The following is a 288,358-nucleotide window of genomic DNA, read 5'->3' as shown; positions in this document are numbered from 1 at the left end:
CAAAATAGACATTGTTTTCAGTCCATTGTTTCTAATCAAGTTCAAGTCAAATGTCTCAGCATCAGTATTAAATTCTTTGAATTAAACAGAATCATTCTTCAAAGGATATTCCTGGTCTATGATTTATTAAATCCAAATCTGTGCCACTTCTTTCTTACCCTTGCAAGAATTCTTCCCCCAAGAGAATCAAGGGACCCTGATATCTTAAGACCACAGGGCCAAAGAGCCTAGTCTTCCACACACTTTATACTTGTTTCATCTCTGTTAGAAGGGCAAGAAGTTGAGGCAAGGTGCCATGTGGTCAGGGATGAAGCTCTAGCCATTGCCTCTAGAGCTGTGTCTTCCACGGATTGTGAATTGTGGTTAATGATATCATCTTATATTTATATCATACATGGCAGGAAGCAAGAACTCTCCAGTAATTCATGTTTTACATAAAGATGAAGCCCCGAAAAGTGAGAATGTACTGAAAGGACATTAGGAAATTCTCAAGAGAAAAACAGGCCAGAGGCTCACTGCCAGGCCCAGTTTCCCAGGACTGCTTTTGATGACCTTTTGACAGTCCATCCATGATATAAAGCCAGGGCTGCTGGATGGCAAAGAAAGGACACAGAGCTACCACCTGCTGACCTCAAATCATCACTGAAGCTGAATGCATGAGAGAAAAGTAACATCCAACTTGACTCAATCCAATCTTGAGTAGGAGAAAGAACATGAGTTTTGGAGCAAAATGAGCTTAGGTCCAAATCCTAGTTTTGCTACTTTTTACTGCCTTTAATTTTAGGTACATCTATTAATCTTTATATGTCTAAACTTCAAATCTATAAAATTAGGGTTAAATGACATGACATATATAGGCTGTCTAGGATAAATAGCAGGCACACATTCCATATGTGTGCACCTCATTCCATACCCAAACTTGCTCAAACTCCTCGCACAGAAATATCACAACCCTTGTCCATCTATAAACTTGAGTGCTTTCATACATATCCAAATACATCAACTTCAGATTTTCTTCCTATGTCCTGCAAATCACAAATCATCAGTGTATCTTTTTCACAAACACAAGCCCAGAAGACATGGTACATCTCTTTATACAGAAACACAAATACAATTCATTACAATACCAGGCCCATGTGGAGAATGGAGTCCGGATGACACATATTTTACTTGCAGGCCAGTGACAGAGCTCTTAAAACAAATAGTATTTTCTTGCCAAACACCAAAAGACAAAAAACAAACGTTTTAGGCTGACTTGAGTCCATTCTGTGAATTGCTCCTCTGGGTTCTTCCTCATTAACTAAGGTTCCAGTCAGGAGGCACTTCATGCAGGAAATCCCTGTGCTGCTCTCTCAGCTACAGAGAGATTCGGTGGCAATGGTAGGAGCAATCACCCATCCACCCCCCAGGGCTGCTAGTCATACATGTGTCTGGTATCCCTGCCCAGGTCTTTGGATATGAACCATTATAGGCTATTTGTATTTGTGGGTCTGCTTTATGTGTGGACTTAGATTGGATGCCAGTAGCCTCACTAGTGTCTCTCTGAAACACTCAAATCATATGTCACATAAACATATTACTGTTGCAGGTTAAGGAGGAGGCTGTATAGTTCCAGACATGGATCAACATATTTTCACAAGGTTTTGGCTGAGGTACAGAGGGTGGCAAAGACTGTCACATATCTGAACAGGCTGTGTTTATTATTGGTATGTGTTATATGGCCCCTTGTATGTACCCCAGAAGGAAGGAGGCCTTTCCTCACTTTCCCATGAAAAGAAGGCAGTGAATGGCAAAGACCAGGCATCTCACACCACAGGTGTCTGTGGCAGAGTCTACTCTGCTCTTGTCCCAGATGTGTCTTCCTGGTCCAAGTTGACACCACTGAAGATGCTGGTTCTCATTGTGGCCCCTTCCCTTCAGATCTGTGATTGGTCAGCTTGCTGAGTTCTACTGTGTAAAAACTATGTGCTATAAACCCAGTTAATAAAGGAGAGAGAGAGAGAGAGAGAGATGTTCTAAGGAAGAACTAAAGACTAGTGCCCCACAGACAACTTGGTGACCTTGCAGCTTTGCTGTTTTTGCTTTTTTCCTTAACCGTGAAAGTATATCAAGTGGGAGATGCTAGCCAGGATCAAAATGTAGAATCAATTTGCCTCAGCAAAGTTGTAAAGTTTCTCCCTTTCCTAATGAACACAGAGGTATCTGAGAGAGGAAAAATGGAAAGGCAGGGAGAGAAAGGGAAGGAGATGAGTTGAGTAAGGGTTCTTCAGTAGCTAAGTGCTATTCTTTCTTTCTTTCTTTCTTTCTTTCTTTATTTATTTATTTGAAACAGAGAGAGAGAGAGAGAGAGGCAGAAACATGGGCAGAGGGAGAAGCAGGCTCCCTACCCAATGCAGGACTCAATCCCAGGACCCCAGGATCATGACCTGAGCCAAAGGCAGGCACTCAACCATTGAGCCACCCAGGTGCCCTGCTAAGTGCTATTTAAAGTCAGTGAGGCTCACTGAAAGTCATGATGGAAGAAAAAGCCTTATGCTTAATTTAATTTCTAGTTTATTTTCATTCTAACATCCCGTTGTTACTTTCAAGAAAGACTTCTCATTTCTGTTATGCAAACCCATTTTCTGGGTACAAGTTAAACTTAGAAGCCCTGACCGAAACTTTGGGAACTGAGCTGCAGCGGGGGGGATCCCAGTATGAATTCCTTTATGAGATGTGGGAGGGCCACTTTTACAACCATCTATGTCATATTAATGCCTCTGTCCTATAGGAATCCCACGAGAAGAGAAACAGCTGAGAAAGGAATAAAACTGGTGGTTGTTGACTTAATGGGAAGCCAGGGAATTTGACTCTCCATCCATCTTCACCAGCTTTAGTGCAGTGCTCTAACAAAGGAGTGGGTAGGAGCAAACAGGAGAGCTCATTTTGCCTCCCAGACTAGATATCACTAAGTCTGCAAACAGCAAAAGTGGTATCAATCTTTTATATGTACATGGGACTTTACAGAGCTCAAAGAACATTATATATGTATATATACATGTATAGAGAGAGATTTATATATACATACATAAATATATATACATATATATATACTCGTGTGTGTATTATGTACACATTCAATCCCCATAAAAACAATACAAACTCTTAGAAGTTTGTACAGAAAAAAAGGTGGGGCTCAAAGAGGTGAAGGGATTTATCAAATGCCAGAGAGATAGTAAGGGGTAAAGCTGGGACAGGAACTCAGATCCTGTGACATCAAATCCAATGCACTTTGCATTGTACAGGGGAAACTGAGGCATTGAAAGAGGTTCAGTGGCTTATCCAAGGACATATGGTTGGGTGGAAACAGAACTCAAACTAAACAGATTTCTCTGAGGTGATAGATTTTAGGGAGGGAGAATGGGATTGATTGGTAAGATCTGGTGGATACTCCCCACTCCCTGACACACTCACCCTTTGGAAATGGAAAGAAACAGAGGCTTCAACAAGGAGAAAGAAGAGAAACTGCAACTGTTCACTCATGTCCTCCCCACAGCTTCTTCATCCAGCCTTCAGGAAAGTTCTTCCCAGGATTTTTAACATCTCACAGTTAAGAATGAACTACACAGTCAAAAGGTTCAAGATGGAATTGAGCTTACCTGTGATAGTCGCAGCCCGATCCTTCCTCAATAGCACCAGAGAGGGAGAGTGAGGACACCTCCACCACTGAGGCAGGGAGTGTCACAGGAGCCCCCTGGCTTATAAATTCCTGCTGGCAGTCAGAGCAGTTGTAATGGACACCCTCTGCAGCTACTAGAAATAAATTGAGTATAAGTGTGTGTGTTGGGGGCGTGGTGGCAGTGCCTGGAAGGCTTCCATTTAATTTATGAGCCTTCGTGGCCAGCCACAGTCATCACGAAGGTGCTATTTCTGGGAGCTGACCAATTTAATTTTGTAGTTTCCAGGTTTCTTTCATTTTGGGGAAAAGTAGTTGCAGCCTTATTTGGAGTTTCCAAATTTAAAGCTGAATCCAAGTTTTTACTCTCTTCTTCTATAAGTGGAATCCTAATCCTCTTGAAGGCCTAGGGAAAATGTGTACGCACGAGACTCATCATTTTACACATTTCCATTTCCTCTCTGGGAAATGGAACCCACGGTACCTACTGTAACTACCTGGCAGATGAGGGGAGGGGTGGCATCTACATGTCACTAAATCTCCCCCTTCAGGTGAAATCAGCTTACAGAAAAGAATCTCAGGCTCTTACTTCAGGAAGCTGGAAGACTCATGAAACAGAATTGCCTAGTGGTAAGAAGCCCTATGTGGAGAATTTATTTTTCTGATTTTTAGTTTCTTTGCCTGTGCAAATGAAGTGATGGTATCTTCCTCATAGGATTTTTGAGAGGATTAATTACAATTCTTTACATTAATTATAGACGTCCTTGAACATTTTAGGTGTCCGCTAAAGTTTAGCTATTGTCATTGTTATTAATATGACTGTTCCATGGCTGCTCTGAGGAAAAGGTAACAAGAGTTTACATTCATAAGAAAAAAATGCCTTGTGAAGTTCTGATACATAAAAAATAAAAGCAACTGCCCATCTAGAGGGTGTGTTAGGGGACCATCATAATTTGATTGTAATAAATTCAAATTTTCTATCCTTCAGCTCCCCTTGAAGCAAAGAATCTAATGTTTGCTTTCGGTCTGTGAAGAGATTGCTCTGTTGTGGATGCCATGGTTGCAGAAAAAGGACCTCACTCCCTGGAGGGAACTTATTGGTGATTTCTTTGAGTGGAAACAACTAGACAGGACGTCCTGCTCAATAGCTTAAGAATGGAAACTGTGGCTCTTGAAGATCTAGTGACTTGGTTTGAGAGTCATTGTGAAGATTTAACAGGCTCAGCAGCAGTGGCATCCCACTTGGACCCTGGTCCTGTGAAAATGTAGATGGAGCAAGGGAAGAGTGGGCCTAAGGTGACTTGCCCAGAGTCTCACAGCTAAGAGGGCAAGTGGTCAGGAAGTAATGGAATTGCTCCGGTATCAGAACCATCTGAGCAATACTGCTACTTGGACTTTTGAAACATGCTTTAAGCTTTTGTCTTTTTTTTTTTTTTTTTTTTGGTAGAAAAATATGAGGAAAGTAAAGTTCTAATGCCAGAAATTTGTTATTATCCTGTTGTGAATCTGGGATGCCCTCATGGTGCAGGAATTGCGAAGTAAAATAATTCTACAATTACTTGCCACCATCCTTTAGGGATGGGTTCAATGGGCTGTGTGACAATCCCATCAGAAAGCAGTTAAGGACTTGATGTCATTTTGAAGCTTGGTCTCTTCAGTTCCAAGAGTTTCCTGAGGAAAGATGGCTCTACTAAGAGTTTCAAACTATAAACAAAAGCTTGAATTAGTCCCAAAGTATGCAGTTAGACCACTGTGCCCTGCACGGTGGTACCCCAACAGTGGCAGCATGGTTGGCTAACAAACATTCTATTGTTCTTCACAGTTTTTGCTATAACATCACTTCCTCAAAAGGAGATTTTGTTTCTCAAAAAAACTACTTAGGAAAAACACATGATCTTGGTTGCCTATTTATGCATGGGAAGTAATTTAGACTCATTACAGTCTCCCTGCAAGTTCCACTCTTCCTCCCCATGGAGGCAAAAGAATAGATTTTTCAACACAAAGTAGCCATGGAAAACTTTTCAATGATTTCCTGTCTCATTTTCTGATGCATAAGAGCAAAAGAATGCATAAAATTGTATTGACTAAGATCAAGCAGGGGTGATAAAGCAAAACTTTATCACCATTTCAAAACTGACAAAATCAAAGCAGCTTGTAAATGGATTTAATTGAGCTCAGAAAAACCTCGACATTCCCCCCCCCCACTAAAGAAACTTGTATTGTTTCCTTTTTTATGTCAAAAAGGGCACATGTTTGACAAGTTTAAAAGAGATCATCTCATAATTTTTCCCTTTGGAGAACAGCAAAGGGAAGCATCAGGCACAGCTTGGTGGGTGTTGGGTAATTGCCACATCTCTCTCCATCCCAGTGCCATACTCATGGTCTGGGCCATGGCCTAGGGGTTCTCGAAACTGTGGCACATCAGCCAATGCAGATTGGACAAACATGCTCCCTATTTCCAGAGCCTGCAGCGGGAGGCTGTGCCAATTTTTGATGCATTTGTGTGGCAAAAACAGTATTATCTGCAGAGAATCATATTCCAGGGCATGGCCTCTCATGCTGCGGATCTGTGTGCGAGCTGTCCACCAACTGGGAAACTCTAGAGGGTCTCTCTGGACTAGCCTGTTAGCTCTGCATCTCCTAAGCTAAAGGAAATCCTCGATTAGATTTCTCTTTTCTCTCTGCCACGTGCTAAGCAGTTATAGCTCCTGCTGGCTTTTCTGGCAAGTCCCACCCATGAAAAGAACTTCATTTTAGCCCCCTGAAATTCCATCTCCTCAGGAACAAAGAAATTTCTCTTATATATATTAGTGCTGCTTCTAGAAATACAGATTGTTTCACTGGGAAAGGGAGTCTCACATCCCATCCCACAGACCCTTGGGTTCTCCTGGAATTTCAAGAGCATTTTATGAACTAATAGGTTCCTGTTTGTGTTGCAGTATTTCATTCAGCCCTTAAATCTGCCCCTTGCCTTCACAGCCATGTACTGCTTTACAGTCTAATTTCACACTCTCATACTTTCATTGCCCTTCTTCTCCAATCACTCAATTATTTATTTAACCCTGATATAATTCTCAGGAGTCAGGCGAGCATTGTCCTCATTTCGGAAGCAGGAAAATGGAGCGGAGTGTGCATGCGGGTGAGTGTATGTGTGTATGAGAAGAGAGAAGGATGCCTGTGTTCATTCACAGAATCAACTCAGAACATGGAATTAGAATACACAGCTTCCTCGACTGGTCATTTACTATGTCCCTCTGCTGATAAATAAATATATATATATATATGTGAATATATATGTATAATACATATATATATTATGTGTGTGCATATATATATACACACATATAGACATGCACACGCACATATTGCTGACCATATAAATGGTAAGCTATGAGAAATAGAAACTAAAAAAAAAAAATTATTCCATCTGGCTGCATACCTTGGAAACTCACCAGAGACATATATAGCTGTATGCAGATAAACCTTTTTCTCCCAAACCTTTTTTTTTTTTTCTCCCAAACCATTTTTATTCTTACTTGTCTTCAAGGACGTTTATGGGTGAAGAACAAATTGATAACAAGTCATTGTAGGATTCTATTGCTCCATCGTTAATTCTCCTGTGGCTTAAGCTTAGTAGTGTTTTCTTTTCCTCTGTTTTTTTTTTTTTTTTGAATTTACGGAGATAAAACAATATGGAGTGGTAACTATATTGCAAAACAATATGGAGTGGTAACTATATTTCAAAGACTCACTTGGATTAATAATTCAGTCAGACACCTTCTTCATCTCCCCTCTTATCCTCAAATCCAGATAGATCCTATTGTATGAAATAATTAGACTAATTATGCCTCTAACCTATAATCACTTAGACTTAAAAACTTGACTTGTTTTTAGTTTCTTGAAAATATCTTAGCTAAAAGTTACATATGATATATGAGTCAATACATATTTCAGTGTTACTTTTTCTTTGATCTTTGCTCCCCATGACTGGCAAACATTAGCAGCTAATAGTGTTGAGAGAGTTCAGTCATGCACAATTTATCATAGAAGCAGCAAGGCTTCTATGGAAGTGAAATGACACTGGATGACAAGAACCTTCTCAAACAATGCCAAGAAGCATTTCTTTTTTAAATGATACTTTAAAAATGATTAATTAGATTGGCAGATGAAAGATACTCTTAGAGGAACCTAGATATGTTCATTTCAATTCCATAAAAATGGTCACCTCTATCTTTTTTATCCTATATCTGTGTCATCTTTATCCATGCCACCTCTATTTCCATTAGGAAGAGAAGTATAGGAAGGGATGTGTCACAGAAGGGAGTATTAAAGATGAAGGAAGAGTTTGAGAATGGCTAGATCCGGGGCAAAGCTACAGTCTGTAGAGGACAAGTGGTTATCTCTGGCGGAAAAGCAGAGGTGGGATGAGAGAAAAGCACAGAAAAGTTACAAACTATTAGTAATGTTCTAGTCTGAGGATGCAGAGATCATGGCCAAATATTAATTTCCAAATTATGTCAGTTCCATCGCAACTGACAGAAATGGGAAGTCAGTAAAATTTCTACTACTTAAAAAAATATTATTATGTTTTAGCTGGGATTATGAAATGTAAGATTCTTGAGAACAAAGAATCTAGGGCAAGACTAAAATATCCTAGTTTCCCTCTGACTCTGCAACAGAAAATATTTTTCCAAATAGGTAGAATAGGCATTTTGTCTGCTTCACCAAGAAGGCCCTCTTATGTAGGTTCTCACTCCTTCCTTTCTGTTATTACTTCTACTAGCCCATTTCAATGACAAAAATTTTACACATTAAAAACTAGGGCATTTCCCCCCAGCTGTTACATATGAGAGTATTCCATCTCTTGTATGCAAGTGTCAAGAACAATATAGCTCTCAACAATGTCATCTGAATTCATCTAGCACAACATTTCTACTTTGATACCTAGCTGAAGACTCTTTAGATATGGAACTTTGAGATAGGTAAATTTTCAGGCAAGGGGGAAATGGAAAGTTAATAAATAAATCCAAAACTGAGGCATTGTCCTAGAAAACAATACTGAATTATGGAATCTAACTGTCAAGTTAATACGAGCTCTGGATTTGGGAAAAGCAAGATATCCTCAAATCATGGAAACTGGACCTGTGGTTTTGGTCCTTTTTCATTCTATAAAGTATACTAGTTGTCTTCATTTTGTGGGCCCATAGTTGAGGAGTGACAAAGCAAAAACATGTCTAAGCATGAAAAACACCAACACTGAACAACCACAAATAAGGTGGTCAGACAACACTAAAACTCTCTTTTAGGATAGCTGGGGATTCCTGAGCTCAGGAGAAAATGCGTGTAGGCATTTTCAGAGGAGCATGAAGATAACAGGAAAAATCTCTTCTAGAGCAAACTCTTCAAAGTTGCTTAATCATATTAGAGAACATCATGAAATTACCCAATCTCCCCTTCTGGTTGGGACAAGACTTGGGGATTAAATCTAGGTTGGGGTGTCCAAGGGCCAGGGATAAGGCATATGATGATCAGAACTAAACCTCAGCTTACAGATGGAACAAGAGAGGACTAGGTTACCATTATAAATAAAGAGCTTTAGTGAGATCATCTGTAACTGTCAAGATCCCAGAAGGAAAAAAAATCCAACTTAGATGACAGAAGAAATTTTAATAAAAGGAATATTCATAGACATTTAGGCACGACTCATATACTATTGGGGAGGGTCCAGTTCCAGTGATCTTCCAGAATACTGTTTCTTCCTTTAATATTTGGTCAGTAATGCCTTCTAGCTATGGTAGTCTTTGAGTGCCTCAACATTTGGTTTTTAGTGGAGCCTCTCCTTGGATGAACTCCATGAGCCAACAGTAAAGAAGCCTAGGTGTACAGACTTGGAGAATTAGCCTCCTGGGACCCAGAACAGGGGGACGAAGGATAGAGAATAGAGCTGAGGTGGAGAGGATGAGAGGTCAAATGGGGACTAACCAGTACATCATCTAAAATATCAAATCATCAGAGCTGAAGAATGTTATATCATCAGAGATGAGTGGAGATGACCCAAGACAATGGGTCAAGAACTGATCCATAGAGGAAAGGCAGGGCCTAGAGAGAGTCCCCAAGGAACCATGCACATCAGTGGGAAGGAAGCTATTGGGGAGGGTAGATTTCTGACCACTAACTAAATCAGATAATATCAATTATCATTGACATGGACACAGAGTCTTTACTCCAGCATTATAGACTTTCCTTCTCAAATTTCCTTCTCAAAATTCTCAAAGGAGACCTCATACACTCCAACCCTCTAACCCTTCTTTCAAACTCAGTTAAATATCTCAGGGAACGCTTGACCTCCCTGATGAGATCATCTTCACCCTAACATATGCTCTTTTAGAACCATGTATTTTATCTTCACAGCATTTTCACTTTTCATTTTAGCAATTTAATATTTAAATTGATATATTTAAATATTTAATATTTAAATATTTTAAATATTAAAATATTTAATATTAAATTGTATGATTCTTCAATTAAGGTTTGTTTTCCCGCTCATACAATAAATCTTATGAGAACAGAAATCTTGTTGGTTTTTGCTCACCATTGGATCTCTAGTGCTTAATATATGGCAGGAACTCAGGAGATATTTTTTGAGCAAATAACATTTTTTTTAAAAAAATCAGAAATAAATATCCCTAACTCATGCAGTTGGGTAGCTTAGTCAAGGGCTGGCTCCATAGGTGAACAAATAATATCTAAGCTGTGTCTTTTTATATGGTGCAAAAAGAAAATGTGACACTCCAGGTACACCATGTGACAGAGAAATTGCATTTGATATCTGTTAAAAATGGCAAGACAGATTTTATACAACCTACTGCACTAGGAGAAAGACTTCAGTACAGAAATCACCTAAAGTCCAAGTTAAGGAAGACTATTCAAGAATATTTCAGTAGTGGTCAGTATTAATTCAAAGAGGGAAAGATACTGAACTCAAATCTGTTAAAATGAAAGTTAGGAGAACTTGTAAGTACTGGGGTGAGCTAGTGGGAAGGCATGAGAGGATATGAGGGGAGGATGTTCTCAATGTGATTGACTGTCAGTGTTTATCAATTATCACTAATCAAAGTTAGGCTCCTACCTTTCCACCAGTTCTGGGAGATAGAGACATTGTGTGTCTTGATTACATTTTAGAGGGCTGGTTCCTAGACCCTGCAGAAAGATATTCCTGGGTTATAGAATATTTATATCTCAAAGGGGCAGAGAAAGAATTTATAATTACAAGTTGTTGAAAGTAAATGCTCAAAGAAAACAGTGGCCAGGGGCCTATAGTCAGGAACTTTTGCAGGTTTTAAGCAAAATAACCTATAAGCAAAAAGAATCTCAGAACAGATACATGTTCTTACTCAGCATGAGAAGTACCTGGTACAAGTGAGTGGGAAGAAAAGATTATATGACGAGAGCAAAAAGCCCCTCAAAGAAAGAAAATAATCTGTCTCTGTGGTTTCCAATTACATCCTCTTAGCTATTGCACTGAAAATAGAATCATGCTTGGTAATTATGGAAGAGATATCTTGAAAGCAGGAGGTATTTACACTAAATGCCAAGTCAGCAGGCAATGGCATAGGAAAATTATTCCACCCCCTTGTGCTGACTTCCACCCCAGAGTCAAACATGCTGACTGCACATGTCCCTGCTCCCCAGCTTGGGAATCCCAGGGACTATATAGGGGGTCAGCAGCAAGCCCACAATTCACTGCAGACTGAGAACACAGAGAGAAAACATCACATCAGGTAACAAAACAGGAAGAGCTTTAAAGAAACCAAGAACAACTAATAATATAGGTCATTAGCTGCTCAGACCCTTGTGAAATCCTTGCTGCAGTTAAAGTTCCCTCTAAAAAATAACCAGTGAAATAAATAGAGTAGCATACTTGGAGTGGCATGGAGAAGCAAAACTGGTGTGCATTGGGTTTAAAGATGCATTTGGGTCTATAGACTCCACTGCTTGTTCTAGCCACCTAGAACGTTCACTGAGATGGAGTGATGGGGGAACACAGGGCTAGCTGAGGACAAGGCTCGAGCCCAGGGCAGCACATTGACAAGTCCTTGAAACAGGCAAAGGGACATTCCCCTACAGACAAAACTGCCTCAATGTTCATACTTTGCTAAGGGCAGAAGGCAATCTTAGCCTGACCCCCAGGATCCTGTAAGTCTACTTTAACATATAAAGATTCCTTTAGAAATTTCCCTCTATCTCTAAAGCCCCAAGATACGTGTTGGCAATCATCCCCCAAGCACAGGGCCCACTGATATACATCTGAAGAGTCTCATGACTTAGGTTTAATTAGACTATAATAAGTGACCTTTTCCCCATAATAGCTAACCCACTCAAGGTCCTGGAAATCTTGCTTCCAAAATTCCTTAGAGAGTACACTATCCCCAAACCCCTTCCAGCTCCCAGGTATATAATCAGCCACCCCTCCAGGCCTGGGGCAGCAGCTCTTCCTGCCTACAGGTCCTGTCCCATGCTTTCATAAAACCACCATTTTGCATCAAAAACGTCTCAAGAATTGTTTCTTGGTCGTCGGCTCCAGACCTCACCTATATTCCAAAGCTTCATCAGGAGGACTCTAAGTGGAGACATCCCTCTCAGATGCACCATCAACCCTCCCGGGACAGGCCACCCTACCCCTCAGCTCTAGCCCTTCTGCGCTTGCAGCTGTTCACCAGATTCCTGCTTTCCACTTGGAGAGAGCAAGTCTGTTCATTAGTCTTGGTGCTCTGAGCTTCTGCTTATTTCGACTAATTAGCTCCCTGCCTCTGGTGAGAAAAGGGCATGAGGCCCAGGCTCACTCCTCTCTTCTTCCCTCTCCCTTTTTTTTTTTTTTGGAAAATGGACATCTAATTTCTTTTCTTTTCTCCCCTTTTATTTTTCGCAGAGCTGTAGAGATCGACATGGCTGGCGATTCAGCAATTTCGATGCCCTGGAAAATTTAATGAAGAGGAGAGGGAGACAATACTATTCATTAAGGTGACTTCAGCCTCTGTAAAATTGAGGGTCTGCAGTGCCAGGTTCATTTGATTGCTTAAATGACCGCCAGCCTCAAAGCAGAGCTGGTGCTCCGGAGAGTCTGGGTCTCCCTCACCTCTCAGCGGGCCTCTGCTTCCCACCTCCTTTTCCTGCAACAGACAGTGAGTTTTCCCCCTCTCGCTGCCTGCCCTCCATTCCGGTAGCCCTGGGTGAGGCCCATTAACTCCTTTGACTCCTGGCCCATTCAGCGAGTTAATGATTGAGCCGCAGGGAACCCTGGCTGCCTCCAGCCTCACCTCCACCGTCAGCAGGGCGGGCGTAGGGCATGCCTTAGCACCATAAATCCCGCAGTTCCATAATGGACAGTTCATCTTCATGCTTTAGAACTTCCAAAGATTTTTAAAGAGATTGCATCAGCATCTCCTAAAATCCCTTTTGTTTCACTGACAGCTTTAAAAGATCGTCTTCCCTGGCTGCAAAATTACGGATGTCATTTTTAATGATCGATGTTATTTGTCATCCCAGAGGATGGTCTCTGGTGAGAATTACAAAGATGCCTTTATGAGACAGGGCCAGGAGCCCAGAGTAAATCAGAGGATGGTTTTATGGCGACCCAAGTGACAGAGCTGAAGTAATCGCGTGGAAAGTGACACCAGACTCTAAATAACACTCCCTTCCACATCGCCTCTGACCTACAACTCATTTGTTCGCGTTGCCTCTGACCAGATATGTCTTCAGCCCAACCTGTGGGAGAAGACTCAGTAATCATTATCTGATGGACAGTGGCCTTCAGCCCCTGCGATATCACACCAGCTGTGTGACTTGTTCTACATCAATTAACCTCTCTGAGCCTCAGTTTCCACAAGTGCAAAAAGATCTTTATTTTAGTGCAAAGGTTCTGTGATGTGGTGGTATGTGATTCATGAGAAGAATCTGTATGGTTCACTAACTACATCCTTCATGACCAGAGCGAAGGCTGGCTGAGCACCTCAGATGCTACAAATCCTCAAAATCACAAACTATACAGGAATACTCTCTGGAAAATGTCCCCCCATGATCAGCTTAAGCAATACTCCCGCCTAGTTAAGGAAGTCTGACAAACGCTAATTATTCTCATTAAGTTAATTTGGTTTCCCAGACCTTCTCTGATACCCAGAAATCAAAGGCTAGCCCCCAAACTGGAGTGTTTTTGGAGGAAATCCAAAAATGCACTTCTAGGACCCAACTACACTTAGCTACCAAAATAAGAGTTTTCTATTTTCCTTGTATATGATGAGAATGTATAATCGGGTATGAGGAAATGGGTCAGACATCACATCCCTGTGCAGGCCTGCCTGTGACATTTGTGGAGCTTGGAACAAAAATACAAATGAAGGTCCACCTATTATGCTGTCCATGTTTATGCTCTCCAGAGCCCTACATGGGGCTCACAGCTGAGACCTCTCTACCCAGACCTAAAAGCTGCCCTGTGTCTGTGTGACCTGGATGATCCTTGGTGGATCAAAGGAAGAACACAAAGGAGTTCTTTCCCAAAGGGTTACTTCACTTGTACCTTGCACATTAGTCTGAGTCCTCCAAGAAACAAAGAGACATCAAGATAGGACTTTAGGGGCAAGAAAGTTATTAGTGGAAATTCTTGGGAGAAAAAGATGAGAAGAAATCAGGAGAGGCCAGAAGAACTTTTGAGCAGTGGTGCAGGTCTGACTCCAAGCAAAGAGGAAGGAGAGGAAAGAAGGTCGGTTGGAAGTGTCTCACACAACAGGGCAATTCTGAGCAAAGCCAGAGTGAGGCCACTGGGCCAACTTTAAGGTCATCTTCTGTCGAAGACAAGGACACCTACCTGACTATTCCTACCACACTCGGCCACTGGCTGGGAGCAGCATGGGGAGGTGTGGCATGAGTGTGAAGGCTCTGGTGGATTTCAGACAGTAACACGTGCAGCTAAAGTTCAAATCTATCCTCTGAAGTCACAGATCTGAGTGGCTGCCATAGTCTGTTTGATTCACATGGACCTTCTCTATGTATTCACTATAGACGAAGCTATTTCTTAGGATCGCCAAGCAAACCACTGGTAGTGTGCGGTACAAACTCTTTCAGCCTTCTAAAGTCAACACTACAACCGAGTGGCTAAGTGCCTGGGTTTCCAGAAGATGGCCTACCCCTATTTAGGTTACAGGTTTATCTATTCAAGGAATAAACACCTAAAGAAGGGATGCCATTGGCCACATTGATCAGAGTCCTCCTGTCCCACTCACCTCTCTGTACTACAGTGACGAGGTGGCTCTCCTTTGGTGAGGACACAGACTCTGACTCATGGTCAGAAACTCCACCCAACTGTGATGCGTTGTCAGTGCCCTTGTGAAAATAAGAGCCCAAATGTGGGTATTGAATGAAATTTCTATTACTAAAAAAATCAAATTGCCAGAAACCTAGTGGCTCAAAACAATGCCCACCTGTTATCTTGCCGTTAGTATAGGTCAGCACAGTATGGTTTGGTTCTCTGCATAGGTCTCCCAAGGCCAAAATCAAGGTGTCATATAAGCTGGGCTCTTAACTAGAGCCTTAGGGGAAGAAGTCACTTAGGCTCACCTGGATAATTGGTGAATTCAGTTCCTTATAGTTGTAAAGGTGAGGTCCCCATTCCCTTGCTAGATGTCAGTTGGGGGTTACTTTCAGTTCCTAAAGGGTACTTGCTTTCCTTAACACATGGACCCCACAACTTCAAAGTCAACAACTGTGCATCAAATCTCCTTCATGTTTCAAATCTTTGCTTCTCCTTCCATTGCTTACCAGAGAAAACTCTCCACTTTTAAAGGTCTCATGTAATGAGATTAGGCCCAAATAGATAATCTAGGAAAAATTTCCCTTTCTTAAGGTTCTGTTAATCAGTAATCTTAATTACATCTTCAAAGTCTCTTTTGATAAACAACATACTATATTCATGTGTGTGATATTTTATCCTATTTACAGTCACAGGATTAAGGCCAAAAATCTTGGAGAAGGTGCATTTTTAGAATTCTACCAACAGTAGATATCTGGAGCTAAACATCCTCTAAAATTATCTTCCTTAATAAAAACCTTACCGATATAACTCTTAAAAAAGAGATGGGAATATTGGACACTTTGAAGCCTATAGACATGCCTGTCAAGGTGATGGATAGGGGCTGCTCCAGTCAGCACATGCTCCCAAAGAGGACTAGACACCCCCACCAACTCTGTAACTCCACAAAACGGATCAAGAGGCATCAATAAACCCACTCCACAAGACACTCTGCTAAGCAGAGAAAAATGCAGGAGAAATGATATAGGATTACACTTTCAAGAGTGCAACTTTAGGGGAATTTAAAGAAGCCAGTCAATTTGATAAATAAGGAAAAATCGTGACAATTCAGGAATATGGAAAATAGTGCAATGCCAGCATATCCCCACAGCATTGACAGCACACAGACACAGAAGAAAACTACTAAAGATGGAACAGACCCAAATAGAACCTATATAAAAATAAAAGGTAATCCAGTGTCATAAAATAATGTTATAGATTTAAGAACTAAATAGTGGGGAAGTATAGCTAATAAAATAACAGATAAAATATAAGTGATGTTTATCTTCTATCAAGTTGACAAAAGGCTTTTTTAGATCAAAAGCAGAGAAGTCAGAAAGGAACATGATATGGGGATCCCTGGGTGGCTCAGCAGTTTAGCACTTGCCTTCGGCCGGGGGCATGATCCTGGGGACCTGGGATCGAGTCCAGCGTCGGGCTCCTTGCATGGAGCCTGCTTCTCCCTCTGCCTGTATCTCTGCCTCTCTCTCTCTCTCTCTCTCTGTGTCTCTCATGGATAAATGAATAAAATATTAAAAAAAAAAAGGAGCATGATATATTTACTATGTACATTTTAAAATTTCTATACAGCTAAAAACAACCACAAAGAAAATTAAAATGCAATGAGAATTATGGAGAAATAAAAATATGTATTTTATTGTATGATAAATAACAGTGGATTATAAGTTTAATATATAAAAGCTCATACTGATTACTAATTAAATTAATAAAACAATAGGAAAATGATCGGAGAACCCAGATTAGCAATATACAAAGTAAGAAATACAAATTACTGTTAATCATATGAAAAAAATATATTTCATCAGCAACCAAAGTAAATATGAAAAAATATAAACAGTAAAATGCCATTTACTACCTATCAAATTGATAATTAAGTATATATTCACACACACATATAGTTACCAGTGTTAATCAGGGTATAAGGAAGCAAATGCTTTATATGATGCTAAAGTGACTGTATATTGATTCAATCTTTCTATTAAACATGTTTGAAATAAAACCTTAAATGCGGGGACGCCTGGGTGGCTCAGCGGTTGAGCTATTCCTTCGAACCAGGGTGTGATCCTGGAGTCCCGGGATCAAGTCCCACATCAGGCTCCTGCATGGAGCCTGCTTCTCCCTCTGCCTGTATCTCTGCTTCTCTCTGTGTGTCTCTCATGAATAAATAAATTAAATCTTAAAAAATAACCTTAAATGTGTACACACTCTTTCTTCCAAAACCTTTACTTCCAGAAGTTTATCATAAGGAAATAACTAAGGATGTGCCTAAACATTTGCCTACAGAAGTCTTCATCGAAGCATTAGTCACACAGTGAAAAATTGGGGACAATCTCAGTGTCAGAAAAGAGGGAATTGGTTAATAAATTATGGTGCATTTTATGTAGCCATGAAAAATCATACTCTAGAAGAATATTAAATGGTGTGAAAATGTTGTGGTTCATTATGTATTATAGAAGGAAAATAAACAACATGCAAGGAAAAAAGTCTGTATGTATAATACCATTTTGTAAAGAAAGATACATTATATGTAGCTTAATACATAATGTCTCATATGGAAAACAGATTAAAAATGTAACACAGTGGGGATTGCCGGGTGGCTCAGCAGTTTAGCACCTGCCTTCAGCCCAGGGCATGATTCTGGAGTCTTGGGATCAAGTCCCATGCCAGGCTCCCTGCACAGAGCCTGCTTCTCCCTCTGCCTTTCTCTCTCTCTCTCTCTCTCTCTCTCTCTCTCATGAATAAATAAATAAATAAAATCTTTAAAAAAAAATGTAACACAGTGATAACAGTTGTCATTTTGGGGAGTTGAGATTATGGAAGTTCTTGTGCTTTTGTGCATTTTCCCAAGTTTTCTATAATAAACATGCTATCAAAATACAAAATTAATCTTAAAAATAGTTAAAAATAAATGCCCAGAATGTTATCAACTTGGGTATCTCAATACAATTGAGGATGAAGACAAATCATTGGAGACAGAAGATGTAAATTCTCAACAAGCCACTCGTGGGGGCAGTTCCCGGGCATTTGCCCTAAAGCAAAGGCATGCTCATGGTGTCCCAAAAGAAGTGATAGTGATCTGTAAGCGGGCAAAGCTGCCTGCTGGCCTGGCTGCCTCACAGCAATTCATCGTGGTCGTTTTGTGGACGTCCTACTTCAGTTAGCTTTTCCTCGTCCAACTTCTCTCTTTGGAAAATTGTGGTTCTTCTAAATCTTTTTCTCTGCCTTTGCGTCTCACCATAATCATGAAAAGACAATAGTTAAGGGCCCTGGGAAGTAAGCAATATCAAGAACTCGAGGCATTCATACTGAACTTTGAGATAACCTGAAAATAATGTGTCCAGGGTAAAGCTTGGTGTTGGGAACGTCTGATTCCATGTAATTGCCTTTAAGTTAAATTGCAACTCAACCTAAGCCACATTTTTTCCTTTCAAGAGAATTTATTTGGAAACAGGGTCTCCAAACTGCCTGTGGATAAGGTTTTGACAGGGCCTCTAGCTATCTTCTGAGAGTCAGGCACCAATTGGCACCATAGGCACCAATTTCATTAGGCACCAATTTCATTACTAATGTTAATAGTAGTAAACAATAATAATGAGAATTAGCTTTAACTGAAAATCTCTAAGTCCAGGGATTATGCTTAGCTCGTCATCGGTATGATATAATTTAATTCTCCTAAAACTCTGAAAATTCAATGCTATTATTGTCCAACTTCAAAAATGAAGAAATTAAATTCTGAAAAAGCTCAAATCCATTGCCAGTCTTCTTAAATGCAAATCCTCTAGAAAAGAAATTAAGCCTCTTTTACTTAAAGGTTTTCTACTACTTGGTTTATGCTTCCTTGTCTGTCTTTGGACCCTGCAAGCTCCACTCAAGCCTATGGAATTAAATGAAGTCACATCAGACATTTTCGCTCAGTGTATCTGGCTTGTCATCCCCTATGCACTCGACAGGGGTGCCTCTGTAGTCTCACCTGAGAACTTCTAGAAGACTCAAGTGTCCCAGCAGGGGTTCACTCTGAAGTCTGCTCACCCTGCAGCCTTTCTCTTCTTCCTTTTGTCTCTCTCTGGATGTCCGCTGCCCTCAGAGCTACTGGAGGACAGAGCTTTGCCCCTGCAGCTGCTCTACCCACAATTTCTATGTGTTCCCCGAGTTGAAAGACCTTCTATACTGCCTTCACTTCGAGCCTAAAGGAGCTGAATCATGGTGCGTTTTGCACAAATATCAGAGAAAATGTTCTCTTGTTAAGACTCAGATATAGACTTTAGGAGTTCCTGCACTGAGAGAAGCAGGTGCTCATGCCCCTCTCCACTTCCCCAGGTATGACACTCCTTCCAGTCACATCCCTTCCCACCCACCTGCCAAGCTGATCAGCTCCTGCAGATTAGCCCAAGCCCTGCTAGAGCTCCAGGTCATCAGACATGCCCAGACCGAACTTGGGCTCACACTAGGCTACAGCCCTTCTCATTAAAAGTTAAAATACCTATCTATTTAAAGCCAAAGTACACCATTGTGTAGATTAAAATATCTGGAGAAAAGGACTGCAACTCAAGTATCAAATTCTTGCTGGCAATAAAAAGGGACTATCCTATGAGATCTGGTTTATTTTACCAATGCCACCCAACTTCATTGTGGACAATTTCTGTTTAACTAGTCATCTCACTTTGCATTCCACTCACTTTCATTGACATTTATTTCATATTCAAAGGTGTTATTAAAAAGGTAAAAAGGACTCTGCAGGAAGGGCATTATATAAATGTTGTGAATTCATTGATTTGACTCTTCTAAGCAGTAGGTGGCATTGAAAATGGTACTATAATTGAATTTTAATCATTGAAATATTTCCACTTAATGCCTTTTCCCTTTTTACAACTGAAGAGCAAATGTAATGTTTGCGTTTAAGAGAAATCATGTGTCTTTAATTCAGAATTCACTTAATTGGTGAGTTAGGGATTTCAAAACACATCCAAGAGCATTTGGAATTTTAAGAAAAAGTAAAATTGAAACCATTCTGGAACCTATAGAATATTGATCTGGCTCAGAGTCAAAAGTAGATTCGCAGGTCAAATTGGGCCCACTGCCTATTTTTGTACAACCCTTGAGCGAAGAGTAATTTTTAATTTTAATTTTTAAATATTTATTATCTTACATAAAAATTACTTTATTTACAATTTTCATTTTTAAATATCTACTAGGCAAAAGCAAAGATTGTTGTGGGGCACCCAGGTGGCATAGTCGGTTAAGCATTGGACTCTTGGTTTTGGCTCAGGTTGTGCTCTTAGGGTCATGAGACTGAGCCCTGCATAGGGTTCCATGCTCAGCTCTAAGTCTGTTTAAGCGCCTCACTCCTTCTTCCTCTGCCCCTTCTGCTCATGCTTACTCTCTTTCTCTTTCTCTCTAAAATAAAGAAATAAATCCTTAAAAACAAAAACTAAAAAACAAAGATTGTGGCATGATGTGATAACATACAAATTGAAATTTGGGGGTTAGTAAAGTTTTACTGGAACACAGAAATGCTCACTTATTTGAATATTATCTATGATGGCGTATGCAATACAGTAGCAGAACTGAGTTATTGCGACAGAGACATATGGTCCACAAAGCATGAAATATTTACTATCTGGCTTTTTACAGAAAAGTTTGCCAATCCCTGATCTGTTTGATTGATTTTGGTATTTGTAAATAGGCATAAAGAAACAGAAAATAGGGACACCTGGGTGGCTCAGTGGTTTAGCACCTGCCTTCAGCCCAGGGCGTGATCCTGGAGTCCTGGGTTTGAGTCCCACATGGGGCTCCCTGCATGGAACCTGCTTCTGCCTCTGCCTGTGTCTCTGACTCTCTCTCTCTCTCTGTCTCTCATGAGTAAATACATAAAATCTTTAAAAAAAAAAAAAAAACAGAAAATAAAAACGTGGATAAAATACCTTTCAAAATACTTCAGCTTGAAAATGAAGTAAAAAAGAGTGTATATATATATATATATACACGTATATATATACGTGTATATATATATATTTAGTATAACATTTACACAGATAGCTATTAAATGGCTCAGTTGGTTGAGTGTCTGACTTTTGATTTCAGCTCATGTCATCATGTCAGGATCGTGTGATCGAGTCCCACATTGGGCTCTGTGCTCAGTGGGAAGTTTGCTTGAGATTTTCTCTTTTCCTCTCCCTCTATCCCTCCCCCTGTTTGCTTGCTGTCTCTCCTAAAAAAGATAAATAAATAATTTTTTAAAAAGTTCTAAATTTTTAGAAAACTTTTGCAGATAGATAGAAGTAAAGGAAAATATATAACAATATTAGAAAGAGTGTCAACTTTGGATCTTGACAAAAACTAAGAGTAAAACCTAGCTTTAGTACTCGCTGTGCAACTTTAAACATGTCACTTAGCCTCTCTGAGTCTGATTTCTCAACTGTGAAACAGAAATGAAAATACCTACCTCATTAAAGTCAGAATGAGGATTATTAATAATGTAAGTAAAGTGTCCTATGTCCATGACTGGAATCTACTAACCTTTCAGTGAATAATATATATAGTGCTGCAGTTTGGGTCAATCCTCTTCAGTAACACACACTCCTGAAAGAGGTCTTCAAAAAGAAGTCAGATTAAAAGGGTAAACTTCTGAGTTGGTTACTTACAAAAACTTCCAAAGACCTTTTACTACCACCATCCACCCTCATGTACAGGCATGTATTCCGCTTGGGGCGGTAACCTTGAAGAGTATAGGAAGAAAGCTTTCACGGATTTCAGAATCTAAAGAGAAAAGCAAAGTCAAGAAAGTATAACCATGCAAAGAAATGCCTCCCTAGGTGATAGGCTGGAAAAGCCACACAATGGCTAAAACTCTGCTCTGGAACTAAAAAGACCAAAGTTGAGGCTTTGTTACTTACTAGCTATGTGTCATTGAGGAGGTCACTTAGCTGCTTTACTCTCTCCCCTCATGTACAGACTGAGAGTTGTATCAGTATCTATCTCATTGAAACTTGAGGATTGAGAAAGATACTATGAAGTGCTTGAGATGGTGGCTGGCATATAAAAAGCATTTCATTCTTTCATTCATTCAACATACAGCTAGGGGCACACCTGTGTACCAAACACTATGGCCAATGTTAGGGAGAAAACAGCGAACAAGAGTTGTGGCATCTGCTCTCATGAATTTTGTAACTGATAGGGAATCAAGGCAGTATACAAGTAATTGAACAAGTCAGTCAGTCATAAGTCATAAGTAATTCTACAAGAAAATAAATAAATAAGTTCAGAATAAAAGAGGTGTCTGTGTTAGCTGAAACATTCAATTAAGGCTTCTCTAACAGGATGACACCCTTCTGAAGGATGAGGAGGACCCAGGGATATAAAGAGCAGGACCAAAAGAAAAGCTTTGTGCAGATTTTTCCTTGAAAGGATGCTAGGTAACTGGCTAGAGTATGGCTAGCAAGGGAGAAAATAACAGAAGATCAAATCAAAGGGACAAACAGGAGCTAGATGATATAGGATCTTTGTTTTTTATTAATCTTTTTTTTTTTTAAGATTTATTTGTTCATGAGAGACACAGAGAGAGAGAGAGAGAGAGGCAGAGGGAGAAGCAGGCTCCACGTGGGGGGGAGCCCAATGCGGGACTCGATCCCAGGACTCCAGGATCGTGCCCTGGGCCAAAGGCAGGCGCCAAACCGCTGAGCCACCCAGGGATCCCGATATAGGATCTTTGAAACCCTCATAAGGAGGTTGATTTTGTTTCTACTGCAAAGGAAAACATTTAAATGACTTTAAACAGAGGAGTAATATGATGGTGTTTATAATTTTAAAGGGCTTCTAAGTGAACGGAGGAGGGCAAGAAGGGAAGTAGGGAGCTGTTTTGGGAACCTGTGCAGGAGTCCAGGAAAAAGATGTCTACAGGAAAGAGATGTGTCACTGTCATCTAGAGAGTTCCAGAACAGGGAAGATAGTGGAGATCGTCTAGGCAGTTGGAATAGGCAGGACATGCTGATGGATTAGATACAAAAAAGAGGGAGTCTCAAGAATAACTCCAGGTTTGAGAGGAGGGGCTTCCCTGTCATTTCCCTAAATTTGGAAGACTATAGGGAGAAACAGCTTTGAGGGTGAAAGAAAAGAGTTCCATCAGGACATGTTCCTCAAGTTCATCATTTAGAAACGGGGTGGAGGGAGAGACGCCAATTAAAGGGGCTGAAAAGGAAAATCAAGCAAGTGTGAAACTAGGAAGTCAAAAAAGGAGAGGAGAGGACTTCAAGAAGAAGAAGGTGGCAAGTTGCATAAAACACCACCATCATCGTTATTCTTATTATGAAGGAAACATTGGTATGGGGCTTAACGTGTCCCCTCCTCTAAGCAGTCGTTTGACGACTATGATAGTTAGCTCCCTCAGTTGGGCTCTAGCCCATCACCATACTCATTGTATCCAAATAATATATCCCAGCTTGTATATACGTTATTTATTTACAGTGTGGATCTTCTACTTAGAATTTTGTTCTACAAAGGCAGGGACCCGGTCCTTTTCATCCTCACTGTATTCTCAGTGCCTAGAAAAGAGCTTGGCACATAGGAAATGTCCGGTTAATACATGCTGAATGGGTGAGTGAATGAATGGACGTTTAGTGGCTTCCTATCCCTATCTCCTTTTCTCTTTGTGCATCTCTGCTCTTCCCTGGATGGTCTCCTCAGAGTCGCCTGTCAGGCTCACTTAATACATTATGTTCAAGTTAAATTTTAAGACATTTATATAATATGTCTCTTCCTCCTGCCTTATAAGGATGGCAGGAGACATCCCACCTTCATTTTACAGAGAAGGCAGCAGAATAGTGAAAAGAAAACTGGATTTGGACTCAAAAATCTTGACCTCACATATAGCATTATACTCTAATTAACTGTGTAATTTCTAAGCAATTGCCTAAGTGGTTCTTACCTCGACTTCCTCATCTACAAAACGGAAATAGTAATCTTATACTAACCTCAAATGCTTATTATAAGGAAAATGAGATTGTATATAAACAGCACAGTTCAAGGCATATAATAGTATTAAAGAGCAGGTGTGTGTGTGTGTGTGTATGTAGTAGTGGTAGTAATAGCAGTAGCAATAGTACTAATAATATTTGAATACAGTGTGAAGCAATTTCACATTTGGGTAAAAGAGAAATTTGCAACTTGAAATTGGCATATTGGCCAAATCTTTCAACAGCAAACATTATTAAAAATGAAAACCCACATAAAATGAGGATCTCAAACCTGAATCAGTCACTTGCTTATTGTCTGAATTTTGCATATCACAGCGGGGCTGTAGTATTACAAGAGGCTTTGGATACTACTTCCTGAAAGTCTACTTGACCCCGTTCCATGAATTAGAGAGAAGCCACAGTATCTGGCATATTATCAGGAGACTGAGCCATGTTTGGAATAAACTTGGTGTTTATGCTGAACTATCATGAGGATCAAAATATGCTACCTCACAGATTAATTTAAAATGTTTTCTATTCTTTAAAAAAAGAATTTGCTGCAGCACTTAAAATCCTTAAAGCAAGCTCATGAAGAAATCCTCCAGTTCTTTTTTTTTTTTTTTAATTTTTATTTATGATAGTCACGGGGAGAGAGAGAGAGAGAGAGAGAGGCAGAGACACAGGCAGAGGGAGAAGCAGGCTCCATGCACTGGGAGCCTGATGTGGGATTCGATCCCGGGTCTCCAGGATCGCGCCCTGGGCCAAAGGCAGGCGCCAAACCACTGCGCCACCCAGGGATCCCAAATCCTCCAGTTCTTGAGGCCTAATTTAAACTAGACAGAGCAGGGCTCAGTTCATGAAACTTCTGGGTTCAAGAGACCTGGGCCCCATTCTGAAATTATGCCCATGAGTACTACCTAGTTGCAAGAATATTACCAAATGCACACTAAATGACATTTAATAATGTGACATGATCTTACATTCTTTTCAATTTTCAAAGAAGTGTTAGGGCATTTCTTTGCCTCCTGTCACTGTAAAAAAAAAAAAGGAGGACATCCTAACTCAACTTGTACACTTCCTTGGCTTGGTCACACCTAACAGCCTGTCCCTTGAACATTACATCAAGAAAGTACTATGGCTTTGCTTTGTCTTCTGAGGAGTTATGGTGGGGTTCCCTTTTTCTGCAAACCTGAGTTTGGCTTCTGCAACTATAGGATTCTAAGCTTCCTGAGGTCAGGAATCAGTTTACTCTTACTGCATAATAAACCACATCAAGACATAGAAGCTTAAAATGATAGCCTATGATTCTACAAGTCACCAGACAATTCTTCTGATCTCAGTAGGACTCCTTTAGGAAGTTGCACTCAGTAGCTTTATTCTGGAAGTTCAGTGGCTATGGGCTGGACCCCTTGTTTCTCTCCATGTGCTCTGTCATCCCTCAGCACAGAATACCCAGATAGGATTCCAAGAGGGCAAAAGAGTGGTGCACAGCCTCTTGAGCCCTAGTTTTGGTATTAACTAACATATAATTACTTTGCTGCATTCTGTTGGCCTAAATAAATCCCAAGACCAACTCAGATTCAAGGAGTAGAAAAATGATTCTCTGCTCTAGGAAGGGGTCAGCTGAATGGTGCCACCCATTTGAAAAGGTGTGGATAAACGGAGTAATGGAAAATGGGGTCAATTTAGCAATTAATCTACCACAAACCATGAATTCTTTGTGACTATAGCTCCTGTGCCAAGGCCACCCAGTGTTTAGCTCATAGGAAGCACTCGATAAACAATTACTAAAGGAGTCATGGAATGTTGTATTTGGGCCTAAGCCCTGAGCCTTCTCTTATTTCTCTGTGATCCCTGTTTTTTTCACAGATTTGAGCTGCATAGTCTTCTCTTCCCATTATTCTCTGGTCTTAGCTCAGCTCTGATATCAGCTAAAAAGCCCACCAACATAACTGAGATAATACTGAGTCAACATATCACTACTGAAGAACAAATCTAATGAAAATATTTCCATTATGAACAGTTCTGGAACACTTAAACTTCTTTACTTTGTATTTAAAAATGGGTGAGAATTGACTTCCACAAGTTGATGTTTTACAAGGATAGAAGGAAAAACTGTGGTGTAACACATACAAATCAAACATATGACTAGATTGTTTACATATATTATCTAGTTTAATCCTAATAATATTATAGATATTATTGTCCCCATTGTAAAGATTCAGAAGTGCAAAATAACATCCCAAAGGATACCTAGTGGGAGGTAACAGAATTGACTTTAGGTCATGTCCTTTCTATTATAGCACATGTCTTCTCAGATCTGATAAAAAGTAATTTCAAGTTCTAATTTTCAAGCAGACTAAAACAAGGAAGGCCATGAGACCTGAGATGAGGGTGTTAAATTATGAATCCTTACTCTTGAAGCGAGCCAATCTTAGCTTTCTATAGTGGACAGAGCCCCTGACAATTTTGCAGCAAAAGGCAGAGGAAGATAGCTTCACCTCTGCAGCCTCTGCAGCTGAGACAAGAGTAGAGCTGATGAAGGATGGTCCCTAAAGGCCCAGACTGACCAGCAATGAGTTAAGGACAAAATGGTAGCCTGAAGACATATTGGGCCCCAGTGAGAATCCAGTCATAGAGCCATTAGGAGATTAGACACACTTCCCTTTGGCCAGAGTGTAACTATTTTGTTCATGATATTGATGAAATTCTCTTTCCATTATGTTTAGCCCCAAACACCAGCAATTTAAAAGATCTCTCTCCCAGATCTCTTGTAAACTTCTTGTATGAACTAGAATATTCTTTCATCAAATTCTTCTTGAAATGGATAGAAATTGTGTGATAATATGGCATGAATGCTGAACCAGGAAGTCAGGAGACCTGGTTCTAATACCAAACCTTATATAACTTTAAACAAGATCCTCATAACTCCAGATACCATTCTCTCTATATGCTAAAACAAAACTCAAAAAACTCTCATTATTGGACTGCAACTACACCGTAGATGCCCACCATCTCTAAACATCTCTTCAGACGAATTAGCCAGTTAATTTTCATATATAGATTTCCATGCTTTAGATCCTAAGACCACAGCTCTTTGGACGAGGATCAACCCCTGACCCAAAGAATAGCCATCTATATGATGGTGGGTGACCTCTGACCAACAGGAAAATGCTATATTAGATGGTGTCCTTGGCCACATGCCCACTCTCCTAACTTGAAATCACTTCCACATCACAATGTATAAGCCAACTGTTTTGGTTTTGATATAAATGTCTCCAAAATATATGTAACAACTTAACAAAACACAAACAAACCAGTATGAAATGGGTGAAGGGCTCAACTAATCATGCCTCCAAAAGATATACAAATGACCAAGAAGCATGTGAAAAGATGCTCATCATTAGTCATTAGGGAAATACAAATAAAAACCATAATGAGATACCATTTCATCCCCACTAGGATGGCTATAATTAAGAAGATGGACAACAACAAGCAATTGACTTTAGGTCATTCATTACCATGAATCTGGGGAAACTGGAACCCCTATACATCATTGGCTAGAATGTATAAAGGTACAGCTGCTTTGGACAACAGTTTGCAGTTGCTTGAAAGGTTAAATCTAGAGTTACCATATGATCCACTAATCTAATTCCTAATTGATACCAAAGAGGACAAAAAACATATATCCACACAAAAACTTAAACACAAACACTCATAGCAGCATTATTCATGACAACCAAAAAGTGAAAATAACCCAAATGTCCACCAACTGATAAAACAAAAGGTAATTATCCATTCAATGGGCTATTATTCAACTTTTAAAAAAGAATGAATTACTGATATATTCTATAATCAATGGAGCTTGAAAACATTATGTTAAGTGAAAGAAGCCAGATACCAAAGGCCACACACTCTATGATTTTATTTATATGAAATTTTAAAATAGAGAAATCTATAGAGAGAGGAAGTAGATTAGTGGTTACCAAGGGATGGTGGAAATGGGGTCCCATAATGGGAACAGGGTTTCCTTTGGGGGACGAAAATGTACTTGATTAGAGAGTAATGATTTTTCAATATATTAAAAACAACTGAATTGTACATTTTAAGATAAAGGTAAATTTATAGCATGTGAGTATATTTCAATGTTTAAAAGTTTAAAGAAGACCCTTGTAATTATCAGTGTTAGTATTATCTTTCTGTATATTGGTGAGAAGTCTAAGATTATAAAGTTTAGGTGATGTACTCTAGGTCTCTAAATGTACAGTTAGGAAATACTCATATTTTATGCCTTCAGTGTGCATAAACCGGATATATCCATGTACATATGTAAATATTCTTATATTTATATGTAAAAATGCATGTGTGTTTTGCAGGAGTATAGCATTCCATTCATTTCTTTTCAATGGACAACCACGTATTGAGTTTAGTCTGTTCTAGGCACTGAGGATACAGAAAGAAAGAAAAAAAAAGTAGCACTTGCAATTATTTTCTTTTAGTGAATTAGTTTAGCATGTTAGCTGTCAATAAAAACAATGAAAGAGAATCTACCCTGGATTTTTAAGTAAGCTCCACCTTTCCACACAAGACCAATCAACACACCTCACTACCATCCTGGCACCTGTGTTTCTGACCTGAAGTCCCTCTAACACTTTCCTTCCGTAACTACAAACCCTCACTCAGTCCTGGTATCGGTACTATCTCCAACTCTCTGGAAAGGGTGTCTCTCTGTTCTTGAGCCCCCCATGTCTCCCAGGTGGCAGTGATGGCATTAGCCAGCTTTCTCCACTGCAGCACTACTAGCATCTAGGACCAGGTAATCCGGGAAACTGTCGTGTGCACTGTAGGATGCTTAGCTGCATCTCTGGCCTTGGCTCCCTGATGGCAGTAGCAACCCCATCCCTAGGTGTCACAAGCAAAACGTCTCCAGACATTTCATATGTCCTCTGGGGGGTGAATCTCCCTGGGTTAAGAATCACATCTCAGCCTGACATTTGCTCTAAGGCTCTTCCTGGCCTGGACCATTGAGAAGGCTGCCTCTTGTAATGGTGCTTCTTGCAATCGAGCTAAGCAAGAACGCACCCCCACTCCAGAACCAGGCTGCTGAGGTTGGGGGGGCACAAAATCCCTTTAAAACCTGCTCTCAGTTCTCATCTTCAAAAGTGTCTAATGAGCTCTATCTAGCTCTATTTAACCACAAGAATCTAGAGTCCGTATTTATCTGTAGACCCCTCTCTACTCCCAGAGAAATGCCCCTGCTGGCTTATTTTAGTTTCTGGATCCAGCGTCAGCACAGAGTTCCTGTGAAAAAGAAGTAGGACAGATCTGGGGGCTTCGAATCATTAGAGGTAAGACCTGCTCTCGTCCTGATTCTGCTCCCTTTCACCTTTTATGCCAGGACCAGTTACAAGGCAGCACTTAACTGAGGAAGCTGCCTCAGCTGAAAAAAATGAAAGTGGGTAGGAACAAGGCCTGATAGGCCCTGAATTTAGGTGTTCTGGGTCTAAATCGGGAATGCAACTGAGGAGCTTTCAATCCACCAGAGCAGAATAAATGTGCGGAACAGACCATAGAAAACTGCCTACAGAGGCAATAGTTCTGTGAACCGTACTGCTCAAGGACTTTGCTGTTAGGAGAGGCAGCCTATTCAAGGAAACGTTAAAGAAAAAAATTCTTTTGTTACTGCTATGTGGAGGGCCAATTCTTGTCAAACTGTCAAATGGATCACATTGGAGCTGTCTGTGTCAGAAGCTCTGTTCTCCTCAGGTGGTCTAAAAAGGGAATCAAATAGCTCTCAGTGTTGGAAAAGACCAAGGGGTAGGCCAGATTCAGGCACAGAGGAATCCTCAGGTCTCTCCCTCCCTCTCTCTCCTCCTTACTTACATGTTTGTTGCACACCCTCAACTTGTGGTAGACTGTGACAATTAGCATCTGGATTTCACTGTCACTCCAAGAAAAACTCTGATAGGCCCTTCCTGGGTTACTTCTGTACCTTGGACAGGTCCACTAGCACTATATGAACCACTTAGTCCACTAGCATTAAGCCAGTGCTACTGGGAGGGCAAAGCACCAACTTTATGGCTCCCCACTGCGGTCCTCCTCCCCCTGTCCCTGTTGGCATTTATGGTCCTCTTGCTGCCCAACACTGCCTTCAGGTCTCCTTGTATCCACAGGCACCCTATTTCCTCCACTCCATACCTTATCTCTAGCCTTCAAAGCCCACTCTCCCATAAGGATGGAATGCATAACCAAAAAAAAAAAAGGATGGAATGCATACATTTGGAGCCTGTGACAGAAATGTTTGGAGCCTCCTGTGGTGAAAGGCGAGGGTCAGAGTCCATCAGAGTACATTATGTATGCAGTTGTCTTACCTCAGTGAGTATGTGCTGATTCAGCCCATCCCAAGTGAGGGGTGTCATTTCATTTATTTGAATTTGTGTTAGAGCTTCAGAAACCTCTCTGGCAAAATAGAGCCACATTTCTTCAAAATCTTCTAGAGAAGCCTGACATTTGCCTTACCTATTTGGACAAACTCAAATTTAAAACTCCCTGAGAGTTACAGGGGTAGAAGCCGGAACCAAAAACAGCTTTCCCCAAAGCTAGGACTGTCAAAGTGACCCCTCCTTGCCCTCACTTGAGGGAACGTCCTCCAGAATTTAGTCAACTTCACCAAGTCTGTTCTGTGCTCAGAGTTGGACCAGGGGACCAGTGGCCAGTGAAAAACCATACTGAAACCCCTACTGCCCAAATCCACCTTCTCTCACACTCAGGAAAATGTCTTCCTTACATAGTTCTCACAGCTTTGATAGATTATTTTTTGTTGTGTGTGTGTTTTTTTTTAATAGCAATTAGACCAGGAAGAAAAATCCCCTTAAAATCAGATTACAAAATTCAGAACAATATGTCAGAGTCTACAGGCTAAAATACTCTTCAACCCGTCTTGTTTTCTTGCTACTACAGAATGACCTCAGCCTCTAGGGTACCAGCCAGAGACTAGTTAAGGATTGACACTGTAGTGATTACCAAAGGCCTCTTTCCTGTGTCTTTGGAGAGGTCTCTATCAGCTGTGTGGATCGCATCTAATGGTCATATGTACATGAGAGGCCAAAAGAATCATCTCCTCTCTGATTTCTGTATGACACTTGGCAAATACCAGAGGTTCTCAACCATTGCCGCACACAGAATCACCTGGGAAGCTTTCAGAATATACCTAGGCCCTGACTCCAACCTCAGAAGCACTGATTTAATTAGTCTAAGGTGGAGCGTAAACACTGTAAAGTATTAAAAACTTCCCAGGTGAACCTACTGTGTAGCCAGAGTTGCGAACTTTCGGCATAAACAAAGATCTAGTATCCATTGAGCTCTCGCTACATGTTGAGCGTTGCACTAACGTGTTCACAAGCATTATCTCATTCAAGTCACAGAAGAGCTCTACCAGGTAGTTTCCATCATTTTACCCATTTTATAAATAAGGCAATTGAACCTAAAGAGTTTTAGTCATTTAAATAACCAATAAATTTCAGAAAAGGGAATCAGTATCTGGTCTTTCTGTCCAAAAAGTCCACATGTTGAGCAATTATGCTATCCCGTGTCCTACTACACTCTACTACTTTCTGAACACACAGGATTATGGTTACCAAATCTAAACAGAAACAAGATATATGCTACCAAATGGGAAAAGGGGAAGAAAATGTCAAACAGGTGAGGGAGATTTGCTAAATCTAAAACAAAGATTTTGCTGCCCTACCAGCTAGGAGCTTACTTTCTTGACCTCAAGAGCACTATACAATTTCTTTTTTGGGGAAGAAAATGATGACAACGACATGGTAATAATGTGGGGATTTTAGTAACTTCACTTTCTTTTAGATACTCAAAAAATTTATCAAAAGAAGATACACTTGCACACAAACACAGCACAGGATTTTAAAGAACCTAAAATTATCTGCACCAATCTTCTAATTTTACATATGAGGAACCTAGGACTCAGAGAAGTGATTTGACTTGCTCAATTTCACATGGTAGAGAGAGATAGAGATAGAGATTTTTAAATTGATCTTTTTTTTAGTAATCTCTACACCTAACATGCGGCTCGAACTCAGACCCTGAGATCAAGAGTCATATGTTCCAACCACTGAGCCAGGCAGGTGCCCCTCATATATATTTGAAGAAATTATCACAAAGTCTCCTGACGCCTAGTTTGGGCCACTTTACCATGTCCAGTGAGAGACTTCTCAGGAAGATGCATCAGCACTAGAAAATACGTAACATGCTGTAATAGCACACGTCGAACCTCTGTCCATGACATTACCAAAAAAACCATGCCCATGTGCTTGTTTTGGTGGTCATAAGGCAGTTTGAGGGGAGATGGCCTTCTTGGGATGGTCTCAGAGCTGTGTCCTCCATTATCTGTACCTTAAGAAATGTCTCTTTTCCAAAATGCCTCCCCAAACTGTGGGAAATGGGGATGACACTGAAGCCATACGTGTTTGGATTTTGCTTTCCCAGTGATTTCCACACTGGTTCTAGACTAACAGGTCAGGATTACTCAGGATGTTTATTCAAAAAACATATGTGTGACCTATGAGCCAGAGCTACCAAATCATAATTTCTGGATGTGAAGCCCATTTTGAAAACGACTCAGGTGATTCTTCTGCACATGAACATTTAAAAATCACTGAGCTTAAGCAGCAGCCTTTCCTGCTACAAGTGGGTTCCCAGAAGAACCAGAATAAAATCAGTAACTTCACAACCAAAAAAAAAAGCTTTTATACACTCTCAGTTCTGATTCTTTACTCATGCTGACAGCTGTGACATGCCATTAGGAAATCCCCGAGGCTCTCTAGATATACCATAATCCAAGCTGGAAGGCCTAGACAAAGAGTTCTGGTTTCCCCGCCTTTTGATCTTGGGTGTCAGAGCCAACAGGGCATGCAGACTTCTGTACTCCAAGTCCTCAGAGTCCCTCAGCTCACTGATGCCTTATCTGCTGCCAAGAGGGAGACGACAGACACTGGGCCTCCACTCTCGCCCTGCTCTGCAGTGCTTCCCTCAACCTGTGGCTTCCCAGAGAGTGACACGCTGAGGCTTCTGTGGCTACTTGCCACATTTATACTTTTTATTGTGTCTCTGAGGGATTCAGCCTTCCAATTTATGCTAGCAATGAAGGCACAAGTGGATCCCTCCAAAGAACATGAAAAGCTCTTATCTCTTCATATAATGTTTCCCCCCAAAAAAGCAAAAAATTCACGAAGAACACCAGATGCCTGCTCTTTGAAATGGAGGCAACCCCTCCATATGAAAGACATCTATTCCTTTTTCTTTGAAGACTGATTTTTCAAGGCATAGATGTGCCGACTGTGACTTTACAATTGCATAGTAGCAGGCCTGCCTGACCAGAAATGTGAAACATCCTTAATTTGATGTCATGTATCTGTGGTGCAGGTGGAAGCTGGAGAACAAGAACTGAAGAGAACTACTCTAACCATCTCAACCAAAAGCCCCCATCTAACTATTTGAATTAAACTGAGCCATGAACCATTATATAATATCTAATTAAAATCTAATGAATCTTTTCAAACACAATCAAATCTATATAATAGGTCAATTTACGAATATGGAAGCAAACCAGAAAAGCCTTATTCTCCAATTTCCTGAAAAAATAAAATACTGAAGCTTAATCTGAGTCATATCCCTAGGCCAAATCCAATCCAACATGACCAAAATTGCTATGACATAATATCAAAATATACTACTGAAATGAAATTAATTTTGGACAGATACTACACTAGAACTCAATCATCAATGATAGCTTTCAGTTCTAGGAGGAGAAGTGGTAACAAAGGTGGGAAATCTAAATATGAGTGTGGCCCTGTGGAATGGGTTCCAAGGCATGCTTCTATGTTATGAAACTCTGCATCTGATTGCTACAGAGTCACATGACTCGAGTGGTGGGACAGGACCAACTGACGTATTTCCTCCCTCAGTCAGGAATTCCACCTGAGATGAAGCTCATATGTGGGTTTGTCTGTAGAGACATCTGTGAGTATCTGAGGAAGACAAATGTATAAGCTAAAAAAGAAGTTGATGGCCACAAGGAAGTCAACTTAGAGGATCCAATTATATGTAGCATGCTGATGGAAAATAATTTTCTTCCTTAAAGACAAGACTTGTCATATTGCACTAAGCCAACTATCTGCAATCAAATTTTCTCAGAATGGAGGGTACAGTGGAATTCTGTGTCTAGGGTGAGACACCTGCTGCTGGCACCAGCACAAGGGCTACTTATAGTGCTTGGCCTGAAGAGCTACCCATTAAATAGTTGGATATTGAAGCCAGGACTAACCAGCTAGAAAGTTTCATCTCTTTACAATTCTCTTTAACACAGGGATACCTGGCCTCCCAAATAATGCTGACATTTAAAGATCTTGTCCTTTTTTTTAAAGATTTTATTTATTTATTCATGAGAGACACACAGAGAGAGAGGCAGAGATATAGGCAGAGGGAGAAGCAGGCTCCACGCAGGGAGCCCTATGTGGGACTTGATCCCGGGACCCCGGGATCATGACCTGAGCCAAAGGCAGATGCTCAACTGCTGAGCCACCCAGGTGTTCCAGAAGACCTTGTCCTTAAAAGGCAGTGACTATTAACCACCAAAACGATTTGGTTCATTTTTGTTCTAGAGATATTTTAACACTTATTAATACTTAATAATATTTAATACTTAAGTGTGCCTCCCACAATATCAAAACTCAGTAGGTGTTGTTTAAATCTTAATGTTAGATAACGTACTTGGTTGAAAAAAAATGATGACAAAACGCTGTTTACCCTAAATGTGTTTATAAGCTATTATTAATAATATTTTACACACACAAACTGGTGAAATAAAGAATTCAATCTCAGGGTATCTGAGTTTGTTAAAGGCACACAAAGCATAAATATGTGTTTCTAAATATCTAGGGGTTAGAGGGCATCTTCTGCTTTATGTGAGAGGACTGGAAGGATTTGTAGGCACAGGGGACATTTTCTGTCTGGATCCAGCCTTGCACTGATATTTCCTCTCAGTATTACTGAGGATATGTAAAAGTCAGGGAAGAGATATTAGGGGTAATTCATCCAATAAGTCCATCAGTATATTTTTAAGTATTTGTTTTTTATTCTGAAGCATGTTCCTTTCCACATTTTTCACAATTGCCCTTTGAGATAGGTAAATGTCTTACGTCCATTTTATAACTAAGGCTTAGCTGTGTTGGGTGACTTGCCCAAGGCTAGTCAGTCAGAAAGTGATAGAGGTGGGACTTAAGTCCAGTGCTGCCTCTCTCCGAAGCAGTACTGAACATGATCAGATATTATGTCCTGCAGAAACTAGCTAACTACCAAGTCTTTTGTCTTGATGTGGTGTTAGGGGTGGCAGTAGGAGTGGAAAATTGCTCCAGTTTGAACCAAAAATTATAGAATTCAGATATTTTCCCAGCATGTCCACAAAACTGGAGGAATGAGCAAACTAGATATATATTTTTATGAGGTGACAGAAAGCTAATTTGCAATGATTATTGGCCTTTGGAGAATTTTGAAAAATGCCCCCTTAAATTCAAAGAATGTTTGTATGAATTCACAAGGCTCGGATATCCACTGCAGTCCATTCTGACCCAAAAGGGCCAACAGACTCAATTTAAGAATGTCATCTCTCATGATACTGTACATAGAAAACCCAGAAGACTCCACCCCAAATTGCTAGAACTCATACAGCAATTTGGCATGTGGCAGGATACAAAATCAATGCCCAGAAATCAGTGGCATTTCTATACATTAACGATGAGACTGAAGAAAGAGAAATTAAGGAGTCAATCCCATTTACAATTGCACCCAAAAGCATAAGATACCTAGGAATAAACCTAACCAAAGAGGTAAAGGATCTATACCCTAAAAACTACAGAACACTTCTGAAAGAAATTGAGGAAGACACAAAGAGATGGAAAAATATTCCATGCTCATGGATTGGCAGAATTAATATTGTGAAAATGTCAATGTTACCCAGGGCAATTTATGCGTTTAATGCAATCCCTATCAAAATACCATGGACTTTCTTCAGAGAGTTAGAACAAATTATTTTAAGATTTGTGTGGAATCAGAAAAGACCCCGAATAGCCAGGGGAATTTTAAAAGAGAAAACCATAGCCGGGGGCATCACAATGCCAGATTTCAGGTTGTACTACAAAGCTGTGGTCATCAAGACAGTGTGGTACTGGCACAAAAACAGACACATAGATCAATGGAACAGAATAGAGAATCCAGAAGTGGACCCTCAACTCTATAGTCAACCAATATTCGACAAAGCAGGAAAGACTATCCACTGGAAAAAAGACAGTCTCTTCAATAAATGGTGCTGGGAAAATTGGACATCCACATGCAGAAGAATGAAACTAGACCAGTCTCTTACACCAGACACAAAGATAAACTCAAAATGGATGAAAGATCTAAATGTGAGACAAGATTCCATCAAAATCCTAGAGGAGAACACAGGCAACACCCTTTTTGAACTTGGCCACAACAACTTCTTGCAAAATACATCCATCAAGGCAAGGGAAACAAGAGCAAAAATGGATTATTGGGACTTCATCAAGATAAGAAGCTTCTGCACAGCAAAAGAAACAGTCAACAAAACTAAAAGACAACCTACAGAATGGGAGAAGATATTTGCAAATGACATATCAGATAAAGGGCCAGTATCCAAGATCTATAAAGAATTTATCAAACTCAACAGCAAAGAAACAAACAATCCAATCATGAAATGGGCAAAATACATGAAGAGAAATCTCACAGAGGAAGACATGGACATGGCCAACAAGCACATGAGAAAATGCTCCACATCACTGGCCATCAGGGAAATACAAATCAAAACCACAATGAGATACCACCTCACACCAGTGAGAATGGGGAAAACTAACAAGACAGGAAACCACAAATGTTGGAGAGGATGTGGAGAAAGGGGAACCCTCTTGCACTGTTGGTGGGAATGTGAACTGGTGCAGCCACTCTGGAAAACTGTGTGGAGGTTCCTCAAAGAGTTAACAATAGATCTGCCCTACGACCCAGCAATTGCACTGCTGGGGATTTACCCCAAAGATGCAGATGCAGTGAAATGGCAGGACACCTGCACCCCGATGTTTCTAGCAGCGATGTCCACAATAGCCAAACTGTGGAAGGAGCGTCGGTGTCCATCGAAAGATGAATGGATAAAGAAGATGTGGTCTCTGTATACACTGGAATATTCCTCAGCCATTAGAAACGACAAATACCCACCATTTGCTTCGACGTGGATGGAACTGGAGTGAAATAAGCTGAGTGAAATAAGTCAATTGGAAAAGGACAAACATTATATGGTTTCATTCATTTGGGGAATATAAAACTTAGTGAAAGGGAATAAAGGGAAAGGAGAGAAAATGAGTGAAAATATCAGTGAGGGCAACAAAACATGAGAGACTCCTAACTCTGGGAAATTAACAAGGGGTAGTGGAAGGGGAAGTGGGTGGGGGGTTGGGGTGACTGGGTGATGGGCACTGAGGGGAGCACTGGGTGGGAAGAGCACTGGGTGTTATGCTATATGTTGGCAAATTGAACTCCAATAAAAAAAAATTTAAAAAAAAGAATTTCATCTCTAAAAGAAAAAGGCAAGCTTAACACATTAACTAAGTCTTTTTTTTTTTTTAAGATTCATTTATTTATTCATGAGAGACACAGAGAGAGAGAGCAGAGACACAGGCAGAGGGAGAAGAAGGCTCCCTGCAGGGAGCCTGATGCAGGACTTGATCCTGGGGCTCCAGGATCAGGACCTGGGCCAAAGGCAGGCGCTAAACCGCTGAGCCACCCAGAAATCCCCCATATTAACTAAATCTTAAGCATATCATGGTGTCTCCTGCTCACTTTTGTCTGCTGCCCCAGCTGCCATCCACTCCAATTCCATGGTGGTCACTGTTGGGGGTGCAAATTAACCCTAATAAGGAATTGGGACTTAATGCAGGCTGCCTTTGTGTAACAGAGAAAGCCACCTAGACACAGAGAGTGCCAAAGCCTACCTCATCTTGTCTTAAACCATGTAGGCTTTGGTACATTAAGTGAGAAGCTTGAGAAGTGGCAATGGGGTTTGTGGCCATGAAGTAATTGACATGATCTGCTACAGACATCCAAGAAAAATTTCAGAGTTGCTCCTAAAGGGGAAGAGAATGACAATAGTTGTTCACACCACACACACACGCACACGCGCACACACACACACACACACACACACCAGAAGTAACAATATTACTATTATTATCATCTACTGTTTAGACAACTTTGGAGGAGGAATTGAAAATGAAGAAGGCTTGACTTAGCAGTGAAAAAAGAAGTGGTTCATTCCAGGAAAGAAGATTGGAATGTGAAGAGATAGAGAGACCAGTGTGATCAAAGACCAAGCACTACTGTAAAACTGAAATGATTTCTATATCTTCTAATAACTTCCTTTTTTTCCTCTATTGTAGAGGCCCCACTAAATTTGATTGAAGCTACACAAAATGCATTTCTTAACAGATCGCTTCTCCAACACCATAAATGTATTGTGTAAGAACGTCCTATTCTTTATTATAATTCAAATAACTGTCAAAATAAAATGTTAGTTGCTTCTCTAGTCAGAATAGTCCCTTCAGGCTGTGAAAGAAATGATAATTAAAGACAATCCCCACTGGATGCCATTGATCTTTCACTCAGGATTGAAATCTTTCTGTAAGAAATCAGAACTGACATAATCTAACATGTGCATGTAAAGTGTCAGTATGAGTATTTAATTTCAAATGCTGATTACAAAAAAAAATTACATTGCAGTGTTTTTAAAGCATTAGTACTTATTAATTGTCCCCTTTTTGCTATAAATTGCTTAATTTTAAAATGAGTATAATGCATAGCTTCATATATATTACTTTTTAATTTATAGTCATATATACAATTACCTGCATGCTACCAACTTTTGTTTGTTGTTTCTGTGGTTTGGGGGTGGTTCTGACGTTTTTGGGGTTCATATGATAAACTAAAAATTGAACATCTTGCCATAGAAATAATTTTCTATGGAAGAATTTAGAATGTAAATCAACAGTTACGGTGGTAAAACACACTATGGCAGCAAGACGATGGATTTCTGTTGTCCTTTGTTGTTGTTGTTTATTAGTTTTATGGGATTTTGTTTCTGTTGTTGTTTATCAGTTTAGTTTCTTTGCTTTTGGACACTGGAAAGATTTTATCTAATTCCAGTCCCATTGACTTTTTCTGGACACACCTTGCTCCTTCATCTGCTCTGTTAAATAATTTGAACTGTTATTTCGCAGTTGAGAATTTTAAAAGCCTATTTGAAGACCACATTAATTAATTTATTCATAAAGAGAACACAACACCTATTGGGCACCTACCACATTCCAGGCACTGTTTTTGGGCACTCAGAGTACAAACCAAAAAAGGCTTTGAATTCATAAGTTTATATCTTATATACAACCTAGTAAACAAAAAGTAAATTGTATGTTAGTATGTAAAAAGGTAATTAGTGCTACGGCAAAAATAATAAAATGGAGCACAGCAAGGCAGAATATGAGTAGAGGAAGTTGCCATCATACACAGGGTGGGGAGGAAAGCCTTAAAGGAGTGGAAGAGGTTAGCAGTGGGGATAACAAGGAAAGGAGCGTTCTCAGAGAGAAGGCCAGTGCAAGTGACATAGGGTGGAGTTAATCTCCTGAGCTCAAGGAAGGGAAAGAAGGCCAGTGTTCTAGAACGGAGTGAGTGAGGAGAGAAGGTCAGAAGATAATATGGGGACTCACAAGCCCCACAAGTACTTTAGATTTTACTCTTAGGAGGAAAGCCATTGAACGTTTTTGAAGGAGTGACACGATCTAATGTAAGGTGTAATGGGTTCACTCTGGTTGCTCCGTGGTGATTGTAGACAGTCACGACAAGGCTCTAGGGAAGGTCAGATAGGAAGCTGCTGCCACTTGCGGGTGTGACAACGTGGTGGCACAGACCAGAAAAGCAGCTGTGGACACGATGAGAGGTGGTGGGATAATAGATACGTTTAAGGTAATGTTGTGGGATTTGCTGATAGATTGATGTGAGGAAAAAAGAAAGAAGTCGAAGATGGCTGGCCTTAAGGGTTTTGGGATAAGCAACCAGGATAGAGCCCTCATCACTTGTAAAAAACACATAGCCAAAGAGTAGACTTCAATGGAGCAAGAAGTCAAAAAGTGGAGATTGTACTTCTGATTTCTTGTAGAGCATGTAAGAAGCTCAGCAGTCATCACTTCATTACAACAAGTAAAAATCTGAACAAACTGAAAAATCGTCAGCTCCTCTTAGATCCCTTAGAGAAGCAAGGCCACAGGACAAACTGATGCTCTCAAAATTGGAGAGACAGACAGATGAATGCACAGAATCACAACTCACTCAAGAAAAAAAAAAAATCCATGCACAGAAACCACCATGAGAACCAGTGCCAGTGTTGGAAAACCTCATCTGTAATTGATGAACTGCTGGAGCCCCAGGCAGGCACATCTGAGAGTTTCAAACTTCAGGGGACCCAATCACAGGGGTATCTGCACCCCTTTGTGAGTTTTACCTCCAGAAACTTTTTTAATTTAAAATTTAAAAGCATTCTGTTCTTAGTGAGGCTTGCCCTTAGGAGAAACTATTTCACCAGAGCCTAAGCTGCTGGTTTTCATCACAGCCCAGTCTACTGAAGGAAGGTAAATACCCAGCTGCTTCCTCTAACCATTCTGTCCTAAGGGAAGAAAAACTTGAGGAGCTCACTATTAGACTGAGACTGACTCATGAAACCTTAGACTGCTTCCCCTCATCCTCACACCTCACCACTACATAACTAACGGCCTTTTATCTAGTATGTCATGTTCACCTTTGAAAAGTCTCCAAAAAATTTACAAGATGTATTAAGAGGAAAAAAATATGGCTTAGAAGAGAGGAAACAAGCATTAGAACGAGTCAGAAATGACAGGAATGTTGGAATTACTAGAGCAGGAATTAAAAAACAAACAATGATTAATATCCTGAGGAGTTTAACGCAAAAAGTAGACAACATACAAGAAAAGATGGATAATGTAAACAGAGATACGGAATTCTATGAAAGAATTAAAAAATAAATACTAGTTATTAAAAACACTGTAACAGACACGAAGAATACCTTGATGGGTTCATTAGTAAACTTGATACAGCTGAGGAAAGAATCTCTGAGCTTGAGGACAGGACAATAAAAATTTCTAAAACCGAAAAGCAAAGATGAAAATCCGGGTCAGACCGCATGGCAGGCCACCTGGATTAGCAGAAATGCTAGCTAAGATTGAGAGGAGTTTAAAATAGGTGACAGAGGAAAAAGATAATGAAAATCAACTGAGCCTTGGGACCCACTGCAGCAGAAAGGGTCGTAGTTCATCCTGTTAATTCTTGTAACTTTTCCCTAGAAATTCTGATGACCACCATCTGGAAGAATCTGAGACTTAAATGTTAGATGCAAATGATCGGAACAATGCGCAGGATGCAACACCAATGGAAATTGTTCATATTATACCCAGATCCCACTTAGATATCCTTTATTGTTTCTGTCTGCCCACCGCCCAGGCTTTACACAATTTTGCCTCCAGTGACGTGTACCTGTGACTCTTCTTTGACCTACTGTCCTCAGGCTCCCAGAGCCATTTGTGCAGAGAGCTGGAAGTATCTGGACTTCACATTCTCACTGCCACCATGCCCATGTCCTTGCTCCACATCCGGTGCTTCACAAGTGACAGATGGCATAGCAGGGTGAAAGCCAGCTTACTTGCCTTGGCTCAGGACTAACTCTGAGGGGTAATTTACCCTCCAGTGTTCCCTTGAAGCATCAGACAGCAGGTACCTCCAGAAATGATGCCCTTGCTTGGTTTCTCCTCCCTTCTTCTTCTACTTCCTTCATTTAATTTCTGGCTTCTCTGCAGAGCACTTCCCTTGTACAACAATTCTTAGCTCAGAGTCTGCTTCTGGGAAGCCCAACCTAAAACATTTTTGCTATAAGTTTTCATTCCACTTTGGACTTCCACTTCATATTACTCAACTCACGGGTAATTGCTTGTTCAAAATCTATCATTCTACTGGTGTATGAATGGCATAAGTGGAGGGGCTGGTTGTCCCTACTGCTGCATTCCTGTGTCCAACCTAGTTTGTGGCACATAGATGGAAATTCATGCTGGATTATGAATGAATGAACAAACCAAGAGGGTCAAGATTAATTAGTGAATTAATAACATGTTTATAAGGTTATTTTAAGGAAACGATGCTTTATTTATTTTTTTATTTAAAGCTTATATTTATTTATTCATGAGAGACACACAGAGAGAGAGGCAGAGTCATGGGCAGAAGGAGAAGCAGGTTCCCTCTGGGGAGCCCGATGCAGGATTCTATCCCAGGATTCTGGGATCACGACCTAAGCCAAAGGCAGACGCTGAACTACTGAGCCACCCAGGTGCCCCCAATGCTTTATTTTTTAAAAGCAGATTTAATTAATTAACCAAAGATAGATAAGCAAGCCTTATTACTGAAAAATAGAAGTCCTTAAGAATATGCATGTCAGTTTTCAACCTTCTGGGCATTCTTTCTCTGTACTGTCTACTCTGATTACTTTCCTTAAAAGGGAAGATAGAATCAAGATGGGAGCCAAGCAGGTACCCAATCACACTGGGTACCAAAATTATTCTGGTTATTCTTCCCCTGTAGGTTCCATCCTTACAGTTACAGTGAATTGAGTGATGTTCAGAATATCTGATTCTTTGAACCGCATCACCAAGACATACATGGTGAGCAGCCACTGCTACTGCTCATGTCTGCTAAGCGAGGCCTCAGCAAATGGTTTGGGTCGTTAGAGCAGTAAATACAGGAGAGAAAACTTGTCCATTAATCAACACACAGGGAGCTCTTCATTGGCCGGAAAAGGAAGTGACAATCTTTTGGTGTGTGCTCTCAGTCACTTAATGACACCATATTGCTGCAAGAAGATTCCCTGAATAATTTTAAAGCAAGGAGTACAGAAGAGAAGGATACGTGGGGAAGAAAATCAGAGTCAGTTCTCTATGCTAGTCTGCCTAGAATTTTAACTACCGAACTAAGCCAATCTGAATTATTTTAAATCTTTTTTCAAGTCCTCTTCTCCCTCTGTGAGATGAATACACTTACTGCAATACACATGCCAATTTTGAGTTGTAACATGGAAAAAGATGTGTTCACTAATCATGGGACCTTGGCTCCAACTGACACCATCTTCCTTTGGGAGCTAAAGAAACTTTCCTAAGATAAAAGAAATCAGGGTCCCTGCTACAAGTTGAAGAGATTCTTAGGGCAGAAAAAGTCAATGTACATTGTCTTTGAAGAGGTTTTCTTTACAAAAGCCTCATGCCAACATTTTAGAAATAGCTATACCAGCTGGGAAAAGAATGAGGACTATGCTTGACTTTACCTACTAAAAAGAAAGATAATTCAGGTAGTTTTTAACTCAATAATTAAATCTTTGTTTAAGTGTAAATGCAAATTAACTGTATTAAAATATATATAATTTATGTGTTCCAAACTTCAGATGAAAGGCTTATTCACAGAAGCAAATGCAAAAAGGAAATAAAATCCCTTAGTTTGTAGTAGTGCTGTTTTATTTTTGTTTTGCATTTATTGTGGTTAATTTACAAGTTCCTTCATGCTGTTCCTGTGGCTTGATAATCATTTGATAAAGGCAGCCTGATGGTGAGGTTTTTAATTCCTGAATTTATAATATGGTTCTGTCAAAACAAAATAAAAATCCAATGAGCTTAAAAAAGACGACACTAGAATGGTTAATACAGATTAATAAATCAGGAAAGGAAAACAGGATTGAGAAAAAAATAGGAACTCAAAGATGTTCACCAGAGTGGTTAATGCTATTATATGACTGAACTTCTAAACTTGGCTCTAGACTTCTTGACAACGAGACAAGAGGTAAGTTTAAACAGTCCAAATAAGAGAGGGAGAAAAAACCCAACTCATTCACTCTATGAGACAATAACATCTTCCTGCTATAAATTTTAGACTGAAAAAAATTTTTAGACTGAATTTTTCACTTGAGAGTGTATATAACAGATTCTATTTGATCAATGGACATTATTCTTGGTAACATTTTTACAGCAAACACATGGTCATTTCACAATAGCATATTTGGTTAATTATTTAATGCCACTGAGTGAAGGTGATTCTATGAACCAAACTTATATGTCAAATGTCAGTGCTCTAATTTGTTGTGGGGTTTGGGGTTTTTTATCTTGTTTTGTTTTTTGTTTTCTTAGGGGGAAGATTGTAGAGGGGGACGGGGAGAGAGAGAGAGAATCTTAAGCAGGTTCCACATCCAGCACAGAGCCTAATGCGGAGCTCAATCTCATGACCCTGAGATCATGACCTGAACTGAAATCAGGAGTCGAACGCTTAACCAACTGAGCTAATTTGTTTTAATAACAGCTTTAAATTACCAAAAATAGTGAATACTTAATTTTTCCTAAATGGAACTTTTCTCAGCCAGGTTTTTGTTTAGAGCTAGATGATAGAAAAATTAGATCATACTCTCTGACCAGTGGTTGAGAAGCAAATTTCTATACTGACTGTGCATTGAAGGAAGCTCCCCATTTTTTGGACACAAAATGAGCAGGTGGGTAACTGACCTTTTCTTATAACAACTGATGAACAATTTACCATTCTCCTTTGGATTAACTGATGATCCATCAATGCCCACAGGTGAGCGTTTGTTAGAAAGCCAATAAGTTTTGTTAGAAAAAGATCTTAGAGTGATCCAGTATTTAAATAAACCATAGATTTTGATACCCTTACTTTGCAAAACATGGTATAGGCTTATAGCACTTATTCTTTTTGAGAAATGTACAATGATGCTGGTGATCACAGCTTCCCTTTCTACATGACACTGTATGCTTTAGCTATAACAACAACAATAGCGGTAATGAAAGCATTATTTACCACAAACTTATTTGTGGAGCACTGTTTGCAGTCATTTACAAATAACTCCTGTAATCTTCACAAAAGATATGTAGATTATTAATACTGAAGTAGGAAGCTCAAGGTCACAGAGCTAATAAGAGTTGGAGCTCAGGAAGTATAATTTTCCAAGACTGTGCTCTTAACCACTATGTTTAAAAAGAACAGCTATAAGAATTAGAAGGGGAGAAAAAAAAAAAAAAAAAAAAAAAAAAAGATTAGAAGGGGAGAAACACACTTATCATGTAATACTTCTCAGATAATCATGAGATTGTCTATAAAGGAAATTCAATGGCATATAAGCAAATTAACCACTCTCCAGAGTTACTTGATAAAAGAGCAACAAAGGAAAATAAACAGGTTCTCATAGCTCTGTAATAACCAACTAGAAAAAAATGTAACAGAACATCTCACCCACAAAATCAACAAAAACTATAGAGCATCTAGGAATAAATGCAACAAAAAAAATGTGTACGACCTTCATGAATAAAACTGCAAAGCGTAATGAAAAGATATAAATAAATCTAAATAAATTCAAAGAGTAAGGGGTGGGAAAACAATGTTCTATTTTAGATGGGTCAATTCCAAGCAAACTCTGAAGAAGGATTATTTATGAATGTTGATAAATTAACCTCCAAAATTCATATGGAAGAGAAAGAGTCAAGATTGAAGAAAAAGAACATATCATAATAGAAAGAAGACACAGGAATTTAAAATAATACAGTAAGTATTGGAGGAGGTTGAGAAGATATGACCTCCAGTTGGTCCCAGAGCCTGACCCAGGCAATCAGAGGCTCCTCCACACACCCCCACACAGTTCCCACAGTTGGATCCACCTTCAAGTGCTGTGGCTTTGAGAGAGCAATATGCTATTGAGAGCATCTGGATGGTACACATGATGAAGCCCTATTACCACCTCTCTATATAAACTCCTGAGTCTGGCAGGCAGGTGTGAAGATCTACTTATTCTGCAGCCCCCCCAGACGAGCCTAGTAAGTTCTCTTATTAAAACTGCCTCCTGCCAGTCTGGAGTGGCCTGCCTCCTCCCATCTCTCTGTACCCACTGTGTGTGAAACCATTTTCAGATTTCACTTAGGGAATCTGAGGTTGCAAACTGGTGGGCTCAGCAAAAAAACAAAAAACAAACAACAACAACAACAACAAAACAGAGGAATGGGTCTTGGGAAAAGGGTGTCTGAGAGGGAAATCCTGAATTGGCCTTTGACCTCTGTGTGGGGAGGGGTGGCCCGGATTAGATGGTCATGGACCCCTACATGACTACGGGAATGCCCTGAAAATGCCAGCTGGTCTGATGTGCCAGTTTGAGGAACAGTGCAGAGAGCACCATGCAAGGAAGGGAGAGGCAATGGGCTTGGCTCTCCTGGGGGCGTGTGGGCTGGCCACCCATGCCTGGCTGGAGGTGAGAGCTTGAAGAGCCGAGGTTAGAGAAGCACTTGACCATGTAGGTTCCCCTGCAGACCTTGGGGCTGGCTGACAAGAGACCTTAGCCTGCTGTTCTGCAGAACTAGGAGGGTGTGTAAACTGCCCCAGATTAAGGTCCGAGGCCTTGTAACAGAGCCTGATTAGGATGCTAAGCAGTGGAACCTCTGAGAAGGTGAGGAGAGTGAAGAGCAGGATGTTATGTTGATAGGGAAATGACTGAGCCAGTACATGCTGTCCCACCGTTAATGCAAAGGCAAGCAGGAGCCTCAGCAACCCCCAACAACCCCAGCCAGCAGGCAACCCCGCAGTTCAGAAACCATTCGGGATAAGAGAATGAATGCCTGCTGGCTTATTGATTCAGCGCCAAATTCCAGCAACAGGCCAGGAGCCCACATGCCCAGGGAGTTCCCCTTTTTGAGCCAAACTTCCCTGCATGCTAGACTAATCCAATACTCAGGGAATGAGTACCCTCTCCTCACCCCAGCACCCCACAGACATTGCCTTCAGGCAGGATGTGTGGCCAATTTTCTCTGGCTCCTGCCCTGTCGGAGAAATCCCAATTCCCTCCCATGTCCCATAGCCCCACAAGGCAAGCCTGCATATAGTCCTTGGTCTTTTGCTGGGAACGTCTATGAGGGAGAGGGTGGGCCATGAACCCACAGAAAATTCAATGCCCAGACACCACCTTAAAGTTTTGGGTAAGATGTGCATTGTTACAGAATCTGTAATTTGTTGACCAAGAAGAGAGGCAGAGTTAAAATCACTTATTTGGGGTCTCAGAATTGCAATTTAAGGAATCCCGATTTTGGACAATAGTCCAAATAGTCCTCTGTGGCCCCCCAGCAACACTTTGGGTGGGGGGGATGTCAAGGGTTCCTGAAGACAAAAGGGAATGCTAAGCTATATGTTATTTACAAAGAATTCTGAATAGTATTAGTGGTAGAAAACTAAGCTTGATTGAATCTAATGGGTTGCTAAGACTATAAGCAAAGTGTCCTACTGTAGCAAGTTGCTTGACCTTAAGTCTGTGTTCTTGGAATATTTGTGGTTTGGCCCATTTTACAAGTTCATGGTTTTTCTGGTGAGGATGTATATAGATAAGGCTCATCTTCTTAGTGGCTTCCTGGTTCCATTTTAAAACCCCTTGACAGGGGATCCCTGGGTGGCGCAGCGGTTTGGCGCCTGCCTTTGGCCCAGGGCGCGATCCTGGAGACCCGGGATTGAATCCCACGTCAGGCTCCCGGTGCATGGAGCCTGCTTCTCCCTCTGCCTATGTCTCTGTCTCTCTCTCTCTGCTATCATAAATCAATAAAAAAATTTAAAAAAATAATAAAACCCCATGACACAAATGACCCCTATTTGTTTCACCTTTTACCTTTCCCCCCTTTTGATGAAGATCTTTCTCTGAAAACATCTGATCAACTATTTCTTTAGTCTCATGTCAATGGGATGGACCTGTCCCAGGAAATCCTATCCCACATCAGGAGGATTTTTAAATTTTTGATTGTTTGTTTTAAAGAGTCCCTGTCATTGGGGTCAGGCCACACTGAGCAACAAGGTGACAGCTGGGTAATGGTTCTCAGGCCGTGTCCGCATTCGGGCTTTGTTGAACTGCCTCGAGGTTTAGGTGAATTAGTTCACTGAGTGACCAAGATCAGATGTTTGTAGAGGTTTTAGATGGACCTTTCTTAGCAAGGTGATAACATAAGAGCAATTAGCAATAACCTAAAAATGTCCCGGACAGTAGGCATTAATCCAGAATGTTAAAAATGTTTATGAAGTACCTAAAGGCTCAGTAAACTTAGCAGTGTGATAGAGATCTAAGGAAATAAAACCTTGTATCAGTTGTTAGCAAGTTGGAAGCCTAGTACAATGCATATTTCATATTTTAACAAGATTTGAGTCCAGTGTAAATATGGAGTCCTTGTTGGCAATTTTTCTTACATTTTTTTTTCCACTTTACTCATGGTTTCCTGGAGAAAACCTCAATCCCTTGAGGCCAGAGTGGTTTCATTACCTGCTCCAGTTCCAGTTCTATTTAGTTCCTTGTTGGCTGCAGGTGGGAGGGGAGTGGGTGGTGTACAGCTTGTGAGAAAGCCAACTGCTAATTCCTTCAATTCAATTCTTTTGGTCCATAAACCCATCCTGATGAAAAGCATCTAACTTGGTCATCTCTGCAAACATAAGCTGTGCAGTTGGGTGAGTTATAGCAGTGATTACAATTTTTCATAAGCCTTCAATCAGCCTAATAATATGTATTAAGATTAATAGTAATAACCAGTTGGTGCCATCCTTCTTAACCATGATCCTATTCCTGATGATCACCACCTAGAGATGGAAGTAATCCCCAAGTCCTGGCATGCATCCTACCTGGCTAATAGGTTGATAATATCCTTTCTGGTTTTCAGTTCTTGTGTTATTTTGCCAGACTGATTAACATAAAAGCAGCTCTCTTCTAATAGAGCACATCTTTGCTGTGCCATCAAGATATCCAGTGCCCTTCTATTTTGTAAGACCATTTCTGCCAGGTATTAGTTTTAGTTTGTTGATAGTTAAATGCTTGAACAGAAGTACTGAATGTGGTGGTCAAGATTATGGATCGGGTGCATATTGCCTTTTCCAAGTCTGATACTCCAAAGAAAGAAGATCTTGGGCAAGGACATGAGCAAGGCCCTGTCTGTCTATAATTGGGTTATTGGTTGACATCCATCTAAAAGTATAATCTTCCCTGCTTTTCCAAAGCCTTTATAATTAGTAAGAGAAGGATCCAAGATTTGGTGTCTGGGAAGTTGGAAGGAAGAATCTTTCTAATGGTGGTATCAGGGGCAAAGATAACTTCAATATACCCTTTCCATAGAAAGATTGGAGTAAATGTTGGTGCCACAGAAACACTCAGAGAAATGCCAGCACCTTCTAGGAACAATGCATAAGTGGGTCCTTCTGCTCGACCTTTTTCAGTTTCAAAGGCAGAAATCTCCTAATCAGAAATGTAGTCCTCTTCAGAGTACACAATCAGGTTTACTAGAATCAGGTGAGTGATTGTAGGAGCACCTTCTATCTCTATGCACTTGAGGCAATAAATGAGTTTGATTGTTGGGTCTGATTTGGGCTAAGATATGGGACGCTTCCAGGAAAAAGATAGGTGGAATTAGGCTTCCACCATCTTTCAGATTTCTGATTAATTCTCCCTATTGTCCATTAAGGGGAGCACATCTGCTTTCCAATGTTCAGTTTCTTTATAAATTTCATTTCCCCACCATAAGGATACATTAAAAGTTGCATAGACTTCCATATGGAGTGGATTCATGATCATCTGAGTCCTATAAAAGCCAAACATTCAAGGGAAGATAACCAATGCCATTTTTATTTTTAAAACATAAGATCATTAATCAATGTCCAGATTTGAGAGGTACTCTCTATGAGCAGGGACAACCCAGTGGAAGGCAATTATGTCTAAGGCATGTTTTCCAGGTGCAAGTTGGTGAGTATTTTTCAAAGAATATAGGGGCCAAGGACAGGCCACCCCAAGGCACCTTTGACATGAAGATTCATTTGAGTTGAAGGCAATTGAGACTCTGTAGGCTCAGGAGAAACTTTTTGCCCCATCCTTAATTACCTAGAAGAATCTAAATTGAGGGTCTTTCCAGACTAATGATTGTTACCAGAGATAAATATTATGAGTGACCCACCTGTATGGCAGGGCAAACCTCTAATTACTGAACATCTGTTTTTCTTATTGCCTAGGACTTGTAATCCTTCCCTTCAAAGTCCAAGACTCTTCCACTCTTCTCCTTAGTTCAGGATGTCTGACATACAGCTGGCAGAAGGTAGGATTTCTTACCATGTCAGTCACACTGAATCTGTAGGGTCTGATGGAGTGTGTTGAGTCTCTTTTTTCTCTAAATTTAGATTAGCAGGAGGAAATATTTGTGAAACTATTTCCTCGGGCTTAGAAACTCTTTGGTTAAATATGATATTTTGGCTACTGATCATTCCTTCCCAGGGATGGTCTTTGTTTTTCTTTGTCTTCTCTGTCCTAATGTGCACAGGAGAAAGGCTGCTGCTAATACACCTCTGGGAAGCCAATTTGACATAATTGGTAAGCACTGGTTGAACACTGAAAACCTGTTAGAGTGCTTGCCACCTAACTCAAAGACTTCAGTGTTAGGATAAGTTGGTCATAGAATGGCTTAAATTGACACTAGATCATCTGCCAACCTCCAGAAAACTTTTGTGCATGAAAATACACTATAAAACAACCCTTGGTTCCCAACCCCACAGCACAATCTTCTGAGAGATGCAAGTTTTGGATAAAGCTGTTAATGTCCATATACCAAATAAGATTTTTCCTTTCATCTTGTTCATGTCCTAAGAGCTTGGCTTTGTGGCCACTGAGAATATTCTCTTTGGTCTCCAACACCTAGAGAGTGTACTTACTTGGTGACCACTTGAATAGAGTGGGGTTCTGAGTCTTTTGGTCGTGCCAGTTCTCAAGGGAGTGTCATGAGAAGTCCCAGCCCATTAGAATCTTTGTCATCTGAACTTTCATTGCCTTTTAGTGCTGGAAAATATCACTTGCCCAATGTCCCACATTAGCAGGTGTGTGACTGGAGGTGTCTGACATCTTTGTAGGAGACCAGAAACTGTTTTCACTATATCATCCTTACTGCCTGTACAAAGAAGACCTTTACTTTTACGTTGCCAGGTGAACTGGGGAGACCCTGGGCTATGAGTCCACAACCCAGCCCATCCCAAAGATGTTGCTGAAGGCTCTTGATCTTGTCAAGAGAAAAACTCAAGGACAGACACAACATAGTAGATAAGTGACACAAGCAGGAAAGTTTATTAAAAAGTATACTCTCAAAATGTGGAGTGGGCAAGCTTGAGGAAGAACATGAGTGGCATGCCCTGGGTTTCTTTTTTATTATCAATTGGTAATTAGGTGGCATATTTATTACTTGGGATGAGTATTTCTTAGAAGCAGGGTTGGTTTCATGCCTTTTTTTTTTTTTTCTTCATTTGGTCGGGGTTTTCTGGCCAACTTTATCAGCCATCTTGGGTCTATGTGGTTTGATCTGGCTTCTTGCAGCTTTGTTTTGGAGTGCTGCCTGGACAGGTCTGATTTTCCAGATAGCTGAATATGACTTCCTCTTTGTTGGCCTACAGGTATCCTGTTAGAACCTAACTGCCTCTAACACCTAGACTAATTTTGGAAGTAAACTTTGGGATTGTGGGGGCTACATCATCTATGCTTTCTGGACACTTGTGTTTTTGGTTAAACCTACGAGCTTTTAATGGCTTGAGTTACTATTGAAATTAATAAGTTCCTACTCATCAATGGCCAGATTATCTTTTAAATTGGTTTTCTTTGAAATATATATTTTTATAAAGAGCCCAAAATTGTTGCATTAGTATAATGGTTAGCTGTAGGAACTCCCTTAAAAAGAAAGAACAGAAATTAGACTTAAGATAAAAATGTCCATATTCAATGTAAAATCCCCTCCTTAAAATCTAGCCTCATCTGCCTCATCTTTCCTACAAGATTTGAAGAAATATCATTTGGCTGTATTCATAATCTTCACAGAAGAAACAGGTGACAAAAATTTCTCTTGGGCATTCCTACAAATGATCAGTAGAAGGCCAATATTCATGAGCTAATTGAAATGAAGTTGAATTGTATATCCAGAGAAATGCCTTTTGTTAAAATGTTTTAAACAAATTTTACAAAGGCACAAATCTTTGATTCTCATTTTAGTTAAAAATCTCCCTGATAATGGCAGGTGGGTAGCTCAGTCAGTTAAGCATCAGACTTTCAGCGAGGGTCGTGATCTCAGGGTCATGGGGTCCAGCCCTGCGTGGGACTGTACTTATCATGGAGTCTGCTTGAGATTCCCTCCCTCTGCCCCTCCCCCTGTTTATGCACTGGCTTGTTCTCTCCAAAATAAATAAAATTTAAAAAAAAACAAAACTCCCTGATACAAAGAAGCACAGATCTCATTAAAAAGATAGGCCTATCCCTTAATATTCAGGCTCTAATCCAGGTCTTTGGGGAATTAAAAACAATAGTCTTTGTCCTACAAATCTGTACAAAACCCTGGTGGCTCAGGGGTTTAGTGCCACCTTCAGCCCGAGGTGTGATCCTGGGGACCCGGGATCGAGTCCCATGTCAGGCTCCCTGCAGGGAGCCTGGTTCTCCCTCTGCCTGGGTCTCTGCCTCTCTGTCTCTCTTATGAATAAATCTAAAAAACAAACAAGCAAATTTGTACAAAACTAGAAATACAACTCTTTACTAATCTCAAAACTTCATCTATTCGTCTCAAAATGTTTGGGGTATGATAAAAGATCTGGATAATGGAACAAATATCATCCGAAGGTGGAAAAAGGATTGATTTTTAAATAAAAATTATTCTGAAACCCTAGGGGGAATTTTTTTGCTTTGTTTTTACATTCTTTCTCTGTCCCTTGAAATTATAAAACTTGCCTTTGAAATGTAAACATAGCCCACAAATACCTGAGACTGCAGGAAGAAAAAAAAGGCAGGAAAGGACCATGTTCAAATATAAACTGCAGAAAGGGCTCTTGCTGACCAGACTCTAGTACCTCTGGTAGGAGGCAGGTATATCCAATTATGCACCTTAAAGGAAACTTAAGATCTTCTCTCTGTGCCTTGTGATACAAATTTTCTAACCACCATCACCATGATCCCATTGCCATTTCTCTGGGACCTAAAAGTCATTCTTTGAAATGCAAAACTTAGGGAGAAGTTGTCCATGAGTTTAAAAAAAAAGATATTTGAAAATGGGTCCTGTGGTGTTCCCTCCACAAAAAAAAAAAAAAAAAAAAGCTCTAAGATTTTGTTTGCATTGTGCCTCTGTATTTGTATGTGTGTCCATGTATGTTGTAAATGTGATTTTTTTTTTCTACCTCCAGATGTGGTTGCTAAAACTAATTTGTAAAAGAATTCTATTAGTTGGTTTGAAGGCAAGGTTACTTGTAAAGATTGGACATTTTAAAATTCAGAAAGTTAAAAGCAAACCTAAATGTTTTTCAAGTTCATGTAATCTGGGAAACTCCTCAGTATTAAAGCTAATTGAAGGTTGTGGGCTCGTACATCTGTTTTTAGAGTTACCAGCATTAAATATAAAACTTTTATTCTGCATATGTTTACCGAAAGTCAAATAAGTTCATGCAACCTCTGATGCAAAAATGGTCAGGAAATAATAATAAATAAATAAATAAATAAATGGTCAGGAAAAAAATTAGAATAATGTTCAACTCTGTTTAATGTCCAATAGAATTGTGGATAGTCTAAATATAATTAAAAACAAGTAAGTAAATAAAAAAGTATGTAGGTAAACTTTTAAATAGCTTCCAAAATCTTTGATGATCTGAAACTAAAGTTTTGCTGAGTTAATTGATGAGTAAAGTTAAATTAATCAAATACTATATCTGTTCCAAATAAGATAAACTTATGTTCAGGACTTAAAGGTTTCATTATTTTATCTACTTTGGTCTTATTGATGAGGGGGGGGGGCAGAAGAAAAATTCCCTTACTACCTGCAGCCCATTGCAGTCCTTGAACTAGTGATATTTCTCTAGGGATTCAACTGGCTCAATGTTAATACCTTAAGGACAACAGGTAATATCAGTCTAGCCCTCAGGACCCTGTAAGTCTACTTTCACACATAAAATTCCCTTGGGAATTTTCTTTAAATCCCCCAGGATACATGTTAGTAATCATTCCCCAAGCATATGGCCCACTGATGTATATGTGAAGGGTCTCATGAATAAGGTTTATTAGACCGTAATAAATGACCTTTTAACAAGAGCTAGCCCCCTTAAGGTCCTAGAAACTTTGTTCCAAAATTCCTTAGAGACTAGCACTACCCCTAACTCCCTCCCAACTTGAAAGTATATAATGGGCCATTCCTTATTACCCCAGGACAGTTCTTTCTGCTCATGGAGGGGGGAATGGAGGAGGGTGTTCTGTCTGCCTGCTTTAATAAAGCCACCACTTTGTACCAAAGACATCTCTAATTATTTCTTGGCCGTCAGGTCTAAATCCCACCAATCCTCACCTATATATTCAAACACTACACCATTTTTATAGAAAAACTCAAGATAAATCTGTTAGTACAATATTCTAATATAGCATAAAACAGGTTTACTAAGAAAAAGCACATATTTCCAAAAGTTAGGAATATATTCATAAATTTGCCAATCTCAAGAATTCTGATGAAACCCTTCACAATTGTTTACTACCTAGTTTTTACTAGAAAAGTTTCTGAGCATTAAGAATTCTAATAAATATGATACTGAAAATAGTAACTATGCAAGGAAAAGATCAGGGTTTTTGGTCAGAAAGTATAAGGAATATATATTATATATAATTTTATATTATATATAATTTGGGTGGGGGTTCTCCTAAAGTGAGACTGGTCATTTAAAGAGGGAAAACAGAATAAAATCTGAATGGTAAAAAAAATGTTTATGGAGAAAGAATCTTTGGAAAGAAATCTTATGAGTGGTCAGTATTGGCTAAGATTAGGATTAATTTAAGTAAATGCAGTTTTTAAAAATTTATTTTAGGGAGTGCATGGTAACAGAGGGGGTTGGGGGGTAGGGGCAGAGATAATCTGAAGCAGACTCTGTACTGAGTGCAGGAACTGATGTGGGGCTCAATCTCATGACCCTGAGATCATGGACTAAACCAAAACAAAGAGTCAGACACTTAAGGGGTGCCTGGTGGTTCAGTTGGCTAAGTAAATGAGTTGCTTTACTTAAATTCAATTTACCAACCTATAACAGCCAGTGCTCATCTCATCATGTGCCCTCCTTAATGATCATCACCTAAGTACCCTATCCGCCCCCACTCCCCTTCTGCAGCCATTTGTTTCTCAGAGTTAGGAATCTCTCATAGTTTGTCTTCCTCTCTAATTCCCCCCCCCCTCAGTTTCTCCCCCTTCCCTTACGGTCCTTTCACTATTATATTCCACATGTGAATGAAACTATATGATAATTGTCTTTCTCCGATTGACTTATTTCACTCAGCATAAATACCCTCCAGTTCTGTCCACATCAGTGTAAAATGGTAGGTTTCCATCTTTTCTGATGGCTGAGTAATATTCTATTGTATATATAGGCCACATCTTCTTTATCCATTCATCTTTCCGAGGATATCATGGCTCCTTCCATAGTTTGGCTATTTTAGACATTACTGCTATGAATATCGGGGTACAAGTGTCTGTCATTTCACTACATCTGTATCCTAGGGGTAGTGCAATTGCTGGGTCATAGGGTAGCTCTATTTAACTTCTTGAGGAACCTCCACACTGTTTTCCAGATTGGCTGCACCAGCTTGCATGCCCACCAACAGAGCAAAAGGGTTCGCCTTTTTCTACATCCTTGTCAATATGTTTCCTGTCTTAATTTTAGTCCTATTCACTGGTATAAAGTGGTATCTCATTATGGTTTTGTAAATAAATTTTGATATCAAAAGTATACTGGTATAAAAATTGTTAAAAGGACATAGTTTTCTTGATCAATACGCTTTTAAGATATTCTAAACAAAAAAATTTTTACCTTTTATCTGCCAAAAGTATTCTGTTTTTCCAATACTTCCCGTTTATCAGGTCTTTGATTACTACAAAAAAAAAAAAAAAAAACCCACCAAACTGAATCTTAGTATTAAGAGCTAAATTTTGCTTATGTAAACTTCTATATTTACCTTCAATGTCTTTTATTGTCACTTTGGTTAAATGGATAATTACTATTTCATAATGATTTATAATCAATTTAATGTTCAGACCTTTTAATATTTTGACCTTGGGACTCCTGGTGACTCAGGTGGTTAAGTGGCTGCCTTTGGCTCAGGTCATGATCTCAGGGTCCTCGGATCAAGCCCCGCAGTGGGCTCCCTGCTCAGTGGAGAGTCTGTTTTTCCCTCTCCCTCTGCTCCTCCCCTCTACTCCTGCTTGCTTGCTCATGCTCTCTCTCTCTCTCTCTCTCTCTCACTAATAAATGAATAAATCCTTAATATTTTGACCTGTTTCCCAAATCAAATTCTAAAAGCTTCCTGACCACAATCTAAGGGGCCCTGGAATATTTAAAAAATTTCATGAGAAATTAAAATCCATTTTCCAAAAACCGTATAAAAGCTTTTAACAAATGTGCTCAGGGAGACTCATGGGGGAGGGGGGGTGGAAACTAAGTACAGGTTTCTGATAACCTTAAGATATGAATTAAAACTGAATTTCCTCAAGTCATGAAAAAACTGGAATCAAGCAAAACAAGAGTTAATAACAGGACTGAATAAACCAAGGAGGATAGTTTTATGATGTTTGAGACGTTATAGACCTAAGTCTGGGAAATTTTTTTTTTAAGAACTTCTTTTAAGCTGACTTACAGAAATTTGATTAAAATACACCTTTGTGAATAAACTGATCTTTCTTTCTGCCTTCCTAAAGCCTCCAGATTTCAGAAAGTCTTTGAATATTCTTATATAAATATATTGCCATAAAATGTAAGTTCAATAAGTATCTGTTCTCCTGACAGGGTGCAGTTGAAAACATTACCAAAGCTTTGATTGCAGTGTCCTATTTGAGAGAAACCTCAGATATGACCAGACAACTTTAAGGAACTAAAGTTGACTTTATAAAGCCAATAAATCCCCTTGAAAATATCAGTCTGATGCCTTACTTACAGGGTTCCTAGCAGCCTTATTAGTTCCAAACTGCCTTAGAAGGTCAGTTCCTAGCAGGTGCAAGAACTTCAGGGAATATGGGGAACCTTGAGAAGAGAGGAATTTATCCAAAACTATAGGTATTTGAGGTGAAGTTTGATGGCAAGTATTTGTCTTGGCTTCTGGCTGTGAGGCTATGATAAAGTTCAATCTAGAGATTCCTTATGAAAAGTTCAGCAAGCAGGTTTTAAAGAACCCATATTATTGATTGCAAGTCTTGCTGCACTTACATAAATAAGGCCAAGTGGTTTTCTTGAAACTAGACTTATTTTGCAAACAACTTATTTTTGGTAGAAATGAAGGTGATTATAGGGAGAAAATGGCACACCCCTTTTGTAGGTATTACATTATAGTACTGTTTCTTATAAACTAGACAAGATCCTGATTTCTTTTAGTGTCCTCCAATGCCTGGCTACAACTCTCAAGACATTTTTAAAAAATATTCATGAGAGACACAGAGAGGCAGAGACACAGGCAGAGGGAGAAGCAGGCTCCATGCAGGGAGCCTGATGCAGGACTCTATCCAGAGACTCCAGGATCATGCCCTGGGCCAAGCTGGCACTAAACCGCTAAGCTACCCAGGGATCCCCTCTCAAGACATTTTACATTTTTCTTCCACATTTATGACTTGGAATAATCGGAAAACTAAAAATGTCCTTTTTCCTGAAGCCCTGCAAAATGAGTATAAAAAAGATAATATAAACTTCAGAGAAATCACAATAGCTCAACTTAGGACCTCTTAGGGCCTGTTGTTCTGTGGGCCACTCAAAGATCACCAGAGACCTTGAACAATAAAGGAGAAAGATCAGATTGCCACTGCCTGCCATCTATTTGAAGGTGCTTCAAGCATGACCTCTACAAATATTTTTGACCACCCTGAGAACTCAAACTGGCTCATAATTTGATTCAATCATTACGCATGCTTTGTTTCCATAGAAATGCAGCTTAATTAATACCTGATTACTTGAATCCTAGGCCTACCTTTGAAAACATACCTGCATCACTCCTTCCTGAAATGAGATTAGCTAAACTGACCCATTAAGACTGAGACTGCTACTTCTTATTGAACAAATCTACTAGCTTAACTCAATATGGGAAACTCAGGGAAGTTTCAGAGGAGGGGACTGTAGGGGCTAAGGAGAGGCCAACCCAAGATGAGCCACGTCAACATGGACCTTATTTTGAGCTGAAGGTAATTGAGACTCAACTGGCTCAAGAAAAACTTTGTATCCCTCCCTTAACTCCGTAGAAGAAGCCACATTGGATATTCTTTCCCAGAATGATGGTTTATGCCAGAGATAAAGTTTATCTGAGTGACCCATCCATATGGGAAGACAAATCCCAAGTTAGTGAACATTGGCTCTTCTTACTGCCTGGAAATAGTATTCCTTCCCTTGGAAATCTCAAACGCTTACCTGCTTCTCCTCACTTTGCTTGTCTTTGGAATGTCCATGTCTGTATGGATTCCCCATATATATTAAACTAAACTTTATTTTCTTATGTTAATCTGTCTCCTGCCAATTTGATTCAGTCCATCAAGGAAGACCTTGAAGGGAACAAATTCTTCTGAAACAACAAAACAACAAAAGAGAATCTTACATTTTTGCCAGTTAAGTTTTCCATCCCTCTAGGGATAGAGACCAAGCTATTAAGTCAGGCATTTCATGATTTTCCCTGGCACAAATCCAACAGTTAGTTTTGCAAAATCAAAGTTTTTGCAGGGTAGGGACAAAAGACTGTAATAAGGCTTGACCATCAGTAATAAGGGTCACAAGAAAAAATAAAATGCTAACCCAGGACTAAAATTATTCCCAATAAGAGAAGCCATTGTAAGAAGAACTTAGAAAAAATGTACAACTAGTAGGAGTTGTAGATAGAATGGAGCAACTAAAAGAATTAGATTCAGTCCACATGGCAAATAACCAATATGAAAGTAGTGAGTTTTTCTAATACTATAGGATTTTATCAATTAAGGAGGCCTCATTTGTATAATATAGCAAAAAGCATTAGAATGCTTATTAGAACAAACAACCCAAATACTTCAACAGTCCTTCATGACCAATTTTCCTAAGAATCTTAGATGTGTTCTCCAAGTTAAAATGTCAAGCATAAACCCACTCTTGGTACTCTTCATTTTAGACAAGAGGTCTACAAGGAGTATGAGGATATATGTTAGAAATGATGTTCTATTTCTTCAGAGGAAAGCTGACAAGAGCTTCCCCCGTAAGATGATTAGGGAAAGTGTTATAAAGACAATAAGTTATTGGTTTAAAAAACAACAACATGGAAATACGCAGGCCTGATCCAATGTCTTGGGAAAATTGTCTACCCGGATGTCCTCTGCTTCAACTCTGGGTCAATTTGAGTTTTAGGTCTGCAATACATTCTGGTGCCTTGTGTGTGACTGGAACTTTCTTTAAAATGAGAAACATGAATCTAAGAATCAATGCCTTTGAGTTTAGTTGCATAAACATTAGTTAAACATACTTGGTAGGATCCTTTCCATGAGGGTTATAGGGCAACTTGGTGGTGCTATCTCTTCCAGTAGTCACAATCTCCAGATGTAGATAATGGTGAACGTTGCTTTCATCTTTCAGGAGCATGCTAGGAAAAGAATTTTCTACAAAGTATGCGTAAGAAGGGAAATACTCTTCCTTTACCCTTCAAGGTCTTCCAGTTAGATGACAAATTAAACTTATGTGAGAAAGATCAACAGGAGAAAAAAAGTTTTATGTACACACAGATGCCAAATGATGAAACTGAGACCTAAATAAATAACCAAGGAGGCAGTTTTTAGGCAAAGAGATGGTCTGTGGGGAATTGACAGGACCAAGAATTTAATATTGGGAGCTTCAATTGGTGAGAAATTCTAAGCAGAGTTTGGACTGTGATAGTAAAATTGTAAAAAAGGACCAAGGTTGCTTATAAGTTTTCTGAGCCCATTTCCTGCCTTTGGTAATAACTCTTTACCTACTAGTACGGGGAAGCTCTTTCATATGGGAGACTTATTTTCTCTTTTCCGGGGCTATAGAGAAGGGTCTAGTGTCCTTGAACAGGCTATCTCCTAAGTAACTTTTACTTCAAATAATAGACCAAAGTGGCACATTTTGGGTGGCTGACATTTGGGCCTACTTCTCTGGAAGTTTCTCACATTAAAAGTTGACTTCATAGGTGGTTCAGTCTCAATAAACCAGTCTTAGTTCTTACAATAGGTCAGTTCAGTTAAATTCATCAGGAAGTGGTCTTGCAAATGTGTCTTCAAATTTAAGCCTATAGTTCAAATAATCCAGTATTAAATAAGAGGTATTTTTATGGAAACAAAAGAAAAATTATTAATAATTTAAAAAGCAGTTTGGGGGTTCTTTTTTTTAAGTAATAAATTAATTTTTTATTGGTGTTCAATTTGCCAACATACAGAATAACACCCAGTGCTCATCACGTCAAGTGCCCCCCTCAGTGCCCGCCACCCAGTCACCCAAACCCCCCGCCCTCGTCCCCTTCCACCACCCCTAGTTCGTTTCCCAGAGTTAGGAGTCTTCCATGTTCTGTCTCCCTTTCTGATATTTCCTACCCATTTCTTCTCCCTTCCCTTCTATTCCCTTTCACTATTATTTATATTCAGTTTGGGGGTTCTTAGGATAGCCAATCAAGAGAACTTTTAGAGGTCTGGCTTGAAACGTCTTCAGATATATTGGATGATTTTTTCCCCCTCAAGTTCCCCCAAAAAACCTGAGTTAATTGAACCTGCTAGGAAGTGACTTTCTTTACACACCTGGTAAGGTTCCTGGGAACCCTGTGTAGGGACCAGGGGCAGGCTGCACCAAGATGGGCCACTTTAGCATGAACATTATTTTGAATTAAAAGCAACCCAAATCCAGCAGATGGTAGGAAAGCTCTCTACCTCCCGCTCAACTGCCTGTGTGTACCAGGGAGGAGAGCTACTAACTCTATCTATCTAAAGATAACTCTTTACCTAAGCAACTTCTCTGCATAACAAGCACCTTGTTTTCCCAACATCTCCTTTCACAGTCCTGCTAATGGTCTACTCCCCTTTGTATCCTCAGACCCTACCCTTCTCCTTAGCTCACATAAGTGTCATGTTGCATCACTGTCTTTGGAATTTCCACCTCTGTGTGGATTCCCCATAGTATACTATTAAATTTGATTTTCTCCTGTTAATCTGACTCCAATCAACTTCATTCTTAGTCCCTTAGAAGAACCTAGAAGGTTAAAGGAAGTACTTCCTCCCCAATACCTGTAAAGCAAGATATAATGTTTTTCTGAGGGACTTCATTGAACCCCTATAGTCAATCTGACTTCCTAAAAACTGTTTGACTGTATCTGAATCTGTACATACTTTCTCAAAATGACATTCCAGTCAAAGCCTTGGTAATATAACAAATGTTTTCAATTGTGTTATAAAACAGATTTTTATTGAACTTATGCAAATAAATATATTGTCATGAACATAAAAGAATATTCAGAGTTTTTGAATTCTGGAGGGGTCAAGTGGGGAGAAAAGGATATTTTATCAAATTGCTGTAAGTCAGAATTAGCTTAAGAGAACAACTTTTCTTTAATCTGGGAAAAAAGAACATTAAAAAATATCAAATATTTCAAACAAAAATATTATAAAAATTATAATCCTCTGTTCATTTAGTCTCATGTTACTAATTTTTTTCTGCTTGAATTTAGTTCTTCCACTAGTTCCAGAAATTCTTACCTACTTTAGTTTTACAATCTTAGGGTTATCACAAACTGGCACTTAGAGTCCTTTCCGTAAGTCTAACTGAAGATGAAAATGTTTGCAGAAAGCTTCTGTAAAGCATCTCAATAAAGAATAACTAGCTGTAAATGATAAAAGACTAAAAATGGCCATAGTGAAAGATCTGATAAGAATTCATCACGATGTAACTGATACAGAAATTTGGTTATTTCTGTGACATGACTTACAAAATAACACACCAGGACCTATCAGATTTCTAGATGTTTCATAAACAACTTTTAGAATCTTTATTTTAATATATAAATATAATGTAAGTGGGTTTGTTATCACTTTTGACCATACTTCCCATGTAATTTAACATAACAAGTATAATTTATCTTAATATCTCTTTTACTATAAGAAACAAAATCTTTGAAATATTCAACTTTCTGGAATATTTTACATTGCTATCAAAAAAGGCTTCATTTAGGAATTTGATTTTGGAAGATTTATTTTAAAAATGAAAACGTCTGAACATTTGATTAAATCAGATCACAGATAATCATGAAGACATATTTATTGAACCAAAGTGACAGTCAAGGAATTTAAAGGCAAAAACAGAAAGTTATATAGTTGTGAATAAAACTTAGCTCTTTTATTATTAAAAAGACTCAGGGTTGTTGTTTTTTTGTTTTTTTGTTTTGTTTTGTTTTTTTGAATCATCAAAATCTGATACAGACAAAGCCTGGAATCTTTGTCTTCCAGGCATATTATGTTAAAGGTAAAGAAAAAATTTGTTCATAAATGCTTATAAACTAAAAATAAGTTTTTCCTTTTAACAGAAAGAAACAAATTCTAATTTTGCACTAGAGTACTTTTTTATTCAGGTTTTATTTTAATTCCAATATAGTTCACATACAGTGTTGTATTAGTTCCGGGTACACACGCTAGTTATTAAACACTTCTGTACAAAAAAATAAAAATATAAATAAATAAATAAATAAATAAATAAATAAGTAACACTTCTGTACAACATCCAGTGCTTGTCACAATGAGCACACTCCTTAATTCCTATCATTTTGCTCATTTCCCCCACCCACCTCTCTGGTAGCCATCAGTTCTCTATAGTTAAGTGTTTGTTTCTTGGTTTAGTTTATTCCTAGGTATTTTAATACTTTTGGTGTAACTGTAAAAGGAATTTCTTTATTAATCTTTCTTTCGGTTGCTCCATTATTAGTGCATAGAAATGCAACAGATTTCTGTACATTAATTTTGTATCCTGTGACTTAAGAGTTTCAGTAGTTTTTGGTGGAGCCTTTAGGGTTTTCTATTTATAGTTTTATATCACCTGCAAATAGTGAAAGTTTTACTTCTTCATTACCAATTTGAATGCCCCCCCCCTTTTTTTTTATCTGATTGTTGTGCAGTATTTTGTTGAATAAAAGTTGTAAGAGTGGACATCTTTGTCTTATTCCTGACCTTAGGGGAAAAGCTCTCAGTATTTCACCATGGAGTATGATTTTAACTGTGGGTTTTTCACATATGGCCTTAATTAGGTTGATGTATGTTCCCTCTAAACCTACTTTGTTGAGGATTTTTATCATGAATATATTTTGTACTTTGTCAAATGCTTTTTCTGCCTTTATTGAAATGATCATATAGATCTCATCCTTTCTCTTAATCATGTGATATATATGTTGATTGCAAATATTGAACAACCTAGCATTCTGGGAATAAATCCCACTTGATCATGGTGAATGACTCTTTAATATATTGTTGGATTTAGTTGGCTAATAAGTTGAGATTTTTTCATCTATGTTCATCAGAGATATCAGCCTGTGGTTCTTTGTGTGTGTGTGTGTGTGTGTGTGATGTGTTTTATCTGGTTTTGGTATCAGGGTAATACTGGTCTTATATAATGAATTTGGAAGATTTATGTCCTTTTCTATTTTGGCGGGGGGGATAGTTTGAAAAGAACAGGTGTTAGTTCTTTCCATTTTTGGTAGAACTCACCTGTGAAACTGTCGGCTCCTGGAATTTAGTTTGTCGGGAGTTTTTTGATTACTCATTCAATCTCTTTGGTGGTAATCTGTTCAAATTTTGTCTTCCTCCTTCAATTGTGGTAGATTATGTTTCTAGAAATTTATCCATTTCTTCTTGGTTGTCCAATTTATAGGCATATAATTTTTCATAAACTTACTGTATTTCTGTTGTATTGGTTGTTATTTCTCCTTTCATTTCTGATTTTATTTGCATCCTGCCCCCCCCACCCTCTTTCTCTTAATGAATCTGGCTAGAGCTGAATTAATTTCATCAATCTTTTTCGATGAACCAGCTCCTGCTTTCATTGATCTGTCCTATTTTTTTAGTTTTCTATTTCATCATTTCCATTCTAATCTTGATTATTTCTTCCTACTACTTGTTTTGGGTTTTCTTTGTTCTTTTTGTAGCTCCTTTAGGTATAAAGTTAGGTTGTTTGAGATTTTTCTTAATGCTTGAACTAGGTCTGTATTGATACAAATTTCCCTCTTAGAACAGCATTTGCTGCCACCCAAGATTTTGGAGTATTGTGTTTTCATTTTTGTCTGTTTGTTTCCACCTATTTTGTATTTCCTGTTTGATTTCTTGGTTGACACATTCATTGTTTAGTAGCATGTTATTTAACTTCCATGTATTTGTGCTCTTTCTGTATTTTTTTCTTGTGGTTGATCTCTAGTTTCATAATGCTGAAGTCAGAAAAGATGCACAGAATGATGTCAATCTTTTTAAATTTGTTAAGACTTGTTTTGTGGCCGAATATGTATTCTGGAGAATGTTTCATGTCAACTTGAGAAGAATGTTTATTCTGCTGTTTTAGGATGGAATCTTAGGACTATATCTGTTAAATCCATCTGTTCCAATGTGTCTTTCAAAGCCTGTTTCCTTTTTAAAAACTTTTTATTTAAATTCTAGTTAGTTAACATACAGTGTATTATTAGTTTCAGGAATATAATTTAGTGATTCATAACTTACATACAACATCCAGTGCTTGTCATAACAAGTACCCTCCTTAATACCCACCACCCATCCAGCCCATCCCCTTCCTACTTCCCTCTATCAACCCTAGTGTGTTCTCTATTAAGAGTCTCATTGTTTGTTTCCCTCTTTTGCCACCCCTCCCATATGTTTATCTGTTTTGTTTCTTAAAAAATATTTTTCATTTATTTGACAGAGGGAGCCCAAGCAAGGGGAGCAAAAGGCAGAGGGAGGGGGTAAAGCAGTCTCCTCGTCAAGCAGGGAGCCTGATGTGGGGCTCAATCTCAGGACCCTGGGATTATGACCTGAGCTAAAAGCAGAGACTTAATTGACTGAGCAACCCAGGTGCCTCCATCTCTTTTGTTTCTTAAATTCCACATGAGTGAAATCATATGGTATTTGTCTTTCTCTGATGTATTTCACTGAGCAAAAAACACTTCTATTTACATCATTGCAAATACCAATATTTCATTCTTTTTGATTGTCAAGTAATATTCAATTGTATGTAATTCTTTATCCATCAGTTGATGAACATTTAGCAAAGCCACTGTTTCCTTGTGATTTTCTGTTTGGATGATCTGTTTATCAGTATATGTGGGGTGTTAAAGTCCTCCAGTATTATTGTATTACTATCAATTATTTCCTTTGTGTTTGTTATTTACTGTTTTAATTATTTCAGTGCTCCCATGTTGGGTACATAAAGATTTAATTTTTTTTAAAGATTTTATTTATTCATAAGGAACACACACACAGAGGCAGATAAATAGGCAGAGGGAGAGCAGGCTCAATGCAGGGAGCCTGATGTGGGATTCGATCCCAGGTCTCCAGGATCACACCCTGGGCTGAAGGCAGCACCAAACCGCTGAGCCACCCAGGCTGCCCTACATAAAGATTTAAAATTGTTACATCTTTTTGTTGGATTGTCCCCTCTATTAGTATATATTGTCCTAATTTGTCTATTATTACAGTCTTTATTTTAAAGTCTATTTTTTCTAGATATTGTTACTCTACTTTATTTATTTATTTATTTATTTATTTCTCTACTTTTTCAGACATTCATTTGCATGATAGGCATTTTTCCATCCCTTCAATTTCAGTCTGCTGTGTCTTTAGGTATTAAATGAGTCACTTATAGACACCTGATAGATGGGTCTTGTTTTTTTTTAAACCATTCTGTCACCTTTTGACTTTTGATAGGAGACTTTAGTCCATTTGCATTCAAAGTAATTATAGATAGGAATGTATTTATTGTAATTTTGTTACTTGTTTTACTCTTGTTTATAGTTTTTCTTCATTCCTTTATTCTCTTGCTCTCTTCACTCATGATTAGTTGGCTTTCTTTCATGACATTACCTCATTTCTCTTTTTTCATATTTTGGTTTTAGATTTGTGGTTCTGATTTGGTTTGTATATAACATTTTGTGTATACAGCAGTCTATTAAGTTGATGGTCACTTAAGTTTCAACCCATTCTTTCTCCTCTCACTATTTTAGATCTATAGTGTCCTACTCCTATCCTTTTATTTTGTGAGTCCCTTGACTGATTTTTACAAATCTACTAATTTTTACTTTTGTGCTTCCTCCTTTCCTTACTCTTGCTTTTATAGTCTTTACACTCTAAAAGTCTTCTTTAATATTTCTTGTAAGGCCGGTTTAGTGGTGATGACTTCCTTTAACTCTTGTTTGTCTGGGAAACTCTTTATCTCTACTTCTATTCCAAATAATAGCCTTGTTAAATAGAATATTCTTGGTTACATGTTTTTCTCCTTTTGGCACTTTGAATATACCATGCCATTCTCTTCTGGGCTGCAAAGTTTCTGCTAAAAAATCAACTGAAGCCTTATGGTGTTTCCCCTTGTATGTAACTTTTCTCTTGTTTTAAAAATTCTTTTTACTGCTACTTTTTGCCATCTTAATTTACTATGTGTCTTGATGTGGACCTCCTTGGGTTGATTTTGTTGGAGGTTCTCTGTGCTTCCTAGATCTGGATTTCTGTGTCTGTCTCCAGATTTGGGGAGTTTTCAGCTATCATTTCTTCAAATTTTCTGCTTCCTTCTCTTTATCTTCTTCTGAGATCCCTATAATGTGAATGTTGTTATACTTGATGGAATCACTGAGTTCCTTGAAACTTTTCTCATCTTGCATATTTTTTCCCTCTATCCTTGATTATTTCCTATTACTTTGTTCTCTAGGTCACTGATTCATTCCTTTGCTTTGTCTAGTCTACTATTTATTCCATCTAGTGTGTTTTTAATTTCATTTATTCATTTATTTCATTAATTCATTTATTTCATCTCTGATTAGTTTTTTTTTTTTTTTTTTTAATCTCATTGTTAGGAGTCTCATTGATGTCTTTACCCTTTTCTCAAGTCCAATCGAGTATCTTTATGGTCATTACCTTAAATTCACTATCAGGCATATTACTTATCTCCATTTCCCTTAGGTCTCTTGTTGTGGTTTTGTCCTGTTCTTTTATTTGGAACATATTCCTCTGTCTCCTCATTCTATCTAAATCTGTGTCTATTTCTGTGTGTTACAAAAGACAGCTACATCTCCTGCTCTTGAAAGTGATTGCCTTATGAAAAAGTGGTCCTATAGTGCCCTGCTATCCAGTGTCCCATGTTCACCCAAACCTGGTGCTTGAGGAGAGTCTCCTGTGTGAGAATTGTGCACCTGCTCTTGTGCCTGAGCCACTTTTTCCTTTAGTCCAGTCATCAGCATTGGTTCTCTTTTAACTTTAAGTGATCACTACACCCAACATGGGGCTGAAACTCATGACCCTGAGATCAAGAGTCACAAGATCTATTGACTGAGCCAGCCAGATGGCCTTGCAGTGAGCATCTTTGCCTGTTGTGATCAGTGTTTGGTCCTTGTGGTGTTAGTGGTCGAGTTTGGGGACATTTTGGGCTTGAATTGAGTTGGATTAAGCATTTTCTAGAGATGCAATAGCATGGAACTGCAGGGTACTTTCCCTGTGTTGTCTCCTGAGAAGCTTTTGTTGGTAAGTGGAGCTTGCATTCAGATCAGTTGTCTGCCTCCAGCCCAATGCTAGGGTCTCTGACTAGTTTGTGTGGTTATATTTCCCTGTCTTAGGGGCATGAGTCACTTTGGAATGGTGATGGCTGCTGTAAGGGCTACTTGTACACTGGCAGGCCTGTGGCACTGCCCTATATGGGCTCTGGTCTAAGGAGTATTGTTAAGGATAGACATGCTAACACTCAGCACAGGGTGGAGGTGGTGAGGTGAGGAGTATGCTGAGCCCTTCACAGCAGGGCTATGAAGTTAGGGAGTTAACCCCACAGGTGGCCATGTGTGTACATTGAGTGGTAAGGAAGGGAAATGGCTGCTGCCAGTTCCTTAGCTCCTGAAGTAGTTCCCCAAGGATTTCTGTCCAATAAATTTCCTTCTCATAGGCTGCTCATGGGGACTCTTTCCTCTCACCCACCTGCTATCCCAGAGCTGAGCCCTATATATATATATATATATATAAACCTATATATATATAGGTTTTAGGTACTGCTGCTTTTAAGAACTCATGAAATTCAGCTCCCCCAGTTTCAAAGCTGTGTTATGGGGATTTGTCTTTCCCATGCAGGCTCCCCAGTGTGGGGGTCTGTTTCTCTCCCTTCTCCATCTGGGCATGGTCCTTCCCTCTTTTTGGAGAACCCCACTTGTTTAATTTCTGATTGTTTCTCTGTCCTTTTCTTACTCTCTTTTATGTGGCCTCTTCCCTATACTTAGTTATAAGATTTGTTCTGCTAGTCTTTGGGTCATTTTGTGGATTATTTACACTGACGTGTTGTATAGTTGTATCTGTGGATAAGGTGAGGCTAGTAGGGTCCTCCTACTTGGCCATGTTGCCCAGAAGTTGCATGAGTGTACTTTAAATATTAGGGAATCATTCTTAAACAAACATACTTCAATCTTATAGCCAGTACTGACCATGTATAAAATTCCATTGCAAAAATTTCTTAAAAAGATTTCTGTAATCTATCTTTTTTTTTTGGTTCAGATTTTGTCCTATGTTTTCTTTAACTACCCTCCCTATAGGACAAAAAAAGTTTTTTTTTTCCTCAAGAAAAACGTATTTCCATTTATTATACTTTATTTTATCAAAGATACACATCTTTTCTTGCATACAGAATTGTTTCTGTATTTTTAGCAACTTTAACTTCATGTATTAGAATTTTTAATTCTTAGAAGCTTTAACTTCTAGGAAAACTAAATAGTAGTAAGGGTATATTCTGTTGTAACAGCATTTTTTGGATTGGCAAATTTATGAATACATTTCATAACTTCTAGAAACATGCTTCTTCATAGTACAATCTTTTTAATAAAACACAAAACATGTTTGCTAATGGACCCAAACTTATTTTTAGTTTCTCTGTAATAAGCCAGAAGTAGATAAATCTATATTAAGTACTTAAAGTTTATCTTATTTGGTAATGACCTAGATATTCAATGAATTCAACCTAATTCAGCCTAATTCATTGCTTAGCAAAATTTCAGGATTTTAGGTTACAAAAACAATTTGGGAAAGTTGTTTTAAAATTTCACCTAAGGGTGCCTGGGTATCTCAGTTGTTTAAGTGTCTGACTCTTGATTTCAGCTCAGGTCATGATCTCAGCGTTGTGAGATCAAGCCTGGAATGGGGCTCCACACTGGGAATGGAGCATGCTTAAGATTCTCTCTCCCTCTTCCTTGCCCTCCCCCACCCTCATCCCAAGTGTGTGTGTGTGTGTGTGTGTGTGTGTGTGTGTGTGTGTGTCTGTGTGCACGTGCACTGCACTCTCTCTCTCCAAAAGAAAAATTTACCTAAAAACTTATTTCTTATCACATCTGTCTGATTTACTTGTTCTTAATAATCATGCTTAGATTATCCATACAAACTGTGAGACATTCAAGTTAATTATCTTCCCATGCTAAACATATTGTAATAGACATAATAGTAGCTTTAAGTAAACCCAGGCAAAGTAAATGTTTTAAGTTTAAGGCTAATAACTTTGAAGACATGTCTGTTTTAATTAAACAAACAACCTTATATTAGCTTTAATATTAAATAATTTTTCAGAAAACATGAACTTGAAAATCATTTGGGTTAGTTTCTTTGAGAGTTTTAGAATGCTGATCCTTATTAGAGTTTCCCTTAATTTAACTAAATACAACTCTTGTATAAATTAATTTTAGGGGGACGCCTGGGTGGCTCAGTGGTTAAACGTCTGCCTTTGGCTCGGGGTATGATCCTGGAGTCCCAGGATCGAGTCCCGCATTGGGCTCCCTGCATGGAGCCTGCTTCTCCCTCTGCCTGTGTCTCTGCCTCTCTCTCTCTCTGTCTCTCATGAATAAATAAAATCTTTAAAAAAAATTAATTTTAGGAATGCCATCCAAAGGTAGTGAAAATAATCTTACATTTATTACATATGTATAGGCATTTAAACACACAGACATATACAAGTAAAATCTAATGCCTTTTGTTTTTTTACTAATATTTGTGGAAAGAACATTATAGATCTGATTTTCAAATACCTTTCATTTTCTAATAAAAAAAAAAAACCAACTCCTTAAAAGTCCATATTTCAAAGAATGGCTCTCAATGTCTTCTAGAGAAGACAGGGGCAGAAAATTTGCATTATAAAGGCATAGGGAATGTATCTGAGTTTTTTCCAAGGGGCCTTTTTGGGACATATTGGCTTCTAATCAGAGGTGCTAGATCCTGGGTAAGAACACTTAGCAGTTTGTATTTTTAGAAGATCTCTTCCTCTTTGTCCCTCTTTCCTTTTCAGTCTTGGGTGATTGTAGACTGCGTTTATATCTCAAAAATACGATAGAATGTATAGCTATAGGCAATAGAGAAAAAAATTGCAAGTTCTTTTTTAAAGAGATTTGAGATCATTGCTATTAAACATTCTTTCCCTTAAGTACAGGGTGATTTTGTTCCAATATCCCAATCTTTTGTAATATCTATCAGCGTTTTTGAGAAGAAAAGGTGAGGTTTTGAGATTAGTGAAGATAGGTAGCCTTAGATTTGCTTTCCTTTTCTAGTTTTGCAGAGATTTAAAAAGAATTTTTTTTGGTAAACTTTTTTTTTTTTCAAAGAACTAGACTACATGTTGAATATTAAGGAATCGACTCAGCATCTTTCGGTGTAAGCATAACTTTACAGTGTTATATTAGTTTCAGGGGTACAGTATGATTCAACAATTCCATGTATCACCAGGGGCTAATCACAAGAGCCGTCTTTAATCCTTATCACCTATTTCACCCAACCCTCTACCACCCACCCCCGACCTCTGGTAACCAGCAGTTTGTTCTCTATAATTAAGAGTGTTTCTTGGTTTGTGTCTTTGTTCTTTTTCTCCTGCTCATTTGCTTTATTTCTTGAATTCCATATGGGAGTGAAATCATATGGTATTTGTCTTTCTCTGACTAACTTACTTCACTTAGCAGAATACACCTTAGCTCTATCCACATTGTTGCAAATGGCAAGATTTCATTCCTTTTGGTGGCTGAATAATATTCCATTATATATCACTTCTTCCTTCTCTATCAATCAGTGCACAATTGGGCTGAATCCATTTCTTGACTATTATAAGTACTGATGCGGTAAACATAGGGGTGCATGTGTATCTTTGAATTAATATTTATTCTTTGGGTAAATATCTAGTAGTGTAATTGCTGGGTGGTCAGGTAGTCCTATTTTTAACTTCTTTGGGAACCTCCATACTGTTTTTCACAGTGGCTGCACCAGTTCATATTTTCACCAAGAGTGCATGAGGGTTCCTTTTTATTCACATCCTCCCTACCACATGTTGTATTTGAGTTTTTATTTTAGCCATTCTGGCAGGAGTGAGGTGATACCTCATTGTAGTTTTGATTTGTATTTCTCTGATGGTAAAAGATGATGAACATCTTTTCATGTCTGTTTGCCAACTGTATATCCTTTGGAGAAATGTCTATTTGTGCCTCCTTCTCATTTTTCAATTGGATTATTTGGTTTTGGGGGTGTTGAATTATAGAAGTTTTTTTTTATATATCTTGGAAACTAACCCTTTATTGAATATGTCATTGGCAAAGATCTTCTATTCCATAAGTTGCCTTTTAGTTTTGTTGGTTATTTCCTTCACTGTGCAGAAGCTTTTTATTTTGATGAAGTCCCAGTAGTTGATTTTTTTTCTTTTTCTTTTTCTTCTTTTCTTTTCTTTCTATCTATCTTTCTTTTTTTTTCTTTAATTCCTTTTGCCTTAGGAGACCTATCTAGAAAATTTGCTATGGCCAATGTCAGAAAGGTTACTGCCTGTATTCTTTTTTTAGGATTTTTATGGTTTCAGGTCTCACATTAAGGTCTTTATTTGACTTTATTTTTGTGGATGGTTATTTTATTTTGTGGATGAAGTCCAGTTTCTTTCTTTTGCATGTTGCTAACCCAGTTTACCTAACATCATTTGTTGTAAAGACTGTCCTTTCCCCATTGGATATTCTTTCATGCTTTGTCAAAAACGAATTGACCATACTGCAGTGGGTTTATTTCTGGGTTTTCTGTTTGGTTCTGTTGGTTTCTGTGTCTATTTTTGGGCAAGTACTGTGGTGAATGATTTTTAAAATATATTGTTGGATTTAATTTGCTGGTGTTTGGTTGAGGATTTTTCTACGTTCATTGGAGATATTAGCCTGTTCTCTTTTTTGTGTGTGATGTTTGGTTTTGGTATCAGGGTAATGCTGGTCTCTTATAATGAATTTGGAAGTTATATGCCCTTTTCTATCTTTTCAGAATAGTTTGGGAAGAACAAATATTAACTCTTCTTTCAATGTTTGGTAGAATTCACCTGTGAAGCTGTTTCTGGAATTTTGTTGGGGTTTTTTTGATTATTGATTCAAGTTGGTGGCGATTGGTCTATTCAAATTTTGTATATCTTCTTGCTTCAGTTTTGGTAGGATATATGTTTCCAGGAATTTATCCATTTCTTTTTGGTTGTCCAATTTGTTGGTATATAGTTTAATATTCTCTTAGTGCTTGAATTACTTTATTTCTCCTCTCTCACTTGATTTTTGAGTCCTTTCTCTTTTTCTTGAAAGTCTGGCTAGAGGTTTATCAATATTGATTTTTTTTTCAAAGAATCTACTCCTGGTTTCATTGATCTGCCCTATTATTTTTTTTTAGATTCTATTTCATTTATTTCTGCTCTAATTTCTATTACTTCCTTCCTTGTACTGGTTTTAGGTTTTCTTTGTTGTCTTTTTCTAGCTCCTATAGATGCAAGCTTAAGTTGTTTGAAATTTTTCTTGTTTCTTAAGATAGGCCTGTATTGCCTTAAACTTCTCTCTTAGGACCATTTTTGCTGCATCTCAAAGATTTTGGACCACTGTGTTTTCATTTTTATTTCCCTCTATGTAATTTTTTATTTCTTGTTTGATTTTTTTGGTAGGGCCATTCATTCTTTAGCATATTATTTAGCCTCAATGTTTTTTTTTTCTTTTTTCAGATTTCTTGTGGTTGATTTCTATTTTCATAGTGTTTTTGTCAGAAAAGATACATGCAGAGCACCTCGGTGGCTCAGTCAGTTAAGTGTCTGCCTTCAGCTCAGATCATGATCCCAGGGTCCTGGTATTGAGCCCCACAGCATCCTCCCTCATTGGGGACACTGCTCCTCCCTCTCCCTCTACTGCTCCCTCTGCTTGTGCTGTCTTGCACTTTCTCTCTCTCTCTCTCTCAAATAATATTTTTTTTAAAAGAAATGATGTATGCAATGACATTGATCTTTTTGAATTTGCTAAGACTTGTTTTGTGGCCTAATATGTGACCTATTCTAGAGAATGTTCCATGTGAACTTGAAGAATGTATATTCTGTTGTTTTAGGATGGAATGTCCTGAATATATCTGTTCAATCCATCTGGTCCAGTGTGTCATTCAGAGTCATTGTTTCCTTATTGATTTCTGTTTGGATGATCTGTCCAGTAATGTAATTAGGGAATTAAATTTCTGTACTATTATTGTTATTACTATCATTTATTTTAAAATATTTTGGTGCTCCCATATTGGATGCATTAATATTTTTGATTATTTTACCTTTTTGTTGGATTGTTCCCCTTTATTAGTATATATTATCCTTCTTTGTCTCTTGTTATAGTCTTTGTTTTATTTTTTATTTTTTATTTTTTTAGTCTTTGTTTTAAAGTCTATTTTGTATGACCTAAATGTTGCTACCCCAGCTCTCTTGTGACAGCCATTTGCATGATAAATGTTTCTCCATCCCCTTACTTTCAGTCTTTAGATGTGAAATGAGACTCTTGTAGTCAGCATATAGATGGGCCTTTTTTTTTTTAAGATTTTATTTATTTATTCATGAGAGACACAGAGTCAGAGACACAGGCAGAGGGAGAAGCAGGCTCCATGCAGGGAGCCCAACATGGGACTCGATCCCAGGTCTCCAGGATCACACCCTGGGCCAAAGGCCGCACTGAGCCACCCGGACTGCCCTCTCTCTCTCTCTTTCTCTCTCTCTCTTTTTTTAAATCCATTTCATCATCCAATGCCTTTTGATTGGCGTATTTAGTCCATTTATACTCAAAGTATTTATTCAGAGGTATGTTTTTATTGCCATTTTGTTCTTGTTTTGTGGTTTTCTATTGTAGTTCTCTGTAGATCCTTTCTTTTGTTCTCTTCTCTCATGGTTTGCTGGCTTGCTTTGGTGATATACTTGGATTCCTTTCTCTTTGTTTTGCATGTCAAGTACTGATTTGAGGTTTGTGGTTACCATTTGGTTAGTATATAATGTTGGGCCAGCGGGGGCAAGGGGGATGGGGAGGCACCAACAAAATGGTGGTAGACCCTCCACCTGTTGCCCCCACCTCAGAACTTTCCCATCACCAGCAGACAGCCGGCAGACATGTTATCAGGGGGAGCCTGGACCTATGCAGGAAACCTGATCCCATATAAGGGCATGGGCAGTTATTGCCCCAGGCCGATTTCACCAGTACTATGCCTAATACCTATCATCCTGTACAGACACACAATCCCCCCTTTAAAAAGCCCACTTGTACTCCCCTGCATGTGACTTCCCCGGCCCTCAATTTCCCTGCTCTCTTCCTCCCCTGCGGGCTGTGGAACCTCACCCGAGAGCATGTCCCATTAAAAACCTGTTTCGACCAACTTTGGCCTGGCCTCTCTATTTCATTTCACTACCTATCTGATTAAACCTGACACATAACATCTTCTGGATATAGCAGTTTATATTAAGTTGGCTGCTATATTAAGTTGATTGTTTATGTTTGAATCCATTATTTACTCTTCCCCCCACATTTTAGGTATATGGTGTCCTATTTTATATGCATTTATTTTGTGAGTTCCTTGGCTGAAATTTTACAAAAACATTCATTTTGACTGCTTTTGTGTTTTCTACTGTCATTTTTTGGTCTTTCTTTTCCGTCCAAAGACTGCCTTTTAATATCTCTTGCAGGGATGATTCAATTATCACAATTTCCTTTAAATTTTATATGTCTGGGAAATTCTTTATCTCTCCTATTCTGAATGATAGCCTTGTTGGATAGAAGGTTCTTGGCCACAGATTTGTCTCATTTAGCACTTTGAATTTATCATGCCACTTTCTTCTGGCTTGGAAATTTTCTCCTAAAAAACCCTTTGATAGCCTTATGGGGTTTCCCATGTATATAACTGTTTTCTTTTGTCTTGCTGCTTTAATTTTTTTTATGACTGTATTTTGCCATTTTAATTATAATATATCTTGGTATAGATCTGCTTTTGTTGATTTTTCTTGGGAGCTCTCTGTGCCTCCTGGATCTGGATACTGTTTCCTTCCCCAGATAGGGAAATTTTCATCTCTTCAAATAATTTTTCTACCCCTTTTTCTTTCTTTCCTTCTGGGATCCCTATGATGTGAATATTGTTATGTTTCATGGAATCACTGAGTACCCTATCTATTCTCATTTTGCATAATTCTTTTTTCTCTTTTGTTCAGCTTGATTGCTTTCCATTACTCTGTCTTCTAGGTTCTTAATTTGTTTCTCCTTTTCTTCTAGCAGCTGTTTATTCCATCAAGCATGCTTCTCATTTTGTTTATTGAGCTCTTTATCTTTGCTCTATTGTTCTTGATCTCTGTGTCTTCCACTCTTTCCTTGAGTCCAGTGAGTATCTGTATGATCATTACCTTGAGTTCTCTATCAGGCATGTTACTTACACTTAGATCTCTGGCCACAGCCTTGTCCTATTCTTTCATTTGGGACAAATTCCTCTGTCTTCTCATTTTGTCTAAGTCTCTGTGCCTGCTCTCTGTGTTAGAAAAGTCTACTTCTGTTCTTGAGGGTAATGGCCTTATGAAGAAGAGAACCTATATGCCCTACAATGTAGTGTCCCCACCCTCCTGCACTTCAGAAAGTACTTCCTATACATGCTGGTGTGTCCTGCTACTTTGTCTTGGTTGCTTTATTTTTCAGGTCAGTTGTCTGCAGTGACTCTCTTTGCCTGTCATAGAGAGTGTTTGGTACCATGGTGTTAGTTGATCAGTTTGGGGCCACCTTGGGCTTAAGTTTAGTTTAAACCATTGGTTTGCCATAGATGCAGTAGCACCAAGTTGCAGGCACTTTGCCTGTGTTGTGTCTGGAGAAGTTTTCATTGGTGGGCAGATGCTTCATTTAGACTCCTGAAGTGCAGGAGGGTGGGGCTTTGTGTAAACAATGTAGATCGTGAATGTTGGTAGTCAGGCTAGTTCCTGCAGATGTGTGTTTATGCTGATAGGCCAGGGAGTAAATGGCACCTGATAGCTCCTTTGTTCCTGGAGAGGTCCCTCAGTAACTCAGCCCCTCTGAGACAGGCTCTAAGGTTAGTAAATAACTGCCTCCCATATGCCAGAGGCATTTTCCAAACTGCTGCTTCTATGCTGTATCTCCGAAGGCTGTTTGTGATACTGTGTCTTTAAGGATGAGGATTTAGCTTCCTCCCAACTTCTGGGCTCCCCAGCAGTTAGCCCACTGAGTTTTGAAAACTGTAGGCTTAAGTCCCACTAGTTGTAAGAACTCAAGAAATTTGGCCTCTCTAGTTTTTAAAACCAAATGTTATGGGGATTTGTCTTCCCGTTGCAGGCTCCTTGGTGTGAGAGTCTGTTTTACTCCCTTCTTTGTGACTGTAGCTGCTTCCCTATTTCAGCTGGTCCTACATGTCTGTGTAGCTCCTATGTCTCTGCCCTTCTCCTTAGTTGTGGACTTTTTTCTGCCAGTCTTCAAGTCATTTTCTGTGTTATTCACACTGATTTGAGTGTTACCTAGTTGTATCCATGGAATGAGGTGAGCTTACTGTCTTCCTAGTCTACTATCTTGCCAGCCTTCTCTGGGCTCTGTTTTTGTATCCATTTAGTTACTCTGTCTTTTGATTGGAGCATTGAATCCATTAACTTTTTTTTTTTTAAGATTTTATTTATTTGAGAGAGTGAGAGAGCAGCAGGAGGGGCAGTGGCAGAGGGAGAAGCAGACTACTCCTGAGCAAGGAGGCTGACATGGTGAATCAATCCCAGGACCCCGAGATCATGACCTAAGCCAAAGGTAGATGCTTAACTGACTGAACCACCCAGGTACCCCAAGTCCATTAACATTTAAAGTAATTATTGATCAGTATGTACTATTGCCATTTTGTTACTTATTTTTTGGTTTTGTAGTTCTTCTGTCACTTTCTTCTTTTGCTCTCCTCCTCTGTGCTGTGATGGCTTTCTTTAGTTATGCTTGGATTCCTTTTTATTTATTTATTTATTTATTTATTTAGTGTTACTGATTTTTAATTTGTGGCTACCCTTAAGTTCATAAGTAACATATATACCACAGTTTATATTAGTTGATGATTAAGGCAAGCAAATTGTAAAAGCACTACATTTTTACTCCCCTCTCCATCTTTTATGTTTATGAAGTCCTATTTAACATAATTGTTGAAGATATAATTGACTTTACTACTTTTGTATTTTAGCCTCCTACTGGATTTATAGGGGATTGATCTACCTTTATTACATGTTTGCTTTTACACGTGAAATGTTTTTCTTTTATCAGTTTCTTATTTATGGTTCTGGCCTTTTCACTGAAAGAACTCCCTTTAACATTTACAAAACTGACTTGGTGGTGATGAACTTCTTTAATTTGGGGGGAAACTCTTCACATCTCTCCTCAGTTCTGAATAATCTTTCTGCATAGTGTATTCTTGGTTGTAGATTTTTTTTCCACTCAGCACTTTAAATAGATTATGCCACTCTCTTCTGGCCTGCAAAGTTTCTGCCTACAAGTTAGCTGATAGCCTTATAGGGGCTGGGTGGTGGTGGTGGTGTCCTTTATATGTAACTGTTGCTTTTCTCTGGCTGCTTTTAGGATTCTCTCTTTATCATTAATTTCTGCCATTTTATTTATTTATTATTTTTATTTTTAAAATTTATTTACCCTTTATTTTTAAGATTTTGTTTATTCATGAGAGACACAGAGAGGCAGAGACACAGGCAGAGGGAGAAGCAGGCTCCATGCAGGAGCCTGATGTGGGACTCCATCCGTGGACTCCAGGATCACGCCCTAGGCCAAAGGCAGGCACTAAACCACTGAGCCACCCAGGGATCCCCAATTTCTGCCATCTTAAATAGGTCTTGGTGTGGACTTGCTTGGGTTCACCTTGTTTGGGACTATCTATGAATCCTGGACCTGGATATCTGTTCCTTAGATTAAGGAAGTTTTCAGCTGCTATTTCCTCAATAATGTTTTCTTTCTCCTGGTTTCTCTTTTCTCATTCTGAGATCCCTATAATGCGAATGTCACTATGCTTGATGGTGTCACAGGGGTCCCTTATCCTGTTCTCTCTCTCTCTCTCTCTCTCTTTGGCCATTCAGCTTGGTTTCTTTTCATTACCCTTACAAATCTCTAATCTATTCTTCTGCATCCTCTAATCTGCTGTCAATTGCCTTTAGCATACTTTTTCATTTTAATTGTTGTATTCATCTCTGGTTCTTTTTAATATGTTCTATCACTTCTTGGAGTTTTCACTGAGTTTATGTGCTTTTTCCTCAAGTCTGGTGAGTATCTTTATGCCATTACTTTCAAATTTTATCAGACATATTGCTTATCTCTATTTCATTTAGCTCTTTTCTGTGATTTTCTGTTTTGTACTTTCATTTGCCTCTTCATTTTGCCTAACCCCCTCTATTTGTTTCCATGTATTAGGTAAATAGCTGTGTCTCCTGACCTTGAAAATAGTGGTGTGGTATAGAAGAGATCCTGTGCTGCCCTGTAGTGCAACACCCTTTGGTCACCAAGACCAGGTGCTCCAGACATCACCCTGGAGTAAGCTGTATGCTCCCTCTTATTGTGGCTAAGCATAATTGCTATGGGTATGCTGGTGGTTTGGCCTTCACTTGCTGTGGGCACTCTGGGCAAGGTTGGATTACTTCACTGTTGAGAGGCCTAGTTACAGTCTCTATAGGCTTCCTGGTGAGCAGAGCTGTAAATCAGCCTCACTGTCTACATTTAGCTGCTGGGACAGCTGTGGTACACAAAGGGCAGAGCTTCTCTCTATGCAGCATGCTAGGAGGCTTGGCTACAGGGATTGCAGGCATACTGGTGTGTGTGGGGTTATGTCTACTCCTCAGGGCAGAAGTCACTTTGGAATGGAAGGGCTGCTTGCCGGGTCTGCTAGGGCAGGAGCTGCTTTGGAGCTGTGTCTTTCCAGGTGGGGTTGTTGTGTGGGAGGGTCTGTAGGGAAACACAAAGCTGGGCATGGAAGTGCTAGCAAATTAGAGTGTTATCTAGACCCTTTCAGGAACCAATTCTATCTAATCTGGATAAGCAAATATCTGAAGGTCAAGAGAAATCGTGCCTACCAGGAAAAATCTGTAGATTCCTGCCCTCTAACACACATCCTAAGATTAGTCAAATCTCCTTCAGGTATTTTTCAGTCTGCTGCTGCTGTGCTGTCTCAGGCCAAGTTATTTAGTATGCTGGCCCTTTAAGTGTAGGGACTCAGTTTCCTATAATCTTTAAACTCTCCTGGATTTAAGCCTTGCCGATTTTCTTTTTCTTTCTCTTTCTTTCTTCCTTTCTTCCCTCCTCCCTTTCTTTCCTTCTTATGATTTTATTTATTCATGAGAGACACAGAAAATCGGAGACCTAGGCAGAGGGAAAAGCAGGCTTGCTGCAAGGAGCCTGATGCAGGACTCCAACCCAGGATCCAGGAATCACAACCTGAGCCAAAGGCAAACGCTCAACCACTGAGCCACCCAGGCACCCCAAGACTTGCTGATTTTCAAACCAGATATCACAGGGATTCATCTTCCCATGTCCCCAGGGCAGATACTGGGTCTGATCCCCAGGTGCCTCCATGCTTGTGATGGTTAGCTGTGTTCGGGGGTTGGTTTTTGACTGTGGCTCTGCCCCCTTTTGCTCCTTTTGATGTGGCCTTTTTCTTTTGACTAGTTGTGGAAGATCTGCTAGTTTTCAGGTCAAAGTTAGTTGTAATAGATGTAGTTATTGCTTCATTATGTTTATCCAACTAGGTGAGCTCAGGATCCTTCTACTCTGTCATTTTTCTTGGATTTCCTTATATATCTTACTTAGAATTTTGACTGATTTTGGTGACAGAAAACTAATCTTGACTGACTATAATTTGTTGCTAAGACTGTCACCAAGCAAAGTCTCCTACTGTGGCAAGTTGTAGATTTTGCAGATTTATGAGTCTCTGGAAAATCATGCTTTTGCCCATTTCAAAAATTCATGGATTCTCCAGTTAGGACTTGCATAAGGCTCATCTCCTTAAAGGTCCCCTGGTTCCATTTTAAAACCTCTCTTGCCCTAAATGACCTCATTTCATTTCATCTTTTCCATATTGGTAAGGTACAAGTTTATCCAACCCCAGCATAGAAAAAGTGCAAGCCTTTTTAGGATTTGAGTGCTTTGGAGAACTTCTATTTTCCACTTAGCACAGTGCCTTTTTAGCCTTATACTGTCTGGCAAAGAAAGAGCACGCATAGAACTGGGGATCACAGCAGCATGCCACCTTTTGAGAAGGCAAAAATACTTGAGAAGCTGATTAAAGTTCTGGGCATCTCCCAAGCAGGGTCATCTTGAGTTAGATGTATCTGTGACTCTAAAAGGTATGGGTTAGATGCTGCGGCAGAAGCAACAGAAGGAGAGTACCCTTGGAATTTTGGTCCCAGCTTTGGAAGGGGGCAGAAGCCTGATATATCACATAGAGCAACAGCTCCTAGCAGTGTGCAATCCTTCAGTAGAGCTGCTCAGGAAGGAACAGCCTAGCATGGTAAGAGCTTCCCTTTGAATCAATGTGTGGGTTGAGAATGTTTTATCCACTTACTTCTCCCATGGCTCAAACACCACTTTGACAAAGTGGCATGCCTATTTGCAGCAGAGGAACACTATGTTTGCCAGATTTCTAGCTTTAGAAATGCTGGTGTCAGTAGACCCTATAAATGCCCACATTCCTAGTCCTATGATGGCGCATTTGACCTGTAGAGAAAGGAGGAGGGGTAATTCCAACTCCTCTCTCCTAGGAGTCTACAGATGGGTCCAGTTGGGGCAACCTGCCCATATGGACTGCAGTTACTTTTCTGCCTAATACTGACACCAACTAGATGGAAACAGGAATGGACCACAGTAGCCAGTGAGCTGAACTCAGAACTATTTGGCTAATGATCATTCATAAGCACTGGCCGTTAACCTTTTGGATTGACAATTGGGCTATACCAAGTGATTAACCCTATGGCTTGGACAATGAGCTACTAAGGGGTGGATGATCATCATTAAGCCCTTGTGGAGTCAGGATATATAGTAAGACATTTTGGCTGGTCAGTAAAAACCTAGGGCAGTCTTCACTGCCTTCCATGCCCTGGTTCATAAGGTACCGACACTTCCTGGCAGTCAGGAAGCTGATGCCCTAGCTCAGGTATGAGCCCTTCAGTAGATAGAACAGACTGGGTATATAGAAAAAATGTCCACCATAGCAGCTGATGGGATGGCATATTGCCAAGGATGCCAAATAACCCTTGAAATACACTGAATTGGTTAATGGACTAACACCATATCCTGTGTTTTCTAAATGATACTCAAGGCAACTACCAAAAGAATCTGAGCCCATCTACTGGAGTTCCCAACTGGTGAGGGGCTGGTAGATGGATTATACCGAATCTCTTTTCTCTAAGTGATGGTTATAAGTAAGTCTTGGTTTGTGTGGACACTATATCTGGCCTAAACCAAGCTTTCCCCTGTTGCCATGTAAATCAGGCTGTATTAGAGAAGCTGTGTGCCCTGGGTGGATACCCTTATCAAATAAATGGTGATCAGGGTCACAGTTCAAAGGTCATGATATAGAAGACTGGGCAGTCTTTCCTTACTGTTGAGATTTTTGCCTCAGCACTGTTTTACCTTGTTCCTCAGATGGGAGGATGGGACGGTTCAGGAGAAGAGTGGCAAAATAGAAAATAAGCAAAAGGAATGAGGAAGGCCCTATTGATAATTTTTTACTCTATCACATAAAGAGAATACAGAACCTTTTTTCTTGTGTGACAGTAGTTAAAGGAATCACAGGTTTAGACACTGTTTATTTCAATAAAATTAAGCCATTGTGATATTCTCCAATTTGCTGTGTTAGGAGACCGTATATCCAAGCGATAGCATATAAAGTGTACAATTTTATTAAAATTTTGGGCAGTCTGTAACAGGATTCTAAATCAAACTAATTTAAAACAGCAGGGAAAAATTGAATCTATTTGAGAGTCCAAGATCAGAGTGGACTCCAGACAAAGTATAATCGGTGTTTCAGCCCCCTTTCTCCACCTTTTCCTGTATGTGTTCTCCTCAGGATGACTTTTTTAATGATAGTCAGCATGACTGTAGGCAACAGAAAACTCAGCACATCCAACATTAGACAGGAATGTTGTCTACCCATGAAACAAAATTTCTTCCAGGAGTTTAAATGAGCCTCGTTAGGTCTTACTGTGACAATTGGACCATAGGAATGCCATGTGTTGGTTGGCTTAAGACTGGCTTCTTGAGCCAATTATTAGTAAGTAGGACGAGATTACCATGGCCAGCTTTAAGTCTAGGCATTAATCAAGATTCAGCTCTAGAACTGAAAATTGCTTCTCTCCATTCACTTGAAAAGTGTGGAGGGAGGGGTATGTTTCTTTTTTTTTTTTTTTTTTTTTTGAGGGGTATGTTTCTAAAGCAAAGGAGGGCTCTCCTAGGAAAAGAAAAATGAATCCTGAGTAATCAATGTGTTCACTGTTTGAATAGAAGGGCTATACTGAGTCTGGGGAATGGTGATAGCTTAAAAAAGAATACCCATAGAGACTTATCTGGTCTGTCAGAAAACCATTCCTACCTAACCTAGATTATTACAAAAGGAAAACAGATTTTTTTTCTAATAAGGCCTATCTGAAATGCCATGGTAGTAAGCTCACAGAGCTTGGCCCAAACTCAACAATGAATCCATAGAATCAAAGGCCAATTTCAGACACTTTCTTCTTCTATAAATTGCACTCCTGATTAGCATATGAATCTGTTGCCATGGCCATTACGATGTTGCATATTGTATGCTATCGTTTCAGAACATGATCTAGAAAACTAAGGGTCCTAGGATAGGACAAGGAAACTCTGAGTAATAAGACCAGGTGGAATTAGAACTTGGGCATCAAAACTACGAAAAACACTATTGTAAAAATGAGAGTCTCTTGTGTGTTTAAAGGGACATTCTTAAATCTCAGTGAAATGAGACTATACTTCATGTTTGTTTTATCCTTACGTCCAAGTGGTTTTGAGATAGCCATCGACATTAAAACTTAAAATAAGGTGAGTAAAAAAGGAGAGGATGGAAGGAGACAGAAGGATGAAGGGAAATGGTAGAGGAAGTAAGAAAAAGCACTATGAGAATAATAGTAGCTGTTCCTCTTAATTATCAGACTTTTAAAAATCTTCTGCTAAATTCCGGCAGGATTTCTTGGCTTCAATCCTGCTAAGTTGCTCTCAGCAGTGTCCTTTCTGCTAAATGGCCAATGTATTGAGTTTTTCATGCTAACATTTTATTCTCAAGATATGAATTCTTTATAATGAATACGATATTTACAATTTTTTTTGAGAATATTGGACATACTTCTGAAATTCTCTTAATTTTAATTCTTTTCCTTGGTATATATTCATTAAGTTTGGGGCTTCCAATTCAGAGTCATGGCTTCCCTCCAATGTTGGGTGATATTTGGTTGCATATCCATCTTAGTATTGATATTTCCTCATTAACCTTGCTGTGTTTACCATACAACTTGCTTGAAGAAATTGGTCAGGATGCTGGGTTTGGGAGACCCCTGACCATAAATCTAAGGAGGATGGCGGGACAAACTTTTAGGCAGGCTGTTCCAATACCTAATGATCTGAGCACTGAGGGTCCTTCATCTTGTGGGTGTTTACCAAATGGGCGACTTTGCCTTGTGTCTGCAATTCAAGTATCCTTACTCTTTGCTCTGGCCTAGGAGAAATTCTTTGTTCTGTCTGACACAAGGAGGGAGAGATCATATGCGGGAATCAAAATGCCTAGCTCCTGTCAGTTACTCCAGAAGCGCACACGATCAGGCTCCAACTCTTGAATTTGTAGCATCCTTGCAGCCATTCTGTGTTGTCAACAGTACCCTCCATCAGGTACTTTGAAGAATGAATCCATTGTTCCAACCAGATACTGTTTGTCTTCCATTTTTCAAGAATTTATCTTAATTGCTGGTTCAGAGTACACTGTTATGTTCTAGTGGGATTGTAAATACCTCTTCAACCACTGTTAGAGTTTAAGACAAGAGGGAGCTATAGCAGACATTCTGCCATTTTTGAAGTGAAAGTCTTTGCTCTCAAATGTTTTTACAATGATATGAAAAATACAGAATTAAATAGTTGGGGGAATTTTGTTTTTCAAACATCTTGTTCCTGGGAGAATCAGACCATTATCCCCCTTTTCTCTCCATTTCCACAATTTCCACCTGTGATTGGCCAGGATAAGGCCTGCAGACCTGTAGTCTGGAGGATATACAGAAAACAGCTTGAAAGGGTGAGCTGTGCAGCTAGAATTGCTTTATGTGGTTAATAGACCTTCCATGTTTTGTCTATTTTTAGAGATTTTATTTGAGAGAGAGAGCATGAGCCAATCCCAGGACCCTAAGCTCATGACCTGAGCTAAAGGCAGGCACGTACTGACTGAGCCACCCAGGGGCCCCAGACTTTTCATGTTGATGTAATTCCCTCTCCCAACCTAAAGATCTAACATTGCCACACATGTAGGTCTAGGCTCCTGTGTCTTGGAAGACTTGGGGACCGTCAAGACCACGAGCTTGGGAACTACAGAGACTAAAGAATGTTCAAACAAGTCAACAAGAGAGATGCCCTCTCCTTTCAGCACGTCAGGATAGAGGCTCAGCAGAGGTAAGTTGTTTGAACTCAGCCCATTATGGAGTTGAATGCTGAACTTGCTGGCTGAAGTCTGCTGTGCTAAGCCCAAGAGCTTTTATTCAGTGCTGTACTTAGTAAAGCATGCTTCATGTAGGCTCCAGCCAACATGATCTTTTTTTTTTTTTTTTAAGATTTTATTTATTTATCCATGAGAGACTGAGAGAGAGAGAGAGAGAGAGAGAGAGAGAGGCAAAGGGAGAAGCAGGCTCCATGCAGGGAGCTCGACGTGGGACTCAACCCCTGGTCTCCAGGATCACACCCTGGGCTGAAGGCGGCGCTAAACCGCTGAGCCACCAGGGCTGCCCCAGCCAACGTGATCTATAACACACTCACATCCAACAATGTATTACTGGGTGTCACATAAGATCCAATTTTTCTATTGTGCCTTGAGCATGTGTTAGAAACTTAAAAGACATTCATTTGAAAAGCTTAGATCACGATTGTCAGTCTGTCAGCTTCAAGGCTGGTAAAAATATTCTGCCAAGATGTATAAATTAACCTTTGTTCCAGAAAAAAGGAGATCATAAACTGATCACATAAGAGAATGATGCCACACATTTTTGATAAATATATTAGCAAGATTTCAGGCCCTGCACTATTGCCTATCAGTTATATCCATTAAAGTTGGGGCTAATGTTCAGTGCAGGAAGCCTTATTCTAGTCTTACTAGTGGTTTCCCAGAAGTAGGTGTGTTCTCTGAGCATGTGTATAACGGGTGTTTTCCAATTTTTGTCTTGGTCATAAGCACAGAGGTCAAGTTTTCCACTCTGCAATATTTCCCCCTTAGTATATTTCTTCCTATTGACTGTTTTATTTTTTTTCTATTGACTGTTTTAATGATAATTGAATTAAATTTAAATCTATATGAATAAGTGAAAGATTTTATAACCCTAATTTCTAAATATTAAATACGATTCTAAAGTTTTAATTACATTATAATAGAGAATGGTGTGAATTGAGTAACCTGAATATTAAATCCCTCAAACGTTCCTTTGGTTTAAGATAATGAATCATCTGTTTTACCATGATTAATACCATCATACAGGAATACTGTGATACTTAGTGACCATCAGAAATCTATTGAATGTAGGAAAAACATTTTGAAGGAAAAAACACTGAGATTAAATAATTTATTACCATTGCTAAGATGAACACATATACTTGATACTCAATTTTATGCAGAACTTTAAAAAAATAGTTTTAATACAGTATCAAAATTTACACAAGTATTTTGTCAAAAGACCAGTGTTCCTTGTATTAGCTTCTGCAGTCTCTACTGCAGGCACAAAAACTTGTTTTAAATATCTTCAGAGTGTAGGAATACAACAATTTAAGGATGAATGCTTTTCTACAAGAGAAGGTGTAAATATAGCAAGCCATTTTCTTTTACAGTGTAATAATATAACAGTTCAAAAGAAAAGCTTAACTGGTAACCCAATTACAATAATTAGAGAGATAATTCTATAGCAAATTAATTCATAAATATTTTCTGAAAACAGGGCTGTTTTTTCATCACCATAACATTTTAAAAAGTAACGAAATTCCTTCACATTCCTTCACCAGTGACAATTAGTATACTGTAATGAGTCCATTAAAAACAACAGCAACAATGAATATCTGCTATTAATCCAATCTGAGTAATTTAGAAGAAATCTAAAAACTGGGAATTGTTGCATTCCTACTTTTATAATCTTAAACTACAATAAAAACTTAGCATTCTGTCACAGGCCTCTTGCACATTCATACAAGAAACTATCATTGCATTTGAAAAAAACCAAAATACCTATCATAGCATTTCCAGTACACACAGTCTAATATAATATATATATATATACCAAAAATAAGAAACTAAGCAAAGCTAGCACATCTCTTTTTCAAACCTCAAGCAATCTGAAGAGCTTTTAGCCTCAATAATGAAGGACATGCGTCAGTTTCATAAAACGTTAGCCGCTGTAGGCAAAGAAAGCTTTTTTTTTATCATAAATGCAGTGCAATATTTTAAAGTTTACATAAAGTTTATTAAATATAACAGCAGATCTAGAAACTAAATTGTAGAAATTGACATCACAGCTGGAAACACTTAGAAAAATTATGTTTGCTTGTTCTTTAATTGGAATTAATATTAACATCAATGGATACACTGAATGAATAGGGAAGTTGGTATGTCCCCAAGATGTGTCTTCATGAACATAGCAAGATGAAAAGGAAAGCTATATTTATCTTGATTACTTGAAATAAATGGTACTCTCTGCTATGCACTCTACAAGTCCTTCTACCCTGCTAGCTGGTAAAGAGAATTTACGTGATAGTTTTAGCACCTCAAAAGTCAAAACAAAATCCTAGAAACCTAATCTTATCTTACATCCAAATGCATTTTGCATCAGGAATTTGCTGACTAAAATAGAAGAAATAGGCTCCCAACTCAAACTTGGAAAGCTGGAAGATACCTCTTCCTCAAACCTCAGGGTAGGAAAGTCTCACCATTTTGTGCAATGAGTCAACTCTATCAAACCCACCGAGGCCCTACTGGTTCTTCTAATTGTGCAGGTTTCCTGATGACAATATTAGATCTGAGGAGTCCAAAAACATTTTAGTTCTAATGAAAATATTGGTACCAAAGTGGTGATTTTCAAAGCTATTTGAAATCTACTTGAGATGAGCTGTTGTGGGCACGGAAATGAGAGAGACATGAAATACAGCCTCAGTAATACTAAAGGTTTTAGAGGGAAAATATGTGCAATGTACAATCACTCCATGTTATTCAATGAGTCCAGGTTTGTGGAAACTCATTTTTTCTTCTTTTCTGTCTCTGGCAGTGGTGGTCTTTTGCTTGAAAGAGTGCCTTTCACATTGGTCCTTTGTACTGGTTTCCGGACAAATGTTGCCTAATTCCAGGACAGGAACCTGCAGCATCTCCAAGTTTCCTCCACACAACCTTAAAAAAGGTAGAAAATGAGTAAATAAATAGCATCTTAATGGCCTCTATGGTTTTTAAAGGGGGATCTATGAGAGGGGCAAAGAGGAATGTGAAGACGAGACAAAATATCTCCATGAATGAGTTCAAACACAATGAAATGTGATGGAAGTTCTAAATCACAAGGGCTGCTTAGTAGAGGGAACCTACTATGCTTTGTTAGCAATCAGGGTCAAAATTAAAGAATGATGTCCAACTTCCTCTGGTTACGTGAGTGGTCCTCAACTCTGGCTGTGAAGTGTGCATTTGTAGAACCTTACACAGTAACTCCCCCTGGTAGCGAGGATGCATCGTCATCTATATCTATTTTTTTTTAAAAGCTACCAGTGTAACTCTGTACAGCCAGAATTAAGAACACATGAGCAAAATCCTCATGGTTTCTATATCCTACATCTTAAACCAGAGATATCAAAATGTTTAATCCACTAAGGAAAATGGAGTTTTTGTTCTTGAGCTATTTAAGCACTGAGCTTAAACAGGGTCACTGGTAAATTTCCCTGGCTTTCTCTACCGGGGGCTGGGGGGATGAGTCCTAAATCTTAGCTACCCAACAGTACAATCTGATTATCAAAGCAGAGAGCATCCAAATGCAGGACAAATATTAAGAATACATTCAAGAATCATCAAATAAGTACACTATGTCAAAAACTGGGTCATTTTAGAGGGACAATAGCAAAAAGTGAGAATAAGACTAATTTGGGAGTGAAACCACTGAATTCACCAATGATATACCAATATGCTAAACTGGGGGTGGGGGGGATGCATTTTCCAATTAATAGTCATAACCCTCCTTAGGGTGATTGTTTTCAGATTGACTCATTCCCTAAAAATTTACATAGCTCTAACATAAACACGAAACCAGTTGGTTAATTATTGATAGACTCTTTGTTTTGTTTTGTTTTGTTTTGTTTTGTTTTTTCCGGCCCTCCTTTTAAATAGAGCAGATACTCTAGGGAAGCTCAATACTATTCATAGCAATACATAAGAATATAAGGTTCTGTCTACCTTCACTTCTAAGCTAATGAAACTATTAGCTCTCTTTTAGCAGACACCACTATGTGGTAGAAAGGACTGGTCCTTTTTGAAGAGGGTTGTACTGATGGTCTCTAGTAGGAAAGGAATGATCTAGCAATGAAGCTCAAGCTACCCACAGGGGAGTTAGAGAAAAATCTCATTTCTTAATAGACTGCGAAAAGGTGCAAACACTGCATCAGGGAGTCAAGGGGTGCTCTGGACTTGCCCTTTCTAGCTGACCAGAGTGCCTTGAATGTCTGATTCTATCCTCTGCTTCTAAGCCAAAGACCTCAAGGAACACAGACACAAAGCCCAAGATGGTTACAACTCCAAAGTGCAAACACTCTCCAAATATTCAAATATGGAATACCATGGGCCTTTGCCCCAGAAGGCAAAACTCTGAAATGAGCCAGTGCTACTAAGGTAGACACAGAGTAGCAACTCGTTAACTAGAAGAACAGGATAGGTGTGTGTCTGGGTTAACCAGTCAAGTATTTCAGCTGTACTCAGGGCATTTACAAGAGCCAAACAAACCTAAAAATACCATTACTACAAAAAGATAAGATACTGCTCTGTGAGAAACAGTAATTCTATTTTTGTGGCATAGTTTGGGAAGAGAATAAAAACACCTCTTACTAATCAACGTGATGCTAACAGGTCACGTTGACAACTGATCTCCAGGAGGAACACCGGAAACAGAGGCAAAACTTATTATCCTAAGTTCAGAGTCTTAGAACTGATCTCAGATTATGAGAAAACTTTCCATTCCTGCCACCTTATTTTATAAAAGCACATAGTTCCTCTACTAAGTTTAATAACCTTAGCTAGTTTCTAAGAAATTACTTATCTGTGAAAAATTCTCACAATCTGTTTTTCACTTAATTCTCCAGCATGCAGTATGTGATTTTGATGTTCATATAATTTATAATGTGACAAACATTTTAGGACCAACACCTTTTTCTCCTAGCACTCTTCTATTTGGAAACTATTTAAAAACTAATATCAGATTTAGGTTGGCTTATTTTTTTTTTTTTAAGCAAATGTTGGTAATTAAAGACAAAAGTAGACAAGGAGCCCTAAAGAACTTCTACAGGCAAAAAAAAATTTGTAGCATTTTTGTGAAACATAGGCAAACCTAAAGATCAACACAAACTAATCAAGACCCAGTCCATTATACGTTTCTTCTGTGACTAAGAAATAAATTTTCGAATGTGCAGAAGTCTTGTATCAAAAAAAAAAAAAAAAGAAAGAAAATAAGCAATCCTAAGCATGTGATTTTACAGAAATGCATGCATTGATGCATTGCTTTTCATTCTTGGGGAAAGAAAATGGAAGCTCCCAGATTTATCACACTTGGGACAGTGGCGATCTGGGTATAGTTCTGACTTCACTGTTCATTAGAGAACAATTCAAGAGGGCAACTTTATACATGAAATGCAAATGTGAGGATCATTCCCAGGGCTTCCTCTCCAAATTGTCCAGGGGGCTAGGGTGAAACCCCACCATCTGAATTACAAAGGATCCCCTTATACTACTCTTTGGAGAACCACTGTGGAATGATTGCTGTGGCCCCATCTAGTTCAATTCCTAATGTCTGAACCCGTATGTCTCATTCCCTAGCCAAGAGAGAAGCGACAGGCTTTTTTATAAAGGTATGTGGCTTAACTTTTTGAATTTATCTGAAGGAAATATTCAAATTTAAAACTGTAAGGACAGGCTGAAAAAGCTACAGAAGGTGTGAAGAGTGGTGCATGGGGAAATAATGACTTGGAGAACTAATGACCTTTTTGAAAACAGATGAAAACAGATGCAGGAAAGAAAGAGTTTCAAAAGAAAAACAGCTACAACATGAAGCCGGAGACTAAGACTGTGGCCCCAGCACATATAAAATGCCCCTGGGACTTAAAACATTTCCTGGATTCCAAGAACACCTCAAGGAAGTAGATACCTTTAAGGTATTAGGACCTTCATGTATTTCTAAGCAATTTTGATATCCTAATGGACAAAGAATGAGGATAAAAGTACGATATAGAGCCAATTAAAATCAGTGCTTAAATTTTTTTTTTGCTTTTAACAAACATATTCCTCTACAATAGTCTATGTAGCTTTTTAACTTTAGTTATAGTCTTGATTAAATGATATACCCATGCATATTACTCAAAATTTAGCCAGGGATTAATAATAAAACTAAATCACATTATTGATATGCTTCATGAAAATAGCATGTCAATTTTTTTTTACTGTGTTCTTTGATTTCTATGTGTCTATCTCTTCATTATTTCCTCCTAAACATTTCTGAGCTTTTATTAACCACTGAAAGGTAAAGATACTAGTTTGCATGACACGAAGTGCCCATATCGCCTGATTTAAGTCTGAAGATGGCTGTGTTTTGATCACAGGCTTTTAAACACTGATTTTCAGATACTGATTAAAAGTATGAAACAGAAACCCATTTCTCAAAACTAGCAATACAATATTTTAGACAATAAGTTATGTAAAAATGTTCATAGATCATTTTGGAATACAGAATTGGCTGATTATCGCTTACCTGAATATTTTGACTGTTAATAAAACTGCAAGAAAACATACTAAAGATAAAAACAAGGGGAATGGGTTTTCATATAAAACTATAAAGGCATTTGGCCAGAATTTTAAAAAGTAGATATTCAAAAAGTGGTAACTAAGCTACGATGGGGCTTTCAACACAGAATACACAATAAAGCACATTAAACTTACATTGCACATTTCTCTGACTATAGCTTTTTCTGTCTCACTAAGGTCATTTTCATACTCTTTACCCTGTTGACGATCTATAGTTTCCTGAACATCCAAGACCTGGATTTGTTGAAAAAGAAAAGCAAATTTCACATGGAAAAAAACTTGTTAGTTATGAATTAAACCATCAAGGAGCTCCACTTTGTAAAACCTTTGGTTTTCTCCGTGTCTGCATATCAGAGTGGATTAATATACGGCAAAATCTTTTAAAACAGTCAATTGTTCTAAAACTTACGACGGATGTTTCTACCTGATTTTCAAATGGCCATTCAAAGCAATCTACTGCATCACTAATAGTCAATTGAATTCATTCATGTCTAAAATAATTAGATGCATTCAGTTAATCGGGTCATTAAAATAACATCAACCATTTCAAGGAAATAGTTCTTGCTCCATTGTAAAGGTGAGCAAAATAATTAAGGATATGCCAAATAATCCAAACGATATGTAGACATGGCCTATAGAAAAGAGGACTAAAAAGAGATATCGACAGGTGAAACTGGTCAGAACCCAGGAATATGTACATAAGAACTTGAGTGAACATTACAGTTCTTGCCTGGACATGTTCCCAGGGCCTAGGAAAGGACTATAGAAATGGCTCTTTGATAGAATCAAAGAGAAAAATTGGCTCCTTACAGTGAAAATGTTTGAGCAACATTTTAAATATTTTTCATTAGAGCAAAGAAAGTTTGGGTGAGATTCCTTTAAGTAATTTTAGGGGCCTATCATTCCACTTCTCTACATTATCTATAAATGGATCCAAAATATTTCTTCAAATAGGTCTATAACGTTTTCATGCCATACTTTCTATAGGTCAAAAGGGGAGAAAACTTTGGTTTTGTTTTCTCTAGATTACCTTACAAGCCAAAGCATTAAACAGCAAAAAGACCCAAGAAAACAAAAAAGCCCAAAAAACCAATGCTTTTCCTCAAAGCTCCTCTAAGAATCCCCACCAAACTGTGACCTTGCTAACCTCCTTGATTCTGTTGTCATCATGGTCAATGCTGATGGCCACCCCTAAAAGCGTCACCTGAAAACTGGCACCAATGAACAGTTGAGCCAAAATAAATGACTTAAGCATGAAGTGGGGCCTTCATGTCAAGTTCGTAGATACTGAGTCTACACGGATATTTACTGGAGTTCAATCCTGAAATAATCTAATTCAGCAACTACTCCCTTGTTAATTCAAAATGTTGAGCAATTATTACTACCTAGGTACTACTACTTTTAAAGGAGGATATCACGGTAGTAAATGAAAGCCTTACCCTGATACTCTGATGAGCGTCTGTTCACATTCTTTAGACACTCAGAGGAACTTTTATTTCCTCAGTGAATATTCATAGAAAACTTAACTCCTGGAACAAGCTCCTTTGCCTACAAATTCAGTTTCTAATGCACCTCAGAGAAGTGTACTTCAAATCAGTTAATTTCTACTAAATGAAGTGAAGCTCCAATTAATAGTTAGAATGAATTTTAAAGCAAGATAAATGTGATGTTATTACAAGTGGGCTAATTTCTCACACCGATTTATAACACTTTCCTCCCAAATCACAACCACAGAGTTTTTTTTTAAAGCTTACAGATTTTTTTTTTTGAACTCTATCAGAAGATGAGAAACTGAGCCATTGTTCTAATTAATCCTTTCACAACAGAAAAATTTTATGATGTAAATCAGCTCTAGAATCCATGGGCTTTTAAAAACCAAACATGTTGAGTGGCTATGTTTCTTCTTTTACATTGTGGTATCCCTAAGAGGCATTTCCCACAGGCGATATTTCCCATAGGCACATACTTCTGTTTCATGACACTGTTAATTCATGGAAGTAAACATTTTGTATTCAAGAGCCTCCACTTATCCAATAAAGATGCTTTAGTTGCTCAGTATTACCCATCTTCCGAGTGAGGACACTTATGTCATAATCAGAACATGTTATCTTTCTCTTGAGATAAAACTTTACATGGAAATTAGAAAAGGAATTCAGAGAAAATTGAAGAGCTCCTCCTTGCTCTTCCTTTTAAGGCCATATGAACACAGGTGCAGTGAAAAAGTTTGGGAAAGATTGCAGTGCTATCCACTGTGCTGATCTGATTCAAACAAGATTTGCCATTTAATAAGGCAAAAAGTGGAAATAGTTTTCAATCTGAAAAGTAGAGCAATGTGTTGCTGGAGTAAGTGCAGATGCTAACCCTACAAGATCGAAGCCACACTCATTTTTTATTTCTAAGCTGCTTTTCAGATAGCTGGCGTCTGGTTCATACTCTAGTAACAGCATGTTTATAGCACGCTGCTCATGCTAACCAGCAACCGGATGCTGTTGCAGAGAGCGTGATGTCGGTCAGTTGATAAATCAGCACCCACCAGATGCAGGGTGGTGCCCCTCATTCTGGTGTGCCTTCGCACATGAATTCTCCTCGGTTGCTAACTTGGTGAATTATTCCAACCAAGACAGGAAGTGCCAGGTGCAATGCACCAGCCACCAGCATGGTTCTGCTACCTTCCCTCATCCGCAATCAGTATATATTTGGGAGGAGCAACTTGTTACATGGAAGCTACAGCAAAATATAATGAGCTAAATCTCCTGCTAAAACCAAACCAAATAAATACTTTGAATTTCTTATCTACGTATTTGCTTTATGCAGGCCAAAGAAAGTGTGGCCCACTCTTCAGGGCCACATCTTCAGGCCACATATTTAGGCTGCTGATAAATCATCCCGAAACCAAAACCATTTTAATAAAGCTCTGAAGCTCCTGTGGCAAGCGCAGAGCTGAGGCACACTACCTACTTTATGGCTCAGAAAGGTCTGATTAAGGCTATATGTTAAGAAGTACAGATAGTTTAAAGGACAGTGATTCATGCCTTGGAATTTATAAAACTTCAAGGAACCATACTAATTTTTAAAGTGATTTTTATTGCCTGCATCAGTTTCTTCTTTTAGATTATTAATTTTACTTATAATGCTTATTTATTGGAAAGCTCGCTATTAGTAAAGAAAATAAATAATAAATTTCCTCTTTGGAAGTCCTTTGATGATCTGAAGTATAAGCCAAAAAAACTAGCGTCCTGAATAAGATCCTCTATTTTCTAACACTATATGGAAGAGCATTAACCAGCATTTGAAGACTTAATACTTAAAGAGGGATAGAGTAGGTTTTTAGTTCAGTATTTTCTTTCAGTACACTGCACAATATATTTCAATTGCATAAAGAAATATCCTTATTTTGGCCAACTATTATAACTCCCTATTTTGAAGACATGCATGCTACAAACACTGCACATAAAATACCCAGAACAATATTTTACACATATGGATATACATGCACATCAGACTTCAACTTCGATGCAGATTGATATGAATCACATTACTCAAAACAAAATGATAAAACCAGAGATTCAACCATAAGTACTCAAACCCGTTATTAAACAAAAATTATACTTCAAAAATCAAAGTATCTATGGTTAAAACAAGACTGTGAGAACTACCAGACTATAGCGAACAAGCCACAACACAACTGAAGTTCTGTATAAATGGTTGTACACAGTTGGTTACCTTAAGAGAATGTACCACGGGTTCAGGCTGCTGAGAAGGTGTGGTATGTCCACTGAAGCTAGCTGGAGAGTTGGGTGGACTGTTACTCCCATCAGCCCCTGATGACAACCTAAAAGAACCCTTAGTAGAAAATCAACAACTTTGTTATTAAAACAAAAGTCGTTTATAACTGCATAGATGTCATTCAGTATTCAATTTCACTGCCAAGTGAGAATGAGCCACTTTGTTAATTTTTTTTTTCTAGCCTGTTCTAAGATGCTCTCAACCTGTTAATTGGAATACTCTTGCTGCTTGACCAGCAAGAACACTTAACCAAGTGCCCTCCCTGTGCATGCCCAGATGTCATTTCTGATTTGCCAAAAAGAACAATGCCCCCTAAGGAATGCCCATTAAGAACATTTCAAGACTGATTTTTGAAATTTAAAGATACTCAAGTGCAGGGAATTTATGAGTTGCTCAGCAGCTGAGTTAAACATGCTCACTCAGCAAGACAAACGCTATATTCCATATGTCTCGGAAAATACGGACACATCACATTCTTGCATTGGAGAGACAGTGTGTGTTATAAAAACTTTAAGGTAAAAACCTATAGCGGAGCATTTTCCAAAGAGATTTAACCAAACTGAACATTTTCTTTAAGGAAGAATTATCTTTTGGTTTTTTTAAAAAATAACTATGGTCGAAAATGACATTTGTACTTTAGTGAGCCTGACTTAATTGCTGAAAAACCAGCACTTGGGCACGATTAACTTGGCCTTGGAGACTCATAGTCACCCAAACAGGAACTGAAAAAAAAGCAAAGCTTCAGTTCTGTCCCCTCCTAACCCGTTTTTATGGAGATCATTACACTCGGAGGGCCTGAGATTTTAGTTTCTGTCCATCTACAAATCTACAGATATTTTTTCATGCCTAACAGGTTAATAATGGCTCCATTTAACTTGATCTTATGACTCTAATACTCCGAGAAGGAGCCATTGAAGGTACCTCCTATGTGGATTCATAAAGGGAAGAAACAACTGTGGTGAGGAACATATTTTTTCCAGCACCTACAGAAGAGCTTCTGTGTTGTGCTCTTTAGGGATGGGAGGGAGGCTCTGAGAGCAGCAACAGTTCTAAGTACAGGTTTATGTAGACCATACTGTTGGTTAGAGAAAATGACAACTCCCAGCGATTTTCACAAAGGCTATCATTATTGCAGTTTGGAGTATCTTCCCCCTTCCCTTGTCCCTGTCGTTTCTTCCTGTGTCCTTGAAGGCTACCCTTGCCCCCTCACAAGCCAACTGAAGCCATGTTTTTTTTTTCCCCCTCGTGCATAGAGTTATGCAATCAAATCAGCTCCTACCCACTCCCCACCCCCTTACTAGCCACCAGGAGGAGGAAGCTGTGGAATATGACATTTAGGGGACCTCTCCGGCTCTACCCTTTGCTACTAACGTTACGAGCAGGTGATGACACAGGAAGGCCAATTACAATAGCCCCAACGCCTTCTGGGGGAAAAATGTCTATGTTTTCCTGTATTTGTAATTCAGACCAAATCAGATATAATAGTACCTGATACAAATAACAGAAGGGAACCTAGTAGAAGTTTAAAGATGGTGAAGGGGCCTACCAGTCCCCTCAACTTCACCACCAAATTCTGGACATCCTCTTCCTCGGTAGAGATGAAATGTTTGCAAAATGAAGGAGTTCTAAAGGAAGCTGCTCCTCTCTAAATAGTTCTGCTCCTCTATCGTTCTCTTTCCCTACTGCTACCACCTTTATTAATGGTCTTGAAAAGGCCTCTAAGATGAGGCAGAGTTTACTTCCAACTTCTCATTTAGGACCCACTAATGCAGTATAGTTTGCCCCCTGACTTAATCTCATTAGGCAGGCCACAATCCTCCCCCTGGGGGCTATCCGTCCTTCAAGCTCTTCCTTTCCAACCTTCTGCTGCCCAGTCCTTCTGTTTAAAATGTTCCCTTTCCGGGCAGCCCCAGTGGCACAGCGGTTTAGGGCCGCCTGCAGCCCAGGGAGTGATCCTGGAGACCTGGGATCGAGTCCCACGTCAGGCTCCCTGCATGGAGCCTGCTTCTCTCTCTGCCTGTGTCTCTGCCTCTCTCTCTCTCTCTCTATCTCTATGAATAAATAAAGTAAATCTTTAAAAAAAAATAAAATAAAATGTTCCCTTTCCAGAACTGGCAAAATGGTGGGCACATCAATCCCAGCATGCTTTTGCTTGGGCATGAGGCCTCTTTGCATTCAGGGCATCTGGATTTAAAAGAATTTCTAAAATCAATGACAACTAGTTCCCCTAAACCAAACCCTTTGGGAAAGTTAGTATTGTTTAAAATTAAGGGGAGTCTTGTTCTTCCCTTAAACACTCTTTTATTTCTTTAATAATAACAATGGCTAAAACAGGAATTGCACAGTGTGGAAAACTTATTCAGCGATTAAAGTTCTACTTCAAATTTGCTTGGCAAGCTAAGGACTAGTCATCACCAGAAAGATCAAGGTTCACATTTTATGTGGTTTTTGTAAAGTCACAGAGGTAACCAAATGCCCAGTAGAGTTGTACACTAACAGGTGCTCAGTAGTTTTCTAGGTTATAACACAAACAACATCATTCCTATCACATCTCATTTAATTATTCTAAGATAAAAGGTTACATATCTTTGTGCTTAGCAGAATCAGACCAATATTTGGAGAATTATCTAGGCTCAATCACTACCTACCCTCAGTTGACTAGTAATACACTTTCACAGAACTCTTTTTAAAATATGCTGAGAGAAATACTAGTGAAATGAATGGTTTTAAACAGTCCTTTGGGATTTATGATAGTAAAACTAAGCCTGTTTGTTTAAATTGTAACTTGGCTGGCTCAGGAGACAGGGAATTTAAAAAGAAGAAAATCTTAATAAAATTGGAAATGTGACTTGCAGCTTCAGGGTTATTTTCAAACTACACATGATCGCATAGTGCATACACCACCTTTTGGGGCAGCGATCACTTCTGAAGGACAAGAAATCATTTTCTGGGCTGGTCTACAGACAGTTCATTTTCATGACTGTGGATCTTTTAAACTCCTTTTCATGAAAGGTGCAGGGTACCTTTGTTCTTCTCCAATGCGAGGGGTTACTCAACCTTCAACCCCCAAGTTCAGGAACAACAAAACAAAACAAAACAAAACATCGACGCTGACCATTTAGGAGATGAAAGACTCTACTCCCAGCTTCCCTCCCCAGGTTCAGACACACACACAGCAACTTTTTTTCACGTGTACAGACTTGCTCTCTCCCCCCAGCGTAACTTTTCCTCTAGCAACAGAAGCCATCTGTATGCACAAGCAAAGGCAGCAGCTGACTCATCTTCACTCACCGGGAGAGTGGGCAGGCATCGTCCTATTCCTCGGCACCCTTGCCACCACTGCAAGACCCGCCGGGCTCTGGGCCCCCAGCCTTTCTCCATATTTGAGCTGTTTCTAGTTGGAGGTTGCCTTCTATTCTGGGTGGCCTTATATTTGGAACAATATAGTACAATCACTCAGAAAAATACTGTTTCCCAAGTCTCAAGAAAGCAGATAGAACAAGAAACTTAATGAAATGAACCACAATGACCACAATGGCAAGCTGTAACATGCACCTCAAATTAGGAAAAAAATTAAAAACAAACTCAAGTCCTGTCTATGAAAGCTAATACTGATTTTTAAAGAAAGTTTATGACTAACTCTAAAGCTATCAAAAAGAGGTAGATGATAATGTCCAAATCCCCCCCCCCAAAAAACTGAAGCTACTTGGACAACTGTTTTGTTGGTTTCACTTGTGAGAAACAGAGAATTAGCCATAAGTCTTCTGAGTGTTTAAAACTGTGTAACTTCAGAACTTAGCAGGAATTATTTGAAATGCAATTGGGAGCACCATGCTCTTTTGTTAAGAAACCCAAGGTGGGTAGATATATTCAGCAATACTTCGCACACTGAAGAGTATGTAATGAGCTAAGAAGTCATCACTGCATTAAAATAACTTTTACATGGGACATATACATCATTATCAAAATTTCTATTTATTAGTTAAATAAAAATTTTCCCCTAAATTTTAATTTTTTCTAAAATTAGAAAATCTAAAATTAATTTCTAGAATTATGACTAAACAGCATAATTCTATTAAAATCATCAGAAGCAAAATAAACTTACTTGAACGTAATTTCCTCTCCCTGGCAACTTCCACTAAGACCCTTATCTAAGAGTGCTATGTCCTAAGGAATAAGATCTTTTTTTTTTTAATACAGAAAATTCATCAAATTGTCCCCAAATTCCAGCATCTGAATGTTTAATTATAGGAGGATGAAAAATGACAACATAATTTTCAGTTCCCACTGATCTCTTTTCCCAGAAGTGTGTGCTGTGAGTAGCACTGGTCTAATTTTCACTCTTCTCCAATATTTGGAGGCTGAACAATGAAGAAAATGTGCCACGGTCTTAAGTGAAAAGGGTAACGATGACCGGCAGTTGGTACTTGCATATATCTCTTCTGAATCTATGGAATCCGTAGGACCAGTTAAGAAGTCAGCCACACATATTCCTCACATATAACAGTGAAAATTATATATTTGGACTATGATGATCATTTCATTGTTAGCAATACAAATTTGAACATCACTTTCAATAATCATTTCATGTGTCAATGCCTCATTTCTTTCTATCATCAAAAGAATTCTATCCAAGAATTTATAATATGGTTTATGGCTTAAAATCCACCTGTCATCCCAATCTGCATAATTCTATTTTTGAGATGGTCATTAAAAAGTACCGCAGATTTTTTTTTGTTGTTGTTTACACGAATGAGTCCTACCTTCCAAATTTGGTTCTCCTCATGACTTATAAATCGATCAGATCTTATGTTTTTGGATTTGGTGATTGAGTAAGACATATAGGGATCCCTACTTCCATTCTTCTTCAATGTGTAGTGAGATTGAAATTCAATGCCTCTCCACTGTAACATGCTCATTATCATAGCCATGAGATCTAAGGTAACAACTATAATCATTTAGAAGCCTGCTGGAAGGAGCAGCCCTTTAACCACAATATTTCCCCAGTTTTATAAAGTAGATAGAACATGATATAATAGCTGTGCCTTTCAGCATCTTGTAAATGGTTCTCTTAAGACATTAAATATAGGTTGCATTTAATCTCTTAAGAGGGGACAATATACATGGGCCAGATTTTTGTGGACGAGTACTTGATAGTATAGCCAGTTTCAAGGGAAAGATACTCAGAATCAGGATTATTGGCCTTCTACTCATGTTGGCAACTTAAAAAACAAAACAAAACAAAGAAACCCCCAAATCCCCCCAAAACTCCAGGTCATGGAAAAATGTGTTCTGGACCAGCCATCATTTTGACCTGCAAGTAAACTGTTAGCTTTTCGCTAGCTCTACAATTGTCAATTATGCTATCTGCTGAAGGCTGTTTCATAAAACATAAAGCCTTCACTGACTTTATAGGTAGAGTGGTTTCTGGCAACTTCAGAGCTTGAGGTGAGGCAACCTAGATTCTGGCCATCAGTTGGGAGAACAACTCCAAACCTTAAAAAACTCACTTTTCCATTTTCTGAGTTCCATTTTGCTTAAGTTTTGTTTTCCGCAGTTTTCCAAAATTCCAAATTTATAAAGAATGCCTTAATGATCCTGCTACTCCCTAGAAATCTGTGTACTCAATGGCCACTTTATATACAGGTATATAGAATAACCCATAAATTATTTTAGGTATCAGGAGGACCCTGAGGCTAATAGCAAAGTAATGCTCTGTGTCACAACTGCATGGATGTACTTACGATGTGGTAAGTACTCATTATAGAAATCATGAAATCCAGTGCTTATAAGCAAACACCCTAGATCAAGAAACAAAAATATCCCTTACTATCACTGAAGAAGATAAAATGTATCGGTACTGTTATGCATTTTATTACATAATATCTGGAAGATATTTTTCCAAGAAAATTTGAGACTTGAGGTACTTTCTAGTATTGTCCTTAAAATAACCAACTTCTTCAGAATTAAGGGAACAAAAGAAGCCACTCACATATTTTAAAAGGTCACCTGAACAATAAGAAAATATATTACTTATGGTCTCATTGAGTAAACTATGATTCATAATAAGGGTTTTAAGAGCAACAAGATGAAGCTATTGTCATTAAGTTGTCTTCTTGCTATTTTATGGTTGTATTTTATTTATTGTCATTTTAATTAACATTCTGGAAGTTTCCATTCTTTTACCTTAAAGAAGTACATATTAAAAAAAAAAGTCTAACACAAAGAATAGAATGTTTTTATATTTTGTCATATATAGGCTTTTCACTTAGATATAAATCAGTTGAATGCATTTGTAACAAACTTTGGAGCCTAGCCCTCTATTCTAGGAAGCCAATTATGGAGAGCTAAAGATTGATCGGCTAAAGTGGTTTCCTGTTAGTTAAAGATGTTCAATTTTTAATAAGTTCTGAAGCTAGGTCAAACTATCACATGGTACATCATACCTCATCAGAATGCATACCTAGTTTAGGAAGGAGGATGATGAACTTTCTTTCCTTATTATGGGACAAAGGCAAATGCTTTGCTTAATTTCATCAGGAAAATAATATTTTGTTCGGTTTGACCAGTCTTTATTCTGACATACCTCAAAATTGTGCCAGCACACAAACAGAAGCTTCGAAGAAACTTTAGAGGTTACCTTGATAAGCCTTTTCCAAAAGATTCCTATGAATGAGCTTAGAAATGCTAAGAGACCCTCTGCCTTATTCTAATAGATGATATTTAGTTGACCAGATTCAAAGAAAAGTGCATTTTAAAAATTTAGGTAAGGAATCTATTCAATACTGATTTAAAACATTAAAGAATTTCCTGGATTTATAGATATTCATCTATTCGCTTAAATACTAAGCACCCACCAAAGGTGACATCCCATGCTATGCCAGGTAGGTCCCGAATCCAACCATTTTTTGTGTAAGAAGCAGCAAAGTAGAAGTTCAAGTCATTGACTCTAAGGTCATGCTGCCTGGACTCGGATTCTTGGTCAGACAGCTGGCAGGTGCGTGACCTCCCTGAGCCTCAGTTTCCCTATCTATAAAGTGTGGGTAATGATGCTACAATGGCACTTCACTCAATGAGGCTACTTATATGAAAAGAGCTCTTCAAATAGCACCGGGCCCACATTAAGCACTCTGCAAGTATGTGTTTGCTTTGCTTATCAACACATCTTATAATTTATTTGTCAACCTACTTCCACATATTATTATCAAGAGTAGTTCTCAACCTGAGGTGAGTTGACCCTCCACCGGGGACATCTGGCAAAAATGCAGACATTTTTTAGTTGTTAAAACGGGGCGATTTCTATGGGCACTTACAGGTAGAGGCCAAGGATGCTGTTGAATGCCTGACAATCCAAAGGACCGCCCCCACAACAAAGACTTATCCAGCCCTAAATGTCACTAATGCTCAAGTTGAGAAACTCTGATTTAGAGAAGAACTGTGCTGGAAAATTGCAAAGCAAAATTTCTGGTGACAGCTTCATAGATTTTGTAGACGAGGACAAGTCACCTACATGATTTGGAGCTAGTGATGATTTTAAAGGAGACTCTCTAAGCTTCAGCCCTCAAGTGGTCTAAGAATAAAGACATCTATATTTCTACTCCAAATAGGAAATCACTCTAACAAAAGGAAAAGATTTTAAAAAAACACCCCAACATCCTACTGTTAACAACGCTAACGGAAACAGAATACAAATGGGCAGCACAGGGCAGTGGTCCAAAGAACAAAGAGCTCTCTGAGAGGAGACAGCATGTTGCAGGCACCTTAAAAATCGAGACACCAATCCCACAGAGACTAAAATTGGCAGAAGGTGCTTTGTGGAAATTATGAAAGGAAATAAAGCTTCCGTAGCAATAGGGCAGGTAAAGATTCTGCACTCAATTTTAAGTAGTCACACTAGGAAAGAACACAACTGCCAGCAAATAGAAATGAGAGCCCCAACACGTGAAACAACATCCCTGTGCAGAAGAGCATTGTGTGACACGCAGAGGGAAATCAGAGAAAAATCCCAACCTGAATGGAGACCATTCTCTTCTTCACACCTGGTTAAGAGCTGTAGTCTGAATGCATGTCTCCTTAGTAGGTAGAAGACTCCCTGAGGGTGTGTCTGAGTCCCAAAAGTACTCAGCCATTGAGCTCCTACTCCCTGGTAGGACTCTCCTAAATGCTGTCACTTAAAAGGTGATTAAGATTAGCTAATATGAGCTCCTACCACATGGTAACACGTATTAAGACTCTAACTGTTGGCCTGGTGCTGTTCTTGATAATTTAAAAATTTATGCTCCATAATTTGTTTTGTTTTGGGGTCCTAGAGATCTCCTTCTGTTCAATGTACCCACTACTTAGTTCCTGGGCTGCAAAGAGATCCTGGGGAGGATCAGGTTGTCTGGAATGGTCCAGGGTTTTGTGTGTGTGAGTGTGTGTGTGTGGGGGGAATCAGAATAAAAGTGTGTTAATGTTAATATCTGATACAAATGAACAGATGAATATATCAGCTGAACATCAGCTCTGTGCTCATTTGACTTTCTCCATTCAAAGCCCATAACTGGGGCTGCAACAGTTCATAAAGTCTGAATCTGGAAAAATAACCCAAGGATTCTGAAACTTGAAATTTTACAAAATCTCCTAAAGAATTTGAGAATTACTGACAATTCATTATGGAATACCATAGGAGTCATGCTATAAGTGAAATATGATAGGGCTCCAGAATAATACAAAGAGAATATTTGACTTCCTGTCTGGCTTTCTTCTATTTGAGTCTGGGCTCCAGCAATACTTTTCTGGATCTCATGGTTTTTTTGATACCATACCAGTGTCATCCAGGATGTCACTCTCTTGCCCCTGGTTCCTATTGATTCCTATTCATATTTTCTCTCCCTCTCTGGTCCTGGGATAGGTATCTTAAAAACTTGCTTCAATCCTGGCTTTGCTGCTGAAAAGTGATGATCACGTGAACTTTTCTTTCATTAACAGATGAGAATAATTACTGTGACCACTCACCTTCAGGTGAGATAAGACTTGTCCGCAGCTCAATTTTAAGCCCTATCATATTTTGCAGCAATATTCTATATCTTTGAGCTCCTTGAGGTCACTGTACTTTTATTATCTTTGTCATAATGATGACTAGTACCCTATCTGCACATAGTAGTGGCTCCATAAACTTGGTATATTATTGGATGGTCAAAATTTACTTGTGAGATTGACTTTTCCTTTATCATCTCAAAAAGAGTTGTGTAAATCCTTTACTTGTATGTCTATACACTTGGTAATTACAAGACACCCAACTACTTGTCAAGTAATTAAAGTATACCTCTGGAGTGCTAGCATGGCCTGGATCAAGCAGTGAAACTCCATTTTGGCAAGTTAAACTCCAACAAGATTCCCATTATTTTTTCTTCTTTCTCATTCCCAGTTAAGACCACAAAAAGTAGAGCAAGATAAATTTATCCTGAAAATCTTGAACTACTTCTGTTTCTAAATAGTAGTAAAGATCAAATATGTTAAAATAGTGACTGAAAAGACCACTAGGGATGGATATTAGACTGAAAGTAGAAATAGACTTACTACTAGGGCATCCAAAGTATATGGTGGTTCTCATCAAAATTATTATGTAATGCCAAACACAAGCGGTAAAAATTAAATATCATCTAAAGAGATACTATTCTCAATTTCTTTAAATGTAGGCCAAACTAGCACTGGTTTGTTGGCAAACTGCATTTGAATAAAATATTTTAAAAAATAAAGTGCCAAAAAATGCCTAAAGAAGAGAAAAAAAATGTAGGGCAATCTTTAAGTATCCCAATATTCCCAGCCAGGGAAACCGGAAGGTAATATTTATTCACTCATTCTTCATTTTTTATGCCAAAAAATGGCTAAGATTGAGGTCTGTAGAGTCGTAGAAGAGGTGGCAAGGAGCTTTAATTCAAAGAACCAAAAATTTGGGATACCTGGGTGGCTTAGCAGTTAAGGCCCTTGGCCCAGGGCATGATCCTGGAGACCCGGGATCGAGTCCCACATCGGGCTCCCTGCATGGAGCCTGCTTCTCCTTCTGCCTCTCTCTCTGTGTCTCATGAATAAATAAAATTAAAAAATTTTAGATATTTGCCCTGTTTAGGGAAACAGAAGTGGTTCAGAAGGATGTGAGGGGCAGAGTAGGAAGAACGGAGGCTGACATGAAAGGCAGGAGTCACATCATGGAGAACCTTCTACACCACATAAGGATTTACATCATGCTAAGGCATGAGCTGTAATAAGACCCGATTTGTGTTCTATAGATCCTTCTAGTAATGATGTGGAGAATGATCTAGGTGGGACAGGACTAGCTGGGATGAAGCCCAATTAGGAGATTGACAGAGAAGTCCAAGTGAAATATGGTTACTTGCTGCCCACCAGACAACGGCAGAGGGAATGAAAAGAGGAACAATGATGGGCTAAAGGGCAGGACCCCCTGAGCCTTTGTGTTGATCTGCATCCAGGATGTCTCCCAGCTTTCTGGCCGGGCACTAGCTAAATAAATGGTCATGCTGTTGACCAGGCCAGGAAATGCCAGAGCAACTGATGCATCTAACTAACTCCTTCATCAGGTATGAAAATCAAGATGAAAAAGGTAATTAATTAAGAATATAAAGCCCCAAACATCTTTCCCACAGATACCCCCATAATGGTTTTCTTCTGACATGTAAAAGAGTCGGCAAAATACTTAAATTAAAAATGATTTGAACTTCATGCCATCATGAAAATAGCCCATCAAATAATATAATGTTCTTGGGAGAAAAACAAAGTCATTTTGAAATATCTGGGACTCCAGGTGAAACTTGCAGATATATAAATACAGTTTCAAAAATAAAACAAGATAAATGGAAGTAATTACAGAGGTTAACGTGAAGCCTTTTTACAAGAATTAGAGAGGGCAAACCCCAGAAGAATAGAATTTGTATCTTGAAAGGGCTAAGACAGCAAACACCCTGTATCTCTGTAGCCAGAGTGACAGCAGACAAAGAATAACAATGAAGGCCCAGTTAAAAAAAAAAAAAAATAGCTGTTAAACAATAGGTAGGAAATGTGAACAATTACATTTACGTACATTCTGCTTCTAGGTAATGAGTTTATGTGCTTAATTCTCGTCTTTTGTTAACCATAAAATCCCCAGTGAGAAACACTGAAATTTCTAGAAAAAAAAAAAAGGAACGATTCATTTAGTTTTCCAACCAGGTTGATGTTAATTAAATAGTGAAAAATGATGGCATTTTTGTTGAGAAAAACATATCTGAATACTTTCAGGCTTGTAAGAATGAGGGTGGAGGAGGCCAGGGTAAGAACTGAGGGTCAGGGCATGCAGCTGAATTGCCAGCGTTATACGCAGAAGCAGAAAAGGAATGCTAGTTAACACTGCATTTGGCTTGCTGAACAGAGCTGATTAATGCTTGTGTTAAAATACCTCGGCCCACCCCTGGAGCCCAGGGTGAAGACCTGGGCAGGGCTAGAGCCCCTGGGACTAAACAACCATTTAAGAGAGACACTTGTTGAGCTAAGAAATATTACTCTGTGAGGTGGTTTTGGCTGCCCTGGCTTTGGCAAAAAGGAAGAATCTTTTTCTTCAAGGAGTCGTTCAGTACACAGGCCTCCTGCACAAAATGGGAAGGTCAAGATCGCAGAGCGGTAGACAGAGAGGGAGAGTCTGCATCATCCCAGGGCGCCCACCTCTCTAGGATGCATGCTTGCATCACCAATAAGGCCAGCTGCTTGGGAGACTGAGGGTCCACCCATGCCATTTGTTGGAGGCTCCGTCTTGGAGGATTCACAGTGACTTTCTGCGTGAAGGCTCACAAAAGCAAGGGTGGCCAAGACGATTTCAGGCAGTGTAGCCTCTGCACACCTGGTGGTAATAAAATCTCTAGCCTGGAACAATGAAACTCTCCATTCGTGAGGACACCCTTGGGGCACAAAAGGAAGCATCTTGAAAGCAGGAGCTCTTTTCACAAACTGCTCTTACTGGGAAGAAAGAGACTGACAAATACAGGTTTATGTGTGCCCTGGCTCGTGACGTAAATAATTTATGATGAAAAGCAAGAGTTTGGGATTCAAACTATAACTGCTCGGTTTAAGTAAATAATATTCAGAAAGGTAAGTCGATGACCCATCAGGGGGTTAGAGGGTAAAACCACTTAGCAGAATTAGTACACAAGTAAGGTCTCCCCTCTTCTGGGAGATTAAAAAAGTTGAATGAGCCTCTCCTTCCAGTCTGGACTGCACTTTCGCCTTATAGTATACCAGGGCACAGCGCACAAACCTCTTTTTCCCTCGACACTCATTCAACAAGAAGTTCCAATCCAGTCCCATAGCCACATATTCTTGCAAATCTGTATCTCGGGCCCTGACCTTTCTCCCGACTTTCAGAGGTGTAGATCTAACTCTGCAGGCGACTCCTCCTCATAGCTGGCCACCTCCAATGTACCATGTCCAACACAACTTGACTGCCCTGTACCTCCTAACCTGTTCCCCCCCAGTGTTGTCCATCTCCATTAACAGCACCACCAATCACACGAAATTACTTAGATCAAAATCCAAGGAGTCATTCTTGATTCTTCCCAGGGCTGCCATACTGTACCACACCTGGGCCGTCACTCGCTGTACAGTCTGTGTAGACAGTTCCTCCTGGGGTTGTCAGTACTCACACCATGAAGCCATAGGCAGCCTCCCCCCGCCCCCTTTATATTCCAGACCTAACCTATCACCGAACACTCCCAACTCTGTTTAAAAATATACTAGGACTCCAACACTTCCTTATCATCTCCAACCTACTACTTAGTTCAAGCTACCACCACCCCCTTAGGCAGGCTACAAACCTAGCTCCCTATGTCTTCAACTCTTCGCCCCTTCCTCCAGACTCCACTGCCTCTACTTTTTTAGGTCTAGTCTCTATCCAACATTCACAGTGACCTTCTGATAATGTAACTAGATGTATCACACCCTTGCCCAATTCCTCCAATGGCTTTCCATGAACTCAGACCCAAACTCAAAACACGTGGCTTTGGTCAACAAAGCCCACAGGAGTCTGTTACATGCCTGTCCCTGACCTCACCTCTTGTTATTCTCTGTCTCACACACTCTGTTCCAGCCACATTAGCTTTCTTGCTCCTGTTTCCTCACACATGCCTAGCTCACTCCCACTGAAAGCCTTTGCCCTTTTGTTCCCACTTCCTGTGACGCTATCCCTTGCTCCTTCGGGTGCCTCTAGATGTCACTTCCTCAGAGAGGCTTCTTCTCTCTCACTCCAGTCACTCACCAATCCTGTACCCCGCTTTTGTTTCCTTCATAGCGATGATTACTTCCACACTTTACAAATTTATTGTCTTTTAAATAATAGTCCACCAAAATGTAAGCTCCTTGAGTTCAGGGCTGTATCCTCGTTGTCTAAGACAGTATCTACATAAAAGAGGTGCTCAAAAACTATTTAAGGGGCAAACTATTGAAAGAATGACCAATAAAAGCAATCAGCTTTCCATGACCTACAGAAATCCCATTCCATATTTGTTAGCAAGGGTTGTTTTGGTTATGCCAAGAAAAGCAGAGGAAGCCCACTAGTCATCTGTCTTAGATTACTGCAGGGATATGAATTCAAACAATTAATGGCAACATTTCTCATTCCAGATAGCAAGGGCACTGCTTTTTTGTCTAGATTCTATGACATTCCAGGGGTAAAAGCGTAAATAGCTGATATAGAAAGTAGTTTCCCCTCATCCTTCCATACTAACTCTGACCACAGCTAATGCCACAAACCAAGGCTGCCTGGTTAAAAATTTTTGTTTTTCCTTAAGTCTCTAGAGCCTAAATTCTGAGAACATTACCCAAGTAAAGGACCTGGCTGAACCTTAAAAACGCACAGCTAAAATTTCCTGGAAAGTTCTGAAAAGCGATGTTGTGAAGCTTTAGAAAAGGCGAATTTTAGAAAGGAATTTCTGAAAGTTAGAATTTTTATAACAGTATCACCCTGGAAAACAATCAGGTTAACCAATGATAATAAGTTTTCCTAAGCTAGCCAGAGTGGTCTTGAGAAAAAAGAAAAAAAAAAAAAAAGGTTTTATGCTAGCTCAAGAGAGAAATGACCTGGAGACTAATGAGCTCCGTAAGTTACTCACTGCCTGACCCTCAGCAAGTCACTTGTCCTCAATAGAGAGGCTAAAATGGAGAGCCCTATCAATTAGCTTCATGTGGCGGCTGTGAAGGATGACTAATAAACCTGATTGCAAGGCTCTCTGAAAACATTAAGTGCTATAGAGAAGCTTCATAATTGCCAGATTGCCATCAGTTGCCATGAAAGCACTGTGAATGCATCTGGCTCTTTTTAAGCTCTTTCCCCCCACCCTTGGCTCTTCTGATGTCAATCAGTCCTAGTGACAAAGACAAAAAGATGAGTGAGGATTCTTCTCACCTTTCTATAGGTGAAACATGATGAACTAGCCTTTGCACTCCTTTGTTCCTTCCAAAGTACCTTGCAGATCCCCGTGAAGAGAGACTGTATGAATGGCCGAGTGAAGGCCTTATCTTTTTTGTCCTTTTCAAGCATAACACAGATCATCATTAAAAACCATATATCTGACAAAGATCATGAGACAAGAGAATATTAATATGAAGGACCTGAAAATACAGAATTCACTTTATTCTTATTATTGATCTCTTGATTTCTCATTCTACCATGTGATGTCCTCACTTAAGGAAAAAGGGAGATTAATTGGTTTTTGACCTCCTTTCCAAGCCAGATATGGTTTTCCTCAATCGCTGATAGACGTGGATTTAGAATTTCACTTGCCTGAGAATGACTATACAGCAATTCATGTTCTTTCCAAGCTACCAGCCATGTGGTATCTATTTTAAAGACAAGCCTGCCCCATGTTATCTTTCCAGCAATCTCTCTAAGACATGCAAGGACACAAAAGCAATATAATCAATCACTCACTAAAGTGCAGCTTCAATCACCAGATATATGTGTTTCAGAAAAGTACAAACTTCCTATCCATTAGTACCACAATAATTGTCTTTCCTCTAGGGGAGGATTTGGCTTTTCCAGTCAAACACAAGCATCTTGATTTCCAACAATTTTCTTCCCAAAGCTCAGTGGTTTCTCAGAAAAAAGAGCTTTTGCCTCTTCTTCACTACTCCTCTGGTTCACTCACAGCGCTTTTCAAATCCCACGTATTGATAACTCAGAGCAGGTTTGGGGATGACAGGACAAAGGAACTTAAGCCAATGAAAACATAAATAACACTGGTTAAAGTATTTGTATATAATAAACTCTTTATGTACAAATGAAAATTTACAAAATGAGAGACAAATTTAAATAACATTAAGAGATAAGCCGAGTAACTGACAATTTCAGTGTAGAGTAGGGGTCAGCAAACTACTGTCAGAGTTAAATCCAGACCCTTTCACCTGTTTTATAAGTAGTTTTATTGGAACACAGCAAACTCGTTCATTTAGATATTCTGTTTTCAGCTGTTCTGGTGCCACAATGGCAGACATGAATAGTTGAAAAACACCATATGGCTCACAACTTTGAAAACATTTACTATCTGGCCCTTTATTATAAAAGTGCCAAGCCCTGGTTTAGAGGACAAGAAAATCATAGACTGGAATAATCTGGGAAATTTTGGAGATGGAGGCAAGTAGCTCACAAAGAAACTATAATTGAACCAGAAGTGATAAGTAGTAAGTAGACAAATCTTCTTTCCTGACTAATCAGTTATCTAGGGGCTAGAAATGTCCTGAAGACTAATAAAAAGAATGAGATCTCCCCATGCTGAGAGAATCATTATCAGAGCAATGAAATCTCTCAGTGAATAGTAAAACAGATGGACTAAAATCCAACTGGGTTTCTCAGCTAATTTCCAATTCAGACCCCAATGATAACTACACTAGAGGTCTGCTTTGGATGGTGATGGTGGTTGGTGGGGTTTTCATCATCATCTTGCTTCAAAAGAAACATACCTGCTGTGCAACAGGTTTCAGCAAGAATGCTAGAGTAGTAGTAACAGAAAAATCTAGGCATAAGCCTTGCCTCTGCCCATGAGTGAACATCCTCTCACCTGCAAAACAGAGATCATCATATGGGCTAGGGTCAGAATGGGAATCTGGCCTTAATCAAGGTGGCCCCGGTGTTGCTCCAATACGCAGGACCTCAGCTGCTACTCAGGATGTGGCTCTACTGCTTGTAACAGCAAAAAACTCTAATGTGGAATGGCTGACTCAACCATCCCCATCCTGTGTGTGCTGTCTGCACCCTGAAGCGGGCTCGACTACAAGGATTACAGATGATTGTAAATCAGCCATTTTGCTGTGGCCCAAGCTGTGTTTCTCAAGGGAGAAAGGTCCACTTCAGGCTGCAGCCCCATTGGTTAAGACCTTTTATTTTATTATTTTTTAAAGATTTTATTTATTTATTCATGAGAGACACAGAGAGAGAGAGAGAGAGACAGAGACACAGGCAGAGGGAGAAGCAGGCTCCATGCAGGGAGCACGACGTGGGACTTGATCCCGGGTCTCCAGGATCACGTCCTGGGCTGAAGGTGACGCTAAACCGCTGAACCACCCGGGCTGCCTGGTTAAGACCTTTTAAAAAGAAATCAGGCACTATCCCTTTCAGACCTCTAGTGTCTTTCCTTGGGCTCTAAAGACCTCAGATTCTGAACACTGAAGACCAACAGGATTGATGCCTTCAAACAGAATGAACTTAAAAGATATACCAAAAAAAAAAAAAAAAAGTAATTTAATGAGGTAATAAGGTATTAAAAATCAATGTGATAGCAACATTGGACATTTTCTAGGCATAAAGACCAAAGTGCTATTGATTCATAAGTCACTACAGCATCATTTACAGCCCCAAGAAACCACCCGGAATCGAGAGCTGTCTTATGACACTCTCATGACTGATTCTGAAGAACTGTCAATACCAAGATCATGAGCAGGGGCAGGGTACTCGTTTTAAGTGAAAAACGTTGGAGAGCCAACTGTCCTTCCCTGCCCTCATGTCCATCTTAATCTCATTCTCCAATGTCAACGGCTCAGTGTAACTGGTTTCCCTAACCAAGAGAATCCTCTCCAATTAAATGAATGCCCATGAGACCACATGAGCCACCCTCTTCACAAGGGAGCATTTAGAGGGTCCAGTCTTAAATCGACTTCTCCAAAGTCCTTTTCAACTGACAAAGGACCTGAGCTGCCATCACCAACTATCATATCATTTATGGTGCTGACAAAAGTGCATGAGTTTTGATGGTTAAGGACTCATGCGTTAAGATACAAGTGGGATAGGAATATGGAATGGCAAGTGAAAAGGGGCTGGTTCCAAACAAAGTAACAAATTTCAAAATGCAAAGCTGCTGAAGCACCTTTTGTCTAAAACTCCGTCAAAAAGATGTCAGCCAAATTCGAACTGTAGCTTCTGTTAACTTTTGGCTCTCAATACATGCTTGCCACCCAAAAGGATAAAGACCTATCATTCCCACACAATTTATTTGTGATTAAGTTTGCTGGAGTTGTCATTTATTTCTGACTGTGTATTTTATGTTCTTCTTGTATGAGATTTCAGTTTTCTAGCATATGAAAATGTTTCAGAAAAGAAATTACCTTTTTGACATTAAGATACACCTGCTTTGGGTGTCAAAAACAGCTGAAATATTTTGGCTATTAAAAAGCTTCCCTTTCTTAGAGCCAGCTTTTATGTAAGTCCAGGATGGCTCCCATCTGGTCCTGGGTTTACTAGTTATTTGTTATCTGTCAAACATTAGAATTTCTGCCTCACATGTTCTGCAAATGAGAGGCATTTTTAGGTCAAAAAAAAAAAAAAAAAGAAGACAGTACCAAATTTCTTTGTTACACTACATTTGAGACAGATTTGCATTTCTTTTTGATCCTTACGTTTCTACATGCAATCTTTCCTAATAAACTGCTGAGAGCCGGGGCTAGATGAATAAAACTAGCAAAATAATTAGTCCAAGCATCTTAAGCAAGGGGTTAGTGGTCTCCTTGTTGTGCCTTTTTTTTTTTTTTAAAGGTCAATTCAAAAGTTGCCTCTATTCCACTAACCTACATTATGAAAGTTAGAAAAATCTCAAAGAAGGTAACAAATTCTGAAAGAGGGCTTGGTTGGTTGGTTGCCTTCACTAGGGCACTCCAGAAATCACAAATATCTCAGTTGAGTTGATTTCAATGAGGTACTGATAAACCTGAGGACACAAAGTTCTCCCAAAGGAAAGAATTAGACTGTGAGAGAGAGAGTAAGAGAGGAAGGGAGGGAGGGACACTAGAATGAAAAATAATGGAGTACTTTGAAAAGGGAGGAACAATTTTTTAATAGATTGACCCTTCCCTAATAGTAACTCTTCTTCCCCACCTCCATTTCTGGGCTTACCGCCAGAACTTGTGGGGAGGAGTACTTTTCCCATTAGGCTTTGGATCTGGAACAAGGCAGAACCCAAGCAGGAGTAGGGGGATTTTCTCAGCCCAGAGAATGTTGGGAGCCCCATCACAGGAGTTGGAAATGGCCAGGACATCACTGTAGCAGCTGGTCAACAGCCAAAGTCAGGAGCAGACTTTGGAGGATGGTGAAAACTGATACACTTGAAGGCAAGCTCAGAGAGCAAGGAGTCCCTCTGTCTGACCCCAGTCTACACTGGTGTGGCCTGAGGAAACACAGTGTTCTGTTACTCCCATTAATGCCACATCTACAAATGTGAGTGGGTTGTTTCTCAAAACACTCCACTGCTTACTGATGTAGGAACTATTTTGTAGGATTTCTAGAACAAACCCCAAGTCATCTTCTAAGAATTATTTACCCAGCTGCCAAACGCCGTTCAGACTTAAAATTGAAGGGAAACCCATAATTTATTTCCTATGCTCTCTTCATACTGCTTCTCTACACATGCTTTAATTAGCTTCATATGATAACATGTTACCAGGTTATGCAGGCTCAATGGCACAGTCTAAAAGATAATCCATAAACGTTCCACATGAACTATAAAAGCAACACAGATTGTTGTCTCATGGTGCACCCCCGGCAATTCCTCTTTCATGCTCTGTGTCAACGAGAAAGTATGAAGAAAAGCCCAGTCCGCTGATTGCTGGCTGTTACTTCAGATGCTTTAGTGTACAGAACGAATCCAATACATCAGAGAGCCTTTGAAAAAATGTTTTTCCTCTGGACATTGTTCCTTCTGTGTATCCCTAGTCTAGCTGACTTCGATTCATATGCAAGACATCTTGTTATTCTCCTCAGTCTATCACAGTGTAAAAAAATAATGTATGTTATATCAAGTCTTTGTCATCTCTTTTTTACAGTAATTTCTTTTGGCTTATCTCAGAACTGGATTCCTGACAAGTATGTTACATTTTAAAATAGAGAATACAGATGGTTTCCATATAAGTTGCAGGTAAATAAAAGTCAATTTTTTTTGAAATTTCCTATATTGGTATAGTTTTTCATCACCATTTATAAAATTCTCTCTGAAATGTCAGATGTCCATGTATCCTATGCAATCTTTTAAAATATTTTTAAATGTGATTTAAAAAAATGTTAACATTAGTTTATGTGCCCAGGAAAGAATATCCTAAGTTCAGGTGATCTTTCGCTATCATCTGTGCCAACTTTTCAAAGGTATTTCCTTCTTGGGTAATAACAGCTAATACATAAATAATACCTAATGAGACGATTCATACTTTTGGGCTTTCTTTGAAATGTTGTGCTCACACTGGATTTAAAGGATAGCCCCACAATATTTACAATACCACAGAGGGCACGGCAGAGGAAGAGCGCTGTGCTGTCTGCTGAGGACTCCTTTTCCATCCATACCTCCTATGAGCTCCTCTTTACCACTGGTAGGACCAACTCAATCCATTGTATGTCTCTAGCTGTGCTTCAATAAAAACTTCTTCATTCTAGGACCTGGACACAACCTTTTTCAGGGCTTGAAAGGGACCCACAGTTATCAAATGAAGACACAGATGCCTTTGTTCCTGACCAGAGAGAAAACTATAAGCATGTATATGCTTGTCAATTTTATTTTTAAATATGTATACTCTTAGGGAAAACTAGTGCCTCTATGTTCATTATGTAGGGTTTACATAAAGAATAAAAATGAAGATTAGGGGAGATTAATGCACATTATCTCTCAAAATACACAAGCTAATACTACTCAGACTGGTATGTGAGCCCCTCTAATACGCATATTAATGTGTCACGAGCCTCAAAGATATATAGCCTTGACTATTACTTAAACAGCTCTCTGATGAAATTTTATTACTTTTAGAACCCAGCGAGGTAGAATAACTCACAATGACATAAATATACACCTATAAATAAAAGACCCTGTATGGTATAAAGTTGTAGTTTTAAGGAATTTAATATCAAAGTTAAAAGGACATGCCTATTTTTATACACATCATACACATACACAAACTTTCTCTCGATAGAGAGTCACGGATTTGTGGAGCTGAGCAGAACCTTCCCTATCATCTATGACAATCGTCTTTGTTACTCTAAGCATATCAAGGTCATAAAGGTTAAGATGCATCATCTTGGTCCAACAGCTAATTAGGCTAAATCCTAGCTCTTGCAATTCCCATTCTGTTTGTTCTAGCATATTTACAGGGACTCCTTTAATTACTTGGTAACTAAGTCACTGCTGACTATGTCTCAGCTTTCTAAAATTAACTCAGTTATGTTTTGCTTATTTTTCACACAATGCTAGCTTAAATATAATTTAGGAAAGTCTCAAATCACTTAGAAGTTTATTTACTTAAACTGTCTTATTGTGTCACAGAACCCCATTATTTGCCTCTATTACAGTGATTATCTAGATTATATTTAGGCAATACAGATAATGCCCGTATTACATTTCTATTTGTCTACTTTACATTTATAAGATATTAAGAGGCACCAACTTGAATTTTTAATGTGTTAAAAGCATGACTGATCACTTTGCTAAGGAAGAAACAAACCAAACCAACTAGAGGTAGAGACTTTTAAATGAGAGATGCCTGAATCCCATTGTAAGAAAGGTCTGAACTGGAGTGGAGGACAGGATGGATCGGATGCCTCTCATCGCAAAGAGTAGTGACCATCAGTGGAAAATGGAAAGCAAAGTGAGGCTGCTCAAATAGGAATCTTCCCATCTTTAGGAGCTTCCATTAGATCCAAGTTTTCACGGTAACTATTTTTTAGATATATTATATATCTATATATTTCCATATCTCAATAGTATTTACATTTAACTAATTTAATTCCCATATCCAACACCACACAAACTTTTCTATCACCTTCTAGGAGACTGTTTCCTTACACAATTAGGAAAGGGAAGACTGTTTCATCTTTTTTGATTTTTCACTTTATTTTGGATAAAAATAAAAAAGAGCAGAAAGCCATTTTTCCAAGGCAACATTAATTTCTCTTATAGTTCCATCTCAAGTTTCCCCCAAATAGTCCTCCATATTGCTTCTCATTCAAATATCTATGATCCTAGTTGATATTACTGCACAGCTAACATTTTTGCTGAATTAGTCCTATCATTTTTTGTGTGTGACACATTCTGCCAAGGACAGGTGACCAAAATGCAACTTTTATGGCTACTCCAAATCAAAAAAATTTTTTTTAATATGCCCTAGTGGTAGAACCATTATCATGCCAGTATTGATAGAAAAAGGCAGTACTGTTATATAAGATTTGGTACCACAGTCCCTAATGGGTGCTTTTAAAATTCAATAGGTCTCTTAATAAGTTTAGTAAGTGGCATAGCTGTATTTTCTGTTGCATTTCGATTTTATCTATTTCCTCTCATTAGATTGAAGACTTCTCATTACGTGTCTGAGATTCTCAAATAAGAAACCCTCAAGCATGAGAGGGGGTCACAGAAGAATGTCATAAACCCCCTCACTGTGAAAGGCTCCATGTTGATGCAGATGTTTTTTTTTTTTTCTGTGAATTTCATTCTCTTCAATATTTTTGCTAATACATTTTAGCTTTTCCCTTAATCCAGTCTCCATTTATTCAGGTTCTCCAACATGACTTTTCCCCTATAAATTTATTTTCCATATCTATTTGTCTCTTTTATTCCAGTACACCCACACCACTTGGGGAGCTCCCATCTGTCCTCTGAAAACTATTGAACTATACATAAAAGCTCTTTTTTTCTTTAATTATATAAATCATGGTGATTTGGAGAAAATGGCAATCCACAAGTATTATTCTTCTGGTGGAGTCCATTTCTTTTTCCCAAATATGACTCTGCAGCAACCAGCCCTTAATAGATTTAACTACTTTCTTCTATCAGTAGCATCCAAATTCTATTCCAGTTGTACCACATAGAGTTACTTGCTATACATGAAAAAAAAATTTTTTTTTGCACAAATTACTCCTCAGGAGTGCCAGAATGGTAATTTCCAAGCAAGTAATAATTGAAGAATAGCACCACTTGCTTTAAGTATCCGGTAAAGCATTACTCTGTGCCTGTTTTTTATACAATAGTGACTGATTTTTTTTCCCAGAGCAATTCCAAACCCTAGAAAAGCCAGATATTTATGGCCCTTATAAAACAAAAAATGACTTGAAAAACAAGAAAATATGAAAAAAAAGGGGGGGGGGGGCAACAAATAAGTATCTCCACGGCCAAAAAAAAAAAAAAAAAAAAAAAGGAATAACACATGAGGGAAATCTATGTGTCAGAAAGAATCCTCTCATTTCTGTCCAGGACACTGGTAATCTGCATAGGTACACAGGTAAGGGAGCTTTTCAGAGATGTGATGCTGGACCTGGGTTGTGTTGCCATGGAAGTGACAAGCTGTTTCTTTAGAGCCTGGGAACCCTCCTCAGCACTTCCGGTGATGGTGACAGGTTCTTTTCTTTTATTCAGAAACTGCTCTGGAAATGGCCATGCCTCCTTCCCAACATGCTGCATTGTGGGCCACACTGTAACCAAATTGCAGGAGAGGAAGATTTATTTCCATTGCTAAAATTAGACTCTTCTCTGTGTGTTAGCACAACAGAAATAGAAACACTTGCTTGAAAGGAGCCCTCACTGTGGAGATCCGAGTTGCCATGCTTTTCAAACCGAACCCAGCACAGGGGCAGCCATAGGACACTAGACAGATGAGGGCACCTTTACAGATTCTAAAAAAAAATCTCTAAAAAGTTAGTCTCAAGAGGTGGGCAGTTCGTTTTGGAGAGGGACTTTGGGTACAAAGGACACAGAGTGCTTTCCAGGCTGGAAATGCCAAAGCATTTGATGAAAGGAACAGATTTCCCAGTAGGACCTTTAGCAAATGTACTTAATTGACTTTGAATCAGAGCAAACTACTTATTTCTTGTCTCTTCCTGATGCACACCTAAATTCAACACAAAATAGGTGAGAAGAGTTTTAAAAATAATAGTTTGTACCTCATGGTGATGGCAGAATATTGACTGATTTCTTCAAATGATTTTTACTTATTTCTAATAAAATCATCAGATAGGTGTCCTATATCAACCACTTTAAGGTATTTTCTGGCTGAGCAGACTTCATTGGATATAGCACATAAAGAGAGTAGATAGGTCTGGATTAAAAGTCCTTGTGACATCAAGAAAAGGACCATGGGATGGTTGAGAGATCCAAGCAAGATTTTTAAATTTGGGCTAAAATAACAAATTTCATGGGTACCTTAAGAACCACGACTATAACTGTTTGTTCCCTTACCCACCTATATCTCCAATTCACTCTGGACAGAAAGGCCCTCTCTGACCACATGCTGTTAAGTATAAATCTCACATGAAGATATGTGTGTATGTTTCCACAAAACCAGGATTCTGAAGTATTTTGGAAATGTGTCAGGAGGAGAAGGCTCTGTAAAATGCAATTTTTTTTTTCATTTGTGATGGATACCATCCATGGCTTTAAGAAATAGAACTTTTATTTTATTTTATTTTATTTTATTTTATTTTATTTTATTTTATTTTATTTATTTTATTTTATTTTATTTTATTATTATTATTTTTTAGAACATTTATTTTAAATCAGGAGTAGAATGTCAGATAAATCTTGGATAGTCAAGCAAATCCAATGATAATTTTTTTTTAAGATTTTATTTATTTATTTATTCATGAGAGACACAGAGAGGCAGAGGGAGAAGTAAGCTCCCTGCAGGGAGTGTGATGTGGACTCAGTCCCAGGATCACAACCTGGGCCAAAGGCAGATGCTCAACCACTGTGCCACCCAAGTGCCTCCAATGTTAATTAAAATAAGTGTTTTTAAAAAAGAATTTGACAATAAGATAAAAAACAGATTTAGCAGTTTACTTACACTGTATTACATAAGTAGCATGAAACAATGGAAAAGGTGTTATGCAAATGCTAGAGCAACACTGAATAGGCCTATCATTTTTTGTGTGTGACACATTCTGCCAAGGACAGGTGACCAAAATGCAACTTTTATGGCTACTCCAAATCAAAAAAAAATTTTTTAATATGCCCTAGTGGTAGAACCATTATCATGCCAGTATCGATAGAAATAGGATGAACTGGGGATCCCTGGGTGGCGCAGCGGTTTGGCGCCTGCCTTTGGCCCAGGGCGCGATCCTGGAGACCCGGGATTGAATCCCACGTCGGGCTCCCGGAGCATGGAGCCTGCTTCTCCCTCTGCCTATGTCTCTGCCTCTCTCTCTCTCTCTCTGTGTGACTATCATAAATAAAAATAAATAAATAAATAAATAAATAAACTGCATGTTTGAATTTCCTACTTTGTCTCATTATAAAAAATAAAAAAAAAAAATAAGAAAAAAAAAAAAAAGAAATAGGATGAACTTAGCCTTAGTCCATCCTTCATTAGCTGTCTGACCAGAACTATACTCCTAACATTCTATGAATCTTGTAAGCCTTTACTTTAAAAAATGGGATTGTCCAATGTGATATGTGAATTCTACTCAGCTTTGAAAATCTGTGACTCTTTATCCACAGAAAGTTTGTGTTTATATATATGTCTATTCACAATAGGTATATTCCTTTTGAATTTAATATAAAATTCCTTGCAACTACTTTATACCATTTGGAGTCTTTTATCCATATTTATTTGCATCATTGTGGGTGAATCCACCTCAATAGATTTAAAAATTAATAGAAAAAGATTCACCCATGTTGTCACATATTGCAAGATTTCCTTCTTTTTCAAGGCTGAATCATATTCCATTATATGTATATGCCATTTTTTTAATCCATTCATCTCTTGATGGACATTTAGGTTGCTTCCACATCTTGACTGCTATGAACAGTACTGCAGTGAATATAGGATTGCTAATATTTTTTTTTGAGATCCTGATTTCAATTCAGGTAAATATCCAGAAGTAGGATTGCTGGATCATATGGTAATGATCACTTGGTAAAATGCCAAGTGAAATAAGACGGCCACAGAAGGACAAATACGACATGATTCCACTTATATGAGGTATCAAAAATACTCAAACTCATAGAGGCAAAGAATACAATGGTGGTTTTCAGAGGCTGAGGGGAAGGGGAAGGTGCTAATCACCATGTACAAAATTTCAGATATGCAAAAAGAATTAAGTTCTAGAAATCTAATGTATATCATACCTATAAATAACAATAGTTGTTATACACTTGAAAATCTGACAAAACGGTAGATCTCATATTTTCCTATCAAATAAATAAATATATAAATGGAGATTATACTTGAAATTTCCTTTTCAAGTAATATGTAGTACATAATACTGCATTTTCTGTTATTACTTTAGGATTCTTTTGAAATATTGTGTTCACAAACTGGATTTAAAGTACTGCTCAGTGATTCTTGTGAGATATTGCAGAAATCATGGCAGAGCAAGAGCTACATGCTCACATGGGCTCCATACTGATATTCTAATCACATCTCCTGTAGGCTCCTCTTCATCACTGGACAGAACTGACTCAATCTTCACTGCATTTTTCTAACCATTTTTGAATAAAAAACCCTTCATTCTGGGACTTGGTAACTTTGCATGTTTATAAAACTGGACCCATGCTTTATTTATACTTTAGGCCTACAAAAGGCTAAGAGGAACCTTGTCATTTATAAATTAAGAAATTAAAGCCTTTGCATCTAACCAGAAAGAAATCCATAAGCACTTATTACACTCATCTTCTTTACTTTTAAATACGTATTGATGGGGCAAAGTTGCAACTCAGTTCATTATACACAATTTAACATAAAGAATAAAAATTAGCATTAAGGAGATTTCCTCCTCCAGGAAAATACTTTACATAATTATTCTAAATGCTAAACTATCAGCAAAGACCTGGCCACAGCCACAGAAGACACCCAATATACTTGGAATTCCAATTGCCAACTATATTTTTTTATCCTGTTTATCCATCCAAAGTCAAGAGGATATATTTTTATAAACTTGGGAGTAAAACAGAATATCTCCTAATCGAGGCACAGTGAGCAAGTTCCTACAATGGGAAAATCAAGTCTTCAGATATTGAGACTAATTTATGCAGGGATGTCAGCTAGTCACATTGAATTGACCTTGCAAATCAGCTAACATCATGCAGTCAGAAATAGTTTCTGCAGGGAAAGCATGTAATTATTTGTAATAGTACCAATAACATCCAAGAATAAGTCACATATGCCTTTGTGTCATCTGGTCCAAATCTCAGTCTTCATGGCTATTCCCCTTACACGATTCTCACTGCTCTGAGATTCATTTATTGCTTTCCATCCTCAGATCTATTGTCTGTTCATTTCAGTTGTATTTATACAAGTACCTGCCATTGGTGATCCCATCATATTTATCTTAGCTATAAATGAAGGCAACATTCTCAGATAACAGAAATTTCACAGAAATATTGTTTTTGAACTGAGATCTATTGTATTCTTTGCATATATGTCCCATAGCATATTTCAAACAATAGATTTTTCTTTTCAGTAAATTGCCCTGGACATGTAAAAAGCTATTCAATTCTAAAGCATTGTTTTTCCATTTTAACATCTCTAAAATCAACAAGAATCTGACATGGTATAATTGACAACATCTTTTCTCATTCTTAGTGGCACATATGATAATGGTGCATCCCACATTAACAACATCTTAGGATTCAGTCAAACATGATCTTTCCCAGTCTTTTCTGAGGAGAAAGAAAACCTTCTTTGATAGAAAACAGCAATGCATTTAAAAAACATATGTTTTAAGACTTGAGCCTGAAAAGTTGTTTAATCTCTTCTACTTCTTGACTATGCAAGTGCTGTGTGTTTAAATATGCACACACTTGATATATCAAGTACAGCTGAAGCCTCTTCTGATTTCTCTTCAAGACCTCTAACACTTTTACAGATTTTTAAAAATCAATCTTGTAATCATTTTCATATTTGTTGTGCCTCTTTTTAAATAACATAGCGCACAAGCTAGCATTTCAATGTTTGACACGAACCTCAATTTCCACTCAGAGGTAAACTAAGAGACAGATCTCTTTGTCTTGCTCTTTTCATTTACATTCCCAGTTGCCCCAGAGCCTGTATCACCAGATAGAACACTCATGATAAACTAATTCTATTTTTAGGTTTCTTGGAACGGAAAGAAGTTAGGTGTTTTCAGTGAAGGGTCTCGGCACAGTCAGACTCTGAATCCCATATAAAAGGACAAATGACAAAGAAAAATTTTAAAAATGGAAGGTATAGAAGAGGAAAGAGAAAACTCTACCAGCAGTGTCTTGTCTTATGATGCAAATAATCCCTTCTGTCCACATCAGTATTAACATAGGCGTAGTTTGAGAAGGGAGAAAGTAGACTCATTTCATTTAATCTCATGATTTTTAGCCAGAAGGCTGGCCACTGGAAGAAAGAGAAAGGCATTCTCCGACAGACCCCAAATCATCATTAATGAGCAAAAGTAGTTTAAAAACAAAATGAGATTTAAAAGACCTAAAATATCTTTACAAAGTGTTACTATTTACATGTCTTCTCTTGAATTTGAACCAGTCTCTGTTTTCATTTAAACTACTGTTTGCTTGTTTTTTTAAGGGTTCATTTTCCCTTGGTCACTTAGGAAATAGAAATAATCACCAGAATGTGGAAAAAAACACTAGCGACTGAATGCTTAGAAAACTCCTTTCCTAAAATATTGAAATACTTTCCTGCCTCCATGTCTGTAAAGGAAACCAACCTAGAACCAGGGGATTTGCTCAACTCCTCAACAAAACATTCCCCGAGAACCACCACCTCAGCCAACATCATTCTCACCAAGATATTTCAGCCCAAAGGAATAAGTACAATAATATGGTGAGGGATTCAAAGAGTGCCACTTTGTATTCACCAGGGAAAAGAAATTAAGCCCCAAGGTAAAACTGTCAATTACTGTCATTGCTTTGTTGTACTAGAAGAGTTCATCAGTTATATCACAAAGAATTTTAGGAAGTACTAATTTGAATTAAAATATGAAATCTTCAAACTACCTACAGCTTTCCCTAGCTCATAAATTAGCGCTTTTATTTTAAAAAAAAAAATGAGTCCCTTCCCTATATTCACCAACTACATGCATGACATATGTGAGTAGTACTAGCAAAGTATTTTCTACTTTTCTTCATTTCCTCTTTCTCTTGTTTTCTTCCTTTCAAAATTACTTTGCATTCTTATTTCAGACATCTGCATCCTTTGGTATCACACTTAAGAATCCAGATAATATGATGGTCATTATGGAAAGCAATCACAGTCTACATTGATGAATGACTATTTACAAAATGATTTCTATCATTTAAAGGAGAAAATGTAATTGAGACTTTAAATTCCAGATAAAATGCCACAACTCAAATGACACTGACTAGCTATGAGCTTCTGGAAGTCACCCACCTGGGGCAGCATGCGATTTTCTTCCTCCAGCTGTCTTACTCTTGCCTCCAGCTGCCTAACATAGGACAAGGTTGATTCTAAAATTAAAAAGAAAGAACTTACATTATACACACAGGTCTTGTTTGGTGCACTGTCAGGATATTTCTGGTTTGATTTATTCAAATCAGGTAGTGACAACATAGACCGTTATTTAAAGAAAAAAAAAAAAGATTTCTCCCCAGAAAAACAGTAACAAAAGTCATTGAAACCACAAGCAGTTTGAACAATTGTACAATGCTAAGGACAATTAGAAGAATTTATAAGGGGTGAGGTTACAGGCTTTCGTATATCATGCAGCCCTCAGAATGTCAGGCGTTGTGAAGACACTTATTCCCCTTTCTACTTACTTTGTACTTTCAGGGAGCTGTCCCCATGTAAGACTTTTTACAATGTTAATTATCACCAAAATAAATTCCACAGGCATATTTAAAAAATAGAAAATTAAAATATATCCAAATAGCCAGCTCCCTTCATTTTCCCCCCAAATACTTCAAGCCTTAAATTCAACATTTATTCTTCTCATCAATCTCCAGATATTATGACTATAATCCAGAGAACCATTACAAAAGGGCTAAGTGGAGGGGAGGCTAAATATTGACTTTGATTTTGGGTGAGTGTGACACAGATCTGTTTTTCCCAAATCTTTAGGTAAGCCAGGGGCTGACTTTAAAACTCATTCTTGTTTCCATTTCTTCAGGAGCTCAGGTGTGTGCTGACCGGTGACAATCAGCATTACACCTAGAGTCTGTTCCATGTGAACTCTACAGTTTACAGCTTTACGTCAGGGAATGATTCACAGGTGAAGGAAAGAGGAGTTTCACTTTGAGGAACAATCTGACAGGAACTCTTCTTAAAGCAAAAATATTCAAGTGCATCATATAGCAACATAGCTGCCATTGATTCATTACCCAAGAACACACATATTTCAGGTAGAGTAAAATGTACATGACAATAAAATCCCTCCAGCAGGTTTCCATAGTTAATATTAGAGCAGCATAGCTACTATTAAACCTCAGTGCATGTTCTTCAGCCTTGGAAACATAAAAGAGCAAGGAGCAAGACCAAGATGGTAGTGCATTTAAATGGTAAATATTTGGAGACCCCAACAATTTAAAGTTAGAAAGAATATTGATGTAAATTAATGCCTTGATCTGAAATTCATCATGGAAACTATAATTTCTGTACGGAAATTGGTTATATGAACTCAATTCTGTTTTTGTGACCTTCAAAGCAGTAAGATAGCATTTTATTTTCTTAAAATACACAAGAAATTTTGGTCCTTAATTTGCAAAATGTAACAATTAAGCTCATTCCAGACAGGTTTACAGCATGTCTGTTTTCACAAACATTTGCAAAAAGTCCCTATCACTGATGGTAATATAACCGCCCACGAATCTCACACCAATAGGCGAGTCTTGGTTTTGGGCATCCCTCACATAAGACATAAACACAAGGTAAAGGAAACTGAAGACACTTCCTAAAAATATGCTCTCATTTTTTAGCTCAATGAAATGTTGAGTTCGCTTTATGACCAAAAAAAGAGGCATAAATGAATAACAAACATATTGATTTCATGAATCTGCTTTACTCCCGCAAATGAATAAGTGATTTGCAGATCATCAAAACATGAATGCAAATTGCCTGATTTACGCAGTTTTGCAAGCCCCACTCTCTACTTTAGAAAAACGATCATTTGATAAGGGCCATCCAAGTGAAAAGTTGCTCAGAAATGTTCTACTTAAGCCATGAACAAGTATAATTTTTTTCTCCCTTGTTCATAATTTATACCTTATCTTTATTGTCCCTAGACTGCACCATCCCCAAAGCCATGATACTTAAAGCAGCTCAAAGACTCTTTATACACAGTCATTAAGGTGACATTTGGAAATGCCACTAAATGGATTTTAATTCGGTAACTATCTTCTATCACTTTAATCTACTTCTCTTTTTAAAATTTTTTGCAGTTTACATATTGGATGGTTTCACTAAGCCTCCCCCTATGTTAAGAAAGTTCTAGCATGTCGGTTCAAAAAAAAAAAAAAAAAGAGGGTAAATTCCTGATTTTGGAAAACATTCCGTAAGTCCAATTTCTAATGTCAAGTTAAAAAATCAATGAAGTCCACATCTTTGTTTCCAAGCATTCACTGCATATAGGGGCAGGGGCAGGAGAAGATAGGTAGGTAGCCCTTTTAGACTGATAAAATAATTGTTAAAGATTAACTTTATAAGATAAAGGCAAAAGCTAGGGAGAGTTTTGAATTCATTCACTCAGCACCTATCGACTGTGTCATTGGTTTGTGTCAGGCTCTATTGTAGGGTTGGGATGAAGAGAAGGCCAGTGACTACAAGACTCTCATCTCACAGAACACAAATTCTGCTTTAGGATTACACCCCCACATTCTGTGTTCCAGAAGGCCCTGTTGCTCCTGGCTGCCTCTGCTGCAATTCCTACTTAACAGTGAACAGATACCATGATGAGAAAACTCCTCAGGGGATGGGGGCAGGATGGGGGGAACGGAAGAAGAGCTGATGCACATGCATAAATAAAAGAATTCCTGCTGTTAGTTCTTTTATTCATCAAGAACCTGATTATATAATTCCTTAATGGGAGTGGAGTAGGCAAACATTTTTCTGAAACATCACTGGTCCTCAAGTATAGACAAAAAGCCACTCAAGAAACTCTCCAATCCCTCCACTGTGAGGTCAAAGAACAAGAAGCGTTTTGTTAAGCTTTAGGATTGAGAGATTTCTTTGTGACTTTCTTTTACTGCTCCACAGGCGAGCCAAGCCTGACTACAAGTACATAGTTAAAATAATGGGAGAGAAAAGACGTAACCATTTTAAAATATGTAATAGGATAAAGTGTAAGAAACTCCACGCTTTGGAAATCCATCACAATGTACATCCCAGTCATGGCTGAACATTGAATAAAATACTGGAGTAATTTCTTGTGAGAAAGAAAAGGAGCCCCTCTTTTATGCTACAACCTACTGGCCACATTGGCACAACCCCTTCCCCAGCTGCTGCTTCCCTTGTCTTCCTCATTCAAGGAACTTCCAAAGTGCTGTCATCTATAAAATAAGCTGGTTTTCCATTACACGCAGGGAATGAGGACCACGGGTGTGCACTGACCAAAGAGAAGTGTCTGGCAAACACTGGCATTCCTTTCTTCTTAACCGAGGTACAGCCAAAGTAGAGTGTTTTTTAATAATTATTTTATTTTTTTATTTATGATAGTCACAGAGAGAGAGAGAGAGAGAGAGAGAGAGAGAGAGAGGCAGAGACACAGGCAGAGGGAGAAGCAGGCCCCATGCACCAGGAGCCCGATGTGGGATTGGATCCCGGGTCTCCAGGATTGCGCCCTGGGCCAAAGGCAGGCGCCAAACCGCTTCGCCACCCAGGGATCCCCTGAAGTAGAGTGTTGTACTAGTTTCAGGTGACAACATAGAGAGATTCCAGAACTCTCTACGGTATGCTGTGCTTATGGTGTTCTTTTTGATTATTAAATGATACCTGTACACATGCATGCATGCAGCCCTGAATGTGGATATCCTATAATTTGAAGGGATTGTCCCGTCTTCCACCAGTGACTGACAGCTAAAGCTTAGATTGCAGAAGTCATCTGGCTTTCAGAACTGAGAATGAGGCTCCAGACAAGCAGCCAAGCACTATGTGACTCTCTACCCAGATCCACAACGTATTCCAGGAGGACTCCATCTTTCAGAAGGAGATAGCCTGTCATGGGGAGGGAAGAAGGAAAAGGCAAGGTAATGTGAGATTCAGTGGGAAATCATGTGCCATGTGAGCACAGAAAGAGCAGTATTGGCTGCAGTTCTTAGTAAAGAGAAACTGAGCTTCTCAGATCAACAGAAGTTTGACAGGCCAGAGAGATGCAAGTGTAGTCACAGGATGGACAAGGACCAAATGCCAAGAATGATCCTGAGTGGAACAGGGAAGAGGAAAGGGAGACACAGGAAGGAGGAGAAAGGGACATACTGGGGAGAAGGAGGAAAGGCCAAGTCGCTTCCCATAATCCAGGATATGAAAAGCTAACATCAAAACCCAGTTATGCAGATGGTGGGTGATTTGCTTTTAACATTCCCAAGATGCATTTTCTCTTTCCAGTCTAGGATTGAGGACATCTACATACTAAAAAGGCAAAGTGAAGCAAACAATACCCATGTGGAGAAGCAGGCTCCATGCAGGGAGCCCGACCTGGGACTCGATCCCGGGTCTCCAGGATCACGTCCTGGACTGAAGGTGGTGCTAAACCGCTGAGCCACCTGGGTTGCCCTAAATGGCTCCAATTTTAGAACTGGAATGTACCTTAGAGGTTTCCTAGTTCAACCTATCCTTGATCCCTAACTCATTATGGAGATGAGAGGATAAGCCCATAATGTAATAAACTTGGCCGCTAACATGGGAGGTTAAATATATTCAGAAGGTTTTGTTTCATCGCTGGGGCATCACAGTGATTGCCATCTTGGGTCTTTGAAATATGAAATGATATCACCCTTCTCACATAGATAAATTCCAAATTCACCCTTCTTCTTGCTGATTTTAGATATTTAGGTGGATTTTTATTTAAAATAACTTGATATTTTCCTTGGACAATACCTGGGACTTGACTTCACTTCGTTTTACCTGAAATGCTTTCAATCATATAAAGTAGCTGGACTTTTTCTCTGCTAGTTTGAAAATACTCTGCTCAAAATGTTAAGCCCTCTTTCTTCCCCCTACTTTCTAAAGTAGCACTTCCCTCCTGAGGGGAACACCCATCCTTGAAATCACCCACGAATTACTCTAATTATTGTACATAAAAGGTTTACTGTTGGTAGCTACAACTATCTGAGATCTGTCAAACTTCTGAGTGGTTTTGATTAGATGAAGTACCATTGGGTCTTCAAAATTTCAGGGCAGAAAATAAAATCTAGTAGTGGTCCATTCGAAGACAAATTATATAGCATTTGGAAGGACATAAAGGAAGAAAATCACTTGGAAGACTTTTGCGACCATGGTTTTTATAGATGGTAGCTTTTTGGTGGCTCTCTCAGAGTTAGCCCCTTAGCCAGAGAGAGTCCAATGACCATGTGATTTAAATCTGGAGGCAATCCCTTTGATAAACCCCAACTTCTAAAGGCACTGCTTGGAATAATTCCAAATTAATCTCACCGTCCACAGGCTTTTGCACATTCTTAAAGAAATTACTTCAAAAAAAAAAAAAAAGAAATTACTTCAGACTACATTTTAAAAAAAATTATTACTGTTCTACTAGTGTTTCTCTTTCTTCCTCAGGCAAGCAAAGGTCAGCCTCCTACTTAGAATTCATATTAGCTCCAGAAATATAAGTGATTACATTTCTCACTAGAATTTGATGCCTTTCTTATTAAAAAAAAAAAATCTTGTTGGAATCAGCATTTTCAGATTTGTCTGGATATTTGCCTCCAACTGCCTTACCATGGGCAGAAATAGGATTTTCGTTTTTCAAAATGGGGAGTTTGCCCTAAATAAATAAAAAATGATGTCAGGTCTTGCTCCTGTCCATTATCTGTGGGGCTAATTTTACTCTTCTCAGACACTTCCCTCTGTGCCAACCCAAAAGAGATAGGAAATATTTTCCATCCTGTTTCTCCCATGTAGAACCCTGCTCACTGGTTATTCACTGGTCTGATGTTCCCCTAGGTCTCTCCAACACCTTCCCTTGGCCAAATACTCACTCCATCCTGCCTAGTACAACAGTCCTTATTCTTCTATGCATGGTAATGTAAAGTAGCTTTCTAATGATTAGAATATCCCAAGACTGGAATATACTGCTTTGTATGAGAGCAGCCTTTATATTATCGGAGGTGTTTGGAGAAAGCTCAATAAGATGCTGCAGAGATTTCTACCTGTTGTATGTTTTTGGGCTGTTTGAAGTTCAGTAATCCTAAATTTTTAAATATTTCCCATTCCATGAATCTCTTAGTTTTACTTCTTCTCAACTCACTTGCTAATAAATCATGTATTCACTGCCTTACCATTTCTCTTTATCGACTTTCTTATATGTGATTTTTTTCTGTTTTCACACTTTTTGCCCAAATATGCTACATGAAAATATTCCTTAAACTTCACACAGTGACTGGTGGCGTTCCCTGCAGGGGTTTAATATGGACTTGCTGATTTATTTTAATATGAAGACTTCTTCACCCAACAGAGAGTGTCCTGCTGTGTGCCAGACGCTGTCCTAGATATCGGGGATACAGGGACACACAAAAGTGGTAAGAGTCTGTGAGTTCATGGAGTTTGCATTCCGGGGGGTGTGGGGAGAAGACAGGCAGTGAAAACCAAATACGATGTGTTGTGCAATGAGGATAACACAGGGTACTGCCGTAGCAAGACTTGGGGAAGTACACCTACATTAGGGAGCATGGCCTGAGGCTAAGGTCCAGAAACAAGCCAACTATGTAAAGACCTGGGAGAAGAGAGTTCTAGGCATGAAACAAGGGGAGTGCACAGGCTCAGGCTGGGAAACCCCGCATTCTGGAATCCAGTTGTGAAGAGGGAAGTGACAGCCACAGAGAAGGATCTGTCTTGTCACCTTCTTCCACTGCCTAAGTTTTTAAAACGTTGTCCTGTTTTTGTCTTTTATCCTTAGGACTAGATTTAAACCTTTTGACCAACAGGCTTCCCTTGTGACAAAAACGTGCGCACTGTGTTTGGTTCTGCTCTCTTACACACCCCAGTCCTTTTTCATTCAAATTATGTTCCAATCCATAGTAGCCAGGGTTTTCTTCCTAAAATGCTAAGTCTCTTCAGTTCTTTCCCCACTCAAAACTCTGCAGTAACTCCCCATTTTGTTCCTCATAAAAGCCAAAGTCCTTTAAAAGTCCAGCAAAGATACAAATATAGTCATCTGAAGGGGCACCTGCCCCCCCGATGTTTACAGCAGCAATGTCCACAATAGCCCCACTAAGGAAGGAGCCCAGATGTCCATCAACAGATGAATAGATAAAGACAATGTGTATATACGCAATGGAATATGACTCAGCCATCCAAAAAATGAAATCTTGCCATTTCCAACGACATGGATGGAACTAGAGGATATTATGCTAAGCAAAATAAGAGAAAGACTATTATCATATGATCTCATTCATATGTGGAATTTAAGAAACAAAACGGAGGATCATAGGGGAAGAGAGGAAAAAACAAAACAAGATGAAACCAGAGAGAGAGACAAACCATTGGAGACTCTTAATCATAGGAAAAAACCTGAAGGTTGCTGGGGGGAGGGGAGTGAGGGGATGGGGTAACCGGGTGATAGACATTAAGGGGGGGGCACGTGATGTAATGAGCACTGGGTATTATATAAGACTGATGAATCACTGACCTCTACCTCTGACACTAATAAGACATTCTATGCTAATTAATTAAATTGAAACAAAATTAAAAAAAACAAAGTCCAGCAGGGCCCCACATGACCTGGCCACCAGATAGCTGTCTCACTTCATGCCACCATACCCTGTGCTCCAGCCACACAGCTTCCTTTCTGTCCTGAACACCTCAGGCATGCTCCTCCTTTATTGTGTCCCAGCTTTCTGGAAAGCCCTCCTCCAGATAGCTGCTCGGTTGACTTCCTCACTTTCCCCAAGTCTTTGTCCAGATCACAGCTTCTCAATGCAACTCACTGAGTCCACCTCCTTTAATCCCACCCCCCCACCCCCACCTCTACCCATTCCTGAGCTTCATGTCTGTCGTACTTACTTTTCTCAAGACACTTCATCACCTTCTATCATATATATAAACCTGTGCACAGAGAGAAGTCCCATCTCTCCCCCTCAGAATGTCAACTCCACAGGCAGGGACCCTTTGTGCTGAGTGATGCCCCCCAAGTGCCTAGAATAGTGTCTGGTACAATTAAAATGTACTGAATGTGTCAACCGAGTGATGCAGGCAGTGCCCTGAAAGGGGATTATTTTATAGCACAGGTCTATACTTTTCAATCACTCCAGGCAAGGCAGGATTTGTATTTAAATGGAGCTTCATATAAATTGTGCTGTGCCATTTGAGAAATCTACTACAGAGCACTAAACTCGGGATAGAAACTTCGCAGAGGTTCTCAAATTATGCCAGATCAGGTCACTGGTGGGTAACTTCAGTAAGAAAATCTGAAATGTGCTCTCACCAGGCAGTTAAAAAAAAAAAAAAATCTGTGTGTGTGTGTGTTGGGGAGGAAGAGAGAACAGGAAAGAGTGGGAAAGAAGGAAAGAAAAGGAGAGAGAGAGAGAGAGAGAGAGAGCAGCAGAGAAAAAGAAGTTATAGGGGTATACAAAAATGGACCATTTCTATCATTAATATCTTCTAGGATAAATGTCCTTCAGCTGGAAATCCTCTTCAGTTAGTAAGGCTGCTTTTTGGTTAGCATGGCCAGTGAGGGGAGTTTTGAGGGTGCAGGAGCACGCACAGTTGTGGGGTACCCTGAGGGGCTCGGAGCTGTCAGAGAGCAGCTGGACGAGGGCGGTGGGCAGCGGTCCATATCAAAACAGGTTATGTTTCTTCGAGAAAGGGAAAACCTGTCATTTCGCAGTTAAAGGAAACAGGGCAATGTGCCGTCCTGTTTATTTCAATTAGAATGAAGGCTGAACACACTGCGTCTCTTTCCAAGAGTGCGGGGGACAGAAGTCATGAGTGCTCTTCTCCTGGTGCCCCCCACAAGTGCTCTAGTTTTTGAAACAGTCCAGATTTTGTTTCATTTATTTTCTATAAAAGACTAAAGAGTTAGATGGATATTGAAACCTGACAATTTGCATGTAAGGCAATTTAGAAGTCAGGAAAAAAAAAAAAAAGGTGATCCTAACTTTTGTGCCAGAAAATAGTCACCCTAAATTTGTCCTGGTCTCTCCTCTTCCCAAATGAAAGTGCTTTTAAAATGGGAGAAAATGGCACTCGTTGTGTATCTGCGGTCACCCAGCTGGCCTATTCCTTGGTAACGGACACGTGATGGCTTCAGCTTCCATTTCTCTCTTTCTATAAGCTGGAGGCTCGGTGTGGCAAGGTCCTGCCTTCCAGTTCTTTTCTGAGCTGCCTTTTGACCAGCACAGAGCTGTGTGCTATAAGGGGTTCAATAACTTACCATGGAAGGAAAGAATGAATTAATATCCCATCACCCTGGTCCCCAAGCACTCTGGCTGCTACTCAAAGTTTGTGTTCCTCGGATAGTCTGAAGCAGTTAACTCCAAATACAGCCAGATTCCCAGAATTTCTAGAAAACACACAACAACATGCAATCTAAATTGAAGTCTGGTTCAGAGGAATTTTTTTGTGCCCTAAAATTGCCTTCACTTTTACTACTCCCTTTGAAAACATCAGCCCCACAAAGGAGGTACGAGGTAAATAGCAATAAACTGGCAAAAGGACGGGGGGTGGGAGGGGAGTATATGGAAAATATTTCAATCTCCAAAGAGCTGTTTAGCATGAGTACCATTTTCACAGCTATTCAGGGTTCAAATGCGTCTTACTTTCCACTGTTACATTGCTGCTGTCCTTGTCATTTCCCAGAGAAAATATCTGCATTTCCCAAGGCCAGAGAATAAAAACTGATGTCATTTTAATAAACATAACAATTTTCTTCAATGTGGGTGGCCCCCCTGTAAGTGTATCTTGTCAGTATTGTCAATGAATGCATAAGGAAGTACATCTGTAAAAAAAACAAATTTTCAAGGGACAGTAAAACCCATCAAAATGTTACCCTCTTCAGGTAATTATGTTGACTTTTTATGTATTTTTAGATTTTTAAAATTTAGATATTTTTTAAAGCCAACCTACAGTTGTTTCTACTGTCATACTTGTCAGTGAAATAAAATTAAATTTTTATCAGAATTTACAGCAAAGCATCATTAATTTGGATTCCATTATTGGGGAATTCATAAAAACTGTGCTCAATTGAGCCTATATATGCTCTCTGCCCCGGCTATGACCGTTGGCAAAACAAAGACAGTATAACAGGTAGGAATTAGTTCCCTCACATGAGAAAAGCTGTTTCCACAATGTCTTAGCATTATCTGTGCACATACAAAGTCCTGCAGATAAATAATGGATCAAGTTAGATAATGGACAGTTAATGAAGATAAAGTTGGAAAGATCACATACTTTGGAACAGTTTTTTTGTATGTTAGCTATTTTGGCATATTTATCAAAAAGCACTCTGTAATCTCAGGCGGTTAACGTATATTTGAGTACCAGCTCTGCGCTAAACACTCTTTCCTGTGCTATAGACTTTCACCGAAAACAAAACCAAAAGGGCTCCTCTGCTTAAGGAACATTCTATATGGAAGGCTGACATGCGTACACAGACATGAATAGCTACAGTGCTCTCCCAGATACCCTCCACCACTTAGCTTACACCTGGACCACCTGAGAACATCTGAGGCATCCAAGTTGAAATCTGAAATGGAAAGTTTCCAAAGTGGAAATGAGCCAGAGGCACCCTCCAAGAACAAAAAGAAGGCCTGAGTGGCCAAGGTGAGGTCAAGAGAAGAGAGAAAAGATCACACTGGAGCAGGAAGGAGACCAGGTGCACAACGTATCAGTGGGCCAATGCGAGGAGCTTGGATTTTTGTACTGTTTGCAGTGAGGAGCCATGATGGAAGGAGGCTTTGCCACTATAATGTGACATAATTGATTTACTTTCAAATGATCTTCCTGGCTGCTCTGTGGAGAAGAGAAGAACACAAGTGGAGTGATGGCTGAGGGGGCCTCTAGTGTGCGAGGAGAGGACGGTGGGTTGCAAATGAGCCATAGCAGTGGTGCAGAGAGCACTGGCCTCATTCATTGGATCTCCTAGAGGAGGCAGCCACACAGCACATGCATAGATAGAGTAGAGGTGAGGAATTATGGGGGAAGAAAAGGAATCAAAGATATGGCTACGGTTCTGCCATGAATAGGATTGGTGGTGGCAATCATGAGTTGGCTTTGGAGAAGGAGCACGATTGGAGTCTGAAATCAAGAAACCTACTTTGTTCACATTAGGCTTAACATTTCTACTAGGTCTGTCAGGTAAGACATGGAGGGGATACACAAATCTGGAGCTCAGACAAGAGACTTGGGGTTTTGGTTTAACCGTGAAAGGGAAGAGCAGAGAGCTGTTATAGAAAGGAAGCCTAAGGAGCAGAGCCAGGACTGAGTACAGAAGGCTGCGGGAGGAAGCAGAGTCCCAGGGCAGACACCCCTCCAAAATCTCCCCTCTCCCCAGCCCTGAGCCTCAGAAAGCTGACTACTACCCAGCCTCCCTGGTAGACAGAGTCTGGATCTGTATGACTTCCACGTGGGAATCCTCTAATGAGACCTCTTTATCCATTTTCATTCTCACTTCTGTTTCATTCCTAAGTCCAATCCTCCTACTTTCTTGTAGATCTGCTGCTCCATTTAGCACATCTCCCTCATTCTCTACCATCGGAGACCCCTTGCCCTCCCACACTAATTTTCGAAGGAGGTAGGTAAAGCATAATGGCTAGCAGTACTAGTTCTGTGGACTTTAATTTTCCCTCATCAAACATGAATATTACAGCAGATGATCTCTTTAAGACCCACAATTCCAGGGTAACAATTATTAGGCATTTTACAATAATCCTTACCAGTGGTTTAACCACTAAAGGCAGCTAAGATAGGATTTCCAACAGGTGTATATTTCTGTTGTTTCATTTATTTGTTAAACAAAAATTTATGGAGCATCTATCACGTATGAGACCTTGGGGAAGCAGAGAATATTTAAGACCATGTAATGCTCTGAGAAATGAGAGAAAGCACACCCACGTGATATAGTATCCTTCTCTGAGGCTTGTTTACATTTTCAAATACTATCCTTTAAGAATACCTCCTTACAGATTTCAGTCCTACTTTGTACACTTAAAAACTCTTTCCAGTAAAGAAAATCATCAGGTTAAGAAAAAACCATCTTACTATAAAGGAATATTAGCTGATGCCACTGATGAGAACAAAGTACTGAATATTAGCTAAAGCAAGGACTCAAAAAACTATAAAAGTACTACTTAATCTAAATAAAATGATGGTATTCTAACTAAACCTAAAATAACAGTTTTTTTTCTGTCATTAGTAAAACTGATACAGGAAATATCTCTCAAAAGTCCTATTAAATACAGCCAATACAGGGCATCCTGTTTTTCATGTCCTTTGTTTTTAGAGGCACTTTGCAATACTAAAGTAGGGAAGAGGAGGGAAAATTCCTACTGACCTCAAAGTTCAGTTGGGCTCTTCTTGATTCACAAGTATTCAATCATTTTGTCTTCACTAAACAGTTGCTAGGCAACAACAGACCAAGCAATTTGGTCCAGCAAGTAAATCAGATGACACAAATAATGGCTAATAACTTTAACTTGATTTATCATGCATCAAACACTTTGCTAAAAAGGCATATGCATTTTTCACATGCATTAATGCATTCAATCCTCACTGCAAAACTATAAAGGAGGTGTTATTATCCCCATCTTGGAGATTAAAGGCTTAAAGATGTTGAGTAACTCCTCAAAGTCACACAGCTAGTGAGTGCAACTCTGGACTTCAACCTGAGATCTGCCCCAATGAAGTCCACCATCTGTGGCACTGTGAATACTCCTCTTTGCTGGAGGACATAGGTCCTGTAGATAGAATGAAGGCTGAATAAAGCAATTATCAAAGAATTTGACCAGCACCAGCAGAGTCTGATTTAAATTCTCTTATCATCATAATTGAGCACTACATCATCACTCAATTGATGCACTTATTGACAGAAAGAAAACTGTATTTTTCCCCTAAGATGTAAATCAGTGCATCACCTCTTTGATTTATATGGTGACGCCTTCAAGTAAACAAGAGTCAGCCAAAGTGGAGACAGTAAGTTTCATAGTCAACAAAAACACCAAACCATCCCAAGCTAAGTGCCTGGATCTGCCAGGTAATCGGTGCACTTAATAAATGTAGATGCTATTCAAAATGCAATCTTTGGAAATGCTCACACACTTCTTACAACCCAAATCTTAGAAATCTTCAGTCTTGCAAGAAAATGATGGCAAAGGCAAAGGGCAGTTTCTCTTGCCTTGTAAATGCCTAATTTTTGTTTTCAAAGTAGCTTCTTTCCTGAATCTCCCCTGGATCCTCTTATAAAGGGGTGGTGGTGGTGTCTACTTGGTCCCAAATGGGTTGAGTGGGCACTTTAATTAATAATAATAATGTTTTTATACACATGGGAGAATTTCATTCTAATAAGCTATCTCAGGGCATGCTGGGTGGAGGAAGCCTGGTCAAAGAGGTATTCCTGCTTATGTATACCTTTAATTAATAATTAACATTATTCTATCCTGGCTCCTCTAGGAATACACAGTTATGGGGGCACCATCACCGTATAAAGAGAATTATAAGTCTATTTTCTCCCTGAGAATAAGCTAAGTTATGCAAGAACTTAAAACGATGCAGTAAAGCAGAGGGTCTGCTAAAAAAATTGCTTATAAATACATCCCTCTCCACTCTGTGTATGGCTCAGCTTTCTGCCATTAGCACCAACAACCCAAATGGGCTTCTGTTTGAGGCCACTGGGTTAGCAGATTTACCGAAAAAGAGCTGCTTTAAATCATCACATTAGACCCAAGAATGGGACAAGATGAATTGTTTTTAATTTCCATTCTGTCCTTAAGAAGTACCCAGGAACATTAAGGTAGAATAAAACAATATCCCACGGCCCATGTATATTCAAATCCATAAAAAATGATAGATACCTCTTATACTTACAAATATATTTACCTTTTCATAATGAGCATTTTAACAAACTGATCTATAGGTAGATTAATCTTCTCCACCTAAATAACAACTCACTTGAAATTTATTTATTTTCCTATTGCCTTTTATGCAGGGATGACAGAGAAGTCAATCTATCATCAAGAGACAGCAACTTCTCTTATTCCATCACTCCTATCAAGCCAAGAATTTAGCTCTAATATACATGGAGAAAAATAAATTACTTGGAAGGAGTGTGCATAATAAATCTGAAGACAGTGCACCTCAATTCTATGTAAATAAGATCTGCCCTATATTTTTAGAGGCCTACAAAAATACTTGTATTGTGATCAACACTGTCATGGAATATTTGATACTTACGTAGGGAGGGGGAAAAAAAGCTTCCAAGCTTATCCAAGTCTTCGACCTCAGGTCAGAGAAGATTCTATCCTAGGAAGGGAGTAGCCAATGGAAATGTCTCAAACCCACTAGGGTCAGGAACTGCATGTTACCATCTTCTGCTCACTCGGATCGAAATAGCAAGCAGCTGCACAGTAGCTCCAAAGTTAACATTAACACAAAGCCTCCTTGGACCCCAACCCAGCCTCCTTCCCAGGGGCTGGATTGGGCCTCCATTTCTTACCCCGTCAGAAGCTACCTTCTGTCTTGCTCTTCAGTCTCCCGGAACTGAGGCCTATGCTCCCTGCCCAGCCACTCTGGGTGTGGGGGTCCAGTGAATTTCCTAGCCAATTTCCAGGATATTTCACAGGGTCTATCTACTCTTTGGTGTTTGGGTCTTCTGCAGGACTTCAGCATCACAGCAGTATGAGCTGTGCCCACTGTTTTATTTATTCTATTGTGTCATCAGCACCTGGAAAGTACATGCCATCTTTCTTTCAAGACAACATTTACTGATAATGTGCACTTTTAACTGGCCTTTTATTTTTTTTAATATTTTATTTATTCATGAGAGATGCAGGGGGGAGGGTGGGCGCAGAGACACAGGCAGAGGGAGAAGCAGGCTCCCCGCTGGGAGCCTGACGTGGGACTCGATCCCAGGTCTCCAGGATCATGCCCTGGGCCGAAGGCAAACGCTCAACCATTGAGCCACCCAGGTGTCCCTTAACTGGCCTTTTAAAAGTTACTCTTAAATAAAAGGTTTCTAGCTTAAAAAAATTCTCTTACTACTATAATGCTACTACATTATACATTTTTATGCATTGTTTTCACAGTAAAATGGAACATGTCAGATCCAAAATCTTAGGATATTTCTCCCTGGACAAAGGAGGACTATCTATGGCCAGGAGATTTTGCCTAACTCATCCCAACCTTCTGTACTTCAGTAAACGTATGTGACGTGTACAGGCGCAGTCTGCTCTGACAAACTAGATTCCAGGCTCAGGAACTGGCCCTGGACTCAAGCCACAAACCCAAAGTCAGGCCTGGGAGTGGAGGGAGCCCTGTGACGTTAAGGAAAGCAAAGACCAGGTAGGAAGGCAGGTGCTAGACCTTCAGAGGAGGCATGTTAGGAACAAAGCTCAGGCTTGGAGATTACTGGGGTTGCCCTGTGCCTGGCGTCCAGGACCAGGCATCTTTCCTGTTCATTTGCTTCTACTCACTTTAACTCCAAGTCTTCCAGACAGTTCTAGCTCCTATCTGGCCCTGCTCTGTTTGTGTAATATTCTCTTTATGCAATTGTAAGAATGACTCCCCCGAGGACACTCATCTGGGGTCTGGTATAGACAAGTAGTGAAGGGCTGAAATGTTGGTGCCAGACTGCCTGAGTTTTAATCCTGGCTCTCCCTGCCTTCTCTGTGGCCATGATGGAGTTGTTAAACTCTTGTGTCTCCATTTTCCCACTTGTAAAATGGATTAATAACACCTCCTAGGTGGAAGATTAAGTCAGTCATCTAAGTGTATGGCACCTAGTACGGTAAACCCCGGCTGTTAGTATTACAGGCCTCCCTTCTAGGGCCCAAGGTGGGTTTTGATATCACTGCCACCGCTGGCACCACACTGGCTCTCTGCAGTGGAACAGATTGCTTGCTCTGCTCTGCCCTCCTCAGGGCCACAATGGTGGCAAGGACTATGCTCAACAGTTGTGTCATCCTCCCTGCCACATGCATGATCTTGGGCCTAGCTTTCTCATCTTAGACCTTCGTGGGCTGCTCGGTCTCAGTCATCCACACACTAACACTGGCAAGTAAGGCAGCTTTCACTGAGTGCTCCCTGATTACTGCATGGAGCACTGGGCATCAGCAGAGGAAATCTGCAAAATGGGAGTGAAAACCGATGAATACAAATGAGTAAGATTAAAAGGAAAGTAAATGCCCATGCTTTGAAGCAGTATTGATTACATGATTAAATGTGCCCCAAATTTGTCCCATGAGTGTTAGGAAACTGGCGAGTTACACTCCGATTGTTAATTAACACTTTGCCTAGGTCACAACAAAGGTCACCATAAAGAGTAGATTCATCTATTCAATGAATATTTGAATGTTCCAGAAACTGGGAGATAGGACAGAGCAAACAATAGATAACAACAGATAAGAAGAAAATAAATAATTAATGTCAAATGTGTCATGAGAAATGAAAGAACCATTGAATGGTCAGGGAAGGCCTCTCTGAGGAAATGGGCATTTAAAAACTTGATAAATACTGAATGAATGAGAGCCAGCCATGGTTTACAGGGTGGACCTTCGAGTTAGAGGGGTAGCACATGCAAAGGTCCTGTGGTAGAAATGAGCGAATTTTTTTGTTTTTTGGTTATCAATTGAGAGTACAATTAGAAGACTTAAGCAGCAAATCTGTACTGCCTCAAACCAGCTTGGCCATGAAAGTCATGTGACCTCTCCCAGTTCTAAAATTCCATAAATGGGCACCTAGGTGGCTCAATTGGTTAAGTGTCTGTTTTCAGCTCAGGTCATGATCTCAGGGTCCTGGATCCAGTCCGAGCAGGGCTCCCTGCTTAGCAGAGAGTTTGTTTCTCCCTCTCCCTCTATCTCTCCCCCCCTTTTGTGCGGATGCATTCTCACTCACTCTTGCTTCTTTGAGATGAATAAAATCTTAAAAAAAGAAAAAAAAGTGACATATCTATAAGTACACATAAGGCAGATTACACTGGCTCTAGCACTTTGGTCTGATTATACAAACATGCCAGATGAAGGCATTTTAGTAGATGACCTACATAACACAGCAGTAATCAGTCTTCACTAGAGAATGAAGAAGATGGAGTGGATTCTAGAAACTTTGTGATCTAGTCAAAGAAAGAGGAAGTAGCATGATAATCCCCCATCTTCACATCAAAAGGACCAAAGGACTCAGGATGGACATGATGTGGACAAAGTAGAACCAGAGGTTACATAGCACCAGGCAAGGAGATCCACGAACCACTTGGAATTTTAAACATTTTGATCCCTTTTTGCAAACTGAGACAGAGATCTTAAAAAGTTTAAGTTCCAAAGACTGTTTGAGAGCCTCAGTCAGACTACTCTGCTGGGGGCTTTGAAACAAACACCATTTTCAAGTCCCTTCTGAAAAACTCATTTCCTATTATGAACACAACTCCAATATTTCAGGTAAAATTTCCTCTTAATGAGGAAAGAGAAGAGTCTGGGGACAGATGAACTGGGTTGCTTGACTAAGTATTTAATTTCCCACTTAGCTTTCCAAGTCGAGATAGACAGCCTTAATTCAAACATTAATATTCATGAAAAAATGGCATAATGTTGCATTTGGAGAGAGGATTTGGGGGAAATGCTACATCCAGCAACGCCAGCTTAGGCTTTCTGAACTGAACTGCCACATGCTGGTGTAGGTGTGCTCCTTAATACAGAAGGAAACCTCCAATTAACATGGAATTTATTTTGTGAAAATATCTTTACAGATAAATTGCTCAAATAGATGGCTCGGAAACCATAGCAACTATATATTTTAATTAAAGTTTGCTGCTTCAAAGGAAAATCTTACATAATTGGTACCTACACATCTTTGCTGAATTGGCTTAGCTATGGGAAATACAGGCTTTTAATAACAGGAAAAGAAAAATCTTCCACTTTACCATCTTGCACTTACTATGTACATCTCTTATACTCCATTAGATAGCTTGCATTAATTTTCCGATATGCATGAAGCTAAGATTTGCTCTATGAATAGAAAGTCCGCTTGAACACAAAATAGAAAAAAAATTATAATTCTGACTTATCAGCCAGAGGTAAGACACAAAAAAGAAAAAGACATTTTAAAAACCTTTTGGCAACTATTATTAATACTCCTAATTTATTGGATGGCAATGATGTCTGTTTACTATAGAAAAGTGCCATTTTGCCATTTTGTGAATAATGCCTGAAACAGAAGTGGGACCCTTTAACCACACATTTACTTAAACACTTGTGTGCATCAACCACACAAGTCTTTACAGAAAACAAACAAAACAAAACAAAACCAAACAACCAATACCTAATAGAATATATTTAACAGAACATCCCTTTACTATGTACTTTTGGGATACTTTCTGTTTTACCCCCACAATAATATCATCACAATTCAACAGATAGGGTAGATGGGACCTAGCAAAGGTTAGTGACTCTCTGCAAGTCAAGTATGAAGATTGTGTCTACTCCTACAAGCCAGTCCACACCTTTAAAAGAATCGACCAGTTAGCTTCATCGATAGCTCTCGATTTTTGTAAATAATAACAAAGCCAAAAACCACACTCAAGTGAATCACTGCACTGATCTTTCTATATATTCAACAGAACCAAAGGTCTTCTGTGTGGTTCCTTGGACCCAGTTAAAAGCAGAACTACAATTCCAAGGCTTTGCCTAACTAAATATAGAAGAGAAAAAAATGCAAGATGGGATAGGACCATTTGGTCTCTGACATCCAAGAACAGCTTATAAAAGAACCACAAAAGTGTCCATATAACCATATAAGTATCCTGGCAAAGATGAATGGTTAAAAGCTATCCAAACCATGGGTACCTGGCTCGCTCAGTCAATTAAGCGTCCAGCTCTTGGATTCATTCAGTTCAGGTCCTGATCTCATGGCTCATTGGGATTGAGCCCCATGTTGGGCTCTGTGCTCAGCAGGAGACTGCTTGGATATTCCCTCCCCCTGCCCCTTCCCATCACCACCCCCTCCAAATAAATAAATCTTAAAAAAAAAAAAGGCTAACCAAACCAAATTTGGCATGGAGACAGCTCTTAGGATGATTCCAAATGAAAACTTGACATTTATTTTACTTGTAATTTATAATCTCATTGGCAGTCAACTAATCCAAATCTCTAAATTCTTTTAACAAATACATCTCAGAAACGTATTAATTATTATGATTCTTAATTGTTAACATCACATTCTTGTCACCACTTGATTGTGGTCCCAGGTCTCCCAACACGGAGTCCACCACTGAGCAGGCTTATCTGCCCATTCCACTGAGCTGGGGAAATTCCAACTTAACCCTCAACAGGGAAGCTGGACTTATGACTCTGTCTGTAGCTACTCTACATACGTTCATCTTCCTAGGTCCTACCTATCGACCTGCCACCTCAAAGAAGGAGTTCTCAGTATCGTCCCCCTTACAAAATGCACTTCCCAGCACATAGCAGGGTTTCAAAAATATTTTGAGTAGGTTTGATTTGCTTATGCCTTTGCCCATCTAAACACTGTCCATTTTCTTTGCAAAATCTACAAATCCCACCTCATATTGAATGAGGTGGCTCTCAAAACCCACCATCTCCGCAGTACTGCCCTTCCCTACGTTAGCTTGTAATGGCCACGTCCATCTCTGAATTCCTACCACACTTTCCCTTGACTCAGGGAAGTTCTAGGTCAATCAATACTGGGTTCCATTCTCATGTCTCCATACTGTGGTCTTACCACCCCAGTTGCATACGTTCCTTGAGGGCAGGAGCTTGGTTGACACCCCAAAGTCTCTGGTACGATGTTAGACATGTGGTAGAAATCGCATAAACACTTGCCATCTGAGTAAATATTGTCTTAAAGTCATTACCATAAGTAGATTCAATCACTAAAAAAGTCACGTTTACTTCACCATTTATTTTATGAAATTTTCCCAATCCCAAAAGACTGCTGGAAAGAAAAAAAAAAAGTCAAGCTGTTCTTATTTATGCAAAATGCAGTCTGATAAAACAATTAGTATTTTTTTCCTACTCTTGATACAAAATGTTTAAACAGATTGTATTTGAGGAATTACCTCAGCCAACCCCATGGGATGTGGGGTGATGGGCAGAAATCCAGAAGCTTATTTGTAAATCAGATATTTAGAAAGAGGAAAACACTTTCCCACTGAAAGACATGCCCTATGAAGGGGTAAGTTTTCCAGAAGTCTTTAAGAGATGAAGTAAAAGGGACTGGAAGAGAAGCACGTGTGGAGAGGTGACTTCATACCAACCCTCTGAGAAGGGAAGGAGGAACAATTGCAGGCACTTTCCACACCCCTTCCTCTGTGCTGGGATCTGGGAAACAGGGACCAGTGTTCCTCTGCGGAGGGACAGGAAATCCCTAACAGCAATGGAGTCCCTAGCATAACTTTAAAGAGGAAAGAAAGAATGAGAAACCAAGTTAAAGTTGAATGGAAGGAGCCATTGGTAGCTACCCAACCGGACAGGCCATTTGTGTGTGTATCAGTGGCCTCATAAATGGGGGTAGACAGACTTGAGGGTACGCTCAACTGGCAGGCATCTGAGAAACCGGAGCCCAGTCTTTCTCAGATTGTGAGCTTCCAAACTCCAGATCCCCTCTCACTGGGTTAACGGCTGCTTGGGGGGAGGAAAAGACATTCCATGGTCAGTCATGCTTTTTACAAAAGGTAACACTCCGCAGGTCGCAGGTCATAGGTTAGAAAATGCACATCAACCCATCCTCTGCATCTTACAGATGAGGAAACTGAGACCTAGAGCAGCAGAATAATTTCTTGAGATGGCAAGGTTATACGTGGAAGAGCAGGGGCCAGAACTCAGGATTTTCCTACTCCAGGTCAGTGGTCTTTCTTCTGTGGCAACGCACACCTTCTAACTCCAGCTCTGATCACAGGTTCAAGCGTGTTGGCAAGCTGTGCCTCAGCCCCTCCTCCTCTCCTCCGGATCCCGAGGCTCTGCGCTCCATGGCGAAATGCCCATGTTCATTGAGGACTGCCCTTGACTACTGTCCCTAATTTATTCTACTTAATACCTGGTCCAATCTCAGCTGCCAGCACACCCGGATCTCTGCAGATTACCTGCTGCCAGAAGCCTCATCACAATGTGGTTGATCACCAGCCAAAACACACCTGCTGCCCTTAGTGGCCCTCTTCAATAACGATCACTGCTTGCAGCAATACCATCTCCTGATCCCACAGGCTCCCTTCACAGGCCCAGCCCTAACTACCTGCCTAGAATGCCCCCTGCCCCCCTCATTCCCCCCCAGGAAGCGGGGAGCTCTGCTGGGTCCACCCAAAGTCCCTGCCCTCCCTGTGAATGTCTGGTACTCACATTCCATCCCTGCTCCTCCACCACCCACCCACCGCCCACCCACCGAGCTATTTGTTGCCACAGGCAACATCCTGTACAATGCCTGTAGGACAACCCTCTGAGGCAGCAAGTATCCATGGCAACCAGATGGGGCCAGCAAATAGAATTAAAGTCCACAGATAATTCCCCAAAGTTAGCTTAGCCAATAGATGATTTATCAGAGCAGTGAATGTTTGGCAAAACTGAGTAGAGTGGGTTCCAAATCCTCTTCGTTGCACCACGGTCTGCTGGGCAATGACATGCCTCGAAGTGAGAGCTGGGAAGGGAGAGGCAGCAGCGCTAGCCTTGCCTGGCCTCAAGAACAAAACACTGCCTCGGAAAGGAAGCAAAGGAGGCCCTATGCAAGTCAGAATGCCAGTCCTCCTTATTCCCACTTCAGATCCACTAAAGTTATTGGTGGCCTATGATGTGCCAGGTAATAGAAGGAATATAAAGAAATAGAACACCCATGAGATTTGCACAGGCTAGTTAGCCAAATAAAACTGCTATGTATAAAATGATAAATATGCTTTAAATGGCTATTAAAATAAAAATAGAAGGCAAAGTTATCACACAAGGGAACATGATTAATTGCCAACTGGCTCATACAAACAATAATAGCCATGAATGTTCAGAGCAATAATGAAAATTCCTCATCTGTGAGCATAATAAAAGACTTTTAAAATGCAAAGGGCAATAAGATCATCTGACTCATCCATCCGTCCTTAAAATGGGCATGTTAAGACCTAATGCATGTGGGGCTTCAATAAGATGGTAGACAGGAAGCATTTTATTTTATTGTTTTTTAAAGATTTTATTTATTTATTCATCAGAGACACAGGGAGAGAGGCAGAGACACAGGCAGAGGGGAAGCAGGGTCGCTGCAGGGAGCCTGATGTGGGACTTGATCCCAGGACCCCAGGATCATGCCCTGAGCCGAACACAGATGCTCAACCACTCAGCCACCCAGGTGCCCCAATAAGAAGCATTTTAGAAGCAGAAAGAGCTCTACACACTTAGCCAACATGCTTCTGTATTTCAGGATCAAACCACAGGCTAACAAGTCTATCCTTTCTATACAATATTTCAGAAACAATATGTCAATTCAGTTTTGTGACTTGTGAATATCATCAGATTTTCAAAATTTGAGATGAATATAATTAGTACATAGAAGGCACTCAATATCAAATAAATATTAAAATTAAAGTGCTAAGCAGATAGCGTTTCCTTCTGTGAAGTTAAAATCCTTACAATCACTTTGCAAAATGGACGCTCATAGAGCAAATCATCTTTCCCACTGAGACTATATCATAACTGGGTATTTGTTTCTGACCAAGGATTCAGACTTACAGCTATCACAAATATGACCTACAATCTTATAAAAGCAAAGGTAAAATAATCCTAAGTATAATCATGGAAGGTACTAAAGTTATTCTTCAAACTCTAGGATAGGGGCATCATGCATAGTACACATTGATTAGACAAAGGGCCCTAATGCCTCATAAATTGTACCCATATCACAAAAGACAACCCTATTACACTATAAATTCAAGCCCAAGCTACTGTGGTAACTATAATCAACATTAAACAATTATCAATGCTTTTTTTTCCCCTTTTGTCTTTTTACCATGTCTTCAGGTGTTCAAACATAATCCAAGAAATTATGACTTAGGATCCCATTTTCTCCTGAACCATGTCTCATGACAGACAGAGATTTTCTAAATCGTGTCATCAATGGAGAGCTGTCATTCAAGAAAAAGGTGCTCGGCAGATATTTAGTACTGATAATGACAGTGATGGTGGTCCAAAATTAGTCAGTAGGTCACCATTACTGCAACACTGTTCTTCATTGCCCCTGACTGCTCGCTGCTGTTAAAGTCAGAAAACTAGATGCTCCACAACGCACCTAAATCATACCACCAGGAAGTGCCCCTGACACCCCATCACCTACTGCAGTTTCCAGTTTAGTTCAACTTCTGAGTGAAGCAGTGCTTCTCGGATATCAACGTGCATTCAAATCACGTAGGGATCTCCTTACACTATAGATTTGGGTGCAGGGGTTCCGGGCTGGGCTGGCACCCTTGTGGCTACCCTCTGAGATGTGCTACTAGGGATGCTGGGCTCCCTGCTCCGCCCGGCGCTGGCTCTGAGAACCTCAGCGAGTTACACAGCCTTCAGATCTGGCTTGCATCTCCAAAAGGGAAATTCTACTGCTACACCTTTGGAATTACTGTAAAGATAAATCGAATTCACATAAAAGCTTCTGACACATAGAGTCTCATTAAATGTTAGTTACCCTCCCTTTACTGCAAAGTCATTAAAAACAATCCCAACCACAATGATTAAGAGATCATTAGCTTGAGCTTTTAGAGGCCGTCTGGAAGCAACTCTCACCAAAATTGCTAAAAGCCACCAAACACCAATATCTCATGTTTTAGCACTGATGAAAAGTGTCAAATGGAGAAAGGCATTGAGACCCGAGGAATGGTATGAATTATGCAGCGTGGCTGAGGGCAGCAGAAAAATAGGAAGCAGGCGAAGAGGAAGGTGGTCCCCAGTGACGGACTCTAGAGTTCAGGACATCCGAGTTTGTATTCCCTTTATCTCTCTTTCCCTCAACCTCATCACCAGACATTACCAGAGGTTCCGAAGAATTTTAGAAACTGAAACAACTTACAAATCAAAATTATTCTTTCCTTCCTATATTGTAAGTCAAAATGCCAGCCTGTAATAGTAACGTATCCATGAAAATGGATAAGGACACCACCACTGAGCTTACAGGAGATTTGGGTGGACAAGGTCTGATTTCACATTTTCTTTCTGAAAGTTACCAGCATTGCAAGGATCAAGAGTTTCTTGAAGATCTAATTCAGGAGAGGGACCGAAGGCTCAAGCTGTGGGAAGAGTAGGGATTCAGCAATCTCATTTTCTGTCTCTTCAGACCCACAAACCTTAAGTGGGAAATCAAACTAAGTTTCTCTTCCTGAAAAGTATGTGCAGTTGTCTACACAACCTTGCTTCCACTTTGCTTCCTGGAAGAACTCCTGGCTGCTTCTTTTTCTCAACGTTCCAGAGTGCTGTAGACCTTACACATTTAGATGTTAGGGGCACAGCTATAAAACTGGAAATCCCATTTTTTCTTTTTCCACCACTGGGGGAATTCTTAAATGGGCATCCTCAGATATAGCCACATAAAAACTTAAAAAAATTAATAATCAGAGTAGTGCTAAGCCTAGGGAATGTGAAATCAATTAAGAGTTTGCTCAGATGATACAATAAAATAAAGTTGCAGTAGATCAATTTTTTGTTGTGTGCTTGGTTGGTCTGCTCACATTGATTTAGTTTTTAATATAGAGACATCATTGTAGTCCAACTTTGCAAAGGCCTTGTTATAGGTTACAATACAGGAAATCCATTTTGCCTAAAAAGAATTATTTTGACGTTTTTGTTGCATCCTTAGATGAACTCTGATTTCTTGTTGCTTCTGGTAGTGGTGGTTGACAAGAATAACAGAAAGCTAGATTCCAGTTAGAACCTCCTCGGGGTCCTAACTTTGTCCTTGGTCCATCAGAAGTGGCTTCTGGTATTTGGGGGCAGCCCTCTTTCCCAGAATCCCACCACCTTTGTCAAAATGAGCAAACCATGCTCGACAACCAGCTGCATCAGTGAAGATGGCCATGACACTTCACCCAAGGCACGCTCCTATCTCCCCCAAGATGATAAGTATGAGTTAAACAGTGGCTAGACCCAGAGACAGCAAATGACTCTAACCCTGTCACAGTTGGATGGGACCAGGAGTATGTAATTTCTTCAAGCCTCTGTTTTTTCCTATGTCATATGGGGCAAAACAAGGCAAAAGTTGATGGTGTGAATAGTGTGACTCCTCCGGGGCTTTGTACAACTGTTTTGAGGGCCAAAAACTGAAGTAGAAAGAAAAATAGTATTTTTCTCTATTAGGCAAAGTACACATTATGGTATAACAACTTAAGAAGCTCCCATAAAGTCTAGGCATGGGACTGACATCCAGCCAACTGTGGTGCAGTGAAGCCAGACTCAAATCCCATCAGCATCCTTTTGGGTCCTTAGCTAGCATGAGAGTCAAAGTCAATGCCAACCTTTGACGCTGGGATACTTGATGGCTTCTTAATTAGTTTAAATCCTTCTTGAAGCTGTTGTTTAAATGTGACCATCGAAAGATGAACCATTAACAAACAGGCTCATTTCCCCAGTTCACCAAATCGTCTCAAAGTTTATTTTCAAATCACCTCTGTTGTTAACCAGACATTCACAAAATCTCACCACCTCTCAAATCAGCATCGCTATTACTTTCTGAGCAATATTTTACATTGTGGCATTAAGCAAGGTATCATGACACCATAAAATATTTTAGAAACCAAGGTTGTAATGCCAACTAGGGTCTGTGAACCATTTGTGATACTTAAGCTGGCAGCGTCACGTACTGTACTGCAAGCTGAAACTCATAAAACATATTTACAAAACTGCTATGATCTGTGAAGCCGCCTATCAGACTTCAGAGCTGAGTCTGATGTTAAGAAAAATTTAATTTTAACCATATAAGGACTCACATCATAAACCACTTATTTTCTTCTGAACAATGCTTGAGCAAGACATAGAATCTAAAATCTTACACTGCAGTTATTTTCTTATAAAAAGGCTTTGTCACATAAGTTCATATATTATGTTTTCCCTCTTTTTTCCATAGAAAGAATGCCTAGGTCCCCATCTGACCAAAATAAATCTTATTAACTCTAAGCACAAATTATGATATTAATAATAGTTTCCTGATTTCTGTAGGAAGTAGTCTTAAGGATCAGTTGATGGTTTGGAACTTTAGAAGTTAGGGAACCCACCTTTCCTTTCCACCTTCCCAAGGAAGTTCTGGTTTCTACAGAAGACTCCCCTCAGTCGTCTCAAAGGTACATCCTTCTCTCCCTCCCTGAAATAGCCTCTAAGTTACAAGGGTAAGATTCTGTCTTAAGTCTGTGCGATTCCAAAGCCAAAGAAGCTGGCTTTGGAGTGCAGAATGGATGCGTAAGGTTAAATGAGACAGTACGTGATGTAGATCTGCCAAAGGACTGGGCTTAGTAGACTTCCAATAACTACACACAAGTTCTCTTTCCTCTTGCTCACAAATAAATGGCCTTTTGGGCTGAAGGCCCCACTATGCTTTCAGTAAATGTTGGTATCAACAGGGAGAGAATCTTACACAAAACATGGTAGGTAGCTATTAAGTTCACTTTTCCAGTTGAGGGAAACTAAAGCTCAGAGACATTTAAGTCTTCCCACCCCACATCAATGTCCACATAGCTAGAAGGCAGCGGAGCCAAGATTTAAACCTAGGTCTTTTTGAGTCCAGAAGAAAGGTCAGTCTTGCTAAACCCCATCTTAAATAAATCTTCATAGTGCCAGCCAACAGTGCCCTAACTAAAATCCACTTCCCTAAAATGACATTGGCTCAATCCAGAACCTTTGGATAAACCTATTGATAAGAGCTCCCCCAACATTCCCCCTCATTTTAGTTCGAAAGTAGGGATGGGAGCTAGGGGGAGTTCTTTTTACAGAGGTATAGACAGTTTAAAGAGTGGGCTTCAGAACAGAAACATTTTGATGAGCATAAATCTCTCTCTGGTCGAAGTAGCCAAGATGTCCTTCAGTAAGTGAATGAATAAACTGTGGTACATCTGGACAATGAAACAGTACTCAGTGCTAAAAAGAAATGAGCTACCAAGTCTTCAAAAGAATGGAGGAATCTTAAATGCATATTGCTAAGTGAAAGAAGCCCATCTGAAAAGTCTACATACTGTATGATTCCAACTACAGGACTTTCTGGAAAAGGCAAAACAATAAAGGCAGTAATAAGATCAGTGGTTGCCAGGGGTGGGGTGGGAAAATGAAGAGACAGAGCACAGAATTTTTAGAGCAGTGAAAATAACCTCTATGATATCATAAAGATAGATATCTGTCATTATACTTTCGTCCAAATTGACAAAATGTGCTACACCAAGAATGAACCCTTAAGTAAGCTATGGACTTTGGTGATTATGATGTGTCAGTGTGGGTTCATCATTTGTAACCAATGTGCTACTCTGGTGAGGGATGGTTATAATGAGGGAGGCTATGTATGTGTTGGGATAGGGAGTAAATGAGAAAACTCTGAACCTTCCTCTCAATTTTGTTGTAAATCTAAAGCTTCTCCCAAAAATAAAGACTTGAAAAAATAGTCTTGCTGAGAAAAAAAAAAAAAAGGCTGAAAATGTTGAACTACACTGGCTTCTCATGACTAGTTCAGGGACAAGTCAGGAGATGCTCAAGATGGTCTGGACTGGGGTTAAACTGCCAGGTCATCAAAGATCTTCCTTAAATATTTAGTCATGGTACAAAAATAAAACAGGATGATCTCAGAGTGAATGAACTTCAGGATAGGAGTGAGTGAATCATAGAAAATATACTTCCTAAAGACACTAGTTTGCTATTGACAATGATGTCATCATGGTTGTGCTCAGAGAGGCCTTTCTTTCCTGCATTGTTACTGACAACCAAGCTTATCTTGACTGTCAGTAGCCACTGCTCAAAGCACCCAAGAAGTCAGTTGAGATATATAAAATTTATTTATAAAGTACACATATTAAGATTTTATTTACTTATTTATTTAGAGAGAGCATGCATAAGCAGGGGGAGAAGGTGAGAGAGAACCTCAGGCCGACTCGGAGCTAAGTGAGGAACCCTATGTGGGGCTCAATCTCATGACCCTGAGATCACAACCCGAGATGAAATCAAGAATCTGATGCTGAACCGACCCAGGTGCTCCAAGAAGTCAGTTCTGTATATGAATCATATCCACTTGCCTGTACATAAGAGATGTATTTGGTAACTATCTGTGTAAATCAAAGTTTCTACATGTCAAATCATTTTATACTAGGTTTGTATTTGTCATAGGTATTATATCTTCATCAATGCCAAGAGCAGCAGGAACAGTGTGGCACTGGAAGAAGCAGAAGTAAATATCAACCATTCCAGGTTATTCATTCCATCACCTTTCCTTTTCTGAAGGCCAATGCTGGAATATCCTTGCGTTGGCTATACAACCCAAGCTATCACTGGGTCCACCATCTTGTCTCGTCAAGGCAAAGAGTGTCACATGCGAACAAAGCACAGGCTTTGATGCCATGGGTATATTGGTTCTTGCCTTCTGAGGGTGCTGACTACAAGGAATACTACTTTGGGCAGTTTTTAATTACCTCAGTTTTCTCACCTGCAAGATGAAGAGAGCTATACTTTGTAGAATTGCTGTCAGAATAAGACGTGAATGACTGGCGCAAAATAAATAATGACATGTTAATTGTTATTACTTTTAGATGCAGACATCGGTTAACAGCAAACTCAAAGTTTCCATTCATGTCACTCTATATAAGAAAAAGGGCCATTTATTCAATAAATATTAGTTCACTAAATTTCTATGCTATCTCTTATCACTTTTAGATATGAGGGTTACTACTAGGAATGAAAACTACATGGAGCTTAACTCCCAGAGAAAACTGATCTGATTGCATTGGACTGAACCCAGATGGGTATTTTTTTAAAATATAATTTGGAATTAATATATTTGGAATTAATATGTTTCATCATGGTAAACCTGATTATCATTTTTCTTGCCTTGCAAACTTAAAAGGAGGCAATCTCTTTAACTGGTAAAACTATAACATGTAAGAAAATTAAGAAAAAGGAATTAAACATTTATCATACAGTATTTATTTACAAAGATGTCAATTTCTTCTATTTGAAGCACAGGAAGTAAATTATAAAGATAACCCCTGATATTTCTTTGGTTTGGGCTACAGTTTAAGAATTAAAAAAAAAGGGATCCCTGGGTGGCGCAGCGGTTTGGCGCGTGCCTTTGGCCCAGGGCGCGATCCTGGAGACCCGGGATCGAATCCCACATTGGGCTCCCGGTGCATGGAGCCTGCTTCTCCCTCCGCCTGTGTCTCTGCCTCTCTCTCTCTCTCTGTGACTATCATAAATAAATAAAAAATTAAAAAAAAAAAAAAAAGAATTAAAAAAAAAATCCTTAACCTTACCTCAGCTTAAAAATCTAAACTATTAAGAGTTACATAAATTTTGAATCTAGCAAAACCACTCATTCTAAATTTTCAGCCCATCGATCTGAACTAGGCAAATGTCTTTGTAACATAAGAACAGCTAGGAAAGGAAAACTACATTCCCTTTCAGACAATAATCTCATGGAATCTAGCAGTATCCCAGGACAGTGTCTTGTCCAGGACAGGAGTTACAACTTGCTCACTACCATCACTCAGCAGGGCTGGGCCCGGCACATGGTAGATATTCAATAAATATCTCCGCCTAACCAAGTAGCAAACATGCTTACTTGAAATTTTAGTCTACTTGGCAGATCTCTAGTTAGAAACAGTATGGGTCATGCTATATGGATTGAATGTTCATGTTTGCTCAAATCCCTACAGTGAAGCTCTAACCCTCAAAGCAATGGCATTTGGAGGTAAGGTCTTTGAGCAATACTTGGGTCATGAGTATTGAGCCCTCACGATGGAATTAGTGCCCTTATTAAAAAAATATGGGGTCATTCCTCTCTCCCCCCATTATGGAAGGAGATCCCAGTCAGGAAAAGGGCCCTCCCCAGAACATGATCATGTGGGCACCCTCATCTTAAGATTTCCAGTGAGAAATAAACCGTGAGAAATAAAGTTACACTAAGAAGCCACCCAGTCTATGATATTTTTGTAAGAGCAGTGCAAGCTGACTAAAGCCATGACATGGGTTCACTATATAAAATAAATACAAGGTAAAGAAAGCATTGCTAATTCATACTTTTTATTAATTTAAACCTATACCACCATAATTTCTCTGATTAAACTGGATATAGGATTATGTAAGTGGTTAAACTTTCAATATTTCTATAAAACCTTTTCAACCCAACTGAACAACTGTTGTTGTTTAGGAAGATGCCCTTTCTTGATGTTCTGGAACCCTCACAGAACTTATCATGCAAAGGAGAGACTGCAACCTTCCCATTCATGTTCATTGTTGTAGGCATAACATTTTGTACCTGGTAAGCATTTAATCAAAATTTTGTGAAGAAAGTGAGGAAAGGAAGAGAGCAAGAAACAGGAGGGAATCTCTTTTTGGAACAACTTTATAGTTCAGTTGAAAAGAAATGTATCAATCATCAGATTGTCATTTTGGGTACCTAATGTCATTATCTGGGAAACAGGAGTACTTAATTATTAAATCAGCAATGCTGATTACAGAATCAGAAGTACTCTATGCTGAATTAAATTCAACAATTAATCAAAGCCAATGTGCCTGCCTGTAAATATCAATATTGAATTTTAAGCATACAAGCCCGCCAATCAATTAAAACCAAGACCATGACTTTAGTCAGTGAATGCTGAGATGTGATTTGCTGAATTCTGCAAGTAATAAAACCGAAATCATTGTTGAAGCCTGATAAAAGGTAAACTGAGGCAAAATTAAAATTTCTGAAAAGATTATCTGAGCAACCATCAACCAGAATCACGCAGTGTCAAATGGAAAGTGGTTAAGAGTGCTCCAGCAACAAGAACTAGGGGCGAGGTTTTTACAGCGAAGATGTGGGGAAAAAAAGCAAAGCAGTTATCTGATTATTTATAACTTAAGCAGTTGCTTTAGTTGGCCAAGTCCAGTTAGTGGTCTGTAAATGCTGTCCTGAAGTTTCACTTTCTCATATTCATATTCAAGTGTATCCACTCTGATTTTGGTGTTGGTTCACTTACATAGCTGAGAGACATTGGGGAGACTTGAGTAATGGTCTCCATCTTTAAAATTTTTAACAAGTGTGATCTTGCTGCCTTTGAGGCAGATACTGAAATTACAGAATCTTTTGGAGTCATTATCTACTGGCTGTGCCCTTGCCTTTTGAATAAATCTGGAAGTAGAAGTTGTGTACTACAAAGATTATACTCTCAACTGCCAACACAGGACAATGTATTTTAGAGTTTAAAAGTGCAGGAACCAAGAAACAAGTGTTAGCAAGGATGTGGAGCCAAAGGAACCCTAGTCCACTGTTGGTGGCAATGTAAGCTGGTGCAGCCACTGTAAAAAAAACAGTATGTAGGATCTTCAAAAGGTTAAAAATAGAAGTATCCAATGATCCAGTAACTCCACCACTGGCTCTTTACCCAAAGTAAATGAAAACACTAATTCAAAAGTATAGATCCTATATTCACTGCAGCATCATTTACAGTAGTTAAATTATAGCATTAACCCAAGCGTCCATCAATAACAAATGGATAAAGAAGATGTGGCATATATAATGGAATATTATTCAGCCCCAAAAAATTTAGATCCAGTCATTTGCAACAACGTAGATGGATCTAGAGAGTATAATGCTAAGTGAAATACGTCGGTCAGAGAAAGATAACTACTATATGATTTCATCCATATGTGGAATTTAACAAATAAATGAAATGAATACAGAAAAGCAGATATAAGCCAAAAAAGACTTAACTCTAGAGAACAAACAGATGGCTACCAGCGGGGAGGGTGGGAGCACGGGTGAAATAGCTGATGGTGGTAAGAGTACACTTATCATGATGAGCACTGAGCTATGTATAGAATTGCTGAATCACTATATTGTACTCCTGAAACTAATAACGCTGTATGTTAATTATACTGGAACTACACACAGGAACTGGAGACTCCCCAAGTTCAAATCCCAACTCTACTACTTACCAGTTGTGTGACCTAGGGCAGGTCACTTGACATCTCTGTGTTTCAATAAAATAGGGATAATACCTACTTCACATGCTTGCTGGAAAATCAAGTAAGTTAATATCTGTGAAACACTGAAAGTAGTATCTGCTAAACTGTGACTGTTCAATAAATGTTAGTCATTACTAAAAAACTTACGTATTCACCTCCATCCCTTAAAGTGACAATGGGTCAATAGCATTATGTACTAAATATACTCAGGACAACCATTATTGCTTTTTTCATTTTCTTAATACTCCTGAAGATAATCTTCCATAGATTGTTAAACATTGCAAAAAATTTAAACATTTTTAAAGGAAACCTAACTAAACTCAGACATTTTCTTTAGGGCAGCCGGGTGGCTCAGCGGTTTAGCACCGCCTTCAGCCCAGGGCCTGATCCTGGAGACCCGGGATCGAGTCCAGTGTCGGGCTCCCTGCATGGAGCCTGCTTCTCCCTCTGCCTGTGTCTCTGCCTCTCTCTCTCTCTCTCTCTGTCTCTGTCTCTCGTGAATAAATAAATAAAATCTTTAAAAAATATATTTAAAAAAAATAAATAAATAAAGTATTTCAGATATGTTTTTATCTCCTAGACTCTCCCATGGATAAAACTTAGAGTGAGCATCAGGTGCATATTTTTTTTTTTTTTTACATTAGCTATTTCAACACTTCTGAGTTTCATTTTCATCACAACATTATCGTGGGCAGCTCAGCAGTTCTTCCCATAATTTGGATTTCCTATTCTGCTACCAGCACAAATGCAAATAAAATCACGAGTGTTATTTCACCTCATAATTAAGTCTATGCGGCCTGGTGAACTTTCGTATAAATGCATCAGTCCTAGAGGAAATTAGCAATGCCACTGCACAAAAGTCAAGCTTGCTTGCATATCCTATTCCTCAGATTTAAAATTCATCTCAGAGCCCATCTTCAGTGCCATTGTTTAGTGTGAGCATGAGAGTGTTTCAAAAATATGATGTATTTGAAATGTCAGTTCTGTGAATTCTTCTTAGGTCTAGAAAGCCCAAATAATAGGTGCTATCTTCAATTAAAACTATAGAATCAAAGGTGACTCTTACTGTCAGTGCACTGGTCATGAAATGTGATGGGATTCCCGATAACATGCCCTATCTCCTAATGAGAATGCATTTACAACAGCCCAGTTCATAACACCGTAAGGAACCATCACAATTGCTACCTAGTTGAAATAACTTATGTATCAGATTTCATTTGATGAAAATCACCAGGACAGAGATCTGACATCGACTCTTTCCTCTCTTTGTCACTTGATATCTCTGTGTTTATCTCTCTCACAGCTCCTCCTGGCTTTACTTGATAATGTGAATTTCCTCAACTTACTCAATTCTTAATAGCATCAGCCATCAATTAATTAATTTCATTAAAATTTAGCACTAATAAATATTAATACAAAATTAAATGTCAATAGTTAACTTGCCAATTATTAATTATTAATGTTAATTCCCAAAAATGTCCTTATAGATTGTGAGCTTCTAAGCAACCTTCATTAGGAGATGCTCATATCAACCAACATATTGCTTGTCCATTAGTGATGCCTAAACACAACATATGTTACACTTAGCAAATAATTGCTCCTTGCATTCAACAAAGACAGTCCAAAACTTTTATGGATATAATTTTCTTCCTTCAATCAAAAGAAGTTCATGGTATTTTCTCATCTGCACTATAAATGCTTTTTTGCAAATGATGCACCAATCATTCGGAGGGGGAAAAATAGCTCTATTTCTAGGAAGATAAACTCATTTTCCCAAATTTTTTGCCCAAAAGCAATTATCATCCTAGAATGCTTTTACTGCTTGGTGTCCTTCAAAATCCCTACTTACTCTTCCAGGTTCAGGGTTCGAATTAAGTTCTTTCCTACTTGTAGCGGTCGTTGCTGACCTTCCTTCTTGTCTTCATGCAACAAATACTGATCAAGTGTACTCCGTGCCAGGTCTTGAGCCAAGAATTGAGGGTGCAAACAGAGAAGCCAAGAATTGAGAGTGCAACAGAGAGGAAAAGAATTGATGCCCTCTGGGTTCCCAAGTCCAGCATTGTGTCTTTTGAACTATTTTTAGCTTAACCACAAAATCATGCACATGCTTTCATTTAAACATTACATAATGATTATTTACTCCGAGCCAGGGTGTGGGGGATAATAGGGTATAGAGAAGATGAAACCTTGGGCCTGAAGCAGTTTACTCCAAGTCTGGTACAGGGAACAGGCAAAAACAAGTAAAAAATTATAATGCAATGAGATGCAATCCCTTCCAGATTGAGACGACTGGAGATGACTTCACAGTGGTAACACACAGACAAAGGGCAAAGGCACAGAAACACAAGGGAGCAAAAGCAGGGCCAGGGAAGTGGACAGAGGCCGGAAGATGAAGAATTCCTACCCATCTTTACCAGCTCATTAGGCCCGGGCAACGGAGAGCCACTGAAAAGTAATAAATGGAAGAAGAGTAGACCAGATTGCAGGCTGAGGGTACAATGAGTTAAGAAAATAGTAAAATGGAGGACATATAATTCTCTAAGTAGCTAATGGGAAGGAAGAGAAAAATATTTTCTGAACATTAGTGACATGCATTCCCATCTGCTTTACCTTCCTTGGTGGTGGGCCATGTTTCAGACCTCTTCTGTATCACAATGCTCACTGACTGCAGGCTATAGCACAGAAAGAACTTTCATACAACTTATCCAATTGATTGTTTAAGAAAACGAACCAGCAAAATGTTTAACTGGTTTGAACTAAATCTAGAGGAAAAAAACCCCAAATGAACTAAGAGACGATGAAATAAAGAGGAAAATCAATTCTACTAATAAGATATTGAACAGTAATATCACTTCCAAATGGTTGAAATTTTATTTTAAATGGGAAATAAATTATTCCCTGGAAAGTTTCAAGCTCTTTCCTTATTTTTAGCCCTACAACATATACATTAAAAATGTTATGGTAAACTTTCTGGAATCTGTGATTTAGAATCCTATATATGCCCCAAATGCCTTGTATGTGGAAATTACTAATAAAAAAATACATAAAACATTTCTGTAACACTGCAACTATTGGAAGTATATTCAATCAGAAGTCTCTAAACCCACTAAAGATCATCTACTTTGCAATCATCAGCCTGTCCTAAGGGTTACATACTACAGTCAGCCTCTCGGAAGACAGACAGTACACTTTGGAATCATACAAGAGGAAGAAAGGCCCACTGAGTGCTCACATTAGCAACATTTTATCCCAACTTAGACAGCCCTAAACAAACTTTTTTTTTGTTTTTCTTCACCTTCCTCCCCCCGAGTGCAATCTTAAGTCTTACTTATGAATCCTGGGCTTCTGTTTATCTCTCAAATGGCGGTAGAAAATAGTTCTTACTTCATGAGGTTAGCATAAAGTTGACATAAGTCAATATATATAAGGTGACTGGAAAAAGTTTAAGTATTCAATATTTCCTATAATAATAATAATAATAATTAATAATGATAATTATTATTATTATTATGAACCTAGTCCTATGACAAAAGTCCTAAGAATGTTCTAACTCTGAATTTTGTGAGAAATCTCTGACTGGAAACCCAATCACCATTGTTTCCAGCAGTCTATAGGCTTTCCACTTGTGTCAAGGACAGAATATTCCTTGAGTTCCAGGAAAGAAATCAGCAGGTCTATCCAAAGGAGGCATGGAACATAAAGAGGAGAGGCAGTGGCCTGGGAATCCTGAAGCCTGGCCTGACTCCTCCTCTTCTTAGCTCAGCTTGACATGGAACACGTGGCCTAACCTCTCCCCTCCACTCAGGTTCTCAGCTTAAATGCTCTAACAAAGCCTGTCGATTTCATTTATCTCACAGGGTTCACTTGAGCATCAAATGAGAGGAAAAGAATGGAAATGCAATTTACTAAAATTCTGTTCTCAGTTCCCTAACTGGGCTGGCTGGCTGTAGAGGATGGGAGAAGAGGAAGGCTTAGGAGAGCTGACCTCACGGGCACTAATAAACAAGATGCACGTGCACAGTGTGAATCTCACACAGGTATCTGTAAAAACGTGCTCTATGGTGAATTTGTGATATTAGTCTAAGATTAGGTTCACACCAGAGAACGGTAGAAACAAAGATGTGTTTGTATTGGAAAGATGGTATCTAGACATCCTAATCTCTGTCCAGATCTCTTTGTACTAAGCAGATAGTACAAAAACAAATGTATTTCTCTCAGATTGTTTTCCTTCTGTATTCAAGGGGTTAGTTTTTCTGGCCCAAAATACTGGAGGCCATGCCCATGTCATTTTCTGACAGGTGGGAAAGAGGAAGGAAATCTCTCCAGGCCAAACGAGCACATGTTACTCTCAGTGGTTTCACAACCCAGTCTCCTTCCTGCCCACCACCTCGACAACAGTCATTTTCTCTAAAAGCCCCTCATTATATGTTGCTTCATCTTACTTACCCAAGTATCTTCTTCTACTGCCCTAGGTCAAACAAAGCCTTCACTCTTGAAGAAGCAGATCTATTTACTTTCTTTTAAATTCTACCTTTTGTTTAAACCAGTCTTTATGCATAAAATGTCCATCTTCTGCTTCAGCACCTAGAAAAATTCAAATTCCACACTGTCTCTACAGTTTCTCAATACTCCAAGAACCATCTCTGAGGACCTTTCCCTTCTCACTTCCTTTTCACTTGGTGTTAATCACATATTGTCAATGATGTGGCCTTCTCTCCCCTGTGTATCAGAATCATGGGTGGCAGGCACGTGCTTGTTTAAAATGGAGGTTCCCCAACTCTGGCCTCAAGAAATTCTGACTGGGAAGATGTAGCCAAAGAAACTATTTTAACCAGCACCCTAGGTGATTCTGTCTCAGGTGGCAGTCATGGTCATATTCAGAGGCAGGTGCTGCCACAAATTCATCCTATGACAGAACTTTGCACACTCACATGTGTGCACACACACACACTCAAAACACACTCAAGCCCTCCCAAGTCGCATTTAATGCTCAGTAATTTGATTTGCCTCATAAATATTTATATAGAACAAATATTATTTTGAGAGGGAAAGTATTTTAGGGTAGAGCTTCTTATTATTTCAGCATCCAAAGTCTAGAGGTTCAATTCTTTTACAAAATTTCTGGCACAAACACTTATTAGCAGCTTGGACAGATTAAAAAAAAAAAGAAGGGGTTTAATATTGCTCTTTTGATTCATTACTGCTTATTAAATAAAACCAGGGTTTCAAAATCCACATTACTTAGCTAGTATTCCAGGCTGAACTCTATAGTTGGCATCTGTAGGAAAAAATTATCATGATTAAATGTGACTCAAAGCACACACTTGTAAAACAAGATTCACTGACCTTCCTGGGCAAACATCACAAATGCAATCATATTTGCAAAAAAACACCATTCCCGCATGAGAGATGACAAGAGTGGACCAGCCCATCCACACTGACTGCAATGGCCAATACTGTCATCTGTTTTTACCTCATTGGGTTATGTTGTACATACTTTGGACTGTTTTTCCTCAAATGCTCTGAGAAAAAAAAAAATTCAAGTATAAACTCATGGAGTTACAAACAGAAAAGTAGTCCATCTTCGACAGTCAGCAGTATGAAGTAACCTGTGTTTTCTATAGATTTTTTTTCCACCCAACCAGAACCACTTGATCAAACACTAGTCAGCTCTTCCCCCAACCTGGTTCAGCCTTGTCCCCAGGTGACTACAGCTGCCTGTAAGTCAGGGAGGGGAAGAGGGGATTGCTGGGAATATCTAAATCAACTCACCAACAATTAAGCATTAAATTACACCTGCTGATAGGCTACCTCTGAGTCTATTTCCAGCACCAGGAAATGCTGTTCAAGTTCATTCACCTTTTCAACAAATATTTATTTAGGACCTACTTTATCTAATGTATGGTATTTACCTTCAAGGGTCTTCCGATCAAAATCAGAAAGTCGAGCTCCACCCATCCCTTCCCCGTAGAAGAACCATGTAGCGTCCTATCTTATTCCACTAAATCTGGTGCTGAACCTTGAGAACTTGGTCAGCAAGCCAGCTCCTCTAGGTCTGGGGCCTATGGAGTCCTCTCTCTGAATCCCAGTCACTTTGGAGGGGCCTGAAGCTTGCATTTATGTGGACTGTTCCTGAACGCAGGCCACCACTAGGATACACCGTCACGTCACTCAGACGCCTCTCACCTGCTACCACTCTCTCCTCTCTTTCCTAGAACAGAGCTTATGGAACATGCCAAAGGCCAAGTTTCTTGACCAGCTGCTCACCTCCTCCAGTTTTTCCTGGTTAACTCTTCTAGTCCCCATTATGTCCTTTGAGTCACTGCCCCTGGGAACTCTAAGAAATGTGTCCTCGTACTTGAAATCAATCACTGCAAATCTTCAGTTAGTAAAAACTCACAAGCCAGCCCCACGTCCAACACAGACTCACACAGATAGAAAGCAACTGGGGCTGGGGTGGGGGGAGCCTCAGCTGATTTCATGAAGCCAGTGGCAGGGATCACAGCCAAGGTGACCTCAAGGATCGAATTCAGTTTGTCTTTTTGCTTATGGGGAGGTTTTCCTCACCCTCCCCAGTTTCCTGATTCAGGAAAAGTAGTCACTGGCTATTGTCGTCTGTCATCTACTGGGCAGCTGGAGCCTCTTCTTCCCAGTCAGACGGACTGTGACTGACCACCCTCCCTCCCCAGCATTTTCCTTCTCGCATGCATGCTGCTCATCCAACCATCAGCCAAATTGCCCGGAAATTTGTTTCCAGTGGCAAAGCTCGGAAACAAAAGACGTCTGCGCTCCAGAACGGAGTACAGCCTCGGGATCCCAAGCAGAGATTATGAATTTTAATTCTCTACTGCAGCACAGGCGCGCCCAGGCAAGAACATTAGACCAGGCTAATCAAGGAAGAAATCAGCAGGGGGCATGTGCGCGGCTCACTGACAGCACTCTAAACTTAGCACAGCCAAGGCTAATAGCCTCCTTATATCCTCTCCTCCCATTAAAGATGCCCTGAAAACAAGCTACCCAAGAATATTGCTGCAGTTATCACAGTTAGCAAATTGGCAGGTGATAGTCTCTAAGTGCACTAGGCCGCGAGTCGAGGATTTCCTGTGCACCCTTTACTCTCTCAGACCGAGTGCAGTTCTAAGAGAAGAAGGAGCGGAGGTACAACCATAAATAATGCATGAGAACTACAGGTGTGCAAAGCTTTATTCAGACCCTAATGCATGCCCAAGCCTGGTATTTGCTACAATGGGGCCGGGTTTGCTCCTCTGTGTGTCCAAAAGGGGGATGAGAATGAACATTGAAGAGTCCGTACCAGCGATCCAGTCCTTAGCCTCACTCTCCAGCCGACCTGTCCACTCTGTGCTGCCGTCCCTCCCGGGTCTCTCCTCTCCAGACCTTGGAGATTTGGCCAGGTAATAAAATCACAGCACTTCCAAGGCCACGAAAGTAACTAGAACTGATGTGTGCGGTTCAATACTCTACCAGTAAGATCCTAAATTCCCAACCCTGCAAAGCTTTATTAGCGATTGAGTTAGCTGCCTCTCCTATTTTCCAACTGTTCTCAAAATTTTTAGAGTAGTGATGTCACCGCAAACCAGTGACCTCTGGACTCTAGTTATCCTAGAAAGAGTTGAACAAAATCTGAAACTGGAAAAGGAATAGTAGGCTTAAAGGATTCCCTAAACTCATCACGTCCCCTGAGAATGCATGAAACCATGTATCTTAAAAACAATTTTCCCTTAAGAATTTCTGAATTAAGGAAAATTTAGCTAAGCTCTGACACAGAATTCAGATCCAATACTTAGTAAGAGTATTAATATTTTCCTTTAATTAAATGTGGAACAAGATCACTTTCTCCATAATGTAGCCTATCATGTGGTTGAAACAAGAGCTCTCATGCATTTAGGATCCTTTCAGATCTGAACTTCCATGATGCTCCCCAGGAGGTACGAGTGTCTTCTAGAATGTATCCTCACACCAGAGCCCTCACTTCCACAGTGACCTCTGTATGAGACTCAGCACTGGGTATCTGTTCAGTCTTGCGAATTCTCTCTCCTGCTGCCATTTCTCAACTGGTACTACTCAGTCAGCTCCAGATTACCTGAAAATATCTCGTTAGCACAAGAGGTCATTTGGCTAGTGCATCTACAAACAAGGAATTGTCATTTCTCAACATGACATCAACCTCGGGAAGGTTCCATGGTTATGCAAGATGGTTCCGGTGCCTGGGGCATGACCCTGTAAATCTCTTCTGCAGACTGCATGTGATGGCACAGCTGGAGAATCACAGCTCAAACCTTTCCTGGAGATGAATATGTAGTTGATGGCCAATCATGGAGTCTCCAACATGGAACAGGTTGGAAAATAGGACCATTTCACAGTCTCTGCCCCCCACTTCCTTTGTTTTACACAGCCCTAAACACTTCCAGTAGTTGGTGCCAAGCTCCACTCACCGTCTGCTCAGCGCCAATTTGGCCAAATGGCTGAGGTTTAAGGAAGCTCTGAACCTAGTTCCAAATACCACCATCCAAAGCCATCAAATTTTCTCAAGAGGCAAGCTCTGACACTTACCTGGATTAGGTGATCAAATACCTCTCCCAACAGTCTCTGCTATTAGATTGGGCTGAGAATAAGCCATACTCTTGTCCTTAGGGACCTCACTGTCTGAAACAGGAAACCTACCAATGACAAGCCACTTTCCATGCCCACCACTATGATTCCACTCAAAACATATCACCATTCAGTCAATGAACTCTTGTTTATTAAGCAGCTACATCACAAATTGCTCCAACTGTTGGCCTTGAAACTTGAACAACTGTATATACATGCTTTGGAGACAAAAATATACCTACATCATACAAAGGTCACACAGTGGAAAATGCAGGCTGGTACAAAGACTGGTGTCCAAAAACCTAAGAGAAGAATGAGGTTTTCTAAGCAGCCAGAAGAGAGGCACTGCCTCTCTGTTGTCCTAAGTTTCCCCAACTCATCCACACTCCACTTAACATATAGGTAAGAATCCATTTCAGTGAAGCAACCTCGCCTGGCTTGCTCATTTCCTTTGATCATTTTAGTGCCACTGTGGGAAGCATTTGTAATGTGCTTACAGACTCAGGCCTCCACCTCTCAACGAATAAGTATTTCCTCAGTAAATCCCACTGAGAGTGCACTCTAGAAAAAAGCAGTGCTTGCAAAACATCTCATGTTCATTTTTCAGAATTCAGAATGAAGTGACTAACCCCTGATATACAATAAAAATGATTAAATGCAAACACTACTGAGACTCTGTAATAAATATTTTATGTATTAATATGTTTTCGAAAGTCTTATTTCATTTTTACTGCTTTTCTGTATGGCATTATTCTATTTTAGTACATTCAATGAAGTGATCTTCCGTGAAAAAAAAAAAAAGGCATTTCTGGCCCATTTTAAATAAGCAAATGGATAATTATTATGCTATTAATTTGTTATGTAAATTGTTTAAATTGCTAACTCTTTCCTCTTTCCATTATTAGGGACAGTTCACTCCTTCCCAAGGAAAATGGTTTCCTCCCTCATGCCCAAGATACACCAACCAGGTGCTATATGTCCTAGGGTTATCTTACAAAAGCAGCCATAAACTCAACGAAAAGCACATAGTTCAGTATAACAGCTGCTCATTGCTCACACAACATCAAAACTCACCAAAATTCTCTTCCCTGTTCTAGAAGTTACCCCCTTTCTTTAGGAACAAACAGTAGATGGGGACTATGCCTTCATATAGCAAAGCCTGGGGGCCTGGTGATCTTGAGTTGTCTTCTCCTTTGACAGGCGAAGGTATGTTTCAATAGTCTCTCTTTCTCATTTACATTTGCTGTTTATGGAAAAGGGAAAGAAGAAAACTATTGCATTCTAGGGAGTTCTCAGCTGGTATGCTACAAAGTTATTTCATAACATCCTGGCACAGTTCAGCAGAAAGAAATCTTTTTCTAAACTATTAATGACTCCTTGGGATAAACCTTTTACACAGGTGCTGTTACGGTAGCCAAAGTGGCACACATGGCCATCAGACACGTATTTAGAAGCTTCTATCAAGTGGGAAATATTGAGGAGGAGAATAAAAAGAGGCACTGAAAGCTACACACATGAGATCCTGCCAGGGTGCTAAAGTTCCTGATGCTATTTTCATGGAGAGGAAAGGAAAATTGCTGCTTGCAGGTTTCATATTTTAGAAACTGACTTATTTTTCATTTTTCAAGCTGCCTGCCTCCTCTCTCTCCTTACCTATAAGTAAGAAAGATGTCAACACTTTACAGACTTAATTAGAAAGTAGTAGAATACACTGTCAGCTAGATTTGCAGAATTCTGACACAGAAATCCTCAGGCACACAGCACCTGGGCAGTGACACTGGCAGCTTCGCACCTCACCCTTTACCAGGCCTTTGCCTGAGGCCAAAAGCTAGTAGGTGTGGGACCAGGAGAGATGACCCCAGGCACTTCCTTCTTATCCTATCCCCGCAAAGAATTTCCTGCCATTAGATAATGATGCTAAAGCTCATGGGAACAACTTAACTACATAAACATCACCTTCTTAATTTAGCAATGACCTGGAACAAGATTGAGTGGCAACAGAATCCCACACTCCCAAAAAGAGGGGTCACTTCTCTTTATTGGAACCACGCACAACCGATTGCCAGCCCAGTGAGGGCCCTTCGGGTAGATTCCAGCAGCATCCTTTAGGAAGAAGTCAACCCCCTTGCCTTTACCCACATGTAGGCTGAGTTTCCGCATCACAAAGAGTGAAAAGCTTCAGCGTGCTAGTAAGCAGTTCTGCTTAGTTACTGCCCCTGTATAAGGTCTGGCCCTAGGTAAAGAAACTAACTCATCCTGGAAATCACAGTTTAACAAAACACAAAGGAAACCTTGATTACCTTGATTGAAGTCTTACCACACAAAAGAAAAAAGACAGCTCAGGATTAAGATCAGAAGCAATGCTCTCATGATCTTAAAAATAAGTGTAAGGGAAAAATTAATTCAATAAGTATGCTAGTCAATTGGTTTCTTTCTTTGAAGCTGTGACCTTTTTTTTTTTTTTGAGGCAGTGGCATTTAGAGAGGTGTCTGTTTCATTCAACAGCAACCAAAAAAAAAAAAAAAAAAAAAGAAAGAAAGAAAAGAAAAAAGAAAACAACCAATCAATTTTAAAAAAACGTGGGGAGGACAAGCATACTCAGCAACTAATATGTGGCACACTCCTTCAGCAAGTCTGGACTTTGTAAATATACCATTTTTAATCCCATACTCACATCAGGTAACGCACATGATTCAGCGACTCAGGTTTCTGCTATTATGTGTTCAGTCCTCATGACTGCCCAAGTTGCTGTAATTATTACTGCCCTACCTCCGCAGCCACCCATTGTGGGTATTTCAGGTACCCAGCAATTGGACGTACTGCCTTAAGAACCACCATGTACTTCCTCACAGCTGAACTTCCTGAAACAAGTCTTATATTGGACTTAGGATCTTAACTTAGGATCTTTTCCAGAAGTTCTCTCCCAGCAAGGTGGACACATTAACATCTTTTCATATAGAAATCCTCACGTATGGAAGGTGCTTAAGTTATGGTTTTATCTGCATTGTCAGTCTCCAAGTGATCATACAAGTGACTTGGGGGTGGCGGCTGGGCAGGCGGTGGGGGGAGATGTAAACCTTCAATTCTGAATAGTTATCTCATTGGGATGAGCAATTAATTCCATGAGGTCACTCCCAGATTAAGGGTGTTAGGGACAGGATGCCACTGGCTGCAATGCAATCTACAGAATTGAAACAAAACAACAACAAAAAAACCCACATGACCTGGAAAACTGATTTTAAAGTTCCATCCCTGATATACCCTTGGCTTTTCTCTTCCTAGAATCCTCCAGACTAGAATATTCTAACTGGTACACCTGGTGGGCAGCAAATGGGTCACTAATACACCACAGATATTGCTCCCCTTCCTCACTGAGCAGCCATCCAGTGCCCAAGGGAGCTGAGCTCAGACTCTGATCTTCTCTAGCTAGGGGTGACCTGAGCAACTCACTCCACCGTGAGGTTCACAATGCTCATTTTCTGTGTGCCATGACACAAAAAGGCTGCAGTGCTGTTCTGCTCTCTTCTCCTCCAAATGGGCTATCAATTGGGTTCATAAGATTATCCATTCTATTTAAAGCATCTGGGGAAAGTGACACCTTTATAGGCTTGCAGACTACCTCATTTTCAGCCTCTTTTTATAGACATTTTCATCAATGTTAGCCATAATGGGATGGGATGATAACTAGCCAGGAACCAAGCTAGAATGGGATGTCCTGTCCTGTATGTCAATGCCTTCATGGCCTCTTTGGAAGATGGATGTATAAATGGCATATCTAAGGGAACTGCCTGCCAACTGTGCAACTGGTAGCACAGAATGCATCACATGGAGTACTTTGGTTTACTTCTGTCCAGGTCTCAGGCGAGTCCACGTGGCCTGCAATAATACAAGCAGGCCAGATCAATCTCCTATTCCCTCATTCTACTGCAAACCCAGCATCTTATTCATACTACCTTTTCTTCCCAGGGAACTACGACAGGGTTGGGGAAAGTAGAGGGATCTATAACTCCTTCTAAAGGCCAAAATGGAAAGGTTGTGACCAGGGGGATATAAGAAATAAATGTTTATCCTTTCTCAAAGTTTAGAATTATCCTGCAACTCAAAATGTGCCTTTACTGCAAAAGTCCCTGTTATTACGGAGGCACAGGTATTACTGCAACATTGCCTCAGATCTGCCCAATCCTCTTCACCCCCAGAAGCATCACCATGGGCTGAGCTAGCTTTTGCTTTCTGCACCTGGCCCTGCACCCACCTCCAACTGGCCCTTGGGCTTCTACTCCTTCCCCTACAACTCTCTGTTCAGGAATCAGCATGAGCTTCCAACATGCATATCAGGGTTATGTCACCCCTCTCCTTAAAACTTTGCAAAGGTTTCCCATTTTTCTTTGAATAGAAGTGAAACAGGTAACTCAGTCTGCATGGTCTGACACTTTCCATCTCCATTTCCAACCCTGCAATGCAAGCATTTGTCTGCAAAATTCCAACCTTCTGGGGCTCTGAAGGCTCTTCAAACATTCTTTCCCACTTCAGGGCTGCTGTACTTGCTGGTCCTCTGATCTTCTCCCAAATTTCCAAGGGAATATAATCTTTTTATCCTTGAGGTTTCAGCCTAAGCATTATCTACTCACATCTCTGCCCACACTAGCCAGAACAGCCCTGTTCTCTCATAGCCGCAGTCTCTTTGGAGCACTCACCATCTGCTGTTTGCATTATCTACAGAAGGGTTCAGTCCTTTACAGCTTTATCTCACTAACTATTGCCCTGTTGTTCACTCCTCTGTCCCTAATGCCCAGCACAGTGCCTACAGTGAAGGACTCTCTCAGAGCTTATTGAATGACTGATCCAGGAATAAATGAGAACCCACAATATGGTTGGATCTATCAATGCATATTTTGTTATCGTTGAGCCTCTACTCCAAGATTAAGACATCAAGCTTTTTAAAAATTCTTTCCTCATAAAATTGGACTCTCTTCAATATGTGTCTAAATAAGAAAGCAATACATTTACATTTTCAAGACCAGAATTTCCCAATTTATCATCAGTTGTGCTAATAATGACTACCATACAACCTACAACATCAGTTCTGACAATTATCCCCTCAAAAAGAGAGCCGTGATCAAATGAATCTAGGAAACATTCCACATCATTTCTTTTTTTGCCTTGGAAATTCACAATGCACATTAGCATATTAAAGCTCCAAAAGAATTAGAGTAGAGAAGCCTGATTAACTGTGTGTAACCCAAGATTTTCCATACTTATTTGACAACAGAACCCCTTTTTACCACTACCAATTAACAACCCCAAGAACTAGTATTTCCAAGAATACACTGGAATACATTTTAGAAACAATTTTCAGGTAAATATATAGAATAAAACGTCAAATGCAGTGTTTTTAAGAGTCACTCGCTAGGTTCAAGGTAAAGATACTGGTGATAAAAATCTGAAACACTAACAATGATAGTTAAAAGTCATGATCTCTACACCAGAGGTTAATTAGATGATGATATCATATCATAATTACATAACAATTATCATCTACACTATTTACTTCTGTTTATCTTCTGGACAGTTAAATGGTCACCGTTGGTGATGTTCCTATGAAGTCAACCCAAAGCTGAGTAAGTCTGGAAGCGTTCAACAGCAAAATTTCACCACGAATGCAAACATAATTGATTTGATCTCATTTGCCATAGCTGAGAGGCACAGAGTCATGCATATTTAATCATAAATGCAGGAAAGAGCAAAAAAGCTTTTCTTTCCCCCCACCACAAAAGATGATTTTCTTAGGGCCCCTCCCACCAAAACCAGGAAGAAAACAGAGATGTCAGGTTAGCAATGGCAAAAAGTTCCACCTCTAGCATTAGCATAGATTATATAGTTAAGAATCAAAATAGCTAGAATGACAGAAAGATAATGGATTAAATCTAAGACTGATATTTGAGTGATTATAGACAGAGAGATTATGAACTTACTACAATTGAAATGTCAGCACTGATAGGAGAACAAGACAGGGTTACTGTGGAAGGATGTGGCCCACAGTAATGCAGGGCAGAGAAGCACACAGGAGAGTGACTCAGAACTGGATAAAAGCAGAGAAAGAGGGTCTGGGTCAGAACCAGTTCAATCACTACCCCAACTCCTCTAGGATAAGGTTTGACTGAGAACCTAGTACCAGAATTCATTGTTCAACTTGATCTGTAGTTGAAATATAAAATATTAAAACAGAAAGCACCTGACAAAGAGATTATAGTTTATTGCCAGCATGTTCTTCTAGGACTAGAAAGAATGTCATGGTAGGCTTTAACTTCACTCCCTCAAAAATTAGAATATTAAATTAAACTTTGCTAACTGAAAATTCATGACCATCCCAACAACAGAGCTGAAGTTTACCTCATGCTCTTTATTGAGCATGTAAACAGATGAACTGTGGGAAGACGATGGCAGAGGTGCCAGCTGAAGGGGTTCGTTCATCAGGATCTAGTGTGTGCTTACTCCCAGCCCCAGCTCCCAACTCCCAGCCCCCCCCCCCCCCAGTCACCTTTGCCCTGTTTTGGACTTTATACTCCAAGCATCTCATACTACATTGCTTCCCACACATGCCATGTTCTCTCCAGCTGCTCCCTATGCTCAGAATGCCTCTCTACCATCCAATCACCCCCTCCTGCCCAGCTAGATCCTACTTATCTTTCAAGGCTGGGCTCAGGTGCCCTCCACAAGCTCTGCTCCTTCTCCGTCTGGGTTAAGTGCATCTTCCAGTCCTTACACAACCACATCAGAATATTTACACTATACTGTATGGCCTATTTACTTGGCAATTAATTTGTCAGATTTATATCCCCAGTGTCTGCCACAGTGGATAGTCAACAGTGATTGATAAATATAGGTAGAATGAAATACAAAAAAAAATCCATTTGTAAAAAGAAAAAGAGTGACAATCTGAAAACTAAATTCAGCCAACAATCAGAAATCATGGGTTCTGGAGCCTATTGGCTTATGAGTAAATATACTTCATTTGATGTGCTAATTGCAGTCTGGACAGCTCTGCCTATACCTAGGAACCCTGGTGTATATCCCAGGCCCCAATTTCTTCCCAGGGCAACTCTTACACCACCTCTGCTTGCACTATTGAAATCCACTTCCATGTTAGTGAAACTCTTAGCAACTGAAGGGTCACCATATATGGGCACGTGGCTCTGTGCACACAGACCCTTAGAAATAATTATCACTTTCCCACCGCAAAGGGCAGATGTAATGGCCCCCCACAAGTCATTTGAACAGTTAGTACAGACACTGAACTACAAATTTGCAAGGTTCACAGACTAGAAAAATGGTGTTAATTGTGCCGCTCTGGTTTCAGGATATACAATGCAGGAAGAATCACATTTGTTTTAAAAATATATATATTGATTTTGCTTCAATGATGGTAGGGGGGAAGCAGAAATAGGGCCTCAGGAGATGAAATGTATTTCTCTGCTGATGTGTTCTAAAATACGCCACTAAGCTTGGTTCTGGAAATGTCATTTTCATGCCAAATTAAAAGTAAACATAATTATGTGTAATACATCAAAAGTACCTAATTAAGCACTCTGAAGCCAAAATATGCAGACAGACATAACCAGTTCTAACTTATTTCACATAATTTCATTATTTATTTATTGAAAGGTGTCACTCAAAAACATTAAGCTCGTTTGTGTTTATAAGAAGAGTTTAAAAACTGACAGTGATTTTCATTATAATTCCTTCCTGGTTTTCTTCTTTGGGAAATATACAAGCATCTGATTATTTTGATACTAAAAAGGGGGAAAAAAGAACACAGGCAATTTTAAGTATGGAGAGGCGGTGAGTGAAGATAAAGCCTGATGAGTCATGATGAGCTTGCTGCAAATAAAAACACCAGTATTGTGACCAGATATAAAACTATCCATCAGACTAATATAAAGACCTCAGTCTCCCTCAGTCCACTCCAACCCTCCACAATGAGAAATTACCATGGCATTAGTGCCCTCTCTTAGGTATGGGGAGTGAGCTGTCAATTACTTCCAAAGGCATTGCATCCAGAAGTGAGGCTGACACCAGGCTCTGTTAAGGAGTTTCTGAGAAGGGCTAGAAGGAGATAGGGCTTAAAGCTTCCCCAGAGAACCCCTGCCATGATTCTTGGCAGTTCTGTGGGGAAAAGAGAAAACCAGAAGATGACAGGAAAGGAAGTTAAGAGGCCTAACGTTCTGCTCCAAATTGGGAAGAAAACTTCACACTCCCAAACGTATTTCGCATTTATATGCACAGAGCATTGTGTGTTAGGTGCTAACATGTCCCGTTTATTAAAACCAAGCTGATAGTGAAAAAAGGAAAAAATGTGAAAAGGGCAAAGGCTAGAAAATAAAGGAGAAATGTCAAGAAAGAGCCAAGAAAGAAGAGTCACATAAATACTGGGTCTGAAAGTTGAACTTATCATAGATACCGCAGAAGAAGAATGTAGGATGACCAAGCATCAGTCACGGAGCTCTAGCATGCCTTCCACAGAGAATGTTACTTCCAGTTATGATAGAATAAATTGGAATTGGACTTGCTATCATGGCATAAACTAAAATCTTGGATGGAATACTGGCAACTATTTCCAGACTAAGACAACAGGAAATGAAAAATAGTAATCTCTGAGAGATGGGAAGCCAACAAGGTGAGCCCACATCTGTCCTGGCTTTTTACCTAGGAGCACTTTCTGGAACTGGCACAGGAAGGCAAAACTCAGGCAGAGCACTGTGTTCCTGACTTTAGAGACTGGAGCTTGCAGCCACTGAGGCAACTGGAATTTGTGGGGCTGGGAACTGGGGAGGAGGGCACTCTCTAGGGGTTACCCAGAAGTCTGGTGGTCTCTCATGGTCCTTGACTCACTGCTGGGATGTACAAATGTGGAGTGAGGCTCTGTCAGGCATGGCAGAGAGTAGCTGATACAAGGCTAAGACATAAGTAAAGCTACCAGATGCTGCCCTGTGCTGAACAGTGGAACCCTGCTGTGGCCAGAGTGGAGGAACCTCACCTAATGCCTTAGCATTCAGCTAAGACCAGACTAGGGCGATACCTGTGGAGAAAATAAACAAAAAGGCACTCCCTACAGTAAGGAGTCATGCCTGTTCTAAGAACAAAATCTAAACTAGTGCAGTCTCCATAGAGAATAAAACTGAGTCTGATAGGATCTAGAGAATCCACCAGTAATTTAAGTATTGGCCAAAAAAAGAAGCCAATATCTTTCAAAGAAGATAATGTACTTAATATTCCCTACAAGAATTATCCCAGTTGTCCAGTATATAATAAGAAATTATAAGTCATACAAAGCAGTAGAAAAATGTGACTCATAATAAAGAAAAACATGCATTCAATATAAAGACAGCAAATGATGACCCACATGTAGGCTTGAGTAGATAGGATTCTAAATTAGTTATTTTAAATATGGTCAAGGACTTAGAGGAGAATATGGACATATGAGTGAACAGATGGAAAAATCTCACCAGACATAGAAAAAAATAAAACCAATTCTACTACAGCAAAGCAATACATTTAAATTTTAAAATCCACCAGATAGTCTTAATAGCATATTGGAGACTAAAGAATAGAGGATCAGTGAACTTAAAACAGACCAATAGAAATTATCCAATTTGAAGAACACAGATAAAAGTATTAGCAAAATAAAATAGAGGCTCAATGGAGAAACTCTCAATAACACCAATGGTCTAACACGTGTACTGCAGGAAGAGAAAAGAAAGAACGGGGCAGAAAACTATTTAAGGAAATAGTAGCTGCAAAGTTTCCAATTTGATGAAAAGCATCTACATACAGATCCAAGAAGCTCAGGAACCACAAGCAGATAAATACAAAGAAAATCACAACTAACCACAGGCTGCCAAACTGCTGAAAACCAAAGCTAGAAGGAAATTGTAAAAAGCAGTCAGAGAAAAACAAAGACATTACCTACAAAGGAACATAATTCAAATTGCAACTGACTGCATCAGAAAAAATGAAGACCAAACAACAATAAAGTAGTCATATTTACACTGTTTAGGGGGAGGGAAGGGAGGTGGGGGAGGGCAGAAAAACTCTGTAACCCTTGTAAACCCTAATTCTATACCCAGTGAATATATCCTTCGAAAGTGGAAGTGAAAGAAAGACATCTGCAGAAAAGATAAAACCTAAGACCTGCACTCCAAAAAGATATTTCTGCTGGCTGAAGGAAAACAATACCAGTTCAAAACTCACAATACAAGAGAAGGAGAGCACTGAAAATAGTAAACATGTAGGTAAATACAAAATACAACCTTCCTTTCTTAATTTTATTAAAAGAAAACTTTGTAAAGATAATATCCTTATACTACATGGCTTATGATGCATATACAAGTAACATATATGACACAGTACACAAGGACAAAAGGATAAATGAAACTATATCATCAAAGGATTTTTTACATTGTACATGAAGGGTATAATATAAATTCTGAGAAGACTGATAAATTCAATATGTACAGTGTAATTCTCAGAGCAGTGATTTAAAAATACAAAGAATTAAACTAAAAATTTTGATTAACAGTAAATTAAGTATTAAGTAAAAATGAAGTAATGAAAGGAGAAAAAAGAAAGAAGGGACAAATAAACAAATGCTTTTCCTCAACTAAATTATATAAAAGCACATTAAATTGAAATTGACAAAATACTCTAATTAAAAAGCAGAAACTGCCAGATTGGAAAAAAAACAACAACATCCAATTATATGCTACCAAAAAAGAACAAATATAAAAACACTTGAGGTCAAGGTAAAAGAACAGAAAACCATATACTATGTAAATAACACGCATTTAAAAAGGTTGTGTGAATATATTAACAATAACAAAAGATCTCAAGGAGTAATACTGTAGATAAAAGATAATTCATAAGGATAAAAGGTAGATTTTTCAGAAAGATAAAACAGTTATAAATATGTGCATAACAATAGCACTTCAAAATAAGGGAATAAAAACTTGATAGAACTAAAGGAGAGACAAACCCAGAATCATGTTCAATATTCCAATACATCTCTGTCAGTAATTGACAAAAACAGTAAACAAAAAATTAGTAAGGATTTAGGCATTTCAAACACTATCAACTGATGGTTATTTAAAAATCATTACATCCGGGACACCTGGGTGGCTCAGTGGTTGGGTGTCTGCTTTTTGGTTCAGGGTGTGATCTCAGAGTCCCGCAATGGAGTTCAACATCAGGCTTCCTGCGTGGAGCCTGCTTCTCCCTCTGCTTATGTCTCTGCTTCTCTTGTCTCTCTCTCTCTGCATGTCTCTCATGAATAAATAAATAAAATCTTACCAAAAACCCCACAAAAACCCATTACATACAAATCCTGGGTGGCTCAGTTGGTTAACTGCACTGAGTGTGGAGCCTGCATAAGATTCTCTCTTTCCCTCTGCCTCTGCCCCTCCTTGCTGTGTGCAAACACAAGCTCTTTCTCTCTCTCAAAAAAAAAAAAAAAAAAAAAAAAAAAAAAAAAATTTAAACCATTATATCCAGAAATATCAGAGTTCACATTCTTTTTCTGTGCAAATATATTCTCTAGAAAGAGCCATTAAAGGCAAAATAAATTTCAAATTGTCGAAACATTACAGTTTGACAAATGAAATAAATTAGAAATCAATGTGAATATCTAGAAATTCCTCAATATTTGGGACGCCTGGGTGGCTCAGCAGTTGAGTGTCTGCCTTTGGCTCAGGGTGTGATCCCGGTCCTAGGATGAAGTCCCACCTCGGGCTCCCTGAGAGGGGCCTGCTTCTCCCTCTGCCTTTGTCTCTGCCTCTCTCTCTGGGTCTCTCATGAATAAACAAAATCTTAAAAAGAAATAAATAGTTATTTGAAATAGACTCATTCTTTTAAATTACCAATATTGATTCAAGAAGAACTAGCATACCTCTGATGCCAAAACCAAAGAATCATTTTTTTTAAAACTTGCAAATCAAAATTCTTCATAAAAATAGCCTAATTTTTTAATAGAATATCCAAACCCAGCAAGATGTAGAAAAAGAGAGTCATGAACAAGTAGGGTTCATTCCAGATACACGTTTGGTTTAATAGTCAAAAATCAATGTAATTCCCTTTAGAGAATAAGAAAAAACATATCACAATAGACATAAAAGTATTTGACAAAATGAATACCTATATATGATGAAAACTCAGCAAACTGGGCAGAGGGCAGAACACAATAAAAAGGCCATCTGCAAAAAAGGGACAGAGTTATGGAATAACTATGATCCACATGCAAGAAAATTAATCTAGACACAGACCTTAAATCTTTCAGAAAAATTCAAAATGGATCACAGACCAAAATATAAAATGAAATACTTAAAATTCTTAGACCATATCATGGGAGAAAACTTGGGTATGGTGCTATTTAGATACAAAATTAGAGACATGATCCATGAAAAAAACAACTGATAATCTGGACTTCATGAAAATTAAAATCTTCTGCTCTGGTAAAGACTGTGTCAAGAAAACAAGACGACAATGGGACCCCTGGGTGGTTCAGCAGTTGGGCACCTGCCTTCGGCTCAGGTCATGATCCCAGGATCTGGGATTGAGTCCCTCATTGGACTCCCTGTGAGGAGCCTACTTCTCCCTCTGCCTATATCTCTGCCTCTCTTCCTCTTCCCCCACCCCCCGCCCATGAATAAATAAATCTTTAAAAAAATAAAAAAGACAAGCCACAGATTGGGAGAAAATAATTCCAAAAGACATATCCTTTTTCTTTTTTAAGATTTTATTATTTATTCATTCATAAGAGATACAGAAAAACAGAGACATAGGCAGAAGAGGAAGCAGCTTTCCTGCAGGGAGCCCGATGAGGGACTCCATCCCAGGACTCTGGGATCATGCCCTGAGCCGAAAACAGACGCTCAACTGCTGAGCCACCAAGTTGTTACAACAAAAGACATATCTGACGAGGAACTGTTCTTCAAAATATACAAAGAACCCTGAAAATTCAACAATAAGAAAACAAATAACTAGATTTTTAAAAAAGGGCCAAAGATCTTAACAGATACCTCACCAAAGATGATATACAGACAGCAAATAAGCACATGAAAAAATGTCCCACATCCTACTTACATCATGAGGGAAATCCAAATTAAAACAATGAGACACCACTACATTCCTACTAGAATGGCCAAAATTCAGGGCACTGACAACACAAGTCCTAAAGAGGCTGTGGAGCAGCAGGAACTCTATTTCATTGCCTATGGTAATGCAAAATGGTATAGCCACTTTTGAAGACAATGTGGCAGTTTTCTACATAACTAATAGTCTTACAATACCATCCAGCCAAAATAGTCTTTGGTGTTTACCCAGAGATTCTGAAAATGTATGTCCACACAAAAATTTGCCCATGGATGTTTACAGCATCTTTATTCATAACTGCTATAACTTAGTAATCCATTACATCCTTCAGTGGGTGAAGTGACAAACTGCTACACCCACAAAATGGAATATTATTCGACACTAAAAAGAAATGAATATCTAGCCATGAAAAGGCATGGAGAAAATACAAATCCATATTACTAAGTGAAATAGGGCAATCTGAAAAGACTACATACTGTATAATCTCAACTTACATGACCTTAAGAAAAAGGAAACACTATGGAGAAGTAAAATGATCAGTGGGTGCCAGGGGTTTGGGAGTGGGGGAAGGAATACAGACTATATGGAGCACAGAGGATATATGGGACAATGAAACTAATATTAATATTGGTATCTGGTAGCTCTATTTTGGTTATATAGAGGAAAAAAAGTCCTTCCTTCTCCCAGATCTCAGGGATACACACTAATATTTACATACCATATAAACACTAGTATTTATACCAGGGATCTTCTTTAAAACATCCTAGATGTATACTTCTATTCAACTTTTGCAATCAAAATGTAAAAATTAAGAAGATAGCTAACTATGTCAAGATTTGAGGTTACAGCCCCATAGGATTTGATGACCATTAGTTTTCCATCTTTTAGAACTCTAAAAGTCATCTCCTGTTATGTAGCAAAGGTTATTTAGTTACATACTTAACCGGCTCACAAAAAGAAAAAAAAAGAGTGCTACTGATAAATAACAAGCATCACAAAACAGGTAAAATCAGTTAAATGAAGAAAGAAATTTTAAAAACTCAACCATGCTAAAAAAGAAAAAAGTGACAAGTAATAGGGGAATATTGAATGATTTCCCCAAGATGAGAAAGGACTCTCATCATTTATATTCAATGTCTGAGTTCCTAGCATGTACATTAAGGCAATAAAAATAAATTGAAAGAGATAAAAATGTCTTCATTTGTACATTACTTCTTACACAAAAAATCCTAAATATTTTATTAAAATACTACTAGAATAAGAGAATTTAATATTGTCAAAGGATACAAGGTTAATATATAAAGATCAGCTGTATTTCTCTATGTTTGCAGAAAAATAGAAAATATATTAATGCCATTAACAATACTATAAAAAAAGTCTTCAGAAATACATTTGAGATTTGGAAGGCTGCTATTCTAAAAAATACAAAAAAAACTGCCAAGAAAAGTCAAAGAAGTCTAAACAAATGGAGGTTAAAAAGAATGGCTCACTATTAAGATATATAGATTCAACATAACAAAAATCAAAATCCCATCAGGCTTTTTTTCTCTAAATATAAACTGATAAATTGATTCTGAAATATATCTGACTTCAAATGAGCAAAATAATCTTAACCAAAAGAACAAAATTTAGAGAACTCATGCTACCTGATGCCAGGACTTATTATAAAGCTACAGTTATCAAGATATTGTTGTAGTAATATAAGGATAGACAAATGAACAGAGTCCAGAAAAAATACATTGTCAATTAATCTTTGACAGAAGTGTCATTTAATTCAAAGGAGAAACAATACTCTTTAATAGATTGTTCCAGAACCTGGCACAATTTCATATAAGAAAAAAAAAAGGGGGATCCCTGGGTGGCGCATCGGTTTGGCGCCTGCCTTTGGCCCAGGGCGCAATCCTGGAGACCCGGGATTGAATCCCACGTCGGGCTCCCGGTGCATGGAGCCCGCTTCTCCCTCTGCCTGTGTCTCTGCCTCTCTCTCTCTCTCTCTCTCTGTGTGTGACTATCATAAATAAATAAAAAAAAAGGGGGGGGGACTTAAACTTCCCTTACATGATGAAAGAAATAAAGAACTTGAAATGGATCATAGATCTAAAGGTAAAATCCAAAATGATAGTTCTATTTAAAAATATAGGGGGGATCCCTGGGTGGCGCAGTGGTTTACCACCTGCCTTTGACCCAGGGCACGATCCTGGAGACCCGGGATCAAGTCCCACGTCGGGCTCCCGGTGCATGGAGCCTGCTTCTCCCTCTGCCTCTCTATCTCTCCCTCTCTCTCTGTGTGTGACTATCATAAATAAATAAAAAAATTTTTTTTAATTATAAAAATATAGGGGATTTGCAATCGTGAAGTAGGCAAAGGTTTCTTAGAAAGGATAAAGCAGGGTTGTAGAAGGGAAGGTGCGTGGGGGGATAGGGTAACTAGGTGACAGGCATTAAGGAGGGCACATGGCAAGATGAGTACTGGGTGTTATACTATATGCTGGCAAATTGAATTTAAATAACCCTTTTTAAAAAATAAAGAAAGGATAAAGCAAATACAAACCCCAAAGTTTTTAAAGTAATATACTGAATTTGATTAAAATTAAGATTTCTTGTTCATCTATTAAGAAAATTATTACATTTTTCAGAAAATGACAAGTCAAGCTAAGGTTGAGAAAATATTTGCTAGATGTTATATAGTCATGATATATATGACAAATAACTAAAGACTATATAAAGAACTCCAACTCAATAAAAAAAAATGAACAGTCCCATAAAAAGGGCAAAATACTTGAACAGTTCACTAAAAAGATATACAAATGACCAATACTCACACCATAAAGTATCCAAATCATTATTCATCAGAGGAATAAAAATGAAAACCACAAGATACCGTAATATATGCCCACCAAAATGGCTACAACTAAAAAGCCTGAAACTACCAAATGTTTATGAGGATGTGGAACAACCGGAGCTCTCAACTTTCAAAAATTACCTGATTTTTTTTAATAAAGCTCAACATACACCTATCCTATGACTTCCAATTCCACTCCTAAGTATTTACCCAAAATAAATGATAACATATGTCCACAAAAAATGTTGCACGTGGATTTATAATAGACCAAAAGCAGAAACACAAAATCCAATGAATATAATCATATATAAACAAATTGTGTTATATTTAATATAACTGAACAGAACATATATCATAAAAAATGGAGTGAACTGACAGTACACACAACAACATGGTTTCATCTCATAATCATGTTTAATGAAAGACTACAAACACAAGAATAGATACTATATAATTCTATTTATGTGAAGCTCAAAAAAGGCAAATCTAATCTGTGGTGCTATACATAAGAAAAGTGGTTGTCCAAGTGATTTAGAGATTGAATGTAAGGGGGTACAAGGTTACTTTTGGAGTGATAGAAATGCCCTACATCTTCACTGAACTGTTAGTTCTATGGAAATACCATTTTTCAAAATTCATCAAACTACACACTCATGATACATGGATTTATCTCTTGAAATTTTTACCTAAAAAAGAGATCAGAATGTAGGACATCTTACAAATACTAATATTTAATGCTAAAGGAGAATGTGAAATTTCATTAGTTTGTGAATGTACCTAGTTAATAATACAGCTTGATTAGGATACTACCTCCTCACCAAAAGTGTGTGTGTGTGTGTGTGTGTGTGTGTGTGTGTGTGTGAATGAGAGAGAGAGAGAGAAAATGCACCAGGAATGGCTTTTCCGTTCAATGTATTTGCTAACATTACTGCCTCTCCTACACTTTATTCTTCATTGATACTGTCTGACACTTAAGAAGGAAATAGGGATTTTCTCAGTAGCTGGATCCCAATTCCTATCACTCTTGGCAAATGGCTTAGATCTTTAAGCATCTCACTCTCTTTGACCAAGAAATGGCACACCCAAAGCCATGAAGCATTTTCAAACACTAAGCTATACTGCACTTGAGATGTCTTTAAATAAGATCTAAATTGCTCAGTCTATAGAAGAGAAAACTGAAGTATAGAAAGGATAATGACTCTAACTGAACCATATAAACCTCAAGGTTAAGAATGACATATCCTTGCACACCTGGTTCAAGGCAGAGCTGACTCCAAATGCCAGGCCAGTGGAATTGCATGAACCATCAAATTCTGCAGAAATAATGGAAAGTGCACAGAATGAAAAGGTTCTAAGAAAGAAGGACAGACATCACGGATAAAATGAATGCATGCCTTGCATTTCGGAGGGATTGAGCACAGTTCCCAAAGTAGTTAAAAGCTTTTGGATTTTTTTTTCCTTTCAGGCTTTAAATTTAAGCATTGGAGACAACAATATCAGTAAAACTGCAACAGGAATTTCTAGTACTCACCCTTCCTCCCAAGTAATATCAATTTGAACTATTTGCACAATAAAATACCTTCATAGGAGCCAAGGATTCCAGGTGATAGATAATAGCACTGGTGAAATACAGAAATAAGAAAAGCACAATGAAGAGGGTAGAAATGATAGATTCAACCTACCCACATCACCCCTTCTCCCAAACTCAGGCAGATCAACACAGAAATACCCTCCCTAAGGAAAAAGGAGACTGAAGTCAGTGCTCAGCATCACTATGGATCCCAGAGCCAGCCACTTCAGCAACAGGCCAGCTCCTGCAGCCACAGGTGATATCATATGAGCTCCCACAAGCCCAGGACCCAAGCTCATCCCTATAACTGTGGGCTCCTGCAGCCCCATGTGGCTGACCAAACTCAGGAATCCAATAAAGAGCTTCAACTGAAAACTCGACCAATAAGAAGAATTAATGAACAAGAAAACAAGACATTTGAAGTCATCCACTGACAGGAACAAAAAAGTGAAAAGAATATAGAAAGCCTATGTAAATTATGGGATACCATTAGAAGAAATAGTCTATGTGTTACTGAAGTTCTAAAAGGAGAAGACAGAAAAAGAGGAACAGAAAATTTATTTAAGAAATAACGGCTATGAACTTGCCAAATCTGGGGAGAAATTCACACTGCCAGGTTCTTGAAGCATATAGGTCATCCCCAAATATGAACCTAAAATGATCTTCTCCAAGACACATTATAGTAAAACTGTCTAGAATCAAAGACAAAAGGAATTTTAAAAACAATAAGAGAAAAAGAATTTCTCACATATAATAATTTCTCAGTAGAAACCTTGCAAGCCAAGAGAGAAGGGGATGATATATTCATAGTACTGGAAAACATACACACATACACCTTGCCAACCAAGAACACTTTACCCAGCAAAGCAATTTTTCAGTGATAAGAGATAACAACTTTCCCTAACAAATAAAAGCTATGGCAGAGTTCATCACCCTGACTTACAAAATGCTCAAAGTTCTTGAAGCTGAAATAAAAGCATGATAATTAATAACATGAAGACACACAAACATATGAAACACAATGTTAAATGTAAATATATAGTCAAATTCAGAAGGCTCTAATACAGTAATATGATAGTGTGTTAATTACCAACTCTAGTATAAAGGTTTAAAGTACAAAAGGATTAAAAAGAACTAGAACTACAATTATTAGAGAATACACAATGTAAAAAAAAAACAAGTAAATTATGACATTAAAAAAGTAAAATATGGGAAGGGGAGTAAAAGAGTAGTATTTTTGTATGTGATTAAACTTAAGTTGTTACCAACTTAAAACAGAGTGCTGTATTTACATTTAATGTTAGCCTCACAGTAACTGCAAAGCAAAAACCTAAAGTATACACATAAAAGATAAAGAGATGGAAAACAAAGCTTATCACCACTATGGAAAATCATCAATTCACAAAGAATGTCACCAAAAGAGGAAGAAAGGAACAAAAGAACCAAATAGTTAGAAGACAATTAATTAGAAGGCATTATTAGCACTTATCCATCAATTACTCTAAATGTAAACTGATTAAATTATCCAATCAAAAGCATAAAGTAGCTCAATGGTTTAAGAGAAGAAGCCTCAACTATATGCTGCCTTTAAGAGAGTCACATCAGCTCTAAGAATATACATAGGCTCAAAGTAATGGGATGGATAAAGATATTCCATGCAAATAGAAAACAAAAGAGAGCAGCGGTAGCTATAATTTTAGCAGACAAAAAATAGACTCTAAGTCAAAAACTATAAGAGACAAGGTCATTGCATGATGATAAAGGGGTCAACTCATCAAGATATAACATTGCAAATGTACATGCATCCAACACTGAAGCAAATATTACACATGAAGGAAAAATAGATAGCATTGCAATACTAATATGGGACTTCATTATCCATTTTTAACAATGGATGGATCATACATATAGAAAATCAATAAGGAATCACTGGTCTTGAACTATACCTTAGATCAACTGGACCTAAAAGACAAATGCATAACATTCCACCCACAAGAAGAATGCAAATTCTTCTCAAGTAAACAGAACACTCTTCAGAATAAGTCCTATTTTAGGTTAATAAAACAAGCTTTAACAAACATAAGATTAAAATCACACCAAGGATCTTTCCTAACCACATGGTATGAATTAATAACAGAAGGAAAAATGGAAAATTCAGAAATGTGTGGATGTTAACACACTCCTGAATGCACAATGAGTTAAAAAAGAAATCAAAAGAAAAATTTAAAAATATCATGAAAGAAATGAAAAGGAAACACAATATATTAAAACTTACAGGATGCAGAAGTTTTAAGTGATGAACATGTACATTAAGGAAAAAGAAAGATCACAACCTAACTTTATAGCTCAAGGAGCTAGAAAATGAAGAACAAGCAAAGTCCAAAATACGCTAAAAAAAGAAAATAAAGATAAGGCAGAAATTAAAAGAACAGAGCAGAAAATCAATAAAAAAGACCAATTAAAATTAAGAGCTGTTTTTTGGAAAAGATAAAAATTGAAAATCTTTCAGCTACACTAAGGAAAACAAGAGAGAAAAGCCTCAAATAAAATGAAAAATGAAAGAAGAGACATTACAACTGACACAACAGAAATACAAATTATCATGAGAATATTATGAACAATTATATGCCAAAAAGTTGGATAACCTAACAGAAATGATCCATTTCTAGGACATACAACTACCAAGACTGAAATAAAGAAACAAAATTTGAACAGGTCAATTATGAGAAAGGAGACTGAAACTGTTATCAAAAACCTACCAAAGAAAAGTCTTGAACCAGAAGATTTTACTGGTGAATTCTATCAAAAATTTGAAGAATTAACAGCAATCTTTCCCAAAGTGCTCCAAAAAGAGGTGAGAACTCATTCAAACGCATTGTACTAGGCCAGCATTACTCTGAGTCAAAAGCCGGAAAAGAACACTAACAAAACTACTAACAAAACTAACCTAAAAAAAAAAAACACTAACAAAACTACAAACCAATATCCTTGATGAATATGAATGCAAAACTGCTCAACAAAATACTAGCAAATCCAATTCAACAACACATTTGAGAGGGTTATACAGGCTGATCAAGTAGTATTTACTCCAGGGATTCACAATGGCTCCACATACACACACACAAAAAATGTGATACAGCACATTAATAGAATAAAAGATTAAATTCATATGATCTTATTAGATGAAGAAAAGTTTGACAAAATTCAATAATTTTTCATGATAAAAACTCTCGAACTGGGTATAGAAGGAATGCACTTCAACATAGTAGAGGCTATAAGTGATAAACCTACAGCTAACATCATACTCAGCAAAGGTCAAAAGCTTTGCCACCAAGATCAGAAAAAAAGATCAGAATACCCATTCTCTCCTTTTCAGCATGGTACTGGACGTCCTAGCCAGAGCAACTAGGCAAGAAAAAAATAAAAGGCCACTAAATTGGAAAGAAAAAGTAAAATTCTCTATTTGCAAAGGATATGATTTTTTTTAAAGATTTTATTTATTTATTCATGGGAGACACAGAAACAGAGCCAGAGACACAGGCAAAGGAAGAAGCAGGCTCCATGCAGGGAACCTGACGTGGGACTCGATCCCGGGTCTCCAGGATCACATCCCGGGCCAAAGGCAGGCGCTAAACCAGTGAGCCACCCAGGGATCTCCTAGGATATGATCTTATATACAAAAAACCTTGAAGATTCCACCAAGAAAACTGTAACATGTATTAAATGGATTCAGTAAAGTATAGGATATGCAATCAGCATACAAAAACCAGTTGTTTCTATATACTGAGAAACTCTCTAAAGAAGAAATAAAGAAAATGATCCCATTTGCAAGCATCAGAACAATATTTAGAATAAATTTAACCAAGGAGGTAAGAGATCTATATACTGAAAACTGGAAGACACTGATGACAGAAATGAAAGAAGACAGAAATAAATGGAAAGAGTCCATGCTCATGGACTAGAAGAATATTGTTAAAATATCCACACTACCCAAAGCAATCTATGAATGCAATGCAATTCTATCAAAATTCCAGTGGCATTTTTCACAGATATAGATCAATCCTAAAATTTTATGGAAATACAAAATATCCCCAAGTGACTCTGATAAAATAGAATGAAACTGGAGGCACAATAATTTCCGATTTTAAACTTTATTACAATGCAATAGTAATCAAAACAGTATGGTATTAGTTATAAAAGCAGACACTTAAGCCAATAGAAGAGAATAAACACCCAGAAATAGACCCATGTATGTACAGTCAACTAATATTTGACAAGGAACCCAAGAATACTCAGTGGGGAAAAGATGGTCTCTTCAATAAATGGTGCTGAGAAAATTGGATATTTGCATGTAAAAGAATGAAAATTGACCCCTCTCTTCTACCACTCACAAAAATTAGCTCTGGATTAAAGACTTAAATGTAAAATCAAAAACTGAAAAACTATTGGAAGAAACCACAGGGTAAAAAGCTACTTGACATTGTTCTTAGCAAAGTTTTTTTGGCTAGGACACCCAAAGTGCAAGCAATGAAGGCAAAACAAACAAGTGGAAGTGCATCAAACTAAAAAGTGTCTGCTCAGCAAAACAATCAGCAAAATGCAAAGGCAACCTACGGAATGGGAGAAAATACTTGCAAACCTAGTACTAAGGGGTTAAGCTCCGAAATATATAAGGAACACATAGAGCTCAACTAAAAAGAAAAATCCGATTTTAAAAAATGGGCAAAGAACCAAGAAAGAATATGTCTCTCCCATGTCAAGCCCCTGAGACTGACTGTTGGGCACTGCTTATAAGGACAGGAGACTTAAGTGAGACCCAAGCCAGGTATCAGCTTAAAGAATTTGGCAGGACTAGATTGGAGTGGACTTTCTTAGATATGTGTAAGTGACTCCATAATTACTCAAGTTATCATTAAAAGAGCAATTCAACATAGCCTGGTTGAAAGCTGTGATTACAGAAAAACGAAACCATTTCATCTATGCACCCAGTCCTGTTCAACCCAGAAATCTGGTTTATGTTATGAAGAAATCATTTTCTTGGTTTTCTGCATGAAAACAGGGAAGAGAGGAGAGTAAATATGCAGACCATCAAAGGATCTAGAAATTGGCATGGTGGAAAGACACTAAAGACACACAGGTTCTAATGACACTTCTGTACAATCACCTACTAAGCCCCCCATCAGAGCTGGTGTCCTGAGCACCCGACTGGTATATCCAACGGTCTGCCTGACATCTCATTCCAGTGTTTTTTAAGCTCCCCGCACTCAGCATGTTCAAGTTTGAAATCGTAGTCATCTACCCTCACCTGACATTCTCCTCCTATGTTCTCGATTGATCCAAGCACGTAGTTCCTTTGCCCTTCCAATCTTCATTAGCTCTCACCAGGCCTGCTGCTTTCCCTACACACCCCCCTCCTCCCAGCTGCTCCTCTCAGTCATCCTCCATGCTCCTGTCACACTGATATTTCCAAAAGGTAAAGAGGATTACATCATATCCTCATCTATAAATCTTTCAAAAACTTCTAGGTACCTTCTTTGACATGCAAGGTTCTTGAAGATAGAGGTCATGCCTGCCTCCCCAGCTGTTATCTCCCACATGTCCTCACAGGCTTCCCTAGTCCCACCAAGTTGTTTGGAATCCCCTGAGCATTCCTGAGTGACTTCCTCTGCATGTTGCTCTGTCTCTCCCATGTCCCCTCATAATATCTAGTCTGAGTTACTCGAACTTGTCTTCCCAAACTCTGAGCAAAAGTCATCACATCTCAGAAACCCTAAGCTAAAGGGTTAAAGGCTAAAGCTAAAGGCCATTCTCACCACATTTCGATGTTTCCTAAGAAGCAGCTACTGAACAGCAGACTAGACTGACAGTCCAGAGTCTCATCTTACTGAGGCTAGTACACCCTACGCTGGGCAGAATGCCTTGTACACAGAAGGTGCTCGATAAATGCCAGCTGAAAGAATAAAGACATGAATGAACCAATGAAGATATGGATTCTGTTGAGAAAGTCTTCTAGAAGATTCTGAAATGTAATATATGAGGCAATTATCATAGCAAGGTCAGCTTTGAATCCTGCCTATAACTTACACAAGTTGCATGAATTTTTTATGCTCTTCTGTCTCCATTGTCATATAGAGAGATTGGTTAACCAACCTCTAAACAATTCTTTTCAACTTGAAAATTCTACAGTGCCAGGATTCTGAGAATCAATAAGGAATTTGAAGCAGGAGAGATTTTAGTTAAACATAATAAAAGAACCTCTTAAGGAAGAAAATGAGGACTTTCTGTTCCCAGTTTTCAAGAGAAAACCAAACAACCATCAGCTCTAAAAGGTTTAATCATGTCCTGAAAATGGGGAAACATGTAAGATGATTTTAAATTTTATGTCCTTCCTCATTTTGTAATTTGAGGATCCAGACATCAAAGACACAGGTAGAAGTTCCTCATCAGGGAAGACCAAGGAAAATTTTATCCTGCCAACTTGGCACCAGGATCCAGCTTCCTCACGTGGGCTGCTATTATGAAAAGAATCAAAACGGTCACTGAAGGCAGAAGGGCATGCCAAAACGAGAGGACTCTGTGCCCTTAACAACCTAGCAACTCAGAGTATCTGAGAATTTGTCTGCTCTTGGAAAGTCTGGAGATTATATTCTCTGCTCCTTGGGTTGTATAATAATTCTGAGATCTTAGGGTTCTTTGCACTGACGAGAAGCTAAAAAAGTTAGCTGCTGAAGCAGGCCGATGCTTGCTTAAGTGCTCGCTGGTCTGCATTTGCAGTCCAGATGTACATCAGCCTTCAAGCTAAAATATGCTAAGACTTCAAAACTGCCCAGGACACTAACCAGTCATCCTCGGGAGGCAGTGTACCAAGAGCCAGCAAGCGAAATGGAAAGCACCAAATAAAAAAAGAATTCCTAGGCGTGTAACCTTGCAACGCTATCCTGGCATATTCCTGGGAATAATTCTACATTTACACCCAAAGCTTAAGTAAAAAAAAAAAAATTAATGAGTTTCTAAATTTACCTAATAGGGATATAAGAAGGGGAGGTGCCCTATATCTATTTCACATAGTGTGAAATTGTCTCCAAGCTATCAATCTCGCTGAACTGATGAGGTGTGAAATATTTTTCCTGAGCCAAATTTAAAGAGAACCCTTATGGAGGACGAGGAAACATCATGAGGCTAGCCCACAAGATCTTAATTTTTCTGCCTCAGAGTCTTTTCTCCTAAAATTGCAAAATTAGACCTGCAAACGGTGCTGAAAACAATGGACCAATTTACTAAGAAGGTTCACGATGAACTTTTGCCTCCTGTTTCCCAGGAAGGAGGACCAATTTATATTTTGTTTGGTATCAAGCGAATTGTGTCTCCCCAAAATCTGATGTTGAAACCTTAACCACTAACGTGATGGTATCTGAAGATGAGGCCTTTGGGAGATAATAAGGTTTAGATGAGGTCATAAGGGTTGGGCACTCACAGTGGGATTAGTGCCCTAATAAAAAGAGACACCAGAGAGGTGGCTTAGTCTTTCTCTCCCTGCCTGCCTGCACATCCCCAAGGAGAGGTCACATGAAGACAGTGAGAGGGCAGCCCAGTGGCTCAGCGGTTTAGCGCCACCTTCAGCCCAGGATGTGATCCTGGGGACCGGGGTAGAGTCCCACGCCGGGCTCCCTGCATGGAGCCTGCTTCTCCCTCTGCCTGTGTCTGCCTCTTTTCTCTCTCTTTCTCTGGGTCTCTCATGAATAAGTAAATGAAATATTAAAAAAAAAGACACAGTGAGAAAGTAGCCCTCTGCAGTCCAAGGACAGAGATCTCACCAAACATCTAACCCTGCTGGCACCTTGATCTCGGACTTCCAGTCTTCTGGATGTTGAGAAATAAATTCCAGCTGTTTAAGCCACATCATCTACGGTATTTTGCCCAACCTGACTAAGACACAGATTATGCTTAACAGGTTAATGTCTTGTATCAATGTGGCTGAACTACTTTGATGGTGTTTGAGCAAACACTAGCCTGGATGTTTCTGTGAAGGTATTTATGGAGGTGGCTGATCTTTACAAAGCCAACTTTACGTAAAGTAGATTATCCTCCACAGTGTGGATCCAATCAGTTGAAGGTCCTTAGAACAAAGCCGGTGGCTTCCCAAGCTGCAATTGTGCCTCAAGATTATGCAACCTAAACTTTGCCCGAGTTTACAGCCTGCTACCCTGCCCACGTTTCAAACTTGAACTCACAACATTACCGAAACTTCCAGCCTCCTTGATCAGCCCTATAAACTGCAGACTTGCCACCTCTCCCTAAATGTTCCTTAAATACCTATATTTCTTTTTCTGTGTTTGTGCATAGATAGAACACACACACACACACACACACACACACACACACGCTCTTTGATTCTATTTCTTTGTAGAGCCCTGCCTAATATATGTTAAGCAAAATGACAGAATAAAAATATAGAATAAATAAGCAATGATGGAGTAGAGTGGGGATAAGGAACAAGGAGGAAAAAACACACAGAGATATTTCCCGAGTTATCCTCAAGGGTTGGGGTAATTTACAGAGCTTACTGAAATACAGGAGAGTTATTTTAGACTTATCGACTGATTTGATTGATAAGTCTAAGCAAAAACATTTAAATGAAAACTTAGTATTACCTCCTCTGATCATGTTTCATTAACTTTATGTTTTACTTATACAGATAATAATGGCCGGTTTTTCTATAGTTTTCAATTCATTCACTTCTATTTGCCATCAGACCCGCCATATGCCTGACAAGAGATCTCCCCCCTCTAATAACAAACATCAGACACTGTCAACTCTTTTTTTTTTTTTTCCTGGAGTCCTTCACAATTACCTCCCAGTCACCCTCCTTCTAGAACCAGCTCTGCAACACAGCTGCTATCTTGGGACTTCCCTTCTCCTTTCCCCAGCATTGTTCTTTCTGGAAGAGGAAGCTAGGTCTTCCTCTTCCTTGACTTATCCATTCATTTTGCTGAAGAACATCCTCTAGTAACTTTCCAAGAAAGAGGAGATGTGTTCAAAAAACATAGGTCTTTAGCTTTTTTTTTATTAAAAAAAATGCTTCTTTGTTGATTTCCTGCCCTCTTTTTTATGGTGCCTTTCTAGAATATTGGATTTGACCTTCTCAAATGGATCTCCTCTTTCCCACACTTTTCTTTTTATTTACTTTCTAGAGAGTTATCTTCTAAATCTTCCTTTAGATCTATTTTGGCTAAGTATATATTTATAAGACCTCTTGTCTGTTCCTTAATTGTTCCTTTTTCATAGCATTCTTTTAATTCATAAATGCAGTACCCTCAAAATCTCTTTAGGAATATCAAATATGGTTATTTTGACATTTTCTTATCTCAATTTTCTTTATTTCCTTTTTTTTTTCAATTTGTTCCTAGCAGTGTTTTCTCCCACAATGAAAGCTTTCCTCTAATGCTCTGTAATCTTTGTCTGCATATTCATATTTACAAGTTGAGGCACTAAAAATCTCTGTGGATGGTTGAAATGTATGGGCCGGGTACTTTGCCTTGGAGCCTTCGATGAAGGGCAATCAGCCAAACAGAAGTTGTTTGTTTAAGAAGCTCTCAGATATAAAGATCTGGAAATTTTTTCATCCAGGAGTCATTCTATTTCTCAAGACACTCGTTTTCTACTCTCCTGCCTCAAGAGTACGTACCTTGCAGATTTACTGAGTCTCCTCATTGTTGGTCCTGTGACTCAGCTTTGCCCTCTGCTCTGTATGTTATATCCCTCTGTGTGGAGCTTCCCAGTTAAGTTCCAAGCAAAAGGGATGGGAGGCTGGTGAGGAGAGGTGGAGAGATAGCCAAGGATCCCAAACACCCCTGTTCCTTAAGAACTTTCTGAATAAATATATTTTGGCAGCTTTGAACCTATCTCATTGCCACCTTCTGTGGTACTCGCTACTTCTACAGCCATTAGAGGCTGTATTAGTTGAATCTACTCGCTTTTGGACAGTATACCCCTCCACCAGATGGTAGGTGGTAGTTTCCTTTGTTTTGATAAGTTGGTCACCACTCCTCTTGCTGTGTTTTACCTTGCTAATCCTTATTAAAGTCTATTACCCACTGAGGCCCATTTTCTTTAGCCTTGGGGATCAATACCACTTAATGAGCTTACTATTGTTTGGTAGTATTTTTGGAAGAGAGAGAGAAAAGGAAAAAGCAAAGTGGTCAATTTGTCATATTAAATTATGTCCAAAGCCCCAAACTATCTTAGTCTTATAACCCAGCGAGCTAACCTGTTTGGAAATGAATGCCACCAACTGGTCCCTACCCCCATGCCTCATAGCTTTCTGCTAAGGTTCTTGCTGTAGGCAGAAACTAGAAGAAGCCTGGAGGGAAGCTTACAAATCCAAATGGTACAAACCTGAATCTACCCTTCACCTCATCAATGCTGTCATTTGCCAGACAGCAAGGAACACGCCAGGTAGGGCCTGCCACCGACAGAAAAGCCAAGATCTGATAGATTTCTGCCCCTTTATGCTGTACCTGAAGCAGCCCAGCCCTTCACGGAAGATGAGGCTCCTCTCCTTCCCAGACACACAGGAAATGCCTGCCCATATCTCTGTTCCTAATCTCCCATTAGCACGGAGAGCTCTAGCAACAGAGACCTCCTAATCAGTACAAACTCTGGGGATAGAATGATGGATTGGGAACAGCCTAAAAGGGAGAGGGAAGAAACCAAAGGACTTGATATCCCTGGATTGCTTCTTTATAAGGCAATCTTCAGCATCTGCCCTGAAACTCACCCACATACCTCTGATACCTGCTGTGTAATGTTTGTGGCTCAGAAGCAAAAGACTGCACAAAATATGGCAGGGAGCAGCTCTGGCTCATATACAAAGCCTCCCACACTCCAGTTAGTGCTCTTGCCTTTTTGGCATCTCAGCCCTACCAGCCTAGCCAGTGATGCCTGTCTGCTCCTCTCCATTATAGCCTAGCCATCTGGATCAAATCCTGTGCTTTGCCTAACCACACACAGCATCAACCAACTCTCCCACTGTGCTCTGTCCAATAGTAATTCATTACTCCAACTATTCTCATCTCTACCAAGGACCAGTTCTTGATCAAAATCTACACTCCTCAGAACTGACCTACATACGACCCAAATCTGACTCAAGCCTCGTTAACTCCAGCTTAGAAAATCCTATAGGAGAGGTGATGGAGTAAACTAGTAATAGATTACACACTGGAGCCAGACAGACTTGGGTTCAGTGCCAGCTCTGCCGCTCATTAGCTGTGGGATCCTGGGCAAGTCACTGCCTCTCCTTGAGCCTACTTCCTCATCGGGAAAACGGCCAGAATACTAAATTCTAACTTAAAAAGTTGTGATGATTCAAGGAATTAATTTAGCACTATCAATTAATAGAGTACAGGAAACAGAACAAGCATGTGATAAATACTAAACCCATCCCATCAAAGCTGACCTGAAAAAGTAGCAAATTCAGTGGTTTTCCCGTGGTGGGCTGCACGGACTACCTGGGAAGCATTACACGGATTTGCTTGCCTTGAATTCCTAAGTTAATCACCTTTATCTTTAGTGCTGATTTCTGGGTGCTTCTAAATCCCTTGACCTTCAAATACACAAACAAAGCCAATCTTTCAGACCTACTACAATATAAAATAACATTAAAATAGCAAAAGCATAAAAACAGGAGGTTAGGTAATTGGAACTTGTAAAAAAACACTACAAAAATAACTCCTAGGTTTAGTTCTTGATTTAAGTGGAAAATTAACTCTGTTCCAGAGTACACAATAATTGACATAATATTGCAGGCATCCACAATGTATCTATTACTTTTCATCCTAGGTGTTTAAATGGGATGTAGGATACTATTCCATTCATTTTTTTTTTAAGATTTTATTTATTTATTCATGGCAGAGAGAGAGAGAGAGAGAGAGAGAGAGAGGCAGAGGGAGAAGCAGGCTCCATTCAGGGAACCCAACGTGGGACTGGATCCCGGGTCTCCAGGATCACACCCCAGGCTGAAGGTGGCGCTAAACCGCTGAGCCACTGGGGCTGCCCAGGATACTATTCCATTCAAAGCTTTTCTTGTTCTTTGGTATTTTATGAGCACATTTTCTTTGGAAATCTGAATAGTAGCAACATTCTACCCTATTACCCAGGACTTTTTAAAATATCAGCCTTCAAAGATACCTTATGAATTAATAGCAGCGTGAACTAACTTTTTTAGGTATTGTTGCTATTAAATTACAACATTATATGACTAATACATAAGAAAATGATGCTAATTCTCCCACAATTCCTAAAGTTGTCAACTTCCAATCACTAGCATAAATCATTAAACCTTTCTGGAGCCTACCTATATTAATTAGTATAACAGAAAGGTGCAAATCAGGCAATCCGGATCGACATAAGTACATGTATACATTCACTGGCCAAGATCTTCATAATTCCTGCAGTGGAATGAAAACAGCTGGGGCATACATGACAGGCTATTTCTGCACAAAATGAAACTGCCACTCTCTTAGCTTGACAATGCCATTACTATGAGAAAGCATTTAGCAGACAAGACTCCTAATAGCATTCCAACTGACAGATATGCATACCCCATGTTGAGTATAAAATAAAAATCACCAGCAAAGCTAATGTGCAAGGAAAATTTAATAGTGCTGTTTATGGTAATGGATCATCGGAGATAATCCAAGGGAATGAATGGGTGTTAACTCCCATCTTGTGCCCGGAATCAGCCTACCACTTGCATATCCTCACTTAAAAATAAATAAATAACAGCTTTCTATCCTGGTTGCTTTTTAGCAAGGAGGAGGATAGTACTAATGGGGAGGTGGGGGGAGAGCCTCAATTAAGCACAAGGGGACTTTCAATCACACGTTAAATGATGAGAACCGAATGTGACCCTGGGGATAGGAGTTGGTGAGAGGAAGTGCCACACACTCTTTCTCTGGAGAGCACTCTTGGTGATGGATTTGATGAATCATCAATATGTATTAGCTAAGGCAGATTTACTGTGACTGTAAGAAAGCGTGAGCTTTAGGACTCTCACTTGCATGGGCCTCTTCCAACAACTTGGGAGGAGCTCTAGCAATGTGTTCGTTCAGAGTTACATCTCTGTAAAATCTGCACAGATGAGATGTATTACAACTACCATTAAGATTGTTTCCCTCTATTCCTCTCTCCTCCAAGTTTTCCTCCTCCATATACCCTGTCAGACATATGCACGTACACCCTGCCAGGGGGTGTGGTAACATCTATGGACATTTGGAACACTGCTAAGGAACAGTTGAGTTGGGAGTAGATTGAGCTTTAGTAGGATACACTTACGTGTTTCTTTTTTTTTTTCATTAAGACTTTATTTAAGAAAGAGTGAGAAGGGGATCCCTGGGTGGTGCAGCGGTTTAGCGCCTGCCTTTGGCCCAGGGCGCGGTCCTGGAGACCCGGGATCGAATCCCACGTCGGGCTCCTGCATGGAGCCTGCTTCTCCCTCTGCCTATGTGTCTCTGCCTCTCTCTCTCTCTCTCTCTCTCTCTCTCTCTGTGCAATCATAAATAAATAAAAATTTAAAAAAAGAAAAGAAAAAAGAAAGAGTGAGAGGGAGTGCATGAGCAGGGAGCCTGATGCAGGACTCGATCCCAGGACTCCAGGATCATGACCGGAGCTGAAGGTAGATGCTAAACTGACTGAGCCATCCAGGTGCCCCCACTTAGGGGTTTCTACACGAGGTAAGTTATTGCTACCTGTCCTGGTGGAGAAATGGCTTCTAGGAATGCTCCTGTCCTAATTCCCCCTGTGTCATGACCCAAAGATACAGGGATGGCAAAATAAACTGCCCAGGACCAAAAAGGAAATAGAATGGAGGAGGAGAAAACAAGGCTTGAAATAAACGTTCAGAGCCAGAAATCAGTCTACAGAAAAGTCTTCCAAATCTTACAGAAAGATATTTACAATGAAAGAAACTTGATTGAGTTTCCCAATTTGACAGCAATGCTGAAAAATGTATATGACATTATTAATAAACCATAAAATTTTCCTAAACTAGCAATAAAAAGCAAAGTCCAATCAATCTTAAGAGGGGGAAAACAATTATCTTTCTAATTTCTCCATGGAAAATATTACAAAAATCAGAGCGCCTGGGTGGCTCAGTTAGTTAAGCAACCAACACTTGATTTTAGCTCAGGTCATGATCTCAGGGTCATGAGATCAAGCCCTTCAATGGGCTCCACACTAGGCATGGAGCCTGTTTTGAGATTCTCTCTCCATTTTCCTCTACCCTCCCCTCACTAGTGTTCTTTCTTAAAAATAAATAAATAAAAGGAAAATATTATAAAAATCACTCTTATATGAAGTGATCAAAGACCATGCAGCCAAAAGTATTTTTTCCAACAACAGACAATGGAGACATTTAATTGAAATATTACATACTTTTCCTGGATATTGTATGATAATGGTATTTTTCACTTTTTAAAAATATATACTTTGCTGTGATCTCTTTTCCTATTCTAAATATTTCACTGTACCTAATCTTTTGTTTTCCTTTAAGATGTCCTCAAAATTTTACATTTTAGGCCCACAAAACCTAGGTTTGCCTCTGCATATTAGATCCTTTTCTTCAACACTCCATAGGGTAAATGAATAGCATTCCTGATACATATGTGGAAGCCCCAGCAACTCGGAAACTTAACCTGGTATTAACCTGAAGAGCTCATGTAAGTCTTCTGATAATATACAACAACCTAAAATGTTTTAAAAGCAAAATTTAGACTTTCTCTATTTTGTATGCCAAGTTTCAAGGGCATCATTTAGCCATCACACAGAAGACAGAGAAAGTCTAAGAGGTCTACCTTTGAAATTAATTTTAAGAAAAATAATTGGCATAGGCTTCCTAAAGCTAGGCAACTTCACACCAGACATCACTAGTTATTTCACCACTGCCCATTTAGCCTTTTCCTCTAAATTGTGTTCAAGGAGAAATGCCCGATGTTCCTAAATTCTATAAGTTAGATATCTGCTATTAGGTTTATAAGTGTAATTGAGGGGAGGGGTGTTCAAAATAGTCCTGAATTATACGAAATCTAGCTCTCTAGTGTTCCTAGTGAAATATGGGTCTATGTGGTTGCCTTCTGAGGTTAACATAGCCAGTTTAATTCTTTATGAGGGTTGAGAGCACTCAATAAACCTGCTCAAAAGCCAACCCCCACCTCCCACCCAGCTCACCCTGGTTTCCAGCAGGCAGAGCCACATCCCATCTGGTCTCAGTCAGAATGAACTCAAGGGCCTAGGCACTGTGATGAACACAACAATGACCTTTTTGAAGAAGAATCCAAAAAGTATATGGATAAAAACAGGTTAAAATTACTTAGGTATGGACCATATATGTAAAAAGGCACTTGAAACATTACCATTCCCCACGGGTTTCATCAATCTTTTCACAGATTTGAGTTTTTGTGTCTAAAAAAAAAAAAAAGGCATCAGAAATAGCAATACTGGTTGTTAACGAGCTCTGCCCAGGGAGCTGGCTTGAATCCTGTTCTGTAGCCTTGGCCAGGGATGGTGAGAACTGGCAAGAAAGTGGGGTCTAGGGGGTGGAGAAGTTGATCTCTATTTTTAGGGCCAGTGAAAATTGTTCCATTTTAGAACAGCTTCTACTTCTCAGTTGGAAATACCACAAACCAAGCCCATGAACATATTTCATGGTCCATAATTATATACTACACTTGCTCTACATGGCATGTTAAAAAAAAACGATAAGGTTGTCTTCATGTGTGCAAGCACATGAAGATTCACAAATAAAACAGTCTTCAAAGAACTTGCTCTCAGTAGGGAATAGGTCTTACAGCCACTTACTTTTTCTGCATAGCCAAACATGCTCCACTGCCTGCCGGACGCCTGACGTTAATGGCCTGCCATCTTGTTCTTCGTATACGGGCATTAGAGAAGCCTTCACTAACTGCTAATATATTTTAAACATCCTCATTTGTACAAAGTGCTAGTAATTCTTAATGAAGAAGATACCGCTAAGGGTCAGGGCCGTAAGTGGGTGACTGACAGCAGGGACAGAGAAGCTTGTGTAACAACAGGAGTCAGGAAGTTGCTCACCCATGTAAGACTGAAAATCCAACCCATGAATGCTAGTTGGTAAATTTCAAGGCTTTCTTCAATTCTTTTCAAAGGAATCAGGGTTAATCTTGGCTGGTAGCTGTGTTGTGAAAACGGTTCTCCACAGAAGAGATTACCCTAGCAAGTGTGTCAAACTGAGGGAACTTTGACAGGAGCAGCAAAGAGGCAGCACAAGGAAGTACAGCTCTTCTTTCTAGTGCTTGTCCTTCCTTTGTCAAGGCCTCCTTTCTCCCTTTCCTGCTCCCTACTCCTTGGGATTGCCACTGGCATCCATGAGCAATGGTTACCTGCGCTTTCCCCCACTCCACCCCCAGCCCCCAGTGGCACTCTGGTTAAGTCTTACAGTAATACGTGCTATAGGGGGGAAAAAATAAAGAGGGCAGAAGTAACTCTAGGAGGAGAACGTTATTATTGTGTTATTTTATACTGGCAGATTCAGGAAGGCCACCTTAAAGAGGTGACATTTTACCAGAGATCTGAATTTATAAAGGCCTAATCAAGCAAAGTACCACCGGAAGCTGGAAGACAGAGGGAGCAGTACATGCAAAAGCCCTGAGGCAAAGCTTGCATCCAGGGTGTGACTGAAGAGCAAGAATGCAAGGAATGGGGGGAGGGGGGACAGCCCTGGTGGCTCAGCAGTTTAGCACCACCTTCAGCCCAGGGCCTGATCCTGGAGACCCGGGATGGAGTCCCACATCGGGCTCCCTACATGGAGCCTGCTTCTCCCTCTGCCTGTGTCTCTGCCTCTCTCTCTCTGTGTCTCTCATGAATAAATAAATGAAATCTTAAAAAAAAAAAAAAAATGCAAGGATGGCCTGGAGAGGAGGGAAGGGAAGCCTGCCAGGAGGGAAGGTCAGAGAGCAATGGGCACCAGATCACAGAAGGCCTGCCTCTTCAGTCCCATCAGAACTTCTGCTTTCAGCCTGTAAGAGGGAAGCAGTCAGGATGGCTGTGAAGAGAAGACCGCTCTGGGTGCTGTGTGAAGGGCAGCAGGAGCAAGGGTACCAGCAGGGACCCCAGTTAGGAAGCTGATGTAATGATCCCAGGGACAAACAGTGGCACCTGAGACTGGAGTGCTGGTGGAGGGAGGGGGAGAGCAGAGGGTGGATACTGGGTAGCTTCTGAAAGCAGAGCCAATAGGGCTTGCGGGCATTAGGATATGAAAATTCAGAGGTCAATAAGATGTGAGTCACCGGTGACCCAGGTTCCTGCTCTGGGAAATGAAAAACATAATATTACTACCTATGACTGGCTGATCAAGAGGGGAGAAAAGCAGATTTTATGGGGATGAGGATATTATAAGTTTGGTTTGGGACGTGTTAAATTAGAAAACCTCCTGGATAGTAAGGAAGCAGATATCAAAGTCTGAAGTTCTGGAGGAAGGTGAAGGTTATAGATAAAAGTCAAGAGCAGAGACCCGATATAGGGCTGTATACACATGTGAGACCAGATGCAACCACCCAGGGAACGAGGGGAATCAGAGAGGGGAAGAGCATCCAGGATTCAAATGCTAAGCAGTCCAGGGTTTTAATTTGTAAGTTGGAGGAGATAAAAATAAACTGGGGAAAAAGGGCTGAGAAGGAGTCCCTCAAATTATTCTGTTTACCCCATTGTAAAGGGAGAATGAATCAGTTCACAGTCTTCAAGAGCCAAACTCTACTGCAGGAAGGAGGCTACTGAAGTGTCTACACCGTCCCACTCATTGCTTTCCGACATGAATTGCTCCCATCCGCAGAGGCATAACCCATCACTGTCAAGAACACACGTTCGCATACACCTTCACACCAGGTTGCACCTCCACAGGACAAGCCCCAGATACCGCTAAAGTGCAAACTTAGGAGAACATACTTGGGGTTATCCGGCTAGGGCAACCTCAGAGCATCATCATCCCCACAAACCTGAAGAGGCAGGCAGAGTGTGGGGAGGGATCAGGGAACTCACTGTCCACTTCAAGATCCTGTCCTGATTCAATCACACAGGCTGCTTTGCCAAATGGAACAAAACTCAAAAAGAAGTTTATACTACCTATCCCCAAACATTCTTCCAAGTTTAAAAGAAGAATTTGTATCTTAATCAAGTCTTAGTAGTTACAGAGCCTAATACTACCTAGAAGCTCTCTGTAGGTGTGTGTGGAATGCAAGACAGAGAGGTCCAGGACATCAACTCTCCTCCCGCATCAGGACTTTAGCGATCCAAGGGCACCGGGCTACCTGGAAGAAGTCTGTGCCCGCTGGATTGTACTGCATTTCTGTACAAGATGTCACAGTGCCCAGGAAAGGTCAAGTTTTACGCGCTCTGATTAAGTACTTTCACTTGCTTTGTGCTGCTTGCAGTATTCCTAGTGCTATTCTGAACTAAGTATTCATTTGGTCCCTGCTGGTCTCTTTGTTAATCAACGCTTTAAGTGGTCTTGAAAAAACAAATGTTCTGAGGCGCCTCTTATTTTCCAAGCAAGGTAATTGAAGCTGTAGTTATACTTTGCCTAAGTAATGGAATGATCCAGTGGGGCAAGAAGTGGGCAAACCAAATGCCCTGTTTAGAGGCACATGGCTGAGCATTTAAATCTCCTATTTGTGAGCTACTGTGCTGGCATCAATCAGATGGACATTCTCTGTGCTATGGAGCTTGCCTGTGAGGACTCCATGGGAAAGCACAAAACTGAGAAGAGACAGTGATGTCCTGCCTCAACCTTACTTTGAACATAAGGTCTGACCTGCTGTGGTCTCTCACAAATACAACTGCTGCTACTTACCAGATACCACAGAGAATTTAATGAACCCTTAGCGATGTGTGGATTGTTTATTGATGGCCACCACTGGGGATGAGCATCTCCCAGTGAGGTGAAGACAACTCTTGATTACCTGGGGGCAACTGAGTTACACCAGCTTATCCAGCAGTACCTAATGGCCCAACCCTGGCTTCTCATGTAGGAAAAAAATATATATATATATACATATAAAACACGGACAGTTGAGTAAAAGCCAATTTTATAGTAGACTGAAAGAGACATTTCTAGCAATTAGTTATAGGAAAGGATGAGACAAATCTTTATGAGCAAGTCTCATTGTTCTGTTTGAAATAAACCCCCCAATTATCTGATGCACTCCTTGTCATACCAAACTCTTTTTAAAAATCCAAAATCAGTATTAGGTTAATTCTGAATAACCTACCCTTCAGTTATCCAAACCTTAATCAAGACAAAAAGAATCAGTTTACCATACAGAAGGGGTCACTGCAAAGCTACAGGAAATTAGCACACACCTCCACTGACCCTCTCAAATTTCCTCTACAATCCTATTCCTCTTCCAGGCATGTGAAATTTCGTCATCACAGTGAAACTAGGCTCATGCACAGCTGTCTCCTCTTAGCTTCAAAGTACTCCAAAACTCTCCAGCACATCATGTGGCAGATGTTCACTAAATACCTACTGAACGAGAGTATGGGTAGTTGATTTCATTAGGTCTTTCCTCATTGCCAGAGGAGCTAGGACAGTGGATGCTGGAAAGGGGGTAGGTGTGAAGGGCCAGCACATGGCCTGGGTTGGGCCTCAGGGTCACGGAGCGCGACTGAATGGGAGTAGAGGGGCAAATGAAATATTCTACAAAAATTCATTTCACCCACAACACAATTTGCATTAAGTTACTAGCATTGTTTCTACTTTTCAAATGGCAATTTTACAGCAAGTTTATTCTCATGTCACCAGATGGTAAGTCAGTCCTCGCGAACAGGGGCTGTGCCATGCATATGCCATATATCATACCTTGCATATGTTTGATGCTCACTCATTAAATGTTGGGTAAATTGAAGTAAAATGAAGCATAGATTTTTGTGAATACAACTCAAACGATCCTACTGGGGTACGATGCGTGCAGAATTTCAGATGGCTTAAATGAGATAAATCTTAGCATATGAATTTGGTTAACGGATGTATGAATGTTCAAAATGGCAGCAGGACTGTGCCAGAATCACTTTGGATGCAGTAGGATGTACACACAACATTCATAAAGGAAGGAAAGAGGATGAGAACACCGAGCTTAAAAACTACCTATCGTGCTGCTCTATTTCTCTCTGCAAAGCTGAGGGTTTCAGTTCTAGCCTAAGAATAGCACCATATGTTTGTATAGCCCTATGGTTTTCAAAGTGCTATCACAGGTTTCTCCACAATCTCCCTGATGAAGGAGGTTTCACTTAGGAGATAAGAAAGCTATATTCCACAAATTTCCCCAACATCACCCAGAAGAAGACTGATCTGGGATGGAAATCCAGAGTCCCGATGCCTATTCAAGGCTGTGGCAACTTCATCACTAAATCAGATTCTTCTCTTTCTTTCTTTCTTTCTTTCTTTCTTTCTTTCTTTCTTTCTTCTTTCTTTTTTTTAAAGATTTATTTATTTATTTTAGAGAGAGAGAGTGGGCGAGAGGGGCAATGAGGGAGGGAGAGAGAAAAGCTCAAGCAACTCCCTGCTGGGCACAGAGCCTGACACAGGGCTCAATTTCACAACCCTGAGATCATGACCTGAGCCTAAACCAAGAGTCAGATGCTTAACCGACTGACCCACCTAGGGTGCCCCCAGATGTTCTTAAGAAATGAAAAGAAAACTAGATTTGTACAAGATAGTTCTGTAACATCAAGATGCATTTAAAAAATTGTTAGTTTTTGTGAAGGCCAGATCTATGAGAAACAGAAGTCTAATAAAGATTAGAAACCCTGAAACAGGATACAAAGACTATTCAGGCTAAATGAGATATTCAGCCAACAAACTGAATCATTGGAAATGTTTGTAAAAATGACGCTCATTTATGCGTCCAAAGCACCTCATCCTGATACTAAAGTAATAACCCAGATAGACATGGTACCTATACTTCCCAAGCCGATGGAGTTTATACCAACTCCAGGCAACCTCACCCTCAAAAGATGCTTCCTGGCAACGGCAGGCAGTAAAGAGATGACTCGAGTCATGAACACAATGCACGTACTAAAGCAGCCCTTTCCTGCTCATGAGGCTAACCTGCAGAGCCACAGCATGTGGCTGCTCCTGCCAGCAGATAAGCTACCATGACCTTAGAGCAGCTCAAGAAAAACTGGACAAATTTATCATGTTCATGGAAGCCCAGGTTTGAATAAATTAGTTCCACTAAAGTTATTTCAAGCATGACTTCTCACATTATGGGCAGTGGCAAACATCATCTTGAGAAGAACAGTGACCAAATGGAAGATTTTTAGGATTCCTTGTCAGAATCCACCATTATTTATTTATTAATTTTTAAGCCACTGCCCCACTCCTAATCCCTAAGAAAGTGAAACTCAAAATTAAGCTAAATGGTATTTTGTGGGGAGCATGCATTACTGGTCACCTCTTTTTGCACACTGTCTTATTTTTCCTTGTTTTTTTTTTTTTTTTTTTTTTTTTTTTTTTTTTTTGGTTCCTTACTATCTTTCTAGACTTTAAGATGCATGCTGACTTTCACATTGGTATTTTACTGCTTCCCATCAGCCATCCTGGTTCTCTGACCCTCTGGTTCCTTTCACATCCAACTTCTCTTATCTTAAATGCTAGCATTTAAGCAGGTTTGACTAAGGGAGTACTGAGGTCTCAGCAACCCATTCTTAAGGAAGTGGGTCCAGTTGGATTTGGTGAAGACGATCCAGCTATTAGACTGGCCCCCAAGATGATAATGGGTAGTTCAGCATTCAATGTCCAAAGAGACAAGGAGAAATCAGATCCTGGGCCATCATCAGTACCTGAAGAGGCCCAATTTGGCAAGAAGGCCAAAGCAGCTTCTTGGTATTTAGACCATGAAGGGCAGGACTTCAGTCAATAGTGAGGCTTCTAGTCTCTGCAGAGTAGACTCTAGGGAGATCCAGAACCAGACATGCAGGGGGGTGGTCCAGGCAACCCCAAGCTCAGGGAGGAGCAGTAAACAGAAACTGAAGGAGATCAACTGTAAGGATGTGCAAAGGCCATGATTGAGCACATCTTTATCAGACACTGGGGTACAGAAACAGAACTAAGTCCACCTCCAACCACCAGCAGACTAACAGCTTCTAGTGGGCACAATCACTGTTCTACCCAGGGGGTCAGGGATAGGACAGGCCTGAAATGGGAGAGGAGGAGCCTGGAAGGCACAGCTGGAAAACTGGTGCTAGGGGCACTAGGGCCACCAGCTCTCTGGCCACAGCTCTTTCTTGGGACTCCTCCATTCTCTACCATCAAGATATTAATTCCAACAGGTCACCCTCTAGGAGTACAGAGGAATGAAGCCATCAGTGCCCATGATCCAGTCTAGAGACAATGAACCCCATCCAAAAACACTATTGATAATGTACCCCTACCACCCAGGTTCCCCAGTCACCATATGTCAATGTTCCTGGCTCTGTTCATCCTCAGCACTACTGGACCTCAACTGGCTAAGCCCAGCACTGCAGGAAAAAGCCATAAACTAGGTCACTACGAATACAGGATTATCCAAACTCACCCGGCCTTTGAGGTTGCACAAACCTTCTATTTTTATTCATCTCACTTTGACACTGAACCATCTGACCTTTATTTTTTTTAAGATTTTATTTATTTATCCGAGAGAGAGGGAGGGGGGGGCACAGAGACACCGGCAGAGGGAGAAGCAGGCTCCACACAGGGAGCCTGATGTGGGACTCGATCCCCAGGTCTCCAGGATTCCACCCTGGGACGAAGGTGGTGCTAAACAGCTGAGCCACCCAGGCTGCCCCACCATCTGACCTTTAGCACTTATTTTAAACTCTCTCAAAAGCCTTAGCTCTACATCTTACCCACCTATTCACTCTTAAAGAGAACATTCACATTTTATTGAAAAGATCAAGGAAATCTAACTTAAAGTACTCCAAATTTCCTTCCATTCTGCTTCAAAATGTCTCTATCTTTACCTTCACCCTCAATTCTCAGAAAGAACTATCCCCTGTTCTTGCCTAGCCAAACCCAGAACTCGTCTCTTCCCCTCTGGACTTTGCAAAGTCATAACTTTATCAGTTAGGTCTTTTCTGTCATAATTCAATCTCATTTTTTTTCTCCTGACTTCATTCCTGCCTTAATTATATTTAGGTGTCTCCTGTTCTAGGTCCTATTTTTCCCTTTCAACTACCATGTTGTTCCACCAAAGTTCTGGAATATATACCAGAGTCTATACCAGGATGTCAAGCAGTCTGCCCAGGGCCACCTCTGTCCATAATTACATCTGGAAAAGAACTCAAACTGAGGCCAGGCCATGGCCAATGGTGGAGCAGGACAGAAGGCAGCAGCAGTGAGAGTGCTAAGCACACTGCCTTCATCTTCCTGCCCTCACTCACCTCAAATATTCTTTTCTTTATTTATTTATGATAGTCACACAGAGAGAGAGAGAGAGGCAGAGACACAGGCAGAGGGAGAAGCAGGCTCCATGCACCGGGAGCCCGACGTGGGATTTGATCCCGGGTCTCCAGGACCGCGCCCTGGGCCAAAGGCAGGCGCCAAACCTCTGCGCCACCCAGGGATCCCACACCCCTGCATTTCTGACTGGCTTTCAGTGAGATCATAATGGATAAATCCAGACATTCTCATTCTTCATTTTCCTCAGTATCCCCCTTATGCAAACTCTTCCATTGGCTTCTAGATCACTCTGCAGGCTTCAATTTTCTCCCCGCTGGCTGCTCTTCCTTGATCTCCTTCCACAGTCATCCTTCCTCCCTCACCTCTGAACCACAGGTATGCTGGTAGACCCTGCTTTCCAATTCCTTATACATGCTCACAATCCATCCTCTGAAATGGACTCACCCTTCAGTGTAATCTCCATGGCTTCCAGGGCAACATCTCAAGGGAGAGCATTTGATAAATTCTACCATTCTATGATTTAAGGATTAAAACCCAAACTTTTTACCTTAGCTGATCCCAAATAAAAGACAGCCCTTCCTCCTGATTTACCTATTTCTGTTGATGGAAAAGATTTCAATATATTACCATCAACTTCACTCCCTTTTTCTTCCCCTCCATCAGTAGGTAATATGCACAAGTTTGACATCCATAATATCATTTGCATCTTCTCCTTCGTGTCAGGCTCAGAGTACAGCTCCCCTTGTTTCTATCTTTACAATTTCTCATTTAGATCATCAGAATAGGGGATCCCTGGGTGGCTCAGCGGTTTCACGCCTGCCTTTGGCCCAGGGTGGATCCTGGGGTCCTAGGATCGAGTCCCGCGTCGAGCTCCCAGCATGGAGCCTGCTTCTCCCTCTGCCTGTGTCTCTGCCTCTCTCTCTCTCTTTTTCTTTCTATGTCTATCATAAATAAATAAAAATAAATCTTAAAAAAAAAAAGATAGTCAGAATAGCTCCCTACCTCAACTCCCTGCCTCCAGCATCTCTCTTAACCTATCTTATATATACCTAAATACAAACCTAATTCGACTTCTTAAACATAACTTTGCTCCTCCACTCAAAAAAGTACCAATTCCTCATGTAGGCATCTAAGAGCTGCCAACTTAGGCCCAAACCTACCTTCTTCCCACATATTTTTCATGTGACTCCTCTCCTTCTGTACCTTGCTTCTGTCAGACTATAGGACCACATACACCTTGCCTTTTCACACCTTTTGTTTTCCTCCCACTGCTTTCTGCCCTCACTTCCACCTCCCCGTCTTCTTAATTATCCCATCATAATTCAGGTTCAGCTTGAGGACTCACTTTAAATATTACCTCCTTCATAAAAACTTCCCTGATCCCCTAATTCAAGACACTATCTTCCTCCAGTTGAAAAAGAAAACTGAAGCTGGTGGCATCACAATTCTGGACTTCAAGCTCTATTACAAAGTTGTAATCACCAAGGCAGTATGGTACTGCCACAAAAACAGACACATAGAACAATGGAAAAGAATAGAGAACCCAGAAATGGACCCTCAACTCTATGGTCAACTAATCTTCAACAAAGTAGGAAAGACTATCCAATGGAAAAAAGACAGTCTCTTCAACAAATGGTATTGGGAAAATTGGATGGCCACATGCAAAAGAATGAAACCGGACCATTTCCTTACAGCATACACAAAAATAGACTGAAAATGGATGAAGGACCTGAATATGAGACAGAAATCCATCAAAATCCTAGAGGAGAACACAGGCAACAACCTTTGTGACCTCGGCTAGCAACTTCCTGCTAGACACATCTCCAAAGGCAAGGGAAACAAAGGCAAGAATGAACTATTGGGACTTCATCAAGATAGCTTTTGTACAGCAAAGGAAACAGTCAATGGGAGAAGATATTTGCAAATGTTTTATCAAATAAAGGGCTAGTGCCCAATATTTATAAAGAACTTATCAAACTAAAGTCCCAAAAAACAAATAATCTAGTCAAGAAATGGGCAGAAGACATGAACAGATATTTCACCACAGATGGCATATAAACAGCCAACAGACACATGAAAAAAAGATCTACATCCATTGGTATCAGGGAAATACAAATCAAACCACAAGGAGATATCACCTCACACTGGTCAGAATGGCTAAAATTAACACATCAGGAAATGTCAAATGTTGGTAAGGATGCAAAGAAAAGAGAACCCTCCTGCATTGCTAGGAGGAATGCAAACTGGTGCAGCCACTCTGGGAAACAGTATGGAGGTTCCTCGAAAAGTTGAAAATAGAGCTACCCTACGGCCCAGCAATTTCACTACTAGGTATTTACCCTAAAGATACAGATGCAGTGATCCAAAAGGGCACCTTCACCCCAATGCTTATAGCAGGAATGTCCACAATGGCCACAATATGGAAAGAACCCAGATGTCCATCAACAGATGAATGGATAATGAAGATGTGATACAGAACAGAATACTACTCAGCCATCAAAAAAAAAAGAAAGAAAGAAAAAGAAAAAAGAAATCTTGCCATTTGTAATGATGTGGATGGAACTAGAGGGTATTATGCTAAGTAAAATAAGTCAATCCGAGAAAGACAATTATCATATGATATCACTCATATCTTAAATGTGGGATATAACAAAACAGAGGATCATAGAGGAAGGGAGGGGAAAAATAAAACAAAATCAGAGAGGGAGACAAACCAAAAGAAATTCTTACCCATAGGAAACAAACTGAGAGTTGCTAGAGGGGAGGCAGGTGAGAAGATGGGGACTCTGGGTGATGAACATTAAGGAGGGCACATAATGTAACGAGCACTAGGTGTTATATACAGCAGATGAATCACTGAAGTCTACCTCTGAAACTAATAATATGCTATATGTTAATTGAGTATAAATAAAATTTAATTTAAAAAAAGACATTACCTTCTTTTTTTAAACTCCTATAGCTCCTTTGGTCTCATTTACGACATCCATTAAATTCTGGTTGCATTACAATTATTTATGCCTTGCCACCATCTCCCCAATACACATACACATATGATAATATACTATAAGCTCCCTTAAGTCAAAGATGAGGTCTTAAGTTTATGCTTCCAGAGGTTTATACCTCAATACCTCGCACGTGAAAGGTACTTGTTAAACATGCTGTGAATAAAAGCCAACAGAGGTCTATCACCTGGTAACTTTCAAGGTCATAGATCATTTGAGCTATTCTACATTTATTATGGCATAGGAGGGGTGATCCTGTGCAGACTTCAGATGAATGTCTCCCCTGTGACTAAGCTTTCTCCTTTTCCCTCTCAAATATTTTTGACAAGTTGAATCTGGCTAAGATTACTACCACCTTTTTTTTTTTTTTTTTAACTTTCAAGCACAAAGTGAAAAATAAATGGCATTCATTTAGCAAGAGTTTACAACTGTTGTCTGATTTTTAAAAAAATCTTTCGAGGTGAGTCTGCAGGGCTGTTTACTCTTTTCACAAGTCACAGGGAGCTTACTAAATGCATGTAGCAGTCATTCACACAGCTTAGGCATTGGGCCAGGAGGTCTATATTTATCTGGCTGGACAAGAGGGTCAAATCCAGCCCAACAATACCTCAGTCACCTGTGTGGCTCTTAAATTGGGATAAAAATGGCCTGCCCTCCTTTGAATTTTTAGAGTGAAAGTGAAGACCTAATCCTCCAAAAAAAATATCTGACTTAATACTGCAAATGAAATTCTAAGAGGTGTAATTCATTCCCTCCCTATGCATGAGTTATTTTAGTCAACCACCTTATAATTGAATTTTCTTTAGGCAATTCACAGCTAGGCTGACTGACAGGTTTTAAAGTGATAACACTGATCAATAGGCCACCAAGGACACAGTGTGCCCACTTAATAGTAATAAGAATCAGGTCCCTGACATCTGAAAGATACCTATTAATTCTCATACACAGTCCTACAAGATACCCTGACTCCGCTTAAGAAGATCTGTAGTCCATTCCACCCAGCAGGTTGGTTCTATGTTCCCATAAAAACAGCATAATTATTCAAAATGCAACATTGACTATTGTTTTAAGTTTCCCAACGGCAGCCCTTTCATTGGGTCCTCCATAGTTCTGGCCTGTAATTAAGATGTATTTGAATTCTGATGATCATGAGCTAACTTGAATATTGAGTCCTGCTGTGCAACTGATTATACATTTCAGGATTTGAACAGGAAACCTCTAAGTGTTCTATATAGGCTATGTACATATTTTCTTCTCTCCTGACATGCCCTTCATCACCCCAAAGATAGCTATATTTGAAGTCTCCTGTCATCTACTGCTCTTATCTGTAAGAAAGAAATAACCCTCCACCCACCCCATTAGCAAGGCTAACTGAGGACTCTATCTGCTCATCTCCCCTAAATCCTCATCTTCCTGTGTTTCCATTTTCTCTTTTCCATATAATCATGACTCTAGGCCAATCGTCATGTCCAGGATTCACTCCCTCCCACTAAAAGCCCCTAACCCATGACTTTCATCATCTCCCATAATTCTATCTTATATTTCTCCTTTCTAGATCATCAATAACCTCCCTCAATTCCCCAACCCAATGACCTGGTCTCATTCTCAATCTTTAACATCTACAGTATTTGACAGTAGCTGGCCACTGCTCCCTTCTGAAACACCCCTTACCTGAGCTAATGTAACTCCACGTGCTATCCTTTGATTGCTCCTCTTATCTCTGGATGAGTCTGTGTTTTCCTGGCTCAGCTGCACGGAATGGTTCCCCAAGGTATAGTTCTTACTATCTTCTGTTTTAGTTTCACCTGTCACTCTTTTTTTGTACTGCTCTCAATATGCCATATCTCCAACCCTCACTTCTAGAGCGCTAGTACCAAACTTCCAGCTGCTTATTAGACATTTTATCCCAAAAATACCCCAGACTAAACATGACCTAAACCAGACTTATTGTCCCTCTCTCTAAAAGTCTCCATCATTTCCTTAACTTTGTGAACTGTACTCTAATTCTACATTCACCCCGGTGCTAAAGACTACCTCCTTCTTCTTGACTCCTTCCCCTTTTGCCAGCCACATTTTATAAGCCATGCTATTGATCTGAGATGTCATAGGGTCACTGGGTCACCAGTGCAGGGTCACTGACCTGTTCTCCTTGGATATAGCCATAATCACACTTCAGTGAATGTTATTATCACCTCACAGAGAAAATCATACCTTCTAGTACCCTTTAGCTGGTGTGCCAGTGTGATTGGTCTGGCCAATGGGCCATGAGCAGAAGTATTCTACTTCTGAAAGGGCAGAGAGGAAACTAAAGTGAAAATTCCATGTGTCTTCTCTACTCATCCCACAATGACTTTCAATGCTTTAGAAGAAGTCTCCATTTGGTGGGGTCCCTGATTAACCTGGTCTGCTTCCTTTCTTTTTTCTTTTTTTCCAACTACCCTACTATCAATGCTTTTCTCACCATCCTCTCTTGTCCAAATGATATTACTTTTGCAACTGAACCATCACTTCTCCAGGGAGGCCTTTGCTGCTGCCTCTCACTAGACCCAGTCCCTATCTATATGTCCCATAACACCATATATTTCTCCCTTACAGTATGCATTGTTGTCATTTGTTTATTGTTTCTTTAACGTACATTTCCACTACTAGCCCAGAAGCTCCCTGAGAGCAGAGATGTGATGCTTGTTTTAGTTCACCATTGAAACCCAAAGTCCAGCGCAGAAGAAATAAATTAATATGCACTTGCAAACTGAGTCAATCTTACTGATCTTTTTTATCTACAGTGTCTAATACAGCACTTGGCATAATATTTGGTTTTTAACAGGAGATCGTTAATCAATTTGGCACCACTGTACACAATAGACATTGGCATAAATGTCTTATCACCTCTATTCGATTGTTTCAGGGCAGGATCCATATTTAATCCTTATCACCATTGCTACCATCACTACCTCAAGTAGAGAGAGATGACATCACTAAAAGCTGCAGAGTCACCAATGGGATTTAGGGGCTTCTCTAAGAACTTGCTAAGGGTGCTTTATGAGCTGTGAACAGGTATAGGTACTAACCCTTCCATAGTCATCAAATTCAACAGTTATCATCATTCCTTCAAATACTTGAACAACCACTCCAATGAACTCCTGCCTGATAAAAGGAAAAATACATATAAAGCTACACATGTGTAAGTGTTTGTGTATATATTTGTGTGTGTGCATCTCCTCCTCAAGAGTAGAGTTGAGGGCAATGAGTTAGGAGACACATAAGTAAATGTGGCACGTTCTTTTAATACTGAACGTACCAAACTGAGTTAGAGCCAACACTTGCATAGATGGGCACCAAACTAATTACATCTGCCCCTTGTTTTGCCTACCTCATTCCAGACTGATATTCTGTGAAGCCATTTGGGTTGAGCTGACAGATGATCTCAGCAGCTAGCATCACCATTCTTTCATGTTTCCAAACCAGAAAACATGGAAGTCATCCTTGACCCTTCTTCTTCTGGTCTTCATGGCTGATATTATCAATAAGTTCTATCCATCTTTGCTACAAAACAGCTCTCAAATCCACCCTTTGTCTACATTACTACCACCACCCTGGACCAAGCCACCTCCTCCCCAGCTTAGAATATTGCAGTCACCTCCCAACTGGTCTCCCCATATTCACTCTCTTCAATCCATTCTTTACCCCGCATAAAACACAGGTGGTTCCCAACTCCATTGCTTTTATTATGTGTCAAAACCCTGTACAACGGTCCATGAGATCCACCATAGTCCAGGCTTACCTTCCTCTCTAGCCCTCTCCTATTCCAAAAAGAACTTTTTTCCCCATCCCATCCTTGTCTTTTAGTTTCTCAAAAGCTTCCTGCTCCCTCCTGTCATAGGATGCCTTACCAGGAAACCCTTCCTTCAATCTTTGCCTGAACTCCTATCCTACTTAACCTCAGCAATCATCTCAGGCCACATCTCTTTAAGGAATGTTCTCCTGACTTTGTATTTGACCCATGCTCCAAACTAGCCTGCATTGTGAGAAGCTGAATTACAGAGGCTGCAATCCTTACATAGGGAGTAGGAACTTAAAGGGAACACAACAGGGGCTTCTGGGGGCTGGTAAAGTTCTGTTTCTCGATCTGGTGCTAGCTACACAGAGCCAATGAGTCTGTGAAGATTCATCAAGCTGCATGCTTTTATGTGCTCTCTCTTCTCTGTATATTATATTTCAGTGGAAAGCTTTTAAAAATGCCGAGAGCACCTTGATCCTCATATATTTGTCCTTTTACATATTACGTCTTTGCCCAGCTACAATTTTACATCATTAGCTTTACATTCAACACTCCACCATTAGACCCTAAGGTCCATGGAGGCAGCCTGGGTTTGCTCACCACAACCTCACAATGGAAAGTGAGTACCTACAAATGCACTCAAGAATTACTAGATGATTTGGCCAGTGAAAATCTGTTGGGATGACTCTCATAGAAGAATAAAATGGGTCAAAGTGAAGGACACAGGCTCTCTGACTGAAGAAACATCGGTTGCTCTCTCTCCTGTTGTGGACATTCTGTTCGCTCAGGGTCCCTCCCACATGCCAGTGTGCAGGTGCTGTGACAAAGCACCAGCTCTTTATCTTAGAAAGACCAAGACCTGTGCCATTTAGGCAGAATGAAAGAATCAAAAGGCAACGAAAGAGGGAGGGCAGTAGAGGAGTCACAATAATAAGGCCTGGAAAAGCATGGCAAGGCAGAACAGGCCAAGAGGAAGAAAGGCGCTGGCACCAAGACAGCCATGAAGGAAGGCGTAGGCCGGCCGCCGGCAGCACAGTCCAGAGGTGGTGAGCCAAGAGGAAGGTGCAACTTGATAAAACATTAAGAATCAGATTTACTATAAGAACAGAGAAAGGAAAAGAAACAGCAGAACCCAATGAAAATAGGCAATTGAGAAAGAAACAGCGTGCCAAGACAAACTGGCAGCCAAGACAGCTGAGCCACCACACCAGATGCAAAGCCACATGACACCTGCCCACACCTTCCCAAACAACAGTCCTCACTTTCCACTCCAACTGGCCCAAATTTTTCAGAGAATACAGCCACGGCTCAGTAAGCACTGAATGTAGGCCAGGTAATGGGCAGACCCGGGCCATAAAGCATTTGCTATCTAACAGGAGGAGGCAAACTGCCCAGCAAAGGGCTCCTGCACTCATGCTCTTCCTTCCTCCAATGTCTATAATGTACTGAGGCATGACTCCCAGGTTCCCGGGGACACCTTTGGGACAGGAAGTGATGAGACACCTGGCACAGGTAATATCAGATGAATAAGAATCTGGGACCAAAAACATCCCATAAGGAAATACACACACACACACACACAAAGGAGAAGGGAACTAGGGTGGAAAAAAAAAATAAAAGGGAATTAGAGTGACAAACAGAACAAGAGAGACTGGAGGTCAGGGCAACATATTAAGAATCTGGCAGAGGAGAAAGGGAAAAAAGATAACATTTATAGTAAGAGACTTCAGCAGCTAAAATCCTTCAAATGACCTTTTAATATTCTTCTATTCACTCTGATTCCATGGACTCAATGAACGGAGATCTGATTGCTTATTAATAACCAAGTTCAATTTTTCAGGATGTGTAGGATTTTTTTTTTAAGAAGTGTATTTCAGCAACTTGAAACACAGTATAACCCCTTCCTCTAAAGCATCTACTTCTCAAAATCCTTAACTTACTGCTTCCTAGAAGACTTCAAATTCTCAGTCCTCAGCCTCCATGTCCTGGCCATGGGCCTTCTACTTTCCCTGAAGCTCTCTCTCCCTCCCACCCAGTGTCTTCCCTGGTTAGGCTGGCTGCCATGTCAACCACGATGCCAGAAGTCCAAGGAGAGTTTTCCTTCCCTATTTTCCCTGGCCAAGTCTGTATCATCTTATTTTGGGGACACATTGTAACATCCTTCTCAACAATGTTCCCCAAAGAAAATTTGCTTCATTTTCCAACTTCAAACTAGGAATATTTTCCAAAGGTTGCATATGCACAGCCCTGGGTACATGGAAGTAATTGTAAAAATCTACTATAGTCTTTATGCCAATTACACAATTGAGTCCAGGGGATATTTCTATTGCTAATGCTTAGAAAAGCATTCCAACTTAAAATCTTGCTATATTTTAAGTAGGCATCTCCCAAACCAGCAAGTACTAAGCCTTTAACGAACAAATACTTGCTTCCAGAGGCTTCCTGCTGTCCCACAAGCCCTTCCCATCTACCTCACTCTCACCAAATTGTTGAGAAGCAAGCCTTGAACACAGAGATCTCATCTACGTGGCCTGGCCTGCCCTTCATGGCTGCTGGCACGCTGAATGCATTTACTGCTTCAGGAATCTCAAAAGCAGAGGCAGAGCACAGAATGAGGCAATGAAGCCATTTAAGTATAGCTATGGCTGGGCCTGGCAATGTTACAGCAAATTAAATTTTAATGAGACACAGAAAATGCTGAACCTTCAGAAAGTTTATCAAAGGAAGGGGCATCTGAAGGACACAAATGCCCCAGGGCCCAAGTGTAGACACAAAAAGATAACTACATGCCAGGGCCGCTCAAGGTCAAAAATTTGCAACCTACACAGACATCCAGATGTGAGGAGCCCAGCCCTCTGCAAATATGCTGGCTTTGACTCAGAAGGCAAAGCAAATTGATACAGGCTTCTTCCAGAAGGCTTAGAGAAAACAGATACGTAAGAAGGTCAAGTGAAAGATGCTGCATATACAAAGGTAACCAACCTAAATACAGCTGCTGACCAATGACCCTCTCCTTGCCAGCTGTGCTGTGGCAGTGGATACATCCCTCTACCTAAGGGAAAGCTCACATCTGCTGGCCCCTCTCCCCTGGTAAGAGCCCTTCCTCCCCTTGTCCCTGTACATCTGGTCCATGTAGATGGGAGCAATGGACTCTCCTGGCCGCTGGCTTTCCAGCACTGGCTCAGTTTACTGAGCAACTCTTGCAGGATATTAGACAGAGGGAAGAGAGTGAGATCCTGGTACTTATTCCCTCAGTGCGCTCCCCTCCAGTACCACCTTGGGCTGGTGCATTCACACCTTGACCCCAGTGCCTAGAAACTCAACAGTTTTTATGAGGCCCTGACTGGTATGGGCACTCACATGATGTGATGTGCAGGACAACTGCAATAGCTAAGAATATGGGTTCTGGCATCTGACTCCCTGATACGAATTCTGATTTTGCCAGTCATTAGCTTTGTGACTTTGGACGAGTCGCCTTCAGGCTTCCTCACCATGGGATCCTAATGGACTCCAGCTCAGAGTGCTATCATGACAAATAGTCATATATGTGACATTTACTACACTCCTGGTCATGTAAAAGTGCTCGATAAATGTGGGTCATTATTGTTATCACAATTATTATCTATAAGAATCACTCTCTAGTTCCTCCCTGAATTGCTACTATTGCCTGAAATCCACGCTTTTGTGATGAGCCTCTACATCACTAGAAGCCACTGTTAAAATAGAAAGGCTTTGGGGGTATTTGGGAAGTCTCTATACCTTCTGCTCAGTTTTTCTGTGAATCTAAAGCTGCTTGAAAAAATATGTCCTATTAAAAAAAAATAAAATAAAAGCACATCAGGGAGATAGGACACATTCAGCAGCTAGGACCATCTACCACTCCAAGCAAGAAGCTACCCAGAAGTGACAGGCATGTGGGCCTGGATAGGCAGGCTTCAGCGGATTACCACAGTGGGAACCCTGGGGTGCCAGGGCCTTTGAGTGGGAATGGAAGCCTTGAGAGACAAGCTGGCCACAAGGCAGAGAAGACAACACTGGGAGGGAGGAGGAAAGGCACCCATGGCCTGTGTTATCTGCTTCCCCATTTTCCCAAGGGAAGCCACACTTGGCCAAGGAGCATGCAAGTCTCCTTCAGAGTGTACCACCCACATCTTAGCACCTGATCAGGAGGCTAGGGCTGTCTCCAAACCAAAGGTCACCAAGGCTGGAGACCTGAGCAAGGGACCCCCATGCAGGGCCAGTCATGCCTAGAATTGGCCCTTTGCCTTAAATCCATCATCCTTCCTGCCAACTGGCAAAACATTCTCCCTCCAGAGCCAATGTTTTGGTAGCATATTTAGAGAGTAAAAGCATTTATCACAGTGATATAACCTGACTTCCAGAAATTAAGACATCTAGGAACAGGCATCTGAGTAATATCACTTATATCCCCTGTCACTTTCTGAAATGATCCAGTGAGTGGGAAAGACAAAGTTGTTCTAACTTTCTCCCAAGCAGGTAGAGCATGAATACACCTGACATGTCTCCCTGCTCCCCAGCAAATGAGGGGAGCATTTCTGAAGCACCTAGCTTTCCTCTCTCAGTGGCTTCTACCTCCCTAAACAGCTTCTGGTACCAGCAAAACACTGGCCCCAATTCCAATATCCCCAGATTTTCCACTTGTTTTTTTTTGGAATCAGAGCATTCCTTCCTTTCTCCTGTAATCCAAAGGAGAGAATTTAAAAGGGCTGTATTCTAACAAGACTGTATTAGAAAAGAAAATTTAACTTCCATCTTCAATGTCCTTCATATCCTCTCTGATGTCTTTTTATTTGTTTATATTTTTTAATGGTCTGGTCTTTTCCATCTCAGTGTTTCATCAAAGCGTAAAAGGAGATACTTATCAGTCACCATCAAAACAAGACACAGTTTGGAAATATCCAAACAAAACACTTCACATTTAAATAAGGTGGCTTCAAGGAGCCCATTTCTCCCTGTGGAGTCCTACTACATTAAAAGTCTGAACACCTTTAAGAAGAAAAAGCCGGACAACACTCCAAATACTTCAAGATTGGAGATGAACACCCTTTTAGTTGTACCAGGTGTGTGTTCCATGCGACGCAGAACTGCACAAGGAAAAAATGTATCTTTCACATTTCTTTGCTTTTCCCTCCAAGAAACAAAAAAAATCCCGTAGCTGTTATATTCTATGTCTATACTTCCCAGGTAAGTATTAAAATCAAATTTCAGGGCAGCCCCAGTGGCACAGCGGTTTAGCGCCGCCTGCAGCCTGGGGTGTGATCCTGGAGACCAGGGATCGAGTCCCACATCGGGCTCCCTGCATGGAGCCGGCTTCTCGCTCTGCCTGTGTCTCTGCCTCTCTCTCTCTCTGAATAAATAAATAAATAAATAAATAAATAAATAAATAAATAAATCTTTAAAAATAAATAAGTAAAATAAAATTTCAATTTCTCAGGACCCACGCTCACTGGATACTAGTGGGTTACCGTTACTTCTCCTAAGCAACATGTTTTCATAGCAACCAATGTCAGAGACAGAGAGAGCCTCAGTGCTAATCCAAAAGATCATGACACCGATGGGAAAAGCTCTGGAAACCCACTGTGTTCTGGTCACCTTCAGATTACCCCCTATTATCAGGCAGCCACACATCCAGGCCAATCTTGGCTGCTGGGAAGAACTTATCCTATGGCATACCCACATTTTAAGAGGACATCATTTAGCACATAGCATATCTGAAACTTTGTAATAAAAACATTAGAGGGTAGAGCCTTGCTGAATTTTCATAGGAAAACGTTGAAAAAAATCATAGAAATCACAACTTTTTCAAGTCTCTTACACATTCTTCAGCTGCAAGGATGACTAGAATCAATCGATCTTTCTCAAAACAAATATATTTTCAAACTATGAAGTCAGAAGTCAAAGAGCCTGAAATCATCAACCTTCAGGGCAGAAACAAATCCAGCAAGTCAATGTTTTTTATTTCATTTTCTAACTTCAATCTCTAAAAGTCTATCTGTGCATTGAAAGCTACAGTGTTGAAATCTAAGTGGACCCTCCTATCATATGCTGAGTCTCCGCTTCTTCTTATATGTTTTCTTTCCTTCATTATTTTAGACTGAGTCTAGCATCTTTCCAAGAAATTATTAAAAAACAAAACAAAAACCTTCTATCCTTCTTTTCCCAAATGTCCCCATTTAATATTTAAATGGTGGGTACAGATTTATTTATTTTTTTAATAAATTTATTTTTTTTGGTGTTCAATTTACCAACATACAAAATAACACCCAGTGCTCATCCGTCAAGTGCCCCCCTCAGTGCCCGTCACCCATTCACCCCCACCCCCCGCCCTCCTCCCCTTCCACCACCCCTAGTTCGTTTCCCCGAGTTAGGAGTCTTAATGTTCTGTCTCCCTTCCTGATATTTCCCACACATTTCTTCTCCCTTCCTTCTATTCCCTTTAACTATTGTTTATATTCCCCAAATGAATGAGACCATATAATGTTTGTCCTTCTCCGATTGACTTACTTCACTCAGCATAATACCCTCCAGTTCCATCCACGTTGAAGCAAATGGTGGGTATTTGTCGTTTCTAATGGCTGAGGAATATTCCATTGTATACATAGACCACATCTTTATCCATTCATCTTTCGATGGACACCGAGGCTCCTCCACAGTTTGGCTATTGTGGACATTGCTGCTAGAAACATCGGGGTGCAGGTGTCCCGGCGTTTCATTGCATCTGAATCTTTGGGGTAAATTCCCAACAGTGCAATTGCTGGGTCCTAGGGCAGGTCTATTTTTAACTCTTTGAGGAACCTCCACACAGTTTTCCAGAGTAGCTGCACCAGTTCACATTCCCACCAACAGTGTAAGAGGGTTCCCTTTCCTCCGCATCCTCTCCAACATTTGTGGTTTCCTGTCTTGTTAATTTTCCCCATTCTCACTGGGGTGAGGTGGTGTCTCATTGTGGTTTTGATTTGTATTTCCCTGATGGCAAGTGATGCGGAGCATTTTCTCATGTGCGTGTTGGCCAGGTAACACACATCCTGAGGAAATGCACGTTTCTTGGCAATAGCTACCTTCAGGATAGCATGGTTTTCCAGTAACTTCTCTGGAAAGTCTAAAACCAAATGAAGTAATCATCCTCTGGAGGCTAACCAGTAAGGATGCTATGATTTGCCTTCAAATGCCAATTCAGATCACATACCTCCATCATCACTCCTCATAGCTCAAGTTCCACTGAATTTTGTTAAACATTATAGAAGGAATTTCCATATAAAACCTTTTCTTCTCAAGACAGTAGACTGAACATCCAGTTGATTTTAAATATAAAAAAAATTATACACCACAACCAAGGAAGATTTATCTCAGGAATGCAACATTGGTTCAAAATGTGAAACTCAATATAATATACCATATTAATAGGATAAAGGACAAAAACACATCTGATAGAATCCAATACCCTTTTATAAGAAAAACACAACAATTCAGGACAAAAAACAAATTTACTCAATTCCATAGAAGCCATCCATGACAAACCCACAGCCAACATGATACTTAGCACTTATGACTAAAATTTTCTCTCTAAAGTTGGAAACAAAATCAGGATGTTCCCTCTTACTACTTCCATTCAACTTTGTACTGGAGGTTTTAGCTAGAAAACTGGGCAAGAAAATGAAATAGAAAGCATCCATATTGGAAATGTAGTAAAAACTATCTCTCTGGGTAGATGGCATTATCTTGTATTTAAAAAATCCTAAAGAATCCCCAAATAAAATATTAGAGCTAATTAGTGAGTTAGCAAATTTGCAGGACACAAAAACCAGGTATATTTTTTCACATTAGCAATGAACAAAACAAACAATTAAACTTACAATTCCACTTACAAGAATAAAAAAAAATACTTGGGAATAAATTTAACAAAAGTCATGCAAAATATATACCCCGAAAACCATAAAACTTTCTTGAAAGAAACTAAAGAAGATCTAAATAAATGCAAAGATATCCCATGTTCACCAATCATGACTTAATATTGTTAAGATGGCAAAACTCCCCAAACTAATAAAAAATCAACACAATCCCTATCAAAATCCTAGCTGGTTTCAGGGAGCCTGGGTGCCTCAGTTAAGAGTCTGACTTCAGCTCAGGTCATGATCTCAGGGTCCTGGGATGGAGCCTGATGGGGTAAGCAGGGAACTGGCTTGTCCCTCTGCCCCTCCCCCTGCTTGTGCTCTCTGTCTCTCTCTCTCTCTCAAATAAATAAAATCTGAAAAAAAAAAAAATCCTAGCTGGTTTCTTTGAAGAAACTGACAAGCTCATATGAAAATACATTCAGAAATTCAAAGGATCTAGACCAATCAAAATAATCCTGAAAAAACAAAGGTGGAAGACTCACTTCTCCAATTTCAAGGTTTAGTACAAAGCTGCAGTAATCAAGACAGTACAGCACTGCCATAGAAGCATATAGATCAGTAGAATAAAACAGAATCTAGAAATAAACTCTCACATTTATATATGACTGATTTTCAACACGGATGCCAAAACAATTCAGTGGAGAAAGAATCATCTTTCAACAAACGGTGCCAGGACAATTGTATGTCCACATGAAAAAGAACGAAGATGGAACTCTATCTCATACCATATATAAAATTTAGGGATCCCTGGGTGGCGCAGTGGTTTGGCGCCTGCCTTTGGCCCAGGGCGCGATCCTGGAGACCCGGGATCAAATCCCACGTCGGGCTCCCGGTGCATGGAGCCTGCTTCTCTCCCTCTGCCTATGTCTCTGCCTCTCTCTCTCTCTGTGACTATAATAAATAAATAAAAATTAAAAAAAAAATTTAACTCAAAATGGATTAAAAAACAAAATGTAAGAGGCAGAACCCACAAATCTCTTAGAAGAAAACATGGGCATAAATCTTCATGATTGTGGATTAAACAGTGGTTTCTCAATTATGACACCAAAAGCACAAGCAGTCTAAGAACAGGTAAATTTAACTACATGGAAATTAAGTCTATTGTACTTCAAAGGACACAATCAAGAAAATAAAAAAACTAGAGGGATGCCTGGGTGGCTCAGCGGTTTAGTGCCTGCCTTCGGCCCAGGGCGTGATCCTGGAGTCCCGGGATCGAGTTCCGCATTGGGCTCCAAAACATGGAGCATGTTTCTCCCTCTGCCTGTGTCTCTGCCTCTCTGTCTTTCATAAACAAATAAATAAATAAATCTTAAAAAAAAAAGAAAAGAAAAAAACCCACAGAATGAGAAAGAGTATTTGCAAATCATATCTAATAAGCAACATGTAATCAGATTATACATAAAGAACTCTTAAACAAAAAGAAACTCAACAAAAAATGGGCAAAAGATTTAAATAGACATTTACCCAAACAATATATGCACATTGCCAATAAGACACAAGATGTTTATTAGTCATTAGGGCAATACAAATCAGAACTACAAGAAATACCATTTACACCTACTAGGATGGCAATGATCCAAAGGACAGACAATAACAAATGTTGACAAGGATGTGGAGAAATTGGAACCCTTACATGTTGCCAGTGGGAATGTAAAATGGTACAGCTACTTTGGAAAACAGTCTGGCAGACCTTCAAAAAGTTAATCACAGAGTCACCATATGGTACAGCAATTCCACTCCCCAAAGAATTGAAAACATATGTCCACACAAACACTTGTACACAAATATTCAGAGCAGTGTGATTTCTAATAGCCAAAAAAATGGAAACTCAAATGCCCATCAACTGATGAATAGATAAGAGATGGTACATCCATACAGTGGACTATTACACAGCCTTAAAAAGAACTAAAGCACTGACATGTGCCACAGTATGAACAAACCTTACACATTATACTAAGTGAAAGGGGCGGGCACAAAAGATCACATATTGCATGATTCCATTTGTATAAAATGCCCAGTACAGGCAAATTCACAGAGACAAAAGTATTTAAGTGGGTGCTAGGGATTGAAAGAGAGGAAAATGAGGAACAACTGCTAATAGTTACGAGGTTTCTTTCTGGAGTAATGGAAAGGATTCTATCTGGGATTATACAGTATTGATGATTGCACAATGCCGTGAATTTACTCCACACTCTTTTAAAAGGTGAATTTTATGGTGTGTGAATTACATCTCAATTTTTGGAAGCTTTTGCAGATTTCTATGTAGATTTTAAGATTAAAATCTTGATTTAAAAAATAATCAAGCAATTCTATTAAAAAATTGCCATGGAACAGACCTAAGCATATAAAGCGACAAGTGGATAAAAAGATCAAGTTATGATGGTCCTTAAAAGTACGATTCCAAGAGCCATCCAAGGACATTCTCCCACAAACGATCACATCATATTGCCAGCAGCTGTCACTAAAGGCTCAGAACAATACGCTCACTGAATGAGACCAGAGCATGCCCTTTCCAAAACCCAAAACCTGGAAAAAATCTTTCACTTGGTCTGAAGAATTAACAATGAACACCCTACTCAAAGCAAAAGCCATCCCAAAAATATTTTTTTAATGATTCTTCATCATAAAAATGAACACTGCCAATTTATTTCTCAAATAAGCTATATGCTGCAGGGTATTTCAGACTTGTTTCACAAGGCTCCAGGCCCTAACCTACTAAGCGATTCTATCTGAAAAGCACGTGGCTAGTTCCCAGCAACTGGTAGCTTCCTGCAAAGTCATTTTAAAGAGGAAAGAGGAATGAGGAATGTGCCAGATAAAACCTACAGAGAGTAGTCTGTCAACCAATACAAGGCATTAGACAGGCTTCATAAGCATATTGCTTTACCGTTTCTCTTATGGGCTTCATCATCCAGAGGTTTCCTCTCTCCTGCCCACTTCTGAACAAAGAAAACAGTATGACATGTACCTTGAGTCTCAGGACATTTAATTCTCTCTTTTTCTGACCCAAACAGGCTGTCTGTGCATACTCCACAGTCATACAGTGACCTTGACAACCAGTTCAATAAAAAAGAGTGAAATGTCTACTCAGGGAACCTCAAAAGCATACTGTCCTCTCTTCAACATTTTAAATTTCAGCACACTTTAGAGAGGAAAACTAACTCTCTTTTCAAGTTTCCCTGAATTTTTTTTTTTTAGCTGCCAAGTAAATTCTTAAGCATAAGGATCCATTTTGCTCTTAGATAAGTATTGAGCATAGGAGTATGATGTTGCATCTCATGAGGAGAGCACAAAATGAAAAGATACAGGTAATTAAGTAAATTTTAGCAAACACTCATCTCAGAGCCATACAGCTACGGTTACAAGTATACATGATGACCTACCGAATGAGTCAATCCTCCATGAAAAGGGTTGGTTTTATGTAGACTGTGCCCATGGCTCAAAATAATACAAGTTTATTATTCTTGCACAGTACCTACCTAACAAGTGGTCTTGTATTAAGAAAATGATCAATTCTTTGAAAGGAAAATGAATGAGCACATGAACAAACTGCCCAATTCCTCACTCTAATTAAGCAAGTGGACCCATAAAAACAGAGCTTCCAAATAATTTTCAAAGATTTTCTCTATCTTCTAATATATTTGCACAATGTTCAACCAAATGAAAACATGGGCTCCACAGACTGTGCCGTGAAGGAGTCGTAGACAATGAGTCATATTTTTAATAAAAGTATATATTATGTTGTATTTGTTTAATGACAAAGTTGAATGCTGAGTGCTGCGTTTATTTTCACCTGCTACCTCACGGCAGCATGGCACAGTATAAAGAGCAGAGAAAACTGGACAGTCAGGCAGACCTGGGTTCAAAGCCCAGCTCCACAACAAATTGGCTATGGGTGAACTTGATGTTACAGCCAACTTTATTCATTTTCATTATCATTCAATGGTTAGAGGGAGTGCAGCATCACAGACGAGAGTTACAGTAAAACAGGGATGAGATTTGAGTTTGAATCTTAGTTCCACTGCATCCTGGTGAAGATTTGGACTGAACTTCTTAACCTCCCAAATGCAACTTTATCTTTGAATTAGGGATGAAACATTCATAAACTGCTCAATAAAGAGCTTGATAAACATTAGGCATTATTGTCACTATTGATCAAGATTCTTACACGATTTTTTTCTCTACTGAATTCCTTTAAGGTACAAACCTGTTGAATCTCCATGGAGAAAAAGCGACATCATGGCAGAAAGACCAGCAGACACCTTCTTTCTGCCTCCTGCAGCCGACCCTTGTGGTCAAATGAGCTAGGTCTGCCCAGTATTTGAATTATAACTGTAACAATAAGCTTGAAGAACTAAGTGTAAATTATATGTGCTCTCTAAATCATTGCAGGATTCTGAAGAGAACATCTACCTGGCTTTAATGGGCGCACCAGCCATATATAAGTGAATGGCTCTCTACACTGGGGAAGGTGTATGGTTAGCCTTCTTAGCAAGCTACAGATTATGGGCCTATCCCCAGTGGGAATCCTAACATAAAAGAAATGTCGAAATAAGAACCACCTAGAAATGCCCCTCTGCACTAAAGCAGCACTTTGCACGGATTAGCAACCAACTAAATAAAATACTGTAAATAAGTTCATAGGAAAGCTGGACATGACAGAAAGAATAGGACAGAATCAGTATTCTTCAGGAGATGGGCCCTACTTTGCTCCTCGCCTCAAAGACAATCTAGCACATCTCACAGGTGACTGCATCATTCACACATTCAGGCATGAAACTAGGGATGAGAACCATGAGGACAGAGAAGCTGGACAAATTTACACAAATATGAGGCCAAAATGCCAAAGCAGCCGTTTATAGAGACAAAAGAATTCATCTGGGAGATCTGGGTTCTTTTCATTCCTCCACAAAACTGCATGTTTATTTTATCTCGTGTGCCCTTCTAAATCATCCCCCCTTCTCCTGATACCCGTGCAGGACATTTTTAGGTCCTGAAACAGAATATGTAAAATGTGGGTGGAGAATTAAGAAAAAATGAAAGTGAATTTAGCATAAAATGTCAAGAAATGTGACATTATAGGGCACCTGGGTGGCTCAGTAGGTTAAGCATCTGCTTTCAGCTCCAGTCATGATCCCAGCATCCTGGGATTGAGCCCCACGTGGGGCTACCTGTTCTGCTGGGAGTCTGCTTGTCCCTCTCCCTCTGCCTCATCCCACCCCCCTGCTCATGAGCTCTCTCTCATTCTCAAATAAATCTTTTTTTTTTTTTTTAAGCACGAGGTCACATCTCCTCAACCCTCCATAAGTTGCTTTTCCTCTTCCATCTCGACAGCACACAATCTTCTCACTTCTCTTTCATTATCTGTGCCTGACTTCCAACTCAAGGGAGAGGTCAAGACCAGAAATGGACTGCAGAAGTCAGATCCAGAACACACCTTGTCACCTCTCCTGGTCTCCCAGTTGCCTCAAGTCTCCCCCCGCCCCATTCCATCAGGCATGTGACCGTGCCACTTTCCTGCTCAAACACAGAGAACAGCTCCCTACCATCCTCCTACTACCAAAGAGTGTCTGCTAGGTACCAGGGATGGACTGCACAGGACGTTTCCTGAATTATTATTCAGGAATCGTTTCCTGAATTATTCCCAGTGCTTATGTGACCCTAGAAGCAAGTTATCATTCCATTATTGTTATTATTATTATTATTATTATTATCTGCAATATTATTCAAACTCCATACTTGTATTTTCAGCAGTATTCCTTGAACCCCAAACAAACAGAACTTCTCCCTGCCTCAGAGTTCTTCCCTTTTGGTTCTTGCTTGTGACTTTCCCTCCAACAGGAATACTCTCCTACTTACCCTTCCTTTTCAAAGGGGATCTCAAACACACCTTCTCCTCAAGGACTTCTCATACTACGTAATCAAAACTAGCAGTCTCTCCTAACTATTACAGATCTTTTTAGTACCACCTTTATGAAACTTCCATTTGATTTTATACATCTCTCTCCTCTGCTAGACTGACCATTTTTCAAGAGACTTAATATCATGACATCAATGCCTGTGTTCAACATTAGGCACACAACACACATTTGTTTAAGAAACATAGAGAAATATTACCTTTGAGGAGAAAATCTCATCTCTTTTTGGTATCTTACGCATTTTGCTTCTCTTATTATTTCTGTCTTTTCCCTAATTTACTTTTTTCATGCCTGTGTAAAACCCAGTATCAAAAAAGCCTCCAATGTATCATATTATTTTTCAAAGTATATCTAATGATGGTTATTTCATCAAGGCTCTGGCTGGTTCTACAGTAAGTGGACTTTGACAAGAAATTACAGGAGGATTCTATACAGAAAAATTCTATGCCTATTCTATTAACTATTCCAAGTAATGAGGTTATTCACATTTTTATTTAGATAAGTTGGCAGATTAGGAGTCGTATTTAGCTTTATATTTTTTTCCCAATCACACTGCACACTATGGAAGATGGTATTTCATATAATTCCACTAAAGATATTTTTAGCTTGTGCATGGAAGTTTAAGTCTCCAGGAAGTTTAATGGAAATTAATGACCCTAAAATCTTACATCTGTTTTGACTTGTTTCTGATTTTAGTAAATGGTTTTTCACAACCTGAGATCAACTCATTTATGCCCAGGCTTATAGGTATATGGGAACCTTTACTAAGCTATTTCTATCAGCAGAGATGATAAAAACTGGTCAACCTTTCATAATGTGGTAATTATTATTCACCAAATAATTAAACCATAGTGTCTTCCCTAAGTCAGCAAACAGGCAGGACAAGAAAAGAATGTGTAAATACTCAGGTGAAGAGAGAGGAATACATAATTAAGGGGTTACAAAGATTAGATCAATTCTGAATATCTTTAAGAAAGGTCTAAGCTGGCTCCAGAGGACATGCATTTTTCAGAGGGAAATGAAACCTGGAGAAGAGAAAAAGTGGATGATAAATAATGGCTGATGGAAATGAAGCAGATAACTTTGAGAAAAACACTGAGGAGTCTCAAAAGAACCCAGATTGGAATAAGCATGAAACCCAAGAGAAAATGAAAATCCATGATAGTTTTTTTTTTTTTTAAGACTTTATTTGAGAGAGAGAGAGAGAGAGAGAGAGAGAGAGAGAGAGAGAAAGATAGGACATGGGCCTGCCTGTGAGCAGGGCGCGGGGCAGAAGGAGAGGGAGAGAAGCAGACTCCCTGCTGAACACGGAGCCCAACACATCCCAGGGCCCTAAGCTTATGACCTGAGACAAAATCAAGAGTCTGATGCTCCAACCACCTCCATGGAGGTTTTTTTTTTTTTAATCAGAAGAATAATTTAGATTCATTTTGAATTGGTAAGAGCAGTAGCTAGAAAAGAAAGGCTGAGCAAGCTCAGAGGGGGGCCAGTCCAATTCAATAGCTATTTACTAGGTCCCAGTAAGGGCCAGACAGCCATTATAAGAACTGCTGAGCCCACAAAGATGAAAAATAAAGAAAGACTTTGCCCTTCAAAAGCTCAATGAAATGACAGAAACAAAGCTAGCACCAACCAACCACAATAGATGGCAGATTGAGAGGACTGTCAAGAAAGGAGCATCCAGGGGTCAGGAAGCAAAGAAGAAAGCTCCCTAATGAAAGAAGGAACTTTTAAGAGCACATGTTAAGCAGGCATGCCATTCTCATTCATGGAGAAACAAGAGCTAAATGAACACCCAAAAGAGCCTTGTATGAAAAAGCAGGAAGCAGTCCTTCTCATTTTTATGTGGGCAGGCTGGGAAGAAAAAATTTGGAAATAAAAAAGGACCAGAAAAAGCAATACCTGAGCTACAGTGTTAAGTATAAGGACAAAGGTCTTTCAAGTGCTGATGAATATGAGGAGCCAATGAAAGACATTCCAGTTAGCATTTCCGTAGACAGAGCATTTTTCAGGTGCTGTGCCACTGTACCTTTAGAGCAAATTTTATCCTCCAAGATCTTAGCACAGAAGTGTGAAAACAATACTTGAAAAATAACTAGCCCTCAGTCCATTTCCAATTTGATTATGCATAAGCTGACTTTCCCCCTTTGCTTTTGACCTAAAATGTAAAGAGAATCTTTTCCTTGCAGACTGCAAAATAGGACTTAACAAAACGGAATCAACTGAGGCAAGCATTGGTTAACAAAGCAAAACAAAAGTCATGGTGAGCAACACATCCCAAGGCCTTCCCTCAAGGAGCTTATAAGTAGCTGCAATTTAGAGGTAGTCATGAAGGTCATTCTTAAGATTCACAAATACAGCACTTGAAAACTCCAATAACATTCCTCAGCAAACTATGGCCCCTGGGCTGAATCCAGTCTACTGCCCGGTTTGGTATGGCCCAGAAGCCAAGAATGAGTTTTACATTTTTAAACAGTGGAAAAGGAAGTTCTTTAAACATACTTTGTGACACGTGAAACTATCTACAATTCAAATTTTAGTGTCCATAAATAAAGTTTTATTGGAACACAGCCACATCCATTTGTTTACATACTGCTTATGGTTTCTTTGGCACTAAACTGCAGAGCTGAGTAGTTATGACAGAGACCTATTGGCCCAGAAACCCAGCCTAAATATTTACTATCCAGTTTTTTACAGAAAAAGTTGGCTGACTCTTGCTTCAGAGCGTGCCAGGATTCCTCAACACAAATGTTTAACATGTATCCTCTCTGCTATTTTTCAGAAAGAGGAGACAAGAAAGCTGTGTACTTTTGTCATTACAGAGGAGGCTCCGTAGTCAGAAAGACAGGCCTCCAGGCCTGGCCCCTCAGTCCTCAGCTGTCATCTGCCAAGTGACTTAACTCATTACAGCCTCAGCTTCCTTTCCCATCCAGGAGAGTACCATTAATCCACACCCACCCATCAGCAGCCTAGGTTTACCAGAAGCTGGACAGGCTGGTGAGTTCTTGGCCTTGGCTTCTTAAGTCACATGCAAGCCTTTCTTCTTCCATGGGCACATCTCTGAGATGTTTATATTTGCACCACACAAAAGGCATTGGTCATACGATAGCACAAAAGACAAATTCCAAACCACAAATCTACTGTATTCCTGAGAGCAGCCATTCTTAATGCCTTTCAAATCAGGGATCACTTCAAGTATAATCATGTATTAATTCATTCAGCAAATAATTTAGCTCTCAGGAAGTACCAAGCACATTGTAGACAACGGGGACAGAGCACTAAACCACCATATTCTGTGGGGGAAACAACTAACACAAATGTGTACCCTTATAAATATTCATATATATCTCCATTTCATGTATATAAAGCCTATTTCTTAAATCTATATATGGTAGGGGGCAGTCAGTGGACTGGATGTAGAGGGTAAGGAAATGCAAGACATTAAATGCAAGCAGTAGATTTTTGGCTTGAGCAAGTGGTGCCATTTCCATGGAAGCAGCAGCTACGGAGAAAAAATCCAGAATCTTAGACACTTAGACATCCTAGTGATAATGCTAAACAGGTATTTATATATCAGAGTCTGAATCCTACAAAGAAGTTATGGGTATAGGTACAGATCTGGGAGTCCTCTGTATTTAGCATTTAAATCCATGGGACCAGATGAAATGACCTAAGTATGTAAGAAAGGGAGATACCCAGAAGAGCATTCTCCAATACTGAAAGGTCAAGAAGGGGAAGACCAAGAGCTCAAGTGTAAGGAAAAGCACAGCCAGAGAAGGCAGGCAAGAGATCATGCTTTGCAATTCACTTAAGCACCAAGGCAACTTTCAGCAGCTAAAGAATATGACAAAAGCACAATCTGAAGCAGGAACAGTTTGTTCTTACTCTTTTACTTCCCCCAATATTCCTCTCCCAGCAGCTACCGTGCCGTCTCAGAAGGCTAGTACTGGAGAGCAAGAAGCAAGTGCTGAGTGAGTGACAGCTGAGGTCCTCCACTCTTGGAGCTCACATTTTGAGTAGATGAAAAAACAACAAACAAGAAAAAATAAACAAGCACGCATGAAATTTTCAAATGGGATTACTGCTCTGAAAAAAAATAAATAAACCAGAGTCAGAAGCAGAGAGGACTGTCTAAATCGGGTGCTCTGGGGAGGACTCGGAGACCTGAATGACAAGAGGCAGCAGCCACAGGAAGAGCAGAAGAAGAGGATTCCATTTTTGCTTTTAACATCTCGTCTCCAACATCAAGCTTAAAACCACTGGAAAATAATCTCGGCTTTGCAGTTTAGCAGCAGTATTTCTAATAGCAGGAAAATAAATATGAACTCCTGGGAGTGCCTATAAAAAGGAGTGAGTCATTACTTATTTTATGAGGTTTTCAATGACTAATTAAGAGAGTAGGGAGCATGGAAAAATAACAACTGTTTGTACTTTTACTGCCAGTGTCCAGGAATTACATCATCTGCCCTAGGTATCTGTCCCTAGAGTAAATAAGTCTATGTTCCTAAATGATCAGTCATGAGTTACTAATATCATAAGCAGAGAGGGGTTTATTTAGCTCAATTAGTCTAAGTAATTGTGCAAATCTCATCCAGCCTCAAGAAAATATTTGAAATACAGAAAATGAAACTAACCATGAGCTACAGGCAGTAGAATGCTGGGTAAGCTGGGCTTAATATTGCCTAATACCTTGCTAAATTTCACTGGCTGATTCTGAAAATGACACCATCCAGTATTTTAAAAAAATTGACCCAGCAATACTTACTCAAGCCTAATTTTATGGACAACATCGATACAGGTATCAATGATACACATAAAATTTGATACAGATATCAAACTCACCAAAATTCTGACAATAAAGAAACAATTTTTCCTAGTAAGATATCAGAGTCCAAATTCAGGTACAGCTTGCTAGTGCTAGTCAGCTCAAGGTCAAAGTCCTATTGATTGCCTGGTGAAAACCTATTTGTTGATGCTGATTCATCTTTGCCTCAGATACAACACAAAGACCACATAGGCCCTGTAAGCCAAATTTGTCCCATATACTTTTTTGAAAAACTGATCACCTTGTCACATTTCATTTAGAAGAAAAATCTAGACTTAAAGATTTAGCTGTTTAAAACTATGCTTCAAAAAAATAAAAAAATAAAAAATAAATAAAACTATGCTTCAACTTGATTCTTCTATCTTTAAAAACAAAACAAAACACAAGTTTATGGTCACCTTGAGCAAAAATCAGAGGTCGATGATAGCAAATGTGCTGCTCTTTTTCCTCTTCGTTTTTCCCTCCTCTTCTCTACACGCAGGGCTTGCCACCAATACCAAGTTTTTTCAAAACTTTGCAAAACTAAGGTCTAGGATGACTGGAAATCACTGACCCATAGAGTTCGCCATGATTACTAGCTACAGTGTTAATAATCTTACCTAAAAAAAATAAATAAAAAATAAATGCTTCCAGGTCTTCTATTAAAAACGACAGAAAACATGACACGTGTCCAAAAAACTCAGCCAATCAAAACAGAGAAATAAAACAGTTGCAAAATAGCACAGATATTCACAGACATGAGTCTGTCTTGATCAAGTAGGATTAAGATCCTTATAAGCAAATATACACACACACACACACACACACACACAAACACACACACACAATGATATGAAATGGACAAATGAAACTTTGGATATATCCAAAAACCCATAGAATTTCCAAACAGAGGGGGTTGGGGATAGGTCCTAATTCTACTGGTGAAAGTATCCAGGTCACAGCAATCCAGGTCTATGATGGGAAAATCCTATCCTGGGCTTGATTTTGCATAACAAAGAGATTTCTAACCAGGAAGAAGTTTAGAGTCTTCAGAAGCTTTGCAATCATCACAGGTATCTGGTCCCTTTATTTCAGCAATCTCAAAGCCTTAACGTGAAAGCTCATTATTTAAGCATATTACTGTCCAATATAAAGATTAGAAAATATATAAAAACTTCCACCAACTTAATCTTGCATCTTAATATGGCCGAGTGGAAGAAAAGTTATAGGAGGAGGAAAAAGAATATTAGTGTGTAGGCTTTTATGTTTTTGCCTTTTAATGCCTAATATTAATAACAAAAGCAGATGTATTACTTTACACTTACTGCATGCCAAATGGTGTGCTGTCTTATTTAATTCTGAGAACAGTCTTATAACAATATGTACTACTATTATCCTCAGTTTATGGAGAAGGAAACTAGGGCAAAGAGATGTTAAGAATTTTGTTCATATCACAGAGCTTGTGAGTAGCAGAGTCCAAAAGAAATATTAGACTGGCTGGCTTCACAAAGGAAGTTCTTAGTTACAATTATTTCTCAATGCTCAATGGGGGAACTTGAGTCCTCAGCTCTGCTCTGTACCATGTCCCTGAAAAAAAGCATCTCAATCCTTCAGAAATTCAGACATTCCAGGATTCTGAAATAAGAAAGCATTGGTGGGAACAGCACAGAGTCTTTCTCAATTCTTAAAATCAAGGTGAGCATATTTCAAAAGAGGCAAGCAGACCAGCAACAAACATCAATAAGGTCACAGGATAGGGATAGAGAGTGGTTCTGAAAAAGGCCTCCAGGGCCCTTGAACTCACACAGGAGACAGAGGCTAGACTCTGTCTATAAGGAGTAGGCTGGGCAAATCTTCAAACCAGGAGCCTGAGTCTCAGCCAGAGTTATGTACACAGCTCAAATGACAAAAACCAATTCCTGCTTAAAACATTTCTTAGAAGGCAAATGCAAAAAAAAGATACTGACACCATGGTCCATCTTCTGCCTCCAGGCCTCTTTTCCACAAATAATGAAATCATTTTAATAAAAAAATGAATAGTAAAGCCCTGGATTATTTTTAAAATCTGAAAACATTATATCTTCCCTTCTGTTGCCAAGCAACACACTTTTGCTATGATACAATTTGAGACCTTGATTAACATTCTCAGTTGTATAGAAAGGATACAGAAACACGATATCTTGATTACAAAATGAAGTTTTAAAAAAAATAAATAAAATGAAAAGAAAAGAGAAAGAAATAAGACTTACATCAAATCGTTTGATTTTTAGATTGGAAACAATAAGCCATGGATTCTTCAATTCCAGAAAACTCAGTGTGCAGAACTAATAATAAAGAGAGGATCTATGCAGCTACTCAAATTGCTGCAGCCATGTTAAAACATAGCAAAGTCACTCTTCCCACATCAACTGTCATCATGCATTTTCAGTTATTGAATGGTTCTTTTGTGTGTGCTTTTGCACCTTTTAGTGCTAGAATTCACCTGCCGAAAATTCTCAGGATGCATCCTCGCAAGTGTTCATATAACAAAGTTATAAGTTTGGGTACAAAACTCCAAGTCTGTAGCTGCAGCCCATGTTAACAGCCTTCCACTGAAGCTACGAAGTCAAGCATCAAAACTGTGGGCAGAAATTTAAGACAGATTTCAAAGGTGTAGCTACCATGGTGGGTGAATTCATTAATCCTATAAAGCCAGCAGGGAGAGTGGGAGGACTGAGGACAGGTAAGATTTGGGAGATAGAATTAAGATAACACAGTTCAACAAAACAGAAGGAAGCAGTGAAATTCACAACAGCAAAACTAACACCAAATGTAATGATAAGCACTGAGGTTAAAAAAGATCAAATTGGGAAATTATGATTTCATAAGTAAAAGATCTTGGACGTTTAGATGAAGAGAGTTTTAATATAAAGTATAATATAATTGTGGGACGCCTGGGTGGCTCAGTGGTTGGGCACCTGCCATCAGCCCAGGGTGTGATCCTGGAGACCCAGGTTCAAGTCCCACTTCGGACTCCCTGCATGGAGCCTGCTGCTCTCTCTGCCTGCCTGCCTGTCTCTCTCTCTCTCTCTCTCTCTCTCTGTCCCTCATGAATAAATAAATAAAATCTTTAAAAAAAATCTTTAAAAAAAAGTATAATACAGTTGCTTAAAAAGCATTTTAAAAATGAGTGAATGCTAAGTTCTGGGCATGGCGCTAAGTGCTTTCAATGCTACGAGTTGTGTGTGACAGCATCCATTCGCACATCCACTCAATACATATTTAATGAGCACACACTGTCATCTACAAGCACCATCCTAAGAACTGGGTAACTGATGGTAAGCAAAGAAAACAAATATAGTTCCTGCCCTCATGAATTCCATAGGCTAGAGGCACTCCCTTATTTTATGGATGAGGGAATTAAGGATGTTCAAGTAACTTCCCCACAGAGCTAGTAAGCAGCAGGCCTGGAATTTAAATTCCAGTGTCTTTGACTCCAAAGCCTAGAGTCTTAACCACAGTTCATTACGTATGTCCTCACTGCACCTTGCAATGACATCACACCTGAAAAATCATATACAGTTCTCTGTGATGCATTTTAAGAGAGGCCTTGAGTTCCTCTTGATACATTCCATTTTGTCAATCAGGATAATGAAATTAAACTATGTTGACTAAATCAAGGAGAAAAGCTCAATTAAGTATCAATTTATCTTTAACAACTCTCTTTAACACTTGCTGAAAAAACCAAAACAACAGAATAGCCAAGAAATGGCAGGAGTGGGCTGAAGCCAACCCAAGAATTGAGAATCTAAGTTTAGCTGACGAATATAAATGAATATTCAAAACTGAATTCTCTACCAGCAAACCTAAAAGGCTTCCAATTCTGACGATGTGTAATCCTATCACAAGACCACTGAGCATAGTTGCACATTTTAGTCTATGTGAACTGTACTCCCTGGAGTTGTTCAATGCACAATTTGTGAGGCCATAATGGCCCAAACCTGCTTATCCTTCATAAACCAAGAGAACATGACTGACCCTCTTCTAGTTAGACACACTGCGTTGCATTTTCACTGATGCCCAAGGCTTTGTGAGCTCAACTCATCTTTCACCAACACCTCATGACAACCAATGTTACATAATTAAAAGACTGCCTAACACAGTGGTCAAATTATTTTGATCTCACGGGTCCACTGCTCTGAGTAAATAACCTAAGCAAGACTCTTGTCTGGTTATGACAAAAACCCAAAACCAAAAACTCACTACTTTTGAAAATTTTTAATTTATTTATTTGAGAAAGAAAGAGAGCGTGCTCAAGCATGTGCACACAAGCAGAAGGAGGACTTGGCAGGGAGGAGGGGAAAGAATCTCAAGCAGACTCCCTACTGGGCATGGAGACAGTTGGACGTGGGGCTCGAACTCATGACTCTGAGATCATCATGACCTGAGACATAACCAAGAGTTGGCCACTGAACTGACCGAGCCACCCAGGCACCCCAAAATCTATTAATAAAAACAGTAATAACTTCTTTTAAGGAGTTCTCACTACTATTCTAACAAAGACATTTTCTTATAACTAGCTATAAAAGATAAATTTTATTTTTTCATCCTCTCCTTAACTACAGTTAAGGTTCTGAAAATGGAAAATTACTTGAGATTTCCCACGCGTACTGTGTTATTTATCTCTCAGCCTTTTTGTCATTCTTGAAGATCAGCTGCTGAGATCAGAGGGTACAGTTGCTGGGAAGGAGACTTAACTATGGTGATGAAAATGTGAAACAGTTACAGAGGGTCATGAAAAAGGATGTTAACTGAGTCCAATAAAATAAATTTTTTTTTAAATAAATTTTTTTTAAAAAAATGTTTTATTTGCAAGTTACATGATCTAGTGTACAGAAAATTCTAAGGAATCCATTAAAAACTATCAGAACTAATACATGAATTCAGTAAAAATGCAGAACATAAGATTAATATACAGAAGTCAATTGTATTTCTATATACTAGCAATGAACAATCCAAAAATGAAATTAACAATTCCATTTATAAGGGAATCAAAAAGAATAAAACACATGAAAAAATTTAACCACAGAAATATAAGACTTGTACACTGAAAACTGCAAGACATTATTGAAAGAGATTTAAGAAGATCTAAATAAATGGAAAGACATCCCATAATAATGAACCAGAAGCCTTGATATTGTTATGCTGGCAATATGCCCCAAAATTGATCTATGAATTCGGTATAAACCCCATCATAATTTCAGCTCCCCTTTTTGAAGAAATTGGTAAGTGGATACTAAAACACACAGAAATTTAAAGGACCCAGAATAGCCTAAATATTCTTTGGGGGTGGGGGGAAAACATAGTTGGAGCAGTCACATTTCCCTAATTTGAAAACTTACTACACAGCAAAGGTAATTAAAACAGTGTGGCAATGACTTAAGGACAGACCTATAAAGCAATGAAAGAGAATCAAGAGTCAGAAATAAAACCACACTTTAATAGTCAGTGATTTCTGATATGAATGCCAAACCCATTCAGTAGGAAATAGTCCTTTCAACGAATGGTGCTGGGAAAACTGGATATTTGCATTCAAAGAATAAATTTGGATCCCATACCTCAAACCATATATAAATAAAAACACAAAATGGATCACAGATTTAAATGCAGGAGCTAAAACTCAAACTCTTAAAAAAAAATAGGCGTAAATCTTCATGAGCTTGGGTTCAGCAGTGGTTTCTTAGGACACTAAAAACACAAGCAATAAATGAAAAGAAAGATAAATTGGACTTAACTGAAATGACCTTTTGTGCTTCAAAGGGCACTATCAAATTGAAGACAAGCTACGAAATGGGGAAAAATAATTGTAAGCGGGATAAATGTTTGTACAACAAAGGACCGAGTGTAGAACATATAAAAACATCTATAATTCAATAATTAAGACAAACCAGTTTGAAAATGGGGAAAATAGGGCAGCCCGGGTAGCTCAGCGTTTAGCGCCACCTTCGGTCCAGGGCATGATCCTGGAGATCCGGGATCAAGTACCGCATTGGGCTCCCTGCATGGAGCCTGCTTCTCCCTCTGTCTGTGTCTCAGCCTCAATTTTGTTTTTATTTCTTTGATGATTTATGATCTTGAGCACCTTTTCATGTTTAATGATCATTTGTATATTTACTTTGGAGAAATGTCTATTCAAGTATTTCCCCCATTTTTTTTAAGATTTTTATTTATTCATTCATGAGAGACACCGACCTAGAGAGAGGCTGAGGCACAGGCAGAAGGAGGAGGCTCCATGCAGGGAGCCCAATGCAGGCCTCGATCCTGGGTCTCCAGGATCACGCCCTGGGCTGAAGGCAGTTGCTAAACCACTGAGCCACCCAGGGATCCCTGAAACTTTTTACATACATGTTCACAGGAGCATTATTTCTAAGAGTTCAGATACGGAAACCCAAATTTCATCAACTGAGGAACAGATTTTTTTTTATGTGGTATATGCATCCAATGACATATTATTCAGCAATAAAAAGGAATGAGATACTGATGCATGCTAGAAAATGGATGAATCCTGAAAACATTATCTTAAAGGAATCAGTCACAAGTGACCATACATTATATGATTCCATTGATAGGAAATCCACAATAAGCAAATCTATAAATACAGAAAGTAGATTAGTGGTTCTTCAAGGTTGTGGAGAAAATGGGGATCAACTACTAATGGAATTAAAAATTAAAGAGGAATTCTTTTGTGGGGTGATGAAAAGGTTCTAAAATTGTTTGCAGTCAGGATGTACAAGTATGAATATACTAAAAACCACTGATATGTATACTTTAAGTGGGCAAATTTTATATGTGAATTATATCTTAAGGACATGAAAGAGAGTGAGAGGAAAAGTACTGGGGGGAATGGAGGGAAAGGTGGAAGAAGGGAAGAAAGACAAGGTACCATCAGACAGCTAAGTGAATTCTAGAGGGTTTACTTAGGGAAATGGGAAGACCCATGTCATGATGTCTTTCTTAAATCTCTGATGCAGCCATTCCAAGTATTTGTATGAGCAGCCTTTGGGGCAACAACAGTGTTGGTCACAATAACACCATGGTAGTGAGCACTTTCAGCTCATTAGATACAGAAGTAAATTCCCCTTTAGACTTCTGATTTAGGTTATTGGCTAAGAATATCAGATTGAAATTGTATGTTAGGATGGTCAGGTATTTTTTTCTTTCTTCGACATAGGAGACAATCTTTTAAAATGGTGATTCTTGTATCAGAGATGGAAGCAAGGATTCCAATTTATATTTTCAGAGGATGAGATGGAGACTTAACTATTGAGAGGCATTCCTTTTTCAGGGCTCTGTAGAGCAATGCTTGACAACTATGGCCCATGGGCCAAATTCAACCAGTTGTCTCTATTTGAAAATAGAGTTTTAATGTTTCTTATTTATTTATTCATGAGAGGCACACAGAGAGAGGCAGAGACGTTAGCAGAGGGAGAAGCAGGCTCCCTGAAAGAGCCCAATGTGGGACTCGATCCCAGGACCCCGGGATCATGACCTGAGTCAAAGACTGATGCTCAACCACTGAGCCACCCAGGGGCCCTGAAAATAGAGTATTATTCATTTATATATTGTCATATAATGTCATTCATTTATATATTGTCTCTGTTTGTTTTTGTGCATAGTTCAATAGTTGTGACACAGATCCACGGCCCGCAAAGTCTAAACTATTTACTGTCTGGCCCTCTATGGAAAAATTTGCTAATGGCTGCTCTAGAGCAATGGGACTAATTCACCTTTTTAACAAATGATTTGCATATCCAAATCAACACTCTCCTCTTCAAAGCACCCACTTAATTAGATGGTTTATGTTTATTTCAGTGATGCTACAACTGCTCAAGCCTTTTTTGAACTCTCCTTTGGGGCTGTCTTTAGTACTTGAAATGCATGCTTTTTAATATTCTAGTAGTGGAACATCTTGACACCTAGAAGTAGTAGGTAGCTATTTGGAACCAAGATGGCAAATCAAAATGGGTTAAACTATCATTGGTTTCAAAACAGGTATAACTCTGAAACAAGTGAACTGGCATTCCCATAGCATGTAAATTGCCTTCAAATGGGTTCCAAAACTTTTCGAGTAGAGACAAAATCTTTGGAATAATTGTTAAACCTCCTACTGTCATTATTTTGAAAAAGCAAACTCATTTGGATGTATAAATTCTGGTATATTGGTTAAACTGGTCTCTTTACTTCCCAGTCACATCTCATACTGGGGACTTAGGACACATTTATTATCAATGGGTGGGAAAATGTGTCTGATATGCCCCTGAATATTATGTGCCAGGGAAACAGATTTACAAAGACATTAACTCTCCACGGTTCAATTATCCTTGATGGGCTCCCTAATAGCTGGAGGGCCTGCGCATCTTCTTCCCTGACTGGGTCCAGAAATTCATTCTTCTATAAAAAAAGAAATGTTCCAGTTCAGTGGTTCTAACAGGGAATTCTCTTCTGTGCATGACAACAGATTAACAAAAGGGGGGGGTCCCCGTACTTCAGATGCTTTCTAAGTCTTTCATCTAAGATACACCATAACAAGGGACAAGGGTTATTTCATTAATTTCAAAAGCTAGCGATCACTTTTAAAATGATAAATATAGGCCAGGTTCTTTTCTCAGAACTTATACTGTTATGCTCACAAAAGCCAATGCAAAATGCATTACCCAGATTTTCTGGTTTTGCTGTCTTTAAAGTATAGTGAAAAATCAACACTTAAACTTTCAAAGAGAAATCTGTAACCTAACAAAATCTTTAATTTTTATAATTCTGTTTCCAAATATTTTACCATTTTCTTGCCCATCCACACTTTGACAATTTTCTTAGACAACTTGCCTTTATTGAATCTTTCCATAGCATTTTATTTCTCTCTCATAGAAAAATAACTTGTTTACAGTTCTAGTTCATTAACCTACGCAATATTTCATTAAATTTCAAGATTTCAGTGACAAGTGCAATGGACATACACAGGTTTGGGAACACACACAGCTAACTCCCAGTAAGCCAACAACTCAACTAGTTGGGAGAAATACACAAGCTTACCAAGGAGTATCCATCTAGCTGCAAGTGCCAAAGGCATCAATATGTTTTACAGCAAAAATGGAAAGCATAGGTCTGTTAAGTAGGTTGAGTGGAAGCCGGCTAAGTACACAACTACTACCTAGTAAGTACATATGTGGTGCACAACTTCGTGATAGGACATAAATGCCTTGGCAGCCGCAAGTGTAAAATCACCCTGCACACAGGCTGATTCTATTCTTGAGTGGCCAGCCAGGAGTCCAAACCCAACTAAGATTCCTCTATGAAATGATCTGTGGCTCATCTCTTATTCATAAGCTAGTGCTGATTATTAGTGTACCAGGAAATGGAGTCAGAAAAGCAAAGAACCACAGAAAACATCAGGAGAGTGAGGACCTTAAATATAGACATTTTCACAGAAGGCAAATTTGTCTTGGAAAAAGAGGATATGCGTCTCCAGCAAATCGTACTGTTAGGAGGGAGCAGAGGGTCAGTAAGGTATCCTTCAGACTGTGAAGGTGCTGTGATATGGAAAAAGGAAGAGGGCCACTCCGTACTGTTCATGTGGGGTTTTATTAAAGGTCACTTACTGAGGGGAGCAAGGAGGGCATCAGACAGACAAAAAATCCAGTGCTACGCAGCTGTTCTGCAACCCATACGTGAACTTTCATGCACAGTGAAGGGCAGTGTGGTGAGGTCAAAGGGTAGTTGTCTAACATGGCACCTTTTGTGCACCACTTTAGAGAAAGCCAGAACAAGCCTTCCAGTCAGGGCTTCCATTAACCTCCAGGGGCCTGGAACAGGGAACCTTGAGGGAGGTCATTGAGTGGGTAAGAACACGATGGAGGGCCGAAGATGGAGGCAGTGCTGTCAGTACTTCTATACCCAGAAGCTTTAAATCTTTAGAGTCAACTTCAGTGAAGTCTTCCTTCTTCCCCACATGATTCAATCCAGAGGCCCAAAGGTCAGGAGGGGGTAAAAGAGTGGCAATGGCTTTGGTGGGAATGGAGAAGCCATATGAGAACAAAGAGACCCTACATCCATGGCCTCCTGCATATTTCTTTCCTTCTCGATTCCTGGAAAAAGTTATTACAAGCTATTTTTAGTAGCCAGGAGACAGAAGAAGTTATCAGTGGAGATCAACTTTTATTGCTATTTTGTTAGACAAAGCCAGTCTTACTTAGCTTTTAGACAATCCATTTGCGGTCTGTCCTATCATTAAGCACACTGACATTTCTGAAAAGTGATCTTCCAGAATGCCATTCAGCTACTAAGAAGAAATGATGAAGTAGAGCTGCCTTCTCAGAAAGGTCTGACCTGCTAAACTGTCTGCAAGGAAAGGAATATTAAATGATGGAGTTTCTGGAAAACAAAGCACCACACCATGTGGTTTTGTTGTCCTAGCTTATTCTTTGAAATCACATTCATCTCTCTTCAGAACGATTATGAAAAGGTAAGCTGTTTGCAGAAGCTTGGCGATAGCTTTCGGACTTGCTACAAATAATCACATCTTATTCTCTGTTATGACTGTGCTTTGCTTTTTTAGATTATACAAGCTTGGCTTCATTAAAGGGAAAAAAATGTCTACAATGTTTATTCACACATGGAGGTTACTTGATTTACCAGCCTTTAAGTAAAGGACGCAATATGGGTGATAGAGCTTAAGATTAAATAGAAAAATGGAATTAAAAGGGATTACAGAAGGAAATATTTGTATCTACATTGGCAAATATATTCACATGCAAGAAAGCATCTTCCAAGTACACAACATCTCAGAAGTCCCTGAATACGTCATGACTTCACAACACTATGCTTTCATGCGTATTGTCTGCTATACTCTTATCACCTCCTCCTTCTCTATCTAGCAAATCCCAGAATCTTTAACCCTTTGGAATTAACTTCAATGAAGCTCTGTTTCTTCCCCACACAACCAATGGCTCTGTACTCCTTGCTCCCATGGGTCACAGTACTTCTACTACATTCGTCACGCTGTACTGATGCTGTTTCTATCGCCCCTGCTGTATCTCAGTCCCAGGAAGGAAGGGACAAAGTCTTGGCTCAAGTTTTGTCTACCCCAGGATTGCGCATTAAGCCTGCTATATAAGGGATATTGGGAAAATATTTACTCAGTGGACGAAAAAGAAAATGGAAAAGAAAGAAGGTTGCTCATAAAAGGGCAAAAGTAAAGTTAAACATGCTGTTCGAGTGGCACAGAAGTGTATCATGCAGATACTTTGGTCAACAGTGTTACACACAAAGACCTCGGAGCACAGAGGAGGGGTTAACAGTCTGGTGGGAGGCGAAGTGAATCTTGAGAAGCAAGCAGGGAGGAGGGCATTCCAGACAAAGGCAAGCAGCAAAACACACAACACATATCAGACAGTCAGAAGAGCAAGGAGAAGGTGGAGCTTGTCTTCGACTTCACAAGCACTTTGTCAGTGCAGCAGGATGAAGCAGGGGTGGTCCCAAAATAAGACTGGACACTTAAAATGGGTGCATTTTACTGAACATAAATGAGACCCCAATAGAGGTGATTTTAAAATACAAGATCAGATCATCTTTTTTACTGAGCCAAGAGTATCCACTAACGTTATTTCTCCCTATTTCCGGCCGGTCTTTCCCCCATAATGATTTCAGAGAGACCCCTGAGAGCTGAGTCTGTCATTCATTTTTGTGTTACTCATCTTTACCTTGCACAACGTCTAACAAGGCATAGCACACTGTAGGACTCTATACCACTGCTTTTAGCAGTCGACCTCATGGCCCAGGAAAAAAATGTATCTGCGTGTGAACACACACACACACACACACACACGCACACACACACACACAAACACACACACATACACAAAGTCAGTGTGAAGGCAAACAACAGTCTAAACAAAACCCCAAAACCAGCCTCTTTAGTAAATTGAGGCTCATAATCAGCCTTGTTAATACAATAAGAAATAAAGGCAGGGCTTGGTGAATTCAGAGTCTCACAGTTTGGGAGACAACATCTCACAGACCCAGTATGTAAATGATAACTAGCACGTATACCCTTGTGGAGAAGAGGGTTCTCTCGCTTCGGTGACATTTAGGTCTACCTTCCCTTCTCCTCTTGCTTCTGGTCCTCCCGAAATCTCTGAAGAAGTGACATGAATGATTCAAGAAGTCAAATATAATTTCGAACAACTTTCACATTAAAAACCTCTGGGTAAGGGCGCCTGGGTGACTTAGTTGGTTGAGCCCTGGACTGTTGGTTCTGGCTCAGGCTATGATCTCAGGGTCATGAGATCAAGCCCCATTCAGTCTCCATGCTAAATGCAGAGTCTGCTGGAGATTCTCTGTCTCTACACCCCCAACTCTCTCAAATAAACAAATAAAATCTTAGGGGGTAAAAAACCTCTGGGTACGAGACAAGTTGCCAAGCTTCTTCAACGAGTTATAGGAAACTTCCTGTGTCACAGGAAACAAAATGGGGACCATGCTAGACAAAAGGAACTTAAGGGCTGTGGCAACTAGACACAGCAAAAGACAGAGACACAATCCTGACTGGACAAAACAGCTCTCAAGGATATCTGAGACAACTGTTAATGTTGAAGGTGAACCAGGGAATATGTAAGAAGCAAATTTATTGACATCAAAAGCCAGGGATTATTATTACTGGGAAAAAAATTTACAAAAATGGGATGTAAAGCATGATCTTTTTAGCTAAAAAACAGGCACACAGAAATGGACATGAAAAAATGTACAGTCTTAAACGATAGTCTCTAGTGATAGGAAGATGAATTTTCATGTTCTTATACTGCATAAGTTTTTACAATGTCTATCACTATTGTAATAAAAAGGCTCTTAATTGAAAAAAAAAGTAGTGGATGACTTAGTGCTTCTTTAGCAAGTATAGCTTTGGCTTTAAATATTTTAGATTACTAAATTAAGACTGGAGTTCCCATTTTCAAATTGGTTTTGAAACTTCTTTCTCACAAATAAAAAATATTCAGCACTATATCCACAGTCACCATGTATGATATATTTGCCGAAATTACTTAAAAAGCATTTTGACTGAGGAAAATCTTACGTTGCTGACGTTTATTCTTATTTTTTGTTGCTTTTGTTTTGGTTTCTGAGCAAGATTTTTCACACAAGATGTTGTATCAGACAAGATGCCATATGTCCCCAAACCTCAGCAGGAACAACTCAGAGTCTGTAAAACAAATTTAATGATGCTTTTCCATAAATTGACTTCCCTATGATCCTTAAAATATGCACATATTTTAAGAAACCAATAATGAGGCAAACCTAATTAAGAAAGAGATAATTATGACTAACAAAAAACATTGGCAAATCACGTTCAGAGATGTATATTAGGATGTTTGCCATGATTTCCATGTATAACATAATAACTGTACATCGTATGCTTTAATCCTTCGATAATTAAGATACACTACATTAAGCTTTTAGAAAGAAAATCATTATTTTGAGCATTTTGCTTTTATTCCATATAGAAAAAAAATCTGTTTTCCTTCCATTCTTGATGTTTATGACTTTGAGAAGAAAACACCTTACAAATGCTGGCTCTCTCTCTCTATGGCATCCTCACATGTGGATAAAAAAGTAAAATAAATCATCCACTTATTTTAGCTTCTAACACCAAACATTCATGTATTTTTACACCACTGGGAAAAAAAAAATGTCATGACCTCCTACTGAAAATGGCTAAGCAAAGGAGTTCATCTCCATCAAAAATAACCAAAAAAATTAAATACAGAAGAAATTACTTTGGAACAAGAACACAGTGGCAAATCCAAAAGGCAAAATACAGAGCACACCTAAGAAATGGAGGGTAGTTCTATACCTCCTCATAAGTTAGTGGAAATAGGTTTCCCTAAAACCTCAAGTCAGGGTAAGCCTCTGGAAGAGGCCCGTTCAAGCATTAGGGCAACTAGGGGGACCTGTGTAGGTCTGCAGGGGGAGGTTAAAGGGAATATATCTGGAGGCAATAAAGTTGCAGAAGATGCCACAGAATGTCACCGGACATACAACTCACACAAACCCTTTTTACACCTGCCCTGGTGTTATCTGTGACCTACACTTAGATAAGGAAGCCATCCAGCAGGGAAGTAGGAGATGACACAGTCACTAACTTCAGTGTCTGCTGTTCAAGGCCAAAATCTAAGGGAGGAGAAATTCACATGGCAAAGACAATAACCTATTTGGTGAGAGGACTTTTGAAAAAAAAAAAAATCAAAGTGGAAACTTTAGACTATCCCAATTCACATTCCCCTTGCCTCATGAGCAAAAATGAAGAACACAAGGGGGGAATAAAAGCCACGACAAGACAAAGGATTTTCTCAGGCAAATAATCTCCCATGTCTGCTAAGAAAAGTTGGGTAAAAGAGTCATAAACAGACAAGTTCAAAAATGTGTGTGTGTGTGTGTGTGTGTGTGTGTATGCCAGAAATCAGATTTAAAAAAGAAATGAAAACATTAATGAGATGAAAACATTAGGAAGAAATAAGTGAAATAAATACAGCTAAAATCACAATCAAAAACAAGGTGGACAAGATTGAGTAAGAGGGAATTGGGGCAGGGAGAGAGACAACAAACATATAATTGGTGCTTTGGAAGAAAAGAATGCAAAAAAATACTTCAAAATGGGTGCCACTGGTGATCAAGAAGGAACAAATCAACACTTAAATGATATATGAGGTCACATCTATCACACTGACAAAAATTTTAAGTCCTACAAACAGTGATTATTGGCAAGCATATTTAATGATGGGAGTTTCATCCACTGCTGGTGACAGTGTGGCTGCAAATAACCACTCTGGCATCACCACTACAGCTGGAGACAGACACCATCCATGACTCAGCAATGCCGCTCCAAAGCACACACCCAGCAATGATACACATGCTTATGTGTATTAGTATACGTGCATAAAAATGTTAATGACAGCTTTTTTATAATTCCCAAAAACCAGGGCACCTGGGGGCTCAGTCTGTTAAGCATCTGACTCTTGATTTCAGCTCAGGTCATGATCTCAGGGTTGTGAGACTGAGCCCCGCATCAGGCTTCACATTCAACACAAAGTCTGCCTGAGATTCTCTCTCCCCTTCTCCCTCTGACCCTTCCCTTGCTCACTAGCTTCCATGCTCGCTCTTTCTTTCTCTTTCTCAAATAAAAAAATAAAATCTTTAAAAAATAATTGCCCAAACCAGTAACATCCTTAAGCCCATCAGTCCAGTCAAATGAGCACATATCTTTTGGACGAATATATGCAGTGGACTACTATAGAGCAGGGGTCAGGAAACTTCTGTAAAGTACGAGATGGTAAATATTTTCCATTTGGAGATCCTGTGGTCTCTATTGTGACTACTCTGTTCTGCCACGGGAACACAAGAGCAGCCACAGATGCTACATAAACAAATCAGTGTAGCTGGTTCTAATTCCACTTTATTTACGGGCAATGAAATCTGAATGTCATAATTTGCATATTACAAATTCTATTTCTTTAGATCTTTTCAATCACTTAAAAATGTAAAAAATCATTCTCAGCTTGCAAATCATATAAAAATAAGCAGTGGGCTAGACATGGCCTACAGACCAGAGTTTACTAACTCATTATACAGCAGTAAAAAGGTATAAATTCCAACTACTGGTACAAGATTAGTGAGTCTTAAAAGTTCAGTTTTGAAAAAAAAAAAAGTGAACATGTTCAAAAATACATACTAAAAAAGGGAAATCACATGATCATGTCAATATAGAACAAGCATTTAGACAAAGCCCAACATTCTTGATAAGAATTCTTAACAAATTTGACAAGAACTTCCTTAACGATCTCTTAATAAAGAGGGGAACTTACTCAACTTGAGAAAAAGACATCTCCAAGGAGCTTACAGCTAACAGCATACTGGATCCTCTACCCCTGTGATCCTGGACAAGGCAAGAATGTCCTATCTCTGCAAGCCTAGGCAACATCACACTAGAAGTCCTAGATAGAACAATAAGGAAACAAAAAGCATACAAGTTAGAAAGAAGTAACACTTTGCTCACAGAGGACACGACTGTCTGTATGAAACATGTCAAAGTGGAGGGGAAAAAAAATCCTTCCCAGAACTAATAAGCCAGTATAGCAAAAATACAAAGTTAATACATAAAAAGTCCATTGATTTCCTATATACCAAAAATGGACAATTGTAATCTGAAATTCAAAAATAAGACCATTTACAATAAAGAGCTATTCTGTGCTCATAGATTCAGATGACCTAATTTTGTTAGGACATCAGTTCTCCCCAACCTGATCTATAGGTTCAATGGCATCCCAATCAAAACCTGAGCAAACTCTTTTGTGGACATCAACAAATAGCTTCTAAAGTTTATGTGAAAAGAAGTCACAGAAGAGCCAACAGGACATTGAACAACATATTTAAGGGACTCACAAAACTCAACGTCTACCATCACAAAGCTGCAATAATCAAGGCAGTGCAGAATTAGCAAAAGAATAGAGATGTATATCAATGTAGTAGAATAGGGAGCTCATAAATACACAAATATAGTCAATTGATCTTTCATAAGAAACAATGGTAATTAAATAAATTAAATAGCACTTTCAACAAATGGTGCTGTCTATATGCAAAAAAAAAAGACAACGATGACATTATCCTCATACCTTTCACAAAAATTAATTCAAAATGGATTCTATATCTAAATGCAAAAGTAAAAAAAAAAAAAAAACCCTAGAAGATAACAGGAGAAAATCTAGGTGACCTTGGATTTGACCATGAATTTTTAGATGTGCCACCAAAAGCAGGATCCATGAAAGAAAACATTTTAAGTTAGATTGTATTAAAGCTGAAACACTCTGTTCTACAAAGAACACTATTTAAGAAAATGAAGAGACCAGCCACAGACTGGGAGAAAATATTCGCAAAACACCTACTGGTAAAGGAATTGTATCCAAAATATACAAAGAACCCTTAAAAATTCAAAAATAAGACAAACAATTCAGTTTTTAAAATGGGTAAAAGATCTGAACAGGCATCTCACTAGAGAAGATTCACAAGTGGCCAACACACAAAAGATGTTCTACGCATTTGTAATTAAAGCATACATGCAATATGGGCTCAATTAAGCTAAATTTACTACCAGCATTCATGTTTTGAACTGGTACAGACTTTAGTATAAAGAAAAGCCAGGGAGTGGCACCTGTCAGTCAGGACAGGGGCATCACCACAGAAAGAAAGGCATGTGGGTGAGAAGGGGAGACCAGGGAACTTCTGGGGAGGCAGACAGGATTTGGGTCTTCACCCAGGGGTGGGTACTTGGGGAATTTGCTTTATAACCAATTCTTAGAACAGTACATTTTAGTTTCTTTTTTTTTTTTTTTTTTACATTTTAGGTTCATTCCATTTACTCTGATCCATGTTATACTAAGAAAGCTAAATATTTTAAAGTTGTAATAAAAGATAATTTCCTAAAGTTAAAAAGTGGCCACATCAAGTGGGCCCACTCCATCCCAGAAAAAAATTCTGAAGCATCAACATCAAGACGATACACAGGGAAAGTTCACTGGAAAATGTTCTAGGCACAAAAGCAAGTTGCATTCATGGGGAGGAAAAATACCAGGTTGCCCATGTTTGTCTCCAATACAATCCTTTAAGAAGGGTATAGATTTACCTTGGTTTATAAAATAATTTCTATCCATCTACCTTTCATCTATATTATGCTTAGAGAAAGGTGTAGAAGGTTCACAAATGTGAATGGTGTGTATTTCTGGATACTACAATCTTGGCTTGTTTTTTGGCCTTTTTTTTTAATTTTCTGGACTGCTCACTAAATTTTTTATGATAATGTGCCATTTTTGCAAAAACAATGAAGTCATTTTTCTAGGCATATCACTTTTCACTTTGATAAGGTTTGAAGTCCAGATTTAAGGCTCACCCAAAATGACCATATACTGTCAGTCAAGCCCATGTCCCAGTGCCTATTCAGCCTCATTGGACGTAAGTGGCACCCCATCTTAGCCTCCCGTACCATGCCATACACTGTAGCTGACTGTGCACCCTCCTCACCCAAATTCCAGTTGAATAGTAAGGGGTGCCCCCTCTCGAACTGGGTCATACATGATCAGGTCACATTTAGGAGAACACACTATTTTTGGTTTTTCTATTTTCAGCTATTAGACTTTGCTCCTTCTGTGTCTGAGACAAGAAAGAAAAAAAACCACTTCAACAGCAACTTTTTATACTTGATATAAATACTCTTTAATATCCAGTCATGAAAAGTGCATTAGTCTCTTTTCAAGGGTTCCTAGAGAGCATAATAATAAAAATTTTAAGAGGCAGCTCAATCCCCGTTTGGCCTAGATCCTAAAGCCTGGGTATTCAGACAAAAGTCGTCTATCTCCCCTCTTCCTCCAATCTCCTAGAAAAAGGCAGTTCCTAGAAGACTTTTTGTTTGAAACACAGGTAATTTTAGCTTCAGCTCTTAGCGACAACAAAGAACCTGCTGCCAATCACAGCCAAATCTAAACTCTTCATAAAGCAAGACTGTCGGTCCCAGTTGCTACTGTACCGCCTCACTACCCAAGCCTCCTGGGCTTATATCTATCTACAGGGCAGGAATGAAACACAGGTAAATGTAAAATACTGACCTAATACCCTGATAGCAGGTAACAGGGGCCCAGACTAAGCAGTGAGCTTGAAACTGAAATTTGGACACACTCAAAGCACATTCAAATGCTTACTTCTTCTTCTATAAACAGTAGTGACCAAGGTGACTCATTTGACAGGTGTCAGCTGAAAAAAAGCGTAGAGCCCTAACCAAGACTGTAGAGTCAGCCGAGAGGTCTTCTCCTCTCATTCTCTCGATTCTGTGTTCGGACATCCTCCTTACACTCAGCGACAATTAACTTTTAATAGGAGGCTTACAATCTCCTAAGCTGCTGAGATAAAAATGACATAATAAAGAGCTAAGATGTGAAAGAGATGACTATCCAATTGTCAAACAATCATAAAATTAGGTGCACTGTTATTTCTCCTCCGGAGGGAGGAAGGGACCTAGCATTTATCAACTGCTACTCTTATCTGCTACCTACATGTTTTAAGTAAAGAGAGGCTCTGAGAAATGAAGTAAGCTGTCCCCTAGGATATGGAGCTTAGGAAGAAACTGAAACCAGAGTGTGCCTCGGTCCAAATTCACATCCCACCTACTATATGGGATGCTCTTGAGAGAATTTTCAGTGGAAATTGGGGCTGCTCAGTGAGGAAACTAAGAAATGTGCAGGTGCACACAAAGGAAGGTTTTTCTTGACATTTACCAAGGAGGGCTGGATTTACTACTTTCTACTTCCGTAATATATACAAATATATCATCAAGATGCATATTTAGAAGATCTTCCTTGTTCTCCTCCCAAATACAGTTTACACGTTCCCTTTCAGTGTGAAAGGCACAGAGAAGGATTCCCTCCCCCTGTCAAACACAAAACCAGAATTGGGTCCTCTACGCCAGTATAAATAGACTGCTATTCAGCAAGAATAATTCTTTCTCTCTTTTTTTAAGATTTTATTTATTCATGAGCGAGGGCGGGGGTGGGGGAGGCAGAGGGAGAAGCAGGCTCCATGCAGGGAGCCCGATGCGAGACTCGATCCTGGGACTCCAGGATCACGCCCTGGGCCAAAGGCAGGTGCTAAACCACAGAGCCACCCGGGAATCCCCTCAGCAAGAGTAATTCTGGCACAGAATCACTGGTGGGTTTCCATCAGCCAGCCATTCCATGCACATTTACCCAAAGACCAATCTATGCCCAGCAGCAATACATGGAGACAGGAGAGGGTTTCTGCCTTCAAGAAATCTGAATTAGAATTGGAAAGATAGGTGAAAAATAATTATTACAATGGCTAAAGGCTCTGGGATACTACAGAAAACCCAAAGATGGAACATGTGGCACAGAATGGGCAAGACAGAACAGTAGCCAAGGCTTCCAGTATAGGATTTACCCAGAAGTATCCAGAAGGTGCCCAGAAACAAGTGGCCAGTTATGACTGGAGCAACTTAGAGTGGGAGCGTACTGGAGCAGGGAGGAGCAATCTGAAGATGAGGTCTAAGAGCTAAGATGGGTCCAGATCAGATAGGACCTCCGGGGCCATTTACAAAACAATGTTTTCTCCAGAAGCAGACTGATCCCATAGTTGGTTTGTTCACAGGGAACTAACATGACCTGACAGAGGTTCTAGGAAGATCATTCTTAAAGGAGAGCAGAATGGAATGGAGCGAGATTACAGACTAGCAACCCATCTAGGCAGGTGGCCTACCACCAGGAGTCCCGATTCTGTGGGTCTAAGAGAGTGACAGGAGTCAACGAATAGATGGAAAAATATTTAGGAGAGTAACCTGTCAAATTTGTTGACAGTCTAGGATGATGGGCAAGGAAGGGACTAAGGTAATGCCCAGTACTCCAACTGGGACAACTGTGCATGATAATAACTTCACTCGAAGGACAGAGTTGGGTAAAAATGAAGAGATGATCATTTTAGACACTTTTCCTTCACTCCCTCTTTATACTATGGTTACTTCAATTCTAAGACTTCTTGTAGTGTACCACTCCGAATTAAGATTTCATTATTTACAATGATAGTGGTAACATCCATAGGGTAGTTTTTAAATAATTTTAAAGATAAACAAATGGCTTGGCCCACAGTCTCCAGAATAAGGAAATGCATGTATCCAAGGTGAAGAAATAAAACAGTGAAAACATGAGTAAGAGAACCCATTTCTCTAGATGCAACAGAGAGCATGGCCACCACCATGAGCGTGAATCATACCATAGTGGGTTATTTCCCCCAGCAAAAACTCATACACTGCTTCCCCAAAAATGTTTGCAGTGGGAGTCAACGTTGCTTTCCACTCCTTCTCCTAAAGGCAACACTTATCATTATAACTGTTGACAGAAGATGAACTCTAAATTCTAGTTCTAGTTAGAGTCCATCTAAATTTAGAAGTCCCAAGGAAGAACGGTAATCTCTAACTCAAATGCCCTCAGGGACAATCAGGTAATAGAAATCAGTAAAGCAGCCTGGACACAATGTCATGGGGGGTGAAGAGGACAGCAAATGGAGCCAGTATGCACCCCTTGTCAGTCTGAAAACACAGATGCAAATTCTTTAATTAGCCCATCAAGAGGTGGAGTATCTGGCCCTTCGCTTTCCAACTTGGTGTCACAGAAGTGAGTGACAGAGTCTGATCTCTGAGGCTAAGTCCTGAGAGGCCGGGTGGCTTTTGTCTTGTCCAGCTGGAACACTGGATCTTGGATCACTGAGTCGCCATGTGCGAAGGCTGAACACCCTGAGGCTGCCATGTTGCAGAACCTGCATAGAAAGAACACATGAAAAGCCTGGAAGCTGCATACAGATTTGGGGGTTTCCCAAAGAGCCCCACGCTCTCCTGGCCCAAGGACCATTGTAAATTATTACTCCTTTGGATGATTCCAGCTCCCCAAATTTAAGTCTCCCCAGACGAGGCCCTAGCCACTATGGAGTAGAAACAAATCATCCCCACTATGCCTTGTCCAAATGCTCAACTCACAGAGTCCATGAACATAATGAAAGGGTTGCTGTTTTAGAACGCTCGGTACCAAGGTGGTTTGTTACACAGCAGGAGAAAACTAGAACACTCAAGGGACAGGTAGCCACTGCTCTATTCTGGCTGACTGTTGACATGAGGGAGCACACGTGTCAGGAGACCCTCCCATTTATTAAAAGTCAGAAACTTCGATTTGTAGGTGACTTTTTCAATTGTTAGGACACTATGTGGGCCAAACAAAACACGATTATAACTGGATTTAGGTCATGGCCCACCAGCTTGCAACTCTTCACATAGTATATAGATTTTTTGGAGGCAGAGAGATGCACCCTTGAAGAGAGCCACATTCAAAGAGCACAGTCAGTGCTTCAGACCACTTTGCCATCACCACTCTGCACCACACCAGCTTTGATTGCTGCTTTTCCTTCGACAACACCAAGCAAGAGTCAACTTTAGGAAAGGCTGAGAAATTCCCAACAATATTCCTAAAACCACTCCAGGATTTTCCTTAGTTTTAAATCTCTCACAGACTGGAATGTCCTATGCTAACACCTCAAGCCATGGTGAGGACAACAAAAGCCAAGGACAAATTTGGAAGTCATAAATAGGAGCTCAAGTGGCATGCCTGGGATCCAAGAGCTACAAAGCAAACCAGGAATCCAGTTGCGGAATTAAAAGTGAGCACAGAGCCTAGTAGGCAATAGTAGCTCAATAAAAAATAAATGTATACATGAATGGATAAATAACCATTTCAACAGACTTGTCTAACCCTCCCTTACACTGCATCTGGCATCTCCAAAAACCACAACCACAACCTAATCTAGGTTCACTTAAAGTCTTAAACTAATGTCAGTTGGTAAGTCTCTAGAATAGAAATGACCAATTCTCCCAAGTTTCTGTTCCTGTTGGGGACCAGCCAGTACAGGTAGTCCATTACAGTTCACTCTAGATTAAAACCTTTGCCCAAAATAAAAGTATCAAACAACCCAAAAAGGCCATTCTCATTTAAACTACTTAGTAGGAAGTCTTGTATCCAGGCCAGCATTTAGTTCCAAAAGAAAGAAAAGAACAGACTCCTATTTGCATCTTTGTAGTTTTTACAAAGTACCACCCAGGCCTAAATTAATCTTGTAAGTGACTAGGGTTTTATTTGTCTGTTTTAATTTTCTTTATAAGAAGCAGAGAAAAGAAGTCACATGAGACTCAGCAAGAATATTTACTTTCAAATAGGTTGCATTCAACAAATTAGCATTCTATTTACTTTCTGTGAAATCACTGTACCACAGCCATCTGTACAAATGAGCTAGGATATAATTATCCTATCAAGACTGAATATTAAAGATGACTTAAACATGAACTCAGATAGCAAAGTCAAATCCACCACCGCTCTGTGATCTGGTCAGGAGGCCTTCAGAGAAGGATAGCTCAGAAGGGCCCAGACTTGGCCACCATGGCCAAAAGATTTCTTCCTTTCCTTTCTGCCTGCATTAGACCTTAGACTCCCATGCACAAGAAAGTCCTCGAAACAGGTGAAGAATGCCTGCTGTCTCCTGTCTGGATTATAAATGGGGGATTTTTTAGATTGATATGGGGTACCCAAGGAATTCTGGTTTTTCCAACATTTAGTAGTGGATGCTGAAGACCACGAAGCGCCAAGAGTTTACAAGTAGATGGGAGGAAACATCCTGCAGGCTAAGAGCCAACGCTGCCAGCTGTCCTAATAACATTCCCTTCTCCTCCACATCCCTTTTATCACATTCTGGGTGAGCCTGGAGGAGAACAATGTGAAAGCTTGCTTGTCATCTGGAAGCCTATAAAACTTTTCACGATGAAAGTTTGAGTCAAGCTGAGCTCAAGAACGTCGCTTGACCTCATGGCAAGTGCTTCACCATGTGCTCCCCAAATTCTAAGATTCTACTCAGAAACCAGGCTTTAAAAAAAAAAAAAAAAAAAAGAAACCAGGCTTTTCTTGATTTACATTATCCTCAGAGTCCAGGAACTGTGACTGCAGGGAAGTAAAGGATCCTGTGCTGCTGTCTCGTACACCCCACTGCTCCAAAGTACTCTGCTACAGTGAAGCTGGATCTTCAGTGAGTTCAAGTAGGTGTTGGGAGAAGGTTAGGCATACGTATGTGTGTGTGTAAAATGGAGGGGAGAGAACCAGAACCAAATTTCATTTTACAGATAAAATTAGCAATTTTATTTTTTCTGAGCTAACGAAATTCAGTATGCTGAATACTCTTAAACACTAGCTCTTGGGGTACCTGAGTGGCTCAGTTGATTAAGCATCCAACTCTTGATTTCGGCTCAGGTCATGATCTCAGGGTCCTGGGATGGAGCCCTACAGTGGGCCCCTGCCCAGTGGGCAGTCTGCTTGAGGGTTCTCTGCCCCTCTCCCCATGTGGGTGCATGCATGCGCACACACATGCACACACTCACTCTCTAAAATAAATAAATATTAAAAAAAAAAAACACAGAACTAGCTCTTAAATAAGTAAACCCTCCTATAAGAACTCAGAATTGAGGCAGACAGCCAATTCAAGGAACCTCACTGAGGTCACAACAAAGCTCACATTTATCTAATTAAGCTATTAAAATAGACAGTCTGCCCAGACAGTTCCATAGCAAAGAAAGGAAAAGGGAAGGTGCAACAGGAGACAACTAGATACTTGGTGGATTCAAGGATAAATATTGTTACACTTATGGAGCAAATTTTGTTACTTCCTTAAAAAAATTAAAAATTATCAGCACCTCAGCAGTTACAGGTAGAGGTTAGCAACAGTTTGGTTTCCTTTACAGAATTTATATTCTGTTTCCTCTCCAGCCCCAGAAGGCACCACAGAATAAGGAACACATAGTGGAGACTAAGGACAAGAACCTAAGGTCAAAGTTGTCAAAGATATGCCAACATATCATAAAAAATAAATGTATAAATGAATGGATAAATGCCAACATAAGTGGATGTCTATCTCTGAAAAAGAAAATCCCCATGCCTATAAGTTAACTTCATTGTGTGTTTTTATAACATACGTATCCCTACAGATGTGACCAAGTATGCACATTCAGCAACAAGAAGAATCCAAAAACGGTATTATCAGGGACCATCCATTCACTGGTCCAGAAATCTGGCTGGTGTGTCCAAAATATTGGCTTTTGGTGTCTCTGGCTTGGACCAAAGGTTTTCAAACTTTGTAAAGTCAAATCTGTTCAAGTAAAAGCTTAAGCAGAAGTGTGAACAAACCAGGAGAATATAGGGTTGCCCCAGCCGAGGGGTACAGTGGTTGGGGCGAGGGGGTGAACCAGCCTATTCCCCTTCACTCACTTCAACCTGTTTCCAAAGAGGCTCCACGGACCCACGAGGGCTCAATGGAGCAAAGTCTGAAAATGATCTGAGACTTAACATCCAACACCACAGGCTAAAATGAGGTCAAAATACTAAAGTGGCAAAACATCAAAATGAATGAACTATAAAGGCTAAAGTAGGTTAATTTTCCTATCTAGACTTACCAGAGGGTCAACAGGTTTCAAGATTATTTTTCTTTCTTTATTGTTTTAACAGAATCAGTTCATTGATTTTTACTTAGCGCTATCTTTCTGCCTTCCAGGCAACTAGGCCATATTTTCCCCCAAAATCTTATAACATCTTCATTACTGACTCAGAAGATTGCAGTCAGAGGATGGATTTTCTTAACTGATAACCCTCACTGTAAAACTCCTCCACTAAAAAGAAGTGGTCATGCAGCATAACCTGTGCTAGAAAGAATAAAATAATGGAAGAGGTTTACGTGGTGGCATAAATCTGAGTCTATAGAGCCCTGAAGCCCTGACCATTGTACAACTGCTTAGCCCAATAACACTTGAGAAAAGGAATAATAATAAAAAAAAAAACTATTAGCATTAAACTGAGTTATAAAATCCCAACAAGAGTTTTGTTTCGTTTTTTATTGCTTAAGAAACTCCGCTTTCCAGGCCCACTTGGTTTAATTACAACGTCTAGAGAATGGAGAACATTTTACGTTTCTCCCCATTTGGACACAAACCCTGTTAGTAGGAAGCACCCACGCACAACGTTTAGCACTTTGCCTAGCCCCTACTTAGTTTCTAAAAGGATCTACCGCAATCTAGCAAAGACACCAGCACAGATCTACTCATCATTTCTCCAATGCTGTTTGCTCAGTTCTCCCAGACATCCCCACCCCTCGTGCCAGCCTACCCAGATCCAGGCACTCCCCAGGACTCAAGCTTACAACACGCTTCCATAGCGGCCAACCCTGGCCTGGAGCCCATGAGCCACCTCCCAAGCCCACAAAGACCCATGGCACCAGGAGTTCATTGTTTGGTTCTTAATCATGCACCTTGACTGTTACTTCCATCCTCCCACGGGTGTGTCAGACCATCAACTCTGAGTGCGAAGGGGGCTGTGGCTCGCTTTGCTCTACCTCATGCAGTATGTATCACCATGCTGCACCCACACCAAACGCCTAATAGTTGTTGGCCCAACATTTATGCATTATTCCCAATAATCTCCCATCCACACATGGAACAGTGCAGAAATACAGAAAGTGAGCCACGAACAGAATTTGGTCTTCTACTACCACCCACACTTAGGAGTCTTTTATCAACTCATGCTTCCCCTTACTGTCATTTATGTTTGTTTTACTATGTTGTTTATCACAGGACACACTCCGATTAGCCTTTAATTTGTTGTAATAAATCTCTATTATCCCTGGCGGTGTTGAGAACTTGTAGCTGCCTGATGAGTCAAGGCAATGATTTACAACGAGATTGCTTAGATTTTTGCCCTTCCTCTCACTTAATGTTACCCTCCCGATATCATTCAAGAGCCTTACTCCAAACCAGTTCCTACACAGCTGTAAAGTAATAGGATTAAAATGAAGAAAGGAGAAAAGGTCTTCATCCTGTCCAAAGGTTTCAGAAAAAGGCCACTGATATCTAGTTAGAGGAGACACATCATCATCACATGAAGAGCCTGGTGCCATGGACTCGTCATCGGTTTACTCTCCTAAACTCTAGGTGATAGCCATACTTTCCCATGTGGTGCAAGGATGGCAAAGAAGGGACGTCTGGGTGGCTCAGTGGTTGAGCATCTGCCTTCAGCCCAGGGTGTGATCCTGGAGACGCCGGATCGAGTCCCACATCAGGCTCCCTGCCTGGAGCCTGCTTCTCCCTCTGCCTATGTCTCTGCCTCTCTCTGTCTCTCATAAATAAATAAAGTCTTTAAAAAAAAAAATGGCAAAGAAACTTGAGAAAACTCTACAGTTGAGAAGAACATGAAATCCCTCATTCTGATTTTCCAGAGCATCGTTCCACTAAGCAACGTGCAAAAACCTGGAAGTGTCCAAACAGAATGCACACATTTCATACATGGCCAGTGCATTTGCAGTCTGCCCTCTGACATGTGCCCAAGGACAAGAAACCAGACATCAGGCTGACTTCAGAACTGTACAAATCCCAAGTCACCTCCACTAGAGCCTCTCTAGCTCCTTGCGCACCAACAAGGTATTCAGACTCCCCAGTGTGGCCACTGGAAAAGGGATTGGGTCCACCCTATCATTATTAGGAGGACTCCTGCAATCCTGACGAGGTCCCCATCAAGCACAATGAATGGTGCACAGAGCACATTTAGCTCAATGGTCCTCATGTTGGGCCATGCACAGTGAAGTCTCCTCCTCAGCACAGAAGCCCCCTGGGATACCAACCTTACTGTTCTCGGGTAGGAGCCCAGCCCCAGCAGCACAATCACTGGAAGACGACGGTGGGACAGCAGAGAGAGGAACCCCCAATCTAAGCTGGCCAGAGCCATAGGAGGCTCTGTCCTGGGGAGAAAGTGGGCAAGAATCTGGTAGTGATATGTGGATTGTGAATCCTGGCTTCCACTGAGTCACACGAACTGTGCTTAAGGGAAACTGAATTAACTCTGAGAATTCTGTTTATCAACAAACATACCAAGGGGAAACCAGATTTCCTATGATGGCAGCGATAAAGTACCCCGAGTGGAGTGGACACTGGAAATGTACCTGGTATTGCATTGTTGAATCTGAACTCTGGGCTACACATTATACCAAAAAAATGTTCAACAGAGTTGCAGCCCTACAACATTGCCAGCTATCTCTTTAGGGAGAAAGACTGACCTTTAGTAAATATGTTTTCCTGCATTAAATATCCAAATGATCTTCTATGAAATGATAGTGTTAGATGAGGATTATGCTTTTATAGTGCACGCCTAACAAAAGTAAAAAGCTGGCACTTCCAAGTTTATTTTTAGGTCCTTTGGATCTGGAAAACTTAAATTCTGGGACTATGGACTTAACAATTCCCTATCCGGAGCCCCTTACTCGAGGGAGAAATTATTTTGCCCACAAAAGGTGGTGGTGTGCTAAAGGTCACATAGCAAGAAAGAAGCAAAGTCAATCCCACAGATCCACATCACCAGCTGGGCAATTGTGCCAGGATGCCTTTAGTTAATTTTTTAAATTATTTATATTGAATTTGTGGGGACTCCAACAAGCTGGGGGACTCCACGAGAACAACTTTAGGGGCATATTGTCCAGGAATGTACTTATGTAACGGACTCTTCACCACTTTTTTGAAAAAAAAAAAAAAAAAAAAAAAACCCTCAAGTATAGTTGACACACATCGTTAACAGTTAACCCCAGTTTCAGGGGTACAACATAGTGATCCAACTTCTCCGTTAATTAGGCCACGCTCACCGCCAGCATAGCTGTCACCGTACAACCACGCTCTATCCCAGTCCCACGGACTGCATTCCCTAGGCTCTACCTTTTATTCCTGAGGTTTATTCACTCCACAGCCAGAAGCCTGGATCCCCTACTCCTCCTCACCCATTCTCCGAATCTCCCCATACTCCCCCCTTCCTTCTGGCAACCATCACTTTGTTCTCTGTATTACAGATCTGGATTCTAGTTTTTGTTTATTCATTGGTTTTGTTTTAGATTCCACATACGAAATTATATCAGATTTGTCTTTCTTAGTCTGACTTTATTTCCAAATGTTTTCCACAGCGGCTGCACCAATTTATATTCCCACCAACGGTGCACGGGGGTTCCTTTACTCCCACATCCTTGCCAACACTTGTGCTTTCTTGTCTTTTTGATTTGCAGTTGCCTGATGAGGGATGTTGAGCATCTTTTCCTGTCTCTTGATGCCTTTTAAGGAGTTAGTGCATCACACTAGTTTGGTGGGTTTTTTTTTTTTTTTGACTCGTTATTTTATTTTTAAGGATCTTTAAATACATCTTAAAAGACCTATCATTTCTACTCACAATTAAAATAGAACTTGGCTAAAGGAGGTTTATAAAGTTGTTTCACTGCTTTAAGGCTTTAAATAAAGTTTAAATGCCACATGCCAATTTAAGGATGGTTATTTACATATTACTTTAATATATGAAATCCAATAGATACCTACAAATATAAAAATAACCAAATAGGCTTTGTGGAAAGGTTCAATAGTAACAGGCCTAGCTCTTTTTAAAATGAATGTTTTTTGTATACATGGCTGTATAGACTCTGGTGAGAACAAGGTTTCCAATAAAGACATTTACGTGGTAGGCCAACAAACCTTAAAGTGGGCAATTTTGAGAACACACAGGGAAAGCCAAAGAGACTGGGGTGAAAACCACGTGGCACATAGTGTTAAGGTAAGAAGGACTGAAGTACTGGTCTTCAGTTTAATGTTAAAGGGACACCATAAAAATAACTTTTAAGCCTGTTCTTCCACAAATTTTGAAAAGCTTGATGGTGCCAAACGGTTTCTCATGAATGTCACTATGCCGGGGGAGCTATTCATGGCAAACCACCTGGATAATGTTTATTTCTAGACCTCTAATTGATCATAATGCTAAGTGTACTCTCTTCCAAAGTACCCTCACATGTAAAATATGCATCTAAATTCAGCTAGCTCCCCACCACTGCTGCCGCCACCGCCTCCACCACCACGGCTTCACGACCAGGACAATTCTGGTGGGTTCTTATAATCAGCAAGAGGCCTACCCATGAGTGTAAGACAGGTGCCTGTTAAGAAGGACATCCGCTGCCAAACAGACCCTCTGAAATTCTTCATGGCCTCATCCCCTCACACCGCCTTTGTCTGCTAGCTCGTACTTTCTTACTCTAAGTTGACTCTTGGCTCACTTTCCTGGGAGCTGCATCTAATCCATCATCTGCAGATAAGACTAATAACTTGCCTTTCAGGGTCTTATTATTCTGTTTGGGTGAACTGGCACTTGCTGTCTAGGGAAAGAGAAGAGATGCTGAATTAATGAGCATGGTTAATTTGAATTCTCAAGAGTGGTTCAACAGACCAGGCTGCTTCGAACAGGAATCTGCAACTCAGATATTCTGACCTTTTAAATGCCATCAAAAGTGTAATGTAAGTGTACTCTACTTCTGCCTATAGTAGCATAAATCAGAATAACTGGCTTAATTAGTTTTGTTTGCAGCAAGCTGAGTTATTAAAAAACACAACTCCTTGAGAGCAGTTGGTGTTGCCATCTGGCCCATCCTCTTGCTCCTGGTCTCTCTCCCTTCTGTTTCTTGCAGTCCAGGAGCTGACACTTCTCCAGACACCCAGCATTTTGGCAGTGAATGCAAGTGGATGTGTGAGGACAAGACTAAGGTCAGTCCATCATCCCAGGAATATTTATGTGGAAGGAATATGGCCTTGAAGTGGGGAAGAGTCCACATAGGAGGAAAAAGGGCAGGAAGGTTTTAGCCTGAGGCTACTCCTTCTAAGACTGCATTTCAGGAGCTGACCACTGAGCTGTGAACCATGTACCCCATCTGGCATAATCAGAGGTTCCCAGGCAACAGATATGAGCTCTCCTGCTAGACCATCAGGTCTTCTAAACCAGTTTCTACTGGTATTCACCTTGTCTCATTCTTATCATTGCAGGACTCTGGTTTTCAGGATTATCCAACAGGACTGGAGGAAGAACAGTTCTCTCTTCCATTTAGGATCTTCATAATTAACATTACCCCTACTTCAAGCGGCCTCAAATCTGTAAGATTAAAGGTCTTCCTTATAAGACAAATTTTGTGCCCTGTGAATCAGCTTGATTTTAGCCTTCTGCTAACTGGCAATTGGCCTTGGAGAATTCTTTGAACTTCTTTGGAAGTCAATTTTCTCCAGAAAATGGGAAAGTTAAACTGATAAAATACAGAGTACTTTACAGATTTAAGTTCTAGGATTCTCTGACTTCCTGAACTAAATACAACCACAGTGTCCTAATTTCTTTCTATTCATCAGCATTAAAAAACTCATTCTCAATTGAATTAAAACATACACACCTATGCATATATGTGTGCATATATTTGCATGTAAATATTCATCACTAATTAGGTTTTTCTACTAGTAAGCACACATACATACCATGTCCCCACATGCAATTCATGCTTCTCATCGATATTGAGCCAACTAGTAATTACAGACACTCAGGAAGCTGTAGCTATACACAGCCTAGATTAGGAATATCTTCTAAAACACAAAAGACCCCTTAATAATTGGAAGGAAAGGGGCACCTGGGTGGCTCAGTAGGTTAAGCATCTGCCTTCGGCTCAGGTCATGGCCAGGGTCCTGGGATCTGAGCCGACTTCTCCCTCTGCCCTTCCACCCTGCTCATGCTCACACTCTCTCACACTATCTCAAATAAACTTTTTAAAAATCTTTTTAAATAAATTGGATGGAAAATGAGAAGACCTTTCCATTTCCTTTAAAAAGGAAAAAAAAAAGACTAGAAGACAAATTTATGAATTTAGTGCAGAGATGAACACACTGGACTAGAAAAGCCATCTCACCGAAGAAGCATCAGAGACCTTGGAGTCTGTGGCCAAAAGTTAACCAAAACATTCTATCCCTTAACTATATCAGCAGCCGGAAGCAGTGCTCTACATGTTTGCAAGATTTTAAAATGTAAAGATTCGCCACTTTCTTTTATGTAGCTGAAAAATGAAAGAGGTATAAAAAAAAAAGTCATTCAATAGACTGAAATTCAATACATTTAATGTTCTATTAAGTACACATACAAGAATACTAAATATGATGTGGGTATGTGCACAGAATACAAATAACTAAAACAGTCTGAGAAATCACCAAACCCAACCTTTCTAACATACCCTGTCTTACAAAAAGCCTACCAAAGGCCTACGTAAGAATCTGAAGGGAAAAAAAAAAAAAACACACTAAAATATTATTGGAGTTTTCATTCATCTGGTAATTAAATGTGTGCCTCATTCCAATCCACGTCCAAGACCATATCCCAAGTCCTTCTGCACCTTTCCATAAGGACTCAGGTATGGAAACTCTATAATTCGCAACTCTCTGTTAGGTGAAAACTGTAAATGACCACCATCCAGCCGTGTGTGAAGAGCCAGTTATGGTCTTTTATCTTAAGGAAGACAAACCAGTATTGCCTGCAGAAGGGTGATAATGCAACCTGCTATTTTTCTGCCACTTTCTCTAACACCTCTTCTGCTTAAAGATGCTCTGTCTCAGAAAGAGCAGCCACTCTTTTTATTGCAAACTCTTGAACAGCACTCTAAAGATGAGGTCATTTATGTCAGGGGCAGCAATAACCTGAACTTCATTCTCCTGTGGACTAGAGACTTTTATAAATTAGAGTTGAGATTTCATGCCTGGATTCTCCAGTGTCCCATGGTCTGCTCTTGATACTGAATCTCAAAATATCCTAGATTCTTGAAAATGGGCTCATTTCACAACATGAGACATTCTTAACTTCTTAAATATTCAGAATATAAAGTATTCTTAATATTTCCTGGAATCAAATCTAAAATAATTTTTCAGAAGGACACAATATGTCCCATGAACGTTATGTACTAAAATAGCATTAAAGGCAACTTGGTTGTGCTCAAGTATCCAAAAGGCAAATATTTCTTATATTACAGAAATATCTGAGTTCCCTTAAGTATAGTCATTACCCAGAAAATAAGCCAAGAGGAACCTTGAAAAGCCAAAGTATGTACCAATGCAGGACACATGGACCATGCACTATAGCTCATGCATCTTACTGCCAGAAGGACACTTTAACGTCATTCATTCCTATTTAAAAAACAATTCTAATCAGTGTGATTATCTACTTTCCCAAAGTATGACCAGGCATTAGAAAGAGAACAGAATTTAGAAACAGCAATGAGAAAGAAAATAAGTTAAAGTCAGGCTTGCTGAGGGCAGCAAGGAATACTGCTGTTGGCATACTGCTACCTGAAGTGACTGCAAACCTATTATTTGAAAGTAAACATGGAGAAAGAAAAGAATAGCCATGTGGGGCCAGCTGATGTAAGGGACTCACGGTTCTATCTACCATAGGGGCAAAGGAGGCCTCTAAGCATCCGACGTGGCTACAATTTACAAAGTTTTAGAGCCTAAGGTCATACATTTGTCTGGAAAACTTATTCCATCAAGCATACACTGGCCCAATGATACTACACAAGTAAAACTTTATTATCGCTATTTTTAAAGCTTTGGCAAAGTTCATCGTCACATTCTTTTTTCTGACCAGTGGAGCTTGACTGATCCCTACACCACTGCCTCCAAGAATAATCTATCATCACCGTGAGTGAATGTATAGCCTTATGGCAAATCACCGTATTTGTACTCATTTGACACTTCTGAAAAGGTGTCCATCAAATGGAATACTCACCGTAACTTTGCACTTTCTCCTGCTTGGTTTTAAATTATTTCTGTTAAGAGGGTAAATGTATCACTAATTAAATGATTTTTTTTTTCTGTTACATCTTCTGGCAACGAGCCAAAAATACAAACATTTAATGGACCTCAGTTGGGTCTAAAGAACATGACCGCAATCAGGTGAAAGGGACTCTGGACTTCGCGGCATCAACTGGCTTCCATGAGTGGATGCTGGATGCATCTGGTTTGACCAAATAGAATCAAACTGAATGTCTGATATTGTTCAGGTACAAATTTATTTATTAACAAAAATATATACATACACACATATAGATTGTAGATACAGATCATCTCCTCTGGAAAAAAGAAAATGGTCCCCTAAATTTAAAAGAATTTTTATAGCTTTCTTATTGCAAGTAGAGTTGAAAACCTTAAATTCTACCGGAAAATACCTTTCTAAGCCATCTAGGTTTTCCAATAATAGCTTGCCTCTTAAAATATTTAGAAATTTCTTAATCTGTATTTCCAGTATTAAGCTCTGTCATTAAATCAAAACGTATTCTCATGAAAAATGCACTATGCTTTGCATACACAAGTATGGTATGATAATTGGTTCTATTTTTCAGACCTTCTTAAACTGATGTCCTATCGAAGCATGTTTAAAACTACCAGATTGCCATACTGAAGCTTAAGGATCAAAAAGCATCATCTACTTCTTTTACCAGCTACATGTCAGTTCACACAATAGAAAACAACACTCTGAGATCCTCAATTTAAATCAGTTCTGGTATTCTGTAACTTAGAATTTTTCTCCCAGGAGACATTTAATTCCTATTGTCCAAAATCATTCATAAATGATGTTCTGACTTTTTCTAAGCAAAATAAAAGATTTATGAGAGCAATTACTCATGCTATAGTGCACCACTACTTAATTTACAGACAACCTTGCTTCAGAGAATTCCTGCTGGGCTCTTCCACTCGCAGGTTATCTTACCCCTCGTAGACAAGGTCATTTTGTGTTATCAGCGTTTTTCGTTCACTCATTAATAACCTCAACAGAGAATAAGGAGAAAGCCAAAAACTCAGAGTAAAACTTATGAGGTGGGAGATGTGAAACGCAGTATTCTCAGTGGGAAACATTCATTAGCATCGCAGGCGTTACTTGATCTACATGCACCATCAGCATCCACTATAAATGGGTTAGAAATCCACGTGCTTCTTTCGGTCTGGATGTGAAGCCTTGAACAAGTAGCTCTTATCTACTCATATGCCAGAGTTTCCCCCAAGTTCACCTAAAAATCCCATCCACCAAAAACTCAAATTTTCAACACGCACCCCAAAGGTGTTATCTGAGGACCTTGGTCTGGGGTCGAGGGTTGAAGTTCCATAGTACTTGCTGGGGCCAGTCCTTCTCAGTCTTGGAATTCAACAATGGAAGGAAGGATGTTAGCTTTCGTCTTCCCAAGAAGCTTGAGTTCCTCACCACTCCACACACACGTCCACCCGTCTTATACAACATGCACTCATCCAGGGAGTGGTTTTCACCTGGTCTGAGCATTAGAATCACCTGAGGAGCTCTTTTCTGCAACGTACACAGGGCCAGACCAATTCAATGTGTATCTGCAGGTGGGGCCCAGGCATTGGTCATTTTTTCAAAGCTACCACAGTGATTTTAATCTGCAGCCAGGTTGAAAAACACTGCTCTCTCTGAAGCAGTGGTTTTGAATCAGGGGCAATTTTAGCCATTCCCCTACCCCCCTGGGACCATTTGGAAATGTCTGGAGACATCTTTAATGATCACAAACCGGGGGTTGCTCAGAGCCCAGAATGTTGCCAAACCTCCTAAAATGCATAAGGCAACCCGTTACGACAAAGAATTACCTGGTCGTGCCACTGTCGAGAAGCCCTGCTCTAGAGAAAGAACTGGTAGGAGAAACAACTTGCTCTTTCTAGAGATCCCTCACAAAAGAGGGAAGCCCTAAGAAGCTTTCAGGAGGAAGCTGAACACACACAACCCTGACACTCCATCCAGCAAGGCCGAACGTCGTTTAAATGGACCCGGCCTGACACAAACCCATAGTTTCCTCATGGGTGCTCTCATTGGCTAGGGTGCTGCGGAAGGACAGCGTGAAGCTACTGGTCACTGGGACATGCTCTAAGACCACAAAGTAAACGAGACCCACCAGGATAATTAGGCAACTTTTTCAAAAGGTCGATAAACAACAGATAATGTCTAGATGTAAGGGTGTTGAATCTACTTCCTCTTTGCGCATGGAATTCTCTGCAAATTAAAAAAAAACAGTTGAATAATAACTTCTAAAAAAAAAAGTAAATGAATTCATGAGCATGTTGTTCAATCTGGAGGGGTTATTTTTCTGTTTTGTCTTTGCTTTATGCTGTTCTTTAATCAGCTACTCATTTACATGAGGCTATACAGTCTTAGCTATTTTTAAGAAAGGAAAAGTACCCCACATTCACCTTTGTGTCCCGTTGGAAATTAAGCCAACTGTTTTAACCAAAGGAAACTCTTGGATACCCAGTTCATCAACTACTTCATCCACTGAGTTTGTACCAAGACTTAACGATGTCCAAGGCACAACCAACTAAAACAGTAATTGTTTTCACTGATGTTCCCTCAGGGGGTACATGTGTCTTTTTGGAAGGAACGTTACAAGTAAGACAATATTATGCCCATATGTGTTTCTTTTCCGTTTCATTCTGCCATAATGCAGACTTACTTCCACCTGCTTTCACCTACTCTTTCTTCATTCAAAAACGTGCAAGTGTTCATCCAAAACATTCATTATCTCACACAAACTCCAAACAGAATGAATCTATAAATGACTCAATGAATCTGCAATTTGGGATTTATCTTGCTACTGGTTCCCACTTGTTTCTAGGCCAACAATTCAACCGAAGTGTGGGGGGATTAAAAATATGAAAAGTCATGGCTTAGCAACCATATCAAAAATTAATTTGTAACGGCAGGATACATGCAGGCTACCAGCACCCAAGTTTACAGGCTGATGATCCACACACACCTCTTTGTGCCACTTCATTTTCCAATTAATTATTGAATAAAAATGCAATGCAAATGTACCACAAATATACTTTGGTGAGGATATCAACTGTCAGCAGATCTGTCACTTAAGAATGAGAAAACCTGAAGTAAACATAAGAATAAAATACAATGTCACTCTAAATGATGCATCTGTTATACAGAAATTTTAGCCAAATAAAATGGTTACATTTTAAAAATCATTTGCTCGATCAGTAAGTTTATCTGAATGCAGGCAATAATAAGCCATGATGTAATGTCATCCTCATCTAGAAATATACCTTTATGCAAGGTATTGCTTAAAAATTGCACTTGAAATCTTTTCTCGTCAGTTAAATCATGTCTTGATCAAACTTGAGGCGTTCTTTTTTTCAACGAGCACTTTGGGAAAGAAAAGAATTGTTTCGTAAATGAACTACCTGCCCCCTAAGTAAATATTTTTGGGGGGAGGTCAAGATACAAAGTTTCCCTAAAATAGTGCACAAATATACATGCTCAATTACAAAGAAATTGAGAAATCGGAAAGTCATTTTTCAACTTTCCGGTTAACCCATCACCTCCTGAAGACCAGCTTCACGGCTAACGGCTCACCTCATCAGGGTAACATAACTAAAATATCTTTGTAAATGACTTTCATCTCTCATGAGAGGAGCACAGCCAAGGCTGCCCACAGCAATCAGGGCGGCTTCTGGGCCAGTCCTGGAAAGAGGGAGTGAGGGTGCAATTAACGTAGGAAGGGCCCCAGCCAGCCAGCCAGGGGGCCTCTGCACACACTTGACTTTGCTTCTCCCGGCCTCCACTTCCCAACCCAACCCAAAAAGCAGCAGCATCCCATCTTCCCCATCCTTTCCAATTCCATCTGCACATAAAAGAACTTTGGATGTATTAGAAGCCAACCTTCAGGAGTCAATTTTCAGCATCAGGAGAAAAGGATTAGGATGAAATGGGATCCAACAGGTAAATCCCCAGGTACAATATTGACAATTTACCCCTTCGTGTCACTCACTGCTCACACTGGCCGCCTCCACCACTGCTCAGAGCCGACTGCACAGACTCGGCAGCAGCTTTCAATAAAGCAGAAAACCTCAGGTATTTTGGATGAAAACCCCCTACAGTTTATAAAACCAAACACGTTAGTTCCAACTCAACCATAAGTAACATCAAAGGATTGGGAGGGGGTTTTCTTTGTTTTAAGAGATGATTTTCCTTCCTCTTTGGTATTCAAAGTGGTTTTAAACCAAGATGCAGAAAATTTAACTCCTTCCAAAAGGCTCAGGGTCAGGGTTAGAGCTGTCCCAGCAAACGCAGTAGATGTTACTACACTCTAGAAACCAAAGGAGTGTCTGAACACATCTGAACATTTTCAGGAGGAACACTTACACAACTCGGGGAGGCTGGCTCGCAGTGTAAAAGGGCATGCTCTTCAAAGTACGTGTAAGGGAGCCAGGGAGAGGGTGGTGGGTTTTGAAAGAGCATGGAAGGAAATCATTTGATGTGTTTCTCCTGCAAAGGGAAGTTCCCCCAACACGTGGACAAAATCAAGGTAGAAAAGTCAGGCCTATGTACAGGCATTCAGGCAACGTGGCATCAAGCCTGTTGAGGGACACCGTATTTCTTTCCAGTGTTACTGTTTCTCATAATAAATATTCCTTTCTTTATGCACATAAGCTGTGAACCGGATTCAAAAAACCTTTTGGTCAGCCGTTGCTTGAGAACCCCAGTGGGAAACTGTACACAGCTAGGAAAATACTCCAGTTCAAGACCAGAAAACCTTAGCTGGGTTCTCTTTTATTCTCCAAACCCACACACCTCGCCCTGAATTCTTGTTTCTCTCCTTCCCCTGACTCCTCATCCCCCGTCTTCGCCGGGCTTACTTGACTGAGAACTGTATAAACTAAAACCAGTCGAGGCGAAGAAACACAGGGAGCCTCGGAAGCAAAAGTAGGCTCGGGTCCCCAACCCACTCCCTAGGCAGCACCTGCGCTTCCTACCGTGGCTGGAAAGCCCTCCACGGTTCATGACTCTCTAGCGTCGCCCCAGCCAAAGCGGTTCCCCAGCACGTACTGACCCACCGTTCATGCCACTGTAGACACTCCGGTGATGGGGTGACGCCTCCTCCTGCGCCTGCCTTCGGAGGGTGCCCTCCCTGCTGCCTCCGCCGCTGCCACTGCCACCGCCTCCTCCGCCCACGAGTTTGTGATCGGGGCTCCCCCCGTAATGCTGTTTGAGGTGCTCAGGGCTGGTGCCCCTGGCTCTGGGGAGATGCTCCAGGCTCCCACCGAGGGCGTGTTTCTGCAGGTGCTCGGGGCTCCCCCCACTGTGCCTGGCGTGTTCGGGGCTGCCCCCCGGCCTGTGCTTCTGAAAGTGCTCCGGGCTCCCGCTCAGCACGTGCTTGGGCAGCGTTTCGGGGCTGCTCCCGGGGTGCGGGTGCCTTTGCTGTTCGGGGCTGCCCTTGCACAAGGGTTTGTGGTGCTCGGGACTGGGTCCTTTGAGCGCTTTCGGGTGATCCGGGGTCCCGGAGGCCCTGGGTTTCGGGAGATGCTCGGGGCTGGTGCTCCTGTGCTTGGGGTGCTCCGGGCTGCCCTCGGCCCGGGGCTTCTGCAGGTGCTCCGGGCTGCCCCCGCTCGCGTGGTGCTTGTGGTGGTCGGGGCTGTCGGTGCTGCCCGTGCTGGAGGTGCTGCTGCCGTCGCCCACATCCCGCACGTAGGGCGCCGTGGAGGTCGTCAGCTGGCACAGGCTGGCCTGGCTGTCGATGGAGCAGCGGCTGCCCGCGCAGCCCGCGCCCTTCTCCTCGTCCAGCAGCACGCAGAGCTCCTTGAGCTCCATGTTCTCCTTCACCACCTCCTCCTGCTTCACCTCCAGCTCCTTCAGCTTCTGCAGGTATAAGGCCACTTCCTTGTGCATCACCCCGGCCGTGTAGCGGCCCAGTCTCTGCCACTCCCGGGACACCCTCTTGCCTTTCTGCCGGTCATCATCCAGGAAACAGCAGAGGTCCCTCAGCTCCTGGTTGTCCTCCTGGAGTTTCTGGTTGATGTCCTGAAAAGAGGGAGGTGCACAGTTGAGGCATCATCAGGCTCAGACCTGCTGGCAGGGAGGCTGGAACTGGTGGACTATGTGGGATGTGAGGGGGCAGGCGAGAAGCTGATGACTGGCATTAAAACAACAATCGTGGGCACTGGTTAGGCTCCCTGTCCGGTGCTTACCTGTATGATCGAATGTTCACAAAATATCGGGGGGATAATGATTATTATGGTTCTTTTACAGAGGGGGAACTGGACCTCAGAGCTGGCCTTCCCAAGGCCACCCCGCCAGTATCTAGGGAGCAGCCGGTTACTTAACAAGAAACCAATAAAAACCAAGGATCCCTGCCCCACCTTCCAGGGAGAAACTGGCTGCTTGGGATCTGAGAAATGCTTCCGACTGAGGCTCTGAGGCGACAAGCTTTCATCAGCACAAACACAAGCACTGCCAGGTGGGGTGCTCAGCCCTTGGCAGGAGAGGAACAGCCCGGATCCCACGGGGGACCAGCACAATTGCCCTCTAGTGGCGTTTCTGTCCCGCGCGTCTAAGCCCCACTGGCTGTCCCCCCGAGCATCTCCTGGGCTTCCCACAGGAAACACAAGCAACACCAAGCTCTTGCGGGATTTCCAAAGTCGCCCCCCCAAACTGCACCCCTCAGCAAATGCCACCTCCGCCCATCCTGCTGCTCTTCCTAAGAGCCTGTGGTTATGTCTGGCTTCTCCTTCTCCCTCCCCTTTCACTTCTGAGTCAAACGGGTCTTCTGAACCCCACCTCTGAGATTTATGTCATCTTGTCACTCCCATGCTCACCTTCCTTAAAAGAACCTCCCTGCCCTTAGGACTAAGTGCAAAACCCTTCCAGTCTCCCCAGACCCCCAATCCTCTTAACCTGGCCCATTTCTCCCGCACGAACGGCGGTCCACTCATTCATTCACAACCACTTAGTAAGCATCTACGATGTGCCAGGCACCGGCCCAGGTGCGAGGCAGGTGTCAGGGGACACGGCAAACACCCTGACACCCTCTGGCTTTCATTCTGGCGGGAAAAACTGGCATAAGGTAAGTATAGAGCACAATGCCGTGCCATGAAAAGTGCTGGGAAGGAAACTAAAGGAGATTAAAGAAAACTATTTTTTAAGAGAAGGCACCTCACTGAAGAGGAGAACACTGGAACAAAGACCTGGGTGAAATGAAGGAGCAAACGTTTGAGGGAAGATGATCCCAGGCAGAGAGAAGGGCAGGTATTTGCCCTGAGACCAACATGGTTGACGTGGTAGTGAGGCCAGGGTGCCTGAAGCACAGTGAGCAAGGAGAACAGAGCTAGGACAGATGAGACCCAACAGGGTGGGTGGCAGGGCTGGCTAATGCTGGGCCCTGGCAGCCACGGAGGGACTTTGGATTGTTGGTGAGCTGAGGATAGAGGAGTGACACAACAGGTTCCTTTTATAAAGAATCACCATAGTTCTGTGCGGAAAACAAACCGGAGGAGGGGATGGAAGAAAAGGAGACCAGGCAAAGGTGGGAGTCAGGAGAGATCAGCGAGGAGGCCACCAGGCTGATCCAGGTGGAGGGAGAGGAGAGTGGGTTGCACGGAGGACAGCCGTGAAAGGGCGGGGCCTACCCCCCACCCCCAACGGAGCCCCACCGACACTGGCCTGGTTTCAAGGCCCAAGGAACAAGTCCTTCCACTCTTTCTCTTGGAATGCATTCCCCTAACAACCTAAAGGCCTCACTTCATAGTCACATCCCCACAGAAGCCGTCCCTGACCACTACCCTCTATCTTAAGCAGATCACCATGGGGCACCTGGGTGGCTCGGTCGGTTAAGCACCTGCCTCCGGCTCACGTCATGGTCCCAGGTTCGTGCAGTCAAGTCCTGCGTAGGGCTCCCTGCTCAGCGGGGAGTCTGCTTCTCCCTCTCCCTCTCCCCCAGCTCCTGTTCCCTCTCACTCTGTCTCTCTCAAATAGGTAAAATCCTTAAAAATATAAGTAAAGGAGGTGGCCTTATATGCTCTACAATTATCCCTTTCACTTTCCCTCTGTGGCCCTTATTACAATCACATATGGTTGAGTGTGGCTATTAGAACTCACCAGACTCTAGTCATAAGAATGGTGACCTCATCTCTTCTGTCCACCTCTACGTGTCCAGAACACAGCACCCCCACTGTAGACACCTGAACCAAGGAACTTTGAAAATGCATTGTGAAGTCCCCCTTTATTCTCCAGTCACACAAATAGTAAAGGGACCGTTTCTAGAAGCATCTTGGTTTGGTAGGGATGAGCCAGGGGGTGGTATTATAGAGCTGCTACCTAAGATTTTCCTTTGCGTTATGAAGCCAGAAAACCTCTAGTCTTCCAACAGAGAACTAGAGGCACTCAGAGGAGACTTAATCCCCTTAAACTCAGATTCCTTCCAACACTTTGTCTGATACTGGTGAGAAAATAAATATATAACATCTGCCAACCACACCCTGCACCCTCTGACAGTCTTGGGCCTAACGTGGGAGTCATTTTCGAGGCCTGAGAAAGAAGATCTCGCACAGCATGGTTTTAACTCCAATTCTAACTCTTGGCATCTGACTATTCTGTTTCCTTGTTTCTGATGCCCACCTCTTCCTTCTCATTGCCACTTTCTGATCTCAGGCCTGGCCATCTCCAAACACCTCCCACCTGTATCTAGCTTCCCAACTAGAAAATACTGTCCTCTTCCCTATATGAACTCACCGAAGAGGAGAGATTCCTCTGAGAAGTCTCCCCTAACGCTGGAACAGCGGTTGGCATGCAGCAGAGACAAGCACAAATGAATGAATGAAGTAACTTTGCCACTCACCACTTAATGCCTGTAAGCATTCATTGGGCATTTTTTTTTTTTTCAAATGTAGCTACCTTAGCCTCTGGGGGGTGGGGACAGAGTCCATTCTAAAGTCTTTCTTTGTGTAAACTGATGCGCCTGGCATGGTGCCTTGTGTACAGTAAACAGTATGAGTTTATGGATGGATCAACTCTTTAAAGCCCTAGGCCTGTGGCCAAAACAGGATGTGGCTCTGGATCCGGAGGAAAAAAATGTCATATTGTAGTCTCAGTAAGCCTCTGCTAGGTAGGAGTCTGTCATAAGAGAGTAGATGATCTGTTGACATTGATGCTTTAAGGGAAATCAGAAGGTGTGGATACTCTGAGAAAATAACACTAAAAAAAAAAATTAATCTTTCCAAGCTTCAAAAATTATTCTTACATTTAGTTTAATCCTGGTACGTCATAGAAAGTTCAAGTCATGTTCTTCTCCAACTAAATGAACTTCCATCTGAAAATACTTCCTTTTGATCATCCCACAGCTTTTCCTGATTTCTCCAGAACTGGGAAGTAAATAGGAGTTGTGCTGCCTCATGGAGCTAATGTCTTTCCAAATGGAGTGAAGCATGTGTACTTCCCAGAATTCCAGTTTAGGTAGAAGAGGTAATGGCAAAAAAAAAAAAAAAAAAAAAAAAGAGAGGTAATGGCCTATTTAGCTTTCTTTATCACGCCTTCTTCCAAGAGTAAATAATATTCTTAGGGATACAATTCTGAGCTATTTCCTTTCCCTTCTGTGGAACAGCTAAGCAACCGATTTGATAATAACCTTATAATCCAGCTTCCTCAAACCTTCCACATGAAGATGCGGGTTTCCTTTTCAAAACACTAAGTGTCCCTTTAACATCGCCACTGGCCACCAGATGTTATCCATCTGTCTGAAGTGGACTTTTAAAAGGTTAAGCCCACCTCATTGCATGCCTCTCAAAACTTCATACGTGAGACTCTCGAGAACTGTATCTGTGGTTAAAGAATTGTTCCAGTTGGCTATTTTTCTTCATTGCAGGGCGGAGGAGGATTGGTGTGTTGGGGAGCAGAGAGGAACATTAATGTGATGCATAAGAAATCTACAGATTCAGTTCCCCCCAAATCTGCCCCCTGGCCCCTGAAATCCCAGGTCAGAGCAACCTGAACATTGCTATATGCTCAGCAGTGCATAGACATGGTTCTCAGACTCCAACTCCTTACAACATCAGAACCAGAATCCCCTTTCTCCCCCCTTGCAGGATCACACGTTCTAACCAGAGAATGCCAACTAGCTGAAAGAAAAGAAAGTCAGCCCATTTTCAACATCCGATATCTGTGTGACCTTGAGAAAGCTATTTAACCTCATCTACATAGCATTTAATCCTCATCAAACCTCTTGTGGAATTAGCATCCCCGCTTAGCAGATGAGAACACTGAGGCTCAGAGAGGTTCACAGCTTGCCCAGGCTGCCCAAATTGTCAGACTCCAAATCCTTTATCTCCGCGCAGCCCCACCCTGCCCTACCCTTGAAATGCTGAAACACTCACAAGTCGGCCAGTGCTTGGATCCAGTCACAGGCCCCTCAAAGGAAAAACTTAGCTCCCATCTCCCCGTCTCTCTAGCTGCAGTACCACCTGGTAGCCTTGAAAATACTTAGATGCAATTTCAAAAGCAGATCACAGAAAGGAACATAAAAAAGAGAAGCGTTGTGGCCTGAAGTACCCTAAATCTACCATCCTCAACTGGGACTCCCAAACCATCAGAGCCAAAAACAAAACCAAAAAATCCTTCCTTCTAGTTAAGCCAAAATAAATAAGTGCACAGATCATTTATTCAGTCGACCACACTAATGGATCATTAGGGTGTCCAGGGATGTTCTGGGTGAGGATGATGAATAGGAGGGAGCAGGCTGGTGTCTCAGCAGGGCTTTACCACAACCCCTCAGGGCTGGGCGTCAGGCCCTGGAGGCTCTGACATAACTGGCCAGGGATGATGGAAGGGAGGAGTAGAGGCTGCATCAGAAAGTAACCAGCCTCACCTTGCCAAACTTGTTAAGGAGGTGGACAGGGAAGTCTTTTGACGTCAGGTCATGAATCTCGACCACCAGGAGACCCTCCTACTTGGGGTGAAACTGCCCTTAGCTGGCCTCATAGGTATTTCTCTAAATGAAGCTACTAGATTGAAGATTAGGCTCCCCCACCACTCACCCAGGGCCCCCCTCAACACACACACACACACACACACACACATACACACACAAGCAATCCACTTAACCCAAGAGAACCTGCAAGTATTTCTGAACTACGATGTCAATGCTCCATACTATTAAAATCCTTGGGAAACTGATTAATTACCTAATTAAAAACTCTTCCAAGCTACATTATAGTTCAAACCATGGAAGATTAAATTGGAAGGTTATGAACCACATAGCTTTGTCCAGCTTTACCTAAGAAACCCAACCCCGGAGACGCACGCCCGTGCATTCACCCGGCCTCTCCTGATGACCATTGTTTTGTAGTCAAGTCCAGGGTTAAAGCTTCCCCTACATTATCATAAAGCACTGTCGCGCCCCCCGAGGAGATGGTTATTATCATTTGCATTCTATTGATGACTAAAATGAGGTTCTGATAAATTAATTACCCAAGCTCACCCTCCTGGCAAATGAGGATTCTAGATGCAAAACCACCTCTGAAATGATCTTCCCACTACACCAGCCTGCCTCCAACTCCCCAAGAGTCTGGTGCTTAATAAATACTCCATTAGTAATGAATTAAACGAAAGGAGAGTGTAAGCCTTGGGATTTTCCTGACTGTGGGATCTGCCTAACTGCACCCCACTCTAGGAACTATGTGGCAGTGAGTTGGCGCCCCGGGAAGGCCATCTCCACTTGCATCGGGCCCAACCCCCAGGTGAGCATCTTAGCCTCCGCCCCTCCGCACCTCTTTGCCCCCAAATCCCAGAGCTGGAGCCCTAAGAAAGTGTCTACAGCCCGAGATGTGGGGTGGGAGTGCAAGGGTACAAGAACAGCGTGTGCCTGCAGGAATTCGCTCCCTGAAGTCCCTGCAGTGTTTGCGTTTGTGTCTGGCTTCCTATAAACAAAAGCAGAACAATGAGAGGAAGGAATCCGAGCAGGCAGCGGCGTGCGCAGCAGGGGCAGTTTGCGGGGCGCGCTGGCAGGGCGGGGCCCGGCCCGGCTCCTCCGGCCCCGCTGGCAGGCCCCCTGCCGGCCCACGGGGGCCCTCCAGGGAGGAAAGAAGTTGCCGGGTTTTGCTTTTCTTCTTCTTCTTCTTCTTCTTTTTATTTTTATTTTTATTTTTCTAATAGCAAAGAGGGAAGGCTGATGTAAAAAGCAGGCATCCCTGGCTGCCACTTGGGGCTGTACCTTTCAAATCCCCTCGCCCCCCCCCAATGCCAGGGGACATTATGATCAAACTGGAGGTGAACGGGCAAAGGGGGTCAAGGAGCCCCAGATGCCGCCGCCATCTGACCTGTGGAGAAGGAGCAGAGGAGCAGGGAACACACGGAGAGGCCGAGCTCAAGCTCCTCTGCACCGGGCGACACCCGCCAGCTCCGAGGGTGGCGCCCGCGCCTCTCCCCGGGCGCCCCCTCCCCGCCGGGGCTGCAGAGCACCCGCTCCCCCCCCAGGACGAAGGTGCCTGCACTCGCTCCTCCGCTCCCCCGCCCCTGCTGCGACCCGGCCCCCAGACCACGGATTCTCCGGAGTCCGAGGAGAATAAAGGTCCGTGCAGGCGCGTCGGCTCCTCCCGCTCCTCCCGCTCCTCCCGCCACCGCAGAGCCGGAGCCGGAGCCGGAGCCGGAGCCGGAGCCCCGCACGGGCGCGCCCCGCCGGGGAGGGGACCGATCGCTTCCGAAGTTCGGAAAAGTTTCCCAAGGGCTGGGGCCGGGGAGCGGGGGGCTGCCCGTGAGCATCACCTGTTGGGGGGCAAGGGGGGCTGCTCGGGAGCATCACCTGTTGGGGGGGGGGGCTGCCCGGGAGCATCACCTGTGGGGGGGGGCTGCCCGGGAGCATCACCTGTCGGGGGGGGAAGGGGAGGTTGCCCGGGAGCATCACCTGTTGGGGGGGAAGGGGGGCTGCCCGGGAGCATCACCTGTCGGGGGGGGGACGGGGGGCTGCCCGGGAGCATCACCTGTTGGGGGGGAAGGGGGGCTGCCCGGGAGCATCACCTGTTGGGGGGGGCTGCCCGGGAGCATCACCTGTTGGGGGGGGGGGGGGGCTGCCCGGGAGCATCACCTGTTGGGGGGGGAGGGGGGGCTGCCCGGGAGCATCACCTGTCGGGGGGGGAGGGGGGGCTGCCCGGGAGCATCACCTGTTGGGGGGGGAGGGGGGCTGCCCGGGAGCATCACCTGTTGGGGGGGTGCGGGCCCCACCGCCCGCGCCCGCGCTCACCTTGAGCCCGCGGATCTCGCCGAGGTGCAGCTGCAGGCGGCGGTTGACCTCGCGGATGAGGTTGCTGTGGTCCAGCATCGCGCTCACCTTCTCGGCCTCGGCGCGCCGCAGGCTGCGGATCAGCTCCTCCTTGCTCCACTGCAGCAGCTCCTCGTCCGACACTTTGGACAGGTCCTCGGCGGCGGCGGCGGCGGCGGCGGACGGGCCGCCCGGGCCCGGGGGACAACTTTCCGCCGCCGCCGCCGCCGCCGCCGCTCCGGCCGCCTTCGACATGGTCCCGGCGCGGCGGCAGGTGCGCGGGGCAGGTGCGCGCGGCAGGAAGAGGCGAGGGCGGGCGCGGGCGCGGGCGCGGGGCCGCCTCCGTCCTCAGCGCGGGGCGCTCCGGCGAGTCAGCGGCTCCGCCCGGCGGCCGCGGGGTCGGGGCGGCGGGGGTCGCGCGGGGCCGCCATCCTACCGCGCCGTCCCCGCGCGCCGCCGCCGAGGCGCGTCCCAACCCGGCGCGAGCCCATGGTGCGGGGCGCCCGGGGGCCGCTGCCCTGCGCCCCGCCCCGCCGCTGCCCTGCGCCCCGCCCCGCCCCGCCGCGCCCCGCCGCGCCCCGCGCTCCCCGGCCCGGCCCGCTGCAGCCCCCGCCTCCCTGCGCTCCCGGCCGAGCTAGGGCGTGCGGCGGCCTGTGCGCTCCTCCCCCGCCGCCGCCGCCGCCGCCGCTCCGGCTCGCGAAGCCTGAGCTTGTGCAGGGGAGGGGGAGGGGACGCCGGGCCGGCAGGAGGAGGAGCCTGCAGCCGGGGCCGCCCGCCGCCCGCCGCCCGCCGCCCGTGGCCTCCGCGGCTCCCGAGGCGCGCCCCCCGCTCTCCCGCCGGGGCAGGCCGGGCGCGCGGGCGGGGCGGGACGCGGGACGGCGGCGCCGAGCGGTGCCTCCCGGGCTCTCGCAGGCTCGCGCGCGCCACCGTGTGGCGGAAGGGGCTCCCTCCTCGGCCCCTGCGCGCCAGGCTCGCCGCCCTGCGGGGGGAGTGCGGGGGGGCGGTGCAGGCGACCCCAGAGAGAGACCCTCGGTATTTGCAAGGGATGGAGGGCAGGGGAGATGGATATGGGAGCACCAGAGGGATAAGCGTCTGTTTCTACTTTGGAGAACGCAGGGAGAGGTCGAGGACCAAAAAAAAAAAAAAAAAGTGGGGGGGAGGGGGGAGAAAGAACCTTTAAGAAAATCCCAGCGCTCTCCAAGGAGGGAAGAAAGGCTTCGCTTCGGGGCACCGCTCCTTAGGGACCACCCTCTCTTCCCCCCCCCCACCCCGCCTTTGTCTTTTCTAAAAATGCACTACTTTGTGAAGAAGCTTTAGGGGACCATATTGGGTCTTTTAATAAAAAAAAAAAAAAAAAAAAAAACACCACATCAGAGCCTCAAGGAGAAAAGAAAATACCTTCAGCTCCTACTTCCCCGGACCTGGATTTCTTTTTTTTTTTTTTTATGATAGTCACAGAGAGACAGAGAGAGAGAGGCAGAGACACAGGCAGAGGGAGAAGCAGGCTCCATGCACCGGGAGCCCGACGTGGGATTTGATCCCGGGTCTCCAGGATCGCGCCCTGGGCCAAAGGCAGGCGCCAAACCGCTGCGCCACCCAGGGATCCCCGGACCTGGATTTCTAAGGTCAGCACAGTCCCCTCCCCTCGGAGCAAAGGACAGCCCCCAAGCAGCCCGAGGGCCCGCCACCCAGATTTTCATTTTGCTGCTGCTGCTGCGGGCAATGGGATCTTACAGGATTGGCTTTTTGTGATGGTGATTTCTGGAAGGGGGTATTATTCTGGGTCCCTGGGTCCTATAGTTGGGCTACAGAATTCCCTTCCCCACCCCTCCAATTCTACCCCCCTGTTGCGTGGACTCCAACCTGAGCTGAAAGCATCTGTTTTTTTCTCCTGGAGAAGTAGAAGCGTTTGTCCTGGGCATGTTGCTTCGATGAATACTCTCGGCCCCAGGATGGAGACTGGGCCAGAAAACTGCAGGGCCTTACCACGGGGCTTTGGAAAGCCAAGGTGCGGAGGAGGAGATAATCACCTGGCAGGATGAGGCTCTAAGTCAGAGTCCCTCCTGCAGCACGTCCCTGTGTGTCCCCTGATAAAGCTGCCCCCTTTTAACAATCGGATGGGGACTTCCGAGACCTCTAGCTTCCTGGAGAGCAAGGAAGGGGGATCCACCCTCTGACCCAGATGGCCTTAAAGTCCCTGTCACCTTGACTGTAAACGTGAGACGGGTTCCTTCCTGACCCTAGGTCCCTGACCTCCCTTTTCTTAGAGCACTTTAGCAAACTTCTAATGGTGAATTCTTTCCCTGCTGCCTTGAGTTGTAAATCACCTCCCAGCTTCTCACCAGTTTCACCACCCAGCAGTGTCCTGCTCCAGGACCCGGGAGCCATCCCTTGGAAATGTAACTATCAAGGAAGATAGCAACCCCCCCACCACCACCACCACCATCCACCATCTCTCCATCCCTCTGGAAGGTGAACAGCCTAAGTGCCAGCTAGCAAACATAAATGGTCTCATCACAGGAACCAGCTCTTCCACCCCTTCCCATTCCCAGTCTCCTCAAGTACTTTCCCAGTAGACACCCCTCCCCGCATGTTTAAGAGCCCTCCTGCCTCTTGAGGCGCCTGGGTGGCTCAGTGGGTTAAGCATCTGGCTCTTGATCAGGTCTTGATCTCAGGATCTTGATCTCAGGATCACCCCATGCTGGGCTCCCGACTGGGAGTAGAGCCTATTTAAAGAGGAAAAACCAAACCAAACCAAAACACCTTCCTTTCCGGCCTTTTATGTCAGAGGAGTTCAGTGTTTCTCTCTCTCCTTGGATTTAACTACTAGTGAAATTTGTCTTTGACACCTCTTCTCTCGTGTACCCAGAAGGCTCTCCTCAGTGCAGTTCCTGAGACCTCTTTTGGCTCAGGAAAGGAAACACAACTCAGAAAAATATGAATCCTGTCCCTGTCCCTTGTCAATTTGTCTCCTTGAACAAATCATCTCGCTTTACTGGGCCTCAGCAGCTAAAAAAGTAAAGTCCACGAAGTGCTTTGTCAAATTACCTACAGAAACGCTAGTTCCTTGTGACCAATACTGCATCCGGGCAGGCCACTCTCTGGAAATAGGAACCATCACATCTGGGTGGGTTTTTTTCCGCCACCAGGTTTGTTCTTCAGGAGTCCTGTCCCAAAATCCAATGGCCAGCACTCTTCCCCGCTAGCTCTCTCAGACACGTAACACCTAAGCAGTTATTAGAAGGCAGATAGGCGGCTGAGAGCTTGAGCGAGACGTGTGTTGAGGGGTCAAGGAAGAAAGAAACCAAAGAAAAATTTCTCCACAAACTTACATACAGCAGCAGCTACTTACTACTGGGCTGTATCACCTTGATGAGGTCTTCATGTTTCTCATTTGGGTCATTGATTCGGGATAATTATTGAATGAATGGTGTCGCTTCATGTTGCTAGGGTCATGGGTGGTATCGGGAATTTGGCTGCTACAAACAGAAAACTCAAAAAGCAATCATTTAAAGAAAACATTTGTTTTCTCACACATACCCAACATTCAGTTGAGGATTGGCATGATGTCTTTATGATATCGTCAGAAACTTAAGATTCCTGGGGAGCCTCGGGGGCTTAGTCAGTTAAGCATCCAGCTCTTGATTTCAGCTCAGGCCATGATCTCGGGTCGTGGGATCAAGCCCTGCGTTGGCCTCTGTACTTAGTGTGGAGTCTGCTGGAGATTCTCTCTCCCTCTCCCTCTGCCCCTCCTCCCACTCATGTGATCTAGAGTCTCTCTCTCAAATAAATAAATAAAATCTTAAAAACAAACAAAGAAACTTAGGCTCCTTCTCTCTGCTCAGCCATCCTTAGCACGATTGCCTCCTGGCAACGAGATGGCTGGCTGCTGGAGTGCTAGCCATCCATCTACCTTTGGGGCAGAACAAAGATAGGAGCAAATGGCAAAAGGACACGTGTCCTTTTAACATGTGTTCCTGGTACTACAACCCAGTGAGGCTCATTTATATCCTAATAGCCAGGGCTTGCCATGTAACCACCTCCCAGCTACAAGGGAAGCTAGGAAACTTTTTAAAGATAAGTGCATTGGCAGCCCCGGTGGTTCAGCAGTTTAGCGCCGCCTTCAGCCCAGGACCTGATCCTGGAGACCCAGGATCGAGTCCCACGTCGGGCTCCCTGCACGGAGCCTGCTTCTCCCTCCGCCTGTGTCCCTGCTGTGCTGTCTCTCATTAGTAAATAAAAAAAAAGAAAATTAAAAAAAAAAAGATAAGTGCATTATGGGGTGCTTGAGTGGCCCAGTCGGTTAAGCATGCAACTCTTTTTTTTTTTTTTTTTTTTTTTAGATTTTATTTATTTATTTGAGAGACAGAAAGTGTGCAAATGGGAGGAGGGGCAGAGGGAGAGAGAAACTCTCCAGCAGACTTCCAGCTGAGCATGGAGCCCAATGCAGGGCTCAATCTCATAACCCTCAGATCATAACCTGAACCAAAATCAAGAGTCAGATGTTCTAGCAGCTGAGCCACCCGGATGCCCCAAGATCTGACTCTTGATCTCTGTTCAGGTCTTGATCTTGGGGTTATGAGTTTAGGCCCTGAGGTGGGCTCCATACTCCACTGGAAAAAAAGAAAAAGACAAGCACATGAATAGCACAAGTAAAATCAAAGTTGTTTTAAAAAGAAATAAGAAAAGAGATATGTGATGGGCAACTAGCAGTTTTGTATGCGACCTGGCAGTAGCTTCTGGGCACGGTACAGGAAGGCACCTTAAAACCAGCCGTAGGTGACTCCCAGTCCTTAAGCCATGATGATGGTTTTATCTCAGCTGTCGCTGGAACCACCTCTCTCCACTCACTGTTGCCCAGCCCAGGCTCTCGCTAGGCCTCACCTGGTCCTGCTCACTGGTCCCTCTGATGCCAGCATCGCCTCTCTTGAACCTGCTCTCCACACAGCTGCCCAAGTGAACTCTCTACAAAGTCAAGTGCAACTGCTTCGCCCCCAGTGTAGACTGAATCATTGTTCAGAGTTCTTCCCAGCCTCCCAGTGTGCCTCAGCCCCCTCTCCGCATGCGGCTTTACAGGAGCTCCCACGGAGCGGGGCAGAGTTTATCTTCCCTCCCCAGGGATGTTGTGCTTGGCCATGGGCTTGTGGTGCTGATGGAACGTGGGTGCCACCTGAGGTGGGTCCCTTCTGTTTGTCCCCTCGCCGCCCTATACTTCTGCAGGTCCCTGGCGGGAGAGCTGACCTTGGGTAGCTGTTGTTCCTTGGGTATCAGCCCCACCCAGTGCCACCCCAGGCATCCCACAGACCTGCACCCTGAGGTGGAGCCTCCCTCCCCTTGGGAACACTCACATCTGTGTGCAAGAGTGTGGGGCTGTTGCTTAATCCACCGAGCTTTGGTCAGACACATCGTGCAGCATGAAGGCAATAGTGGGAGGTTACAGCTCCCCTGGCTCCCCTGCCCAAATCCCTGCAGCGGCAACTCAGCACCTCTGCACAGAGCAAAGCCACATTCCTCAGCAGAGCACATAAGACGGCCCAGGAGGGCCCTTGCCTCCACCCCCAGCGTACCTTGCCTCACACCATACTCCAGCAGCACCCACTGCCCTTAGATCCCCACCAGCAGCTCTCCATACCTGTCTCCTGACCCTGACACTATTCTCCCAATGCGTGGAATGCCTTTTCCCTGCCTTTTCCCCCTAGATCCTTCTATCAGCATCATCTCCTCCAGAGCCCTGGCATCAGCCCACATTTCTCCAATGAAGTCAGCGGGGAGTATTCCTCTCCACTCCCATAGCCTCTCGCGTACCTCCAGCCCAGCACCTGAAACAGCACATTGAACCACGGGTGGAAGCTCTGTTATTATAGGCGGAAGCTCACATTAACCCAGCCCAACCCCAGCAGAAGAGTTTAGCTCTAGCTAGAATTTAATATTCCCTCTTTTTCACTTTCTCCAAACTCTGTAAACTTCTGTCATGCCCTGTGAAACGCCTTGATGGGATTAGAAATGCTGTCGAGGACATTGCTGAGTGGATCCCATATGCCTTATTACGACACTACACCCTAATCCATATGGTTCCTTGGGACTCATTAGTTTTAATCTTACAGACACTGTGAATTATGCAACTGGTGTACATTTCTCTTTGCACTGGCTGCCGGGAAGTCAGATCTAAACTTGCAGCCCACTCTCAGCAATTTAGATAAGACTTAAGGAGCATGCCTTGTTGACTAACCTTTTATCATTTTCTTACTTTTAAATTTCTCCCTCTTCATTTCTTCTATCTCTGCAAGTTACCTGATACACACACACACACACACACACACACACGTGTGTGTATGTGTATATATGTACGCGTAAGGTGGGAAACAGTAGGAAGGGGCAAAAGGGGAAGGGGGTCGCTAGTCAGAGACTCTATACATAATGTTTTCTCTCATTCACTTTGAGGCCTTCTCCCTCTAGCAGCAGGCCACTTGCTAACCTAGAGGCAGCATTCAATAAAAGAGGGAAGGGAGGAGGGAACAAGCTTGCTTAAGGCCTTGGTTCAATTTTTTTATTCCGCTGGTTTGGAAAGGCGAGTCCTCACCTGCAACACACGTAGAAGACTTCTTCTTTGGGAAAATATTATTTTTTTTAAAGATTTTATTTATTTATTCATGAGAGACACACAGAGAGAGAGAGAGAGAGGCAGAGACACAGGCAGAGGGAGAAGCAGGCTCCATGCAGGAGCCCGATGTGGGACTCGATCCCAGGTCTCTAGGATCAGGCCCTGGGCCAAAGGCAGGCGCTAAACTACTGAGCCACCCGGACTGGCCCCTTCCTTGGGAAAATATTAATGAGGGACGCCTGGGTGGCTCGGTGGTTGAGTGTCTGCCTTCGGCTCAGGGGTGACCCCAGGGTCCTGGGATCGAGTCCCACATCGGGCTCCCCGCAGGGAGCCTGCTTCTCCCCCTGCCTATGTCTCTGCCTCTCTGTGTGTCTCTCATGAATAAATTCAAAAAAAAAGAAAGAAAATATTAATGACATTTAATGTAGGCTATTTTGGAAGTCACATGAGTCCTATGCAGTTCAGAAAACTTTTCTAAACTGTTTAAGTATGGGATCATACAGTGTTTTAATGCTCAAATCGCTGTGAACTGCACTCAGGTGCAGGCTTGTTCACCGATGATGTGGGACGTAAATAAAGGTACCGCGTGCACACAGCTGCCGCTTATCTCCTTGTGTCTGGGTTGTGTCAGGCAACAAGCAGCTATTGAAACATCTCATCTTGGGATCCCTGGGTGGCTCGGCGGTTTAGCGCCTGCCTTTGGCCCAGGGCACGATCCTGGAGTCCTGGGATCGAGTCCCACATCGGGCTCCTGGCATGGAGCCTGCTTCTCCCCCCTCCTGTCTCTCTGTCTATCATCAATCAATAAATAAATCTTAAAAAAAAAAAAAAAAACATCTCATCTTGCTCCACTAAGAACCAGATACCCAGGCAATACTTGAAAACCCAATGAAGTACACCGAGATTTTTGTTTTGGTACCTAATTCTGAGGCCCGATCCAGAAAACACGATAGCTGTGTGGGAATGGGGAGTAGCTGGGAATCCCAGCAGTCACAGGAGCCTCTGGGGGAGGCAGGCGTTACTGATGGATGTCTCCCAAACCTGCTGCCACCGGGAGCCTCTGTGAAGGTGCTTTGCCTCCATCCAGCCCCACAAACCAAACATTAAGGAGCTTGCTGGCCTTTACTGTGTTCTGTTTTGCCAGGTACTCTAGCAGAAACTGCCAAGGAAGGGTTGCTTCCAGAAACACCCAAGGACGAGAGGCTCAGCCAGCCTGACCCTCAGAATGTCGAGACCCCAGGGGTCTTCTGAGTCATGAAAACAGTTGCTCTGTGCCCTTCCCACCTCCACTCCATCTGCTCTCTGTGGGTAGGATGAGACACGCGTTTCAGGGAGGAAAACCGAAAGCAGAGGGTCCTTCAGGCACCCATAATTTCTGTTTGTGAAGAAAATGGGCAGACCCATTTGATAGTGCCCGGGGCCACTAATGCAACTTCCACTATCAACCCTCCTCTAGGTCTCTATCCCACAGATTCTCAACCCTTGGCTGCACATTAGAATCACCTGGAAAGTTTAACACATACTGCTGCCTGGGCCTCTCCCTAGAAATTTCTGATCTCATACCCTGGGGTGCAGCTTGCCTTTTGGGGTTTTAAAAAACTCCCCAGGTGATTCTGCTGTTCAGCAGTTTGAAAATTAAACCCTTGTAGATGGTGCAGAGCACCGTCCAATAGAATTATGACACAAATGACAAAGGCAAGCCACTGATGGAATTTTAAATTTTCTAGTGGTTGCGCTTAAAAAGTAAAAAGAAACAGGCTTTAATAATATATTTCATTTAACCTAATGTATTCAAAATATTATTTCAACACGGAATCAACGTAAAAAATTGCTAATGAAACACTGCATTTTTTTTGTAGTAAGACCTCAAAAATCTAGTGTGTATTTTACATGTACACCATATCTCAATCCAAACAAGCCACGTTTCAAGCGCTCAAGAGCCACACGTGACTGCCAATATTGTGACCACCAGTAAGTGGCTGCCACATTGGACATCACAGCTGCAGATCATTTGGTTGGGGGGCAATAAGAGTGGTACCTGCTAAATAATGACCTTACCCCAGATATCTGCGTGCTAATCCCTAGAATCTGTGAATGTTACCATTTAGTGCACTAAGGGACTTTGCAGGTGTGCTGATGTTAAAGATCTTGAGATAGAGCAATCATCCTAGCTTCTCCTAGATGAACGCAATCACACATACCCTCGTAGGAGGGAGACAAGGGAGATTTCACAGATGGATCAGCAGGGCATGTAACCACAGGGGCAAAGATTGAGTGGTGAGTACAGTAAAGGAATGCTGGCAGCCACTAGACACTGGGAGAGTCCAGGAATGGAGTCTCCCTAGGGCCTCCAGGGGAAACACAGCCCTTCTGATACCTTGAGTTTAGCCCCGAACGTCTCATTGCAGATTTCTGACCTCCTATGAGAATAATTTTCTGTTGTTTTAAGCTACTAAATTTGCAGTCAAAATAGAAAAGTAATACAGCCCATTTCATAAAAAAGCACTTTCTTTTTTATCTGCATGATTGAAGTTATCACAGTCTTTCTTCTTTTATTGCTGGTTGGATACCTATTGATTTTTTTTTTTTTTCCGGAGGGCAGGGACCTGTCTTATTCATTGATGAACCCTCGACCACACTTAGCAAGTAAAGTGTTTGTTGCAGGAGCACAGTAAAGCATCTGAAGCTCAGCCTCGGGGATGCCCAGATTCTGCTGCACATTCAGGGAAAGCGTGAAAGGAAGGCCGCCTCCCGAAGAGGTCTCTATCTGGGAAAGCAACAGATCACAAACATCCCAGACGTCCATTGGAGCGCCTGCCTGCCCTGGTCACTTGAGGTGTCTTTGAGAAGGCGTGACCCCTGGAGTAGAAAAGAGGAAGAAAGCTCTAAAAGCAGGACTGCCTGACAGATCTGAGCTTTGAGGCCAATTCCCATGGAACTGGCCTACCCCTGCCTGTCCCCACGCAGACCCACCCCCATGCGATCTGGAAATTTCCAGTCCTTTTGCTAAGCTGCCTGAAATAGACATAGTTAAGTCTCACAAGTGAAAATGCCTCTTCACACATTCGCTCCTTAAGAGAGCTTTTCTCCTAGCAGAAATCAGCTGCCCTGAAGGTGGGCAAGTTTGATGAGGAAGTCCCTCCTGGGCCGTTTCTCAAATAGCCCGACCCTGGCAGCATGGGTCTCACCTGAGAGGTGGGCTTATCCTGCCCCTATGCACTAAATCATGATAAGTGACAGACCGAACACTGAGGTCCACTCGCCGCCTTTCAGAGTGGAACCTTCCAAGGGGCCATGATCACATTGTGACTGGGCAGGAACCATCCTGGATGACACACCCCATCGTAAGCCATTGACTCGGGGACAGGCACTCTTACCCCATTTTCCAGACGAGGCTCAGGCCAGACTCACACAGTCAC

At 40.4% G+C, this 288,358-nt stretch overlaps 1 protein-coding gene across 10 annotated transcripts; it reads right to left on the bottom strand.

Moving 5' to 3' along the window:
• Window positions 1-86,482: 86,482 nt before the first annotated feature.
• On the bottom strand, window positions 86,483-278,740 carry CCDC85A (coiled-coil domain containing 85A). Of its 10 annotated transcripts, XM_041754948.1 has the most exons (7): window positions 278,321-278,740; window positions 270,153-271,116; window positions 124,612-124,688; window positions 99,052-99,186; window positions 95,698-95,817; window positions 92,110-92,208; window positions 86,483-88,320 (listed from the first exon to the last, which is right to left on the bottom strand). In XM_041754948.1, the coding sequence occupies exons 1-7, from the start codon at window positions 278,591-278,593 to the stop codon at window positions 88,231-88,233; spliced, it is 1,758 nt and encodes a 585-aa protein (XP_041610882.1). In that variant the 5' UTR covers window positions 278,594-278,740; the 3' UTR covers window positions 86,483-88,230. The 10 variants fall into 10 exon arrangements, with proteins under 10 accessions (XP_041610882.1, XP_041610883.1, XP_041610884.1 ...); XM_041754949.1 differs by lacking the exon at window positions 92,110-92,208 and having other exon boundaries at window positions 86,484-88,320; XM_041754950.1 differs by lacking the exon at window positions 99,052-99,186 and having other exon boundaries at window positions 86,484-88,320.
• Between the last annotated feature and the right edge of the window lie 9,618 nt (window positions 278,741-288,358).

This window comes from Vulpes lagopus, chromosome 5 (assembly GCF_018345385.1).
Source record: "Vulpes lagopus strain Blue_001 chromosome 5, ASM1834538v1, whole genome shotgun sequence".
In the NCBI taxonomy this organism is placed as follows: domain Eukaryota; kingdom Metazoa; phylum Chordata; class Mammalia; order Carnivora; family Canidae; genus Vulpes; species Vulpes lagopus.
Note: the sequence above shows the minus strand (reverse complement) of the source record. Positions and strands in the feature narration are given on the sequence as shown.

Bases quoted from the DNA above. Each gene is read 5' to 3' on its own strand.
- CCDC85A (XM_041754948.1), bottom strand. From the start codon at position 278,593: ATGTCGAAGGCGGCCGGAGCGGCGGCGGCGGCGGCGGCGGCGGAAAGT. The intron at 271,117-278,320 runs GTGAGCGCGGGC...CCCTCTTTTCAG, and splicing joins GCGAGATCCGCGGGCTCAAG to GACATCAACCAGAAACTCCA. The intron at 99,187-124,611 runs GTGGGTGACTTC...TCCAAATATAAG, and splicing joins AAAATCGCATGCTGCCCCAG to GCCACCCAGAATAGAAGGCA.